Source organism: Coregonus clupeaformis, chromosome 7 (assembly GCF_020615455.1).
Source record: "Coregonus clupeaformis isolate EN_2021a chromosome 7, ASM2061545v1, whole genome shotgun sequence".
Classification (NCBI taxonomy): domain Eukaryota; kingdom Metazoa; phylum Chordata; class Actinopteri; order Salmoniformes; family Salmonidae; genus Coregonus; species Coregonus clupeaformis.
The window spans coordinates 17,841,685-18,130,042 of NC_059198.1; the positions used below are offsets into that span (position 1 = coordinate 17,841,685).

The following is a 288,358-nucleotide window of genomic DNA, read 5'->3' on the forward strand; positions in this document are numbered from 1 at the left end:
CGGGGCTAGGCAGAGTGTATGATGACAACAATACTGTAACAACACAGCTGTAGAGAGCAAGGAAAGACCTTTGTTGAGCTCAACCCCCATCTCACTCTCTCTCATCTCACTCTCTAGCTCTGGCTGTGGTATCTCTATCTCTATTTTTATCTTTCTATCTCTGTCTCTTTTTATCTTTCTATCTCCATCTGTGACGCGATTCAATAATTGGAGGCAGGTTTTTTGGCCACACCCAGACATTGATTCGAGATCAATAAGTGAGTCAGTTAGATATATCTATTACAGAGCTGGAAGTAGGAATATTAAATATGAAAGGGCAAGAGAGAGGGAGCGGTAGGTAGGCAGAGAGATGGGGGAGAGAGAAACACAGTGGGGGAGGGAGAGACATGGAGGCTAGGAATAAAAGAGTGATATGCCTGTCACTGTTTAAACATTTAACCGTATTACTGTACACTCCACCAGGTAAAAAAAAAAAGACAAATGAGTACAAAAAAAATGTTTATTTCTCAAACTGAACCGTTGTTGTATTGTTGATTTTTTTTTCAAATGCCAATAAAAATCTGATCTACACATTCTTATTTTCATGGATTTTTCAGTAAATTACAATGACATGAAACAATTTGGCTGCACATCAGTATGTATAGAAAGGTAACTGTATCTCTGTATCTTATGCCTGTCTGAACCTGTGTTTGTGTGTGGTTTGATGCTCTTGTCTCATTTTATGAAGCAGTGTATGGATGTGGTTGTCTGCATACTGTAGTTGTGTGAAGCTGTGTGTCTTTGTGTGATTGTGCTACTAGGATATGACACTGAGGCTCTGTGGTGTGTGTGTGTGTGTGTGTGTGTGTGTGTGTGTGTGTGTGTGTGTGTGTGTGGGTGTGGGTGTGGGTGGGTGGGTAGGTGGGTGGGTGTTTGTGTGTGTTGTAAGGATCTGGCACTACCTCTCTCTGCCTCTGAGGACCCATTCATCATTAGCCCCTCCCTGCTGCCATCAGTGCTGGTAAAACAGAGTGCGGCCAGCGCCAAGTCCACCGACCAAAGCCATTTGAGTGAAATATATCCAGTAGGATCTTCAGATGTCTATGAAGGCCACCACGGCCCCGCCCAGCTCCAACACATCCCTAGCACATCCTACTGGGGCCCGTTGCCTGGCAACACAGGCTGATTGGGTTAGCAGGGTTAAGGGGGGGTCTGGCACGGGGCTGGAGGAATCAGATCACTCCCATTGATCATCGTCTCTCCGCACTCCGCTGAGGCCCGGGGCTGTGGCCGCACAGCCACAGGCTGTGAGTCTAGCTGGAAGGGAGGGAGGGGGTCATTACGCATGTAGGGGGGAAGGGGAAGACACGCCAGGCTTTATGAGGCTTTGGCCAGCAACCTCAACCTGACATCCTTACGGTACAATATGCCCTGCAGACTGTCTGTAACCACGCCTTTTCAATCTCCCATTGACTTCTGATGACATTTTAATTGAACCATAGTGGGGGAGAATTGGCAGGAGGAACAGGGCTGGGTTGGTGGGTCGGAGGCAGAGTCTCTGATGTCTGTGAAAGGTCCCTGGCTGTCCCTGGCCGTCCCTGCGGTGGCCACATGAGATGTGGGGGGCTTAGTTTGAGGTCATTAGCTCCAATCCGGCGCGACAGGCATTAAAAGGTTCCGCTGGCGTCTGGCTAGGGGGGTTCATGGTGGCATTCCAGGCGCCTCTGAGAGGCACGACCCAGCAGGGGCACCACCTCACACCTCCACCCCTTCCTGGGGCAGACCCAGGGTGCCCCAGAGGGCACAGAGACAGTGGCCTGACACAGACAGGACCCAACTCTGATTAGCATCACCACCGCAGTGGAACACACTCAGGCATCGTAATGCCACTCCACTGAGCACTAAGTCAACCATATAGACGAAACTCACCCAGAACACAGGTGTAGAAACAAAACTAAAAAAGGCAATCAATCAAACAAAGTCCGAACAGCATAGTATGTGCTTTTTTACAGCACTTGATTCCTGTGACAACTCTTTTCTAACAAATTGTGTTAATTCCACACAAATCATGTGGTGTTCATTTTCACTTCTAAGATGGACGTGAAGGTTTGTCTTCTGTTGTCTTCTGCTTTGTTACTATGGGGACTGAGGCACTGGGTGTTCTTGTAGCTATTGTGGGACTGGACCCATGACAAAGCTGCAACCCACAAGCAGCCTGTTAAGAGCCTGCCTGCCTGGGTTTAAAGCTAGAATCCTTAATTGAAACAATAACAAAGCAGCTCCCTGCCCTGTTTTGCTAAAAAGCTAAGGGATGGGGCTGCAGAAATGTAACCAGATTCATAGACAGAGCTATCGCTGCCATCCATGATATAAAATGTATAGTTTTAACCATGTTTTGAGGATATACAGCGTCTGTTTACATTCACGTTGTTTACAAACATTGTAGTCAAACAAGCTTATATTTTGGGTTCTGATGGGGTACGACAGTTGAACTGAGCTAATGAGGAATTTATAAGTTATATTCTTCAAGAATCAATGGGTATATATAAAGTCCAAACTTGATGTAGCATCTAAGGGCTCTATTCAATCTGTATCTCTGAAGCGTTTGAAGGTAATTTCCTATTGAGCCGACATCTGCTGCGTTTACTGGAATGCAGTCTCCGCTAAGGCAGGAACATTGCCTTTAAATTTCAGTCATGCTGTAACACTGAACTTCCGCAATACGGATTTAATAGAGCCCTAAGGATTCTAGCTTTAATGTGTGTGTGAAGTGAGTCGAGTGTCTAAAATACATACATACAGATAAGTAAATATTCTACATGTCCAAACGTATGTGGACACCTCATTTCAAAATCATGGGCATTAATATGGAGTTGGTCCCCCCTTTGCTGCTATAACAGCCTCCACTCTTCTGGGAAGGCTTTCCATTAGATGTTGGAACATTGCTGCGGGAACTTGCTTCCATTCAGCCACAAGAGCATTAGTGAGGTCGGGCACTGATGTTGGGTGATTAGGCCTGGCTCCCAGTCGGCGTTCCAATTCATCCCAAAGGTGTTCGTTGGGGTTGAGGTCAGGGCTCTGTGCAGGCCAGTCAAGTTCTTCCACACCGATCTCGACAAACCATTTCTGTATGGACCTCGCTTTGTGCACCGGGGCACTGTCATGCTGAAACAGGAAAGGGCCTTCCCCAAACTGTTGCCACAAAGTTGGAAGCACAGAATTGTCTAGAATGTCATTGTATGCTGTAGCGTTAAGATTTCCCTTCACTGGAACTAAGGGGCCTAGCCCGAACCATGAAAACAGCCCAGACCATTATTCCTCCTCCACCAAACTTTACAGTTGACACTAAGCTTTGGGGCAGGTAGCATTCTCCTGGTATCCGCCAAACCCAAATTAGTCTGTCGGACTGCCACTGCCCCAGAGTCCAATGGCGGCGAGCTTTACACCACTCCAGCCGACGCTTGGCATTGTGCATGGTGATCTTAGGCTTGTGTGCGCCTGCTCGACCATGGAAAACCATTTCATGAAGCTCCCGACTAACAGTTCTTATGCTGACATTGCATCCACAGGCAGTTTGGAACTCGGTAGTGAGTGTTGCAACCGAAGACAGACGATTTTTACATGCTACGCGCTTCAGCACTCGGCAGTCCCATTCTGCGAGCTTGTGTGGCCTACCACTTCCCGGCTGAGCCGTTGCTGCTCCTAGATGCTTCCACTTAACAATAACAGCACTTACAGTTGACCAGGGCAGCTCTAGCAGGGCAGAAATTTGATGAACTGACTTGTTGGAAAGGTGGCATCCTATGACGGTGCCACATTGAAAGTCACTGAGCTCTTCAGTCAGGCCATTCTACTGCCAGTGTTTGTCTATGGAGATTGCATGGCTGTGTGCTCTATTTTATACACCTGTCAGCAACGGGTGTGGCTGAAATAGTCGAATCCACTAATTTGAAGGGGTGGCCACAGTACTTTTGTATATATAGTGTATGTCTGATTCATCCATAACCTCACACTAAGATAAGGAGTAACATGAAGTTATTGATTAGTGTGGTGTACGGTAATATTGACTGCTTTGGATGGAGATTCCAGCTTCGAGCCACCGCAGTAGCTACAGACACTTGTTGGATTGGCTATGCAGTATGCCATGTGTTTGCATACATTTTAATGTGTGCATTTGATGTAAGCTTTTGGTCGACTGTTTTGCATGTTGAGTTTATTTGGTGTTTTGCTATGTTTGTAATGATGCAACATTTTCTCTTTACTTCAGTTTGCTCCTCAATTAATGCACCTTGGTTGAAGAGTGAGGTAGTGGCAGTGTTCCTTTTCCTTTGCTATGAGAGTAAAGAATGTGTCATTGAGAATGGGAGGTCTGGTATATCCTGTAGGCTTGTTAGAAATGCCACCATGGTCCAAGTTCTTCATCCGTGACGTCCTAGTCGGATACTGGGTGCAGCAGGACAGCAGTGGGTGGTACTGGTCAGGTGATCCCTCCCATGTCTGACCCTCCACTGGTGCCGTCCCAAGGGGGTCTGGGGGTATGGAGACCCGGCCAAGTGAAGTGTCAGGGTTTCACAGAATTCACACCAAAGAGCAATTTAGTGTTCTATAATTCTCTGAAACCAGGGCAGAGGTAGCAGTCTGGGTTTTTCATCCATATACCCATGATTCCTATGGGTAGCTGGTATCGCTGAGCACCTTGATGTTCATTTATTGTAGATTTACTATTTATAATAATTTGTTTATTTGTTTAGTAAGGCATTCATAGTCAGCAAGGGAAATTACGTTTTATACTTTTAGCAGCACAACATGAGTATGTTTAACTCTGTGTTTTTAGAAGACTAGTTATGGACACTTGGTTCCTTCTATATCCATTTGTTGTTGTTTTTGTTTGTTGATAGTTTAAGATAATTATTCAGGCCCCTATTCTGTGATACCCATTAGGTGCCTATTCAAAAAAAACTCTCCTCTTGTCCTCTTTCATTTAGTTTTCTCCTCCTCTGTCTTCCTCCTCTGTAATCTGTCTCTCTTTAGGTGTTTTGGTGTGATGGGCTAGTGAGAAAGTACACCTATCGGACGGATACACTATAATATGTGGAGTGGGACTAAGATTAGCTAACAATTGTTGTGTATTGTTGTATATAAATGGTGCTGCAGCGTTATCTGTACTAGCATCCACACCTACGTGCTCAGGATAACTACTTCTAGTGTTATGTGTTTCAAAGATTAGACGAAATTGTGTTGTTTACAAAAATTTATTCATACAAATCTTACAACACCTTTTTTTAAACATTTATAGACTTGACCCTTGCGGGTTCGCCATTTTTTCTTCTTCATTATAATAGTACTCTCTAATATCAATTTTCTACACAATAAATATATGTTTTAAGTTTAATCTTCACGTTTAGTAAGGCTGTTGGCGCTTTCAAAATGATACACATTATGGAGAGAGGGTAATCATGATGTTTGCAACTATCTATCACAAATATCTAAGTCTAAGTGCTCTAAAAAACAACCGCCAAAAGAAATGATTGCGAGCAAGAGTGCTCGGAGACTACACCTAATGGCACTAAAGATCCAATCAAATGTCTGCACAACACAAAAACAACAACCAAAGGGTGAAATGTAAGCTGATGATGTGCAGCATTGTAGGGCTACTAAATAGCCATCTGTGATTCGTGGCGATTTTAAAGTCGAAGCAAGGCACCACAGCCGCAAGCTGCATCCTGCGTCACAAAGCCTGGAGGGGAATGCAGAATTAAAGAAAGATTGATTTCATACACACAGGCACAGATCGAAGAACTTTGTTCTACTGCTCAGTGTCACAAAGCTCAAACCTAACCTACAGTGTCTTTAGAATCTGCCTGGTGCACTACTGAAGTTAGAACTCCTTGCTTTTTAGGCAAGTGGACTGATGAGGTTGGGGCCAGGAAAGGGAAGTATACTGTGGGGATTCAGAAGCTACATTTTTCATTATCTTATTACCTATTTTTTATAGTGCCAAAACCCGTGATGGCTATTACAGAAGTAGCAAACCCAATCATGCTTCTAGTTAGAAGAAGTGTGGCTTGTTCTGTTTGAGTAACCATTGTCTATATGTCACTGACGGGTACAAGTGAGACGAGAGGCCAGGTTTTTCTAATGAAGTGTGGAAACCTTTGCCTTGTAACTCCCTTTCACTGCCAAAAATCACTGTTTTACTCTCTCAAATTGATTGGTCATGGACTCTCCCTCTTTCTCTGTGTCCCTCTTTCTCTTTGTTCTCCTCTTGCACCCACTATCCTCCTTCCTCTCTCTTCCGCCCACTCCTCCTCTCATGCTTGGGTCTATCTAGCACTCAACAGGTTCTCTCTGCTACTCTTCTTGTGATAATTTACATCAACAGCAAAGAGGCAAGTAAACTGAGAAGCTAGTTTGGGATTGGTGGTGTTCAGAATAGTACAGGCACGGTTCATTATATTTAAGGCTTTGTCCAACTGTTGATTAGGTATAAGTTTAACTGTGCTGCACTTGGGCTGCCAGGATAGGTAATTCAAAACAACGATCATTCAAGAATTGTTTTTGGCATATAATACATTGGAATGTAACAAAATCTTGCCTCAAGTCCCATTGAGAAGAGACTAAAAGGAAAACATGACAATACTATTTCTAAGAGCTTCTCCCCTGCAGTACATTCATCTGAGTTTCCTCGACAGAGGACAGGGGTGAGACGTTCAATCACACACATTGTGCAGTAATGTTGGGGAGAGAACAAAAACAACACAACATCCAGAAAACACAGATATGTATATACCTCAATCAGTGAGCAAACAAAACCATCCAATTGCAGTAGTTTGCACAGATTTGGTGGCTAGTGCAATTACTTTAATCATGCGGTCTAGCTTCACATTGGTTCACATGACAATAGAGGGGAAGCACAGTAGACCAACCAGGAAGGTGCAACACATACGTCTTCAAATTGCCTCTGCAATGTTCCTCATGAAAAATAACAACATTTGTGAAATTAAATGAAACCATATAAAAAGTATCATGTTAGTCGAAACGTTCTGAATTTTTTCTTTCCTTCTTTTCAGTCCGATGACATTCTAGGTTATTCTATGTTCATGATACTTCTTATGTGGCGAGAAGAGACATATGGAAAACCTTTAACAGCATTCCAGGTTTTCAAGAGCTTTTCAAACACATGGATAGCACTAGAGAGGAACACAAGATACTTCGCACAAAGTTCAAAAGTGTAAGCTTATTTTCATTAACACTGAAGAAGAAGAACAACAGGAAGAAAAGAAAAAGCTCAAAAGCACTCTGGTCCTCATCTTATATAGGGGTCATATAGGGGTCAAAGGGTCATTCTAACAAGTATTTCACTTTAGTGGCTGGATTACCACCATATGTAAGGCTTCTAAAGCCAGTTGGGTCATGTCTGTTTTGGTCTTAAATAATTAATTAATTTATAATACTGTTTGACATCACATTATTATCCTACAGCCTCTGATAGGATATTTATGGGGAATTTAAAAAGATATACAGTATATCCACACACGTTATATGTGTATAACATATCTATGCAGCTATATTCACGTTCATACATATTCTGTACATGCATGCTTGACATGCATTATATAGGTGTGAATATAGTAGATACAGTATCTCTAGAGAGACAGGAGCACAAAAGAGGAAAGAAGGCGATTGGGTTTTATACAGTATTTGGAGTGTAAGGTCACAGGTTTAGGGTAAGGTGAGAAAAAGAAGGAGGGACAGGAGACATCCCTCAAGACAAGGCCTTGGGAAAGAGCCTGGAACTCACCGGAAATTCGGGAGAGAACTGTTTCAGCCAGTCTCCCAAAATAGCCTCAAACTCATCCCCATCCGGGAGGGCATCAAAGTCTATGTCTTGAAAACCTAAGTCTTCAGGGCTGTTGTAAATAAAGACACTAAGCTCTTAATTTCAGTTGCCAAAAAGTAACATTCAATACATTAATTGTCTTTTAAACTATTTATTTTCCTCACATTCGTAGATTTAAATTTTTAAAATACAGGGTAAAGAGCATATTGATCATTTGCCCATAATTTTATCTTCTTTTATAAGTAGGTCTAAAAATAAATAAATATAGGCTATATTTAGGTTGAACAAAAAGATTGGTCCACAAAGTAGATCTGTGCGTTCTCAAGTGCTTAAGTACAAAAGAAAAACAATATTATTATCAAAATATTCATTTTAATGGCTTTACTTCATACATAAATACATGTTTAAAGAACACAAGAGCGATCCACTGATTGTTCAGTTATCTCAAAATGACTTGATCTGGGCTGTACACACATGGTAGTTTGGGTTAGCAACGCTACAAATACGCTAGCCGGCGTCCTTTGTTTCTATATCTCTGTCTATACCTTTTCCCAAGGACTGCTGCCAGGTATTTCTTGACTGCCATTTGCTTTCGGTAGCGGCTGTAGCTATCTGTGAAGATCCCATCCGAATGTCGCTTTGACAGAGGCTCTGAGTCATCTTCCATGGTGCTCCCTCCACTAGAAATGGGAAGAGCAGAAGAGTTTTCACTGTTATGAGACGTATACCCTGCCTCGGAGGACTGTAGCCCATAGACTGCACTGCACATGTCTGATTTAAACTTACATTTTTAATAAATCCTCCCAAATATATTTTTATTTCGATATCATCATGGTTAGGCTGGCTGGTTGAGGATGTTGTAAGGAATAATTTAAGCCTATATTTATATTAAACCCTTGGGACTAATCCACTACATGAATTATTCATAATGAAAATTAAATGTATTCAGCCACGTGGATCCTGTGCTTTGCTCCTTAAAGAGACAATATCAGCACTGAGATTCACCGATTCGATCTAACGCCGCACCCGGTTTGCACTCTCGAAGATATAATCAAAGTCAACATACTCTGCGCGTAAAGGCGTCAAATTCAGGTGGGAAGACCACACACATAGATAGACACACGGGAAAATTAAACGAAACAGAATGAATATCAGAGTTAAAAGAAAAACGAACACCAAAAATAACTTAGATCACAAAATAAGAGACGACAACCAAGAAGATGTCCTTACCCTACACGCTTTGCCATCAGAGAATGGAGATATTTTCTTGCTGATAACTGACCCAGCGCTTTCCTGTAGGCTTTATTAAACATTCCGTCTGCATGCCTTTCCGTTCTGGGATGATAAAACGCCAAACAATAAATGATCACACTCAACACACACCCAGCGTTAAGTGGCAACATTACTGTAGCCTATACCAAATCCAACGCGTCATATGAGCTGCTTTCCAAAATGTGAGCTTAAATAGTGAACTATGCTGGTTACTTTTATGACTTTGGAAATGGCCAGTTCAGATTAAAAGTGTTTAGTTCTGTTTAAGTTTTCTTAGTAAATAGCCTACTTTCTACTACATTCTACTACAAAAGCTTTCCGATCAGCTTCATTGGAATACCGCCCCTCCCCCCACCACCACCCTATCTTGCTGCAATGAAAATTTGGGAAGTTTGTTCTTTTAAAGGGGAATTTACTATAGGCATTTCCATCAGAAGATTCTATAAAAAATGTGATTCTTGACAGTACAGTACATTTACTAACACACAACATATAACATAGATGAACAGAAATACGAGCCCAAATAATGAAATGTCTAGCATGAATGTCAACAACATTACAAATAATAAGTTGAGTATAGTGATAATGATAGTCACCTTTTCTCCGGTGGGTAGTATAAAGTGTACAAGTCGTCAGCCACAGACGGGGGACTTCTTATAGCAATTTGATCACTGTCAAAAGCCAAGTCCGGTAACGAATTCCCATCCTCGTCATAAACCTCATTTTCAAGTCTGAAATCGAAAATGCATTTGAATATTATATGCTTTTTGATATGGGCTTAATCATGCATAATCATGACTAAACCAATTCTGAAAACAAACACTGAAATAAATGACTAATGTATTTATAGATTGTAGCCTATATTTTATGTTAAGAAATAAGAGTCATGAAAAAAATATTTGATACAATAGCCAACATGTATCTGCTTAAATGTTAAATAATTGTAATTGCTATCGACCAATCCTAATTTGGCTGCAACACCTTACAGAACAAATATAGTGCAAGCATAGGCTATAGCCCCCCAAAGGCAACCAAACCCGAACCCATCGGAAATAGGAAGAAAAAAACGTTTCATTTAAAAAATTTGCCATTGTGAATTAAATAACATCATAACCAGATCTCAAAAACAAAAATAAAATGTTTGGTTGTCATTCTAAAATAAAATGATGCAGATTATTACTTCTTAGTTAAGAGAATACACAATACATCGACTTTGTTATTCTGTGAATTAGTGGCTCCCCCGTTTGCCTCATGCCTCTGAAAATTACTCCTCTCTGTCATTCCCATGGGACGTGTCTACACGCAGAGCTACAGTTCTGTATCAGACGCTTGATCTACCAATAGCTGCTAATATGCCCTGTTCCAGGGATATGATTCCAAGTGCTCTAAAGCCCCTCATAACAAAACATTTCAGTATATTCACACTCAAAATAAAACACATATACCAGTATCTTCCAATGTAGGCTATAGCATTAATTGTATACCCAAATTAATAAGATGCTCTGGAAATAAATAAAAAAACATTGCGTATTAATTTAGATATAAAAGAAATAAAAATTCTACAGACATTGATTGAACGAAAAAAATAATTGTGTAGCAATAAATGGCATAGGTCTATATACCTATGTGGTTGTAGGTATAACTGATAAACAAACAACTACTGTGCTCGTCACCGGCGCTCAGCAGCAGAAACAATACGTTTGCCAATATTCAGTTTACTAATCCTTTACATGCAGAGATGCTCAGTTGAAGGAGAGGTGAACAGGTACCTACCTAAGGTTAGGATAGTTTAGCCCGAGAGGTGAGCAGTAGACACTGTAGTGCATTATGATTCCATAGATGAGTAAGGCTAAAGTCGCTTTACTAGACATTGTCCTGCTGCGAAAAAAATTATCACAACGTTAAATGTGCGAAGACTATCTAACATTTCCACAGTCAGAGTGAGGAAAAACGAAATTAATGCATATTTTTAGAATGGATAGGTTTTTCTTCAATTTTGGAGAATAATGTAATACGCTTACAAAAATGATTCAAACTCCCCATCTATCCCCTTCTATTCAACAGTGCCTCAAATTACCTAAAATTGTCTTACCCCAAACATTCTAAAGTGCTTAACATTACCTCCAAACATTACCTCCAAACATTCTAAAGTACCCAAGCCTGTTGCTGTATTCTCGATTTGTGTGCGTAAAAGTTCGGAAAGCATCACGTACCTATTGCAGTGTCGAGAGAGACGCTGAATGCGATCCGGTTGCAACTACGACTGGGAGAGTGAGATAGTCTCTCTCTCTCCCTTTCTCTCCTTCCCTCTCTCTCTATCTCCTTGCTTCTTCTGAAAAGCGTCTCTGCCACCTCCTGTTGCTCCTTCAATTTGTCCAACCCTCTGTGCGGTCACACATAAAACGCGATTCTCGGATCTCGGTATGCACACAACCCCGGGAGAAAGAGGCCAAACATTTGTCTTCACAGAGGAAACTTTTTGTTCTGAAGACCTGCTTCCCTCGGCTTTTTTATTCTTGAATCCAATGGCATGCCTTTTTCACTAGTCACGTTAGGGGATACTATCTACGTCATTGCCCCCATCCTCTCGGAATGTAATACTGTAGTACTTTTCCTTCCCAGTCAATGAGATGGCCCGAGTCATAAAGTGCAAATGCATGTTTAGTTCAATCACGTAATTGTGGGACAATGAATGAATGCTAATATTTGTCAGCGTGGCATAGATAGGGCGGTATGCCAAGTGAGGTCAATGTGCGTGGTTCATTTCAATACCTCAATCAAATGACTAAAATCAAATCGCCCCCGTCAAACTTAAAGCCAACCTGATCCATCCTTCAATTATAGCCATATATGGTGAAAATGATCAAGGTCAAGGGCGTTCATTGTGCCCCATCCCCATTGGCGCACGATAGGTAGGCAATAGAGCGGGAGCTGTCCAGTACTCAGGTTCTGAAACAGGGAACCCTGGAACTAGAAATGGTTGAACGGGCGCGTTTTAGCAAAAAAACGTGAAACAGAAAAAGTTGATTTGAAACAGGAAAATAATATGTACATTCTCACTCTCTATTTAATGTTATCCTAAAAAGGTTTAGGATTTGATATAGCCTACATGCCTTCAAGGCATTATGCACCTAGACATAGGCTATTCTCTGTTATGTACACGCTCGAACGATATAGGGTTACTTAACAAGCCATAGAGGCCTATGAAGTTTTTTTTTTAACTATATGAGCACATTTGGATTTGAGCATTTATTTTGTTTATAAAATGTAGCCTGTAGGCCTACAACTATCTCAAATGATGTCTCAAAAATACAACATTTACTTTGTTGTAATAGGGATCTTCTACGCAGATTCACAAATAATATTCTATAAAAAATAATATCAAATGTTGTATCCAATTTTTCAATATTATCTATAGGTGTTGAATGGAATTTTATAATGGGAAATAACAATCCGTGGAAATGATCATGGCGAAGCAACAGACTTTGTTTTATACAAAATCACAAAGTTCAGCATGTTTTAATCATTCATGAATGACCATTGCCTGTCTGTCTATTTCACGCGCATGTCTGGATCATGTGTGGAATCTTTAGTGAATGAAATCTTTAGAAACTCGTGTACTTTCTGTCTTTTTCATTCCAGGGATGAAACGAAAAATAGCTCAGAAAAACGTCCCTTACATAAAGTGGCCGTTCCAAGCGCTGAGCAAACACTGCACCCAAGTGGTGATGTGGAGTAAGCGCATCATAATGAGAAAATAAGTTAATGAACCATCCAAGTTTGCAAACATTAAAGGCCCAGTGCAGTCAAAAACGTGATTTTCCAGTGTTTTATATATATTACCACACTATGAGGTTGGAATAATACTGTGAAATTGTGAAAATGATGATAATGCCCTTTTAGTGTAAGAGCTGTTTGAAAATACCACCTGAAATTTCAGACTGACATCACCAGGCAGTAAATTAGTCAGCCTAGTAGACCAATAAGAAAGAGAGTTCCAAACCTCTCTGCCAACAGCTACTTTTCAGTTTTCCCCTCCCCACTCCAGTCCCAGACAGTCCTAGCAAAATTCTTGCTTGAGAAACTGCTCTTTGCAAAGAAGCTATTTTTGTTTCTTTTTGACCATTTTAATGGAAACAATCACGGTAAGGTACTTAATTGTTACCCACAAATGATTTGATATTGATTTTTTTTAAAATTACGGCTGCTTTGGACCTTAAAATACTGTGGAAATCATAGACAGACTATACATTTTCAGTATATATTATGTTCATCTCTAATAACTATTGTAGACAGTTTGCCCTATGAATACAATGTGTTAACAATTAAATATAAGTATCCATAATAATTCAATGTACATAGACTATTTTGAATCACAGGAAGGGAACATAAATATACTGTAGCTAAATAGAATATAATAACTTTGTCATTCCCAGAGGGAAATGTAGTTGTGGCAAGTCGGATAAGATAAAGATATATATAACAGCAACATTCACACATGACAGATTCAAATGCTATATGAGGCATGTACAAGATAAACACAAGTCACAAAAAATCTATCATAAGCTAATACTAAAGATAACGTTTCTGATCACCTGGCAGCTGAATACCTTTTTTATCAGAAATATATAATTCCCTGAAATATCATCCAATTTTAGGAGGGATGGAATCTAATAACAAGAACACAATCAATAACCCATCATCATTTCAAAAGTGCAGGGATAAAAATAAGGATGTGAATGTCTGTCAGGAAGATTGATGAGGTTATTTATATCCCATCATTTCTGAGTCATGCCATTAAGGGTTTACACAAAGTACTTTGGCTACTTCCTGTCATAATATGTGGCCACTCTGAAACCAACCCCTTCTCACTTTGTTGATAAAGGTTTACTGTAAGTCACTCTGGATAAGAGTGTCTGCTAAATTACTAAAATGTAAATGTAAATGTTTGTTTGGAATATCCACAAATCGTTAAGTGAAGCTATTGAACATTACAGCAATTCCCAGCTGAGAGGGCTAATTGAGGTTGCAGCTGGCTGTTGCAACCATAAGCTTTTACTGCAATAAAAAACATGAAGTCAACTGTTATTGGAGGACAAGACCTGACCACAATCTAGAAAACTCAGATGAGTTTGAATAAATGTTCTTTCTTTTGTTCAGAACAAATATAGTGTTGTGTTTATACAATGACATACCCCTCACGAAAAGATATCAAGGGTACGTCCCAAATGCTACCCTATTCCTTTTATAGTGGACTACTTTTGACCAGGGCCCAGGGGCTCTGGTCAAAAGTAGTACATTATAGGGAATAGGGCACCATTTGGTACGGAGCCCTGCTCAGCTCTTTCCAGGCTTTATTTGATGTGTAACTGACTCATAAAGTTTCACAGAGGGACTCAGATTTACTCATGCTTTCTGATAGGATCAGAGTTTATACAGCCTTCATAACATCTGTAGCCAATATCACATTATACACAAAGGACAGAAGGAGTTTATATGAGGCACGGAACTCATCATTGGGCCTGCACAATACCCCCCTAGATCACCATGTCCACTGTTTGCCTGAGTAGATACACAAACATTATTTCTGCTAAATCTCAATCTGTTAATGACTTTACGACCCACATCCAGGAGTAGGATAAATTAAACCAGGCAATAGGACACCTCTTATCATATTGAGTGATTAACAGGTACAATATTTTATTATGCAGTGGGCAAATATGCATGAGTTTCTTACAGCAGTGGGTTTTAATTTGATTTTGATTAAGAAATGTATCTTGATCTTCTATTCTTGAAATGACTAAATAAAGCTACAATACATTTTCCACTGATATAATATAATTGTTTGATCTGTTTTAATGAAAATATCAAAACATAGATATCAAAACAGAACATGCATTAATGAGAAATTGTTTAGATTAAAGCAAAAGCAAAAACACCAATGATGAAGACATTTCTGAGCAATTTTAGAGCAGTATTACAATTAATTGTTCATTGCTATATTGGTCATTCCACGAATAGAGTACATTTTGGGTAGTGTAACTTGGTAAGAAAACAACAACAAACATTTGTTTCACCTAATTTGAACATTCTGTTCAACTTCATAAAAAACATGTTTTCCCATCTCAAGGGGTGAAATAAAAAAATGACTACAGTAAGTGCAAATAAAGGGACATTAAAGTAGCAGGGTTGACCATAACAGGGTTAAGGCTTTCAATTTAAATCAGCTATAAATCCCCTTGTGACAAAGGGGAATGGAACTTTGCTGTGTGCAACAGGGAGGGGCAATTAAATGCAAGCTTCACAAACATTTTTCATTGTTAAAACATTTCTAGCCTATCGAGGGGTTGGGGTCAATCCGAATTGAAAGCAGTAAATTCAGGAAGTGATTTCAATTAAAAATTCAGAAATGGAAAAACGTTTGAAATAAATAGCTTCTACTTGTCAGTTTATTTCATGTATTGTGTAATTGATGTGTACATTGAGTGCACAGAACATTAAGAACACCTGCTCTTTCCATGACATAGATTGACCAGGTGAATCCAAGTGAAAGCTGTGATCCCTTATTGATGTCAGTTATTAAATCCCCTTCAATCAGTGTAGATGAAGGTGAGGAGACAGGTTAAAGAAGGATTTTCAAGCCTTAAGACAATTGAGGCATGGATTGTGTATAGTATGTGTGCCATTCAGAGGGTGAATGGGAAAGACAAAATATTTAGGTGCCTTTGAAAATATATGCAATCTTTGCAGTTATTGAATTGGAATTACAGTTTATTTCCTGAATTGACTGCCTTCAATTCGAATTGACCCAAACCCTGCTATCGGTAACAGGGTTTACGTGTTATAGTATCAGCTCACCTGCTTTTACACTATGATTTGACTATTATATGTTCAATGTTTCTTTTGAAAGAATAATTAAAAAAGGAATAGTTTCACCATGTTAAAATCCTTAAGAGTCTATTGACACACCCGTGCGTCAGTAACATAATTGTAAAAATCCCCATCAAAATCAGTCAGTTTAAGCTAGAGATATCAGGTTTTGCATGGGCTGTGTCCCAATCCACCACATCCTCCTATGTCGGCCTTCCGCATCTGCGGTGAAAGGTGGCAGAGCTAGAGAGGAGTTTGTCAGACAATGAGATATCCCGAAAATCGGTCTTCTCACGAAAACGTCTGTAACGTCCAAACGTTTTTGACCACTCTATGGAAAGGGGAGACTCTCATGATGGCATTCTCTGTTCCGCTCTATGGCCCCCACAAGTGTCACTGGACTCGTCTGAAGGTAACCCATACAAACAAACGGAAGTATGGAGGTAGTTTTGTGCCAACAAAAAAAAGGGGTTAAATATGTGTCCAATAAAACTAAAATATTTCCTGAGCTTTCTTATACAGTATCTCCTAGATATAGGACAGACACTCAAAACCTTATTCCTTCTGATTTAACGGCTTAGACTTTTAGAGGTTAAAACGAGAGTTCAGTTCATGTAACAGGGTTGACCTTCAACTAAAGAACAGACGTAAATGAATCACTAATTACATTAAATAATAATCTTCAGAAAGGACTTTGTCATAGGGTGTTCTACTAAGCTATATGAAATTGTTTTAAGAAGGTCATACCAATGATCATTTTGCTATTTGATTTTGAATTTTAAGACTCCTTGAAGTATCAAAACAATATATAAAAACAGTTTTTTTTTTGCCTTACTGCTGTTAGCCCATACAAACGCATTGAATAACAGATTCACTACATGGAACAACAGATCATCCCCCCAAAAAATCAAAAGGAAGTCTGAAGTGTCTGTCCTATATCTGAGAGATATAAGAAAGATCAGGAAACATTTGTTTTTATTTTTACATGTATTTAACCCCTTACTTTTTTCAACTGGTACCGGGGGACCTTCAGACGAGTCTTGTGAGGCTTGTGGGCGTCCTAGAGCAAAAAGGCAGGGTGAATCACGTGCTCGTGAGAGTCTCATCTTTCCATAGAGGGATCATAATAGTTTGTAGGCCAAACTGTTTCGGATGGTTTTGATTGAGCTGTTTTTTTGTCTTCTGTTTGGAATTCAGTTTTTAAGCCAGAGGATGAGTTCGAGTTAGTTTGAGTTAGTTTAACACAAATATTTGTAAATAAACAAACAGACAATTTTTTATTAAAAGTACACTCTTAGAAAAAAAGGTGCTATCTAGAACCTAAAAGGGTTCTTCGGCTGTCCCCATAAGAGAACCCTTTGAAGAACCCTATTTGGTTCCAGGTATAACCCTTTTGGGTTCCATGTAGAACCCTTTCTACAGAGGGTTCTACATGGAACCCAAAAGGGTTTTACCTGGAACCAAAAAAGGTTCTACCTGGAGCCAAAAGGGGTTCTGCTATGGGGACATCCCTTTGGAACCCTTTTTTCTAAGAGTTTATTGCTGATGGGTGTACTATTGCTTCATGTATTGTATGCGTATACGTACTGTGACGGTCACCCTGATATTGGCCAGGTATCTACTTCATACGCGTTGCCGGACAATAATGCTTGGCAAGTGGGAGCGAAGGGCACTGTGTCTCGGTGTTGTTGCCGTTCATGCCCTCCCCATTGAGTAGACTGTATGTATCAAGGTGACATCTATATGGTCATCATTATTAGTTATTTATTGTGTAGGCTGCTATCCTACTTGAAATAAAATCATGGGAGGGAAAAAATGGCCACGTTAGTTACCGCCAGCAACACGACCGTGCAGCTGCCCAGGAGGGAGCACTTCAGATCAGCAGGCAAGTCGATACAACACCGGTGCACTGGCTTATTCACTAGTTGTGCAGCCCAATCAGCCACACAAAACAGTCTTAAGTGGCAACAAATCTGCCCAATTAGCTGATTTGCTTTTCATACACCCACTCCTTTCAACACACCCACTCGCCAATACTCTGGTCGTCATATTGGGCTGCAGCTACGCATACTTGAATGCGGTGGATTGAGACGCATCTAATGCAAAAAGATGGATCTCTCTAGTTTAAACTGACAGATTTTTATGGGGACTTTTGTATTATGCTAATTATATTTCAGTGGTGCGCGGACATCGACCTTAGGGGGTAAACATATCAAAGGGATGCGAAATGTACTCTATTTGTGGAACGACCCATATGTTATGATGACACATCCATGCCTTGTTATCTGACTTTGTGTGCAGGGTTGTTGCACAGCCCTCAAATATCCAACATTGTGACATCAAATAATATACTTTACAGAAATGTTACTCCAGCAGTGGGTAACAATAATTGTCCTGGAATGTGGAACATTCCACTTACGGTTTATTTCATCATCCATTTTAGTCATTTAGCAGATGGTGTAAAGAGCCGTTAACAGTTAGGCTAATGGTTATTAGGGTCGACAGAACGGAAAAACAAACATCACATGAAATACATTTTAAGACGCACTTCAAATAATATCCCAAGTTTCAATATTCCTTACAGAAAAACATTAATTTCTGTCACGATCGTCGAAAGGATTGGACCAATGCACAGCGTGGAATGCGAACATACTTTATTAAATATTCACCACATGAACAAAACAACAAAACGATACGTGAAGTCCTTGGTAACAAAACACAAACCATACACGGAACAAGATCCCACAATACACTGTGCCAAACAGGCTGCCTAAGTATGGTTCCCAATCAGAGACAACAAGCAACAGCTGATTCTCGTTGCCTCTGATTGAGAACCACCCCGGCCAACATAGATACACATGAACTAGATCTTAACATAGAAACACAAACACATAGAATCTACACACCCTGGCTCAACATATAAGAGTCCCAGAGCCCCAAAGGCGCGGACTGCGACCACGCCAAACATAAACCGAACAGGGGAGGGCCGGGTGGGCATTCCTCCTCGGAGGCGGATCCGGCTCAGGGCGTGACCACCACCCTCTAATAACCCCCCCGTAGTGCCCCTGGTCTGGTCTGGCCCCGCTGGCTGGAGCTGGACTGGACATCGGTGGAGCGGATTGCTTAGGCTCCGGTGTGGAGCAGCTGACTGGTACCTGACCAGGCACCGGTGAACCGGGCACGGGCTGTGCCGGACTGACGACACGCACCCCAGGCTTGGTGCGGGAAGCAGGAATGGGCCGGACCGGGCTGACGACGCGCACCCCTGGCTTGGTGCGGGGAGCAGGAACGGGCCGGACCGGGCTGACGATGCGCACCACAGGCTTGGTGCGGGGAGCAGGAACGGGCCAGACCGGGCTGACGACGCGCACCCCTGGCTTGGTGCGGGGAGCAGGAACGGGCCGGACTGGGCTGACGATGCGCACCACAGGCTTGGTGCGGGGAGCAGGAATGGGCCGGACCGGGCTGACGACGCGCCTCCCTGGCTTGGTGCGGGGAGCAGGAACGGGCCGGACCGGGCTGACGATGCGCACCACAGGCTTGGTGCGGGGAGCAGGAATGGGCCGGACCGGGCTGACGACGCGCACCCCTGGCTTGGTGCGGGGAGCAGGAACGGGCCGGGCCGGGCTGGCGACGTGCACCATAGGCTTCAACTGGACACAGCCAGGGCAACTAAGGAGTGGCTCCGTAAGAAGCATCTCAAGGTCCTGGAGTGGCCTAGCCAGTCTCCAGACCTGAACCCAATAGAAAATCTTTGGAGGGAGCTGAAAGTCCGTATTGCCCAGCGACAGCCCCGAAACCTGAAGGATCTGGAGAAGGTCTGTAAGGAGGAGTGGGCCTAAATCCATGCTGCAGTGTGTGCAAACCTGGTCAAGACCTACAGGAAACGTATGATCTCTGTAATTGCAAACAAAGGTTTCTGTACCAAATATTAAGTTCTGCTTTTCTGATGTATCAAATACTTATGTCATGCAATAAAATTCAAATTAATTACTTAAAAATCATACAATGTGATTTTCTGGATTTTTGTTTTAGATTCCGTCTCTCACAGTTGAAGTGTACCTATGATAAAAATTACAGACCTCTACATGCTTTGTAAGTAGGAAAACCTGCAAAATCGGCAGTTGATCAAATACTTGTTCTCCCCATTGTATATATATATTTTTGGTTTGTTTGTTTGTTTGTTTTTGTTTTGTACTAGCCACCTAGCAATTTTATGAAGTTGGCTTTGGCTATCCCAGATAGGTTCCCAATCTCCCAACCTCATAACTAGCTACCAAGAAACCATTTCAGGCTATCAATCAAGTTAGAGTAGCTAGCTTGTCTAACTATCTTAGCTGGTATGCCTGCTGGCAAGGTTGGTAGACTCATTTCAGGCTATCAATCAAGTTAGAGTAGCTAGCTTGTCTAACTATCTTAGCTGGTATGCCTGCTGGCAAGGTTGGTAGACTTTAGAAAAGCAACCCATTACTAAATGTACTGAATAAGACTCACATTCCTTTCTATCCTTTAACCAGATTTTAGCAGTGATGCAGAGAAGTAAAACAAATTAACACCAGTCAGGAGGACACATACAGCTCAATAGGTATGCTTAGATATGCAGACATAGAATTAAGCATAATGATTATGGCTCTAGATTGCAGGAAACATTTCTGGATTTATGGCCTACCCCCCCTACAGACCACTCCCCAGCCATCCTCACCTACTTTGTGCCCCTACAGATTTTTGGGGTGCATGACACCCCTGCATGTGAAATAAATGTGAAAACATGGGGATGCAACATGTGATGACATGAAACTGCACGTGACATCATGTGAGCACAGGAAAACATGATTTCATATAAAATAAATGTGACAACATGGGGATGGAACATTTCAACATGTGATACCATGAAACTACACGTGACAACATTTTAGCACATGTGAAAACCAAGGCGTCAACTGCATGATTGACATTACTTCAATTTAAACAGTCATGGTTCCTTACAGGTTTTATCTGCTTCCTGGTTTGTTCCAGGGACATCCCCAAGAACGTTTTTAGAACATTGAGTCTTGGTCCCCTGGATTACTCACTTGGGATTTAAACTCACAACCTTTTGGTGGCTAGGTACCTGAAATTCCTGCTACGCCACCAGGTCTGTGGACATGATGAAGATTGGTTATACATACTGTATATTGTCAATAATACATTTTTGCACTTTGCCTAAAGTATATACAACAACTTGAAGGTGTTATTTCCATAAAATGACAGAATGCTGCTGTATTTTGATTAATATTAGTGTATAAAATAAAAAGTATTGTTTTATACTGTGGCCACACTTGGGACTCAACCTTAACAGAGATTTGAACTTAAAACCTCTTGGTCGCTAGCAACCTGAAATGTCCTGCTACATGTCCTGCTACATCACCAGGTCTGTGAGCATAAAATAGATAAGGCCACAGACTAATTGGTAAGAATACATTCCTGCACTTTGCTAAAAGCTGCCCAGAATCAAGTAAATAATCGTCCAATTATCACCATCAATGTTACATCAACGTCAAACTAGCAGTGCTCAAGGACACTCAACATAAAGTATACAGGAATGCTTTGGGGATTTGAACTTGCAACCTCTTCGTTGAGTGCATCAATGATTCTCCAGAGCACAAAAAAATTAAGAGTATGGTTAGGGTACAGTATTGTTCCCTGGGGTACAAAAACGTCAAAGGTATACTTCACAGGTACATATTTGAACTCACATGGTACAATTTGGTACCTTGTATAATGGGAAATGTTCTACCCAATATTTTGAATATAAGGTACGATCATCACTGCGCTTTGATAGGTGGGGGCAATGTACTGGTGGGGCTCATTAGCATATTTGGGGACGTGGTCAAATATATGTGTTGTAGCAGTTTAAGGGTTTGATGGTTCTACTTCCTTTGACACTGTCTGTTCTGCAAACTTTGTAAGAGCATGTGTCACTAATGAGCTGCACTGTAAAGAGGATATTGTTCATTTTCCAGTAATTGAATGGCATTTTGTTGCTAGAAGATGCTGTGAATTTGTCTTTTCTTAAAGATCATGAACAGTCAAAATCATGTTTTTCATAAAATTGGAAGATATTTGGATGAAACCATGAACGGCATCACAAGAGGTTATGGTCTCCACTCTGGTGTGGACAGTCATGTGAGACAAGATGGCGGGTACGGCCGAATGGTTGTCGGATTTGGAGATGGAGTCAGAGGACCCCATAGAGGTTGGTAAGAAGGGGGGCAGGAAAAAAAGGAAGAAAGTGGAACATATTATGAGTAAATATGGAGTGCTGCAGAAGGAAATTGAACATGACGAGAGTGAGGATGAATGAATTGCGGTGGCAGGTGCGGTGAAGACCACCAAGTTTGAGCCTTGTCCCGATGGTGATAAAAATGATTTTAGCCCAGTGGGAGTGAGATGGATTCTTGCCTTCTGGCTGATCCATATGTTGTGTCAGGTTGGGTGGAGAAGAGGTTGGGGAATTTTGGGTTGGTGAAAGAGACTCAAAGTGGAATAGTGTTGATTTTTTGCGTTTCTGCCATCCAGAGGGAGCGCAGAGGAAGATGGGTCCAGGGTGAGGGATCCTAAGAGGATCCCTGTGAGTAGGCCGAGGCCAATAGAGAGTGATAGGAATAAAATGTGCTTCAGTAAGGTTATTTTTTTGTCGTTCTTGGCTATGTTTGTCAATTGTACCGCAGGAATGGAACGTAAATCACAGAGGATAGATGTTGTGGTGGCAGTTGCAGAGAAGTACTTGGGCATATGGATTTTTACTACAGAAGAGTTACAAGATGTTTTGAAAGATAGTGTCCCGTCCTCCCAGGCTGCTGGCCTGGAGTAGAATCAGATAGGGCCAGGGTAGTGGAATAGTGGTGAGGTTTTAATGGGTGAAGGGTTAGTTGGTAGGGAATTATTTTCACAGTGTAAGGAACTCATACTACAAAATAGTAAACTGATACACAGCCAATACATTAGGTGGTGGCATGCACATATAATATTTGTTTGCGGACTGCCATAATACCGAAGAAGAAGAAAAGAAGAAGAAGAAGAAGAAGAAGAAGAAGAAGAAGAAGAAGAAGAAGAAGCTTCACAAGAGACATGCCAAATGGGAGATGTATAAAACATTTTTGACATCATTGATGCAATTTCATTGTTGTTTGAGTTGCTTTGTGTATCACCAAATTATTTAGGGGGTAGATCAGCTTTAATATTGCAGATTGCTTTGTTTCATCGAACAACCACCTGATTGGTTTGGTTTGTTAGCAGACAAAAAGGCTATACTGCGTACGCGTTACGGGGTTATGGAAGCAATTGGAAATGCAAATGGTAAAATTCTAAATTAATATCATGTTTCCTAAATTGGTATACATTTTTTTGTGACAAAATTCTAATTGAAATGCAAAAATATATATTCTGATCCAGATTCAGATTGTTTAATAGTCACATACATGTACAGGGTTGCAGGTGTGATTGCAGGGTACAGTGCAAATCTTAGCCTCCGAGCTCCAACATGCAGGACCAAGTGAAATAAAACAATGAAAATGGTAATAAAAAACAACACCGATGTAAATATAAATAGCACTATATACATAATAACAACTGTAGCAGGGATGAATAAATAAATGTCCATTGGGGTGGAGGCAGAGTAAAGACTGTTGAGGGGGTGTGGGGGAGTGACATAGGGGGAGCGGCCGTCAGACTAAATTATCATTGAGGGGGTGTGGGGACCAAGTGAAATAAAACAATGCAAATAATAATAATAAACATATTAACAACTGCAACAGTGATGAATGTCATTGGGGTGGGGGCAGAGTAAAAGTCAGTTAAGGGAGTGGGGGGAAAATGTCCACAGGGGGAGCAGCAGGTAAGGTAAGTGACCGTTGAATGGGGTGGGGTGGGGGTGGGGGGATGTCCATAGGGGGAGTGGGTAGCTGAATAGTGGTGGCTATTCAGCAGCCTGATTGTCTGGTTATAGAAACTATTGGCCAGTCTTCCAGTTTTTGCCATGATGCTCCTGTACTGCCCGCGTCTGAGTGATGGAAGCAGGGAGAACAGGGCGTGGCTGGGGTCCCTGGTGATCTTCTTGGCCTTCCTGTGACACCTGGTGTTGTAGGTGTCCTGAAAGGCAGGCAGTGTGCACCCAACCAATGGTGCGTTCAGCTGCGCGTATCATCCTCTGAAGCGCATTGCGGTCCACGGCGGTGGAGTTGCCGTACCAGGCTGGGATGCAGCCCAACAGTATGCTCTTGATGCTGCTCCTGTAGAACACTGTGAGGGCTCTCAGGGACAGGACAAATTTCTTCAGCATCCTGAGGTTGAAGAGTCACTTTCATGCCTTCTTCACCACGGTGTTCGTGTGGTTTGACCATTTCAGCTTCTCTGAGATGTGTACCCCAAGGAATTTGAAGTTATTGACCGTCTCCACAGCGACCCTGTTAATGAGGATGGGGGCGTGTCCAGCCTGGTTCCTCCTGAAGTCCACAATCAGCTCCTTTGTTTTGCTGATGTTGAGGGAGAGGTTGTTTACCTGGCACCATGCCGTCAGAGTACCTACCTCCTACCTGTAGGCCGTTTCGTCATTGTTGGTAATCAGGCCTACCACTGTCGTGTCGTCAGCGAACTTGATGATGGAGTTGGAACTGTGTGAGGCCACGAAGGCGTGGGTATACAGGGAATACAGGAGGGGTCTGAGGACGCACCCTTGTGGGGCCCCGTGTTGAGAATCAGTGTGGAGGAGGTAATGTTGCCTACCAGGAAGTCCAGGACCCAGTTGCATAGGAAGGAGTTCAGACCCAGTGGCATGATTATCATTATCATTTTGCAAAATTGAGTATGCATAATGTCTGCCAATTTGAAAAATAAATAGCTAAATGTGTTTGATATTTCATTTCTATGGTGCTATACAGTACAACACTGACACGTTTAAAAATAAAATGTAAATGCTTAAATGACAAATCCTTTCTCATGTTTCCCATTTCATTCCCTGTTGTGATAGCACTAATTGTGACAAAAAGAAAGATAATTATCAATTGGCAATTGACAATGCTTTTCCATACTCTACTTGGTTTAAGACTGTCAAAATGCAAATGATCAATCAAATTCAATAAATCAATCACAATGCTTCATTTTAAAATTTCGTTCCCTCATTTGCGTTATCGTTTTCGACCCGTGTTGATTGTCAATCAAACACTGTGAGGGGGGATTCTGCAGAGAGGGAGAGGGAGAGGCCCAACTCGGCGGAAAATCGTTCTCCCTCCAGTAGGAGGCGTATTTTCGTTGTTTCGCACGCCAAGCGAGGAGTTTTTGTGTGGAGATCAAATCAAATCAAATCGAATTTTATTGGTCATTTTATAGCGAAATGCTTGTGTTCCTAGCTCCAACCGTGCAGTAGTATCTAACAATTCAATCGACAACTAATGTAATTGAGAGTGTCGAATTTGGTCAACAAAAAAATGAATAGCTTATTTACTACGTGAGGTTTATTTGATCGAATAGAAGTTTCGTCATGCTTCATTTGTTTACGAGGTACACTTTAAATCGGAGATGGCTATGCATATTCATGCATGAGGCTAGTAACATAGCATCTCTCTCCATTGAATACAGGCGGTTGATGTCAACAACCCTCATCGAATATTCAAATAAGGATTCGCTACAATAATGAGACGTCTCCAAAGAAAGGATAGGCAGACTATGACAGCTGGATACTGTATGTTTGCAAGTCATTACTTGGCAGTGATTGTGCAACCCAAAGACACATTGTGTCACACACTGTGAACAGACCATGTCTGGGGCATCCTTTCTCCTCATAGGCACTACTGAAATGAGTTAGGCTTGATGCAGTCATGTTGCGAAATTCTGTCCCGAGTCGTAGCCGATCTCGCGAGTGTGCACTTGCATACTTCCATGATGAGTTTGCAAGTGCACACCATAAGAGAAGGGTGGAGAATTGGGATGTAGCTCTCATGTGCTTTTAACTACTTATACGTCTATTCCTGTAGCTGAGGGCTACAGCAGTATTACAATGAGGAGATTAGATTAAACTGGCCCAGGTGGGCAAGGATTGCATAGGGTGAAAAATGATTGTTTTGAAATTAACCAAAACAAAAGTGATGTATGTCAAGAACGTGGAGTAATGATTTAGGATTCAGTTTTCACATGCAAAGTGTTGTTTGCTCTTAGTTAAAAAACGAATATGTACTTTATCTGCCTTCCCGAGTAGAACTAGTACAATTCTAACAGATACTTTATGGAAAATAACTTTTGTCGCCTTTAAAACAAATAACAGGAACTCATAAGAAACGGTGAGGGAGGAGCGCCCTGCTCAAATCGAACAGTAATCTGCTCCGCCAGGTCATATTATCAACAAGACAGGATGAACCATGCTGTCTTGTTGACAATATGACCTGGCGGAGCAGATTACTGTTCAATTTGAGCAGGGCGCTCCTCCCTCACCGTTTCTTATGAGTTCCTGTTATTTGTTTTAAAGGCGACAAAAGTTATTTTTGGAAGAAAAGCCTTTTCTGTTTTAGCTAATTTGCCCCATATCTGACTGTAGCTTTCAACTAAACTATGACGTCATTGCTGTGTACGGGCAGCCCCAGCAGCTCCTCCAGCAGACTGCCCCCCTCCTGTCTTCCAGATGCTGCTGACCAAGCTGTCCACCATCAGACAGGTAAGGATGCTCTCCAATTACACCCCATTTGGGTAAATTGAGTGAATTAATGATTGGTTATAACAACATGCACTAAATTGGAGCATACAGTTATTGTGAACAATAAAAAAACTGTAGGATATGTGGATTGAATTGTGACTAGTGCACTTATCATGAGATTGATAATCTGTGTTTTAGGTTTCCATCCATGCTAGCCTTTTTGCATAATTTGTGTTCCTTTTTCACAGGCGGTTCTGGCTGATGACCTGTCTCCATAGCTGATAGAAACCGAAAAATAATATAATCCCCAATGATACTACTAATATTTATAACTGTACTGATGAGGAAGAGGGGAGCAGACTTATCCATTGTCGCCGAACAGCTTGAAGTGTTCAGTCAAAATTACAGTGCCACTTTGTTACTACTAGTCACATGTTCAATAAGATATTCTGCAAAAAGAATAACAATACAGAAATGTTCTTGCTCTATAATGAGGTTCAGCCAATCATATGTTGTAAACCATTATCAAAGAAACCTACAGTAGTTGAACACTTTGTGTAGATAGTAACCTGTTTGTTGAACACCAGTGATTCTAAGAACAATAATAACTTTTACCTGTAGGACAATGTCTCTATCAGAAGTCACCAAGGGTCCAGTAAGGTATATCCTTAATGAAATAATTTGTGATGGCTAATTGTGTGTGCCACTCCTTTTCTAGTCGAAATGGAACAACTTAATATGCAATATAGTTATACCTATGGCTTGCATAACCAACTCAGTGCCCTTGTCAGTGTCCTCCATGAGATTTGAAGGTTGGACAGTTCGATCCCTGGTCGAGTCATACCAGACTGTAAAAATGGGACCCGATGCGTATGCTTGGTACTCAAGATAGATTGAGATAGATTGGGGGTAAGGCCCAGGGTCCATACTTGGACATCAAGCTGCCTCACACTACAGAATAAGGATATAGGCTCCTGCTCCTATGAGCCGTTGTGGCTTGCACAAGCCAAGGCTCGTGCAAAGCCACCCTCTAACTTACTTTGGCTTGCAGCTTTAACTGTATTGAGTCAAGGAACAGCTTTACAGCTCAAGAACATATGGTGTCACAGTACTGAAGGGGCAGAGCAGACAGGTGGGCTTCCTATCTCTTGTGGGGATACCATGATGGTGCCATGACACACAGTACCAGTCAAAGGTTTGGACACACCGACTAATTCCAGGGTTTTTCTTTATTTTTACTATTTTCTACATTGTAGAATAATAGTGTAGACATCAAAACTATGAAATAACACATATGGAATCATGTAGTAACCAAGAAAGTGTTAAACAAATATTTTATAATTGAGATTCTTCAAATAGCCACCCTTTGCCTTGATGACAGCTTTGCACACTCTTGGCATTCTCTCAACCAGCTTCATGAGGTAGTCACCTGGAATTTCAATTAACAGGTGTGCCTTCTTAAAGGTTAATTTGTGGAATTTCTTTCCTTCTTAATGCGTTTGAGCTAATCAGTTGTGTTGTGACAAGGTAGGGGGGATATACAGAAGATAGCTCTATTTGGTAAAAGACCAAGTCCATATTATGGCAAGAACAGCTCAAATAAGCTAAGAGAAATGACAGTCCATCATTACTTTAATAATGAAGGTCAGTCAATACGGAAGATGTCAAGAACTTTGAACGTTTCTTTAAGTGCAGTCGCAAAAACCATCAAGCGCTATGATGAAACTGGCTCTCATGAGGACTGCCACAGGAATGGAAGACCCAGAGTTACCTCTGCTGCAGAGGATAAGTTCATTAGAGTTACCAGCCTCAGAAATTGCAGCCCAAATAAATGCTTCACAGAGTTCAAGTAACAGACACATCTCAACATCAACTGTTCAGAGGGGACTGTGTGAATCAGGCCTTGATGGTCGAATTGCTGCAAAGAAACCACTACTAAAGGACACCAATAAGAAGAAGAGACCTGCTTGGGCCAAGAAACAATAGCAATGGACATCAGACCAGTGGAAATCTGTCCTTTGGTCTGGAGTCCAAATTTGATCTCCGCATGTGTATTTCCCACCGTAAAGCATGGAGGAGGAGTTGTTATGGTGTGGGGGTGCTTTGCTGGTGACACTGTCTGTGATTTCTTTAGAATTCAAGGCACACTTAACCAGCATGGCTACCACAGCATTCTACAGCGATACGCCATCCCAGCTGGTTTGGGCTTAGTGGGACTATCATTTGTTTTTCAACAGGACAATGACCCAACACACCTCCAGGCTGTGTAAGGGTTATTTGACCAAGAAGGAGAGTGATGGAGTGCTGCATCAGATGACCTGGCCTCCACAATCCCCTGACCCCAACCCAATTGAGATGTGTTGGGATGAGTCAGACCGCAGAGTGAATGAAAAGCAGCCAACAAGTGCTCAGCATATGTGGGAACTCCTTCAAGAATGTTGGAAAATAATTCCAGGTGAAGCTGGTTGAGAGAATGCCAAGAGTGTGCAAAGCTGTCATCAAGGCAAAGGGTGGCTATTTGAAGAATCTCAAATATAAAATATGTTTTGATTTGTTGAACACTTTCTTGGTTACTACATGATTCCATATGTGTTATTTCATAGTTTTGATGCCTACACTATTATTCTACAATATAAAAAATTGTAAAAATAAAGAAAAACCATTGAATGAGTAGGTGTGTCCAAACTTTTGACTGATAGTGTATATGTTTTTGTAAATACTGTCCCACCAAGGACTAACTCAAAGACTAATCCTTCTCCCTCTCGCTCTCTCTCACACACAGTCAGTGACTATATAGATATATATTTATATACTGAACAAAACTATAAACGCAACATGCAACAATTTCAAAGATTTTACTGAGTTACAGTTCATATAAGGAAATCAGTCAGTTGAAATAAATTCATTAGGCCCTAATCTATGGATTTCACATGACTGGGCAGGGGTGCAGCCATGGTCCTCTGTAGCTCAGCTGGTAGAGCACGGCGCTTGTAACGCCAAGGTAGTGGGTTTGATCCCCGGGACCACCCATACACAAAAAAAAGATGTATGCACGCACGACTGTAAGTCGCTTTGGATAAAAGCGTCTGCTAAATGGCATATTATTATTATTATTATGGGTGGGGAGGGCATAAACACAACATGTAATTGTCACGCCCTGATTTATGGGACTCTAGTATGTTGAGTCAGGGTGTGGAGTTCTATGTTGTTATTTCTATGTTCTCATTCTAGGTTGTGTGTTTCTATGTTTGGCCGGGTGTGATTCCCAATCAGAGGCAGCTGTCGCTCGTTGTCTCTGATTGGGGATCATACTTAAGTAGCCTGTTGGCAATCAGTAGTTGTGGGATCTTGTTCCGTGTAGAGGCTTGTATTTGTGTTTAGCCTGAGGACTTCACGTTACGTTGTTTTGTTGTTTTTGTTCGTGTGTTTATCATTTAAATAAACATGTATGCATTTCACGCTGCGCCTTGGTCTGACCCGTCCTTCAACGTACGTGACAGAAGATCCCACCAAACACGGACCAAGCAGCGTGCCCAGGAGAAAACACCCTGGACACAGGTGGGGAAGATTTGGTCTTGGGAGGAGATATTTGTGGGGAAAGGACCCTGGCCGAAGGTGGAAGCCCAGGCAGGAGAGGAGCAATGGCAACACAGAAGGCGCCGGCCGAGGAGGAAGCCCGAGAGGCTAAAGGGGTGGTCGGGGAGCGAGAGAGAAGAGCCCCGACCACTGCACCAAGGGGGTTTCCAGGTTGAGTCCCTACGACCATGGGAACAAGAGTGGGAACAGTTTTATACTGAGGAGTCGGAGGATGACAACGACGATGAGTTTCTGTTCCCTAACTCGTGGGGGCTCCCGGAGGAGTCCTCACTGGAGGAGGAGTGCCGAGAGAGAGAGAAGGGTAGGATCTGCAGGGTAAGAGAGGAGGCCACCACATTACGGGAGCTGATAGCGAGAATAAAGCGGGAGAGCTCCATTTAAGAGGAGGCACTGCAGGAGGCTCGTAGGGAGAAGTAGGAAGTAGATGCATGGAGAGAGGAGCTGGATAGGCAACATAAGGAGCGTGGGTTAATTGAGGAACCTATGTATGCGGAGATACGCACTGTATCGCCAGTGCGCATGCACAGCCCAGTGCGTTCTGTGCCAGCGCCCCGCACGTGTCGTGCGAAAGTGGGCAGCCAGCCAGGACGGGTTGTGCCGACTCAACGCTCCTGGTCTCCAGTGCGCCTCCAAGGTCCAGTATATCCTGCTCCGGTTCTACGCACTGTGTCACCAGTGCACCTCACCAGTCCTGTACGGCCCGTACCTGCTCCTCGCACCAAGCCAGTGGTGTGTGTCCCCAGTCCGGCCCGGCCCGTTCCTGCTCCTCGCACCAGGCCAACGGTGCGTGTTCCCAGTCCGGTACGGCCCGTGCCTGCTCCCCGCACCAAGCCAGTGGTGCGTGTCGCCAGCCCGGTACGACCCGTACCTGCTACCCGCACCAAGCCAGTGGTGTGTGTCCCCAGTCCGGCCCTGCCCGTTCCTGTTCCTCGCACCAGGCCAGTGGTGCGTGTTCCCAGTCCGGTACAGCCCGTGCCTGCTCCCCGCACCAAGCCAGTGGTGTATGTTCCTAGTCCGGTCCGGCCCGTGCCTGCTCCTCGCACCAGACCAGTGGTGCGTGTGTCCAGTCCGGCATGGCCCGTGCCCGTTCCACCGGTGCCTGGTCCGGCACCGGTCAGCTGCTCCACTCCGGAGCCAGAGCAGTCCGCTCCACCGGGGTCTAGTCCAGCTCCGGTCAGCTGCTCCACTCCGGAGCCAGAGCACTCCGCTCCACCGGTGCCCAGTCCAGCTCCGGTCAGCGGCTCCACTCCGGAGTCAGAGCAGTCCGCTCCACCGGTGCCCAGTCCAGCTCCGGTCAGCGGATCCACTCTGGAACCAGAGTAGTCCGCTCCACCGGGGTTAGTCCAGCTCCGGTCAGCAGCTCCACTCCGGAGCCAGAGGAGTCCGCTCCACCGGTGCCTGATCCAGCTCCGGTCAGCTGCTCCACTCCGGAGCCAGAGCAGTCCGCTCCACCGGGATTAAGTCCAGCTCCGGTCAGCTGCTCCACTCCGGAGCCAGAGTAGTCCGCTCCACCGGTGCACAGTCCAGCTCCGGTCAGCAGCTCCACTCCGGAGCCAGAGCAGTCCGCTCCACCGGTGCCTAGTCCAGCTCCGGTCAGCGGCTCCAGTCCAGACCCAGACATCAGCCCCTCTCCAGGTTCGGGGTCTCCCACACCAGGGTCCAGATAGGGCTTGGTACATCGTGGGAGGAAGGAGAGGGGAAGAGCAGCGCGCCGAGTTCCAGACCAGACCAGGGGCGCAACGGGGAGGCTGAGAGAATGTGGTCGTCACGCCCGGATCCGCCTCCGAGGCGGAATGCCCACCCGGACCCTACCCTGTTATGTCAGGTTTGTGCGGTCGTAATGTGCTGGTCCCATGTTTCATGAGCTGAAATAAAAGATCCCAGAAATCTTCCATACACACAAAAAGCTTATTTCTCTCAAATTTTGTGCACAAATTTATTTACATCTCTCTTAGTGAACATTTTATCATTTGTTAAGATAATCCATCCATCTGACAGGTGTGTCATATCAAGAAGCTGATTAAACAGCATGATCATTACACAGGTGCACTATGTGCTGGGGACAATAATAGGCCACTCTAACATGTGCAGTTTTGTCACACAGCACAATACCACAGACATCTCAAGTTTTGAGGGAGCATGCAATTGGCATGCTGACTGCAGGAATGTTCAACAGAGCTGTTGCCAGATAATTGAATGTTCATTTCTCTACCATAAGCCAAGTCATTTTAGAGAATTTTACAGTATGTTCAACCGGCCTCACAACCGCAGACAATGTGTGGGGTGGGGGTGGGGGGGGGTTGTGGGGGGGAGTATGATGATTATTTCTCTGTAATAAAGCCCTTTTGTGGGGAAAAATGAATTCTGATTGGCTGGGCCTGGCTCTCCGGTGGGTGGGCCTATGCCCTTCCAAGCCCACCCATGGCTGTGCCCCTACCCAGTCAAGTGAAATCCATAGATTAGGGCCTACTGAATTTATTTCAATTGACTGATTTCCTTATACAGTGCCTTGCAAAAGTATTCATCCCCCTTGGCATTTTTTCCTATTTTGTAGCATTACAACCTGTAATTTAAATTGATTTTTATTTGGATTTTATGTAATGGACACACACAAAATAGTCATTGGTGAAGTGAAATTAAAAAAATAACTTGTTTCAAAAAATTCTAAAAAATAAATAACGGAAAAGTGGTGCGTGCATATGTATTCACCCCTTTTCTATGAAGCCCCTAAATAAGATCTGGTGCAACCAATTACCTTCAGAAGTCACATAATTTATTAGGCTTGGTGGGGGACTCAGGTGCAGAGACGGACACACGGACAACAGAGGGTGAATTAGGATGTCGTTTATTCAGCGTGAATTGGCAGAGAGAAACAGTTCAGGGTGGAATAGCTTCAGACCGGGGTAGGAGCTGAGTGGGGGGGAGAGCCAGTAGTCCGGAGAGCTGGATGACGAGGATATCAGACAACAGATGAGCAGGTTGCGGCGTGGGAATGGCAGGTAGGCAGGCAGCAGGAACAGACGGGATCACAGGTAGTGTAGGAACGAACTGGCGCTGGAGAGGTGTCCAGCCCGGGTAGATAACTGCTGGTTGATTGATGACAATGAGCCGCAGCTGGAAGTAACGGAGCATGAGAGAGAATGGCCACGCCCCCTGACCTAGATCCTCTGACTGGGCTGCACAGCAGGGGGAGACAGACACAGACAACACACACACACAGGGGAAAAAGGAAAAGGGAAACAAGCGGGAACCGGACCAACAGTGCCGAACCGTAACAGTACCCCCCCCTCAACGGGCGCCACCCGGCGACTCCACCCGGCTTGTCAGGGTGGTCCCTATGGAAGTCAGCCACCAGCTGCGGATCCAGTATAAATCGTCGGGGAATCCAGGACCTCTCCTCGGGACCGTATCCCTCCCAGTCCACCAGGTACTGAAGCCCTCTACCACGCCTCCGGACGTCCAGCAGTCTCCGCACCGTGTAGGCTGGATGGTCGTCACATACGCGGTGGCGGAGGGGGGATCCACAGGCGGACACAAAGGGCTGGAGGAGACCAGCTTCAGCTGGGACACGTGAAATGTAGGATGGACTCTCATGGCCTGGGGAAGCTTCAACCGAACAGCCGAAGGGTTGATGATGGAGTCGATCTCGAAAGGACCCAAATACCGGGGCGACAGCTTACGGGAGTCAGTGCGCAGGGGGATGTTGCTGGAGGAGAGCCAGACTCGCTGACCAGGCTGGAACTGGGGGAGCGACTACCCTGTGCCTGTCCGCCACCCTCTTGTTACGCTCTGCTGTCCGTAGAAGGGCCTCACGGGTGTCCACCCACACCTTGCGGCAGCGACGAAGGTTATCCTGAACTGACGGGACGGCTAACTCCTTTTCTTGAGACGGGAACAATGGCGGTTGGTACCCCAAAGCCGCCTCAAAAGGTGAGAGGCCGGTGGCAGATGAGGTGAGGGAATTGTGGGCATATTCGACCCACGGGAGATGTTTGGCCCAGGTGGACGGGTTCTGGGATGTCACACAGCGTAGAGCAGCCTCCAGGTCCTGATTGGTCCTCTCAGTCTGGCCATTGGACTGGGGATGGAAACCTGATGAGAGACTGACAGAGGCACCCAGAGCCGAACAAAACTCCTTCCATACCCGAGAAATGAACTGTGGACCTCTATCGGACACTATGTCCACAGGTATTCCATGGGGACGGAATACATGTAGGACAAAGAGGTCGGCTGTCTCACTGGCAGACGGTAATTTTGGTAATGCAACAAAATGGGCAGATTTAGAGAATCTGTCCACGATGGTGAGTATGGTGTCATTACCCTCAGACATAGGAAGTCCAGTGACGAAGTCCAAGGCCACGTGAGACCAAGGACGACTCGGGACTGGGAGAGGCCGCAGCAGGCCCGAAGGAGCCCTGTGGGAAGCCTTATTTTGGGCACAGATGGAACAGGCCGCCACGTACTCCCGGACGTCAGCCTCGGCGGATGGCCACCAAAAGTGCCTCTTAAGTAGCGACAGTGTACGGTTCATACCAGGGTGGCAGGAGAATCGTGAGGTGTGGATCCAGTTGAGCACTTGCGGCCGCACGGCTGCGGGAACATAGAGAAGGTCGGGGGGCCATCGGCCGGTCCAGGTTCCAACTCTTGTGCCGATCGGACGAGGGACTCGATTTCCCAGTGAACAGCCGCCACCAAACAGGAAGCGGGCAGAACAGGTTCAGGATTGCTGAAGTCTTCATTGTCTGTAAACTGGCGAGAGAGAGCATCAGGCTTGACATTACGTGTGCCAGGACGATATGTTAAAATAAACTTGAACCTGCTGAAGAACAGAGCCCATCTGGCCTGACGGGAGTTCAGCCTCTTGGATGACTGGATGTAAGCCAGGTTCTTGTGGTCTGTCCAGACTATGAAGGGTTGCTCTGCTCCGTCTAGCCAGTGCCTCCACTCCTCCAACGCCAACTTGACAGCAAGCAACTCCCGGTTACCCACGTCGTAGTTCTTCTCAGCAGGGGTCAATCTCCTGGAGAAAAAGGCCACAGGATGGAGCTTCTGGTCCGTGGGGGAACGTTGTGACAGGACTGCCCCCACCCCGAATCAGAGGCGTCCACTTCCACAATAAACTGCAAACTAGTGTCTGGATGAATAAGAACAGGTGAGGTGGTGAACAGTTCCTTCAATGTACTCACAGCTGACTCGGCCTCAGGCGTCCACAGGAATGGCACCTTAGGGGAGGTGAGCTTGGTCAGGGGGGCAACCACTCGGCTGAAACCCCTGATGAAGCGGCGGTAGAAGTTGGCGAAGCCCAGGAAGCGTTGTAGCTGCTTCCGAGACGTGGGTGTGGGCCACTCCACAACCGCTCTGATCTTGTCAGGGTCTGGTGACACTTGTCCCCGCTCGATAATAAAGCCCAAAAAGGGGGACAGACTGCCGGTGGAACTCACATTTTTCTGCTTTCACATACAGTTTATTTTCCATGAGGCGTTGGAGAACCAGACGGACGTGGGAGACGTGTTCATCCTGTGACTTAGAGAATATTAGAATGTCATCCAAATAGACAAACACAAAACGGTGTAGAAAATCCCTCAACACATCGTTAACCATGGCCTGAAACACTGCTGGGGCGTTAGTGAGACCGAATGGCATGACTAGGTATTCAAAGTGTCCGAGAGGGGTATTGAACCCAGTCTTCCATTCGTCTCCCGGCCTGATCCTAACGAGGTGGTAAGCGTTACGTAGGTCGAGTTTGGTAAACACGGTGGCACCATGAAGGGGTTCAAATGCTGAGTTGATGAGAGGCAGGGGGTACGTATTTCTGACTGTGATGTTATTAAGTCCTCTGTAGTCAATGCAGGGGCGTAATGTTTTGTCCTTCTTCTCTACAAAAAAAGAACCCAGCACCAACAGCGGAAGATGAGGGACGAATGATGCCAGAGGCTAGGGAGTCGCCTATGTAGGTTTCCATAGCTTCTCTCTCAGGACGGGACAGATTGAAAAGCCGACTGGACGGCAAAGGGGCTCCAGGCAGTAACTCAATAGCGCAATCGTATGGCCTATGAGGTGGTAATGAAAGTGCCTTGGACTTACTGAATACCTCGGCCAGGTCCAGGTACTCCTCAGGGACTGAAGAGAGGTCTGGGGTTTTGACAGGGGAAGCAGGGGAACCTACCGAGGGCGGAATAGCCGACCCAAGGCAAACAGAATGGCAGTGAGTGCTCCAACTGTGTATTTTGTGGTTTTGCCAGTCAATATGGGGGGTTGTGAATGCTAAGCCAAGGGAAACCGAGGATAAGGGGGAGGCCGAGGAGGAGACTACTTTAAACTGGATGGTTTCTTTGTGATTGCCGGACAGCATGAGAGAAACGGGGACAGTTTGATGGGTGATGTTGGCAAACTGATGGCCGTCAATAGCGGTTACTGTTATAGGCTTAGGCAGGGGCTTAACAGGGATCTCAGCCTGAGTGACCAGGTTAACGTCAAGGAAACTATCCTCAGCACCAGAGTCGATGAGAGCAGCTAGTGGGAGAGATAGATTCCTGAACTGGACTGTATCTGGGATAACTAGACGGGGTGCTGTGGGCATTGAGTCAGGTGTAGCACTCGCAAGTATGCCCACTTCTACCTGCGAGCTTGGTCTTTTGGGCGAACCGGACAGTTAACCAGGAAATGAGTGCGGTCCCCACAGTACATGCACTCACCAGCCCGCATGCGCCGTTCCTTTTCGGCAGGGGACAGACGAGCACGGCCCAGCTGCATGGGCTCGTCTAGTTCCGTGGAGGGATCCGCTGCGGTGTGTGGGCGGTGTCCGAGTGGTGGTGTAGCTCGGGCTGCAGAAAGCGAGGGGGCCCCACCTGCGGTGTGGACCCGACCGCCCCTCTCCTGTCTCCTCTCCCGTAGCCTGTTGTCTATTCGTGTAGCAAGGGAAACGAGAACATGAAGGTTAGCAGGCTCATCACGAACAGCTAGTTCATTCTTAATCGTGTCACTTAGACCGTTAACAAACGCTCCCTGAAGAGCTTCGTCATTCCACTTGGAATCGGCTGCCAAGGTCCAAAAATCAATGGCGTATTCAGCCACGCTACCCGTGCCCTGTCGTAGCTTCAATAGTCTCTTTGTGGCGGTCCCGGCATGGTCCGGGTGATCAAACACAACTTTCAATTGAGAGGAAAAATCGTCAAACGACAGGCTGGCAATCTGCTGAGTAGAACAAGCCGCTTCTGCCCAAATCAAAGCTTTGCCCCTCATTAACCCCAGTGCGTAATGTACCTTTGAGGATTCCGTGGAGAAAGACAGGGGGCTTCTGTTGGAACACCAAGCGGCACTGAAGCAGGAAACCACGGCATTTGTTCAGGTCCCCGGTGAAAGGTTCGGGTGAGGTTGTAGGGGGTTCCCGAAGGGCAGGAGCGGAAGCCGAGCCTGGAGCCACTGTAGGAGGAACAGGCGGAGGAGAAGCAGAGGGAGGAAGGGTAGTGAGTGTTACCAGGTTAGCTACCTGAGAGGTGAGATGAGATACTTGATCCAACAACTGCTGGTTGTTATCCACAAGAGTCCGGATGAGTTGGTCGTGTTGTCCCAATAACATTCCCTGTGAATGGAGGGCGCGTTGTACGCCATCACCCGTTGTTTCATGTGGCATCTCTGCTGAGTCCATGTTGGGCCAGTTCGTTCTATTAGGCTTGGTGGGGGACTCAGGTGCAGAGACGGACACACGGACAACAGAGGGTGAATTAGGATGTCGTTTATTCAGCGTGAATTGGCAGAGAGAAACAGTTCAGGGTGGAATAGCTTCAGACCGGGGTAGGAGCTGAGTGGGGGGAGAGCCAGTAGTCCGGAGAGCTGGATGACGAGGATATCAGACAACAGATGAGCAGGTTGCGGCGTGGGAATGGCAGGTAGGCAGGCAGCAGGAACAGACGGGATCACAGGTAGTGTAGGAACGAACTGGCGCTGGAGAGGTGTCCAGCCCGGGTAGATAACTGCTGGTTGATTGATGACAATGAGCCGCAGCTGGAAGTAACGGAGCATGAGAGAGAATGGCCACGCCCCCTGACCTAGATCCTCTGACTGGGCTGCACAGCAGGGGGAGACAGACACAGACAACACACACACACAGGGGAAAAAGGAAAAGGGAAACAAGCGGGAACCGGACCAACAGTGCCGAACCGTAACATAATTAGTTAAATAAAGTACACCTTGCTGGCCAATCAGTTTGGCCAGCAATCCCTGCTGGCCAAACCCTCCCCTACCTTGGACGACGCTGGACCAATTGTGCGCCGCCCACAGGTCTCCCGGTTGCGGCCGGCTGCGACAGAGCCTGGACTCGAACCAGGATCTCTAGTGGCACAGCTAGCACTGCGATGCAGTGCCTTAGACCACTGCGCCACTCGGGAGCTTGATTCCAGGCTGTATCACAATCCGGCCGTGATTGGGAGTCCCATAGGGCGGCGCACAATTGGCCCAGCGTCGTCCGGGTTTGGCCGGGGTAGGCCGTCATTGTAAATAAGAATTTGTTCTTAACTGACTAGCCTAGTTAAATAAAGATTACATTAATTTGAAAAAGTGTTTTTGGTACACTTCACATGTGACATTTCACATGTGAAAACGTGTTTTTTTTTACATGTGAAAACATGGTTTTGTGTTTTTGGAACATTTCACGTGACATTCCCATACACATTCATTACCTATAATACATCTAATTTTTTATTTCACATGTGACATTTGTTCCAAAACCACGTTTTCACATGTGAAATGTCACGTGAAGTATTCCAAAAACAAGTTATCACGTGAAATCATGTGGTTTTTCCGTAAAAAAAGGTTTTGAGCAAAATTTTGTTTTTAGATGACTGCAAACTTCAAGGAGTAGGCCATTCAAGGAGTTGCTTATGGGAACAATAGAGGGAAGGCCCTTCCCCAACTTGGGTCATGCATGTCATACCTGGACCACCTATTGAAATGTTCCTTTTGTTAAGTAAATCAGGTGATAAATTAGGTGAGAAGCAGACTGGAGTGCAACTTTAAAGAGTCATTACACTTTACATTAGAGTGCCCTTCTTACTGTTTAATTATTCCTTAATTACAGTGTAACAAGTATTATAATTAACCATTGTAACACTGTTCTTACATCGTAGGCTACTTAGGGTTACTTAGGGTTAGGGCTAAGGTTAGGATTAGGGCCAAAGACGCCAGAAAATGTGTGGCGAGACAGCACTTGCCCCGGTACTTTCAAAACAGCAGCACCGAACGCGTTTACCAGAAATATTCATTAGTTCAGTGTTTCTCAAACCTCTCCTCGGGGAACCCCAGACAGTCACAATTTTGTTGTAGCCCTGAACTAGCTCATCTAATTGACCTTGTCAAAGGCTTGATGATTAGCTGACAATTTGAATCAGGTGTGCTAGCTCTGGAATAGATCAAATATATGGAATGGCTGGGGATCCCCGGGTAGAAGTTTGAGAATCACTGCATTAGTTTGCATCACAGAAAAACGTTTTGCAACGGAAAAGAAAGCAGGCGTTTCTTATTGGATAGTACCTCCCCCAATTTTAGCCCATTTGCCACTAGTGAATAAAACCCTGTCCCTGGGAGTTCACGCAGTAACCCCCACACTTGCTGTGACAGGTGGATTATCTTGTCAGTCACAGTGGTCTCCTAGCTACAGCCTACAGAGCCTCATCAACCACACCTCTCAACAACTAGTTTGGTTGCACCAGCCCCTCTTTGTTTGACTCTGCACATGGTTTCTTTCTTCGCTCATGCTCCTCTCCGGTCATCACTAGTTACCACAGCCACAAAGTCATAAACCCCACCTATTTCTACAATTTATCTTCTTAAAATGTGTTTTTAAACCTACAATAATCTTAACCACACTGCAAACCTTATGCCTAACCCTAACCTTAAATTAAGACCAAAAAACAAATGTGTGTTTTCATGAATTTCTACGTGGCTGTGGTAACTAGTGAAAACCTCCTCTCGGGTCTGTGGAATCCTGGTGGAACCTGACATTGTGGCTATGTTATCTAGTGGAAACCCTCTTCCTGCCTGCCTGGTTGCCTCCCTCCCTCATGAGAGAGCGAACAAAAATATACAAAAGTATGTGGACACCCCTTTAAATTAGTGGATTCGGCTATTTCAGCCACACCCGTTGCTGACAGGTGTGTAAAATAGAGCACACACCCATACAATCTCCATAGACAAACATTGGCAGTAGAATGTCCTTACTGAAGAGCTCAGTGACTTTCAACGTGGCACCGTCATAGGATGCCACCTTTCCAACAAGTCAGTTCTTCAAATTTCTCCCCTACTTGAGCTGCCCCGGTCAACTGTAAGTGCTGTTATTGTGAAGTGGAAACGTCTAGGAGCAACAACGGCTCAGCCGCGAAGTGGAAGGCCACACATGCTCACCGAACAGGACTGCCGAGTGCTGAAGCGCGTATTGTAAAAATCGTCTGTCCTCGGTTGCAACACTCACTACCAAGTTCCAAACTGCCTCTGGAAGCAATGTCAGCACAATAACTGTTCATCGGGAGCTTCATGAAATGGGTTTCCATTGTCGAGCAGCCGCACACAAGCCTAAGATCACCATGCACAATGCCAAGTGTTGGCTGGAGTGGTGTAAAGCTTGCCGTCAATGGACTCTGGAGCAGTGGAAATGCGTTCTCTGGAGTGATGAATCACGCTTCACCATTTAGCAGTCCCATGGACTAATCCGGGTTTGGCGGATGCCAAGAGAATGCTACCTGCCCGAATACATAGTGCCAGCTGTAAAGTTTGGTGGAGGAGGAATAATAGTCTGGGGCTGTTTTTCATGGTTCGGGTTAGGCCCCTTAGTTTCAGTGAAGGGAAATCTTAACGCTACAGCATACAATGACATTCTAGACGATTCTTTGCTTCCAACTTTGTGGCAACAGTTTGGCGGAGGCCCTTTCCGGTTTCCAAAACATCAGCCAGGAAGCATAGGAACTGAGAAGTGGTCTGTGGTCACCACCTGCAGAACCACTTCTTTATTGGGGGTGTCTTGCTAATTGCCTATAATTTCCACCTGTTGTCTATTCCATTTGCACAACAGCATGTGAAATGTATTGTCAATCAGTGTTGCTTCCTAAGTGGCCAGTTTGAATGAATAATTGCAGAAGAGCACTGTAATCAGATGAACAAATACATGTATTCATTTTTACATTGAAACCTGTCTGTTTTATTTTTCAAAAGTCCACTGATTAACATGTGTGAGTGTATAGAGTGAAATTAATATTTAAAGACATTGTAACTATTCTTTGAGGAAGTTGATGTCTATGGCTCTTATGATATCAGTGTCACGCCCTGGCTCTGGGGACTCTTATATGTTGAGCCAGGGTGTTAGTTTCTATGTTTAGTTTTCCTGTTTCTGTTCTAGTATGTTGTATGTTCTATGTTCATGGTCTAGTTCGTTGTATTTCTATGTTGGCCAGGGTGGTTCCCAATCAGAGGCAGCTGATTCTCGTTGTCTCTGATTGGGCAAATACTTAGGCAGCCTGTTTGGCACTTGTCTTTTGTGGGATCTTGTTCCGGAGAGGTTTGTGTTTGGTTAAACTTAGGACTTCACGTATCGTTTTGTTGTTTTGTTGTAGTGTTAAAGTACTCATTAAAAGATGTACGCCTATCACGCTGCGCCTTGGTCCGGTTCTTCTAACGATCGTGACAGAAGATCCCACCAAATAAGGACCAAGCAGCGTGTCCAGGAGCAAACGCCGGAGGTAACGCTAGTGGATGTCCTCCTCGGTTGGGGGAAGATCACAGAGGAGGAGGCCATCCGCTACCGGAGGGCGATGAGGGAGGATGTCCAGGCAGGAGAGGAGAAGTGGCGCCAACCGGGCCGTCGTCGGACAGGCGAGAGGGTGGTGCGTGTTCCCAGTACGGCCCAACCCGTTCCTGCTCCCCGCACTAAGTTAGTGGTGCGTGTTCCCAGTCCGGCCCGACCCGTTCCTGCTCCCCGCACTAAGTTAGTGGTGCGTGTTCCCAGTACGGCCCAACCCGTTCCTGCTCCCCGCACTAAGTTAGTGGTGCGTGTTCCCAGTCCGGCCCAACCCGTTCCTGCTCCCCGCACTAAGTTAGTGGTGCGTGTTTCCAGTACGGCCCAACCCGTTCCTGCTCCCCGCACTGAGTTAGTGGTGCGTTTTCCCAGCCCGGCCCGGCCTGTTCCTGCCCCTCGCACCAAGCCAGTGGTGCGCGTCGCCAGCCCAGTCCGGCCTGTTCCTGCCCCTCGCACCAAGGCTGTGGTGCGCGTCGCCAGCCTGGCCCGGCCTGTTCCTGCCCCTCGCAAGCCTGTGGTGCACGTCGCCAGCCCGGCGACGCCAGCCCGGCCCGGCCTGTTCCTGCCCCTCGCACCAAGCCTGTGGTGCGTGTCGCCAGCCCGGCCCGGCCTGTTCCTGCCCCTCGCACCAAGCCTGTGGTGCGCGTCGCCAGCCCAGTCCGGCCTGTTCCTGCCCCTCGCACCAAGCCTGTGGTGCGCGTCGCCAGCCCGGCCCGGCCTGTTCCTGCCCCTCGCACCTAGCCAGTGGTGCGCGTCGCCAGCCCAGTCCGGCCTGTTCCTGCCCCTCGCACCAAGCCTGTGGTGCGCGTCGCCAGCCCGGCCCGGCCTGTTCCTGCCCATCGCACCAAGGCTGTGGTGCGCGTCGCCAGCCCGGCCCGGCCTGTTCCTGCCCCTCGCACCAAGCCTGTGGTGCGCGTCGCCAGCCCGGTCCGGCCTGTTCCTGCTCCCCGCACCAAGCCAGTGGTGCGCGTCGTCAGCCCGGTCCGGCCGGTTCCTGCTCCCCGCACCAAGCCAGTGGTGCGCGTCGTCAGCCCGGCACAGCCCGTGCCTGTTCCACCGGTACCTGATCAGGTACCGGTCAGCTGCTCCACACCGGAGCCTAAGCGATCCGCTCCACTGATGTCCAGTCCAGCTCCAGCCAGCGGGGCCAGAACAGCCCAGGGGCGCTACGGGGGGGTAGCTAGAGAGTGGTGGTCACGCCCGGAGCCGGATCCGCCTCCGAGGCGGAATGCCCACCCGGCCCCTCCCCTGTTGGGTTTAGTTGGCGCGGTCGCAGTCCGCGCCTTTGGGTGGGGGGGACTGCGACCTGGCTCTGGGGACTCTTATATGTTGAGCCAGGGTGTTAGTTTCTATGTTTAGTTTTCCAGGTTTCTGTTCTAGTATGTTGTATGTTCTATGTTCATGGTCTAGTTCGTTGTATTTTTATGTTGGCCAGGGTGGTTCCCAATCAGAGGCAGCTGATTCTCGTTGTCTCTGATTGGGAACCATACTTAGGCAGCCTGTTTGGCACTTGTCTTTTGTGGGATCTTGTTCCGGAGAGGTTTGTGTTTTGTTAACCTTAGGACTTCACGTATCGTTTTGTTGTAGTGTTAAAGTACTCATTAAAAGATGTACGCCTATCACGCTGCGCCTTGGTCCGGTTCTTCTAACGATCGTGACAATCAGATTCAGAATGATTAATAACAAGGTTTGTGGTCGTTTGAAAGGGTTTGATCCCCCTTAGGCCAGGAGTGTTTCCAATTCAATTACATTTTTGATTACATTTGTGTGTCTTTAGTTGTCGTTTTATTTTATTTTTGTATAAGTATTCAACCCCTTTGTTATGGCACAAGCCTAAATAAGTTCACCACCCAAAGGACATCCAGCAAACTTGACACAACTGTGGGAAGCATTGGGAAGCATTGGAGTCAACATGGGCCAGCATCCCTATGGAACGCTTTCGAAACATTATATAGAGTCTATTCCCCAACAAAAAGAGGCTGTTCTGAGGGAAAAAGGGGGATGCAACTCAATATTAAGAAGGTGTTCCTAATGTTTTGTACACTCAGTGTACATGAGTAGGCCATTTTAATTTAAAGTGTTACCGAAGGGTCTGCTACTTTTGTAGTCCTGATGTTCACACATTTAAAAAACGCATTTAATGGAAGCCTCTCTAACATAAAGCATGTAGAGTGTGGAATACTTCAAGGCAGCTGTCTTGGTCCTTTACTGTTTTACATTTTTACTAATGATCTACCACTAGCCTTGAGTAAAGCCTGTGTGTCTATGTACTCTGATGATTCAACATTATACACGTCAGCTACCACAGCAAGTAAAATCACTCCACCCCTTAACAAAGAGCTGCAGTCAGTTTTAGAATGGGTGGCTAGTTATAAGCTAGTCCTAAATATTGTATTTGGGGCAAATCATTCGCTAAACCCTCAACACCTACTAATTCCAGGGTTTTTCTTTATTTTTACTATTTTCTACATTGTAGAATAATAGTGAGGACATCAAAACTATGAAATAACACATATGGAATCATGTAGTAACCAAACAAGTGTTATTTGAGATTCTTCAAAGTAGCCACCCTTTGCCTTGATGAAAGCTTTGCACACTCTTGGAATTCTCTCAACCAGCTTCATGAGGTAGTCATCTGGAATGCATTTCAATTAACAGGTGTGCCTTCTTCAGATTAAATTTGTGGAATTTCATTCCTTCTTAATGCGTTTGAGCCAATCAGTTGTATTGTGACAAGGTAAGGGGGGTATATAGAAGATAGCCCTATTTGGTAAAAGACCAAGTCCATATATGCAGCTCAAATAAGCAAAGAGAAACGACAGTCCATCGTTACTTTAAGACATGGTCAGTCAATTCTGAAAAGTTCAAGAACTTTGATGAAACTGGCTCTCATGAGGACTGCCACAGGAAAGGATGACCCAGAGTTACCTCTGCTGCAGAGGATACGTTCATTAGAGTTAACTGCACCTCAGATTGTAGCCCAAATAAATGCTTCACAGAGTTCAAGTAACAGACACATCTCAACATCAACTGTTCAGAGGAGACTTTGTGAATCAGGCCTTCACGGTCTAATTGCTGCAAAGAAACCACTACTAAAGGACACCAATAAGAAGAAGAGACTTGCTTGGGCCAAGAAACACGAGCAATGGACATTAGACCAGTGGAAATCTGTCCTTTGGTCTGATGAGTCCAAATTGGAGATTTTTGGTTCCAACCGCCATGTCTTTGTGAGACACAGAGTAGGTGAACGGATGATCTCCGCATGTGTGGTTCCCACCGTGAAGCATGGAGGAGGAGGTGTGATGGTGTGGGGGTGCTTTGCTAGTGACACTGTCTGTGATTTGTTTATAATTCAAGGCACACTTAACCAGCATGGCTACCACAGCCTTCTGTTGCGATACGCCATCCCATCTGGTTTGCGCTTAGTGGGACTACCATTTGTTTTCAACAGGACAATGACCCAACACACCTCCAGGCTGTGTAAGGGCTATTTTACCAAGAAGGAGAGTGATGGAGTGCTGCATAACATGACCTGGCCTCCACAATCACCCGACCTCAACCCAATTGAGATGGTTTGGGATGAGTTGGATCACAGAGTGAAGGAAAAGCAGCCAACAAGTGCTCAGCATATGTGGGAACTACTTCAAGACTGTTGGAAAAGCATTCAAGGTGAAGCTGGTTGAGAGAATGCCAAGAGTGTGCAAAGCTGTCATCAAGGCAAACGGTGGCTACTTTGAAGAATCTCAAATATAAAATATATTTTGATTTGTTTAACACTTTTTGGGTTACTACATGATTCCATATATGTTATTTCATAGTTTTGATGTCTTCACTATTATTCTACAATGTAGAAAATAGTGAAAATAAAGAAAAACCCTGAGTAGGTATGTCCAAACTTTTGACTGGTACTGTACATACACTGTAATATTGTAGTTTTGTATTTTTGTAATATTGTACATTTTATATTGTAAATTTGTACTGGTGTAGCAGTGTACATTTGTATAGTGCACAATGTCTGTTTCATTGATGATGTAGACTATTGATTTGTTGTGATGTGTTGTTTTGTTCCTGTTTGGACCCCAGGAAGAGTAGCGGCTGCCTTGGCAGCAGCTAATAGGGATCCTAATAAAATACTAAACACTAATATATGGATTTGTGAAAATATGTATTAGGCCTCAGTGCCTCAACAGGAGTAGACAAGGAGAGTCAGTGCGGCGCCCGGTGGATTTTGAGGAGATTGGCCTCTGGCTCTTAGCAAAAGATGTAACCACTCCCACACTCAAACAGTGGAAAGGCAGTTCGACCACTGATAGAGTAATCCGATATTATGCTATACTGCCAGTAGAAGGCAATAGAAGACCAGTTTTGGAGAGAATTATATTCATTTTTCATAAACAAATCCCTTGAAGCCACACATACGGCATACAGACGCATTTTCGGTTCACAAAATTACTTCTCCATTTCAGTGTTTTTGTAATAAAACATTTTTGCTAGTTAGTTGGGTCTGTGATGATCATCTTAAAATCTAGACACCGGTCTGCAGGATTGATATCTCCAACTGCGGCGTCATTTACTGGATTCGGGTCGGCCATGTTGTAGTGGGGGTTGATGCAAGTTTAGAGGTAGGAAGTGTAGCTACAGGAACTGGGTTAGGCTACTTTTGGTGACTTATTTTGTCATCATGTCGCTGTATACATTTAGCTGGGGTTTTATTCATTAAGGCGTTCTGTCTGTGTCAACCCCTTTAATCATTTACTTTCTTCAACATTCGTGTTGCTTTCATTTCACTTCATTGTTATTTCATCCACCGAGCACAAAAACGATTGAGAAAGACCGATGTGTTGGAGGGAGGCGGGATGGGGGCGACTGTGATTTCCATGTTGGAATACTAGCTGATTTTTGTCGAACCAATAAATAAATTGGAAGTACAAACACAAGCGCACGTGACAGAATATCGTGGATTTCTAAAAAGGTAAGATTTTTTATGAGAAAAAAATAACACGTTCACAATCCAATGATGGGGCCCACCAGTCCTCTCTAATCGGATCGATTTTTCCAGAGCATTGTCTGCACATATTTGTTCTGACCCTAAGACTTGAGGTAAATATAGCCTATTAATAAATATAAATTAAATTCGAATAAAGTGTGAGTTAAAATCTGTTTTTGGAGATAACCTACACATGGTTACTGTAGTTCACTATCTCTGGTCTGAGCCTGTAGCCAAATTGAAGTTTTAATTGTATGTTATGGCTTTAGCGTCCCCAAAGACTCAACATATATATACACATTTAAAAAAACGACGTTGCGTGAAATAATTTATTTCTCAAACACCGACAGTCGTTTCTTGTTGGACAATCACGCTAGTCCAGTTTGCTGGAGAGTAGTGTCCGATATCGCAAGACGGCTGTTCCAATACGGAACACATGGAACAGCTAGCTGAAGTAGCCACAATGTAGCATTGTCTGGACTCTCACCACATGGCCATGGTCAATTGTAACAAATCCTATTCCTGATTGTCCTGATAGTCGCTACTAGTTAACTGAGATAAAGAATGTGATTGTGGTTAGATGAGAATAATGTGCATTTGCAGGCTACACGTAGCCCACCCCTTCATGATTGCCAGTACTGAGCGTAAATAAATAAATAACCTCAAATTCTATTTACTTATAGGCCAACAGTAGTCATCCCTGAATACATATAGGTTCATTTGGTAGTAGGGGATAGAGAGTACCGACCTCATAAAAGAGTACTAACTCGATGCACCCTCTTGGATGAACCAACCATGTCTGATCTTGGATGCATTAAGCCGAGTGGGGTCATGTTTTGTACCAACATTAGCCTGCTTATCAGCTTAATGACCACTAGCATTCACTGGAGTTGGTGCTTGTGTGTTGCTCAATGTGATATCGGTTGCACTTAATGTTATGGTACAGAAATTACCAGGTATTTAGGTTACGAAACAACAGCAGAGTAACCGCACAATAATAACATCATTCTTCTATCACAGTGGCTCCTCGACCATATTGGTTGGATTTTTTTCGTACAGCATATAACGTCTCTCTCTTACAGTAGGTCATGACTGGAGATACATGGCTGGCTCTCATTCTCTAGACCAGGGGTATTCAACTCTTACACTACGAGGTCCGGAGCCTGTTGTTTTTCTGTTCTACCTGATAAATAATTGCACCCACCTGGTGTCCCAGGTCTAAATCAGTCCCTGATTAGAGGGGAACAATGAAAGAACGCAGTGGAACTGATTTCTGGGTCCAGAGTTGAGTTTGAGGGCTCGAGACTGTCAGTGGGAATGAGGACATTTCACGCCCTACGCCTGTGCCTTAAAGCCAGAATCTCACTTGGATCTGGGACAGATACTGTATATTGAAGAGTTGAGAAGCATGTGGAAGACTGAGTGGGCTCACCTTCTGTGAGCTGTTGGTAAACATTTTACATTTTAGTCATTTAGCAGACGCTCTTATCCAGAGCAACTTACAGTTAGTGAGTGCATACGTTTTTCATACTGGCCCCCCGTGGGAAACGAACCCACAACCCTGGCGTTGCAAGCGCCATGCTCTACCAACTGAGCTACAGGCGACGGGAGAGCTGGGCTGTATATACTAGGCACCAGCGGCAGGAAAAAGGGACTGAAATGGGGAGGGACTAGCTGAACTTCAATAAAAGATACCATCATTTTCGTTACGGTGTACACTAAAAAATATTACCCTTATGCCTTGGTGATGCCATGGTAGTGTCTTTCTGTTTGTAGTGTCTAAGTATAATAGAGAGATAATTGCCAAGTATGGAACCATTGAAATTGAGTGAATTCATACCAGGGAGCCTATTTTTGAAGTAAGTAGCATAGGATATAGCTTAATCTTATTAGCCCTACTGCAATACCACAGTTGTGTACATTGGTGTGACTGAGAGCACACAGTGTGTGAAGGAATGGTTAGTAATGGTGAGGTCACTGAAGTCACCACATCACACATTGGCACTCAGGGCAACCCCTGAGTGAGAAGTAGGCGTTGATAGTTTAAACCACCTCCCACTACTAAAATAGCGCCTACACACTCAAGTGAACTCTTGCCCTTAGGTAGTCTTCCAGGGCCAGCCTTATAGAATGAGTCCTGTGTCTACTGTCAAGCCTGTGACATGGCTATGAGTAAGCTTCAGCTGACCCATGTGTTGGCAGATGCGTAGCCAGGTATTCTGTGAGGCTGGCAGCCTGGTACAGCTCCAGAGGTGGAGAGATGTCCCAATGGCACCCTTGCCAACAGTAGGCTAGTTGGTTTTTGAACAGAGTAACACATCCTTAATAATCACAGCAACATTTATACTACTTCTTGGTTTAAAATGTATGTAAGGCATGGTCTCGCATGCCACACTTGTGAGAGACTACATTAGGCCTAATTCTGTATTCATGCTGATAGAATATTGCATCAAAGCAAAGTGATGTTCCAACTTCCTTCCTTTTAATATTTATTGAAGCTACAGGAGGCAATAGGCATATACTCTTTGATATTGTACGACTGCAGTTTCCCATGGGCAGTTTAACCCTTGGTATTGGAGGAATGCAGAGGATGACGAGGCATCTGTTGGCGATTTGAAGTATGGTAACGCTCTCAGGACCCTCCATGTCTACAGGCTTGGTGTCAGCTGCTAACAGCTGTCCACTTTGAGGGCGGGGCTACTCACAGACCCCTAGTTGCCGTGGAAACAGCCAGCATCAAACCTTAGGGATGGTTCATCATGCATAACAATGTGTCAATCAATGTCTCTATGTTACTAACTGATATTTAGCAGTGTATGCATGTCATTTCACCTGCAGCATTAATTTATGTCAGTCATCAGTTTTATGTCTAAGTTACCCTGTTTGGTAACAAACCATGTCCCAGAAGTTCCAGAACCACAGGGTTGACTGATATCCATCGGCTAACCAGTTTTAGCCTGTCTGCTTTTTCCCCCCACTCCTCGTCTCCATGTCTATCTCCCTGGTAGGAGGAGCACATAGATGTGTCATTGTGGTCTCTTGGCTGTACTGAGTGTGTGTATTCATCAATTAATTTCTGTAGCGTGCACACGCCTTTGTGTGTCCGTGTGCAAGCGCGCTGGTGTGTAGGCTATCATATGTGCATGCGTTTTTGTGTGTGTGCGTGCGTGCATGTTTCTGCCTGCCTGCATTCCTCTCAGCGAAAAATACAGCACGTGGCCTGGAACACAAAGGCCTGGCGGAAGGATATCCGGGCCAGAGTGATCTGTCCGTTTCTCACTGACCATCCCAACACTCCCTCCATTTCAGTACAGACTATACAGGGGATGAATGTCCCTCTTTGCTATGAGCTCTAGCCGGGGTGCCAGTCTGATTCTGCTCTCTTTACAACTCCTCATGGAACTGTCATACCAAACAATGACCGCAATGGAGTTGGCAAAAACACAAACAGATCTGAGACTATCAGGCCTGTTCTCAAACAGCACTACCTGCTGCTCTATCATGCCATTTTCAGCATGATGGGACAAATCCTAAGTAAAATGTTCAATTAGTCATGCATCGATGACATGACAATTCGTGGAAGTTAGGATTCACCCCAGTGTGATCAACTTGTCAAGTGGAAGTCTGATGCAGACTCCAGAGTAGGGTGAAGTTGCCTCTAGATGCTGATCTTGGGTCAGTTTAGCATATTTCCCACTTTGGTTAGGATTTGGGGAGGGGAAGCTGATCCTAGATCTGTACCTAGGGGAAACTTCACCCCAGAGCCAGAACTCCACTCTTTAGGCTGTTTAATGGTGAACAAACATGTCTCTGCTCACCTCCATGTTATCAGCCCAGGGTCTTTCTGTTGAATTCCCAGTTCTTTCCAACTCAGTCAGGAGAGGAATGGGCCGGGGGTGTAGGATACAATACACAGAAGCATATACTATAGTTCAGTTTTGCCATGTTCAGCAGAATTAGCGAAGACATCTCATTCTGTTTGAATGCAGTTTTTGAGACTGTTTGATATTATCTACAGAATATTCAGATTCTGTGATCTGAGATTTAGAGTAAGCACATCAAATCCGTTTTTGCGCAAACTGACTATGGAAGCAGATTCTCCTCTGTTTTGATGTGGATTTAGCGCGACAATTTCTTATCCTCTACAATTGAAACTTTCATTGCATGACTAGAATCTCTATTGGTATGCATCCAAAGATAACTGGAGTAAAGTGGACTGAATAACACAGTGCAGACTACCAATTGATTTAAATCTATACAGCTTTAAATAATAGCTCCTAGCTATCGTACCTCCTCTCCAGCCCTGACCCACCAATCTGGGCTGACCTTTGGGATCACACAGAAAGGTCCCACTTGGACCCTTTAATCTTATGTGTTCTGTGAGGTCTGAGCCCTAGGTGAGGTGAGCACACCAGGGGTGAGGAGGTCAAGGATCAGAGGTCAAGGAGCCTCAGGTGGAGGTGTAACTCCGGCTCCCCCTCTGTGGAATGTATGAAGGGCATACTATGCAGCTAAAGTAGCTCCAGGGTGACGTTTTCCCTAGGTACAGATCTAGGATCAGCTTCCCCTCCCCAATCCTTAGTGGGGAAAAAATGAAAAACTGACCCAAGATCAGCGTCTGGGGGCAATGTCACCCTACACCAGCTAAAGCATTCCAAATATACTAGGGTATTATCAAAGCCACAAGATCCCTATGCGAAGCAGGTCTACACTTTTGAGGACAAAATGTGTAGATTTTTCCTCAGCCTGCTACATAGTGTGGTATTTGCTGTCTTTTTAAGCACGCCATTCCTGACTCTTTTGCTGTCTCAGATCACAATGCTTTCGATTTAGACAGAGGGAAGTACAAACTTTGACCTAGTTTTGAAAGGACACATTTCTATTTCAGCATCAACTAACAGATTGTAGTGAAACAATTCCTGAGAAGTCTGAGTTTCTCCCTAAAAAGAAAAGACAACACCTATGGTCTGCATTTCTACCATCTCCCCTTCAGATCAGACAGAGGAAATGTTTGAGGGACGTAATAACTGAGCTTTTCCTATTTCACCTTGCCCAGTTACAGTAATACTTCCTGGTGGATCTGCTTGACTGCTTGCTACACTGGATGAGACTACTGGAAATCCTTTCATGTATGTGTGGTGTTATGCTGCTATGAGTTATATGCTCAGGGCAAAGGGATGCTGTCAGTAATTAGAACTAGGGCTGGACGATATGGCAGAAATATATCACAATATTTTTCACATTTTTGATGGTATTATGTTTTTGAATAATAAAAGTTCTACATTTGCTTCATGAGTAGTGCATGACCCTAGGGTCGAAACAAATAAATTTAGTGGTTTTAATGGGTCTTTCTCCATTCTGATTGTTTTATACTGTTCAATCAATCTAATTCCCAGCATTTTCATAAATTTCGGCATTTCCTGCAGTCATTTGAGATCATTCCCACACTGCCATGTAGGGCTGCACGATATGGGCAAACAATCTAGGACTTATTTTTAACCAAATGTTGCGATTTGACTTGCAATTTTAGAGCAAAACACTTGGGTGAACTGATGGAATCATGGAAATAGAATAATTATTCTAATTCTATAGTTAGAATATAATAGTGGGCACTTTGAATACAGTGTTGTTTGACATGACGACGAATGAAAATGCCAGGGAAGAGTTGTTGTGACAGGGTATGAACCAAAATGCTGATAAGTGTTTCTTATGAGACCCAATAATCTTTGGCTACATTGAATGTTTTTTATTAGCTACTTCATGTAGCAAACATATTCATGCTTTGCGTATTCCTCTTTGATTTAGAAGATACTGTTGCACAAACAACATGCTGATTTAGTTCTACACCATCACTGGTATTATGAGGCTGTATAGCTAATTACGTTTGCTCTGACTCAGTACATTTATTAGCTAGCTAGCTGCAAAGAAAAGACAAACTGGCAGTTTGCAGATATAAGAAACACAAACTAATAGAGTACATTTAGAATGCTAGTGGATTTATATTAAGAAGCAAAGTGAAAACAGCATCATTGTCATCAACATTGTTGCATGTGCTGCATTGACCATGCAGACTGAACGCAAGTGTCTCGTGGTCGAGGAACAACAAATGTGCTCCTTGAGTTACAGGCGGCGGGGCCAGGTCTGTGTGGAAAGCGGCATGGAGAGAGATGACTCAAGTAGCAAAGTAAACTATAAAAATGGACGTTACACACGGCTTATCATGTTTAACAAACCAAACATTCAAATACTGTTATAGAAAGTAAACTAAACACCCAAACCAGTCCCTGCATCAACACTGGTATATCGTAAAATATGGTATACCGCCCAGCCCTAATGTTTCAGTAGTCTGTCCACGAGAGATTACGTAATTATAACCGTAACAATCTCCATGGTTCGTCATGTTTTATGTTGCATCTTGACTATTCCTGTAATCTCAGTCAAACCCAATAAAATCTCAGTCATACCAAGTCAAGATACTAAAATAACATATTTCTGGAGATGTAGGCCTAGATCATTCAACTCTAGACCAATAATCTTGAAGGCAAGTACATGCAAGTACATGTACTGTAAGTAAACATGGGGAAACATGAGAAGCACCTAACATTTAGAGATAACTATTGTCAGCATAGTCTACACTGTGATCGATGTAGCGTAGATGACATTGCAACGCATTTCTATCTAAGAGTACAAAGCATGTGGGCTTTGGACATGTCATTATGTGTGCAGGCTGCTTTAACTGTGGCCTGTACTGATAGCGGGTTAGCTGTGAGCTGATTAAGGCTGTCAGCCAAAGCCTGCCCAGCCACCCCAGATCATGTCTTCACAGCCAAGAGTGTCTGTTAGCTCCCCCTGAAAAATATATAATTCTCAGGGACAGAAGCAGTCAGATCACTGGGAGGATGGGATCCTTCTGGAGGACTAATGTTATTGGATCACTGCAATGGAATATCTACACAGACAGGTGGACTGTTGGAGAAAGGAGCATATTGAACTTTGGCCTGTGGAGTTGTCACAATGATAGTCATGTAGTGGACATTGAAGAAGAAAGGCTAAGCAAGTAGTTGGGTTATGATTTAAGCCCTCATGCACTCATTTGTTCTTCAGATAGTTCCATCCCCCACCCTTTGTCAACCCACACACATACACCACCACCAGCCAGGTCTGTACATATATGGCAGCGGGCTGTTTTGGTTTCTGTCGTCATCCTCACAGCCAGGGAAAAGCTTCCCTCTTTATAATCCTGCATGCGTTTGGTCTGGGGACTCTCTCTCTCTGGCTTCTCTCGCTCACTGGCTTCTCTCTTTCTCTGGCTTCTCTCTCTCTCTCTCTCTCTCTCTCTCTCTCTCTCTCTCTCTCTCTCTCTCTCTCTCTCTCACTGGCTTCTCTCTCTCTCTGGCTTCTCTCTCTCTCTCTCTGGCTTCTCTCTCTCTCTCTGGCTTCTCTCTCTCTCTCTGGCTTCTCTCGCTCTCTCTCTGGCTTCTCTCTCTCTCTCTCTGGCTTCTCTCTCTCTCTCACTGGCTTCTCTCTCTCTGGCTTCTCTCTCTCTCTCTCTCACTGGCTTCTCTCTCTCTCTGGCTTCTCTCTCTCTCTGGCTTCTCTCTCTCTCTCTGGCTTCTCTCTCTCTCTCTCTCACTGGCTTCTCTCTCTGGCTTCTCTCTCTCTCACTGGCTTCTCTCTCTATGGCTTCTCTCTCTCTCTCTCTCTCTCTCTCTCTCTCTCTCTGGCTTCTCTCTCTCTGGATTCTCTCTCTCTCTCTCTGGCTTCTCTCTCTGGATTCTCTCTCTCTGGCTTCTCTCTCTCTCTCTGGCTTCTCTCTCTCTCTGGCTTTTCTTTCTTTCTTTCTTTCTTTCTTTCTTTCTTTCTTTCTTTCTTTCTTTCTTTCTTTCTTTCTTTCTTTCTTTCTTTCTTTCTTTCTTTCTTTCTTTCTTTCTTTCTTTCTTTCTTTCTTTCTTTCTTTCTTTCTTTCTTTCTTTCTTTCTTTCTTTCTTTCTTTCTTTCTTTCTTTCTTTCTTTCTTTCTTTCTTTCTTTCTTTCTTTCTTTCTTTCTTTCTTTCTTTCTTTCTTTCTTTCTTTCTTTCTTTCTTTCTTTCTTTCTTTCTTTCTTTCTTTCTTTCTTTCTTTCTTTCTTTCTTTCTTTCTTTCTTTCTTTCTTTCTTTCTTTCTTTCTTTCTTTCTTTCTTTCTTTCTTTCTTTCTTTCTTTCTTTCTTTCTTTCTTTCTTTCTTTCTTTCTTTCTTTCTTTCTTTCTTTCTTTCTTTCTTTCTTTCTTTCTTTCTTTCTTTCTTTCTTTCTTTCTTTCTTTCTTTCTTTCTTTCTTTCTTTCTCATACGCAATCCATGTCACAATTGTCTCAAGGCTTAAAAATCCTTCTTTAACCTGTCTCCTCCCCTTCATCTACACTGACTGAAGTGGATTTAACAAGTGACATCAATAAGGGATCATAGCATTCACCTGGTCAGTCTGTCATGAAAAGAGCAGGTGTTCTTAATGTTTTGTATACTCAGTGTATGACTGTATATGACTAAATGTGATGTAAAGGCGGAGTTGGCGAATGGTTAACTGTGTTTTGTTGAGAAGAAAATTCTAGAACAGATGGTCTGTGTTTTATGGAGATGTTGTAAAAGCAAGGATGCAGGCTGCAGCTATATGACTGGGATGTAGGCCTGGAACTGTGCTTTTTGGTGTGGCAAGTTAAGCGCTGACCCTGAGTCTCTGGGCCACTTCATTCTGATGGTGAACTTCAAACCCCACAGTCAACCAACCCAACCGCTCTACCCTCCAGGAGACCAGCATACCATCTCAAGTTAAAGGGGAGGGTCGGTTAGACTCCCTTAAAGGGAGGACTGGTTCCATACTCATGTGGCTGACAATGTTTTGGCCTCCGATCTGAACATCTGAGATTAGATTTATATGGACCCTATCTTCCTTTTCATTTTTTTTTAAAATCTAATTTGACTTAGTGTAGGCCTATCAGCTACCACTGACCACTCTTAAATCGGCTTTATAGAGAACTATCGACACGCAATTCGAACCTTTACGTCACATTTAGTCATATACAGTCATACACTGAGTATACAAAACATTAAGAACACCTGCTCTTTTCATGACAGACTGACCAGGTGAATGCTATGATCCCTTATTGATGTCACTTGTTAAATCCACTTCAGTCAGTGTAGATGAAGGGGAATATGAGGAAAGAAAATTATAATAATGTATGCACTCACTAACTGTAAGTCGCTCTGGATAAGAGTGTCTGCTAAATGACTAAAATGTAAAATGTAATAGCATGAAATGTATTCAGTGTACAATTTTATTTGAGCAAAGTGCCCTGATTTCTTGTGAAGGCCTCTTGTGGTTTGCCCTCGTTTTCGTTGGTTTACTTGGCAGCTGACAAACTCTGTGAACTTCTGCCTTTCCCTTTCTCTCTGTCTTCTAGACCAGTGTTTCACAATCATAGGGATGCAAAGTTCTGGTAACTTTCCCAAAATTCCCAGGTTTTCCAGAAAGTTCAGTTGGGATATTGCTGTGATCAGGAGGGAATGAGCAGGACATTTTTGGAAAAATGTGTCCCTATAAGTCCCTGAGATGTTGGTGACTGACAGGTCCCTCAGATAATCAGTTCAAACTGATTTTAGTCAGTTCTCAAATGTAAATCGAAGTTCTCCTCCAAAGTTAGGAATTCATCATACCTTGTTTGCCAGCCCCTAGTCTCCTTGACAGCCATTTGTAGTTACAAACAAGCCGAGCAAGCGAGCTTGAGATTTTGAAGAAGGCTCACAATTTCATAGAAGTCTAACCACCCCCCTGGTAAAGAAAACGATTGAGAATCCTGGCTGTAACCCTCTGACTAGGACAACTGTTTCCAGATCAGTCAAAAAATCCCCTGACTGAAGCCTGCTATAGGAGCGTGTCTGATGGCAACCATATTTACATGGCCTTCTCTTCACAAAGGAATACCTCAACGTAACACTGGCCAATTCTGTTGGGAGGGAAGAATGAAAACAATGCAGATGGTGAACATGCCAGTATAAAAGTGTTGTTGCTTTTTGGACATATGGTTTGACATAAGAGTCGCTGGTGATTAAGGCTTGCGTGCCGATTCTTCACCCTTCTCCAGAAATATGTAGCCTAGTTGCACACTTTCTTGCATGGATTGAGCAAAGGTGGAAACTCCCTCCTGCCAATGCTTACACCAATCCTATCCTTTTAAATCCATGATGGGGAGTGTGCAAGTGCACACTTCGGGAGAAGGGTGGAGAATTGGGACATAGCTTAATGTACATTGAGTTTTTAATGGCTGGTGACCATGTGTTGCAACCAATATTGTGAGGTTTGACCCACAAAAAAGCAGCAAATGAAAACAAACATGCATTTCACATCTTACTATATGCATCAGCATGGCTTTTCAGATGCTGTCAGTTGGATATTCATGTAATAAACATGTTATAATCTACTAAAGTCATACAGATAAACAACACAACAGCCCTAAACCCCCTTATAAAAATTTGAGACCGTCAATCAATATAACATGATTTATGCACTTTGCATTGGATACACTAGACTTAGTTCTGTCGTATGTGTATGACGCTCTACAACCAAATAATTTCAGATCAGATTTTGGATTTTTGTCCTAGATATACAGCATCTGGACTCATGGCTTTAGCCATAAAATAAAATGACAACAAAGTTTTTGACAAAGAAAAAGGTTTACAAATGTTAATTTTATAGATGTACAGTCGTCTAGGTTGCGGCTACAGTGGTAGTCGACATCTCGTTGTTAATGGAATCGTTCTAACCAGTCCATATGCTGTAATTCTTAATCATTTGTAAGCTCTTTTAGCTTTTTTTTTTCCCCACCTCTTGCTTTTATCATTGTTTCAACTGATGAAGTGCCACCTCTGCACACTCAGCCTATCACATCTATGCCAAGGGTGACTGCCACAGGAGTGAATATTCAATCCTGTACTGTCCTGTAGATTTGTTTTTGTCCAGTCCTGAAACTAAGCTCTAACTTTGTTTGTTTCTCTCCAGACGTGACCATGGGCTGCATCAAGAGTAAAGAGGACAAGGGGCCCACCATGAAGTACAGACCGGATAATGCTCCGGTCTCAGATGTCATCGGCCCCCACGTGGGCCACTACGGGCCCGACCCCACACAGCTGCAGCAGAACCAGTCGTCCTCCACGGGGCCCGCTGCAGGTTTCAACCCCCACGCTATCACCCCCTTTGGAGGAGCCTCCTCCATCATGACCCCCTTCGGAGGGGCTTCCACCTCCTTCTCCGGCGCTCTGCTCGGCACATTCCCCGGTGCCGTCTCAGGTGAGCCTATATTATCCACATAATCCTAACTTGAGATCTTCAAGCATAGCCTACATAAAAGGTTTGTGCAAATCACACGTTGACGTCAATGGATGATTTGTGCGATGCATTTGTGTGCATGTAGATTTCAAGTGTGGATTTCCTTACGTACCTGTATGCCTTTCTATCGTAACTACAATAGAGCAGACCGTGGGGGATAAAAGAAGGACGCTGGATTGGCACACATTCAACAAATCTGTATTGGGGTTGACATCCATACAAGCATTATACTCCGGGTTTTATCTGAACATAGTGTGAAATACACATATAAACAATAGCCTAAATGTCTGCAAATTTCCATGGCATTTCCATTGTTTTGGTCTAGTTCCATTAACCTCTTTACCGCATCTATACTATATAAGTACTCTAAAGTTTTACATTTGAGACATCTATAGTTCCTTCACAAGGACCCATATACTTATTCCCCACAACAGAATAGCTGCTGATCTGACAACTCAATATCGAGTCACTCCAAAGTCCACCTGCCATTGCGTTTCAGACGATTAAAATCCAGTGGTCTCTCATCATCTCCCTCTTAAGGCGTCAGCATGCTTCAGTTCGGCTGGCGCCTAGCTGAACTCGGCTAGCCGAACCGAACGAGTGTGCTGGCATACTCCCTTAAGACCTTCGCTTGAAAAACTAGAAAAAAGCGGCAATAGTACTGTTTGTCCATTTTGAGATGCCATAGCCAGTATACACTTCCTCAAAGTAGTCAGAATTAATCTAAGATAACTCAAGAAATCTGTCATTAATTTTGACGTTTTTGCCGAAGAGATCTTTTACATCGAACTAAGCTGTTTGGTGCAGTATTTTTCAATGAGCAAATGTGCATGAAAATGAGTTCTCGTTGAATGACAACAGACTTTATTGAATAATCCCTACTGTTGACCAATCACTGACGAAGGGGCGTAGACTTCGGCTTGCCTCCAGGAAAGAATTTGTGTGCCCGAACAGCCGAAAAAACCCTCACTGAAGTCCAAAACGAACAAAAACGTCACAAAATGTAGTCATAATATATGCACGAACTGTACCGAACTGTTTCGGCTGGGAAGCATGCTGATGCCTTAAAATGTCCTTCAATCACGTTGTCCATAGGTGGCATTAGCAACAAATCAACAACGATTGATTTGAAAGGTGGCAGGGAGACTGACCAATCTGATAAGGTCCCAAAGAGCAGTGAGATGAGATTGAGCTCTCCTGTTTAGGTGGGATTAGGTTTGTAATCCCCCTCTTTGTTGGATTATCTGGTCTCAGGAGTAGGGGGGGCTACATGGCACGTTATTGAGTTCCTGGACCAGATAATGGGATTGGTTTTGGCAGCTTGGTTGTTCAGCGGTGGGTGCGATGAATATGAGCTCCCCATGAGGTGTGTCATAAGGTGTGTCATAGGGTGTGTCCCAAATGGCACCCTATTCCTTACATCAGTGTTTCCCAAAAACACCTGATTCAACTTGTCAAGTGCTTGATGACTAGTTGACAAGTAGAAACAGGTGTGCTTGTCCGGGGCCACAACAAAAATATGTACTGTTTTGGTTGCTTGAGGACCGGAGTTGGGAAACACTGCCCTACGTAGTGCACTACTTTTGAGCAGAGCCCGAAGGGCACTATATAGGTAATAGGCTGCCATTTGGGACGAAACCATAGATGGTTATCCGCTAGGGCCGGGATGATACCAATATCGCAATACTCGTTAGTATCTTGGCAAGGAAACGAAACACGAAGAGATTTAACTTCTTTAGGAAAACAAGTTGGAAACAAACATCATTTTGTTGTCATCCAGAGTCACATGTATTTATTTTCCAAGCTATAGCACACAATATTTAACATACAGCAGGTTTTTAAAGGACCAAAGAGTTTGGTCTGCTCTGTTCCTTTTTCATTTTTCACATGGAAAAAATATAATGATACTGGTATCGTCACAGCCCTATTATTCGCACAATCTGCCGACCTGCCTGTCTCTCTCTGCCCAGTAAGCAGAATGGTTTACAGTGTATTCTGTATTGACATTACACAGCTGCGAGATGAGATGACCTGTGCTATGTTATTATTCATGTCTTGTAATGATGTTAGCTTTGCACCGAGCTGACGTAAGCATATTTCCCCTACGACGCTAAACAAACAACAACCTTGCCGGACAGTTAAATCCGCTCCCCAACTGATTTAGACTTCTTGTCAGAACAGTACCCATCCCACTGCCAACAGTATGACATACACGGGGACGAACTAGGAGCAGAAATCAGCCTGGGCATTTCTAACACATCTCCCCATTTTTTCCCCCCATTGAGGCTCCCATTATTAGCCATAGTGATCATTTTTTCACACATAAAAGACCAACCCACTGGCCTTAAGATGGACCATCCCATCTGGCATTCGCCCAAACTGCACTATGGCCGGTCCGTTTCTGGACCAACATGACATCATTTTGATATTATTTCTGATCTATACACTGGACATTTCTATAGAGTAGAATTACCGGTAGTGAAAGATCGATAGGGAGTGTGCAGGCTAGAGAACACAGATGCTACTCGCCTCTCACGACAGTCACACCACAGACACCAGTCAGTCATGGGCACTATGGAAACAGAACCGCCACTACAGGTCTACTTTCTCTGACTCATCTTCCATTGGTCCCTTGGTCTCCTGTCATTTCAATGTACCTGCTCAGCTTTGCGGCAGAGTCAATGTCGCTGAATGTTGACAGTACCAATCTTGGCACAAAGGTCAGCTGGTATTTATAGAAAGTCTTTGTATCTTCAGTAGGCTATTGGTAGCTCTGAATGCCTTCATATTCTAACTGGTTCTCCACCTGCAAGTTAGTCAACAAAACTATTTTTGAGTCACTTAAATGAACATACTGTCATGAATTTCACTTTTACCTTGAATGTTTTATTTAATGTTTTCTTTGTGTGTATTCAGGTGGGGTTACGTTCTTTGTGGCCTTGTACGACTATGAAGCGAGAACCTCAGACGACCTGTCGTTCAAAAAAGGGGACCGCTTCCAGATCATCAATAACACGTGAGTCCCCATGGGCCCTGGTCAAAAGTAGTGCACTATATAGGGACTAGAATGACATTTGGGACGCAGCCTCCCTCTGAGAACATAATTTATCATGATCAGGAGCTTATTCCCATAGAGTAGTGGTATAATGATGACAGGATATCTTTAAGAACACTACCTGTTCTGTATAATGTGTTATTCCTACATGGGTTAGATTAATGTTTTCCCCCATGATCCTGTTTTTCCACCCAGATCGCTGGAGACTTTCATTTGATTTATTTAACAAAACCTTTAACACAGATGGTGCCTTAGGTTATATATAACTTTCTGCTCTATAATGTAGCCATGGTTGACTTTGTTCAATTCAAATGTAATACATTGCAACATGCCTTAGTAATATAGCAATAGAATCCATGCGTAAAAGTGAGCATGTACAAGCTCACTGCCAAGACACAGATAAAGCAAGCTTACAAGTCCCTTTCATAACCAGACTACCATTGTACAGACATAGTAGTGATATATATATATATATATATATATATATATATCTATCTCTCTGGATGATTCTCTCTCTCTGTCTGTATCTGATTCTCCCCCTACAGAGAAGGGGACTGGTGGGAGGCACGCTCCATCAACACAGGGAAGAAGGGGTACATTCCCAGTAACTATGTGGCACCAGCTGACTCGATCCAGGCTGAAGAGTAAGGCCCTTGTCACTCCTAACCTAACCTGATTAAGACCATCCAAGGCTACAACAGCAATAGAGCTAGCCTAATCACTGCAGCGTGACCATAATATCACATAGCTCTCACTGGAGGCCTGTTCACTAGAATATCTCAGAGCTTCTTCTGTTCTTCTAGGGCCATATGTATCAAGCGTCTCAGAGTAGGAGTGCTGTTCTAGGATCAGGTTCCACCTGTCCAGGTGATCTTATTCATAGTGATCCAAAAGCGGTCACACACAAACAGGAAAGTTGCTGGGACAGCCTTAAAAAGTAGCTAAATTTGTCGCTATACTCTTTTGCCAAGAAGTTGCTGGGGAGGGGTCTGAAAACTAGCTAAATCTAGCGACAAAGTTGCTATGTTAGCAATACTGGTTGCTATCCATTGGAGCGTTGCGATTGGTTGCCCACAATTATGGGGCTTAGCAAAGGGTCAATTGGAATCAAACCTAGCTACAGATGGTAGCTAATCACACAAAGAACTACAAATCCCGTCAGATCCGGCGCCAGGATAAAGTGACTAAGGGGGCAGTTGAAATCGGCGTGGGGCTAAATTTTTGGGGTTTCTTGCATTGGAATTATATTGAATTATGCTTATCACGCTATACCACAATAAACGAAGTTCAAATGCAGAGATTCCTAGATCATTGAGTGCTTTTGAAGTGACCAGTTGTTGCGAAATCTGTAGCCTATCTCCGCTGCGCTGTATCAGTGTAAAATAGGGGCCTTCTAGCAGTCACAAGGAGAAAGATTCAGCAGGAGGCTGGCAGGTAGAGGTGCAAATTAGTGTTGGATTTATTTTAAGATGACGGTGATATTTGCACCTCTACCATGAAAGTATGTGAACCCCTTGTGCAATTATAGAAATGTTAATTTAAACACAACCAGTATTTTTGATATTTTTGAAATTAAAAATGAATTAGTGCAGGTGCAAAAATAAGTGAACCCCAAGTTGCATTGGTTAAATCAAGTAGGTAAGTAGAATCAGATGGGTAAATAAGTAGCTACCAAATGAACCAATCAAAGGAGAGATCGTTAGGAAAGAGTTTGGGCGGGACTCTGATAAATAGAGATAAACCTGGTCAGTTTGGTGTTACCCATCCAGGTGAATGCAAAGCACACCATGCAGAGAGGAAATGAGATCTCAGAGGACATCAGGATGAGGATAGTGAGAACACATCAGTCTGGGGAAGGCTATCAAATCATCTCAAAGATTTGAGCTCAATCAGTCCACTGTGAGGCAAATCATTTACAAATGGAGAGCATTTAACATGACAGCAACTCGGCCTAGAAGTGGATGCCCTTCCAAAATATCCCCAAGAGCCACAAGGACAATAATACATCGGATTAAAGCCAACCCAAACATAACATCTAGAGATTTGCAGACCTCCCTTGCTGCATATTGAAACCCAAAGGAATCGTACCTAACCGCCCCAGTGGCTTTTCATAGCCCCCCTACACACCGCAGCACGCTCTGTCCATTGTGCTGACACAGCGCAGCGGAGATACAGATTATTTTCCCGACAACCTGTCAGTCAATCATTTGAACTTTTTTGCTATTTTTATATAGGGACATTGAAATAAAACTGAGGGGCACAAGTTTGAACTGAGGTGCCTAAGCCCCATTTAGCCTCCTCGTGGAGCCTGGTACAAATCACATATAGCTATCCCACCTCGTGCAGCCTGGCTGGTGTTTCTGGGGGGTTGTATGCACTGTGAGTGAAGCGGTGAAAGATTCATTTTTGAAGCGCACAGGCATCGAAATCTACTAAAGTGCGACTTTGTCCTTGTGTTTCTTGGCTATTTAGGCTACATCGTTTTGTTCACACGCTAGGTTGTTTTTCAATTTTAGTTTGCGCTTGCTCAACTGCTAGTGAAGAGACCTCACAGACCGACATGCGAGCCTGCATGGGAGTGCCCCGTTACCACGCCAACCTGCCGCCCTTAAAGGGGCAGCTGAACATTTTTGTCTCACGTAAGTGACTCAAATATTTGAGGGGACATTGTGCTTGCACACTCCCAAAACTGTTTTATTTATGAACTTTTATTAATTTCGTATCATAAAAACTCTTCCTCAAATACTTTAATTGTGCTCTTAAATTTATTTGTGTCCCTACATTTTTCAACTTAGGAGCACATGTACTCTGTCAGCGTAGAGCCCTACACATACATATGGCCACAGGTGGTTTCAGCCACCATCTCATGTATGAGCCTAGAGGTTTATGATTGTTTAGCAAGGACATTTAATGTCATCCTGTTTGTTAGATTGACCCCTGATGGACTGAAAAAATGCTGTATTTCCTCTCATTGTGTATTTTGAAGTTTGATTTTTCCGAACATGGAAATGATCCCTACTAGTATTGATTCAAGTAAAGTTCATAATAACATAAGCAGGTATTGATGTAAATGTGTGTCCTTCCATAGAAATAGAATGGTGTGCTAGTTCTGGAACACGTCAAATGCTCTTCAAATACTTGGAGCGGCTGAGGATTCCCAAGGACAGATTTGGGAAACACTGCTGTACTGCAACATTTTACAAAGGCTCTACTCCTTCTATTTCTGTGTCCTTCCACAGGTGGTACTTTGGTAAAATGGGACGTAAAGATGCTGAGAGGCTGCTGTTGAATCCAGGCAACAACCGAGGCACCTTCCTGGTGCGAGAAAGTGAAACTACTAAAGGTGAAGACGATTAGCGGGAAAACGTGCACGGCCTGCGTCTCAAGTAACACGCTATTCCTCATGTAGTGCACTACTTTTGTTTTGACCGGGGTCTGCATGTTGCAAGCATCTGAGTATGACTGCTGATTTAAGATCACACTGAATAAGACTACATGGACAAGTGGGAACTGATCCTAGGTCAGCACTCCTACTCTGACAGGCTTTGTGAATACTGGCCCTGAGCTCATATGGTGCTCTAAGACAAAGTAGTGCACTATAATGGGGAATATGGAGTCATTTGAGAAATAACTAGTGACACTCACATTTACATGAATAAAGCCTAGATCTTAATACTGTTGCTTGGATGGATGAAGAATCTGGTCATTGTCTCCTCCAGGTGCTTACTCCCTGTCCATACGAGACTGGGACGATGCCAAAGGTGACAATGTGAAACACTATAAGATCCGCAAACTTGACAACGGGGGTTACTACATCACCACGCGCGCCCAGTTTGACACGCTGCAGAAACTGGTCAAACACTACACAGGTATGTCTTCTACCTCTTTTTTTAATGGTCTCTCGATCTCTAACACTCACTTTCTCTCTCAAACTCACTCTCTAACAGACTTGCTACACTGGAAACATAACCTTGCTGAGCGTGAGACGCTCCTATTCATTTCAATGAAACCTGGGCCTAAGCAGCACGGCTCCGCGGGAGGCTTGCACTGCTCAGCGTAAAATGACACTGGTTCTATTTTCAAGAGTTTGACGTGTAGCTCACGCAAGAGAACACTTGATAAAGTGGCTCACATTCTGTTCACGCTGCAAAAGGTTACGCGTCCAGTGTCGCAGTTAAAAACCTACTGTTTTCCCAACACCCCAGTGTAGCTCCCAAGTAACTTTCTTATTCACAGCTTCCCTCCCTTCTCCAAGCGCAGTTCCTGATCTAAAATTCACCCTCATTCACTGCGGTCTCTCTCTCTCTCACATCTGTCCTTCCGTAGTAGCAGGCTTACCTGTAATTGACCCTGTGATTTCCCCAGCTAGATGAATGGCTCTCAGATTGAATATTTAATAAAGACCTTCCCTAAGTGCCTCCCTCTCAGCTGAAGGAGAGAGGTTAAAGCTCTCTGGGAGTGCCCACTTTACGCCTATGTCCCAAATGGCACCCTGCTTCCTACATAAAGAAAAGCATTGCACCATATAGGGAACAGGGTGCCATTTGGGGCAAAGACAACCTCTCTCTGGTGCACTATAAAAGCAAGAGGTCCCAGCCGTGTTAATTCATCCAATTCTCATTCATGTTTTAGCTCTGTTATTATAGGCATGTCTAAATTCAGCCGTATCGCATGTCTGACGGGCAAACTTGAAGTGTTGGGTGAAATGTCCCCTTTCTTTATGCTTTGTTGGGTTTCCCTCGTACTCTACTGCTGGGATTCATAAGAATCCCTACATGTTTGTTTGTGCCCATCCGCCCCACGCAGAGCATGCAGACGGTCTGTGCTACCGGCTGACCACGGTGTGCCCCACGGTGAAGCCTCAGACCCAGGGACTGGCCAAGGATGCCTGGGAGATCCCCCGGGAGTCCCTCCGCCTGGAGCTCAAACTGGGCCAGGGCTGCTTCGGAGAGGTCTGGATGGGTAAGACAAAATACTGTTTAGACACAGACAGGCGCACACACACAAAGAACAAGTATGCGCGCCCACACACACACACACTGGATGGTCTGGACAGACAAGACCGACAGGGAATATGAGACATTTATAGCAGCTATTTTTATCCCAGGCCAGGGAATCTTTCACTTCCTTCAGATGCTTCCTCCGTTTATCTTTATCTCCAGAGGAAGTAGCATTCTCTCTTTCAGAGCGAGACACAAGTCCATCCATCCAGCCACATCTCATAACTACATGTGTTTATGTACCCAAATACACCCGTACTGTATTATGTCAGATGTTGCATCCCAAATGGCACCCTATTTCCTATGTAGTGCACTACTTTTGACCGGGCTGTAGAGAATATGGTGTCATTTGGGACACAGACAGAATGTGTACTGTGCTGAAAACTACCATTGGTTTACTCATGTTTACACCATTGTCTTGCTTCTCCAATAAGCGACAGCATAATGACTCGGCTCATTTTAATTATGTAATTCTATTCAGGCACGTGGAACGGCACCACCAAGGTGGCCATTAAGACCCTGAAGCCAGGCACCATGTCCCCCGAGGCCTTCCTCCAGGAGGCCCAGATCATGAAGAAGCTGAGGCACGACAAACTGGTGCCCCTCTACGCCGTGGTGTCTGAGGAACCCATCTACATCGTCACCGAGTACATGGCCAAAGGTGTGTATGTGTGTGTATAGATACAGTGCGTTCTGAAAATATTCAGACCCCTTGACTTTTTCCACATTTGTTACATTACAGCCATATTCTAAGATGTATATTAAAAAAATTAAAAATCTAATCAATCTACACACAATACCCCATAATGACAAAGCAAAAACAGGTTTTTCAAAAAAAAAAAAAAAAAATGTATTGAAAAATAAAAACTGAAATATAACATTTATGTAAGTGTTCATACTCTTTACTCAGTACTTTGTTGAAGCACCTTTGGCAGCAATTACAGCCTCGCGTCTTCTTGGGTATGACGCTACAAGCTTGGAACACCTGTATTTAGGGAGTTTCTCCCATTCTTCTCTGCAGATCCTCTCAAGCTCTGTCAGGTTGGATGGGGAGCATCGCTACACAGCTATTTTCATGTCTCTCCAGAGATGATAGATCGGGTTCAAGTCCGGGCTCTGGCTGGGCCACTCAAGGACATTCAGAGACGACTTGTCCTAAAGCCATGCTTGCATTGTCTTGGGTGTGTGCTTAGGGTTGTTGTCCTGTTGGAAGGGGAACCTTCGCCCCAGTCTGAGGTCCTGAGCTCTCTGAATCAGGTTTTCATCAAGGATCTCTCTGTACTTTGCTCCGTTCATCTTTCCCTCAATCCTGACTAGTCTCCCAGTCCCTGCCGCTGAAAAACATCCTCACAGCATGATGCTGCCACCACCATGCTTCACCATAGGGATGGAGTCAGGTTTCCTCCAGGCGTGATGCTTGGCATTCAGGCCAAAGAGTTCAATCTTGGTTTCATCAGACCAGAGAATCTTGTTTCTCATTGTCTGAGAGTCCTTTAGGTGCCTTTTGGCAAACTCCAAGCGGACTGTCATGTACTTTTTACTGAGGAGTGGCTTCTGTCTGGCCACTCTACCATAAAGGCCTGATTGGTGGAGTGCTGCAGAGATGGTTGTCCTTCTGGAAGGTTCTCCCATCTCCACAGAGGAGCTCTGGAGCACTGTCAGAGTGACCATCGAGTTCTTGGTCACCTCCCTGACCAAGGCCCTTCTCCCCCGATTGCTCAGTTTGGCCTGCCGGCCAGCTCTAGGAAGAGACTTGGTGGTTCCAAACTTCTTCCATTTAAGAATGATGGAGGCCGCTGTGTTCTTTGGGACTTTCATTGATGCATAATTGTTTTGCTACCCTTCCCCAGATCTCTGCCTCGACATAATCCTGTCTCGGAGCTCTACGGACAATTCCTTCGACCTCATGGCTTGGTTTTTGCTCTGACATGCACTGTAAACTGTGGGACCTTATATAGACAGGTGTGGGCCTTTCCAAATCATGTCCAATCAATTTAATTTACTACAGGTGGACTCCAAGTTGTAAAAACATCTCAAGGGTGATCAATGGGAACAGGATGCACCTGAGCTCAATATCGAGTCTCATAGCAAAGGGTCTGAATACGTACGTAAATAAGGTATTTCTGTTTTTTATTTCTAATACATTTGCAAGACTTTCTAAAAACCTGTTTTTGCTTTGTCATTATGGGGTATTGTGTGTAGATTGATGAGGGGGGAAAAAACAATTTCATCCATTTTAGAATAAGGCCGTAACGTAACAAAATGTGGAAAAAGTAAAGGGGCCTGAATATTTTCAGAATGCACTGTAGATAGTGCATTTGGAAAGTATTCAGACCCCTTGAATTTTTCCACATTTTGTTACGTTAGAGCCTTATTCTAAAATGGATAACATTGTTTTTCCACACAATACCCCATAATGACAAAGCAAAAACATTTATTTATTTTTATTGCAAATGTATTACAAATAAAAAAGCAAGTACCTTATTTACATAATTATTCAGACCCTTTGTTCTGAGACTCGAAATGTAAGCTCAGGTGCATCCTGTTTCCATTGATCATCCTTGAGATGTTTCTACAACTTGATTGGAGTCCAGCTGTGGTAAATTCAATTGATTGGACATGATTTGGAAAGGCACACACCTGTCTATATAACGTCCCACAGTTGACAGTGCATGTCAGAGCAAAAACCAAGCCATGATGTCGAAGGAATTGTCCATAGAGCTCAGAGACAGGATTGTGTCAAGGCACAGATCTGGGGAAGGGTACCAAAACATTTCTGCAGCATTGGTCCCCAAGAATACAGTGGCCTTACATCATTCTTAAATGGAAGACGTTTGGAACCACCAAGACTCTTCCTAGAGCTGGCCGCCCGGCCAAACTGAGCAATCGGGAGAGAAGGGCCTTGGTCAGAGAGGTGACCAAGAACCCGATGGTCACCCTGACAGAGCTCTAGAGTTCCTCTGTGGAGATGGCAGAACCTTCCAGAAGGACAACCATCTCTGTAGCACTCCACCAATTAGGCATTTATGGTAGAGTGGCCAGATGGAAGCCACTCCTCAGTAAAAGGCACATGACAGCCCGCTTGGAGTTTGCCAAAAGGCACCTTAAGGACTCTCAGACCATGAGAAACAAGATTATCTGGTCTGATGAAACCAATATTGATCTCTTCGGCCTGAATGTCAAGCGTCAAGTCTGGAGGAAACCTGGCACTATCACAACGGTGAAGCATGGTGGTGGCAGCATCATGCTGTGTGGATGTTTTTCAGCGGCAGGGACTGGGAGAGTAGTCAGGATCGAAGGAAAACCTGCTCCAGAGCTCTCAGGACCTCAGACCCTAAGCACACAGCCAAGACAATGCAGGAGTGGCTTCGGGACAAGTCTCTGAATGTTTTTGAGTGGCCCAGCCAGAGCCCGGATTTGAACCCGATCGAACATCTCTGGAGAGACCTGAAAATAGCTGTGCAGCGACGCTCCCCATCCAATCTGACAGAGCTTGAGAGGATCTGCAGAGAAGAATGGGAGAAACTCCCCAAATACAGGTGTGCCAAGCTTGTAGCGTCATACCCAAGAAGACTCAAGGCCTTAATCGCTGCCAAAAGTGCTTCAACAAAATACTGAGTAAAGGGTCTGAATACTTATGTAAATGTGATACTTTTTTTATTGCAAACATTTCAAAAAACTTGTTTTTGCTTTGTCATTATGGAGTATTGTGTGTAGATTGATGAGAAGAAAAAAACAACGTAATCAATTTTAGAATAAGGCTGCAACGTAACAAAATGTGAAAAGGTGAAGGAGTCTGAATACTTTCCGAATGAACTGTACATACTCTACAAACACAGATAAACACAGCCTCTACTTCTCCAGTCCAGATGCGGTGACGTATGTGGCTGGCAGCATGATGTTGACATGTAGATTAATCAAGTCTGATTAGATGTGTAATTACAACATTAATGCTGGAGCCTCTCTCCAGAAGGGTCCGTACACACACATGCCTGGGGGAGGTGATTAGCTGCCTGGCTCAGCTGGATATTGTTATAAGTGTGTGATGGAGTTGGAGAACTTGGTATTTTATAAAAGAAGAGAACATTGGCCACATGCCAGAGATTTTGACGTTAGTTGTTGCACATCGCCGAAGGTTGTTCAGGCGCTGAATTGATGAGATGTTTGAAATCTTTACTTTTAGATATCACGCCACAACACACACGTCATCCTATCGGAAGTATCCCGGACAGTTTCCTTTTAAAATGTATGGCCGTTTTTAATTAACGTACCCTACAGTTTGAAAGTCCTTGGGAATCCCATGTGGGTTTTGAAGGCCCGAAGCAGAGATGTTTAATTGAAAACTGCAGCAGTTTTGTGGCAAGCTTTCATCTTTCTCAGCTGCAATGCACCACCCTGTTTTTTTTTATTATTAGTGATTGAACACTAATGACTAATCCCTTTAAATGGACTCAGTGACCCCTGTGTACATATGTATAAATGCACCAGAGGAACGTGTGTGTGTGTTTATCCCGTTGGTATCCCCTTGATTCTAATCTTGGTCTAGGGGTCAATTAAGAGAACAATGTCCACCTCTCACACTGAGGAAATGGCGACGTTGCGTCCCAAATGGCACCCCCTTCCCTATATAGTGTACTACTTTATCACCAGGGTCCCATAGGGCTCTGGTCAAAAGTAGTGAACTATATAGGGAAAGGGGTGCCATTTGGGGCGCATACTAGATGTCATTAGGAGCCGTGTACCGAACATAGACACAAGCTGCTAGCTTCATCAATACCAAGGGAAGGATCATGAATATTTAAGAAGGCGTATTTAAGAAGTCTTCAGTCTTACTATTTCTGCGATGGTATTTCGCTGTTGCAACATTTAGCAGCACTCTCTCTGGTACTGTAACAGTCATGTTTTGCTGATGTTTATTTGTAGGAAGTTTGCTGGACTTCCTGAAGGAAGGAGACGGTAAATTCCTCAAGCTTCCCTTGCTGGTGGATATGGCAGCACAGGTAAGTCAAAAGTCAACCTAGGCTCTTAGTAAACATTGCTCTCAGAGTGGATCACATCAATTATTAACCTGAGCAACGGAGCGTTAAACGAATCTGCTTGTTTTCTCAGATCGCTGACGGAATGGCCTTCATTGAGAGGATGAACTACATCCACAGGGACCTGCGCGCCGCTAACATCCTGGTCGGGGACAACCTGGTGTGCAAGATTGCCGACTTCGGTCTGGCCAGGCTGATCGAGGACAACGAGTACACGGCTAGGCAAGGTTAGTAGAGCACAGAGACAGAGGGGCTTAGAATCCCAGTTGTTCGAGATGTGTATGGGTGGCAAGGGGAAGGGAAAACCTAGTCAGTTGCACAACTGAATGCATTCGACCGAAATGTGTCTTCCGCATTTAACACAAGCCCTCTGAATCAGAGCGGTGCGGGGGGCTGCCTTAATCGACATGCACGTCATCAGCGCCCGGGGAGCAGTTGTTATTTGGGGTGAACTGCCTTGCTCAGGGAGGGAGGGAGAGAGGGAGAGAGGGAGGGAGGGAGGGGGAGGGAGGGAGGGAGGGAGGGAGAGAGGGAGAGAGAGAGGGAGGGAGGGAGGGAGGGAGAGGGAGGGAGGGGAGGGAGAGAGAGAGGGAGGGAGAGGGAGGGAGAGGAGAGAGGGAGGAGGGAGAGAGGGAGGGAGGAGGGAGGAAGGAGGGAGGGAGGAGAGAGGGAGGAGGGAGAGGGAGGGAGGAAGAGAGGGAGGGAGAGAGAGGGAGGGAGGAGGGAGAGAGGGAGAGGGAGGGAGAGAGAGGGAGGGAGAGAGAGGGAGGGAGAGGGAGGGAGAGAGAGGGAGGGAGGGAGAGAGAGAGGAGGAGAGAGGGAGAGAGGAGGGAGAGAGGGAGGGAGAGAGAGGGAGGGAGGGAGAGAGAGAGAGAGGGAGAGAGAGAGGAGGAGGGAGGGAGGGAGAGAGGAGAGGGAGAGAGGGAGAGAGAGGGAGGGAGGGAGAGGGAGGGAGAGAGAGGGAGGGAGAGAGGGAGGGAGAGAGGGAGAGAGGGAGAGAGGGAGAGAGGGAGGGAGAGAGGGAGAGAGGGAGAGAGGGAGAGAGGGAGAGAGGGAGAGAGGGAGGGAGGGAGGGAGGGAGGGAGGGAGGGAGGGAGGGAGGGAGAGAGAGAGGGAGGGAGAGAGGGGGAGAGGGGGAGAGGGAGGGAGAGAGAGAGATCCCGACGTGTTCCTTACTTCTTCATCAAAGGAAATGACTTGTATATTATTCCTATTAATATATGGAACCTTCCTCTACCCCATGCCTACACCAACAAAATGCTTTTACATTTTGGAAGTAGTCAACGAGTGCACACTTCAGGAAAAAGGAGAGATTACGGTGACACAGGGCTTAATGTCACAGTCGTTTCAGATGTATATGGGGGGGGGGCGGAAGAGTGAGGTCACTGGCGTTGAGTAAACCCTGTTGTTTCCTACCCTGGTAAATTAAGCTAATGGCGCAAAGCAGATGCTCCTATTTACTCTGATTAGTTGAGGTGAGTAAACGCTGACTCTCAAGCAGCCTGCTGCTTAACTATTTAAGACCAATGGTTTGAGCAGAGAAACAGGCGTCCCTGACAATAACACGCCTTTTCCCACTCATTTCCCACTCATTACTAGTCTTAAACCTTTTGGAATGTGACTTTTTTACCCTGCAGTTCTACTATTTTTCACACACAAAGATCTGTCTTTATTGACAATGTAGTATCTTAGTTCAATCAGTTTCCTTTGCAATCAGATCTGACTTAAACCATTTAAAACCAAGTATGGTCCGTTAAATTAAAATGTTGAATTGTTTTGTTCCATAGGTCAATAGTGTAATTGTCATGGCAGACTGGAGCATGAACTTTGATATGGGTCAATTCTCAGTGGTTCTATTACGACTCTAGGCTCTCTAATGACCCCTAGTGGAAGTTCATGTTCTGTCTCTCTCCGTCTCTCTCTCTTCTTTCTTTCTCTCATTCTCTCCCTCTCGCTTCCCTCTCTTCTTTGTCTCTGCCCCTCCCTAATCTCTTCCCCTCCTGGTTTGTAGGGGCCAAGTTCCCCATCAAGTGGACGGCTCCTGAAGCTGCCCTGTACGGCCGCTTCACCATCAAGTCAGACGGCTGGTCCTTCGGCATCTTACTCACTGAACTGGTCACCAAGGGCAGGGTGCCCTACCCAGGTGAGAACATAGACAAAACAATGTTTGCGTCCCACATGGCACCCTATTCCCTATAGCCCTCAAACTCAACTCTGGACCTCGAAGCCAGTTCCACTGTGGTTTTTCTTCATTTCCCCCCTCTAATCAGGGACTCATTTAGACCTGGGACACCAGGTGGGTACAATTATTTATCAGGTAGAACAGAAAAACAGCAGGCTCCGGACCTCGTAGGGTAAAAGTTGAATACCCCTGTCCTATATAGTGCACTTTTTTTGACCAGGGCTCACAGGGAGTGGGCGCTATGTAGGGATTACAGTGCCATTTGGGATGCAATCCCATAACAACAATGGCAGTCTGTGAGGCTGTCTATCTGGTTAGGATATGTCAATTGTGTGATCCCCAAAGCTAGGGAAGTAGGTGTCTTGTGTAACCAGGAGGAGTAGTCATAGAGGGAGATGCCAGTGCAATGTAAACAAGGAAGTAAGTCATTTGGTAAAAGGTGATCCATCACCAGTCTTATAGCCTAGACTAGTTAATACTGTCCTAGGAAGTGGGCCGGGGGTGACACTGTCGTGATGGCTGTTTTTGTCTCTACGGGGTAAACATACACACGCACTGGCTGAGATTAGAGGAGACCATCTGGTGGGGGCTGATCTGGAGATTGAACACCACTCTTGTTTATAACCATCTGTCCCAGACTGATTGGGCTCTGGGGAGAGAGAGGCTGACGGGTGCTGTGAAACGCTGACACACACACTAACCTTCAGGCCCCCTTTTTATTTATGCTTTTTTTGGGGGGAGGGTGTAATTGAGTCTAGTGGAGCGATTGGCCGATTTCACAATGCACCGCCATATCGTGACTGTGACAATGGAATTAGATCACAGACCTAGTTTTGTTGTGGATAATCTTGATTTTTATTGTGACCTAACTCGCACGGTTTACTGCACTGTTAATGTAATGGGCACTAAACAGACTGACCCCCCCCTCTGTCTCTCGCTGTCTTATTCTCTCTCCACCCAGGCATGGTGAACAGGGAGGTCCTGGAGCAGGTGGAGCGGGGGTACCGTATGCCGTGCCCCCAGGGCTGTCCAGAGTCCCTCCACGAAATGATGAAGCTGTGCTGGAAGAAGGACCCTGACGAGAGGCCCACCTTCGAGTACATCCAGTCCTTCCTGGAGGACTACTTCACAGCCACGGAGCCACAGTACCAGCCTGGGGATAACCTATAGTCAGGCCTAGGCACAGCGCAGCCCTGGACCACTTCACCGTGCAATGTATCTCTCCACCCAGGAGAAGCAGACTTGGATACAGACGCATGGAGACTAAATTCTATGAATAATGTGCTTCAGAAAAGCCAACTGGAAGCTTGGTTATTGAGTTGCACAAACCACTGCTATCCCTGATGATAAAAATAATATGCTTTTTTTTTTATTACACTAATTTTCTGTTTCTTTTTTATTTCAGGTACTACATACAGGTCTTAGTTTGTATGACTTTACTATTTTTGTTCCTTTGTTTTTTTTTTGTCCTCAATGATCATTTTCTTTTTCAAAGTGACCAATCATTCAACTGTGTAGTTGTTTTAAACAAATCTGTTGAACCATGAAAATGGCACATGAGAAAGCCCATCAGGTAGAGGCCCTCGGAATAAGCGCTCTTCAAAATGGAGGACGAGAGAGGATGTACTGTAAGGCTGCGTTTACACACAGTCAGCCCAATTCTGATCATTTTTCCAAACATCAGATCTTTTTCAGAGCTGATCTGATTGGTTAAAAGACCAATGGTATACTGTTGGAATACTTCAAGAGAGATAATTCAGTTCTGTGTTCAGTACATTTCATCAGTTCAACTGGAAAATGCTTTTCTTTCTCCTTTCGTGTTTTTCTGAATTGACTTGAGTGGCGCAGATCAGGGACAGTTGCGTGGGTCCGTCTTGTTATTCATATCATGGACATGGTTCTAGGTTCATGTGAAGCCCTCCCTCGAGTCCTTCAATTACATACAGGACATTTCTACAACACTAAGTCCATCCTGTTATGTGTCCAAGACAGACTGTTGCCATGCCAAGTTACATAACCTCTTTCAAGATCACTACAGAGTATGACTAAACCTTGTTGCTCTTAGACTTTGATCTTGGGTCAGTTTAGCATTTTCCCTACAAATTCTTTAGGTGAGGATTACGGGTGTGGAAGCTGATCCTAGATCTGTAACTAGGGGAAACTTCACCCCAGAGCAATGTATCACTGTGAGATGGGAGAATATTCAGCTATAACCTGGAAATGCCCACAGCCCTGTAGATCACTAAGCTACATGCCAACGCAGATTGTCTCTGCACATATCATAGCACTACACAACAGGAGGCAATATTGAACGGAGCTAGTATGGACTAACTGTACATCTAGGACCAGAATTAGAATTTATGGATGCAACCACCTGATTTGGCAGTTACATGCCAGCAATAACTTCTACACACCTATGTTAAAAAGGACTTTGCCTTCACTTTCACTTACATGGAGAAGTCATTTGACAAATGTTCTCTTGGATTCTATATTAGACTCATCCTCAAGTGTTCCATTTTCAGACCTAAAGATGGTCAAAAAGGAAACCATTTCACCTTTATGGGAAAATATTGCCAAAGCACCTGAAAACTGTTTTATGTTGACTACATGTGATTTTATAGTGTGAATGGATTTAATTCAGGCTACAGTTTCAGCCTAGATAAAAAATGTTTGTTGTTGAAGGTAGACACAGCGAAATGACGTTGCCCAGGGCAGCGATGAGCGAGATGTCACATACAGTATCTGCGCTTGTGCATGGGTTCGCTTCACGCTTCAACGATCTTAGTTGTTGCGGAAATTGACCCACTATGCTGTTTACTTTGTGCACCTACATCATATCGCTACATCACAGTAGTCAGAACCAGTGAACGGTCCGTTATATTTTAAGACTGCAAAATGGAGGAAGCTCAGAGGTCTTTTTAATGCGTCATGTCACATCCACAGGTGTCATTTTACTCTTGTTTTTCTTTAAACTCATCAGTTAAGTGTTATATTTTATTATGCATACTTACACAGATGGACAGAAGACAGATGGTTAACTGGGGATTTAAAGAAGGGCTTTGTACAAAATCCTGATTTTATAAAAAAGACAACAAAGACTAGAACGCAAGTTATAAAGTTGGGGGAAAGATAAATAATTATGGTTTAGATACTAATCTGTGGAATTTGTACAGTTGGAAAATAAAAACAATTCTGATTCTAATTTGGGTGGTATTCTATGTTGAATTCGTTAGATTAATTAGTTTAATACAGACAACCGGGACGAATCAAGAGCTGACACAATGTTTTTCATTTGTTTGTCAGAATGTTTCATATTCTTGGCATGAATTCATTTTTTGTCAATTACATTGCTGCGGCTATGCTTGAAGTCATCTGAGGAGGCATTTCCACCAGTTGCAGTGGGCGGGACTCCCTGTTGAAATTGCGATAGTACACTACCGGTCAAAGGTTTTAGAACACCAATAAGAAGAAGATACTTGCTTGGGCCAAGAAACACGAGCAATGGACATTAGACCGGTGGAAATGTGTCCTTCGGTCTGGAGTCGAAATTTGAGATTTTTGATTCCAACCGCCGTGTCTTTGTGAGACGCGGTGTGGGTGAAAGGATGATCTCCGCATGTGTATTTCCCACAGTAAAGCATGGAGGAGGAGGTGTTATGGTTTGGGGATGCTTTGCTGGTGACACTGATTTATTTAGAATTCAAGGCACACTTAACCAGCATGGCTACCACAGCATTCTGCAGCGATACGCCATCACATCTGGTTTGGGCTTAGTGGGACTATAATTTGTTTTTCAACAGGACAATGACCCAACACACCTCCAGGCTGTGTAAGGGCTATTTTACCAAGAAGGAGAGTGATGGAGTGCTGCATCAGATGACCTGGCCTCCGCAATCCCCCAACCTCAACCAAATTGAGATGGTTTGGCATGAGTCGGACCGCAGAGTGAAGGAAAAGCAGCCAACAAGTGCTCAGCATATGTGGGAACTCCTTCAAGACTGTTGGAAAAGCATTCCAGGTGAAGCTGGTTGAGAGAATGCCAAGAGTGTGCAAAGCTGTCATCAAGGCAAAGAGTGGCTATTTGAAGAATCTCAAATATAAAATATATTTTGATTTGTTTAACACTTTTTTGGTTACTACATGATTCCATTTGTGTTATTTCATAGTTTTGATGTCTTCACTATTATTCTACAATGTAGAAAATAGTAAAAATAAAGAAAAACCCTTGAATGAGTAGGTGTTCTAAAACTTTTGACTGGTAGTGTACACAAGTGGCTACTTCCCTGTCCATTTTTTTGTAGAACATTTTCAAAAAATATTATCAAATTGACGGTCAGCGATGTCAGATTTCCAACGTCTTTTGAGCAACATGGTTCAGACGCAATCGTACGTGCATCAATGCAATTACTGATTTCTTGCAGAAGTTGCAGACAAAGTTATTGATTGATGCTGCGCTTGCTTCACGTAAAATGTTCTATAAAAGGTACCACCAGTAGGCCTAACTATTACACAATGCAAAAATACCTTTAGCTTCTTTCGTCACACCAACCCAGACTACTCCGTAGCCTATGTTGTCATCGAAACTGATCAAGGAATGTGAGGATATGGGTTGACTTTTACTGTGGGCAGAGGCACAGATATTGGTAAGATTCTTGATCCACAAACTTCACAATTTCAATACATTTTGAGTATTATAGTTGGTTGGCTTTGTGTAGCCTTCAAATACATGTTATCCACAGCGTCATTTTGTGGTAATATGTGTCAAGGCAATACAGGCTGGCTTTGTATGAATAGGCACAACTAGAATAGATGCAGGCTGACCTGATTATTTTCCAGATCTATGCAGATTAGATGCTAGTTGTCCCCATGTGAACCTATTTGCTAGTCTGAGGATAATACTGTCTACTGTTTTCAAATGAATCACTAACTTTCACTTTTGTCCTGTGCTGTGGAAGCCCTGTCAGCCCTAGTTGTGGGGAAACCTAGAGGAGATTGAGTGACTTCCGTGGATTTTACCGTCTCCTCACCAGCGATGGGCAGATGTGATGAGTGAGAAGGCCTACACACAGCCACTCCACCACAAACAACCTTCATCAATCAAAACTGAGGTTCTAACCTTCACTGAAAGGTGTGTGTGTATTCAGCACTTTTCCCCGTCTTGTGCCGGATTGGACCAGAGAAAGGAGTCATTCAGTTGGCCAATGCTGAGGTCCTGAATGCAGTGTTACATTTTAGTAATTTAGCAGACGCTCTTATCCAGAGCGATTTACAGTTAGTGCATTCCTCTAAAGATAGCTAGGTGGGACAACCACATATCACAGGCATAGAAAGTACATTTTTCATCAATAGTGTAGCCGGCGCGGTCTGTCTCTTGCCGACTACTGCGTTGTGTTCCGGTGCACTGAAGACAACACACTGGCGTACTTGAAGGCACTTTATTGTGTACAGCTCTCTCACTCTCTCCCAGCCGAGTACAATGCAGACTGTTCAACATCAAAGAGAGAAAATGTTCAACACTCTACCCTCGACCAGAATCCGCCTCTCCCAGCCGAATACAATGCAGACTCAGTATAATCACATTCAAAAATACAAGGAATAAAATACAACATCATTGGAAAATAAACATTGCATCTGGTGTATATCTTATGTATGTGTCATATTCATGTTATCTCTGCCAAAAACTCTGAGCTTTTAGCCTTTATATTAATACTGTGCAACATGACATAAACCATCTTTCAAACAGGTAATACATACAGTAATATGCACGAAGCAACATGTAATCCTTCACATTTGAGCTTTTCAGTGCCATTAAACACTAATCAATACATGAAAACATTTTAAATGAACACATTTTTAACCTGATATAGGGAATACATACCTGTTCAACATCAAAGAGAGAAAATGTTCAACACTCTACCCTCGACCAGAATCCGCCTAACATAAAAAGAACAACGTGAGCTTCGTCACAAGAGGATAGAATGATGATTGCTAACTTACAGCTAAACAGAACACGAGGTTAGCTAAGTTAGCAATTTCTCAACTCTCAAAAATGGCTATATTCACGACACAGCTTGATTAAATGTACGTACACTCATCATATAATATACATACAAGTTACTATGTGCACTGAAACGTTTTAGTTTTAACAGGTATATCAAGTTTATGTCACGCCGAAGTGAACACGTACCTCTCCCAGCCGAATACAATGCAGACTGAGAAAAGCACAACATCCCTCCGCATATAACCAACTCTAGAGGGCGCACTTACACAACTAACTCTCCCAATATCTGTAGACTACACGAAATGCTGAACAATACAATATTTTGGTGAAATCAACTCACAAAATAAAATAAAAAATAGAAAATGAACGGTTGCAAAAATCTGTAATTCTTTGACCTGTTACAATAGCATAGCTATCAGTGGAGGCAGAGCTGCAAAAACATCCAACTAATTTTAAATTTTTAAATTTTAGTCATTTAGCAGACACTCTTATCCAGAGCGACTTACAGTTAGTGAGTGCATACATTTTCAAACTGGCCCCCCGTGGGAAACGAACCCACAACCCTGGTGTTGCAAGCGCCATGCTCTACCAACTGAGCTACAGGGGACAGAAGCTTGATGTCATTGCGTGCTAGGAATATGGGACCAAATTCTAAACTTTTGACTACTTTAATACACAGAAAGTATTCACACCCCTTGACCTTTTCCAAATTTGGTTGTGTAACAGCTTGAATTTAAAATACATTAAATTGAGATTTTGTGTGACTGCCCTACACACAATACCCCATAATGTCAAAGTGGAATTATGTTTTTAGAAATGTTTACAAATTAATTAAAAATGAAAAGCTGAAATGTCTTGAGTCAATAAGTATTCAAACCGTTTGTTATGGCAAGCTTAAATAAGTTCAGGAGTAAAACAAGTCACATAAGTTGCATGGACTCACTCTTTTGAATGATTACCTCATCTCTGTACCCCACACATATAATTATCTGAGGTCTCTCAGTCGAGCAGTGAATTTCAAACACAGATTCAACCACAAAGACCAGGGAGGTTTTCCATAGCCTCGCAAATAAGGGCACCTATTGGTAGATGGGTTAAAAAAAAGCAGACATTGAATATCCCTTTGAGCATGGTGAAGTTAATAATTACACTTTGGATGGTGTATCAATACACTCAGTCACTACAAAGCTATAGGCGTCCTTCCTAACTCAGTTGCCGGAGAGGAAGGAAACCGCTCAGGGATTTCACCAAGATGCCAATGGCATCCTTCCTAACACAGTTGCCGGAGAGGAAGGAAACCGCTCAGGGATTTCACCAAGAGGCCAAGGGCTTGTAAGTAAGCATTTCACGGTAAGGTCTACACCTCTTGTATTCAGCGCATGTGACAAATTAGATTTGATTTGACTTTAAAACAGTTACAGAGTTTAATGGCTGTGATAGAAGACTGTGGATGGATCAACAACATTGTAGTTACTCAAGTCTCAGAGCAAAGGGTCTGAATACTTATGTAAATAAGGTATTTCTGTTTTAGTGTTTTTTTTATTATAAATTTGCAAACATTTCTAAAAACCTGTTTTCGAAGAAGGTTCGGGAGGAGGGACTTTGGACCTCCTCCTCCAATACAGTTGAGAAGGAGGCGAGGAGATAGGATGTGAGGAATCACGGAAAGACAAATTCAGAAAGAGCCGAGGCCTCAGATCCTTCTTGCTTTCCCTCATCACCTTGGAGATGGCAGCATGTCTCAGGATGTTGTCAGGGGAGGTGGGCTCTTCGATCCACATGGGTTTGTACTCAGCCAGCCTGGTCACCCAGGTCGCCTACATCCAACCTCTGGTTGGCATCAATCATCTTCAACAGAGAAGACAATTGGCTGCAGGATGAATTGGTCCAATCAACTGCATTATGAGGTTTACTGCATCCAATGGCGTAACAGATTACATTTACCAGTGTGTTGTTGGGTCCAATCATCTGCCGTATTGTCGTTTTGTTAAGCAACTTCAGAGTATATTTGGCCTGTTTTAGATTATTGTCCTGCTGAAAGATGAATTTGTCTCCTAGTGTCTGTTGGAAAGCAGACCACCAGGTTTTCCTCTAGGATTTTGCCTGTGTTTAGCTCTATTCCGTTTATTTTATCCTAAAAAACTCCCTAGTCCTTGCCGATGACAAGCATACCCATAACATGATGTAGCCACCACCATGCTTGAAAATATGAAGAGTGGTACTTAGCGATGTGTTGTATTGGATTTGCCCCCAAACATTATGCATTGTATTCAGGACATAGTGAATTTCTTAGCCACATTTCTTGCAGTTTTACTTTAGTCCCTTATTGCAAACAGCATGTTTTGGAATATTTTTTATTATGTACAGGCTTCCTTCTTTTCACTCGGTCACTTAGGTTAATATTCAAGCCACAATGACATAAAACATACAGTATACATATACAATATAACCATGACCCCCATAATTACTTCAAGTCCATGTGATTATAACTGTGTAATTATTATTTGACCTGAGGTCAGGGGCTGAAATGAAATCTGTTCCAATCTTTCTCAGGATGTGTGAATTTGTGGACCACCTCCGTGAGCACTTTATAAGTCATGTTGTGATTCAGAACGCCCACTACATGCCTCCCAAGGTACGTTTTAATCACAATGATCTGGTGTTGTGGTATGAGTGTCATGAATTAAAATACTGTGGATCTTTTGAGTCTTGCCCATGGTTTCTGTTGGTCATTGTTCCATCAGGATCCAGGCTACTCCTGTGAGATGTTGGAGTCGTCAGTGCAGAGACACTGATACCCTCGGAAGTGTGGAAGAAGCTCCTGGACCAGTGAGGAATGTGGAGTAGGGTGAAGTTGCCCCTAGAAGTGGATCTTGGGTCCATTATTCATTTTCCCCACTAATGATGAAGGTTATGACTGGAGGAGTGTAAGCTGATCCTAGATCTGTATCCAGTGGAAACTTCACCCCGAAGCGCTGGGGAATACATCTCAATATCTTATCAGCAAGGATGAAAACCACTTTAGCTTATTGAGATGCACCCCTGGCCCATCAGGAAGGATGGCATCTCAAATACCCTGACCAAACTGCGCTTGTACTCACTGTTAAAGACATAAAAGATTAATTACCGTCTATGGTGCAATCACATGATCAATTTCAAGTCATTAAGTACTACTTTAATTTCCCACTACAACGTTCTTGAAACTTTGGTTCTAATCACTACTTTGAGGAAGAAGAGGCAGTTAAATTTGATTTGTCAATTGAGCACAGAAAGTGCCAGCCCTCATTGTTAGACTACTTGACAGAAAATCATCTTGTCACATCTAGGCATTTCAATGGTTATCATTGCACAAAATAAAGAGTTGATTCCATTTAGCCTTTTTCTAAAAAGGGATGTTACCATGTTATGTTGCAATAAATTGTTTAATATGGAACATGTTTCCAAGGCTCTGTGCCAATTAACAAGTCAACTAAATGTATAAATTCTAAAAAAAATAAAAAAATAAAATAAAAAAAAAGGCAACATAGGTAGACACTGTACCTGAATATTTAAATCAATTAAAAAGGACAACCTCCACCCATATATTAGTTAATTGAAGCCCATTTAAACTGCCATCTGCATTTTGATGGTGGGGTGGGGATTGTAGTCAACAATCTCAAAGTCTTCTGCACGGAAGTCATCTATTATCTCAACCGTCCGGAGGATCTTCAGCTTGGGGAAGGGCCGAATCTCTCTCTGGAGCTGGAAGGGAAGAGTCATCACATTTAGGCTGCGGCCAGACAATGTGTCTGAAAACGAAGGATTGAGTCAATGGTTTTTAAAATGGGAGTCATCCGTTGAAGGACAACATCAAATGCACAATATGCAGGCCTTTGTGCATTCTGCAACTTGTCTGAAAATTGTTGATGGTCAAAAACAGACAATGAAGAATGCGCATGTTTACATGTATCTGTGTGGCCGTAGCCAATTATGTATATAAACCCTGGATTGCTAATGCTTCTGTATGTATTGGCTATTGAGAAGTTTTGAAGCCACCGGTCGGCCATATTGGCACTCCCCAGTAGGAGCAGTCCTCCATAGGAATTAATGTAATTCTATAGCATTTCACTTAAATGTTTCAAGGACAAAATTACATGTATTTAAGTATGTTTTTGTTGTAGTGGGGACAGTAACATTAGTTATCATTAGAGTGTCTAATTTGAGGCAGCTCCAGGATGCTGACCTTCTAGGCAGAGTTGCAAAGAAAAAGCCATATCTCAGACTGCCCGTCTTAATCTTTTATTTTTATTGGCCAGTCTGAGATATGGCTTTTTCTTTGCAACTCTGCCTAGAATGTCAGCATCCTGGAGCCACCTCTTCACTGTTGATGTTGAGACTTGTGTTTTGCAGGTACTATTTAATGAAGCTGCCAGTTGAGGACCTGTGAGGCATCTGTTTCTTAAACTAGACACTAATGTATTTGTCCTCTTGCTCAGCTGTGCACCGGGGCCTCCCACTCCTTTTCCTATTCTGGTTAGACAACGTTGTACGAGATCTTCAGTTTCTTGGCAATTTCTCACATGTAATAGCCTTCATTTCTCAGAACAAGAATAGACTGACGAGTTTCACAAGAAAGTTATTTGTTTCTGGCCATTTTGAGCCTGTAATTGAACCCACAATTGCTGATACTCCAGATACTCAACTAGTCTCAAGGCGGCCAGTTTTATTGCTTCTTTAAAATCAGCACAACGTTTTCAGCTGTGCTAACATAATTGCAAATGGGTTTTCTAATGATTAGCCTTTTAAAATGATAAACTTGGATTAGCAAATGCAACGTGCCATTGGAACACAGGACTGATGGTTGCTGATAATGGGCCTCTGTACGCCTATCTAGATATTCCATTAATAATCAGCCATTTCCAGCTACAATAACCATTTACAACATGAACAATGTCTACACTGTATTTCTGATCAATTTGATGTTATTTTAATGGACAAAAGAAAATTGCTTTTCTTTCGAAAACAAGGACATTTCTCAAATATATATACAGTGAGGGAAAAAAGTATTTGATCCCCTGCTGATTTTGTACGTTTGCCCACTGACAAAGACATGATCAGTCTATAATTTTAATGGTAGGTTTACTTGAACAGTGAGAGACAGAATAACAACAACAAAAATCCAGAAAAACGCATGTCAAAAATGTTAAAAAATTGATTTGCATTTTAATGAGGGAAATAAGTATTTGACCCCTCTGCAAAACATGACTTAGTACTTGGTGGCAAAACCCTTGTTGGCAATCAGAGGTCAGATGTTTCTTGTAGTTGGCCACCAGGTTTGCACACATCTCAGGAGGGATTTTGTTCCACTCTTCTTTGCAGATCTTCTCCAAGTCATTAAGGTTGAGGCTGATGTTTGGCAACTCGAACCTTCAGCTCCCTCCACAGATTTTATATGTGATTAAGGTCTGGAGACTGGCTATGCCACTCCAGGACCTTAATGTGCTTCTTCTTGAGCCACTCCTTTGTTGCCTTGGCCGTGTGTTTTGGGTCATGCTGGAATACCCATCCATGAACCATTTTCAATGCCCTGGCTGAGGGAAGGAGGTTCTCACCCAAGATTTGACGGTACATGGCCCCGTCCATCGTCCCTTTGATGCAGTGAAGTTGTCCTGTCCCCTTAGCAGAAAAACACCCCCAAAGCATAATGTTTCCACCTCCATGTTTGACGGTGGGGGTGGTGTTTTTGGGGTCATAGGCAGCATTCCTCCAAACACGTCGAGTTGATGCCAAAGAGCTCGATTTTGGTCTCATCTGACTACAACACTTTCACCCAGTTCTCCTCTGAATCATTCAGATGTTCATTGGCAAACTTCAGGACGGGCCTGTATGTTCTTTCTTGAGCAGGGGGACCTTGCTGGCGCTGCAGGATTTCAGTCGTTCACGGCGTAGTGTGTTACCAATTGTTTTCTTGGTGACTATGGTCCCAGCTGCCTTGAGATCATTGACAAGATCCTCCCGTGTAGTTCTGGGCTGATTCCTCATCGTTCTCATGATCATTGCATCTCCACGAGGTGAGATCTTGCATGGAGCCCCAGGCCGAGGGAGATTAACAGTTATTTTGTGTTTCTTCCATTTGCGAATAATCTCACCAACTGTTGTCACCTTCTCACCAAGCTGCTTGGCGATGGTCTTGTAGCCCATTCCAGCCTTGTGTAGGTCTACAATCTTGTCCCTGACATCCTTGGAGAGCTCTTTGGTCTTGGCCATGGTGGAGAGTTTGGAATCTGATTGATTGATTGCTTCTGCGGACAGGTGTCTTTTATACAGGTAACAAGCTGAGATTAGGAGCACTCCCTTTAAGAGTGTGCTCCTAATCTCAGCTTGTTACCTGTATAAAAGACACCTGGGAGCCAGAAATCTTTCTGATTGAGAGGGGGTAAAATACTTATTTCCCTCATTAAAATGCAAATTAATTTATAACATTTTTTACATGCGTTTTTCTGGATTTATTTGATGTTATTCTGTCTCTCACTTTTCAAATAAACCTACCATTAAAATTATAGACTGATTATTTCTTTGTCAGTGGGCAAACGTACAAAATCGGCAGTGTATCAAATACTTGTTCTCCCCACTGTGTATACATACATACATACACACACACAAAATTGGCCACAGTGTATATCTCAACGTCAAAGTTGCCCGTGTTGCTGTATCGGTCATGAACCTACCTGCACTTTGAGGGGTTCGACATGGTTACTGTAGATGTGAGCATCTCCCAGAGTGTGCACAAAGTCACCAGGCTAAAGGGAAAAAGGCAAGAAATACCTTATTTTACTACACCTGTTATTACAAAGGTTATTACACTTAAAATATCATCCTTTCTTTGAGTCAAAGGAAGGGAGGTGTTGAGAGTAGGGAGTTTAAACCAATGTCTGCCCCACCTTGAGTCCTGTGATGTGGGCGATCATGTAGGTGAGGAGGGCGTAGCTGGCGATGTTGAAGGGCACTCCCAAGCCCATGTCCCCCGAGCGCTGGTACAGCTGGCACGACAGCTCCCCGTCAATTACATAGAACTGGCACAGGGCATGGCAGGGGGGCAGCGCCATGTGGGGCAGGTCTGGGAACAACACAGGAGCAGGTGTGAGCGATACAAACCAACACTGACTGTTAAGTTTAGAATACACAGTGAAATCATTACTACAAATGTAATACCTAGGCCTATACGAAATCAGAATTGAATATTTTAGTCAAATACCTTTGGGGTTCCATGCACACATGATGATTCTCCTGTCTTCTGGATTAGTCTTGATAGTGTCAATAACCTTCTGTAGTTGGTCCACACCTTGTCCTGCGTAATCTATAAGGGAAGTATTATCCAACAGAATTAAGCACTACAGTTAAATTAGTTGGAGTGAAACACTCAACATAATCCTACAACACCATATCAGTGTCAGGGTGATGTACCTTTGTGCATATTGCTGTATTCTGCACCATAGTGCCTCCACTGGAAACCATACACAGGTCCCAAGTCTCCCTCCTCCCGGTCTGTGAACCCCATTTTGTCCAGGTACTGTCTAGAACCATTTGCATCCCAGATCTTCACCCCTTTCTCTGAGAGCTCCTTGGCATTTGTTGAGCCCTACAGCAAACACACAGAACAAGACCTGTCAACTTCTCTGCCCAATATATTGGTATGGCGCGCCATCTAGTGGAAATAGTATGCAAGTGTGTATAGGCACTGGCAGGCACATACAATTCAAAGCATTGTACCAGTGACCACGTTTACATGCGTTCAGTATTCCGGATAGTAACTCATATCCCGCTTAAGATCTTATTCCGTGATATCTGTTAATATTTGATATCCCGTTTGAGTGTCCCTATATCCGTGAATAAACAGAATATTCCTAATTTTAGTTCATATGGGTTAAATGGAATAGTAACTGAAGTATGGACACTGATTGTAGGCCTATAACCTATCACATGTAGGGTAATACAATATTAACTCCTGCAGAATTGTGCATTTCTTGCAGTAAAAAGATACAACAAATATTCATTTTTTCTCGGCAACAGGAGTGGAGAAATATGATTTATTTATTTCAGCATCTCGAGAAAATGCTAAAGGTCATGTAAAGTGTTATCTTTGACACTTAAGCAAGCAGACAGTATTTCAACCACATAAAATATGCGCCCCAGACGAACTGAAGTCTTATCAGAAACGTGTTTCATCATTTTCTCTGCTTTTCATTTCCTTAAAACCGGTCAAACTGATGGAATTGGACATTATGCACAGGTCCAATCTTTCCACTGTTTTGGAGTTATTGCGTTTTCTCCCGGTCCCTAAACGAAACAACTTTACCGGTGTTAACTAGATTAATGCATTAATTCTATCGATGCATGACATTATTTTGGTGAGCACTACTTTATTTATTCTTCTAGGGCAACAAGTTATGAGAAGAGAATCTGCATGTATCTAACTATATAGTTGACAAATCCCATGGATCATTGGTGTTGTGCAGTCTATGGTGTTGTGCGTTGACGTTTCAATCATGGGTGTTGGCAGCCTATGGTGATGTGTGATGATTGCATGATATACGCAACATCCTACACAGACCGCGAAAAACAACAGTTAACGGGATAAGATGTTTACATGCCACAGTATCCCGTCTAAGATCAGCATTTCCTATGCATATTATCCTGGTTTCAGATAACCGGGATACAACCTTTTCCGGGTTATTGTAAAGGGGATATGATGTTTATATGCGTCAACTCAAAAACAGAATACTTGAGTATTCCGAATAATAACGGGATATTGGTGTGCATGTAAACGTGGTCACTGGTGCATTATTTCGGAGGACAGGCTTCATTCTTACTTTGATAAACCACAGTAGTTCTTCGAGAATTCCTTTCCAGAAAACCCTTTTCGTCGTCAGCAAAGGAAACTGATCTGGAATGATAAACAACGAAAAATATCTAGTCATTTGAACAGAGGTTCCATGCCAAGCCAGGTCAGGAGGTAACGTTCAACTTAGTTAGGTAGTGCTTTTGTTGCATGCAATTCCCGGCTTGGCGGAAAAATTACATGTCTGTTTTAATCGTGCATTGACTTGTTTTAACACACAACTTCCAACACATACTGAACATTTGCTAAATTGACTTACCCCGGAGACTGTATCTCGCTTGTGATCCGAAAACAGAGATGACCCCCGTTCCTGTTCGGTCTCCCTTTCGATGTCCGTGTTGCAAAATGTATTCACATTGATTCAGATACCCGCGTTCATCACAAAAGAGAGAGAACGAACTTTGTCCCACCTGACTATCTGCTTTCTTTGGCTCTTCGTTGTTACAAGGTGCCGCTGTGTGTATGTCAGAAGTAGCAGGCATTTTGTTGGTTAGTTTAACAAAAATACTGACCCAATTGATGCAATGGCAGCACTGGTTAATTTTGTTCTACTCTTGCGTCAAACTTAACATTTCCCGGTTTAAGTTTGGTTGCTCTCGAAGACACGCCTACATAGAAGATATCTCCAATCAAGTAAAAGAGGAGGGCAAGAGCGTTTCTTGGTTTTAAAACTGGACCAATGGGAGATTGGAAAAAACGCGCAAAATGTAATCCCTGCCTCTCTATTTGCTGCGAAATTCATACATTCAAATCCTTTTATTTTGGAAAAATAACTTTGTGCATTTTATTTATCAGAAACGAATGATGTATGAACATAAATAAAAATGAACCATGGAATTGTTCACAATCACAGTTTAATAATCAGTCAAATTTAAAAGTAAGCAACCTGTATGGTCACATTTATTTTTTAATTCCATCACTTAGCGTAAAGAGTATAGCTCATAGCTCGACCAAATGTTGCATACAACCTTAAACATAATGCTCTATTCCAAGGAACTGGTAGACACACGATGGCAAATTGAGGCTTATAAATAGCACAGCTTGCAAAATCTTCAGATTACTTCATATCTGTGAAAGGATCAGAAACAATGCAGGATACAACCCATTACTTTGGCATTTATAACTAGCTTGGGCCTATAGCATACTGTATGAAACATTTAAATCATAAGGAATTGTCTGGGTACTGTAATCATGGCATGTACGTTTTGCCTAGCTGTGGGCTTTATACTTACCTTTGACTGTTTGTAGTGGGCAAGGGCCTCTTGGGCCACATACTGAATGAAGGCAGAGTCCTGCACCTCTAGCTCTGCTGGGACGGAGAGGGTTAATAAAGGAGAGTCCAGGATGTTCAACACCACTCTGGTGTCACCTTTAAACCTGTTATCCCTCACCTGTAGAGCCACCTGAAAACATATAACAACACTGTAATCATGAGAATAATAGTAGTTTTTTTCTAAAGGGCTGAAATCATCATCAACAACATCATCATCATCAGAGGTACATATGGACAAACATTTACGTGTGTACTGTGAACTAACCGCGCTCACACCAAAGATGTTCTGAGGACCCAGGGTGCCATTGGTGAGCTGTGTCACCCAGCCATACTTGGCCTCCATGTTGTTGAGCCAGGTGTGTGTGTCATCCGTGTGTTTCTGGACCACCTGCAGCATCTCCTCATACTGCAGACGAGACGCGTTGAGCAGCAGGTAGGTCTCCTCCAGCGCAGAGTGCAGCTCCCTAACACTGGGACACTCTGGGGGAACATGATACAGATAGGGGAGAGTGGGGTAAATTGAGACATTTTTTACATTCAGCATCACTACGTCAAGGGAAATATAATATTATTTCTAGCAAAGATGTCTACATAAACTGTACCAGTCAAAAGTTTGGACACACCTACTCATTCAAGGGTTTTTCTTTATTTTTACTATTTTCTACATTGTCTTTGACCAGATAGGGCTATCTTCTGTATACCTCCCCTGCCTTGTCACAACACAACTGATTGGCTCAAACGCATTAAGAAGTAAAGAAATTCCACAAATTAACTTTTAAGAAGGCACACCTGTTAATTGAAATGCATTCCAGGTGACTACCTCATGAAGCTGGTTGAGAGAATGCCAAGAGTGGGCAAAGCTGTCATCAAGGCAAAGGGTGGCTATTTGAAGAATCTTAAATATAAAATATATTTTGATTCTTTAACACTTTTTTGGTTACTACATGATTCAATATGTGTTATGTCATAGTTTTGATGTCTTCACTATTATTCTACAATGTAATTTTTTTTTGTCTTTTAATCATTTTAATCAGCTTTTAACACAGGTTTAACGCCTAGCAAACACTTTGCACTTTTTAAAAACACTTTTAACTTAGGCCATGTCCTGTTGTTACCTCATATCCCAGCAATAATGCCTTGCATTACACCTGGGAAGAAAACACTTCAATTTGTACAACTTGCCATTGGCTCAACTTACCCCATGGCCATTGACTCAACTTACCCCAAGGCAAACATTTTGACTATATTAGCCCACACAGTTACAAGGATGCAGTTTCATGCTAGGTTTAGGACCTCATATTTAAGTTTCTAGAGACCCCAACTGATCTATAGAACAATCTTTAAATTATCTACTTTGGTTTAGATACAAGCATCATGAAACCTCTAACACAATTAATTAATTAGACTTGGTGAAAATCAGTTTTTGGACCTAACTTGCTACCACTTTTTCCATGTGGTTTCTTCCTTCACAAACTCCATGTAATGACAACCTCTTCCTAAATATTTGGTCAAATTATTAATTTTGTGTATGGTTTCCTAGAAACAACGGTGGTTTAACTTATCCCTTTTGCTCAACTTACCCCATTCTCCCCTATAACAGGCGTCACTGTGCTTGCTTAACAGTATAGCTTCCTTACCTGTCCCTGTCTTAGCTAATTACACTAGAAAAGCTAGTGATTTGCAAATTGAGACCAGCTCTGTTACACAGGCATGGTTCAAACACTTAAGATAACAGTCTAGTATCTAGACTGTAGAATACCATTTCATGGGAATCGCCAAGGGGCACAATGTGTAATTTGAACCCTGTGTTCCACTAGGACAGGACACATTTTGATTAAATGAGAGTTCCATAATGATCATCAATATTTACCTTTCACCAAAGTGTCCTGACAGGACTCACACAGTCTCTGCAGCTGCCAGCAGTCTGCTGCCTGCCTGCGGAGCTGTCTGCAGAGATACATGTCTGGGAATGGGACTGGGACCCAGCTCCAGCTAGGGAATGACTCTGTGTCTTTGGAAAGGGGCACAGCACACAGGGCAACATAATCAGAGAGGTATCAGATTAGAGAGACACAACAATGTGATAACGATAGCACAGAGTTTCTAAACCCAGAGGCCCAACATTGAAATACTTCTGGGAACGCTTCGCGAAGCAGACTCGACAGACCAAAAAGGGGTTTGGGGTTTGGGAAGTCAATGGGAGAATTGAGAAATTCTTCCTTAGTTGTTATTTTTCTCTAAATCTAAAGGCACAACCTAGATTCGAGTCAATGTCTTAAGTAGCTGAACATGTTATTACTCCAACTTCGTGAAAGGGATGAAGGAGTGCCTCTGATTTGACGGCCTGCACATGAGCAGTTCGGTGCGAGAATGACTGTTAGACCCAATTACGTGTTTCTGCGCATGAGCTTAGCTAACCAACGTCGCCATGACATTGCCTACAAGCGTGATCTGGGATATCTATTGGAGGAGCAGTTTCTAGGCATCTTCATACTATACAATCTTTGACTATAGTATTTAGATCTAGAAATCTCAACATTATATAATGGTATATGAAATAGATACTGTATTTCCTGACAAATCTGATAACGGTCAAATTTACCAGTAGTCTGAATGTGTATCGAATGGCTATTATCATTGGATACCTCTCTGCTGCCAAGACTCCTCATCTACAGCCTCCTGCATCTCGTCCAAGACGTCTGTCATCGCATCGCTGAAGTCCTCCACTACCGCCCGGCCAAAGTCATACACTTCCTCCAGCACATCATCTAGGCCCATGCTGCCCAGGCGGCCCATGCCCATGAAGAAGCCCCCATTAGGGGACTCCTGTGTGGGGGAGAGGGGCTTGGGCTTCAGCTTAGTGGTGAAGGCCACCCAAAAGCCATGGCCAAACTCTTGGTGCATCTTGTTGACCAGCTCTGTGCTCCGGTTGTGCAGGGAGCTAATTTTCCCTTGCATCTGACTGAAGGTGGCATTCAGCCGCACCAGCTCCAGATCTGGATCTGGATCCTCTGAGTTCTGGGTCTGGTTCAGGTTGTCTTGGTTCTGATTGACGACCTGGTCTGGAGTTTCCAGTTGGGAGGATAACTTCCTGAAGAACTCCTCCACCTGTGAGCAGAAGAGAACCAAATACCTAAATGGAGCTGAATTTGTACCAATCTTGGGCTTACTTGATAAGACATGGGGCGATGCAGCCGTGGATGTGTAAGGGGCCTTGAAGGCAGAGATAAAGGCCTTACTTTGAAAGAGAAGGAGGAGAAGCCTCTTCGGCAGGTGGAGGTGTAAAACGTCTTACAGGTGTCTTCTAGGCAGGGTCGACACTCCATAAATGATGTCCTTAGCGATTCACGGCACTGCTCTTCTGCCTTCTGAAGCTTTAGCTCTGCCTCTGTGGCCAGTTGCACTGCCCCCTTAGGGAAAATAAGGAGTAAGGTGAAGTTGCCCTTAGATGCTGATCTCGGGTCCGTTTTGCATTTCCCCCACTAATGGTTAAGGTTAGGCTTGGGAGAGGAGAAGCTGATCCTAGATCTGTACCTAGAGGAAACTTCACTCTGGAATAGACCATATTGGAAACTAAAATGCAGCCAAAATTGGAAATTCAATAACAAACTGGGGTGTTCTTTAGAGGTATTAACAGGCAAGATCAACTGAACTGACTTTAATGGAACCACATTTAAATGATCATAACTATGAACAATTATTGTGCTTCATTTTAATATAACCATGCCAGATGGTCCTTGTACCCTCTCCATTTCTTCCTGGTTACCTCTGTACTAATCTACGTCAGTGTGTAGGGTGAATGTGTGGTCAACGAGGAGAGAAAGAGGAGGATGTGGTTTTGGGGCCCCTTCAGCTCAGCTGTCCTCCTAGGCCCTGGCTCACAGTACCCTCCCTTCTGAACGAATGCAGAACACAGACATAAATCTACAGTCAGCCCATTCATCCTGACTGGGCTGTACTCTACGCCCTCCTGAGGTCCACATCCCCAACTCACTGTCTGCTTTGTGGTCTCTATATGAGCCTTTTTCTATGAGGCAGAAAATATGTGATGCGTGTCTGTGTATGTAGAAGACGGTGAGCGGGTGTTGGTGTGCGAAGCATACAGCCTGACTGCATCCCAAATGGTACCCTAATCCCTATGCAATATATAGGGAATAGGGTGCCATTTGGGACGCAGGCCATTAGATTCAGGATGATTAATGCTGTATTGAACTCAAATCTTTCACTGTGGATTAATTTCTTACAGTGGGGTTTATTTTATTGATGATATATACAGATATGACGTTATTTATTCATTAGGAGGACATTCTTATCTTTGGGGAAGAGCATAACTTACATATTTGTACATGTGCTTAATAGAGTTACATTAACTCAAATTTGCTCGTGCCTTAAATGCGGTGGTGTGTTCAACCAAGTGCTATCTTTCACTGCCTAAATCATATGCAGATAATAATCTGTGATTTGTTATTATCGTGGTACCTTATACAGTGCATTCGGAAATACTTTTTCCACATTTTGTTACGTTACAGCCTTATTCTAAAATTGGATGAAATAGTTTTTTGCCCTCATCAATCTACACACAATACCCCATAATGACAAAGGAAAAACTGGTTTTTCAAAATTGTACTCTACGCCCTCCTTAGGTCCACATCCACAACTCACTGTCTGCTAAGTCAGATCTGCAACATTGAAGGTCCCCAAGAACACAGTGGCCTCCATCATTCTTAATTGGAAGAAGTTTGGAACCACCAAGACTCTTCCTAGAGCTGGCCGCCCGGCCAAACTGAGCAATTGGGGGAGAAGGGCCTTAGTCAGGGAGGTGACCAAGAACCCGATGGTCACTCTGACAGAGCTCCAGAGTTCCTCTGTGGAGATGGGAGAACCTTCCAGAAGGACAACCATCTCTGCAGCACTCCACCAATCAGGCCTTTATGGTAGAGTGGCCAGACGCAAGCCACTCATCAGTAAAAGCACATGAAAGCCCGATTGGAGTTTGCCAAAAGGCACCTAAAGACTCTCAGACCATGAGAAACAAGATTCTCTGGTCTGATGAAACCAAGATTGAATTATTTGGCCTGAATGCCAAGCGTCACGTCTGTAGGAAACCTGGCACCATCCCTACGGTGAAGCATGGTGGTGGCAGCATCATGTTGTGGGGATGTTTTTCAGCGGCAGGGACTGGGAGACTAGTCAGGATCGAGGGAAAGATGAACAGAGCAAAGTACAGAGAGATCCTTGATGAAAACCTGCTCCAGAACGCTTAGGACCTCAGACTGGGGTGAAGGTTCACCTTCCAACAGGACAACGACCCTAAGCACACAGCCAAGACAACACAGGAGTGGCTTCGGGACAAGTCTCTGAATGTCCTTTAGTGGCCCAGCCAGAGCCTGGACTTGAACCTGATCGAACATCTCTGGAGAGACTTGAAAATAGCTGTGCAGCGATGCTTCCCATCCAAGCTGACAGAGCTTGAGAGGATCTGCAGAGAAGAATGGTAGAAACTCCCCAAATACAGGTGTGCCAAGCTTGTATCGTCATACCCAAGAAGACTCGAGGATGTTATCACTGCCAAAGGTGCTTCAACAAACTACTGAGTAAAGCATCTGAATACTTATGTAAATGTGCTATTTCTATTTTTAATTTTAGCAAAAAAAATCTAAAAACCTGCTTTTGCTTTGTCATTATGGGGTATTGTGTGTAGATTGATGAGGGGAAAAAACAATTTAATCAATTTTAGAATAAGGTTGTAACGTAACAAAATGTGGAAAAAGTCAAGGGGTCTGAATACTTTCCGAATGCACTGTATATGTTACAGTATGATGATTTTATGTGCAATGCTTTGTCTGTAAAATGGCTTACCTTCCTCTTGTTGCTACTTTCTTTGAGGGTCTTCATGAGATGTTCATGCTTCTCTTGGTTCTTCTCCATCACCTCCTTCATCCGCTTCACCCCAAACAAGGCTCTCTTCATCTCCTCGTCAACATAACGCTCACCATCCCTCGACAACCCTGGACCCAGAATCAACAGAGAAAACATCTGGATATAGGCCAGACGGATTACCAGGACATGTACTCAGAATATGAGCGGACCAACTGTCAAGTGTCTTCACTGACATTTTCAACCTCTCCCTGACCGAGGCTGTAATACCTACATGTTTCAAGCAGACCACCATAGTCCCTGCGCCCAAGAAAGCGAAGGTAACCTGCCTAAATGACTACCACCCCGTAGCACTCACGTAGCCATGAAGTGCTTTGAAAAGCAGGTCATGGCTCACATCAACAACATCTTCATGGAAACCCTAGACCCACTACAATTCACATACCGTCCCAACAGATCCACAGATGACGCAATCTCAATCGCACTCCACACTGCCCTTTCCCACCTGGACAAAAGGAACACCTATGTGAGAATGCTGTTCATTGACTACAGCTCATAGTTCAATACCATTGTTCCCACAAAGCTCATCACTAAGCTAAGGACCCTGGGACTAAACACCAACCTCTGCAACTGGATCCTGGACTTCCTGACGGGCCGCCCCCAGGTGGTAAGGGTAGGCAACAACACATCTGCCACGCTGATCCTCAACACGGGGGCCCCTCAGGGGTGCGTGCTTAGTCCCCTCCTGTACTCCCTGTTCACCCACGACTGCGTGGCCAAGCACGACTCCAACACCATCATTAAGTTTGCTGATGACACAACGGTGGGAGGCCTGATCACAGACAACGATGAGTCAGCCTATAGGGAGGAGGTCAGCAACCTGCCAGGACAACAACCTCTCCCTCAACGTGTGCAAGACAAAGGAGATGATCGTGGACTACAGGAAAAGGAGGGCCGAATATGCCCCCATTCACATTGACGGGGCTGTAGTTGAGCGGGTCGAGAGTTTCAAGTTCCTTGGTGTCCACATCACCAACAAACTGAAGAGGGAACGACAACGCCTTTTCCCCCTCAGGAGACTGAAAAGATTTGGCATGGGTCCCCAGATCTTCAAAAAGTTCTACAGCTGCACCATCGAGATTATTTTTTACTTTAGTTTATTTAGTAAATATTTTCTTAACTCTATTTCTTGAACTGCATTGTTGGTTAAGGGCTTGTAAGTAACCATTTCACGGTACACCTGTTGTATTCAGAGCATTGACAAATACTATTTTATTTTATTTTATTGCCATTATGTGACACAGCTAGTCCTGTGTGGCTCAGTTGGTAAAGTATGTTCCTTGCAATGCCAGGGTTGTGGGTTCGAGGAATATGAAATGTTTTGCATGCACTACTGTAAGTCACTTTGGATAAAAGGGTTTGCTAAATGTCATATGTTAGATAAAGGTGATGAAAGTTGCATGTGGTATAGTACATTCCAAAAGAGGTCTCACCCTGGAGAACATCCTCACTCAGTTCTGTGGGAGAGGGGTCGGGGCCACAATGCAGGACCCCAAGAGATGACACGTAGAGGGTGAGAATCAGCAGTGCTCTCATCTTCACTGGCTTACTCTTACAGGTGCAGCTCTGAAACACAACCAATTGGTTAAATATTATTACATGAAATAAGATCAATGCAGAAAAACGTGCTCTCTTGACTGGCCTGTAGGTATGTCACAATGGGCCACCTGATTATCGTGGCTCTATGGCTGTGGACTTTGAATTGGGCTTTAGAGTGATGACTTCTTATGTAACCTTCCTGGAAGTCATTGATTCCTCTAGAATGCTTGATCTTGCCTGATCTTCACAGATAAGAGGATTTTAATAGACACCTGACGTGACGTGGTGATTCTGTCATCTGCCACAAGGGGGTGCAATTATCTTAAACATTCAAAGGCATCATGAAAATAGCCAAGGATTTCTAAGTCATAAAGGGCAACTGATGGGCACAATCAATAGGTAGATAGACTATTTATGCTTATTGTTCAAATGTTAGGGAAGGGTTATAATTTTTTTAAAATATGTTCAACTTCACAAAATAAATAATCTGTCTCTCTCCACTAAAATGCAAATTAAGTAACTGAATAGTGGCTGGCACCCTACATGGTAAACTAAATAGCAACCAGGGTTGGGGTCAGTTCTGTTTCAATTCCAATCAATTCAGGAAGTAAACTGACATTCCAATTCTCTTCTATGCTTTTCAATAAGGAACATTTGGAATTGGAATTTGGTTTACTTTCTGAATTGACTGGAATTAAAATAGAATTGACTCCAACCCTGATAGCAACTCAATGCTACATGAAAGATTTTTCGTCCTACTGACAATAATCTCTATTTCAGTATGAGCAAAATATAATCCATAGAAAAGTAGACTGCAACAGCAAAACACATTACAAAACACACCACCTTTCTCATACCACAATATCAGTCATCAGTTGTTGCCAATAGAAACAGATATCCTACATACCAGCATTCATAGTAGCCTACATACATGCCTAATTACTTACTTAATACATACCAGAAACCAATCAGAGAGCAAAGCTACAACATGTGATGGGAACATGCTATAGGATGAATGGCACAAACTTACGTTTACCTTGAGAGATGAGAGAACATCAGCCACCAAAACAGAAGCAGCAGACTTGGTAGTGGCGTACATTCGAGAGTGTGTTCGCATTACCCAAGGATTGTTCTATTTATATGACTGTACACAGCAGTCAGCTTAGGTCCAATTAGCCTATTTGCAATATCGACCATTAAGCCTGCCATCATCCGCACCTCACCTGCACAGCTGACCAGTGATTACAGTTTCAGTGCATACATAACAAATAAACAACAACAATCTGCTTATCTTTTCCATAGGACTTCAAAGCCCTTTCTCCACAAGCTAAGTGTCTCATTGAAACTATCTCCATGAATCCCCCATATTCACACTGCAGAGAGAGAGACAGACCCATGGCAGACATTGGCACCGAAGTCTGAATGTTGGCTCTACTCTTAATCTAATCTGTCTGCCATGGCCAACACACACACACATCACAGGGCCTCACGGTGGCTCCATGCCAGAAAGACCCAAACTCTAAGCCGAACTCCATGGCATGAAGACCTCCTTTCCCCTTGGCCCCATAATATCCACCATGCATGCAACACCGTTTTCGCTTTTGCATGATTGAACGATGACTGTGCTCTGTGTGTGTGTGTTTCTTTGTGAATTGGTCTGTGAGAATGTTGTTTTCTTTTCACTTTCTGACCATGTTTACATCATCCTGATCATATACATATCTAGCTCTGGTCCAGGGCCTTAGTGCACGTTCCTTGATAGACTTAATGAAGAAATGTGACTAATATTTGCACAAAATTCTTCAAGCTGTGTCAAGTTGGTTGTTGATCATTGCTAGACAGCCATTTTCAAGTCTTGCCATAGATTTTCAAGGCAATTTAAGTCAAAACTGTATCTAGGCTACTCAGGAACATTCAATGTCATCTTGGTAAGCAATTCCTGTGTATATTTGGCCTTGTGTTTTAGGTTATTGTCCTGCTGAAAGGTGAATTTGTCTCTCAGTGTCTGTTGGAAGCAGACTGAACCAGGTTTTCCTCTAGGATTTTGCCTGTGCTTAGCTCTATTCCGTTTCTTTTTATCCTAAAAAACACCCTTGCTGATGACAAGCATACCCATAACATGATGCAGCCACCAGCATCCTTGAAAATATGAAGAGTGGCAATCAGTGATATGTTGTGTTGGATTTGCTCCAAACATAACACTTTGTATTCAGAATATAAAGTTTAAAAAATTGCCACATTGTTTACAGTTTTACCTTAGTGCCTTATTGCAAACATGATGCATGTTTTGGAATCGTTGTAGTAACTTGGTGTATTGATACACCATCCAAAGTGTAATTAATAACTTCACCATGCTCAAAGGGATATTCAATGTCTGCTTTTTTTACCAATAGGTGCCCTTCTTTCCGAGGCATTGGAAAACCTCCCTGGTCTTTGTGGTTGAATCTGTGTTTGAAATTCACTGCTCAACTGCGGGACCTTACAGATAATTGTATGTGTGGGGTACAGAGATGAGGTGGTCATAAAAAAATCATGTTAAACATTATTATTGTACACAGAGTCCATGCAACTTATTATGTGACTTCTTAAGCACATTTTTACTCCTGAACTTATTTGGGCAAAGGGGTTGAATACTTATTGACTCAAGACATTTCAGTTTTTCAATTTAAATTAATTTGTAAAACATTTCTAAAAACATAATTCCACTTTGACATTATGGAATATTGTGTGTAGGCCAGTGACACAAAATCTCATTTTAATCCATTTTAAATTCAGGCTGTGAGACAACAAAATGTGGAAAAAGTCAAGGGGTGTGAATCCTTTCTGAAGGCACTTTATCTCCAGCCTAGTTAATATGATCCCTCTGTACTGCTAAGAGCCCTGACACAGCAAATGAGATCCCAACATCTAAATGAGGCCCAGCAGGAGTCTGGTATATAGACTACCTGTCACTCAGCTGCTTTCTATCAGCCCAGCCCTGATCTCTACCTGGGCCCTAATACCAACCTGCTGCTCCAATTATGGCTGACAGTAAAAAAAGTAAAAAAAAATTGCAGCCCTACGGAAAACACTGGATGACCCCTCAAATTATTTCAGACTGGTCTGGAACCCGATACCCTCCGGACTGTGTCATAACCCAAGCCCTTAACACTGAGCCTGGGTTATGCTTGGTTATGGGCTCTTATCCACAAAGAAGAAGATTGAGTCTCAAATGGCACCATATTCCCTATATAGTACCCTTGTCAAACGGGATTTGGTGCCATTTGGGATGCACCGGAAGCTTTAGGAGGTGATCTGTTGGCTGCTCTTTAAAGCTTGGGGGATTTTCAGTTTTTCCCTGAAATCGATCTGTTTGTAGAATCAGATTGTGACTGAACGCGTGCCAGAGGATCAGCTTGAGTGTGAACACCAAGGGAGTGTGCTGCAAACACACACACACACACACACACACACACACACACACACACACACACACACACACACAAATGTAAGCACACACACACACACATACACACTTAATGCTTTGTTCAATGTGGACTTAAGCGCCAAACGTAGGTGACTATCTATATTATTTGAGGACATTTTAGACAAAACAGAAATGCTGTGTGTACTAGTATCCCATTGACACTCAGTAAAACATGTAGCTTTAGATAAGATAAAAGAGGGTCATACTAATTGCCTTGATGTCCTAATTAGCCTGAGAATACCCTGTGTATTTGATCAGTGGACTGCATCTGCAGGGCAATGAGATTTCAGGGGCAACAAACCAAACCAAAGAGGGTAAGGTCTGTGTTTGGGTTCCCATTAGGCTGAATGAAATGGTCTGGCATTCCCAGCAACATTCCCAGCTGTGATGGTAGTAACTTCTCTCAAGGGTGATAATAGTTATTGGTGGTAGTGGAAACATCATACAACTTTATAAAAGAGCTGATGGATGGATATTGAACATTCCAACTGTTTTGTCTAATATCCTATAAATCCTACTTGGAAGTGAGAAAGAATGCACCAAAAAAGTATGTAGTGCACTGTCTAAAGTCCCAGGCTGGTCCAGTGATGTTGGTTGAGCCCCCCTACCCAACCCCTTTGAAATGGTCTTTAATGTGTACCAGTTTTTTTACCCAGAGGACGCGATCGCCATCAAACCAGTAATCTAATCTCATCTCCTGCTAGCAGCTCCACAAGGGTCCCAGAGTTCGCGCTGAAAGGCATCCTCACCTTTTCCCCTTTAAGGAGTGCGAGGAGAGTGGGGGGGAATCCGACAGGGGAGGAATCCGACAGATGTAGAACACACGTGGTTTGCTGCTAGAACGGGGCTGCAGATGCGGGACTTCCTTTGGCTTTGACATTTTTGTGAGTTTGTGATTGTGACCGGCGCAGCGCACTGGAAAGAAGACATCAACAACCTAACACTATAGCCACTGGTGCATTTTACAGAGCTACACAAAATATTACGAATACGTGAACTTTTAACTTTCTCTCCCACGCACGCTGCACATTTTATTAAACTATGTATGCAAATAACGGAACAATTATGTTCTAACGGGATGTTCGAGATGAACATATAGCCTAACGGAGCGGTTCGTGCGCAATCCTTACATTTTGCAGTTGGAGGAGCTGAACTTTTTGTTTACACGTTTAGTTTTCTGTTCTCCTACAACTGATTCAAACCTGCCCGGTTGGACTGAACTTTGAGATGCGCAAAAAGTGACATAGAGACTCTCATCTCTTCTACACTCCTAACAGATTTATATAACGCCATGAAAGGTACAGTACGTGTTATGCACAGTTCTGTTAATCTTAAAATAGAGTTTTGAGAAGTTTTAAGTGATAGCTAAGCTATGATTTCGATGAATTCACCGTTTTTTGTAAATGTGTGCGTGCGTGCTTGTTTGTTTGTGCGTTGGGTTGTGTGTTGCACATCTGGATGAGATTAAGTGCCTGTTGTGTGGAGTTCAACTGCGTTGTGAAATGACTTTTCTCCGCCAGTCGCATCATTCTCTATAGTTGGACAATGAGAGAGTGGCTGTCTTTGTTTGGTAATTTGGTCCTTAGTGATAGGCCCTACATGTATGATAGCAGTGATATTTTTGGTCTAGGCTGCAGTAATATTACTGAAGTGAAATGTGAACCATATTTTACGCATGGAAGTGTATTGCGTATTTGATTATTTTTGGTATTTTACATGGATCTGTCATTTTCTCCTTATAAATCCATGTATTCCATTATATAGTTATGTTGCAGTTATGTTAACTCCCCTGTGGAACACCGTTTTGTTACCTTACCTGTGTGAAATAGAACTTAACACCATAGATGGGGGACTCTGATAAATGTGTCTCTCAAATGCAAAAGTGATCAGGGAACAATATCACTATGATTATATATTACAGGACAGTAATGTAAGTATGCACGCATGACTGTAAGTCGCTTTGGATAAAAGCGTCTGCTAAATGGCATATTATTATTATTATATTATAATGTAAAGAGCAATGCATTATGGGGGCTCAATTGTGCAATATGCAAAAATCGCTCCGCCATTTCCCGGTTGCTAAAATTCGACTAGTTCGCCTAATTTCAGTTTATGTGACAAAACAAGTATAGTGTAGAGAATCATTGTACCATCTAAACCGCTGTGAAATATATTTTCAATAACCAAAAATATTGTATTTTCAGCTGTTTGAAGCTGGTGTACAAAACCGAAAGTAACTTAAGAACGGGAAGCATAGAAATAGCGCACATAGAACAGATCTACCACTTCTTAGACTTGCTTTTAATGAGAATTACATATCTATAACTCACATTTCTATTTGAATTTGGTCAGATCACCCAAAAAGTTACATATTGCAGCTTTAACCATAAAGTACTGTATTGCAGTGTTGTATATTTATTGCAGCATTCTTTAAATTATGGTGAATTTTATGAAAAATGAAGTGGGAGGGGAAAGAATCGCTGGCTCAACATATTTAGAGGCCAGACTTGTAAGGGGCTATATTTGGTGCATCCGTTAGTGAGAATGCTGTAGCAATTGAACTGATATGTGGTAGTAGTTCCCTAAAAATGTAATGTGTATTGGGGACAGATCAGAGTGGCAGCAAGTCTTAAACCTTTACTGGTTTAATTATTGCCAAGTCCTTTTGGTCTGCTTTGCGCTGTCATCACAGTCAGTTTGGACGTCTTTGCAAGCGAAATAACACCAAATATTGATAAATATTCTGTACTATACAAATGCCTAGCAGCCAACCTGTTTGCACCAATCCCATGTAATTACAGTAAAATACCAATATTACGATTACAGTAGCATTTACTTTCTTACAGTATAGTAGGCTAATTTTACAGTATTGTACTGTACAGTTGCTCGGATATTACAGAAACTTACAGGACGCTAGTGGCAAGTTGCTGTGAATATTACAGTAACGTACTTTGCAAAGATACATCAAAAGGTACCTTGTTACGAATACAAAATACCTTGAAGACCAATGTATCCTTAACTACAACAACATTCTCATTCTTTTTACTTGCTATTACTGTGATATGTTTTTATTTGATGAACTTTAGTTTAATGCACTGACTGTAAATCGCTCTGGACAAGAGTGTCTGCTAAATGACCAAAATGTAAATGTTAAAAATGAACGCAGTACCCTTTGCAAGTGTTCTTTTTTACATTTACTTTTAAATGTTGGTCATTTAGCAGAAGCTCTTATCCAGAGCGACTTACAGTCAGTGTGTTAAACTAAGGTAGATAAACAAGAACATATCACAGTCATAGCAAGTAAAAAGATGATGTTACCATTAGAACGTTGTTGTAGTTAAGCGAGCTACTTGCAAGTATATTTTTGTATTAGAAAATACAAAATACATGTATTGTAGTTCAGGCCAGTGAAATACAAATTACAAAATAGGTATTTAAGGTATTGAAATACCTATATCAAATACATGTAACAGAAATACTGCCTATCGTTGGCACTAGCTGCCTGGGCTGTAAATCTGCAACAGTTTACTAACCACTGTGCTGCCAGTAATTTACTGTAAATTTACAGTAATCTACTAGCTACTGTGCTGGCAGTAATTTATTGTAAAAATTACAGGAAATGTCTTACAGTGTAGAACATCTCATATGTCCATATTGGACCTCTCTGTCACACAGGCTGTATCCCAAATGGCACCCTCTTTCCTATGTAGTGTACTACCCACCTCCTCAACCTCCCCCTCCCCTCCCCCTCACACTGCCCCCAGTCAACACTGCATCTCTCTCTCTCCTACATCTGCTAGCCATTATCAGTGATGCTCTTATCTTTCTGCAGCCTCCCTGCGCTGGGTTCTAGTGTAGTGGAGTGCAGTTTAGTGTAGCAAAGTGTAATTAACCCAGAGAAATCGCAGCTTGTGGCTTTTACAGGCCTGAGTCCTCCTGTCTCCTTTCCACACAGAAAGAGGCACTTGATGGGGAGTTATATCCTCTATAACATACCATGATGATAAAGCTATGTGCTTAGTAAGGCCTATATATCCTTCCCAGAGAGAAAGGCATTTGTGTAGTATCCTGGGCTGCAACAAATGCCTGTTGGTGTCCTGCATCCATTTGGTTACCTGGGCTACGTCTCAAATGGCACCATATTCACTCTAGTGCACTACATTTGATTAGAGCCCTATAGGTCCTGGTTAAAAGTAGTGCACTACAGGGAATAGGGTGCCATTTTGGACACATCCCTGGGGCTTCTATAGCATCATTCTTCAGACATGCAGGATGTATCATATTATACATATTCTGTGTCAGTTTAACTTTTATCACATACACTGGATTCACTGACAAACATGGAGGCTAAAATGAGAAGTGCTAAAGTGTCTACATATAACAGTCCCTCCAGGATCTTGCAATTTTTGGTGTGATAGTTGAGGCTGGAAATGCTTGATTATATTATAAGGTCTCTCAACCAGAGAGAACCATGGTAACAGAACAGTTATGGGGAGAACATTCTGTCCTGACCTTTGCTGAGGTGGGGCGGGGTACTCATTCCTCTGGGGAGTTGACATATTCAGAGTCTCAAATGGCACCATTTAGTGCACTACTTTTGACCAGGGCCCATAGGGTCCTATAGTAGTATAGGACCCTATATAGGGAGTAGGGTGCCATTTAGGACACAGTAATACAGTGTATATGAAGGTTTATAGAGAGATAGATTTATTTGATCATTTAAAACACAATACAACCACACCATAATGCATTTACAATCATCGAGGATGACACAAAAAAGTTTGAAAACGTAGTTCCATTGTGGTCCTCTTAAATAAATATAGTTTAGTGACACTGTTATTACCCCACGCAGTTGATTTCAGTGTGTGATGTGACTGTACCATATTCTTGATCCATATGGAGTTTTTGTTCGGGAACCAATGGAGTATAGGCTACACGGTTCATTTGTTGATGTACTTGTGTGTGATTTTTCTCTCAGACCTCATGGTAACACATATGTATCTGTTGTCATGCCCACAGACGATTTTGCAGACGAGGAGGAAGTACAGTCTTTTGGATACAAGAGGTTCGGTGAGTAGAGCACAACTCTCCTTACTGTCTTTACTCCCATTTCCTAATGAGAGAAATATCAATCTCCCTTATCACCATCGAGTGATACTTTGCATGCGTCCCACGTGGCAACTTATTCCCTATGAAGTGCACTAACCATAGGGCTCTAGTGAAAAGTAATGCATTCTATAGGGAATAGGGACAGACACAAGGCAGTCTGAGTCATGTCTCCCCACTGCCTTTGGGTCAGGAAGTCAGTGATGCGTTCCACTCTGGACCGTGCAGGGTTAAACACAACAGCTCATTCTGGCTGACAGCCTGTGCGATCCAACCCCTCCACTGGTCCAAAAGCAGCACTCACAGCTTGCTGGGGTCAGGAGGTCACCGCTTCATAAACACACATACACTCAGTCACTGATAGACATACACACATCGTGCACACTCACACTCTCAAACTCACACATACACACAGAGAGAGTAAAAGAGAGAAGAGGGAGCGAGAGAGAGAGAGAGAAAGAAACAGAGAGAGAGAGACAGAGACAGAGACAGAGAGAGACAGAGAGAGAGCGAGAGCGAGAGAGAGAGAGAGAGACCAATACTCAATCATGAGGCATCAAAGCCAAAGGAACTGCACAACATTAAGACATGCTATAGATGGAAGGAAAGTAGTGTAGAAACCTACCAAAAACAAATTCAATCCCTTTTAGACAACTTCCTGGACAAAACATTTCACTGTGATAGTGAAGGTGTAAACATGTCAGTAGAAAGCCTAAACAGTATATTTGACCTTTCAGCTTCCCTATCAAATCTAAAAATGTCAAGCAGACAACCTAAGAAAATTAAAACCAATGACAAATGGTTTGACGAAGAATGAAAAATCTAAGAAAGAAATTGAGAAATCTATCTAACCAAAAACATAGATACCCAGAAAACCTGAGCCTATGCCTTCACAATGGTGAATCACTAAAACAAGACAGAAATACACTACGGAAAAATAAGAAACAGCACATCAGAAATCAGCTCAATGTAATTGAGGAATCCATAGAATCTAACCACATCTGGTAAAATTGGAACACACTAAACAAACAACAACACGGAGCGTTATCTATTCAAAATGGAGATGTGTGGATAAACCACTTCTCCAATCTTTTTGGCTCTATAACAAAGAGCAAAGAACAAACAGCAACAACATATACATGACCAATTACAAATCTTAGAATCAGCTATTAAAGACTACCAGAACCCACTGGATTCTCCATTTACATTGAATGAACTACAGGACAAAATACAAACCCTCCAACCCCAAAAGGCCTGTGGTGTTGATGGTATCCTACATGAAATTATAAAATATAAAGACCACAAATTCCAATTGGCTATACTTAAACTCTTTAACATCATTATCAGCTCTGGCATCTTCCCCAATACTTGGAACCAAGGACTGATAACCCCAATCCACAAAAGTGGAGACAAATTTGACCCCAATAACTACCGTGGGATATGCGTCAACAGCAACCTTGAGAAAATCCTCTGCATTATCAATAACAGCAGACTTGTACATTTCCTCAGTGAAAACAATGTACTGAGCAAATGTCAAATTGTCTTTTTACCAAATTACCGTACAACAGACCACATATTCACCCTGCACACCCTAATTGACAAACAAACAACCCAAAACAAAGGCAAAGTCTTCTCATGCTTTGTTGATTTCAAAAAAGCTTTTGACTCAATTTGGCATGAGGGTCTGCTATACAAATTGATGGAAAGTAATGTTGGGGGAAAAACATACAACATTATAAAATCCATGTACACAAACAACAAGTGTGCGGTTAAAATTGGCAAAAACACACACATTTCTTTCCACAGGGCCGTGGGGTGAGACAGGGATGCAGCTTAAGCCCCACCCTCTTCAACATATATATCAACGAATTGGTGAGGAAACTAGAATAGTCTGCAGCACCCGGCCGCACCCTACTAGAATCTGAAGTCAAATGTCTACTGTTTGCTGATGATCTGGTGCTTCTGTCCCCAACCAAGGAGGGCCTACAGCAGCACCTAGATCTTCTGCACAGATTCTGTCAGACCTGGGCACTGACAGTAAATCTCAGTAAGACAAAAATAATGGTGTTCCAAAAAAGGTCCAGTTGCCAGGACCACAAATACAAATTCCATCTAGACACTGTTGCCATAGAGCACACAAAAAACTATACATACCTCGGCCTAAACATCAGCGCCACAGGTAACTTCCACAAAGCTGTGAACGATCTGAGAGACAAGGCAAGAAGGGCCTTCAATGCCATCAAAGGGAACATAAAATTAGATATACCAATTAGGATCCGGCAAAGAATACTAGTTATAGAACCCATTGGCCTTCATGGTTGTGAGGTCTGGGGTCCGCTCACCAGCCAAGAATTCACAAAATGGGACAAACTGTAGCAGGTGATTCGGACGGAGTCAGGCGCAGGACGTGTGAATCACAGAATATGGTTTATTCGTCCAATACAGCAGTTAGCAACAATGCGTAAACCAAATACAGTGCGCCTTCAATGGGTACTGGGAAAACAAAAACACACAGGTGAATATCCCGGCGATAAAAGTACATAATGCACAACCAAGCTAGCGACACCTCCACATGGAAACAATAACACACAAAGACATGGGGAGCAGAGGGAATACTTATACAGAGACTGATGAGGGGATATGAACCAGGTGTGTGTGAAAAACAAGACAAAACAAATGGAATGATGAAAAGAGGAGCGGCAGTGGCTAGAAGGCCGGTGACGACGAACGCCAAAACCTGCCCGAACAAGGAGAGGAGGCAGCTTTGGAGGAAGTCGTGACAGTATCCCCCCCCTTGACGCGCAGCTCCAGCAGCGCGCCGACACCGGCCTCGGGGACGGCCAGGAGGACGCAGAGCAGGGCGATCCGAATGACGACGGTGGAAATCCCGCAACAGGGAGGGATCGAGGACATTCTTCACCGGGACCCAGCATCGCTCCTCCAGACCGTACCCCTCCCACTCCACGAGGTACTGAAGGCCCCCCCACCCGACACCTCGAATCCAGGATGGAACGGACTGAGTACGCCGGGGCCCCCTCGATGTCCAGAGGGGGCGGAGGGACCTCCCGCACCTCAGACTCTTGGAGCGGACCAGCCACCACCGGCCTGAGGAGAGACACGTAAAACGAGGGGTTAATACGGTAATCAGGAGGGAGCAGCAACCTATACGTAACCTTGTTCACTCTCCTCAGGACTTTGAACGGCCCCACAAACCGCGGCCTCAGCTTCCGGAAGGGCAGGCGGAGGGGCAGGTTCTGGGTCGAGAGCCAGACCCGATCACCCGGTACAAAGACCGGGGCCTCACTGCGGTGGCAGTCAGCGTTGGCCTTCTGGTGACGCACGGCGCACTGGAGGTGGACATGGGTGGCGTTCCACGTCTCCTCCGCGCGCCGAAACCAGTCGTCCACTGCAGGAGCTTCAGTCTGGCTCTGATGCCACGGTGCCAGGACCGGCTGATACCCTAAAACACATTGAAATGGTGACAGGTTAGTGGAGGAGTGGCGGAGTGTGTTCTGGGCATATTCGGCCCATGGCAAGAACACCGACCACGCCCCCGGCCGGTCCTGGCAGTAGGAACCTACCCACATCCTGATTCACCCGTTCCACCTGCCCATTAGATTCGGGGTGAAAACCAGAGGTAAGGCTGACAAAGACGTTTCATGAATGCCTACCAGACCCTAGACGTAAACTGGGGACCCCGGTCAGACACTATGTCCTCTGGCACCCCTTAGTGCCAGACGGCCCACCATTCAACAGAGAGGTGATGGGGGCTGCGACCTTGCCAAAGCCCCGGATAAACCTCAGATAGTAATTGGCAAAGCCAATGAAGTGCTGCACCTCCTTTACCGTGGTTGGAGTCGGCCAATTACGCACGGCTGAAATGCGGTCTCCCTCCATTTCCACACCTGAGGTGGTGATGTGGTATCCGAGGAAGGAGACGGATTGTTGGAAGAACAGACATTTTTCTGCTTTGGCATACAGGTCATGCTCCAACAGTCGGCCAAGCACTCTGCGAACCAGGGACACATGCTCGGCGCACGTAGTGGAATACACTAGGATGTCATCGATGTAGACCACCACACCACGACCAAGAATGTCCCGAAACACCTCGTTCACAAAGGACTGGAAGACTGATGGAGCATTCATCAACCCGTACGGCATCACCAGGTATTCATAATGCGCTGTGGTTGTGCTAAATGCTGTCTTCCATTTGTCCCCTTCCCGGACACGCACCAGGTTGTACGCACTCCTGAGATCTAATTTAGTGAAAAAACGCGCCCAATGCATTGATTCGATCACAGAGGAAATGAGTGGTAGAGGGTAACTATAGCGAATGGTAGTTTGATTAAGTGCACGGTAATCAGACCCTCGTCTTTCTTATTGACAAAAAAGAAACTCGAGGAGTTGGGTGAAGTGGAGGGACGTATGAACCCCTGACGCAGGGACTCGGAGACGTATGTCTCCATAGCCTCCGTTTCAGCCTGCGACAGGGGATAGACAGGGGATATACATGACTCCTGGGAGGCATAGCGTCTAACCGGAGGTTTATCGTGCAATCCCCCGTAATTTGGTCGCCTGCGTTTTGGAAAAAGTGTACGCCAAATCGAGGTATTCGGGGGGAATGCGCACGACATTGTCTGGACTTTCCACCGTGGTCGCACCAATGGAAACAGCTAGACACCTACCCTGACACTCTCGCGACCACCCCGGGAGAACCCTCTGCGGCCATGAAAAGGTGGGGTCATGTAGTGCTAGCCAGGGAAGGCCCAACACTACAGGGAAATCAGGGGACTCAAGAATATGAAAGGTGATTTGCTCCTTATGGGTCTCCTGCGTAATCATAGTGACTGGTGCTGTAACCTCCCTAACAAAACCTGACCCTAATGGTCGACTGTCAAGTGTTTTGATGGGCAATGGAATGGACAGGGGAACCAATGTAATACGTAGACTAAGCGCTAAAGACCTGTCCAGAAAGTTCCCAGCTGCGCCTGAATCTACTAGCGCCTTACACTAGGGACCTACCGTGTAATCAGGGAAGTGGACGTGGATGGTTAACTGTGCAGCAAAAAACTGAGCAAACTAGAATGCTATTTGGCCCTAAACAGAGAGTACACAGTGGCAGAATACCTGACCACTGTGACTGACCCAACATTAAGGAAAGCTTTGAATATGTACAGACTCAGTGAGCATAGCCTTGCTTTTGAGAAAGGCCGCCGTAGGCAGACCTGGCTCTCAAGAGAAGACTCTGAGTCGTTTTGGCTCTGTCGCAGCCGGCCGCGACCGGGAGACTCATGGGCGGCGCACAATTGGCCCAGCGTCGTCCAGGGTAGGGGAGGGAATGGCCGGCAGGGATGTAGCTCAGTTGATAGAGCATGACGTTTGCAACGCCAGGGTTGTGGGTTCGATTTCCACGGGGGGCCAGTATAATTTTTTTTTATAAAAAAATGTATTCACTAACTGTAAGTCGCTCTGGATAAGAGCGTCTGCTAAATGACTAAAATGTAAATGTAAATGTAAGACAGGCTATGTGCACATTGCCCACAAAATGAGGTGGAAACTGAGCTGCACTTCCTTACCTCCTGCCAAATGTATGACCATATTAGAGACACATATTTCCCTCAGATTACACAGACCCACAAAGAATTTGAAAACAAATCCAGTTTTGATAAACTCCCATATCTATTGGGTGAAATACCACAGTGTGCAATCACAGGAGCAAGATTTGTGACCTGTTGCCACAAGAAAAGGTAAACCAGTGAAGAACAAACACCATTGTAAATACAACCCATATTTATGTTTATTTATTTTGCCTTTTTTACTTTAACTATTTGCACATCGTTACAACACTGTATATAGACATAATATGACATTTGAAATGTCTTTATTCTTTTGGAGTGTAATGTTTACTGTTAATTTTCTATTGTTTATTTCACTTTTGTTTATTATCTATTTCACTTGCTTTGGCAATGTAAACAAATGTTTCCCATGTCAATAAAGCCCCTTGAATTGAATTGAACTGAATTGAGAGACAGAGAGAGAGAGAGAGAGAGAGAAAGTACTCCACCATTGTTCTGTTGATCCAAAGAGTCTGGAGGATGTTGCTTCAGTCCAGAATGAGTCATCCACACATAGTGTGGCTCAGGTCCATCAGGGAGGATGGGGGGATGAAGTGATAGAGGGAGGAATGGTCCCCCATGTTTAACCCGGCACCAGTGGAGACGAACTCAAACTGTGCTAAAACACAATCTCTCTCATCAAAGTGTCACCCGAGAGGAAGCATCCTGTTTGTGTTTGTGTGAGCGCAATGCGTCGTGGGCCGCCAGCCCTCCACTCATTGGATGTGTCCAAAATGGCACGATATTCCCTATGTAGTGCACTACTTTTGACCAGAGCCCTATGGAAGGTAAAAGGGTGCCAATTTCGACGCATCCAGACTAGATTACAGCTCTCAGGGAATGAGGCCAAATAGCCAAGACCAACTTCGCTTTTAAGTTTATTTAAATGAACTCTGGACATGTGGAAGGCCTCGTAGGAGCAGAGAAGAGCCAGGCGGAGGAGAGGAGCTGCTGAACTATGTGCAGGCCAACCAGGGAGGGGGCTCTGCTCTTGGCCCTGGGAGGACTATGCTAAAAGTGGTGCACTATATAGGGAATAGTGTTTCCATTTGGGACACAGGCAATGGCAGCTGTTGGCCTGGCCTACTCTGCTCTTATAGGCCCTGCCTCCTCACTCTGGAGCTGTTATTGTACAATATAACTATTTGCATGAGGATCATTAAGTGCAGTGCTTGTAACCTTTAAACTATAGCGTAAATTAACCATTTATTCTTCTCTATATCTAGCTTGAGTATCAATCCCCTGTAGTGTAATATGTTTTAATGAAAATGGTTGTTCACTGCTACATGGAACCAGTGTGTAGATATGCCATCAGGTTCAATGGAGAGGGGTCTTCTAAACTGCATAGGGGAGACTCTCAACCAACATTGTACGACTTTACCCCAGAGTTTGGCCTAAAGACACAGACTTAGGTGATTCCACCTATGAGGCCCAAAAATACAGTACATGACCAAAAGTATGTGGACATCTGCTCGTCGAACATCTCATTCCAAAATCATGGGCATTAATATGGAGTTGGTCCCCCCTTTGCTGCTATACCAGCCTCCACTCTTCTGGGAAGGCTTTCCGCTAGATGTTGGAACATTGCTGTGGGGACTTGCTTCCTTTCAGCCACAAGAGCATTAGTGAGGTCGGGCACTGATGTTGGGCGATTAGGCTTGGCTCGCAGTCTGCATTCCAATTCATCCCAAAGATGTTCGATGGGGTTGAGGTCAGGGCTCTGTGCAGGCCAGTCAAGTTCTTCCACACCGATCTCGACAAACCATTTCTGTATGGACCTTGCATTGTGCACCAGGGCACTGTCATGCTGAAACAGGAAAGGGCCTTCCCCAAACTGTTGCCACAAAGTTGGAAGCACAGAATTGTCTAGAATGTAATTGTATGCTGTAGCGTTAAGATTCCCCTTCACTGGAACTAAGGGGCCTAGCCCGATCCATGAAAAACAGCCCCAGACCATTATTCCTCCTCCACCAAAATGTGCAGTTGGCACTATGCATTCGGGCAGGTAGTGTTCTCCTGGCATCCGCCAAACCCAGATTCGTCCGTCGGACTGCCAGATGGGGAAGTGTGATTCATCACTCCAGAGAACGCGTTTCCATTGCTCTAGAGTCCAATAGCGGCAAGCTTTACACCACTCCAACCGAAGCTTGGCATTGCGTATGGTGATCTTAGGCTTGTGTGCGGCTGCTCAGCCATAGAAACCCATTTAATGAAGCTTCCGAAAAAACAGTTATTGTGCTGATGTTGCTTCAAGAGGCAGTTTGGAACTCGGTAGTGAGTGTTGTAACCGAGGACAGAAGATTTGTACACGCTACGTGGTTCAGCACTCGGCGGTCCCGTTCTGTGAGCTTGTGTGGCCTACCACTTCGCGGCTGAGCAGTTGTTGCTCCTAGACGTTTCCACTTCACAATAACAGCACTTACAGTTGACCGGGGCAGCTCTAGCAGGGCAGAAAATTGACGAACTGACTTGTTGGAAAGGTGGCATCCTATGACGGTGCCACATTGAAAGTCACTGAGCTCTTCAGTAAGGCCATTCTACTGCCAATGTTTGTCTATGGAGATTGCATGGCGGTGTGCTCGATTGTATACACCTGTCAGCAACGGGTGTGGCTGAAATAGCCTAATCCACAAATTTGAATGGGGTGTCCACATACTTTTGTATATATATTTACATTTTGGTCATTTAGCAGACGCTCTTATCCAGAGCGACTTACAGTTAGTGAGTGCAAAACGCCATGCTCTACCAACTGAGCTACATCCCTGCCAGCCATTCCCTCCCCTACCCTGGATGACGCTTGGCCAATTGTGCGCCGCCCCATGGGTCTCCCGGTCACGGCCAGCTAAGACAGAGCCTGGATTCGAACCAGGATCTCTAGTGGCACAGCTAGCACTGCGATGCAGTGCCTTAGACCACTGCGCCACTTGGGTGATATATAGTGTAGTACAGTGAGGGAAAAAAGTATTTGATCCCCTGCTGATTTTGTACGTTTGCCCACTGACAAAGAAATTATCAGTCTATAATTTTAATGGTAGGTTGTTTAAAAAAAAAACATTTTTAGCAGACGCTCTTATCCAAAACGACTTACAGGAGCAATTAGGGTTAAGTGCCTTGCTCAAGGGCACATCGACAGATTTTTCAGCTAGTCGGAAATAAGTATTTGACCCCTCTGCAAAACATGACTTAGTACTTGGTGGCAAAACCCTTGTTGGCAATGACACAGGTCAAACGTTTTCTGTAAGTTTTCACAAGGTTTTCACACACTGTTGCTGGTATTTTGGCCCATTCCTCCATGCAGATCTCCTCTAGAGCAGTGATGTTTTGGGGCTGTCGCTGGGCAACACAGACTTTCAACTCCCTCCAAAGATTTTCTATGGGGTTGAGATCTGGAGACTGGCTAGGCCACTCCAGGACCTTGAAAGCAGGGGGACACGTCTGGCACTACAGGATTTGAGTCCCTGGCGGCGTAGTTTGTTACTGATGGTAGGCTTTGTTACTTTGGTCCCAGCTCTCTGCAGGTCATTCACTAGGTCCCCCCGTGTGTTTCTGGGATTTTTGCTCACCGTTCTTGTGATCATTTTGACCCCACGGGGTGAGATCTTGCGTGGAGCCCCAGATCGAGGCAGATTATCAGTGGTCTTGTATGTCTTACATTTCCTAATAATTGCTCCCACAGTTGATTTCTTCAAACCAAGCTGCTTACATATTGCAGATTCAGTCTTCCCAGCCTGGTGCAGGTCTACAATTTTGTTTCTGGTGTCCTTTGACAGCTCTTTGGTATTGGCCATAGTGGAGTTTGGAGTGTGACTGTTTGAGGTTGTGGACAGGTGTCTTTTATACTGATAACAAGTTCAAACAGGTGCCATTAATACAGGTAACGAGTGGAGGACAGAGGAGCCTCTTAAAGAAGAAGTTACAGGTCTGTGAGAGCCAGAAATCTTGCTTGTTTGTAGGTGACCAAATACTTATTTTCCACCATAATTTGCAAATAAATTCATAAAAAATCCTACAATGTGATTTTCTGGATTTTTTTTCTCAATTTGTCTGTCATAGTTGACGTGTACCTATGATGAAAATTACAGGCCTCTCTCATCTTTTTAAGTGGGAGAACTTGCACAATTGGTGGCTGACTAAATATGTTTTTCCCCACTGTATATGTGCTTTCTTGAGCAGGGGGACCTTGCGGGCGCTGCAGGATTTCAGTCCTTCACGGCGTAGTGTGTTACCAATTGTTTTCTTGGTGACTATGGTCCCAGCTGCCTTGAGATCCTTGACAAGATCCTCCCGTGTAGTTCTGGGATGATTCCTCATCGTTCTCATGATCATTGCAACTCCACGAGGTGAGATCTTGCATGAAGCCCCAGGCCGAGGGAGATTAACAGTTATTTTGTTTTTCTTCCATTTGCGAATAATCGCACCAACTGTTGTCACCTTCTCACCAAGCTGCTTGGCGATGGTCTTGTAGCCCATTCCAGCCTTATGTAGGTCTACAATCTTGTCCCTGACATCCTTGGAGAGCTCTTTGGTCTTGGCCATGGTGGAGAGTTTGGAATCTGATTGATTGATTGCTTCTGTGGACAGGTGTCTTTTATACAGGTAACAAGCTGAGATTAGGAGCACTCCCTTTAAGAGTGTGCTCCTAATCTCAGCTCGTTGCCTGTATAAAAGATACCTGGGAGCCAGAAATCTTTCTGTTTGAGAGGGGGTCAAATACTTATTCCCCTCATTATAATGCAAATCAATTTATAACATTTTTTGACATACGTTTTTCTGGATTTTTTTGTTGTTATTCTGTATCTCACTGTTCAAATAAACCTAACATAAATATTATAGACTGATCATTTCTTTGTCAGTGGGCAAATGTACAAAATCAGCAGGGGATCAAATACCTTTTTCCCTCACTGTATACCCTGGCCCAAAAAAAGACCTAACTGGGCTTTTCCACTGCGGCACTGGTGTTGTCCTGGTGTTAACTAGGGACATTGTCCTCAAAATGGTATAGTCTGGGATGGGGATGGGGGGAGTTTTGGTGGTGATTTTACAATGTGATGTCTCACTGAAAGTGAAAGGGATGGTTGTGAAAGTGTTTCTGTCCCTTTTGTTTACCTTGTCTGTCTCAAGTTGTTTATCAGACTTCCTCCTCTAGTATGTCCTTCCGTTTAACCTCTTTTGGGGAATTCCAGACATTTTGGAACTGCGGCTAGCGCTAGTAGTCCCAGTGTTCTCATGAAATGCAGGCTGATCCGTAAGGCAGGTATTCGCAGAGCATTGAGCCAACAACCTTTTCTACTTTTTCTCAGCGTATCCGAACTCTCTCAGGACAAGATGGCTCTATTTCAGAGTGAGAGCGAGCAGAGTGAACTCAAGCTTACCTCAGGCATTCTTTCCAGCACAAAGACCTTGGGATCGTCATATTAAAAGCTAGAAGGTGTAATATCAACACATATGTCCCATGAACATTTTGAGACCACATGTTGAAATGTGTTTATGTGCTTTTGGTGGAGTCTTGACCCAATTGCTGACATATGTGCGGAGTCACCCAGATAACCATTTAACTCTCTTTCTCTTTGTCTCTGAGTGTTAGAAGAAGCTGAGCGGATATGACCTCGGGTTTATGCAAAGATACATATTCAACAGATATTGTTTTTTACTGTTTCTCCTTTTGTCTCTCTCTCTCTCTCTCTCTCTCTCTCTCTCTCTCTCTCTCTCTCTCTCTCTCTCACACACACGCATGGGCTGAGTGAATTCATATGGTATTTCCATCAGTCGCTCCTCTGCCAAAATTGAAGCCAGCTCAAAATTACCTCCCTAGTCCTCAAGGTTTCGGACATATTTATTTTTCTGTGGGTGGTTGACATAGGAAGGCCATTAGAAGGAGAAACCCCACAGCCCCTTTTAAATCTGTGGATAAAGGAAGATTTGTCATGGGCCCGAGGAGCTGTCAGCCATCTTGGCCTTCAACCACCAACCTGGACATCAATACCTTCAGATCTTCTGCTGCCAGCTAGTGATGTGGATGAGTGAGCTCATTATTACTTTTCATTGGTGGGCTTTCATGTGTGTGTTTCCAGGTACAGGAGAGTAGAGGCTGGGAACAGCCAGAGAATAACATGTAGAGAAGTAATTGTTGTAAGCAGCTGTCAAGGTGGGTGGACTCCTGGGATCTGGGCTTGAGGTCTGAGGTTTGAGGGTTTCTCTTGAGATGAGTCCCAAATGACACCCTATTCCCTAGTGCACTATAAAGGAAATTGGGTGCCATTTAGTATGCAGACTTCTTTTCCTTCTTCTCCCACACATCTGGGTTTGTGGAGTTGCGCCAGGCGCCCTGCGGACAGCGTTAAACCCAGAGTGTGCTGATCAGTTTCCTGCACTTGTTATGGTTTCACTCCCAGTCGGCACAACCCGGTACATTCCAGGAGAGTGGTGCGGTGATGATTCTGGAGTCAGTGCCCGGGCCCACCTGTGTCAGCAGCAGCAGTACACCAGCCACACTGGTGGTTTCACTCCAATGGGACACACCACACGCAACCCTCCCCTACCCAGCCTCACCCCTTCTCTGACTCACCCTCTTCCTATCTTCACCCACCATCCCTGCCCCATGCTTGGTGAAGTGGGAAAATGAGTTAGTTAGTATTGAATGACATTGACATTGAATGAGGCATAGCGTGCCACTCAATCTTTCCCACTGATCCCAATGAATTAAGCTGCGTCATCAATCTGCCGGTGCTATGTAGTGTTAGGCAGCACTATGAAGGAGTGGAATGCACTTTTATGTGGTTTTCTTCTCTTACTGAAGTTCAATCAATCAAATGTATTTATTTATTTATTTTACATTAGCAGTTGTGGTGTTGCAGTATAACTCCCCTGTCCCCATATTGCTATCTCTGTTAAAAGCCTATTGTTGGTTTTGATGACCCTTTATTGTTGAAGGAATGCCATAAATGTGCTTACCCCTGTCTCTGCCTTCAAGGGGTTCGTTTGGGCCATAGGGGGCAGAGGGAGTCCCCCAGACGCTTGGGTTATTACTCTTTCAACATGTTTATTTTCTCTCCATCTCTGTTTTCCCCTCTCTCTTTTAATGTGCATGCTTTTGGCCTGTAATACAGTTTGATTGTACTTTGGTTATATTCAAACAGTTTGGAGAAGGCTTTATTCTATTTATGCTCATTGCATAAGTAAAATATTCCATGGCCATTCCCCGATTGACACGTTCCCTATGAGAAATATTTTAAATTCTCAGTGAATGTTCTTCTACAATGAAGTAAAACAATGAATGAGGATAACCCTTTGACATAGCGAGAACCAACAGAGCGAAAGAGATGAAAGAGAGCCTGGCCAATGTTTCAATTGGCTAGCTCGTGGTCAAACCCATCTAGTAATTACACACATCTTAAAATACATTTTAAACCAACCGTTTTCACAATACTTACATTTTGCATAGTCAGACTTTGAGTCTCTGAAACTAGGAAACTAGGACACAGGATTGACCTGAGAGGCTAAAACCACATACTTAACCTGACCTGACTGGGTGACCACGTGACCGCGTACGGTCATCCACCTGTGAACCTCCTGCTAAGTCATGGTGAAAGCAGGGAGAGATGGGAAGGGAAAGTACTTATGGAAGTCACCCAGGGACATGGCTACAAACCTGAGGCTCAACCTTGTAAAACATTCCTGCAGGACTGAGAGAAAAGAGAGGGAGGAGAGAATGAGAGAACAGAAGAAAGAAGGAGAGAGAAAAAGAGAAAGAGGAGAGAGTGCCAGTGGATGAAGAATGAGTAAGAAAGAGAGAAGGAAGGAGAGAGAACGAGAAAGAGGGAATGTTTAGTCAGCGGAGGGGGGTTGAAAACCATAAATCTCTAGCTGAAACACTGAAGCATAAAATGTAATACCAGTCGTTAAAGAGAACAGGACAAGTTCTTAATTTCACATCTCCGGCTCAGTGCGAAACATTCTAGCGTGTCTTACATATTCATTTCTCTGTCCAGGGAGCAGACTGGTCACACTGAGAGCATAAACCAATACGAGTAAAAAACTGAGGCTGAGGCCCTCATGGAGCCACAGTCAGGATGTATACAAGGACGTAACTGCTCTGGTTAAGGAGAATCCTACACCCGTAGAGAAACAGAGGGATAGGAGATAGAAAGAAGCATGGGGAGAGACAGAGGGATGGGGAGAGAGATAACATTGATGGGGAGACTGAGCAAGAAGAACAAGAGGTGTTGAGAGAGAGTGGGGGGCTCAACCCAAGAGAGAGGAAGGGAGTGAAAAGGAAGAGTGAAGACAAGGTGGAGGAAAACAGGGCTGATGAAAGACAGGAGCAGGAAGAGGATGGATGGATCTGGAAGAGGAAAAGGGGGAGCTCTTTGTGGGGAGATAAGAATGTCCAAGATCTAGTTACACTCTGTGTGTGTGTGTGTGTGTGTGTGTGTGTGTGTGTGTGTGTGTGTGTGTGTGTGTGTGTGTGTGTGTGTGTGTGTGTGTGTGTTGTGTGTGTTTGTGTGTGTGAAGGAGTGAGTGAGTGTTCTTCCCTACTGGGGAGACTCAGCCAAACATGGTGTTTATGTTGATACGAAGCAGGAGCTGCAGATCGTTTGTCCATTCACATGTTGCACCTCTTATATACTCACATACAGTTCTGACATTCCTAATTCTAAGCTATGATGTGTAGCTACATTGATATGGACAGTGACTATTTTCCTTCAATGGCTAAATAGCATTAAAGCGACCTATGTTTATAATGTTTTTATTATCTTTTTATTATCTTTCATTACATACTTTGGCTTTCTTTCTCATGCATTCACGTTCTCACTCAGACAGACACGCTCTCCAGACAGTCATAACTTAGTCCTATCGATTTGGAATCTCCCAGAACTATCTGAACCAGGCAAGAGTGCCAAGTGAAAAATGGCCTAAGATCATAGAGGACATTTATATTTTCTTTACAGAGAGACCTCCACCCATGGGCTCATCACCAAATCAGAGGCTGCATCTGAAAGGGTTCCCTATTCCCTATATAGTGCACTACTTTTGACCACAACCCTATGTGCCCTGGTCAAAAGTAGTGCACTAAATACGGAGTAGTGTGCCATTTGGGATGGAGCCTTTATATCAAAACAGCGATAAAAATATTGTAGGTAGAAGACAACAGTGAGTAGAAAAACAGATTTCTTGGGTCCAGAGACTATCAATTTTGGGAAAAAAAAGGTTGAAAGATTTTTATAGATTTGGCACCCTTTGTCTCCTGTACAACCAAAATGGCCGCCAAAAGCATTAGAAGAAGCTTCTCTTCTACTCCTTCAGCAGAATTAAACAGTAGGTGGTGTGAATTGAGGCGTCAAAGTGAAGATTTGGAATTTAGGGTGAACTGTGATGTTTTTGCCAGAGTAACACATTAAGATGATGCTTAAACCTGATTTTAATTTAATTTGGTAATCCAGAATGTCAGTGACTCTGGCTCACCTGTGTGTGAGGAAAAGTACCTTCCCCCTACACACACACACACATGCACGTACGCACACACACACACACACATACACACACACACATGCAAGGTACACAGACACACCATAATATCCCCACCATGTCCTTGGGCTGAGACATTTACATAGATTTTCTTCTTTTTGAATTAGGTTCAATATTGCCTCCTTTTGAGAGCCCTTTTAGAAGTTTTCCAAGCAGGTGATCTGTATCTCAAAAAATAACAAGTACACTGAACAAAAATATAAACGCAACATGTAAAGTGTTGGTCCCATGTTTCATGAGCTGAAATAAAATATCCCAGAAATGTTCCATACACACAAAATGCTTATTTCTCTCAAATTTGTTTACATCCCTGTTAGTGAGCATTTCTCCTTTGCCAAGATAATCCATCCACCTGACAGGTGTGGCATATCAAGAAGCTGATTAAACAGCATGATCATTACACAGGTGCACCTTGTGCTGGGGACAATAAAAGGCCACTCTAAAATGTGCAGTTTTGACACACAACACAATGCCACAGATGTCTCAAGTTTTGAGGGAGTGTGCAATTGGCATGCTGACTGCAGGAATGTCCACCAGAGCCGTTGCCAGATAATTTAATGTTCATGTCAATACCATAAGCCGCCTCCAACGTCATTTTAGAGAATTTGGCAGTACGTCCAACCGGCCTCACAACCGCAGACCACATGTATTGCATTGTGTGGGCGAGCAGTTTGCTGATGTCAACGTTGTGAACGGAGTGCCCCATGGTGGCGGTGGGGTTATGGTATGGGCAGGCATAAGCTACGGACAACGAACACAATTGCATTTTATTGATGGCAATTTGAATGCACAGAAATACTGTGACGAGATCCTGAGGCCAATTGTGGTGCCATTTATCCGCTGCCATCACCTCATGTTTCAGCATGATAATGCACGGCCCCATGTCGCAAGATCTGTACACAATTCCTGGATGCTGAAAATGTCCCAATTCTTCCATGGCCTGCATATTCACCAGACATGTCACCCATTGAGCATGTTTGGGATGCTCTGGATCGATGTGTACGATAGCGTGTTCCAGTTCCCGCCAATATCCAGCAACTTCACACAGCCATTAAAGAGGAGTGGGACAACATTCCACAGGCCACAATCAACAACCTGATCAACTATATGCGAAGGAGATGTGTCGCGTTGCATCCACACCCCTACATTTTTAAGGTATCTGTGACCAACAGATGCATATCTGTATTCCCAGTCATGTGAAATCCATAGATTAGGTCCTAATGAATTTATTTCAATTGACTGATTTCCTTATATGAACTGTAACTCAGTTCAATCTTTGAAATTGTTGCATGTTGCATTCATATTTTTGTTCAGTATAGAAGCCATGCCGAGACACCTGTGTACCTTTTGAGATCTCCTATGAACACAAGTATATTATACTTGGCAAGCAGGCAGTCCTTTGTTCTAGAGACCATGCTTGCTGTACTGGAAGCCTACATACTCTGTCTTTAAAATTATGTAATGCTAAAGGTGATTTTGTGTGTGTGTGTGTGTGTGTGTGTGTGTGTGTGTGTGTGTGTGTGTGTGTGTGTGTGTGTGTGTGTGTGTGTGTGTGTGTGTGTGTGTGTGTGTGTGTGTGTGTGTGTGTGATGATGAATTTGGGGATTCTAATTTCTACTGGTTTAGTATAGACTACCAATAAAAATCATAAATCTGTTTTGGGAAGTTTGAAATGTTAATGAAAGAAAGAAATTGACTCAGCCAGATGCCAAGATCAACCTACTGCTTCCTGGTTTAGAAAAACAGCTGAAGTGGAGAAGATGATATGTATTCTGGTCCAAATCCCAGTCAAACCCATAATGACTATCACATCTTCAGACGTGGCCAAGACTGAGACGGAGAGAATTTGCTGTTATATTTTATTTTCTAGGGCATTTTTCTAAACCCAGTATAGCTGTTTTTGCTTACTCTGCACATCCCACCACAGCAAATGCAAAGGGGTGGGTTTACGACAATGACACTAGGAAATGCAATTTTCACAATGACAGTTGGCAAGAGTCAACTATTTTTGACATGAGTTGGCATTGTTTTTCTAAAATCACTTATTCTACAGAATTGTCCTCATCTTAGTCAGAGCTCTCGACATCTGGACCTTACACTAATGTGATCCACCACAACCAAGACTGACCATAACTCAAACATGCCAGCCTCAACAACAAGAGAGCCCAGTCCGGTCAGGCCTCATCAACTCTGTCATTGGCTAGAAAAATACCACTTATGCACGTAGAACAGAGGTGCATTCAACAAGGGAAATAGTTCGCTAACGTTAGCTAACATATTCCATTTGTTTTGTGTTAGCCGCGATTGTTCGCTAACATTAGCTAACAGTCTGAGAAGATAGTGTGCAGCGAATGTAAGTGTCTGTTTCGGGTCTAAACTGCATCTAAAAATAATCAAGTGGCCATGTAGACTTTCTATATTTAGTAGGAATAGCTAAGTCGTTTTCTGTTTGAATATTGTCGCTAAAAAGCCACAGTAATCCTTACAAAAAGTAGCTGTTTGATGTTTCACCGTAACATTTTGGAATGTTCATTCAAATCGTTGATTCAAACATGTTCGCTGCAAACAGAAGCCCTCAGCTCTCAACTTTACAGACTTGTAAGGTCATTTCTGTTACTTATTTTTCCAAAAATGTTATCCTAAAAGGTCAGTGCCCTGACCTGTATACATAAGGCTTGGACATTGTTTTTATCACAGAAAATATTTGTTCAGAGAGTTTAGAGTGAGGAGTGTTCTCTTCAGCTCATCCTTCAACTTGTCCTCACGAATACTAAACTACCAGACTACTCCATAGTAAGTGATCTAATTTGAAGACCATTTTCCCTGTGGTTGATTAGCGTGTGTCCCAGTAAGTGGTATTTACTTGGCATGAATCGCAAGCCCAGATGTCTGACAGTCAGATGTCTGCTCTGGATCCCTCGTCTCTAATAGGCTAAACCAAGGTTTGACGGCGGAGAGCGTGCCACTCTAGTCTGGCGTGTGTCCCTTCCTGTCCAACTAGCTGTAGCCGATGGCTCGCTGTCATGGCGACTGACAGGCCACTCCCCCGCATCCAGCCACAGATGTGGTAGGCCACCCAGGGGGAACTCCATCAAACTCCATCACCCACGATGCACCAACGCAGACAGGAGACGGCTTCTATTGTTACAGCCCTCAGAATGCAGCCCATGGCTTTTATGGCCGTGCCTGTTTTCTTTTGCATGTTGATCTGTTGATGTTGGACATTTCTGAGATTTTGGAAGGAAAACATATATTTTGGTCATATATCTTTGTCAATGTGGTTTCCTCTCACTCAAATGTGTCCGTGTGGAATTGTGCTCCCGCTTTCAACTCACAGAAGTTATTCTAATCTCACTTTTTTATCTTTCACTTGTAATTTTTGTCCAACTGAAAGCTGGCTTTCAAATGGACAGTTTTTTTTGCCCCTTTAGTAACAGTTTAATGCCACTAACATTCCATTGAGTGAATCTCCCTTCCTTCCTTTAACTCTGAGAGAGACTGACACACAACTTCTTTCTGTTTTATGTACTGGCTGTAACAAAGAGACATTTTACTAAGAACGACATTAACCACTTGAGAAGCTATAGATCCAACAAAAAATATACAGTCCACACTGGTTTTTAGTTTCACTATGCAAACTTTTGCAAACCATCTTAACATAATGTTCTGTAAAAGTCATTATTCCACTGAATGGCAGAATTACTTATTACAACCTAACCTTAAAACACCCAAATCAGAGAGTGGCTTCTTCCAGATTGACCAGAAACAATGAAAACCAAACCACGACCAACACCATAGTGGGGGAGTACAGTAACAGAACATGGGACTCCATTGGAATGCATGCCTCTGCCTGTGTCTCAAATAGCACCGTATTCCCTATATAGTGCACTGTGAGGACATGACTACAGTGATGCCATAATAAACCCACATGAAAAAATGCTATAGTATTCTATGGTTTACTGTAGTGTTGCAGACATGACTAGTATACTGTAGTATTTACTGTATTGTTTTTACGGACTGTAGTATACTGTAGTATTTTCTATAGAGTTTTTGTTTCATTATCTTATTTAATTTCCATAACCCATAGGTAGGACAGAGGACTGAACAGGCAGTTCAGCTCTTCTGCTTTTTTCTATAACATGTAAGAAATACAATGTATGGTCTATACTTGGCATGTAGGTTTCTCACTTATGGGTGGCACAAATTGGAATATGGGGGATGGGAATGGGCAGGGTATATGTAAATTATTACTGTAGTATATACTGTACTATAGTAATTACTGTAGTATTTTTGCTGTCTGTAGTGTTTTTGCAGATATTACTCTAGTATTTACTGTAGTGTTTTTGCGATCTATAGTATACTGTAGTATTTACTATAATATTCTACAGTATACTACACAATTCTATACTACACATAATCAAGGGATATTACAGTGTGTAGTATAGTATACTACAGTTTACTACAGAATTGTGTAGTAAGTACTGTAGTATTCTGTAATAGTATTGTTTCATGTGGGAAATAGGTATATTAGGTCAGCTCTCCATATGGTCCTGTTTCTGAGCGTTACTGAGCGATGTGACCAAGGTAGTGATGAGTTTGGTTGATGTATGTTAGCCTAGGCAGTAAAAGAGTTGGCCCATTGTGACTCTCTCAACCTGCTTCCTGTGAACTAGCCCAAGAATCTGTTCAACACTTTTATGGCCTCATGGTTCCTCGTGGTTTTATCTGGACCCCACATCTGCGACACTGAAGCAGACCTGCTGTGTTTTTGGTCTTACAGAACAAATACATCAACTGTACAGTACACAATGCCTGTAAATTATGACATTACATTGTCGGAGCTGTTTTGGTCGGAGTGTAACAAGCTTTTAGCCCCAACAGTGTCCTCACTCACTGTGTGCGTGCGTGCACGTGTGTCTGTGTGACTGGGGTGATTTAAGTAGAACCTCATGGCTCCTTCTGAAGTTAAATCACTTCTGGCAGAGGAGCTGTGTTAGGAGTTTATTCTCCATCCATCTCTCTGTACCACTGCATTTAACACTCACGCACACAAACTCAGTCATACACACCATGCAATCAATGGGTCACGCACATACCCTTCTTAAAATCAAACACTCACACACTTTATTTACATTTTAGTCATTTTAGCAGATGCTCTTATCCAGAGCGACTTACAGTTAGTGAGTGCATACATTTTTCATACTTTATCACCTTATAACATAACCAAACACGTAATGGGTCTTGGGTTTGACTGGGGCACTGTAAGACACTGTTAGCAGTTGTCATGGGTATGCGTCCTAAATGGACCTGGTCAAAGTACAGTAGTACACTAAGGAATAGGGTGCAGCCATGGTGGAATACAGTAGAGCTTGCTTCATGATAGATACCCAGCTAACACATTTGGTTCCTTGGAAGTTGTGGGAATGTATTTTTTTGGTTTCACATTGGTTGCCATATGTTTCCTGACCGGTAAACTGAAAAAAATAAAAATTTGAAATGTAAAAATATTTTTAGGTTGAAGGGAGGTTCTGAGAACGTTTTATTCTGGTTCCTTGAAAGTTTTCTTGGCAGGTTTTATTAATGCTCTGAGAACAGAAATTATAGGTCTTATCCAGAGCGACTTACAGTTAGTGAGTGCATACATTTTTCATACTTTATCACCTTATAACATAACCAAACACGTAATGGGTCTTGGGTTTGACTGGGGCACTGTAAGACACTGTTAGCAGTTGTCATGGGTATGCGTCCTAAATGGACCTGGTCAAAGTACAGTAGTACACTAAGGAATAGGGTGCAGCCATGGTGGAATACAGTAGAGCTTGCTTCATGATAGATACCCAGCTAACACATTTGGTTCCTTGGAAGTTGTGGGAATGTATTTTTTTGGTTTCACATTGGTTGCCATATGTTTCCTGACCGGTAAACTGAAAAAAATAAAAAGTTGAAATTTAAAAATATTTTTAGGTTGAAGGGAGGTTCTGAGAACGTTTTATTCTGGTTCCTTGAAAGTTTTCTTGGCAGGTTTTATTAATGCTCTGAGAACAGAAATTATAGGTCATTTTTAGGTTTTTGAATAACTTCCTTAAAACTGCCTCTGAATGTTTCAATAAGACTTTCAATAACACTGGGTTAACTTTTTGGAGCACAGATAGGCACAATTCATTTCCTTAGTGTCACGTTCGTTTAAGGACGGGTCAGACCAAGGCGCAGCGTGAAATGCGTACATGTTTATTTAAATGATAAACACATGACAAAACAACAAACCAACGAAACGTGACGTCCTAAAGCTACACACAAAACAAGCCTACACACGGAACAAGATCCCACAACTAATGCATGCCAACAGGCTGCCTAAGTATGATCCCCAATCAGAGACAACGAGCGACAGCTGCCTCTGATTGGGAACCACACCGTCCAACATAGATCTACACATACTAGATCATACACATAGATATACACAACATAGAATATTCACACCCTGACTCAACATATAAGAGTCCCCTGAGTCAGGGCGTGACACTTAGCCATTTATCATGCAAACACATTAATTTTTTTATTGTAGCACAGCATAAGTGAGACTCAAACCTATAATGTTCTGTTCTCTATCCATGGAATTAGTCCACTGTGCCACCAGGATGGCATGCTGTTAATTTTAGTCTATTCAAACAGACCCCATTTCAAAGGAAACAAACACTCATTAAGATCAGTTGTGGCCAATTAGTGGACAAGGCCAACACACCTGAACATACTTAACAAGATAGAGGAGAGAGAGAGTTCTGTTGATGCTGAGAACGGAATGTATATACAGTGGGGAAAAAAAGTATTTAGTCAGCCACCAATTGTGCAAGTTCTCCCACTTAAAAAGATGAGAGAGGCCTGTAATTTTCATCATAGGTACACATCAACTATGACAGACAAAATGAGAAAAAAAAATCCAGAAAATCACATTGTAGGATTTTTAATGAATTTATTTGCAAATTATGGTGGAAAATAAGTATTTGGTCACCTACAAACAAGCAAGTAAACTCCCGAGTGGCGCAGTGGTCTAAGGCAGTGCTAGCTGTGCCACTAGAGATCCTGGTTCGAATCCAGGCTCTGTTGTAGCCGGCCGTGACCGGGAGACCCATGGGGCGGCGCACAATTGGCCCAGCGTCGTCCAGGGTAGGGGAGGGAATGGCCGGCAGGGATGTAGCTCAGTTGGTAGAGCATGGCGTTTGCAACGCCAGTGTTGTGGGTTTGATTCCCACGGGGGGCTAGTATGAAAAAATAATGTATGCACTCACTAACTGTAAGTCGCTCTGGATAAGAGCGTCTGCTAAATGACGTAAATGTAAACGCAAACTTTTGGACACGGAGCGCATAGCTTAGGCTAATAAGGCCTCTGGATACTACCACAGTTACTGTCAGGAGAGTGGCAGGAAGATAGGAGAGGAGGGGTTGGGGGGGAGAAAGAAAGAAAGAGATCACACTGGAAGATGCTATTCCCAGTGTAGCCATTACAGATGGTCCAGCAACGGCAACAAAAGGAATCAGTCAGAAAATGTCATACCTCAAATACCAGGTCATGGTTTATTTTTCCAGCTGTTTGCATCAGAGGATAAATGACCTCTTGTTTGTTTTCTTTCCTTTCCCCCAAATAGTTAAATTTAACTTGTTTGTTTCTGTTTGACATTCTGCCTTGGCTCTATCGTCACTGGGGGTCTTTGTGGCATCTGGGTTCATTTTGATTGGCACCTGAATGATCCAGTAGGAGATGAGACCCAGGGGGACGGAGACCAATGAGATGAGTCGATTCTTAAAGAGGCGGAGACATAGACCCAGTTCCAAACATTTAAAAAACACTCAGCAGAGCGTAGAGAAATTGCATGGAAGGTTCTGGAACTCAGCGGGATGGTTATGAAAGAAAGGGAAAGAGACACTTTGCCAAAATACTGTATTACTGTTGAAAATGCTGACTTTTAGTAAATCATTGATTCTCACTTTTTCAGATGGAACTTTTTCTCTAGACCTTTTGAGTTGAGTGTGCACGTTATGTTTAAAAATATATGTTTTAGACTTCCAGATTTTTTTTGTAGGCTAAGCCAAGGACTTCCTGAACTTTTCTGTTGAAATGTATGTAAAGTTTCTGCGCTTCAGTCCATGTTATATCTGGCTATGTATTGTTATAGTCATCAACACTCCTTCCAGTTCTTTCTGCTAATGTTATTTATTTTCCTTTCTTGGAGAGTATTATATCGTATTGGTCCGAATATAAGACGGCCTTTTTTCCCCTCGAAATAGGTCCAAAAAAGTCGGGTCGTCTTATATTCGGGGTCTAGTATTCAGAGCGCAGTTTCTCTTCTTCGGCGCTCCTTTAAATGTCAATACACATTCGCGGGCACAGATGGCGCCAAAAATTCGTTCCGACGGAGGGAAGAGGCGTCCTTAACAACCAGCCCGTATCGGTGTTTAAAGATGGAAAGACAGGCTGACCATTTAGAGACAAGTGGCTCAAAAGTGGGCCAGGTCAATAAACAACAGCGGAGGAGCTATGATGCCAATTTCAAAATAATGGTTGTCAATAAGGCAGAGTCATCTAACAACTGCCAAGCTGCCAAGACATTCGGGGTCACTGAGTGTAATGTAAGAAGATGGCGAGCAGAAAAACAACGTCTAAAAGATGCTAACAGTCAGCGAAAATCCTTCCGTGGTCCTCAAAGTGGTCGTTTCATTGAGGTTGACCGGAGGGTTTTTGAATATGTCAGGGAAAAAAGAAGTGAGGGAATGCCCATTACCAGAGCTGTCATCCAGGTTAAGGCCCTGGAAATCGCCAGAGAGCTCAACATCACTGGATTTAAAGCCAGCCTCGGCTGGTGTCGAGGGATGATGCGGGGCGTAATGGACTGTCACTTAGACGGAGAACGAAGTTTGGCCCAACGCCGCCGTCAGACTTCGGAGAGAAGCTGCTTTCGTTTCTCGCGCTTTGTTATCAACCTGAGGAAGAAGCACTCTTACCCGCTGGATCAGATCGGCAATGCTGATCAGACACCCGTTATTTCGACATGCCAACATCGGTGACTGTCAATAGAAAGAGGAGAAAAGTCTGTGGAAATCATCGGGCAACGAGAAGAGCCGCGTCACTGTCATGTTGACATGTCTGCGCTGGTGGCAGCAAACTCCCCCCGTATGTCATTCTTAGCGTAAGACTGTGCCAAAGGACCCAATGCCAGCTGGCATTTGTGCGCGCCCAGGAGAAGGGCTGGATGGAGTCGGGTGTAGTGGACTGGCTAAAGGTTGTGTGGGGCGACGCTACGGGGGACTGAGGAAGAGGAGGAACATGCTGCGTTCTGGATGCGTTCGCGGACATCTGACTGAGCTCAGAAAGTCAGGTGCAGCATTGAACGGGGATCTTGTGATCATACCAGGGGAATGACAAGCCAGCTACAGGTGTTGGACGTAGTTGGAAACAAGCCTTTCAAGGAACCTGCGAAAAAAATACACAGAGTGGCTCCTGTCTGGCAACCACGCACTCACACCGACCGGAAAAATATAGTCAGCGTAGTCCGTCTACTGTGTGAATGGATCCTGCATGCATGGGATGCTATTCCCTCACAGAGCATCATCGATGGCTTTAAAAAATGTTGCATCTCAAATGCATTGGACGCTGCAGAGGACGACTTGGGAGGAGCCGGTGGAAGCGGAGCAGCTGGGGAGCGATGACACAGAGGAACACAGCGGGGCAGAGGACGTGTGTGAGGTATAGAGAGACATCGGAAAGTTTGGCAATTTTTGTTAAGTTTAGTTAAATGTGTGGCCTGTATTTTCTCTGTTATTTAAAAATGTTGCTTTATTATTGCTTGATATTAATTTTGAACATACTGTACATAGTTTGCTTTTGTGTTTAATTCACTGTGTTTTTAATATTGTTATTTTAAAATAAAATGAAGTTCTTTGTTCGGCAAATCTAGTCTGCAAATCTGTTTTTCTAAATGTTTGTGTTGAAAAACGGGGGGTCGTCTTATAATCAGGGTCGTCTTATATTCGGACCAATACGGTATTAAACTCCTGTCACTGATGGTGGTCAGTAACCTTAGGACCACACACAAATAGGCTACACACCCGCACACACGCACTCACATGCATGCATGCACACACACACACACACACACACACACACACACACACACACACACACACACACACACACACACACACACACACACACACACACACACACACACACACACACACACACACACACACACTGAGAGACAACATTGATGGGGTGAGGGGGTTGGTTGGGGCTTAAAACCCTTGTTTTGCTTTGTAACCAAAACCCAAGTCATTCCTTGGGCCTCAAATCCCCAAGCTTAAAGGGGCCTTTCCATCCCCTCACTCCACACCATTGTTGATGTAGTTTTCTGGAAAGATGGCCTGTTTGTGTAACTGCAGCAAAAAGCTGAGTCTATACAGACCCAGGGAGGGCCTTTGATCGGGGTTGGGGTGGGGAGTTGGTTGGCTAAGCAGGAACACAGCAGCAGTGGAGGCTTCTCAGAGGAGGAAGGGGAGGACCATCCTCCTCAGTGAATTTCATAAAAATAAAATTGTAAAACATTTAAAAAGGTATCATTTTTAGATAAAAATATACTAAATATAATCACGTCACCAAAACATTTATTAAAACACACTATTTTGCAAAGAAGGTCTACAGTAGCCTCAACAGCACTCTGTAGGGTAGCACCATGGTGTAGCCGGAGGACAGCTGGCTTCCGTCCTCCTCTGGGTACACTGACTTCAATACAAAACCTAGGAGGCTCATGGTTCTCACCCCCTTCCATTGACTTACATAGAAATTATGACAACTTCCGGAGGATGTCCTCCAACCTATCAGAGCTCTTGCAGCATGAACTGACATGTTGTCCACCCAATCAAAGGATCAGAGAATTAATCTAGTACTGAAAGTATAAGCTACAGCTAAAATGTGGTGAGTAGTTGACTCAAAGAGAGAGAAAGACAGTAGTTGAACAGTTTTGAACAAATTAAAGGAGAAGCAAGAGAGAAATAGAGAGAGAGAGATTTCGTAATTTTTTTTCACTTACTTAGCTAGCAAATGCAGCTAGCTAGTTTAGCCTACTGAAACACCCTGTTCAAACAGAGGGATGCTATGTTAGCTAGCTGGCTATGACTTTCCAACACAACACTGGAACTCTTCCAAGTCAAGGTAAGCTTTTGGTTTTACTAATTTATTGCCTACGGGGCCCGCCGGTGTAACTGCTTACTGACTGTACACTGTAACGCTACTGCATGATTGTAGCGGGTTTACTAACGCGTTAGTTCTATTAGCTATGCTGACTATGACATTACTTTAGCTAATATGGTGACAACAATGTAGGCTGTATTAACGGTTTGGCTTGGAAAGGTTTTTTCACCTGGTCACATACAGCTGATGTGTTGTGCATTGAAGTCCACAAGTGAAGGGACAAGATGAGAGGAGGAGAGCACATAGATGTGAGAAGGAATACAACATGGCTGCTATGAAAGTGAATGTGTTTACGCGTGATCAGGGGTGTGTTCATTCTGCCTATTCTGTTGAAAAACTGAAGCAAACGGAAACAAAACAGGGATAACCATGCATGATTTTGTCCGAACTCTTGTTTGCAACTGTTGGACTAATGATTACACCCTATATTAGCTAGATAGGCCATGTGTCACTGTCTGTCACCTCAAATTTGTCTCTCGACCTGTGTGCACCTACGTTGTAAACTGACATTCATAGGCTAGGTTGTAACAACCTCATGATGGGTATAGGCAAGATTTGTGTATCATGTAGGAGCCTAAACCTATCGCTGTTATATTGAACTGGGTGAATGAAATATGAATGCTCATGAAAAAAAAATGGTCCTCCCTCATCTTAAACGGCACTGACCGCCACAGCACAGCAGATACTGCTGCCTCCCTCCCTCCCTCCCTGCCTGCCTGCCTGCCTGCCTGCCTGTCTCCCTACCTACCTACCTACCTACCTACCTACCTACCTACCTACCTACCTCCCTCCCTCCCTCCCTCCCTCCCTCCCTCCCTCCCTCCCTCCCTCCCTCCCTCCCTCCCTCCCTCCCTCCCTCCCTCCCTCCCTCCCTCCCTGCCTGCCTGCCTGCCTGCCTGCCTGCCTTCCTGCCTTCCGGCCTGCCTGCCTCCCCTCCTCCTCCCTCCCTCCCTCCCTCCCTCCCTCCCTCCCTCCCTCCCTCCCTCCCTCCCTCCCTCCCTGCCTGCCTGCCTGCCTGCCTGCCTGCCTGCCTCCCTCCCTCCCTCCCTCCCTCCCTCCCTCCCTCCCTCCCTCCCTCCCTCCCTCCCTCCCCGCCTGCCCGCCTGCCCTCCTGCCTTCCTGCCTGCCTGCCTGCCTCCCCTCCCTCCCTCCCTCCCTCCCTCCCTCCCTCCCTCCCTCCCTCCCTCCCTCCTCCCTCCCCCCGCCCCGCCCCGCCCCGCCTGCCTGCCTGCCTCCCTCCCCTCCTCCTCCTCCCTCCCTCCCTCCCTCCCTCCCTCCCTCCCTCCCTCCCTCCCTCCCTCCCTCCCTCCCTCCCTACCTCCCTGCCTGCCTGCCTGCCTGCCTGCCTGCCTGCCTCCCTCCCTCCCTCCCTCCCTCCCTCCCTCCCTCCCTCCCTCCCTCCCTCCCTCCCTCCCTCCCTCCCTCCCCTCCCTCCCTCCCTCCCTGCCTGCCTGCCTGCCTGCCTGCCTGCCTGCCTGCCTGCCTCCCTCCTTCCCTCCCTCCCTCCCTACCTCCCTCCCTGCCTGCCTCCCTGCCTGTCCGCCTCTTTGCCTGTATGCCTTAAAGTTGAACCGCAACTCATCTGAGAACCATTTTGGAGGTGTTTATTTATTTACCTTTACTGGATCATTATCCACAGTGAAGAGTGAGGAATTTGGCCACCTTTATATCCACTGTAGAGGCACCATTTAACTTTATCTCCAGCTCTATTTTCTCTGTGAGTGAGTTTGAGCAGCCCAGATACACTCATTTTATCTGTCTGGTATTACTCAAGAGATCAGAGGGGGTGTCTGGGATATTTAGAGATGATTACACCATGTAAAAGACATGTACCCGGCTCCCTTTATGAGTACAGAACCAGGGAAATAGCATAGGGAAATGTAAGCATGCATCAGGATGGGAATTAGAATGAATTTGAATGAATGTATGTTTTTTTGGGGGCATCTCTCGAAGGTAGTGTTCTACTATTGAGGATTCTCTTAGGTGACCAGTAGAGGCCAGTTATAGACCAGTAGAGATCAGTAGGCAGTAGAGACCAGTAGAGACCAGTAGAGACCAGTAGGCAGTAGAGACCAGTAGAGACCAGTAAACCAGTATGTGACCAGTTGAGACCAGTAGGCAGTAGAGACCAGTAGAGACTGGTAAACCAGTATGTGACCAGTAGAGACCAGTAGGCAGTAGAGACCAGTAGAGACCAGTAGGAGGTAGAGACCAGTAGAGACCAGTATCTTTGGAGGGTTCTTCCTAGAACCGGCTATGAACGGTTCAAATAATTAAAATGTAATTATTTATGACAATACATTACATATATCATAAGGCCTTTCTTTGAGGGCCTAGTTATTTTAATGATAATGCCAGAGAAGACAATGTTTGGAGGATATATTGGCACGGGTGTTGTTAGGCCGGAGACAAAGTCGGATTCGAGGGCATTATCACTTTTATAGAATGGGTTACCAACGTATTCACATAATGATTGTTATTTTGATCAATTTATTCATACTATTTCATTCTTCCACAAGATATAGTCCCGACACAAATCTAGGGTTGCTATCCAAGCCGGCTGGTCATTCGTTCTATCGTTTCGGTTGTCCAGAGACGCGACCCAGTCGTTCAGTCTTTTTGTTCAGTATCTATGGACGCGACCCAGTCGTTCGTTCTAAATGTTCCATTGCCATACTGGCTGGCAACGTTCTTATCCCTTGCTGGCTAGCTAGCCAACTACGGCTAACTTACAGTCACGTCAAACAGTGCAGCCAGAATAACAACAGAAGCAGCATTTGCATTTCTTTAAGCTGTTTTCTAGTGACATTTATTTGAACACATCCATAACAATGAACCGCCTGGCATAGAAAATGTGCTCTCTCGTGAGGACGCAGTTGTTCAGAGGAGCTAGCTAACAACACAGCTAACTGTCACGGACGTTGAAGGACGGGTCAGACCAAGGCGCAGCGTGAAATGCATACATGTTTATTATAATGGTAAACACACGAACAAAACAACAAACCAACGAAACGTGAAGTCCTCAGGCTAAACACAAATACAAGCCTCTAACACGGAACAAGATCCCACAACGAATGATTGCCAATAGGCTACTAAAGTAGAGATAACGAGCGACAGCTGCCTCTGATTGGGAATCACACCCGGCCAAACATAGAAACACAAACCTAGAATGAAAACCTAGAAATAATAACATAGATATCCACACCCTGACTCAACATACAAGAGTCCCATAAGTCATGGCGTGACAGTACCCCCCAAAGGTGCGGACTCCGACCGCACAAACCTGACATAACAGGGTAGGGTCCGGGTGGGCATTCCGCCTCGGAGGCGGATCTGCCCCTGGTCTGGTCTGGACCTCAGCACGCTGCTTCCACTCTCCTTCCTCCCACGATGCACCAAGCCCTGTCTGTACCCTGGTGTGGGAGACCCGAACCTGGAGAGGGGCTGATGTCTGGGTCTGGACTGGAGCCGCTGACCGGAGCTGGACTGGGCACCGGTGGAGCGGACTGCTCTGGCTCCGGAGTGGAGCTGCTGACCGGAGCTGGACTATGCACCGGTGGAGCAGACTGCTCTGGCTCCGGAGTGAGCTGCTGACCGGAGCTGGACTACACCCCGGTGGAGCGGACTGCTCTGGTTCCGGAGTGGAGCCGGTGACCGGAGCTGGACTGGCACCAGTGGAGCGGACTGCTCTGGCTCCGGAGTGGAGCAGCTGACCGGAGCTGGACTGGACCCCGGTGGAGCGGACTGCTCTGGCTCCGGAGTGGAGCAGGCACCGGTGGAACGGGCACGGGCCGTGCCGGACTGGACACACGCACCACTGGTCTGGTGCGAGGAGCAGGCACAGGCCGGCCGGACTAGGAACACGCAGCACTGGCTTGGTGCGAGGAGCAGGAACGGGCCAGGCCGGACTGGCGACACGCACCACTGGCTTGGTGCGGGGAACAGGCACGGGCCGTACCGGACTGGGAATACGCACCACTGGTCTGGTGCGAGGAGCAGGACGGGCCGGACTGGCGACACGCACCACTGGCTTGGTGCGGGGAGCAGGCACGGGCCGGACCGGACTTGGAACACGCACCACTGGTCTGGTGCGAGGAGCAGGAACAGGCCGGGCCGGACTGGCGACACGCACCACTGGCCTGGTGCGAGGAACAGGAACGGGCCGGGCCGGACTGGGAACACGCACCACTGGTCTGGTGCGAGGAGCAGGAACAGGCCGGGCCGGACTGGCGACACGCACCACTGGCCTGGTGCGAGGAACAGGAACGGGCCGGGCCGGACTGGGAACACGCACCACTGGTCTGGTGCGAGGAACAGGAACGGGCCGGGCCGGACTGGGGACACACACCACTGGCTTGGTGCGGGGAGCAGGTACGGATCGTACCGGGCTGGCGACACGCACCACTGGCTTGGTGCGGGGAGCAGGCACGGGCCGTACCGGACTGGGAACACGCACCACTGGCTTGGTGCGAGGAACAGGAACGGGCCGGGCCGGACTGGGAACACGCACCACTGGCTTGGTGCGGGGAGCAGGTACGGGGCGTACTGGGCTGGCGACACGCACCACTGGTTCTTTCACTCTCCGCGCCCAGTCCTCCTCCCGTGAGGACTCCTCCCTGAGCCCCCACGAGTGCAGTGGTCGGGGCTCTTCTCCATCGATCCCCGACCACCCTTTTAGCCCCCCCAAAACATTTTCTTGGGGCTGTCTCTCGGGCTTCCTCCTCGGCCGGCGCCTTCTGTGTTGCCGTTGCTCCTCTCTAAACCGGGCCTCCACTGTCTCCTCCCAAGGACGGGGATCCATCCCAGCCTGAATCTCCTCCCATGTCCAGGATCCTTTTCCATCCAGGATCTCCTCCCATGTCCAGGATGTCTGCTCCTGGGCACGCTGCTTGGTCCATTTTTGATGGGATCTTCTGTCACGGACATTGAAGGACGGGTCAGACCAAGGCGCAGCGTGAAATGCATACATGTTTATTATAACGATAAACACACAAACAAAACAACAAACCAACGAAACATGAAGTCCTGAGGCTAAACACAAATACAAGCCTCTAACACGGAACAAGATCCCACAACTAATGATTGCCAATAGGCTACTAAAGTATGATCCCCAATCAGAGACAACTGATTGGGAATCACACCCGGCCAAACATAGAAACACAAACCTAGAATGAAAACATAGAAATACTAACATAGATATCCACACCCTGACTCAACATACAAGAGTCCCATAAGTCAGGGCGTGACACTAACACAATCACTTCAAACTGAAGCTGGAAAGACTGAAAACGTTTTACCTTTTTTCAATGTACATTTCTTTGTATATGTCCATATACATTATGCCAGCTGATTCATGATTTCAACTGGCTGAGAAACGCTGCCTGCCTTGAGACTACCTCAATCATCTAAACTGGAACAACTATCTCAGTAACAGGTGCAATAAGTCCAGCTACTAACAGATTGGATTAGTTTAGAAAATTAGTTTAGTATGCTATTTATCTCCGTGTAGCATAAAATTAATCAATCAATCAAAAACACAGATATTAAAACAAACAATTCTGAAAATCACCCTGCAATAGAGCATGCTGGGAAATATGATATATGGTTCTATGTCGAACCCTTCTTGCTTTCCAAAGAATCCTGCTTGCCTAGAAAAGAAAATGGTTCTTAGGATGTTAAAGGTTCTTGGTAGAACCCTATCCCTCCGCAAAGAACCCTTTTGGAACCCATTTTTCTAAAAGTATAGAGACCAGTAGGTGACCAGCAGAGACCAGTTGAGACCAGTAAATATGTGATAGAATGGCTTTGTGGGTTGGTAGGAGGATCAGTGGTTCCATCTATGGGGACGTGGCAGATCCCTGTCTCAGACTCTCCTAAGCTCTCTGTCACAGTGTCTCTCTGTCACAGTGTCAAACACTTCCTGTCTGGCTCGTCACACTTTACTGTAGCGTGACAGGAGTCACTGTCTGTTTTCTCTACTGTCACTGCTACATCTACTCTGCTTTCTCTACGTCTGTTCATGTTTCTCTCTTCCTCTTCTTCACTCTCTGTTCCTCTCCATCGTCCTCTCTCTCTGTTTCTCTCTATCCTCCCTCTCCACATTTCTCTCCCTGTCCAACGCCTTCTCTCCCCCCATCTTCTGTATCTCAATCTCAGCATCCCCCTTTCCTCTCACCAGCCTCCCTCCATCCCTCTTCACTCATAACCGCTCGCATCACTCCCGCCTGTCTCGTGTGGTGGAGGCGTATGGTTTCCATCACATGTAATAAAAGAGATGGAGCCTAAATCAGGCCACACATGCAGCAGAGATGGCGTCAGTTTCCTGGAGCCCCCAAGAACCATCACATGAACTCAGAGCCCTCTGGCCCGCTTGGTTTCTCCACTCCCTATGTATGACATCATTCACAGGTAGAAACTAAGTGAACACAGGGGGCATATGTTTTGGATTCTATTCAATCTGCCAGGACCTCTACTGTACAATTCAGAGCTGGACTGAATTGTTGTTTGAGCACATTTAGCTTATTTAGCTTGGAGGCCCAGTTTGGAGCCTGTGCGTAAAGTTGAACCAAGCCCTAAGCCACAGTGGCTCACCTCGCCCTCCCCACAGAACAGAATTCTGATAATGGGAAGCAGAGCTGGGTCTCTGCTGTGCCAACCACAGTGATACCTCCTAGTCAGTCACACATAGATACATTGGCTTGATGCATTGTCATTTAATGACAGGATTTAACATTGGTGTAAGTAGGGCTGTTACGGTGACTGTATTACCACCACACCAACGGTCACGAGTCATGACGGCAGTCAATTCCACATGACCGTTTAGTCACGGGAATTAGTCTTCTCCAAGCTCTGATGCTGCTGATGGTCATTAGTAGCCTACCAAACTTGCTAACTGCCTGGTACTCAGCACTCTATTGTCCCTCTAATCACTCTGACCTCAATGCAAATGTAAGCATTTACATTTTAGTCATTTAGCAGACGCTCTTATCCAGAGTGACTTACAGTTAGTGCATACACAACATTTTTTTTTTCATACTCTAATACTCAAAATCTAATCAAACACTTAATGAGAGCCCATTAGCTCATGTTGCACAACATTTCTATAGGCTATGCAATTGCGTGAGAAAACAAGAGTTTTGATGGGAATTATCTAGTGTAAATGGCCTCTATTACAAAGAGGAGGATCCCATCAGCTTTCTATAGGCTAGGCCAACTATATTGATTTCTCAACTTTCCTAATGTTAAGCACATTGCTTCTCTTTACAACAGGAGGATAGCCTACCAGGCTGGCATGAAAATGAACCATGGGAAAAGCGTCCTCCATTCGCTATTTAAGTGCATAGATTACATGCATTTTTCCCCTGCCCCTGTTTCGAGACAGGTGCATGATAGTGGTCCATTCTAAATCAAAACAAATTTCACACATATATTATTTAGTAAATGTAAAGACGAGATTACATCAAGAATAGTCTGATTGGTGACAATATTAGCCTATCACTTGACTATGCTTGGAATATTTATTTTTCGCACAGAATAGAATAGGTCACCTTTTGTACTATGGGGGATAGTAGATTGACATAGGCTGGTGCTTTGCTGTTCATTAGACCTGCTCATCTTGTTGGCTGACTATCTTGTTGGCTGACGAAAAGTAAATGTGAACAGTTCTTCCAACATCTTCAATATGCACCTTGGAATTCGAAAGGACGCTCGCAGTTGCATCCCCGATGTATCTGTCTTCATTAGTAGCCTGTGAAAAGGACCCGATCACGTGACGGGCATTGGCTAATAATAATTTAGATATCTGAGAGAGCCATGTGAGTGAGAGGTGCTTCGGAGCACGCAGCCAGGAGAAGGGAATTATAATGATTATATTCAGCCCAAGGGCACAACGGCCACGGACCGCAAAAGGCATGGATTTTTTTAGGGGGAATTACGGCCACACAAAGGAGATGCCGCCGGGAAATTTTAGGCATTATCAAGTGCTTGTCAAATTGTGAATGAGAGACTGATGAAGTGTGTACAGTCATGAGACTTTTTTCAAATCATCATTAGAGTCGCATCATACAGCCTTAGAATGTATTACAAATCAAAAGATATAGCCCAACATTTGTATCACAAAAAATTAAGCATACAGGAGGACCTGTTTCTTTGTTATCCGCTCAACACCGAATAGCCGCATTTGTGCACTCCCTCAAATCGTTTGGAGAAAATGTAATTTCTATTTTATTAAGCTATGTTCAATTGTATTCTTCATACTATAAAATAATATAAAATAATGCCACGAAATTCTAAGCAAATCTTGTCTGCTAAATGAACTAGTGTAGGCCACAGCCATATGGCATAGCCAGATCAGGGCCTAACATAGTGACAACTCAGAGTATGCTATTCTGTTCATCTGAAATAGACTACATTTTCTTCATATCATGTTTCTTTAGACCTGTCTAAAATAAATAATGGATTTATTGTGATGGTGTAGGCTATATTAAATGGATTTATTAGACTTATTAAAATGAAGATTTTCCAAAGGTCTGCATCAGTGGCTTGTAGGCTATGTGTGGAAGCCAGGAGATGCTAAATGTGTTTATGTTAATTAATGGTAAATTACCGTGAGACAGGCAGTTATTTGCTTGACAATCACCGGCTGACAAAATTACATGACCGCCACAGCCCTAGGTGTAAGCCATACATGTGTTTATTCATGCTTATTCATTCACACACAGAGACATAGGCATAAGCACACACACACACACACGCACGCGCACACGCACACGCACACACACACACACACACACATACATACATACACACAGAAACACACACACACAGACACACACACACTTTGTCTCATACTTTGTACTACTTTATGCCATTGAAGAAGTCAGAGCTGCGTATGAGTCATTCATTGAGCCTTCCTCCCCCTCCAAATTGTAAAAAGAGCTCTTGGCTTGGTTTACAGTATATAAAACAATCTTATTAAACTTCTAATTTCTATTTGGAGTAAAGAGCCACAGATGGGCTGCAGGAAAAGTCCAGCATTTAGCATGATTTACAAAACAAATGTAACATTCCAACCGTATTGTCCTGCGTTTTAACGACACCGTTTTGGTCTTTTCGCACAACAAGGTTATCCATGACTGTCCATTGTCTTTATGTGCTCTCACCAGGAGTCTATCCTGAACTAGTCTATTTCTCAACCATCTCAACCATCCGTGATGCCAGAGGTTCACTTTCACATAGCAATGCGATGATTGCCCTCTTGGAGCTGATTTTGTGCTGATTCCTGGAAAGGTTTGAGTGTGTGTTAGGCAGGGCACAGTTCCAGATCACTCTTAGCCTGACCTCCGCTCACAGCGCTCTGTCCTCATCGGTGAATATAGCTTTCTCCTCATATTTACTGTAAATAAACGCTGTCTTCTAATGAGCAAGGCTGTACGTTTCTGCTCGACCGTTTGCCCCAGGGACGTCCCGTTTGCCATTCTGGCCAATAATTAAAAGGGCAATCCGGGATTGGTACATCCATATTCGGACTGTTAAATTAATGATACAAGCCATTGGCCACTTGAGCAGTTTGATGTTTTTCAAATCCCAGAGTGACCCTTTAATGGTCGATTTGTAGAAGAGAACAAGTTGATGAGGCTTGGGTAGGATACTGTTCCAGTAAACTGACCAAACATTGGTCAAAGGCAAAGCTCTGGGACATAACAGCATACTCCAATGTGAACATGGTATGTCATAACTCGATAGCATTAGAAGAACAATAGCATACACTGTTCATCCCAAACAGCCAACCATCAGCACTTAGTTTTGAAAAGAGATTGGTGTTCTTTACTTGTTATGGAAAAAGTTCTTAGTGTTTGGAGCAGCATTGTGTTTTGCTGCAAGCAATAAAAGTGTTTTTGTCAGTCTGTGGTTTCAGTATCCTGATTGTTTTGTGGTCAGCCAGGCTAACCTAGGTTTGACCGTGCAGCTGTGGGAAGTGATGACAAACCACTGTCCAGTTGAATGAGCAGCAGCCAGTCTGAAGGAACCATGAAACTCCGCAGATAGACAACACATTGTCGTTAAACAAGGAAGCGCAGCATTCACTCTTACATTTTAGTCATTTAGCAGACGCTCTTATCCAGAGCGACTTACATGAGCAATTAGGGTTAAGTGCCTTGCTTAAGGGCACATTGACAGATTTTTCACCTAGTCGGCTCTGGGATTAGAACCAGCGACATTTCGGTTACTGGCACAACGCTCTTACCCACTAAGCTACCTGCCGCCCCTCTTGTCTCCATTTCTCTGGAGTCTGCTCTTATTTCTCTCAGATCCTTCCTCTGAAATTTTTATAATCACAGACCAGCCTGTGAATGATTTTCACTGTAGCCTACAGTCACTTCGTGGATTTATCACTCCGTTTTGGCCGGAGTAAAACCTCTCGCTTCGCCTCTTCCTCTCTGGTAAATTCAAACCTCAATGTTTAAATGGCATCAGCTATCAGTGGTTCTCTCCTCTATGTTGCAGTCTGTTTTGTGGATTTGGTTTGGTGATCTGATATGAGAACAGACAGTTTATGTTTCACATTTTGTTTGAATTGTCCAATGTCCATCTGTCAGATGACTATTACTCTTCTAATATTCAACAAGGGAATCTGTGGCCCTTGTATCCCAGGTGCTTATGGTATCAAATCAAATCAAATGTATTGGTCACATACACATGGTTAGCAGATGTTATTGCGAGTGTAGCGAAATGCTTGTGCTTCTAGTTCCAACAGTGCAGCGATATCTAGCAAGTAATATCTAACAGTTCTACAACAAAAACCTAATACACACAAATCTAAGTAAAGGAATGGAATACGAATATATAAATATATGGATGAGCAATGTCATTATCATTATCAGAGTGGCATATTCTAAGATGCAATAGATAGTATAGAATACAGTATATACATATGAGATGGGTAATGCAATCAATCAATCAATCAATTTTATTTTATATAGCCCTTCTTACATCAGCTAATATCTCGAAGTGCTGTACAGAAACCCAGCCTAAAACCCCAAACAGCTAGTAATGCAGGTGTAGAAGCACGGTGGCTAGGAAAAACTCCCTAGAAAGGCAAAACCTAGGAAGAAACCTAGAGAGGAACCAGGCTATGAGGGGTGGCCAGTCCTCTTCTGGCTGTGCCGGGTGGAGATTATAACAGAACCATGCCAAGATGTTCAAAAATGTTCATAAGTGACAAGCATGGTCAAATAATAATCAGGAATAAATCTCAGTTGGCTTTTCATAGCCGATCATTAGAGTTTAAAACAGCAGGTCTGGGACAGGTAGGGGTTCCATAACCGCAGGCAGAACAGTTTAAACTGGAATAGCAGCAAGGCCAGGCGGACTGGGGACAACAAGGAGTCACCACGGCCGGTAGTCCCGACGTATGGTCCTAGGGCTCAGGTCTCTCAGTTGGCTTTTCATAGCCGATCATTTAGAGTTGAAAACAGCAGGTCTGGGACAGGTAGGGGTTTCGTAGCCGCAGGCAGAACAGTTGAAACTGGAATAGCAGCAAGGCCAGGCGGACTGGGGACAGCAAGGTGTCATCATGCCCGGTAGTCCTGACGTATGGTCCTAGGGCTCAGGTTCTCAGAGAGAAAGAGAGAACGAGAGAATTAGAGAGAGCATACTTAAATTCACACAGGACACTGGATAAGACAGGAGAAGTACTCCAGGTATAACCAACTAACCCCAGCCCCCCGACACATAAACTACTGCAGCATAAATACTGGAGGCTGAGACAGGAGCGGTCCGGAGACACTGTGGCCCCATCCGAAGAAACCCCCGGACAGGGCCAAACAGGAAGGATATAACCCCACCCACTCCGCCAAAGCACAGCCCCCGCACCACTAGAGGGATATCCCCAACCACCAACTTACAATCCTGAGACAAGGCCGAGTATAGCCCACAGAGGTCTCCACCACAGCACAAACCAAGGGGGGCGCCAACCCAGACAGGAAGATCACGTCAGTAACTCAACCCACTCAAGTGACGCACCCCTCCCAGGGACGGCATGAAAGAGCACCAGCAAGCCAGTGACTCAGCCCCTGCAACAGGGTTAGAGGCAGAGAACCCCAGTGGAGAGGGGAACCGGCCCGGCAGAGACAGCAAGGGCTGTTCGTTGCTCCAGCCTTTCCGTTCACCTTCACACTCCTGGGCCAGACTACACTCAATCATATGACCTACTGAAGAGATAAGTCTTCAGTAAAGACTTAAAGGTTGAGACCGAGTCTGCGTCTCTCACATGGGTAGGCAGACTGTTCCATAAAAATGGAGATCTATAGGAGAAAGCCCTGCCTCCCGCTGTTTGCTTAGAAATTCTAGGGACAATTAGGAGGCCTGCGTCTTGTGACCGTAGCGTACGTATTGGTATGTACGGCAGGACCAACTCGGAAAGATAGGTAGGAGCAAGCCCATGTAACGCTTTATAGGTTAACAGTAAAACCTTGAAATCAGCCCTTGCCTTAACAGGAAGCCAGTGTAGGGAAGCTAGCACTGGAGTAATATGATCAAATTTCTTGGTTCTAGTCAGGATTCTAGCAGCCGTATTTAGCACTAACTGAAGTTTATTTAGTGCTTTATCCGGGTAGCCGGAAAATAGAGCATTGCAGTAGTCTAATCTAGAAGTAACAAATGCATGGATTAATTTTTCTGCATCATTTTTGGACAGAAAATTTCTGATTTTTGCAATGTTACGTAGATGGAAAAAAGCTGTCCTTGAAACAGTCTTGATATGTTCGTCAAAAGAGAGATCAGGGTCAAGAGTAACGCCTAGGTCCTTCACAGTTTTATTTGAGACGACTTTACAACCATCAAGATGAATTGTCAGATTTAACAGAAGATCTCTTTGTTTCTTGGGACCTAGAACAAGCATCTCTGTTTTGTCCGAGTTTAAAAGTAAAAAGTTTTCAGCCATCCACTTCCTTATGTCTGAAACACAGGCTTCTAGCGAGGGCAATTTTGGGGCTTCACCATGCTTCATTGAAATGTACAGCTGTGTGTCATCCGCATAGCAGTGAAAGTTAACATTATGTTTTCGAATAACATCCCCAAGAGGTAAAATATATAGTGAAAACAATAGTGGTCCTAAACGGAACCTTGAGGAACACCGACATGTACAGTTGATTTGTCGGAGGACAGACCATTCACAGAGACAAACTGATATCTTTCCGACAGGTAGGATCTAAACCAGGCCAGAACTTGTCCGTGTAGACCAATTTGGGTTTCCAGTCTCTCCAAAAGAATGTGGTGATCGATGGTGTCAAAGGCAGCACTAAGGTCTAGTAGCACGAGGACAGATGCAGAGCCTCGGTCTGACGCCATTAAAAGGTCATTTACCACCTTCACAAGTGCAGTCTCAGTGCTATGATGGGGTCTAAAACCAGACTGAAGCATTTCGTATACATTGTTTGTCTTCAGAAAGGCAGTGAGTTGCTGCGCAACAGCTTTTTCTAAAATTTTTGAGAGGAATGGAAGATTCGATATAGGCCGATAGTTTTTTATATTTTCCGGGTCAAGGTTTGGCTTTTTCAAGAGAGGCTTTATCACTGCCACTTTTAGTGAGTTTGGTACACATCCGGTGGATAGAGAGCTGTTTATTATGTTCAACATAGGAGGGCCAAGCACAGGAAGCAGCTCCTTCAGCAGTTTAGTAGGAATAGGATCCAGTATGCAGCTTGAAGGTTTAGAGGCCATGATTATTTTCATCATTTTGTCAAGAGATATAGTACTAAAACACTTAAGTGTCTCTCCCGATCCCAGGCCCTCGCAGAGTCTGTGCAGATCCAGGACAGCTAAGCCCTGGAGGAATACGCAGATTCAAAGAGGAGTCCGTAATTTGCTTTCTAATGGTCATGATCTTTTCCTCAAAGAAGTTCATGAATTTATCACTGCTGAAGTGAAAACCATCCTCTCTTGGGGAATGCTGCTTTTTAGTTAGCTTTGCAACAGTATCAAAAAGAAATTTTGGATTGTTCTTATTTTCCTCGATTAATTTGGAAAAGTAGGATGATCGAGCAGCAGTGAGGGCTCTTCGGTACTGCACGGTACTGTCTTTCCAAGCTAGTCGGAAGACTTCCAGTTTGGTGTGGCGCCATTTCCGTTCCAATTTCCTGGAAGCTTGCTTCAAAGCTCGGGTATTTTCTGTATACCAGGGAGCTAGTTTCTTATGACAAATGTTTTTCGTTTTTAGGGGTGCAACTGCATCTAGGGTATTGCGCAAGGTTAAATTGAGTTCCTCAGTTAAGTGGTTAACTGATTTTTGTCCTCTGACGTCCTTGGGTAGGCAGAAGGAGTCTGGAAGGGCATCAATGAATTTTTGTGTTGTCTGAGAATTTATAGCACGACTTTTGATGCTCCTTGGTTGGGGTCTGAGCAGATTATTTGTTGCGATTGCAAACGTAATAAAATGGTGGTCCGATAGTCCAGGATTTTGTGGAAAAACATTAAGATCTACAACATTTATTCCATGGGACAAAACTAGGTCCAGAGTATGACTGTGGCAGTGAGTAGGTCCAGAGACATGTTGGACAAAACCCACTGAGTCGATAATGGCTCCGAAAGACTTTTGGAGTGGGTCTGTGGACTTCTCCATGTGAATATTAAAATCACCAAAAATTAGAATATGATCTGCTATGACTACAAGGTCTGATAGGAATTCAGGAAACTCAGAGAGGAACGCTGTATATGGCCCAGGAGGCCTGTAAACAGTAGCTATAAAAAGTGATTGAGTAGGCTGCATAGATTTCATGACTAGAAGCTCGAAAGATGAAAACGTCATTTTTTTTTTGTAAATTGAAATTTGCTATCGTAAATGTTAGCAACACCTCCGCCTTTGCGGGATGCACGGGGAATATGGTCACTAGTGTAACCAGGAGGTGAGGCCTCATTTAACACAGCAAATTCATCAGGCTTAAGCCATGTTTCAGTCAGGCCAATCACATCAAGATTATGATCAGTGATTAGTTCATTGACTATGACTGCCTTTGAAGTGAGGGATCTAACATTAAGTAACCCTATTTTGAGATGTGAGGTATCACGATCTCTTTCAATAATGGCAGGAATGGAGGAGGTCTTTATCCTAATAAGATTGCTAGGGTGAACACCACCATGTTTAGTTTTGCCCAACCTAGGTCGAGGCACAGACACAGTCTCAATGGGTATGGCTGAGCTGACTACACTGACTATGCTATTGGCAGACTCCACTAAGCTGGCAGGTTGGCTAACAGCCTGCTGCCTGGCCTGCACCCTATTTCACTGTGGGGCTAGAGGAGTTAGAGCCCTATCTATGTTGGTAGATAAGAGGAGAGCACCCCTCCAGTTAGGATGGAGTCCGTCACTCCTCAGCAGGTCAGGCTTGATCCTGTTTGTGGGTGAGTCCCAGAAAGAGGGCCAATTATCCACAAATGTTATCTTTTGGGAGGGGCAGAAAACAGTTTTCAACCAGCGATTGAGTGCTGAGACTCTGCTGTAGAGCTCGTCACTTCCCCTAACTGGGAGGGGGCCAGAGACAATTACTCGATGCCGACACATCTTTCTAGCTGATTTACACGCTGAAGCTATGTTGCACTTGGTGACCTCTGACTGTTTCATCCTAACATCGTTGGTGCCGACGTGGATAACAATATCTCTATACTCTCTACACTCGCCAGTTTTAGCTTTAGCCAGCACCATCTTTAGATTAGCCTTAACGTCGGTAGCCCTGCCCCCTGGTAAACAGTGTATGATCGCTGGGTGATTCGTTTTAAGTCTAATACTGCGGGTAATGGAGTCGCCAATGACTAGGGTTTTCAATTTGTCAGAGCTAATGGTGGGAGCCTTCGGAGTCTCAGACCCCGTAACGGGAGGAGTAGAGACTAGAGAAGACTCAGACTCAGACTCCGACTCGCTACATAATGGGGAAAACCGGTTGAAGGTTTCTGTCGGCTGAATGAGCGACACCGGTTGAGCATTCCAACAGTATTTCCCTCCAGAAGCCATGAGAAAGTTGTCCGGCTGCGGGGACTGTGCGGGGGGGATTTATACTAACATTACTGTCTGTACTTACTGGTGGCACAGACGCTGTTTCTTCCTTTCCTACACTGATATTACCCTTGCCTAACGATTGCGTCTGAAGCTGGGCTTGTAGCACAGCTATTCTCGCCGTAAGGCGAGAATTCTCCTGTATATTATGAGTACAGCGACTGCAATTAGAAGACATCATGTTAATGTTACTACTTAGCTTCGGCTGTTGAAGATGTTGATGAACCATGTCCAGATAAAGCGTCCGGAGTGAAAAAGTTGAATAAGGGAAAAAAGTTGCGATGGAAAAAAGGAAAATAACGTAAAGTTGGCAGCTAAAACGCACAGGAAAATGACTCTTCTGTCTCGGGATAAACGTCCGGGGTGAAAAAGTTTAACGAAAAAAGATGAGTGAGGACAAAACTAAAAAGTTGGTAAATTTGTTGAACACAGAGATTGATTAAACGTTTATTAAAAGTAAAACGTGAATAGTTTGTTAGGTAGCCAAGTAGCAACAAACAGCAGAGCAGCACGGAGACAATGCAAGATATGTAAACATTATTAAGATAGTATAGAATACAGTATATACATATGACATGGGTGGTATGGACATACAAATGCTTTCCCAGTCAGTGACAATGTTTATTGACCTGACTTTGATGTGATGCAGTCAGGAGTCCAGCATCTATGTCTGCGTCCCAAATGGGATCCTATTCCCTATATAGTGCACTACTTTGACCAAAGTCCTGGTCAAAAGTAGTGCACTATATAGGAAATATGATGACATTTAGGACAATGCCTGTGTCTGTTGTCCTGTTGTCAGACTGAAGGGCCCATCCAGGAAGTCACCCACTGGGCGACAAACAACCAAGTCATGACCTTTGGATCACGACCCTGGACTGTCACTGGGATCTCACTGGGGTGCAGAAAAACACAAGAGTCCAACAGAACACAGCTGCTTCATCTGATACTTCCAGCCCCCTTCTCTCTAAATCTGACCATCGATTGGAGAGAGTAGGGATGGAAGGAGCTTGAAAATGGAGGGGGTTGCAGGTTGCTTTGTTGTTGTGGCGGCCCTGTTTGTGTTTTGACAGCTGTCTTCCATGTTGAATACTTGGACAGCTAACCCTGAGTGCTCAGTTGATCCTATCGACATTGTCTAATGAGGAAAAAGCTGGAATGCCTTGTCTGTGTATTGTAAAAATTCATTTTCTAGTGTTTTGATTTACTTTCAGAGCAATAGATTTATAAGAACTCTGTCAACATATTTAGATAGCACTGCTGTTTCTGGCCCAAGCCTTTTTGATTACTTTGAAGTGATGTTCTCATGTGCTTGTTTAGCAGTGGAAGCCGGCATTGGGTTTGTACTCCAAACACACGTCAGTCGTTATAAATGTTCGGAAGCTTTGATATTCATTTTGTTTAGGCCTGACGGCTACATACTCAATGACAATTGCTATGATCTACAATGATCTATGCATAGAGGCAAACCACTGATTGAAGAGGAGCTTTGTCACTGACCAATACATCTCACCGACCAAGACATTGGTCAGCTGCTATTGGACCTGTCTGAGGTGATTCTGTATAACTGGCTGCACACACAGAACTGGCACAGTGATTGTAAGAGATGTTCTTGGTAGGCTCTAGTCCTTGTTAGGAGATTTTAAGGGGACCACCGAGGGGCCAGTTATAGATGGGGCCATCATAAGCCATGTGAGGGTGCCATTTGTGACTCACTGAGAGGTGGACCAGGTACCTCAGCTCCAAAGAGAAACGTGTGGTGTCAGGATAGCAAGGCGTACAGGTGCTATCATTCATCTCTCTCTCTCTCATTTCTCTCTTGTTCTCTTTATTTCTCTCTGTCTTTTTCCTCTCTCTTCTTTCTTGTTGCTTCCCATCTGTTATCGCTCTTTGTCCGTCTCTTTCTCTCTCTACTCTCCTTCTCTGACTTTCTCTCGGTTAGTTACCTTCTTTAGCTGTAATTATAGTGACTGTTGTTAAAGATAAACAGTAATGAAAAATAACAACTCTCCAGTTACGTTATCTTAACATGTTGTGTAATAGAGCAGTGTGCTGACTGCTGAAGTGCTCCATGTGGTCGTTAGGGGCGATGGGGAGTGCATACTTAGCCTCAGTGAGCTAGGGAAGTTAGTGAACTGCTGCTTGCTTGAACCGCCAGCGAGTTGAGTCAACCTGAATGACTGAAGGTTGGCTAGGAGCTAGTGAAAGCTTGGAGTGCTGAACCGTGTTTGCGTATGCCTTGTCCGTGCCTCAACACTCTTTCAGGTAAATCAAATTTTCCCTCCGACTTGGTTGAGTGGACACAATGCATCTTCAAGTCCCACTGCGGCCCTATAGCAGCCGAGCAACCTGACTAACTTTTTTAAATCAATTAAAAAACGAAATCTTATTTACAATGATGACCTGATCACTCCAGTATTTTCTAATTGGCTAAAGCTATCCCTCGCTAGCTATACCTCTTCTCAACTGTATGGGTGGTGATACAAGTCCTCTGGTACCAAATGGTTCCAGTGCACTGAAGAAAATTATTAAGATTCTTAAATGGTTCTTCCTCAGCTCTTAAGGTTCCTTGGAGAACTCTTGCCCGATAAAGAACCTTTGAGTTAAGTGTGGGGTTCTTGGTGGTCCTCTGTAGCTCAATTGGTAGAGCATGACGCTTGTAATGCCAGAGTAGTGGGTTTGATCCCCGGGACCACCCATACATAAAAATGTATGCACACATGACTGTAAGTCGCTTTGGATAAAAGCGTCTGCTAAATGGCTTTAGATGCTTTAGGTTCCTTGAAGCCAGTTCCACTGCAATTCTTTTTGTTTTACTGTTCCCCTCTAATTAGGTACTGATTTAGACCTGGGACACTATGTGTGTGCAATTAATTATCAGGTAGAACAGAAAACCAGCAGGCTCTGGATCTTGTAGGGTAAGAGTTGAATACCCCTGCTTTAGGTATCTCATACAGTATCTTAGTCCTCCCAACCCTAGCAGTCATTCTGAATATAGGTTGCGGGTGAATAAAAATTCAGAATGTTGAATATCCCCACTCTGTCTGGATTCTAATAGGAATAACACGTCACTTTGCAAGCCAGCATCATGCAACTTGCAGGCCTGATGTGGCCTGTAAACCATGAGTTTCAGGTCACTTTGTTAGGGTTAAACTAGGCCCTCAAAATAAAGCCTTATGAAATATAAATTGTCTTAAAACATTTTATTTGAATGTTGACACATTCACTTAGGATCTCACTTGGTGAAGGCCACAGGAGTGAAAATGAATGAAAGCGACAACCATGTCTCTGTTACTAGCAAACACAGTCATGGGTGGTACTGGTAACTGTAAAATTCACTTGAAAGGCACCCTGGGAAATATGCAAATAAGGCTCAACACCTTATTTGCATAAAATAATATGTTGAGTGTGTGTTCTTCCTCAAAGAACCATCCCATTTAAGGTTCTTCAGAGAACCTAAAATGGTTCCCCTATGGCATCGCTCTGAATAACCTTATTTGGTTCCAACTGGAACCTTTCTTTTTAAGACTGTAGGCTACACTGGAAAGCTAGTCTACACCATTTCTACACCTCTGCTTTTAATGGAAATTATTAGGATATAATTCATTATCATAATCACATTAAAATTAAACAGGAAGCCCAATAGGCATATATTTAGCATAGGCCAAGAAGTGTTAACACAAAGATTGCATTGGCACAGGCCGTCTTTGTGTTGCCATGGAAAAAGTGGCTTTCCTTTCGGTGGACATGCAAAGGAGTTTTATTTCAGGTACATGGAAAGCAGGACCTTTGATTTTCCCCCACTTCCTGAATTAAAATGAAATACAGATGTGTTCCCGTCAGCACTGCGGATCTCGGCACTCATCTGTCAGGAAACATATCCTTGGAAAGAAATATTCCAAGAGAATGTTGGAGAATGCCTGCGTGGCTCTGTGACTTTCCCCACTGGTTAGAGGCACTTGAAAGTCCATGGTTTGAATCAGAGGAGGTTGATATCATATCTCTTACATCTTACGTGTGTGTGTGTTTGGTGTCCCTCACCCCCTCACCAACCGGGCCCTCAGGGGACCAGTGGGCCCTTTAATGTGGCCTCCAGGCTGTTTGTCCAGTTGTGGGGACCTGGAGATTCAGACCCAGTACCTGGAGAGACCCCAGACCCCCAGCCCACATAGGGCCAGCCAGGCCCCACTCTGACCTGGCTCTCTGCTGTCTCCACATAGCCTGGCTCTGTAGCCATCTGAGCCACAATAGACCCCTGACCATATGTGTCGCAAATGGCACCCTGCTTCCTATATAGTGCACTAGGCCCCTCAAACTCAACTCTGGACCTCGAAACCAGTTCCACTGCCTTTTTTCATCGTTCCCCTCTAATCAGGGACTGATTTACGTGGGTGCAATTAATTATCAGGTAGAACAGAAACCAGCAGGCTCTGGACCTCGTAGGGTAAGAGTTGAATACCCCTGCCACAGGCAATGTACAGAGACCCAGGACCGTCATACGATGTATTAAATGTTTTGGTATGATTACCATAACATCCTTTCACTTCGTATGGTTACATTGTGAATATTGATGTGGGAAGGACAGCAAATATGCTGTCCATAACTATTTTCGAAACATTTTTCACATACACATTTTTATTAATCTACATTTCTCTCCTTGTGTAGGGATCCAGGAGGGGACCCAGTGCACTAAATGTAAGAATGAGTGGGCATTAAAGACCTCGATAGCACTGCTCTACGTGCTGTGTACTCTACTCACCATCGCTGTGGCTGTCCTCGGGTATAAAGGTAAGCAGGGACACCTCTTCATGTTTATCTATCTGTCAGTCAAAGTGCATGGTTGCGTCCCAAATGGCACCCTATTCCCTATGTAGTGCACAACCTTTGACCAGGACCCATAGGGAATAAGGTGCCAATTGGGACTTAGCCCATGCTACTTTATAGAGGTAGGGAGAGACATATTTTCATGCGTGTGTATCTATCATGCATGCTACTTTAGAGACATAGAATGGAAAGTGTATGTCACTGTGCAACCGTGGTGGCTAGCATTGTTCAACCAAACCTGATTATGCCGAAACATGTTGTTGCTTGACATATTTCACTAAAGTTGTGCGGTTCATTGAGAAAGTGAGTGTCCAAACTGTGCGTGGGGTCCTTGTTCATATCCTGCCAGGAAATAAGATTGCATTGGAGAGTGTGTGTGGGGGGACCAGGCTGTGTGTGTGTTGTGTGTGTGTGTTTGTGTGCCTAACGTCCCCAGTCACCCCTTTCGGTCTGCCCAAACATGACATGGATGCTGTTGCACAATGTTTCATTGTTATTAATTAAGGCTAGTGGAAGAGTCATGGAAACTCTGAGCGATGCCACCGACTGTAAGATCATCACACTCTCTGAAACCAAAACAAGCCATTTTCTCTCGAAAGTAACATTTACACACAGTCAGCCGCCCCCTTTTCTGCGAAACCTCAGCACCGTTGTCTGTCCTCCCCCTTGCACCCTTACTGCACCCCTGCACACGTGCCCCCGTTCACCCTGTCTCCGTTTATTTAACCAACACCCCCAATCACACCTCCGGGAACCAACCCGGGGCTTTGTGGAGCTCCACTTCCTGCGTACCGATTTTTCCAGCTTTGGGAAAACTGTCCCGCAACGGTCCGAAGGCCAAACTTAAGACTGTTCCTGTGATAATTGCGCTAACTATTCCCATATGTGTACACATGTGTTTTTTCCTATTTACAACATCTCAAAATGACACCGGTTTAACATCTCTCGTGGTTATTGGGGATTCTCGACTACATTAAAAGTGATGTCCTTTACACTCACACTTGAGTTCAGTCAGTCAGCAGTCAATCCTCATCCTTGTTCCCCACTGCATATTTTTATGCATCCCTAATTTAGACCAGATGAGCGGTGAACTCGGTGCCACTCTAGCAGAACCCACTGAAATGTTTTTTTTTTACTGGCGGAGCTGTAGTACTGGGCTGTCCAGGGAACCACAGCTCCACAGCCTAAACATGCATTCAGGTCCAGATGGTTATGTGGAGTGAGATCCCAATGCTCTATTCACTTCACATCTGTATTCTGTACTGTAGAATACAGTATATGATGAACTGTGACCAGATATCTTAACACCGAGCTGACCCTGTGCTCTCTACTCTCAACCATAACAATGTCCTCGCTTCATCTCTTTATCTCTTTATGGTGTGTATGTGGTCTCCACTGAGATATAGAACCTCCGTGATATAGACTTTCCTTGCAGGCAAGACTAGGGCTACGTCCCATATGTCAACCTATTCCCTATATAGTGCACTACTTTTCACCAGGGGGCTCTGGTCAAAAGTAGTGCACTATATAGGGAATAGGGTGTCATTTGAGACACGACCCAGTTTATATGAGGATCAGAAAAAGGTGAATATGAGGAAGGAGAGGACACAGAGAGGGGAAGTGGAGGGTGTAGGGGGAGTCTCCCCACTCTTTGTCCTCACTCAGCACTCCTGCTGCATTCATTTCTTTTTCCCTCTCTTTCTTTTCCTCTGTTTCTCTCTGTGCTCAGGCTGTGTGCATGGGATCTGTCACTACATTCTGGGCTATAATCAGAGCTTTAGCCAAAATAAGCGAAGGTGTCAGGTTGTGTGTATGTGTGTATGCACGCATGTGTGTGTGTGTGTGTGTGTGTGTGTGCATGCGTTTGTGCGTGCGTGCTCGGTGCCTGCTCAGTGTGTGTGTGTGTGTGTGTTTTGTGTGTGAGGAAGGGATGACACCCATAAACCACAGCTGCAGCACAGCTGGCCTATTACACGGGGCATAGTAGAGCATAGCTCTTGGCCAGATATTATACAGTATGTGTGTTTGTGTGTTTGTGTGTTTGTGTGTGTGTGTGTGTGTGTGTTATAGAGAGAAACAATGTACAGTAAATGTATGGTTTAAGGTGAATGTGTATTTTGTGCTCTGTGTGGTACAGTAGTGTATGGTGTCTGGAAATGTGTTTCATTTAGTTTGCAGTGGAACATTTCATTCAGACTGGCCATACCTATCCAATCTGAGGTAAAACTACTCTTTCAATTGACAGGGAGTTTTTATAGTTCATATGGCTTTCTCCAAACTGTCATAGTTGTTTTTGTATTTCGAGAGTATTTTGGGTGGTTAGTCATCTATGAAGGTGAAAATGTGAAACATACATCTGTCCACCAGGGTGAGAAGGCTATATCCCTAGTGGCATTTGATTTCCATATACAGGAGACTTGATTTTCCCAAAATATTAGGACGTCTACTCTGTACGAAGCCATTTTCCATCATAATTATATGACTTCTCTCTGTTTCAAGTCTGGAGACTTTTCTAGGAATGGTTGGGAATGTTGTTTTGATGTCTTGTTTCCTGCACTGGAAAGAGTGGGATGCTGGGAGAATGAGACATTCAGTGAGTGTATGTAGTAAACGCTTTCTCAAACATGCGAAAGCAATTACTTCTGAGTTTCACAAACACTACTACACGTCTATGACACCACCCATACCAGGCACATATCCAGAAAGTGTCTCAGAGTAGGAATGCTGATCTAGGATCATCTTTACCTTAAATCATAATGAATAAGAGGGGTGGGGTGGGGGGGGGGGGGGGACCTGATCCTAGATCAGCACTCCTACTCCTACAAGCGATTCAGTCTACTCCCATTTTAGTTTAGCCCAATTACAGACGAACACATGCAAGTCATTCAAAGCATGCATGAATTTCTGGGTTTCTATTTTTGTAAGGCGTTTTTTTCCATTGTTTGTTGACAATGAGAAAAGTACACTCATCCTTGGTGGTTTGAAGAATGACTCATTGTTGTTTCTCTGTCTCTCATCTCTCATTTCCAAGCTGTTGCCTTTCATCCTCTCTGTCATTGTCAGTTAGATGTTCTATCAGCACTCTACTTGTATGTCATGTAAATGTACTTCCTTAATTGGGTCGTTCCATGAAATGAGTGCCTTTTGTGAATAGTTATGCACGCTCAAAAAATATTTTCCATCTTCAAAGTGGTAGGCATGTTGTGTAAATCAAATTATACAAACCCCCCAAAAATCTATTTTAGTTCTAGGTTGTAAGGCAACAAAATAGGAAAAATGCCAAGGGGGGTGAATACTTTCGCAAGCCACTGTATGTGAACTGAACTCTCATTTTTAATATGGTCAAACTATTCCTTTTTTAAAAAAATTCTTCAAAATAAACATTGAAGCAGGTGAGCTGGTTCTACTCTTTTTGACCATTTTGTGGTGTTTTGTGTTAGACAACTGAGCGTGTTGAGCATAACACATCAACCCTGTTACCCATAGACAGGCTAGAAATATTTTAACAATTTACACACAACAAGCTTCCATTTCCCCTGATTTATGGCTGATTTAAGATGAAATCGACAACCCTGTTATGGTCAACCATGTTACTTTATTTGGCACTTAATAGGCACTAATTTTTTATTTTACCTCTTAAGATTGGAAAACATGCAATGCAGGAAATGTTAAACTTATAGGGCTCTATTTTTGGCTGGTGTTAAGCCAGCACAATTGTCAAACACACGCTTGTTTGCAATTTCGACCTGTTAAAGCAGTCACTCTTCTATTTTCAAACCATAACGCCAGGATTGGTAATTTACCTCGTAAGGGACGGTAACAACACATCTGCTACGCTGATCCTCAATTCGGGGGGCCCTCAGGGGTGCGTGCTCAGTCCCCTCCTGTACTCCCTGTTCACCCATGACTGCATGGCCAGGCACGACTCCAACACCATCATTAAGTTTGCCGACGACACAACAGTGGTAGGCCTGATCACCGACAACAATGAGACAGCCTATAGGGAGGAGGTCAGAGACCTGGCCATTACATTTACATTTACGTCATTTAGCAGACGCTCTTATCCAGAGCGACTTACAAATTGGTGCATTCACCTTATAGCCAGTGGGATAACCACTTAACAATATTATTATAAAAAAATTTTTTTGGGGGGGGTGTGGGGTGGGGTAAGGGGGGGTATTGCTTAAAGAGGTGGGGTTTCAATTGTCTCCGGTAGGTGGTGAGTGACTCCGCTGTCCTGGCGTCGTGAGGGAGCTTGTTCCACCATTGGGGTGCCAGAGCAGCGAACAGTTTTGACTGGGCTGAGCGGGAACTGTGCTTCCGCAGGGGTAGGGGGGCCAGCAGGCCAGAGGTGGATGAACGCAATGCCCTCGTTTGGGTGTAGGGACTGATCAGAGCCTGAAGGTACGGAGGTGCCGTTCCCCTCACAGCTCCGTAGGCAAGCACCATGGTCTTGTAGCAGATGCGAGCTTCAACTGGAAGCCAGTGGAGTGTGCGGAGGAGCGGGGTGACGTGAGAGAACTTGGGAAGGTTGAACACCAGACTGCGGCATTCTGGATGAGTTGTAGGGGTTTAATGAAACAGGCAGGGAGCCCAGCCAACAGCGAGTTGCAATAATCCAGACGGGAGATGACAAGTGCCTGGATTAGGACCTGTGCCGCTTCCTGTGTAAGGCAGGGTCGTACTCTCCGAATGTTGTAGAGCATGAACCTACAGGATCGGGTCACAGCCTTGATGTTAGCGGAGAACGACAGGGTGTTGTCCAGGGTCACGCTAAGGCTCTTCGCACTTTGGGAGGAGGACACAACGGAGTTGTCAACCGTGATGGCGAGATCATGGAACGGGCAGTCCTTCCCCGGGAGGAAGAGCAGCTCCGTCTTGCCGAGGTTCAGCTTGAGGTGGTGATCCGTCATCCACACTGATATGTCTGCCAGACATGCAGAGATGCGATTCGCCACCTGGTTATCAGAAGGGGGAAAGGAGAAGATTAGTTGTGTGTCGTCTGCGTAGCAATGATAGGAGAGGCCATGTGAGGATATGACAGAGCCAAGTGACTTGGTGTATAGCGAGAATAGGAGAGGGCCTAGAACTGAGCCCTGGGGGACACCAGTGGTGAGAGCACGTGGTGCGGAGACAGATTCTCGCCACGCCACTTGGTAGGAGCGACCGGTCAGGTAGGACGCAATCCAAGAGTGAGCCGCGCCGGAGATGCCCAGCTCGGAGAGGGTGGAGAGGAGGATCTGATGGTTCACAGTATCAAAGGCAGCAGACAGGTCTAGAAGGACAAGAGCAGAGGAGAGAGAGTTAGCTTTAGCAGTGCAGAGAGCCTCCGTGACACAGAGAAGAGCAGTCTCAGTTGAATGACCAGTCTTGAAACCTGACTGGTTTGGATCAAGAAGGTCATTCTGAGAGAGATAGCAAGAGAGTTGGCTAAAGACGGCACGCTCAAGAGTTTTGGAGAGAAAAGAAAGAAGGGATACTGGTCTGTAGTTGTTGACATCAGAGGGATCGAGTGTTGGTTTTTTGAGAAGGGGTGCAACTCTCGCTCTCTTGAAGACGGAAGGGACATAGCCAGCGGTCAAGGATGAGTTGATGAGCGAGGTGAGGTAAGGGAGAAGGTCACCGGAGATGGTCTGGAGAAGAGAGGAGGGGATAGGGTCAAGCGGGCAGGTTGTTGGGCGGCCGGCCGTCACAAGTCGCAAGATTTTATCTGGAGAGAGAGGGGAGAAAGAAGTCAAAGCATTGATCTTGGTGGCCATGTGGTGCCAGGATAACAACCTCTCCCTCAACGTGATCAAGACAAAGGAGATGATTGTGGACTACAGGAAAAAAAAGAGGACTGAGCACACCCCCATTCTCATCGAAGGGGCTGTAGTGGAACAGGTTGAGAGCTTCAAGTTCCTTGGTGTCCACATCACCAACAAACTAACATGGTCCAAACACACCAAGACAGTCGTGAAGAGGCCACGACAAAGCCTATTCCCCCTCAGGAGACTGAAAAGATTTGGCATGGGTCCTCAGATCCTCAAAAAGTTCTACAGCTGCACCATCGACAGCATCCTGACTGGTTGCATCACCGACTGGTATGGCAACTGCTCGGCCTCTGACCGCAAGGCACTACAGAGGGTAGTGCGTATGGCCCAGTACATCACTGGGGCCAAGCTTCCTGCCATCCAGGCAGTGGCGGCTGGCCGATAGAGGGCGCTAGGGCGCCGCCCCCTTAAATAAAATTATTTAAAAAAATAAAATAAAAAATAAATAAAAATAATAATAATAATAATAAAAACATCAGTATGTCAATATTTGTGTGTTTGAAATATGGAATGCACACAGTAATATGTGTAAGATATGATAGAAAATCATATTCGCAACCTTTCCTCTGCCTGTCAAACGCCTCGTCAGCTCTGGGCGATACAGAAAGTGCCCCGAGGAGGCGGGTCTACGTAGCAGTTAAGCCAATTGCTAATTTAAGATATGAATGTATGACATAAAATGTAGCTAATCAGCGATTTTAATTCGAATCCAAGGAGGGCGATTATTTTATCGCCCCCAAGCTCGCCCCCTGATAAAATAAGGACCGGGCTCCAGTGGCGCCATTTTTACTAGACGACAATGGCGAGCGCAAACGTTACTCCTCCAAGACCCAACCCTAACTCGGTGAAATCTCTCCTCCAAGATCCGTTTGAGAGGAGAACTTTGTCAGAGAAAGTTCGGGTGAAAGAGCTGGGCCCAGATCAACCTGACCTCTCAATCAGACAGCAGGCTAGCGAGAAAGGGAAGCAGTATATGCGCGGCTTCTCCCGTAGCTGGTACACCAGGAAGGCTTGGCTAGCTGGGTGCACTGATGCTAATGCTTTATTTTGCTTTCCGTGCTTGCTTTTTAAAACGACGGGGTCAGATTCAGCATGGACAGGTACCGGAGTGAGGGATATGAAGCACCTGTCAGAGAAGGTAAAGAAACATGAGAACACCAGGGCACACATGGACAACTCTGTAAAGCTAGCTGTATTAGGAAGGGTGAACATTGCTACGCAGCTGGATGACGGCCACAGGATTGCGGTAAGGAAACACAATGAGGAGGTGGATAAAAACAGGCACATTCTATCCAAAATTATCGATTGTGTGAAGTTCTGTGGGGCTTTTGAGTTGGCCTTGCGTGGGCACGAGGAGACTGACTCCTCGGACAACCCCGGCATTTTCCGGGGCTTAGTGGATTTTGTTGCCTCCCTCGACAGTGTGCTGGAGGAGCACCTGAAGACAGCTACCGTTTTTAAGGGCACGTCAAAGACGATACAGAACGAGCTGTTGGACTGTATGCTGTCAGTGCTTAAGGATTACATCCTGGAGGAAGTAAAGAGTGCTGATTTTATCGCCATTCAAGCTGACGAGACGACTGACGTTTCCACCCACTGCCAGTTGGTGCTTGTGATACGCTACATCAATGCTAAAAGTAACGTCCAAGAGCGTTTTTTCGAGTTCATTTTGATCGAGAACGCAACCGCCGACACCATCGCTACAGCGCTGCTGGAGAGGCTCAGCACCATACTCTCACATGGACAAAAGGCCAAACTTATTGCCCAGGCTTACGACGGAGCAAGTGTGATGAGGGGAGCCACCGGCGGAGTGCAGCGTAAAATAGTGGATGTGTACGAAAATGCGCACTACGTCCACTGCTATGCACATCAGCTGAACCTCATCATGCAGCAGGCTACTTCACGCATCCCCAGGATCGGCACTTTCTTTTCCGACCTTGCAGGATTTTCTGCTTTCTTCTCCAGGTCTCCCAAGCGAACCACCGTGCTTGACGAAGTGGTTGCGCATAGACTCCCAGAGCCTCTACAACACGGTGGAACTTCCACAGTCGCGCTGTAAACACTGTGTACGAGTACAGGGATGACCTCCTAACGTGTTTCCAGACCATCAGAGACTCTGGGAACTTTGATGCCCCGACTGTCAGAGAGGCGGGGGGCTTTGTGAGGATGCTCGAAGACGAGGCTTTCTGTTTTTTCCTGGCACTGTTCCACAAGATCATGCCAAATGTGGACATGCTTTTCAGCCAGCTGCAGAAGAGGAACATCGACCCTGTCTTCATTAAAGCACTTGTCCAGAGGTTCACAGACAGCATGCTAACAATCAGGTAAATAACTATATTTACTATTGGCTGATAAAGATGTTGTTAGAAAGATGAATAGTTCACTTACAACAGTTTAAAAGCCTAAATGTGTCTGGTCATCAAAGTGAGTGATTATCATAGAGCCGTCACAATTATATTTGTTTTAGTATTTTAAAAAGGAAAGAGAAGACACAATCAGACGTTGATAATAATGCAGGAAAGTACTACACAGTTTGTAATAATTATTCAGGTGTCCACCAGGTCAATTTCTAGAAGAGGCCTAGTTGTTATTGAAGATTAACTTTATTGCTAAGTGCACAGCAGAACAAAATGATGTTGCATCCCTCTCACAAATGTAATAGAAAAAGGCTTTAAAACGTAATAACATCAGTTAATTATGTACATCACAGGTTAAAAGCAGTTACTAGACATAGTTTGTGTGTATATACACACTATCTGTCTGTCTGTCTGTCTGTCTGTCTATATATATATATATATATATATATATATATATATATATTAAAAAAGTCACTGGTTGTGTGTTGAGGGGGAATTACAGTGAGTTAAGAAGTCTGATTGCAAGTTATCAAATTAAACTTTATTTTTGGACCCAGGGCCTCAATTCCCTCTTTGTGTGGGGACAGCGCATCTGACGAGCAGCAACAGCCCATCAAGCGACGGAGGATGCTGGGACCAGGAGAACAACAGAGGTTGGCTATAGAGGTAAGTTGTGATGTAATTGTCAGTGTTTCCCCCTAGAACTTTTTTTCAGGCCTGGTAGTATGTAGCCAAAACCCTGAACAATCAGCACCTTGGTAATCATATACTTGAGTTGGACATAGGCATGTGTCAGTCAGGATCACTTGCATCAAAATAGCTTAATTGCAAATTAAAGCTGATGATGTATCTTTTACAGGTATGTGATACCATCCTGAGTCATGCCAAAGAGAGGTTCTCCTTCACCCAGCACCTCATCAGCGCAACACTATTGCACGGAGAGTTGTTCCCACAACACAGTGTGAAGTTCCCCGATACAGCGCTTGAAACAACCGTGGAGGCGTACCCCATGTTGAACAAGGCCAAGCTCAAAACCGAACTGTCCCTCATCTATGAGAACAGTGAGTTCAAGGCTTGTAGTGGTGCAGTGCCCCTGTACCAGTTCTTCATGGAGAACAACCTTCAGAGCACTTTCACAGAGACTGCCAGCCTCCTCAAGATCCTCATCACCACACCCATGACAACTGCTGAGTCAGAAAGGTGCTTCTCTACACTGAAAAGGATCAAGACCTTCCTGAGAAACAGCATGACACAGGATCGCCTGAACGCTCTGGCCATGCTCTCCATGGAGAAGAAACTTGTCAGGGACATTCCTGACTTTAATCAAAGGGTCATTGAGAGGTTTGCCACTCAGAAGGACAGACGGGCAAAATTCCTGTACAAATAAGATGACAGACACACACACACAGAGCAGCTCTGGCCGCATCAATCAATCAATCAATCAATTTTATTTTATATAGCCCTTCTTACATCAGCTAATATCTCGAAGTGCTGTACAGAAACCCAGCCTAAAACCCCAAACAGCTAGTAATGCAGGTGTAGAAGCACGGTGGCTAGGAAAAACTCCCTAGAAAGGCAAAACCTAGGAAGAAACCTAGAGAGGAACCAGGCTATGAGGGGTGGCCAGTCCTCTTCTGGCTGTGCCGGGTGGAGATTATAACAGAACCATGCCAAGATGTTCAAAAATGTTCATAAGTGACAAGCATGGTCAAATAATAATCAGGAATAAATCTCAGTTGGCTTTTCATAGCCGATCATTAGAGTTTAAAACAGCAGGTCTGGGACAGGTAGGGGTTCCATAACCGCAGGCAGAACAGTTTAAACTGGAATAGCAGCAAGGCCAGGCGGACTGGGGACAGCAAGGAGTCACCACGGCCGGTAGTCCCGACGTATGGTCCTAGGGCTCAGGTCTCTCAGTTGGCTTTTCATAGCCGATCATTTAGAGTTGAAAACAGCAGGTCTGGGACAGGTAGGGGTTTCGTAGCCGCAGGCAGAACAGTTGAAACTGGAATAGCAGCAAGGCCAGGCGGACTGGGGACAGCAAGGTGTCATCATGCCCGGTAGTCCTGACGTATGGTCCTAGGGCTCAGGTTCTCAGAGAGAAAGAGAGAACGAGAGAATTAGAGAGAGCATACTTAAATTCACACAGGACACTGGATAAGACAGGAGAAGTACTCCAGGTATAACCAACTAACCCCAGCCCCCCGACACATAAACTACTGCAGCATAAATACTGGAGGCTGAGACAGGAGCGGTCCGGAGACACTGTGGCCCCATCCGAAGAAACCCCCGGACAGGGCCAAACAGGAAGGATATAACCCCACCCACTCCGCCAAAGCACAGCCCCCCGCACCACTAGAGGGATATCCCCAACCACCAACTTACAATCCTGAGACAAGGCCGAGTATAGCCCACAGAGGTCTCCACCACAGCACAAACCAAGGGGGGCGCCAACCCAGACAGGAAGATCACGTCAGTAACTCAACCCACTCAAGTGACGCACCCCTCCCAGGGACGGCATGAAAGAGCACCAGCAAGCCAGTGACTCAGCCCCTGCAACAGGGTTAGAGGCAGAGAACCCCAGTGGAGAGGGGAACCGGCCCGGCAGAGACAGCAAGGGCTGTTCGTTGCTCCAGCCTTTCCGTTCACCTTCACACTCCTGGGCCAGACTACACTCAATCATATGACCTACTGAAGAGATAAGTCTTCAGTAAAGACTTAAAGGTTGAGACCGAGTCTGCGTCTCTCACATGGGTAGGCAGACTGTTCCATAAAAATGGAGATCTATAGGAGAAAGCCCTGCCTCCCGCTGTTTGCTTAGAAATTCTAGGGACAATTAGGAGGCCTGCGTCTTGTGACCGTAGCGTACGTATTGGTATGTACGGCAGGACCAACTCGGAAAGATAGGTAGGAGCAAGCCCATGTAACGCTTTATAGGTTAACAGTAAAACCTTGAAATCAGCCCTTGCCTTAACAGGAAGCCAGTGTAGGGAAGCTAGCACTGGAGTAATATGATCAAATTTCTTGGTTCTAGTCAGGATTCTAGCAGCCGTATTTAGCACTAACTGAAGTTTATTTAGTGCTTTATCCGGGTAGCCGGAAAATAGAGCATTGCAGTAGTCTAATCTAGAAGTAACAAATGCATGGATTAATTTTTCTGCATCATTTTTGGACAGAAAATTTCTGATTTTTGCAATGTTACGTAGATGGAAAAAAGCTGTCCTTGAAACAGTCTTGATATGTTCGTCAAAAGAGAGATCAGGGTCAAGAGTAACGCCTAGGTCCTTCACAGTTTTATTTGAGACGACTTTACAACCATCAAGATGAATTGTCAGATTTAACAGAAGATCTCTTTGTTTCTTGGGACCTAGAACAAGCATCTCTGTTTTGTCCGAGTTTAAAAGTAAAAAGTTTTCAGCCATCCACTTCCTTATGTCTGAAACACAGGCTTCTAGCGAGGGCAATTTTGGGGCTTCACCATGCTTCATTGAAATGTACAGCTGTGTGTCATCCGCATAGCAGTGAAAGTTAACATTATGTTTTCGAATAACATCCCCAAGAGGTAAAATATATAGTGAAAACAATAGTGGTCCTAAAACGGAACCTTGAGGAACACCGAAATGTACAGTTGATTTGTCGGAGGACAGACCATTCACAGAGACAAACTGATATCTTTCCGACAGGTAGGATCTAAACCAGGCCAGAACTTGTCCGTGTAGACCAATTTGGGTTTCCAGTCTCTCCAAAAGAATGTGGTGATCGATGGTGTCAAAGGCAGCACTAAGGTCTAGTAGCACGAGGACAGATGCAGAGCCTCGGTCTGACGCCATTAAAAGGTCATTTACCACCTTCACAAGTGCAGTCTCAGTGCTATGATGGGGTCTAAAACCAGACTGAAGCATTTCGTATACATTGTTTGTCTTCAGAAAGGCAGTGAGTTGCTGCGCAACAGCTTTTTCTAAAATTTTTGAGAGGAATGGAAGATTCGATATAGGCCGATAGTTTTTTATATTTTCCGGGTCAAGGTTTGGCTTTTTCAAGAGAGGCTTTATCACTGCCACTTTTAGTGAGTTTGGTACACATCCGGTGGATAGAGAGCTGTTTATTATGTTCAACATAGGAGGGCCAAGCACAGGAAGCAGCTCCTTCAGCAGTTTAGTAGGAATAGGATCCAGTATGCAGCTTGAAGGTTTAGAGGCCATGATTATTTTCATCATTGTGTCAAGAGATATAGTACTAAAACACTTAAGTGTCTCTCCCGATCCCAGGCCCTCGCAGAGCTGTGCAGATCCAGGACAGCTAAGCCCTGGAGGAATACGCAGATTCAAAGAGGAGTCCGTAATTTGCTTTCTAATGGTCATGATCTTTTCCTCAAAGAAGTTCATGAATTTATCACTGCTGAAGTGAAAACCATCCTCTCTTGGGGAATGCTGCTTTTTAGTTAGCTTTGCAACAGTATCAAAAAGAAATTTTGGATTGTTCTTATTTTCCTCGATTAATTTGGAAAAGTAGGATGATCGAGCAGCAGTGAGGGCTCTTCGGTACTGCACGGTACTGTCTTTCCAAGCTAGTCGGAAGACTTCCAGTTTGGTGTGGCGCCATTTCCGTTCCAATTTCCTGGAAGCTTGCTTCAAAGCTCGGGTATTTTCTGTATACCAGGGAGCTAGTTTCTTATGACAAATGTTTTTCGTTTTTAGGGGTGCAACTGCATCTAGGGTATTGCGCAAGGTTAAATTGAGTTCCTCAGTTAAGTGGTTAACTGATTTTTGTCCTCTGACGTCCTTGGGTAGGCAGAAGGAGTCTGGAAGGGCATCAATGAATTTTTGTGTTGTCTGAGAATTTATAGCACGACTTTTGATGCTCCTTGGTTGGGGTCTGAGCAGATTATTTGTTGCGATTGCAAACGTAATAAAATGGTGGTCCGATAGTCCAGGATTTTGTGGAAAAACATTAAGATCTACAACATTTATTCCATGGGACAAAACTAGGTCCAGAGTATGACTGTGGCAGTGAGTAGGTCCAGAGACATGTTGGACAAAACCCACTGAGTCGATAATGGCTCCGAAAGACTTTTGGAGTGGGTCTGTGGACTTCTCCATGTGAATATTAAAATCACCAAAAATTAGAATATGATCTGCTATGACTACAAGGTCTGATAGGAATTCAGGAAACTCAGAGAGGAACGCTGTATATGGCCCAGGAGGCCTGTAAACAGTAGCTATAAAAAGTGATTGAGTAGGCTGCATAGATTTCATGACTAGAAGCTCGAAAGATGAAAACGTCATTTTTTTTTTGTAAATTGAAATTTGCTATCGTAAATGTTAGCAACACCTCCGCCTTTGCGGGATGCACGGGGAATATGGTCACTAGTGTAACCAGGAGGTGAGGCCTCATTTAACACAGCAAATTCATCAGGCTTAAGCCATGTTTCAGTCAGGCCAATCACATCAAGATTATGATCAGTGATTAGTTCATTGACTATGACTGCCTTTGAAGTGAGGGATCTAACATTAAGTAACCCTATTTTGAGATGTGAGGTATCACGATCTCTTTCAATAATGGCAGGAATGGAGGAGGTCTTTATCCTAATAAGATTGCTAGGGTGAACACCACCATGTTTAGTTTTGCCCAACCTAGGTCGAGGCACAGACACAGTCTCAATGGGTATGGCTGAGCTGACTACACTGACTATGCTATTGGCAGACTCCACTAAGCTGGCAGGTTGGCTAACAGCCTGCTGCCTGGCCTGCACCCTATTTCACTGTGGGGCTAGAGGAGTTAGAGCCCTATCTATGTTGGTAGATAAGAGGAGAGCACCCCTCCAGTTAGGATGGAGTCCGTCACTCCTCAGCAGGTCAGGCTTGATCCTGTTTGTGGGTGAGTCCCAGAAAGAGGGCCAATTATCCACAAATGTTATCTTTTTGGGAGGGGCAGAAAACAGTTTTCAACCAGCGATTGAGTGCTGAGACTCTGCTGTAGAGCTCGTCACTTCCCCTAACTGGGAGGGGCCAGAGACAATTACTCGATGCCGACACATCTTTCTAGCTGATTTACACGCTGAAGCTATGTTGCACTTGGTGACCTCTGACTGTTTCATCCTAACATCGTTGGTGCCGACGTGGATAACAATATCTCTATACTCTCTACACTCGCCAGTTTTAGCTTTAGCCAGCACCATCTTTAGATTAGCCTTAACGTCGGTAGCCCTGCCCCCTGGTAAACAGTGTATGATCGCTGGGTGATTCGTTTTAAGTCTAATACTGCGGGTAATGGAGTCGCCAATGACTAGGGTTTTCAATTTGTCAGAGCTAATGGTGGGAGCCTTCGAGTCTCAGACCCCGTAACGGGAGGAGTAGAGACTAGAGAAGACTCAGACTCAGACTCCGACTCGCTACATAATGGGGAAAACCGGTTGAAGGTTTCTGTCGGCTGAATGAGCGACACCGGTTGAGCATTCCAACAGTATTTCCCTCCAGAAGCCATGAGAAAGTTGTCCGGCTGCGGGGACTGTGCGGGGGGATTTATACTAACATTACTGTCTGTACTTACTGGTGGCACAGACGCTGTTTCTTCCTTTCCTACACTGATATTACCCTTGCCTAACGATTGCGTCTGAAGCTGGGCTTGTAGCACAGCTATTCTCGCCGTAAGGCGAGAATTCTCCTGTATATTATGAGTACAGCGAGTACAGCGACTGCAATTAGAAGACATCATGTTAATGTTACTACTTAGCTTCGGCTGTTGAAGATGTTGATGAACCATGTCCAGATAAAGCGTCCGGAGTGAAAAAGTTGAATAAGGGAAAAAAGTTGCGATGGAAAAAAGGAAAATAACGTAAAGTTGGCAGCTAAAACGCACAGGAAAATGACTCTTCTGTCTCGGGATAAACGTCCGGGGTGAAAAAGTTTAACGAAAAAAGATGAGTGAGGACAAAACTAAAAAGTTGGTAAATTTGTTGAACACAGAGATTGATTAAACGTTTATTAAAAGTAAAACGTGAATAGTTTGTTAGGTAGCCAAGTAGCAACAAACAGCAGAGCAGCACGGAGACAATGCGGAAGCGAGACGGCATGTTTCTTTGTATATAGTTGACCTTAGCATAAAAAATCCAGTTATATATGGTACTCTAGAAAGTCTTAATAGTGTCTTTGCTAATATTACTGTATATATGTTGTTTTGTATCAATTAATTGTTGCAGTTCTGGAGCACATTAACAATTAGTCACATTTAGTATGATCATAAAATACTGTATGCTATTCTTCCAGTCAAAGGTTTGAGTTCATCCACTTGATATCCATTTCTATATTATACATCCTTTTATACAGTGTAAGATTTCCTATAAACTTTATAATAATTTCATGTTATTGTCCACTTTCCACTCTGTTCTGACAGCATGCCTGTTGCGTTGCCTGTTTACTACCAATGGTGAAAAGTTCACTTTAAATGCAAATGAAAGGCTTGGGTTTGTGTAATATGTTTTTGTGTAAGAATGCCTCAACTTTTTAATATTGGCATTAAATAATTACTGAATGTTTCACTGAGCACTGCTGTCCTGCAGTTTGTGTTAAAATATATCGCGATGGTTACAGGAAAAAAAAAGTATGGCACAGCCCCACCGAGAATATTTTTCACCAGCCGCCACTGCATCCAGGACCTCTATACCAGGCGGTGTCAGAGGAAGGCCCTAAAAATTGTCAAAGACTCCAGCCACCCTAGTCATAGACAGTTCTCTTCTACCGCAGACTCCTGAACAGCTATTCATGGCAACCCGGACTATTTGCATTGTCCCCCCCCCTTTTACGCTGCTGCTACTCTGTTTATTATCTATGCATAGTCACTTTAACTCTACCCACATGTACATATTACATCAATTTCCTCGACTAACCTCCCCTCCTGTCAATGAAGGCTGTTTTTTTTGTCCTGCCCAATGCATTCGTCAAGTAGTCAAGACTATCGATAAAGGGTTTGGCTCATGAGACCGCTTTGAAATAAATCTTAATCACGAAAGCATTATTAAAAGATCATGTTTGGGAGCAGCAAAACATTGAGCAGACATTCCCTTTTTATCTATGTTGGCTATTACATTATTTTAGCCAGCTCCTGTTATTATTTTGGATGTGCGTAAAAACCCCTCCATGTAGGCTATATGCCCATCATGGAACGAGAGATGAGATGATCCGGGGACACTGGTACTTAGAAACATTTAAGTTATTTTCCTGTAACAATTGCTTGTTTTCCATTTCATTTTATTAAAGAACAAGCCCTTATAGGCTACCCTTACACTACTATAATGAAAGCTGGTTCAACAGCAATGGGTCTGGGTTCTTTCTTATCCTGGCCATGCATTAGCTAAGTAACCTATCCATCAAAGGTTTCTAAATGGTATACTCGTGACGCTTTTGCCGACATGCTTTTGCATTATTCACAATTCACATACGCCTACCTGCAGTGCATACTCCATTCGGCATGTATCCATCCCCATTTCCAAAGAGCGCCTCTTGTCCGGTTACTAAAGACATGCTCCTCCAAACATATTTGAATTATTCAGTTCTATAACAATATCAAAGGTAGGCCTAGGCTATATCTTGCTTATTGAGAACGTGCCTCACACATACAATGCAATTTGCGGGAGCCTAGAATTTTTTATTTAAGGAGAAGTGTGATGCATAAAGGCGTTGAAGCTAATTACAATAATGTTGACTGTCAACACTACAAATGTATTGAGCAAACACTGGATTTTTTTTTTTTTACTGTTGCTATCACTCGTTTCTTACTGTAGCCTATGCAATTTAATTAACTGTAGTATCAAACCACAATGGACTAGGATAGAATATTCTGTGCCCCTAGCTGAATTGGAGTTCATGACAAAGCAAAGACCGTCAATAACCTACAGAACTTGAAACAAACACATGCAGTATTAAGCCATGGAACGCCTTGATTGGTCAGTGAGTGGCCAAGCCCTCGTCACACCTACACCTTGTTTATTCATCAAAACCCAGCCCTTTCATTCCACAGTCAGTTACTGCGCTCATAATAAAGGCTGTGAAAATAGCAAAAAAATTCAGACACCCCCCGGACATATAGCGCTACCGCCAGCGCTTAAATGTACTATTGCGTTAGGTTTGTTAAAATAGAGCCCATAGTGCATTTGAGGTTTAAAAAGTATTCTGAAGTTTGTAATTTACACTTTGAAATTTCAGACTTGATTTCCCCTTACGAAAAATGTATCAACCCCTACAAAATGTCCATTAATTATAATCCACATAATAATTCACAGTTCCTGTTACTGCAGGCTTATTTTCTTGCTGTAGCAAACTGGCTCAAGTTAAGATGCTACATCTGTACAGCTTGCCCAGATAAACACACTCAATCATAACAGTGGGATCTATCTATCCATGTCCTCCAGTGCTCTCAGTCAGAAGGAGGAATTGAGGTGGTGGTGCATCTTCTCCTCGTGTCTTTATGATCTTTATGATGATTCGGCCCTTGGTGGTCAGAATAAAGTGAATGATGATATCCATTTAAGGGTTGAGCTCGGTGGGGTCTTTGAGCCTGATTAGATGGTTGGTCTTTACCTGTTTTCTTAAGTGGAGGATAGAAATAACAGCTAGGGTACAGTTTTCACTGGTTGTAACCCCTGTGGTCTCCAGTTAGATGGTTAGAGATGGCTCCCTAGCCTGTGGAAGTGGTGGTGGTGGGGTGATTCCATGGAATCCGAGACACATTCCAGAGGAAATGAAGGGTCCTGTCGCCTGTGGGGGAGTAAAGACCCTCCCTGACACAGCGTCTGTCTCCTTAGGTTACCCTTTGATCCCCCTGTTTACTGAGGACCCCCCTCGGGTCGCTTCCTGTCCCCCAGGGTACCTCCAGTGTCTCTGTGCTACCCCTCTCCTCTCCAGACCCTACTCCTTCTGACCACCCACCCCCTCTGCACTCATCTGCCAGTGTCTTCAGTGTCTCATGCTCAGTCTTCATGGACACACCCAGTCATTGAGACATTATTGTGTATTACATGACCATTTCCTAATCCTAGCGCTTGTGATTGCTGAGGCGACCATTATTACATACCCACAAGACATATAGACATCTTATATATTGTGTCTGAGTGAGGTTTCATAATAATTCTTTCTGATCCCTTTTATACATGGTGTCTGTGGTTGCAGGCTATTCTGCCCATCCTTCTCAGACTGTTAATATTGTATGGCGTCCACCACTGTGCTGAAGAGCCAACCCTGAACTGTGTTGTGTTGTTTGTGTTGCAGTGGTGCAAAAGGTTGAAAATGTGTCCGAGGGTATCGAGAGCTATGGGGGGAAGATCATTGCAGTGGAAACAGACTTGAAAAAGCTAGGTGAGTTCCACCACTACCTGCCACATAGTCACAGCTGTATAGGGCATATACTATAGCCAGTTGACCATGCAGTATCCTTTGTAACTTAAGCCTGTGCATTGTGTTGAATAATAACAATTAAGAGTTACTGTTTTGACAGACTTTGATTGAAGTCTCTGATTGAAGTCTTTGATTGAAGAGTAACCACACCAACCATCAAGTAACAATTTATTTCACACCATGTCCCCAGATGACCAGACTGGTGAGAAGTCGGAGAACACTACCACAGAGATCCAGGCCTTTAAGAACAACATCCGGGCTCTGCAGAGGCAGCTGTCCGAGGTGGCCGAGAGGAGCAGCAGTAACCGGGCGGCCCTGGGTCGTCTGCAGGATGCTGGCCTGGACATGCAGGGCAGCCAGGGCTCCATACAGGGTCTGCTGGACGCCAACACGGCCACACTGAGGTCCGTCAACGGCACCCTGCGGGCCTACGGCGGCACCATGGAGGGTCTTCAGGAGGACACGGCTCGGCTGCAAACGGAGCTCCAAGAGCAGGTTCGGCAGCAGAGCCAGGCCCTGCTGAGCATCGGGAATCTTAACCTCACCCAGGCCCAACAGAGGGGCCTGATCTCGGCTTTGCAGAGGTCTGTGGACGACACCAGCCAGGCCATCCAGAAGATCCGAAACGACTTCCAGAGCCTGGAGCAGACGGCCAGGCAGACGAAGTCGGACACTGATTGGCTGAGGGAAAAGGTGCAGAACCTCCAGGTGCTGGCCTCCAACGCCTCTGCCCTGGCCAAGGCCAACAACGACAGCCTAGAGGACGTGGGATCTCAGCTGGCCTCGCTGTCCGGACAGCTCCAGAACACCTCCAGCCTGGCGGAGAACCACGACCAGACCCTCAGGGAGATCATGGACCAGCAGCGCGACCACGACAACCTCACCTCCTCTAAGTTCGACCAGCTGGAGATACGCCTGGACGAGTCAGAGGGGAGCATCGACCGTGTGACGGGCAATATCAGCTTTACTACCCAACTCCTGGGTGCCATCAACCTCAACCTCAACGAGCTGCGCACCTGCGCCGAGACGGTGGGGCGCCACTCCGACTACCTGTCAGACCTGAACGCCACCGTGTCGGACGTGAGGTCGGACGCCACCACACTGAGGTCGCAGCAGGACGACCTGGCGGCCCGCCTGGACAAGGAGGTCACCAGCCTCTCCATCATCATGGAGGAGATGAAGCTGGTAGACAGCAAGCACTCACAGCTCATCACCAACTTCACCATCCTACAGGGTAAATCAAATGAAATCACATTTACATGCGCCGAATACAACTGGTGTAATGCTTGCTTATGAGACCTTCCCAACGATGGAGAGTTTAAAAATAAAATAGAAACACAAGAGGAATAAAATAAATTACACAAGAATGGAGCTATATACAGGGAGTACCAGATCAATGTGAGGTACGAGGTATTTGAGGTAGATATGTACAAGAAGGCAGGGCAAAGTGACACACACACAAACACTCCTCTATTACACTAGTAGCTTTTTAGTTGGTTTTTAGTTGGTTCACTCAAAAGTTGAAAACAGTACAGCGTTGAACAGACGCAGGTTTATATCATTTTTATTGTTTCTTGTTTCAGGTCCACCTGGTCCAAGAGGCCCGCGGGGAGACAAAGGACCCCAGGGAGGAGCCGGTCAGCCCGGTCAGAAGGGGGAGAAAGGGGATACGGGTGGGCCTGGGGTGCAGGGGCTCCGTGGAGAGAAGGGATCTCCAGGACCACCAGGAATACCAGGGTTCAAAGGTCAGCCAGGCTCACGAGGGAATCCAGGGTCAAAGGGCTCCCGAGGGTCAGGGGGCAGGGCAGGACCCCCGGGGGCGAAGGGTGAGCCAGGCACGGCTGGGCTCCCTGGGAGAGACGGACAGCCCGGTCCTCAGGGGCCACCAGGTCTGTCGGGAGACCGAGGACAGGTGGGGCCGGCTGGGGCACAGGGACCCAGGGGACCGGTGGGACCTGTGGGGGCCCCAGGGCCATCTGGACTGCCAGGACTCCCTGCCCGATCTGCAGCAGCAGTGCCTTTGGTCCCTTTCTCGATGCAGAGTGAGGCACCCGCTCCTACTGTGTCGGCCCCAGGTGATACTCATTAGTTTTTATACACCATCGATATGTCTGTATCACTCTGTCAACACCAACTATGATAGACAGGACATTAGTTCTTTGTGAAAGTATAACAATAACCATTCACTGCAGGTTGTCCTCAAGAGTGGGTTGGCTTCAGAGACAAATGCTATCACTTCTCCAAAGAGCTGCACAACTTTGACGATGCAAAGAAAAGCTGTGATGCCAAGACTGCGTCAATGGTGATCATTAACGATATGGATGAACAGGTAAGAAGAGTCATCCTCATAGGCCTTTCGGAATCAAAAGCACAACTGTTCGAATAGTCATAAAATGAGTGACATTACTGACATCATGTTTCCTTGTTTTCTCTCAGAAATGGCTGCAAAAGCAGACCTCTGGAAAGGGCTACTTCTGGATGGGTCTGACAGACAGGGAGGAGGAGAATGCATGGCGCTGGCTGGATGGAACCGAACCTGCCTTCTCGTATGTATAGCACCTCAGTGTCAAGGCTGATGCTAGTCTTTCACAGCTGAGATAATCCCATTAATATCAGTGCAAGACTAAAGGGGAAGTCACAGTAGTTACATGCATGTGTCTCAAGTTAGGTTTCATCCCTCACTGTATAGTGGAGATTTCAGTGTGTGAGTGCCCTCTGCTGTGTGACTGTAGGCAGTGGAAGCCAGGACAGCCAGACAACTGGAGCCACGGGCACGAGAGAGGAGAGGACTGCGCTGGCCTCATCCACGAGGGACTGTGGAATGATTTCTTCTGTGAAGATCTCATCAGCTACATCTGCGAGAAAGCCATGGAGTATCTGTGAGTATCCATCTACAGTATCTGTCTGTCTCTTTGTCTGTCTGTCAAGTTTTCTATATGTATCGTTTTTTCTGTCTCAGTCATAGTTATATTGTTTGCACAAATATGTTTGATAATCTACAAGCAATGTCATTTTCTGCAGCAAAAACTCCAGGATTATAGCACCCTCTGTGGAAGAAGAAGAAGAAGAAGAAGAAGAAGCATGGTTGAGTCAGAGGCGGTATGATGAGCATCATTAGGCTCCACCCACAAGTGACACGAGCCATCTGACACACTATGCATGGACATGCTATGTGGAGAAAGACAAGGGACAAACTACACAAGCCTGAATCGGGACTATGGCTGCATTCACTGAGATTTCCCCCACTGGTGGCCAGATTCAGCTCTCCTCCAAAGTGAATCCAGACCACTACTTCCAGCATTTGCATTCCAGCAACATGACAATCAAGAGTTGAGGAGAAGATCAATATATATTTTTTAAATAATCACCAAAGTAATTGACTCATATAGATTTGTCTCATTTAATTGTTTTTAATGCTGTTTTTTGTATGACGTTAGTCCATTTATAACTGATTATCTGAATGTATATTTTCATATTGCAGTTTTTCAATGTAGATCATTATTTTACAGTGCCAACGGGACTCACCACAGTGTCTTTCACAGTTGAAAGTCTAGTTCCTTCATAATTATGTGAGGTGCAAAATGATGCGCAAATAAAGCAAAGAAATGTCGCTGATATGTCCTTTCTCAAACCTCAAGAACTGTCTAGCTATATATAAGTATGTTATTATACACATTAATCTAAATAAATGAAGTATTTACACATATTAACAGTCAGAAAGTCTGCTTGGTTGTAAAGTCAAGACTGCACAAGTTTACATGTTAGTATTTCTGTATGTATGGTACTGTATATTTGCGTATGCGGCCTGTATGGTGTATGAGTTTGTACTTTCCACAATGTAGCAAGTGACTACGGTCGTGTTCCAGGCTGGCTTCAATGCAGACAACTAATGGTTGCATGCCACATCATCCTGTCCCTCCGGGATTTCGTGGGGATTTTTTTGCAATATCTGCGGGCAAAGATGCTTGATTTTGCTGCTGCAATTCTGACATTTTGCATGGCAATATGCAATGACTTTGTCCAATTTGTCACTAAGATGCGGTGACGAAGGAAAACGTTTGTTGATGTGTGGCTTGATTGAACCATATTATGCGGTAAATGTACGGTGATTGGTTGAAATTGAGTCCTCTTTATGTACTGCGATGATGGGTCAGTTTTAGTTTTATGCGATAATATTGCAATGATTTGACTGTATTATGCGGAAATCGTGCAGTGATTGGTCAAATTTGCAAGGCCTCGCATAGTATGCGGGGAATTGTTGACTTTGTGTCGCAGAATTGCGGAATCCTGGAAGGAGCAAGGTACTGGTTATCGACTGTGCAGTTGGGAATCAGATTACTATATCATATGATGTGGGAAGCTGTTTTGATAAACACCTTTCCAGGCGTTGTGAGTTCTGGCAGGCATCTGTAATGTAGTCAGCCTGGAACGCTGCCTGTGTCTCATACCTAATAATATCCAATTGAAAGTGCATTTTTCTGCACTAAGGGCATTCATGTTTCCTGGTTTTGATAGTCACAATTACCTGCCCTGTTAAATAGATTCTCAGGTGCTTTTGTATAATTTTTTGCCAGTAGTTCTGAAAGTAACGCTCACGAGCCAAAAGTCCCTGAAAATTGCATACTATGTCACACGTGCAGATATGTGCACCACGTCATTGCTCTCACTCGCTTTGCTGTGTGTGTATCTTGCTAGCTGTCACTCAAATGGCAAGGGACTGAAGCTCATTGGCTAGAACTCAAATTGCTAGGGGGCTGGCCCACGTGGGGGAAAATGTAGGGAAAATGGCTTCTAGAAAAACAGTTGCTTTCAAACTAGATTTTTCGTGGCTAATTGAGGCAAGACAGTAATTATTCTCATAGATTATGCATGTACACATCCAGCGGGAGGTTTAAAAAATATACTGAACAAAAATATAAACGAACATGCAACAATTTCAACGCTTTTACTGAGTTACAGTTCATGTAAGGAAATCATCAATTTAAATAAATAAATTAGGCCCTAATTTATGGATTTCACATGACTGAGTTTTTCCCCACAAAAGGGCTTTGTTACAGACAGAAATAAGCCTCAGCACCCCCCGTCCCCCGTCCCCCCGTCCCAGACGATCCCGCAGGTGAAGAAGCCACATGTGGAGATCCTGGGCTGGTCTGTGGTTGTGAGGCCAGTTGTACGTACTGCCAAATTCTCTAAAACAACGTTGGAGGCTGCTTATAGTGGAGAAATGAACATTCCATTCTCTGGCAACAGGTCTGGTGGACATTCCTGCAGTCATCATGCCAATTACGCGCTCCCTCAAAACTTGAGACATCTGTGGCATTGTCTTGTGTGACAAAACTGCACATTTTAGAGTGGCCTTTTATTGTCCCCAGCACAAGGTGCACCTGTGTACTGATCATGCTGTTTAATCAGCTTTTTGATATGCCACATCTGTCAGGTGGATGGATTATCTTGACAAAGGATAAATGCTTACTAACAGGGATGGAAACATATTTGTGCACAACATTTGAGAGATAAGCTTTTTGTGCGTATGGAAAATTTCAGGGATATTTTATTTCAGCTCATGAAACATGGGACCAACACTTTACATGTTGTGTTTATATTTTTGTTCAGTATACTTAGGGATCTATTCAATCCGCATCGCGGAAGTTCAGCTTTACAGCGTGATTGAAATTTAAAGGCAATGTTCCCGCTTTAGTGGAGACTGCATTCACGGTAAATGCTGCATAGTCCCGTGTAGCTCAGTGAGCATGGTGCTTGCAACGCCAGGGTTGTGGGTTTCATTCCCACGGGGGGCCAGGATGAAAAATGTATGCACTCACTAACTGTAAGTCGCTCTGGATAAGAGCGTCTGCTAAATGACTAAAATGTAAATATGTCGGCTCAATGGAAATTACCTTTAAATTTCGATCTATCGCGGAATCTGCAAAGCTTCAGCAGATTGCTATATCATATGATGTGGTTATGATGTGGCTGTTGGATGCCTATCCAGGTGTTGCGAGTTCTGGCAGTGTAATGTAGTCAGCCGAGAACACAGCACGTCTCTCTTAATGGAGATCTTACCAGAGGTCTCATTTGCCTTTATGGTGCCAGGAAGTTGATTCCATCCTTGGACCCATGTCTTTGTACTTACAGTACTTATAAGATACTGTACTGCATCTTCACACGTACTGTATTTGTGGCTGGAAAAAGTATAATTGTCCAGTGATGTTTGACATTGAGTTTTATTGTTTCTTTCTTTCTTGTCTAGCCTTGATTCATATAATTATGTCAATTCATTCAGTACACTGTAGCATGGGGCTAGATATCACAGTGCATACAATTAGATGAACACTTCAAGTCGTAAATGTTTTCCCAAAAACATTTCATATTCTGTTTTCCGTTCCTATCTCGAACCCAATTCCAGTCTCTCCTTCAGCTGCACAGAAGTTTGAAACGATCTGACACAGTAGCACCTTTTAGTAGAGGGATTCTAACACTAACTACCAGTACAATACCAACCAGGACAATGGATCCTGAACACAGATTTTTAAACATAAAGAACAAAACAGTGACTAACTGAATACTGTGAGAGCACAGACTTTTTGTATCTCTTATCTTCTGTCTTCTAAGTTGGCTTGAACTTTAAAAAACAAGCACTTTTCTTAAATTGTTTTACCTTGTTTAAGATGCACACTTGACTGAGCTCTTGGTAAACATTAAAGCAACAGGGAGAGAACATTAGCAAAAAAGGTTTACAAATTTGAGCAGTCTCAGCTACACCTAAAGTACTAATAACATTCAATACAAGTGTATACCTGCCTTACAAACCATATAATATTTCCAACCATGTGATATGTGAATAAATTAAGTCATTCTTCAAATGATCCGATCTGTGCATAAAATAGCCTACTAATGGTGCTGTTTCACATTGTTTACAAAGAAAGTACAACACACATACACCAAGGAAGCAGCATATTGCCCAAATGTTTATTGTCGAGGTATAATACGTTTACGCATAACTTTTTCTATTTTTTTAGCTTCTGTCTAGTCATTGTTGCCACATGCTATTTACGTATAAAATCACTGTGGTGGAAAACGCTTAAAAATTCGTAAAAAATAAATAGCCAATTGAAGAAAAAAAACTGCTCAAGGAACACAACTATCATCTTTCCTCCTCCATCGTTCCATATCACCCTTTCCTGATTCCCTTGAACTCCCTCTATCTTGCACTGATGGTGGGTGCAGTATGTATCTGCTGTGTGGTTGACTCAATGCACAGCAGGCGCCTTCCAGTATTGTTGTGTAGCAGGTGTAGAAGGGTTCAGTGCAGCATGTTGTGGCCACGCTGGCTGGTGGACTCAGTGCGTTCTCTTTCTGAGGATCTAGATATCTACACCTGGACAGCGAAGACACAGTGGAACGCACAAGGATGCATGCGCAGCATTATGTTCCAGTTTTGCGATGATAATGATTATTCCGGCTAGAGATTATATTTATTCATTTTTTCCACAATGATGACTATTCCGGTTCTGCAATGATTCCTCTCGTTGATTGTTGACAGTTTAGTGATGACTGATCAGTGATGATTCTGATGACGGTTATTCCTGTTGTGTTATGATTTCTCTTGTAGCACTGTATTTAGTCCAGTTGGATTATTGTGGTGACTGTTTCCTGTTTCCGTGATTATTACATGGCTATTCCTGTGATGTTGGTAGTGGTCTGACTCTCCCGGGTCCATTGCGTTGCAGTGTGGAGTGCGGTGGGGCGTGGTACCAAAGGCGAATGGATGTGGCGGCAGGGGAGCTGTGCTGACTCGCTGTCCCAAAACGAAAGCCAGGTGCTGGACTGTGAGGCAGCTCTACTCGTCCTTCTCCACTATGATTTCCCCAAGAAGAACCTTTCTCCTCTGACGGAGCATGTGGAAGTAGAGCTGAGGGAACACTAGGAGAGAGAGACGAGGGGAGAGGAGAGAAGAGAGAGAACGAGAGCTATTTACCCACCAATCTAAACACTTATCCAGTCCAGATCAATATTTTAACAAAGAGCCTTCAGGGAGTTCTCAGGGCTGGGATATAGGTGAGTGTAGGTGAGTCTTGGGTCTAGATCTAATATCCAAATAGCCACAAAAGAGAGAAATGCACTTGAACCTCATTTTTGTTAGATCAAACACTGGGTCCTACTAATTATCCAAAACATCCCGAAACAATTCCAAATTAACAACAGCAGTCACAAACTACTGAACAATTCTGCTTGTCAAAACAAGAGACAGTAAAGACCCATGAGTAACTAACGTCCACCTATAGGCTGAACATACAAACAGGTTGTATGTAGCTGCTTACATGGGATATAGGAGAGCATGACGATGGTGAGGAAGTAGTAGTAGTCAAAGGAGATGTTATACTTGTTGGGGAGCCTCATGGAGAACATTCCGGTTTTGCGAACATAAGGCAGAGCAGTGTAAATGGTCAGGAGTTCTCCGGCCACTCCGAGAGGGTACATGATGATGAACATATTGTATCTGACAGGGAGAGGAGAGAGTCATTATTAACACATAGAGGCATGCACACGCGTATGTACACACATACACACTATTCAGCTCAGGGGCCATGTAGCAAAGAACAACTAAAAACACAAAATCACACTGTTGGAATACGTACACTGCAAAATTAAGAATAAGGCCACTAATTAGCTGATTACCAAAGTGACAGCTGACATGTTTTTAGTATCTTAACACAGTGGTTCCCAACCTTTTTCGGTTACTGTACCACCAACAGAATTTTGCTCTGCTCGGTGTACCCCTGAAGTACCCCCTTATGTGCATTTGACCAGTAAGCCTATTGCCTCATGAGTCACATAAGTCTTCTCCCCAGGGGTCCTAGTATCCCTGGTTGGGAACCACTGTCTTAACACACAGACACCAGAACAACATTAAACATGCTGCTGTCTCACTTAGAGTAGGCTATTCTTCACCTTACACTGTAAAACATTTATTGTAATTTTTACAATAAATGACTGGCAGCAAAGTAGCCAGTAGGTTATTTGTAAATTTACAGTCAATTACTTGCAGCACAGAAGCCAGTAAATTACTGTAGATTTACATGACATTTACTGTAACACACATTTACAGCATATTACTGGAACACCTGACTACAGTAACATGCGGTATTTCTAGAATTTACAGTGCATTACTGGAAGCACAGTGGTTAGTAAACTGTTGCAGATTTACAGTGCAGGTAGCTAGTGCCAATAACGGGTAGTATTTCTGTTACATGTATTTAATATAGGTATTTCAATACTTTCAATACCCATTTTGTAATTTGTATTTCACTGGCCTGAACTACAATTCATGCAGCCTATTTTGTAAAAGTTTAATTAGAATACATGTATTTTGTATATATTTTTTAAATATACAAATACACTGCTCAAAAAAATTAAGGGAACACTTAAACAACACAATGTAACTCCAAGTCAATCACACTTCTGTGAAATCAAACTGTCCACTTAGGAAGCAACACTGATTGTCACGGATTCTGCCGAGGCTGCTCCTCCTCCTTGTACGAGCAGGCGTCGGCGGTCGCCGTCCCCGGAGTACTAGCTGCCACCGATCTTTGTTCTGTGTGTGATTGCTTTTGTCTGTCTGTCACACCTGTGTCCAATTGTTTATTGATCACCTGTCCTATAAGTTCTGTCTGTTTGCTTAGTAGGATTGTGTGTTGTTGTTCGCCTGTCGTAGTGCTGCGTGTTTCGTTTCTTGTTTTCTGTTTTAGTGTTTTACGCATTGTGCGTAATGCTGCGCTCTGTGTTTTTTCGAGGCAGTTTGTTTACCGTTTCCTTGTTGGATTATTTGAGTAAACTCTGTTGGACTGAGCCTCGGTGTCCTGCGCCTGACTTCCACCCCACATACACCTCACCTCTTGACAGAACAACACACCATCATGGAGTCAGCAGGAGCAGTAGCGGCACCCAGGTTGCTGGAGGAGCAGTTACGCTCTCAAGACATCTTGTTCCAGCAACTTGAGGCCGCCCTTGACGAGGTGTCCAACAAGATGAGTCGCAGTGACGAGGGAAGTGCCCACGCCATCACCCACGATCCCATCACCAACGACCAGTCCTCCTCTCTCAGCACCGGAACCCAGTGGCATTCGGCTCTCGCTCCCGAGGGCATATGACGGTTCTGCAGCCGGGTGTCAGGGTTTCCTCCTGCAGATAGAACTATACCTGGCTACTATACACCCAGCGCCCTCGGGATACGAGAGCGTCGCCGCCCTCATCTCCTGTCTATCCGGTAAGGCGTTGGAATGGGCCAACGCCGAATGGAGGAGAATAGACGCAGCTACCATCACCTACGCTGAGTTCTCCCGCCGCTTCCGGGCAGTCTTCGATCACCCACCTGAAGGGAAGGCGGCGGGGAGCGTCTGTTCTACCTCCGACAGGAGAGGAGGAGCGCACAGGAGTTCGCACTGGAGTTCCGGACGTTAGCTGCGGATGCGGGATGGAATGAGAGGGCCCTCATCGACCAGTATCGGTGTAGCCTGCGAGAGGACGTTCGTCGTGAGCTGGCCTGCAGGGACACCAACCTATGCTTCGACCAGCTGGTGGACATCTCCATCAGGCTTGACACCCTGCTGGCCGCCCGCGGACGTCCCGAGTGGGGGTCGTCCATTCCATCCTCCAGCACCTCTGAGCCAATTCCTATGGAGCTCGGGGGTGCTGGCGCTAGAGAGAGGAGGAGGGAGAACCCGAGGAGGGCCAATCCCTGCACCAACTGTGGCCGTGGAGGACACACCGCGGCCAGGTGCTGGGGAGGGTCTTCTGAGAGAGGGGACAACAGGTCACGCACTGGGGAGTCATTTCAGGTGAGTAGGCGCCCCACTTACCCAGAGCTCTCTGTTGGTCACATGAGCATTCCTGTGCGTTTTCCACAGGTGGCACCTCATTCCCAGCATAAGGCGCTAGTAGATTCAGGCGCAGCTGGGAACTTTATTGATCGGGCATTTTGTGCTAGGTTAGGAATTCCCCTTCGGCGGTAGAAGTTCCATTCCCTGTCCATGCGTTAGACAGCCGGCCGTTGGGGTCGGGTCTAATCAGGGATGTCACGGCACCGCTGACGATGACTACGCAGGGGGGTCATGAGGAAATCATTCAGTTCTATCTGATTGACTCTCCTGCGTACCCAGTGGTGTTGGGGCTTCCCTGGTTAAGCACCCACGATCCTACCATAGCGTGGCAACAGAGGGCTCTTATGGAGTGGTCTGCCCAGTGTGTAGGGAGATGTCTAGGTGTTTCCATAGGGGCGACCTCGGTAGAGAGTCCGAACCAAGTGCCCGCACTGCGCATTCCCCCCGAGTATGAGGATTTAGCACTAGCGTTTAGCAAATCGAGAGCAGCACGGCTACCTCCTCATAGACAGGTGGACTGTGCGATAAATCTCCAGACCGGAGCAGCTTTTCCCAGGAGTCGTGTGTATCCCCTGTCTCAAGAGGAGACTGCGGCTATGGAGACTTACATAGCCGAGTCCTTGGCACAGGGATACATACGGCCCTCTACTTCTCCGGTTTCTCGAGTTTCTTCTTTGTGAAGAAGAAGGACGGGGGATTGCGCCCGTGTATTGATTACCGTAGTCTCAATCAGATCACAGTAAAATACAGTTACCCACTTCCACTGATTGCGACGATGACGGAGTCATTACGCGGAGCGCGTTTCTTCACAAAGTTGGATCTCAGGAGCGCGTACAATTTGGTGCGCATTAAGGGGGGGGGATGAATGGAAAACAGCATTTAGCACCACCTCGGGTCATTACGAGTATCTCGTCATGCCGTATGGGTTAATGAATGCTCCTTCAGTCTTCCAATCCTTTGTTGATGAGATTTTCCGGGACATGCATGGGCAGGGTGTAGTGGTGTACATTGACGACATTCTAGTGTATTCTTCTACACGAGCCGAGCATGTAGCCCAGGTGCGCCGAGTATTGAGACGACTGTTGGAGCATGACTTGTATGTCAAGGCAGAGAAATGCCTGTTCTTCCAGGAGTCCGTCTCCTTTTTGGGGTTATCGGTTGTCCGCGTCTGGCGTGGAGATAGAGGTAGATCGGGTATCAGCTGTGCGTAATTGGCAAACTCCAACCACCGTAAAAGAGGTGCAGCGGTTCTTGGGTTTTGCTAATTACTACCGGAGGTTTATCCGGGGTTTTGGACAGGTTGCAGTTCCCATTACGTCCCTGCTAAAGGGGGTCCGGTGCGCTGCGGTGGTCAGCTGAGGCGGACAGGGCATTTGTCAAGCTGAAGAACCTGTTCGCCCGGCCCCGGTGCTGGCACATCCGGATCCCTCTTTGCCTTTCCAAGTAGAGGTGGACGCGTCCGAGACCGGTATAGGGGCAGTCCTGTCACAACGGTCCGGCACGCCACCTAAGCTCCGCCCCTGTGCGTTCTACTCCAAGAAGCTCAGCTCGGCGGAGCGCAATTATGACGTTGGGGACAGGGAGCTGTTAGCTGTAGTCCAGGCCCTAAAGGTGTGGAGGCATTGGCTTGAGGGGCTCAACACCCTTTTCTCATTCTGACTGATCACCGCAACCTGGAGTACATCCGGGCAGCTAGGAGATTGAACCCTCGTCAGGCTAGGTGGAACATGTTCCTAACCCGGTTTGTGTTTAAGATCACATACATCCCTGGGTCCCAGAACGGTAAGGCAGACGCACTGTCCCGACAGTATGACACGGAGGAGAGGTCCATTGAGCCTACTTCCATACTGCCGAAGTCTTGTCTGGTGGCTCCGGTAGTATGGGAGGTCGATGCGAAATCGAGCGGGCGCTGCGTGCCGACCCTACTCCCCCGAGTGTCCTGTGGGGCGGACGTACGTTCCGCTCGAGGTTCGTGATCGGCTTATTTCGTGGGCTCATACATCACCCTCCTCTGGACATCCTGGTATTGGTGGGACGGTGCACTGCCTTAGCGTGAAATACTGGTGGCCAACGTTAGCCAGGGATGTGAGGGTTTATGTCTCCTCCTGCTCGGTGTGTGCCCAGTGTAAGGCACCTAGACATTTGCCCAGGGGTAAGTTACATCCTCTGCCCGTTCCACAACGACCATGGTCCCACCTATCTGTTGATTTTGTGACCGATCTACCCCCTTCCCAGGGTAATACTACCATTTTGGTCGTTGTGGATCGGTTTTCTAAGGCCTGTCGTCTCCTCCCACTGCCGGGTCTCCCTACTGCCCCTACAGACCGCCGAGGCCCTCTTTACCCACGTGTTCCGGCACTATGGGGTCCCCCGAGGATATTGTGTCCGACCGAGGTCCCCAGTTCACCTCCAGAGTCTGGGGGGCTTTTATGGAACGCCTGGGGGTCTCGGTTAGCCTTACCTCGGGGTACCACCCAGAGAGCAATGGGCAGGTTGAACGTGTTAACCAGGATGTGGGTAGGTTTTGAGGTCCTATTGCCGGGACCGGCCGGAGGAGTGGTCGAGGTATATCCCCTGGGCAGAGATGGCCCGAACTCTCTCCGCCACTCCTCCACCGGATTAACACCTTTCCAGTGTATTTTAGGGTATCAGCCGGTCCTGGCACCGTGGCACGAGAGCCAGACCGAGGCCCCCTGCGGTGGACGAGTGGATTCGGCGCTCAGAAGAGACGTGGGGACGCTGCCCATGTCCATCTGCAGCGTGCCATCCGTCAACAGAAGGCGAGCGCCGATCGCCACCGCAGTGAGGGGCCGGTGTACGCACCGGGAGATCGAGTCTGGCTCTCGACTCGAAACCTGCCCCTTCCGCCTGCCCTGCCGGAAGCTGGGTCGGCGGTTTGTGGGGGCCCTTCAAAGTCCTGAGAAGATTGAACGAGGTGTGTTACAGATTACAACTGCCTATTGAGTACAAAAATATTAACCCCTCGTTCCATGTGTCTCTTCTCAGGCCGGTGGTAGCTGGTCCACTCCAAGAGGAGGAGATAGGAGAGACCCCTCCACCCCCTTTGGACATCGAGGGGGCACCGGCGTACAGGGTCCGGACTATATTGGACTCGAGGCGCCGGAGGAGTGGTCTCCAGTATCTCGTGGAGTGGGAGGGTACGGTCCGGAGGAACGGTCCTGGGTGCCCAGGAGGGACATCCTCGATCCATCCCTCCTGACTGAGTTCCACCGTGGGCATCCCACGCGCCCGGGTCCGCGTCCTCCTGGCCGTCCCCGAGGCCGGGGTCGGTGCACGGCTGGAGCCGCGCGTCAAGGGGGGGGTACTGTCACGGATTCTGCCGAGGCTGCTCCTCCTCCTTGTACGAGCAGGCGTCGGCGTCGCCGTCCCCGGAGTACTAGCTGCCACCGATCTTTGTTCTGTGTGTGATTGCTTTTGTCTGTCTGTCACACCTGTGTCCAATTGTTTATTGATCACCTGTCCTATAAGTTCTGTCTGTTTGCTTAGTAGGATTGTGTGTTGTTGTTCGCCTGTCGTAGTGCTGCGTGTTTCGTTTCTTGTTTTCTGTTTTAGTGTTTTACGCATTGTGCGTAATGCTCGCCTCTGTGTTTTTCGAGGCAGTTTGTTTACCGTTTCCTTGTTGGATTATTTGAGTAAACTCTGTTGGACTGAGCCTCGGTGTCCTGCGCCTGACTTCCACCCCACATACACCTCACCTCTTGACACTGATTGACAATACATTTCACATGCTGTTGTGCAAATGGAATAGACAACAGGTGGAAATTATAGGCAATTAGCAAGACACCCCCAATAAAGGACTGGTTTTGCAGGTGGTGACCACAGACCACTTCTAGGTTCCTATGCTTCCTGGCTGATGTTTTGGTCACTTTTGAATGCTGGCGGTGCTTTCACTCTAGTGGTAGCATGAGACGGAGTCTACAACCCACACAAGTGGCTCAGGTAGTGCAGCTCATCCAGGATGGCACATCAATGCGAGCTGTGGCAAGGTTTGCTGTGTCTGTCAGCGTAGTGTCCAGAGCATGGAGGCGCTACCAGGAGACAGGCCAGTACATCAGGAGACGTGGAGGAGGCCATAGGAGGGCAACAACCCAGCAGCATGACTGCTACCTCCGCCTTTGTGCAAGGAGGAGCACGAGGAGCACTGCCAGAGCCCTGCAAAATGACCTCCAGCAGGCCACAAATGTGCATGTGTCTGCTCAAACGGTCAGAAACAGACTCCATGAGGGTGGTATGAGGGCCCTACATCCACAGGTGGGGGTTGTGCTTACAGCCCAACACCGTGCAGGACGTTTGGCATTTGCCAGAGAACACCAAGAATGGCAAATTCGCCACTGGCGCCCTGTGCTCTTCACAGATGAAAGCAGGTTCACACTGAGCACATGTGACAGATGTGACAGAGTCTGGAGATGCCGTGGAGAACGTTCTGCTGCCTGCAACATCCTCCAGCATGACCGGTTTGGCGGTGGGTCAGTCATGGTGTGGGATGGCATTTCTTTGGGGGGCTGCACAGCCCTCCATGTGCTCACCAGAGGTAGCCTGACTGCCATTAGGTACCGAGATGAGATCCTCAGACCCCTTGTGAGACCATATGCTGGTGCGGTTGGCCCTGGGTTCCTCCTAATGCAAGACAATGCTAGACCTCATGTGGCTGGAGTGTGTCAGCAGTTCCTGCAAGAGGAAGGCATTGATGCCATGGACTGGCCCGCCCGTTCCCCAGACCTGAATCCAATTAAGCACATCTGGGACATCATGTCTCGCTCCATCCCCCAACGCCACGTTGCACCACAGACTGTCCAGGAGTTGGCGGATGCATTAGTCCAGGTCTGGGAGGAGATCCCTCAGGAGACCATCCGCCACCTCATCAGGAGCATGCCCAGGCGTTGTAGGGAGGTCATACAGGCACGTGGAGGCCACACACACTACTGAGCCTCATTTTGACTTGTTTTAAGGACATTACATCAAAGTTGGATCAGGCTGTAGTGTGGTTTTCCACTTTCATTTTGAGGGTGACTCCAAATCCAGACCTCCATGGGTTGATAAATTTGATTTCCATTGATAATTTTTGTGTGATTTTGTTGTCAGCACATTCAACTATGTAAAGAAAAAAGTATTTAATAAGATTATTTAATTCATTCAGATCTAGGATGTGTTATTTTAGTGTTCCCTTAATTTTTTTGAGCAGTGTATATATACTTGCAAGTAGCCCGCATAACAACAACATTCTCAGTAACGGTAACATAATTGTTTAACATTTTTACATTTACATTTTCGTCATTTAGCAGACGCTCTTATCCAGAGCGACTTACAAATTGGTGCATTCACCTTATGATAGCCAGTGGGACAACCACTTTACTTTTTTTTTGGGGGGGTGGATTACTTTATCCTATCCCAGGTATTCCTTAAAGAATACCTATGCTATGACTGTGGTAAATTCTTGTTTACCTTAGTTTAATACACTGACTGTAAGTCGCTCTGGATAAGAGTATCTGCTAAATGACAAAAATGTCAATGTATTATTCTAATGACCTCCGCCCCCATTACAAGGCCAAATGTTATCTAAATACAAATAGTTTGAGGGCAGAGCTCATTAGATTAATACACACTTCTTTGCAAATGTACATTTTCACATTTACATTTTGGTCATTTAGCAGCCGCTCTTGTCCAGCGCGTCTTACAGTCAGTGCATTCATCTAAGGTTGATAAAGAAAACACATCACAGTCATAGCAAGTAAAAAGTATCTGTCAATGTTATTGGGAATATTGTTGTAGTTAAAGGTCCTGAACAGTCATCCTGAAAAAGTACTTTCTCTTTACATAGCTAACTACCAGGAAGTTTGAAAAGACAGGCTGAGTGGGCGGGAAGCTTCTATTCATGAGCTCGTCTTGACTGACAGCTCTTTGAAACACCTATGTCAAGCAACTTGGATGCAGTGTTGCAGTAAAATCTCAAGCAGATTTGGTGAAATACAAAGCAACTCAAAGATTGAAATTGCATAAATTATCAAACAAATAATGTATATACACCTCCCGTTTGGCATGTCTCTTGTGATGCGGTTCACAGCAGCACTGATGGATGTGTTGACTTGACAACTGCGTCAGAGTTTTGAACGACAATTCCCCCCTTTTGTTCCATGCTAGCTGAAGACCTAGCTAGCTAGTAATTAGCTAACACCATACACAGATGAAAGGGGAAACATATAAGTATCTTTGCCATAGATTAATAGGGTAAACTTTTAATTACAGTATACTTGCTGACACCCTACAGTCAAATTTTGGAAACAGAAGAGTAGCTATCTAGCTATATAAACCCCCACCCCTCTGCAAACATGCCTTCTCCGATGTCGGTTACAAGGCGGTACTTATTTAAATTAGGTAAGGGAATATCATGTTACCATTGGTGTATTAAAATGAGAGTTAAGGTAATGTCACCTTGTCCCCTTAATAATGAATCCAAGTGTTTGACACGTGGGAGGGGACTAGTAACTATATGATCAAACTTTATCGACGTAGAAGCAACAGTCATTTTCAACCTGGTCTCTTAGAGTAGACGTAACATAGTAAAAGTAAATCCGAAACACTCAAATTAGTACAATATGTAACCATATCAAACATAACATAAGACAGATGGTTACTTAAGGCAAAAATGAAAGTAGGGTGGGCATATAATGTGAACGTCTAGCAACCCAAAGGTTTGCGAGTTTGAATCTCATCACGGACAACTTTTGCATTTTAGATAATTAACAACTTTTCAACAACTTTTTAGCTACTTTGCAACTACTTAGCATGTTAGCTAACCCTTCCCCTAACCTTTAACCTAACTCCTAAGCTTAACCCTAGCCCAGCTAGAATTCGTAACATATCATACATTTTGCAAATTGGTAATATATTGTACGTTTCGCAAATTCGTAACATATAATACAAATTGTAATTCGTAACATATCATACGAAATGGGTGATGGACATCCACAAATTAATACATACCATACGAAACGTAACGTATACTAAATGGAGTGTCTCTGATTTAATTACAGAATAATATGAAATGTTCTGAGACCAGGTTGTCATTTTTCATACTTTGGTCATCATACTGTGATCTGGTTTCCTTCAAATATCATCACATTTCATGAAAAACATGATTTTGACTGTTCATGACCTTTAAGGATACATTGGTCTTCAAAATATCCTGTATTTGTAACAAGATACCTTTTGGATGTATCTTTGCCCATCTCTGGCTAGTGAAAAGTACGTTACTGTAATATTCACAGTATCTTGCCACCAGCTTCCTGTAAGTTATGAAAAATGCAGAGCAAAATTAGCCTACTATACTGTAAGAAAGTAAACACTATTGTAATCATGTTGATATTTTACTGTAATTACATGGGATTAGTGCAAGCAGGTTGGATGCTAGGTATTTGTATATTACAGCATATGTGTGTTACATCACTTGCACTTCCAGAGGCCTAAACAAAGGCTTCCAAACTGGCTGTGATTACAGAGCAAAACAGATCAAAAGGACATGGCTTATTATTCACCCATTAAAGTTTTAAGACCCTCTGTCACAAGAATCTGTGCCCTACATACATAAAATTGTTAGGGCACTACTACCACTGCCTTCTTCACCCTGAAGAAGCCAGTGATGCCGAAACATTTGTGTTTTACCCAATAATTACTGGGAGTTTATATATATACAGTGGGGAGAACAAGTATTTGATACACTGTCAATTTTGCAGGTTTTCCTACTTACAAAGCATGTAGAGGTCTGTAATGTTTATCATAGGTACACTTCAACTGTGAGAGACGGAAACTAAAACAAAAATCCAGAAAATCACATTGTATGATTTTTAAGTAATTCATTTGCATTTTATTGCATGACATAAGTATTTGATACATCAGAAAAGCAGAACTTAATATTTGGTACAGAAACCTTTGTTTGCAATTACAGAGATCATACGTTTCCTGTAGGTCTTGACCAGCTTTGCACACACTGCAGCAGGGATTTTGGCCGACTCCTCCATACAGACCTTCTCCAGATCCTTCAGGTTTCGGGGCTGTCGCTGGGCAATACGGACTTTCAGCTCCCTCCAAGATTTTCTATTGGGTTCAGGTCTGGAGACTGGCTAGGCCACTCCAGGACCTTGAGATGCTTCTTACGGAGCCACTCCTTAGTTGCCCTGGCTGTGTGTTTCGGGTCGTTGTCATGCTGGAAGACCCAGCCACGACCCATCTTCAATGCTCTTACTGAGGGAAGGAGGTTGTTGGCCAAGATCTCGCGATACATGGCCCCATCCATCCTCCCCTCAATACGGTGCAGTCGTCCTGTCCCCTTTGCAGAAAAGCATCCCCAAAGAATGATGTTTCCACCTCATGCTTCACGGTTGGGATGGTGTTCTTGGGGTTGTACTCATCCTTCTTCTTCCTCCAAACACGGCGAGTGGAGTTTAGACCAAAAAGCTCTATTTTTGTCTCATCAGACCACATGACCTTCTCCCATTCCTCCTCTGGATCATCCAGATGGTCATTGGCAAACTTCAGACGGGCCTGGACATGCGCTGGCTTGAGCAGGGGGACCTTGCGTGCGCTGCAGGATTTTAATCCATGACGGCGTAGTGTGTTACTAATGGTTTTCTTTGAGACTGCGGTCCCAGCTCTCTTCAGGTCATTGACCAGGTCCTGCCGTGTAGTTCTGGGCTGATCCCTCACCTTCCTCATGATCATTGATACCCCACGAGGTGAGATCATGCATGGAGCCCTGGACCGAGGGTGATTGACCGTCATCTTGAACTTCTTCCATTTTCTAATAATTGCGCCAACAGTTGTTGCCTTCTCACCAAGCTGCTTGCCTATTTTCCTGTAGCCCATCCCAGCCTTGTGCAGGTCTACAATTTTATCCCTGATGTCCTTACACAGCTCTCTGGTCTTGGCCATTGTGGAGAGGTTGGAGTCTGTTTGATTGAGTGTGTGGACATGTGTCTTTTATACAGGTAACGAGTTCAAACATGTGCAGTTAATACAGGTAATGAGTGGAGAACAGGAGGGCTTCTTAAAGAAAAACTAACAGGTCTGTGAGAGCCGGAATTCTTACTGGTTGGTAGGTGATCAAATACTTATGTCATGCAATAAAATGCAAATTAATTACTTAAAAATCATACAATGTGATTTTCTGGATTTTTGTTTTAGATTCCATTCTCTCACAGTTGAAGTGTACCTATGATCAAAATTACAGACCTCTACATGCTTTGTAAGTAGGAAAACCTGCATATGTGGGAACTCCTTCAAGATTGTTGTAAAAGCATTCCAGGTGAAGCTGGTTGAGAGAATGCCAAGAGTATGCAAAGCTGTCATCAAGGCAAAGGGTGGCTACTTTGAAGAATAAAAAATATAACATATATTTTGATTTGTTAAGCACTTTTTTGGTTACTACATGATTCCATATGTGTTATTTCATAGTTTTGATGTCTTCACTATTATTCTACAATGTAGAAAATAGTAAAAATAAAGAAAAACCCTTAGTGTTCTAAAACTTTTGCCCGGTAGTGTATGTGGTGACGGCGGTGCATAAGAATCCTGTGTTTACTGAAGAACGTGGCGGCGGCTCTGGGGAGTGTCTCATAGGATGTGAGAGAAATGTTGGGCGAGCATTCCATGCCCAAAACAGATGGTCTTAAAAACAGGAGCAGCTGAATATGAGCCCCTCTCACCCCCTGTGTGGGCCTGGCTGCTCCCCTCCCTGTGTAAAGGAACCCCTTAGAACACTCGGAGGGGACCGGGGAAAGGGGGAGGACAAGAGAGTGGCAGAACAGGGGCTACACTGACTGATTAAGACCAGGGAAGCAAATCTGCAAACCCAAGAGACCTGTCGTACATGTAAACAAACATATTGAATGCACCGTACTGCAGTCACAGGAACAAGATCTGACTTGCTGAAGTCACTGAAAAAGCAGGAGTCTCATTGTCACCCCAATTCATAGCCACCGCACAGCCAATAAATGGTGTATGTCTCGAATCTAATTTCTTGACATTCATATTTTGAATGGGAAGAAGCATGCTCTTAGCAATAGGATCCCATGACTCTGGGTCGGTCGGATTGCTCCCCACGTGTGTAGTCGGCATTCTTCACCAGTGCTCACATTTCATCTGAGGACCCTCAGATATGCGAGGCTGACAGTTACACATCACTAGAGCTCCTGATAGGCCCACGTTATGTCACCAGTCTGCTGACAGTGGCGGTAAATAGAGGTTTTTATGAGTGTCGTGTATAATAATAATAATAATATGCCATTTAGCAGATGCTTTTATCCAAAGCGACTTACAGTCATGCGTGCATACATTTTTGTGTATGGGTGGTCCCGGGGATCGAACCCACTACCTTGGCGTTACAAGCGCCGTGCTCTACCAGCTGAGCTACAGAGGACCACATAATAATGACAGACATGAGAAATTTGCATTTTTTCTACAGTGAGGGAAAAAAGTATTTGATCCCCTGCTGATTTTGTACGTTTGCCCACTGACAAAGACATGATCAGTCTATAATTTTAATGGTAGGTTTATTTGAACAGTGAGAGACAGAATAACAACAACAAAATCCTGAAAAACGCATGTCAAAAATGTTATAAATTGATTTGCATATTAATGAGGGAAATAAGTATTTGACCCCTCTGCAAAACATGACTTAGTACTTGGTGGCAAAACCCTTGTTGGCAATCACAGAGGTCAGACGTTTCTTGTAGTTGGCCACCAGGTTTGCACACATCTCAGGAGGGATTTTGTTCCACTCCTCTTTGCAGATATTCTCCAAGTCATTAAGGTTTCGAGGCTGACGTTTGGCAACTCGAACCTTCAGCTCCCTCCACAGATTTTCTATGGGATTAAGGTCTGGAGACTGGCTAGGCCACTCCAGGACCTTAATGTGCTTCTTCTTGAGCCACTCCTTTGTTGCCTTGGCCGTGTGTTTTGGGTCATTGTCATGCTGGAATACCCATCCACTACCCATTTTCAATGCCCTGGCTGAGGGAAGGAGGTTCTCACCCAAGATTTGACGGTACATGGCCCCGTCCATCGTCCCTTTGATGCGTTGAAGTTGTCCTGTCCCCTTAGCAGAAAAACACCCCCAAAGCATAATGTTTCCACCTCCATGTTTGACGGTGGGGGTGGTGTTCTTGGGGTCATAGGCAGCATTCCTACTCCTCCAAACACGCGGGTTGAGTTGATGCCAAAGAGCTCGATTTTGGTCTCATCTGACCACAACACTTTCATCCAGTTCTCCTCTGAATCATTAATTGGCAAACTTCAGACGGCCCTGTATATGTGCTTTCTTGAGCAGGGGGACCTTGCGGGCGCTGCAGGATTTCAGTCCTTCACGGCGTAGTATGTTACCAATTGTTTTCTTGGTGACTATGGTCCCAGCTGCCTTGAGATCATTGACAAGATCCTCCCATGTAGTTCTGGGCTGATTCCTCACCGTTCTCATGATCATTGCAACTCCACGAGGTGAGATCTTGCATGGAGCCCCAGGGCAAGGGAGATTGACAGTTCTTTTGTGTTTCTTCCATTTGCGAATAATCGCACCAACTGTTGTCACCTTCTCACCAAGCTGCTTGGCGATGGTCTTGTAGCCCATTCCAGCATTGTGTAGGTCTACAATCTTGTCCCTGACATCCTTGGAGAGCTCTTTGGTCTTGGCCATGGTGGAGAGTTTGGAATCTGATTGATTGATTGCTTCTGTGGACAGGTGTCTTTTATACAGGTAACATGCTGAGATTAGGAGCACTCCCTTTAAGAGTGTGCTCCTAATCTCAGCTCGTTACCTGTATAAAAGACACCTGGGAGCCAGAAATCTTTCTGATTGAGAGGGGGTCAAATACTTATTTCCCTCATTAAAATGCAAATCAATTTATAACATTTTTGACATGCGTTTTTCTGGATTATTTTGTTGTTATTCTGTCTCTCACTGTTCAAATAAACCTACCATTAAAATTATAGACTGATCATTTCTTTGTCAGTGGGCAAACGTACAAAATCAGCAGGGGATCAAATACTTTTTTCCCTCACTGTACAGTACTGCTTAGCTGTTGGACTGGGGTGTAACACAGACACCTAACCCCCTGTCACCATCAGCTGATGCCATGTGTTAAAGTACACAAATTGAAATAGAACTAGATTGGGGTTCTTTGGCTTCCATTGCAGAACCCTCTTTGGTGCTATATATCTTTTATTTTTTTGAAGATACAATGAATAACCATGCTCATAAGGTTTTAAATTGAACCTGTATTGTGCTATAAATAACCCTAAGCTTCTATAAAGAACCATTAAAAAAAAGGTTCTATATAGCAAAAGAAAAAAGGTTCTGCTATGTTAACAACCCTTTTTGGGGCTAAACTGTATGCTGTAGAACCCCTTTTTTAATGGTTTTTTAACCTTTATAGAGAATGTTCATATAAAATATCCTTTCAATCTTAAAGGTTCTTTGTAGATCCTTTTGGAGAATCTTACAGGTTTGTTTTTTCAGGTCAGCCATATTGTTAAAATTCCATGTGTTATTATTATGTTAATTGACAAGTTGAATCAAGAAAGCTACCTCTGGAACAGCTGGGGGTCCCTGAGAAGAGAATTGACAACCACTGACTGATTTAGTCAACCATTATCAATTGACACAAGGCCATACATGAGTCTTTCACAATACACTGTCACTAGCCATAGTGATATTTAATATTTAATTGCATAACACAACACATTAGATCAACTGGAATGAAACTCTCACTCACGGTTGCACAAAAAAGCTGTGAGCCGCCTCCGCTACATTTCAATTATCACTAAAAGAGCAAAGAACCCTTTTGTGAACTGTAAAGAACCATTGAAGAGCTCAAAGGGTTATTTGAGTCATTATGGTTCCACGGTCCTCTGTAGCTCAGCTGGTAGAGCACGGCGCTTGTAACGCCAAGGTAGTGGGTTCGATCCCCGGGACCACCCATACACAAAAATTTATGCACGCATGACTGTAAGTCGCTTTGGATAAAAGCGTCTGCTAAATGGCATATTATATTATTATTATTATTACATAGAACCATCACCCTTCCCAAAGAACCCACATTTTTTTGTGTGTAGTTGTGTATGTCTGAGACTGTGAAGAGCAGATCTGGGTTCTTTTATCCTTTGCCAAGATAATCCATCCACCTGACAGGTGTGGCATATCAAAAAGCTGATAAAACAGCATGATCATTACACAGGTGCATCTTGTGCTGGGGACAATAAAAGGCCACTAAAATGTGCAGTTTTATCACACAACACAATGCCACAGATGTCTCATGTTTTGAGTGGCGTGCAATTTGGCATGCTGACTGCAGGAATGTCCACCGGAGCTGTTGACAGAGAATTTAATGTGCATTTCTCTACCATAAGCCACCTCCAACGTCGTTTTAGAGAATTTGGCAGTACATCTAACTGGCTTCACAACCGCAGACCACATGTATGGCGTTGTGTGGGCGAGCGGTTTGCTGATGTAAAAGTTGTGAACAGCGCGCCCCATGGTGGCGGTGGGGTTATGGTATGGGCAGGCATAAGCTACAGTCAACGAACACAATTGCATTTTATCGATGGCAATTTCAATGCACAAAAATACCGGCCCATTGTGAGGCAATGTTTTTCAAGGTATCTGTGACCAATTAATTTATTTCAATTGAATGATTTCCTCATATGAACTGTAACTCAGTAAAATCAATGAAATTGTTGCATGTTGCGTTTATATTTTTGTTCAGTATATTTGAAATCGTTCAAATTATAGAAGCGTTATCTCTGGCCTGCTTCGAGTGTCAGATGGGCAGGGTTTGCAGTTTTGGGACTATTCCATTGGTCCATTATAGTCAGGCAAGCTTAATCAAGTGGGAAGGGATCACTGTCGCTTTCCAACCAAGGTGAATTAATTGAGGAGCAAACTGAAGTAAAGAGAAGATTCAGCAACTCTTGCAGGACAATGGAATTAAATAAAAAAGCATTTTTAGTGTTAAAAAGCGTTTTGGCTTTTGGCCTTCTTCAGGGTTTTTACAGAAGTAAATTAAGCTTACATTAAGCTTTTAAACATCTCAAGCTTAATCACATATAAAGTATTTGAAATTATTTCAAATAGCATTTGAACCCAGGTCTGGTGAAGTGTATGTGAGACTCAAAACGAGTGGTGCTACAGTCCTCACAAGCTGTGATTCGGCATCAAAGAGGCATGAATGAATGTTGAAAGTACGAGACAAAAGATTACAACATCCTTATGTCATTCACATCTGGAAAGACAATAACAGCTTTACCTACAGTATGAGGAGTTGAATATGAGGAGTTATACAACGGTTGGGTCTAGTCCTTGATGCTGATTGGTTAAAACCGAATTCCAGCCGGTGACTATTCCACAAGTTTCCACCGGCTAAAGCTATGACGTTGAAATGCGTATTTACTGTTCCATCTCATTGCGCAATCCACTGTCTCATCAGCCCAGCCAGGCAATTTAGAAACTTGATCTCCACTGTAAAAAAGCATCTCGACATTATCTCCCCTTGCTTTTGGCTCACATTTGGTTTTCAACAATGGAGATTTGTATAAACCTTGCTGTCTGTCTCTCCGACATTTGCAACATAATTTCAATATTGAAATTCGATCTCCACTGTCCCATTGAGGATTAACAGGTCAGGATGAGATAGATAGCTTTTCTCAGCCAGTCGAAATCCTGAATCAGCATCATTTTTATGGGTATATACAAAGAAATGGCAATAGACAAACAGGTCAAACGAAACGAAATGCAGCTAGTTTGCCATCTTTCCAGCTTCAGTTTGAAGTGATTGTGTTAGCTGTGTAGTTGCCTAGTTCCTCTGAACAGTGATGAGAGCAAACGTGACCGACCGCCTTGACTTGGTCTTATGTAGCAACATTTGAAATTGTGTTTTTTACATTGGATAAAAGCAGAGACACAGAGCTACAAAATGGTATATCATACACTGCATTTGAGGAACAATGGGAAAGTAATTCTGCTTTGAAAGTTAGCCCCACCCATCTCGTTTCGCTTTCGGAGCGTTCAGAGCGCACACTGGACGCTCTGGCCGATGAGAAGGGTTGAGCCGAGCGTTCTGACCTCACAACGGCAGTCAAGCACCCAAGCAAACTGGCTAACATTGGCTAGCTTGCTAGCTACTTCCAGAAACAAATGAACACCCCACTGACCATTTTACTCGCCCTAGCAAAGATGGTTAGGCTGTTTTCATGTTATCCAGAGCGTTGGTGACTGTAACTGTGCTGCTGGCAACAATTTAATAATGCTTTTTTCCCAACGTTTACTGACACCGGCCATATTCAACAGGTGTTGAGTGTTCGTAAATTCATCAGTTATTCTGCACTCTGGCGTACTTACGATTGCACCCGAAATGGTCACTTGCATAGTGGAGTCTTTTGTTAAGACATGTAGCTAGCTAGCAAGGTAAACAATGAACCATAATCCCAACTCATGACGTTACTACCATGCATGAATCTGCAGGTAGCTAACCAACCAGGTTCAATGTTAGCTAGCTAACATTAGGCTATAACTAGCAAAGCAAATGGCTCTGAGATACGAATAATAAGATCATACACATAACGTTAGCAAGCGAGCCAGCTAGCCAGCAGAATTGTATATATTTATTTACCAAGTCAGTTAATAACAAATTCTTATTTACAATGACGGCCTACACCGGCCAAACCCGAATGACACTGGGCCAATTGTGCACCGCCCTATGGGACTCCCAATCACGGCTCCCGAGTAGCGCAGCGGTCTAAGGCACTGCATCTCAGTGCTTGAGGCGTCACTACAGACCCCATGGTTCGATTCCAGACTGTATCACAACCGGCCGTGATTGGGAGTCCCATAGGGCGGCGCACAATTGGCCCAGCGTCATCCGGGTTTGGCCGGTGTAGGCCGTCATTGTAAATAAGAATTTGTTCTTAACTGACTTGCCTAGTTAAATAAAGGTAAAATTAAAAAATTTAAATAAAGTTGTGATACAGCCTGGAATCAAACCAGGGGGTCTGTAGTGATGCCTCAAGCACTGAGATGCAGTGCCTTAGACCACTGCGCCACTCGGGCTATAACTAGCAAAGCAAATGGCTCTGAGATACGAATAATAAGATCATACACGTAACGTTAGCTAGCGAGCCAGCCAGCTAACGTTAGCTAGCTAACAGTACACTTTAACTTGAAAGGAAACCACTTTCTGTCAAAATTAGAAACGTGTAATATCTGAAAATGTAGCTAGCTAGACTATCTTACCCATATACATCATGGATGGACGCGACTCCCTCATAGTTGCCCTTATTTTGAAGATGTAATCCATCTCCTTAGCTATCATACTCTAATTCCACTGATTTCAAAACTCGGTCCTCCAGAAAATGAAGAGAAACACTTATGCAGTTTACCTACGCAATACATTTTTTAAAAAGCCGCGTTAGACAGGATTACCTACACATACTGACCAGCTCAAATAGACAGAAGCATGCTATATGGCAGACCAATCCAAACTCATCTCTCGGCATATCCAGCCCACTCATTATCTCAGCTAATCATGGCTAGCGGGAAGGTTGCTGTCTTTTTTTGTGGCTAAACCAACTAGGCTCGTAATTTAACAATTTTATTCGTATTTACAGATGGCATACAAGTTTGTTATTAAGGCACATGAAAGTTCACAAATTCCAGCAGGCATTTCTACCAAAAATATTTTGATAAATAAAAAAAGTTTACATTCAAATGGCTCTCCTGTGAAGTAGTGACCCGCGACATAGGCCTAGTTTCCTGAAACGAGTCATAAATGTTCTATGCCATGTGAAATCGCACATCATTGCCCTTTGTTATGGATGTATCCAAAAATGTCACTAGAAAACAGCTTAAACAAACACAAATGCAGCTACTTTGCTGTTATTCTGGCTGCACTGTTTGACGTGACTATGTTAGCCGTAGTTGGCTAGCTAACAAGCAAGGGATATAAAAAATGTGTCAGCCAGCATAGCAACGGAACATTTAGAAAGAATGACTGGGTTGCATCCATAGAAACAGAAAAAAAGACTTGGGTCGCGTCTCTGGCAACCTAGCCGATAGAATGAACGACCGGCCAGCTTGGGTAGCAACCCTAGATTTGTGTCGAGGACTATATCTCGTGGCAGGATAAAATAGTATGAATACATTAATCCGAATAAAGTTTAATGAAAATATGGCAGTCATTATTAGAATATGTTGATAACCCGTTGATAACCCGTATAAAAGTGATAATGCCCTCAAAGCCGGTGTTTGGAGGATATATTGGCATAGTTTGCCGGCCCTCGACTTCATCTCGGGCCTAACAACACCCGTGCCAATATATCCTCCAAACACCAGCTTCTTGGGCATTATCACTTAAATACATTACACCCTGCCAATATATTATTTTATCCTTCATGATATTGAGGATAATGTCATTCTTCTCTTGACCAGGGCCCGTAAGTATCAAGCGTCTCAGAGTAGGAGTGCTGATCTAGGATCAGGTTCCCCCTGTCCATGTAATCTTATGCATTGTGAAAACTGATCCTTAATGAGCATAGAGATGCTTGATACATATGGCCCCAGAATAAATCCCAATCCCTGCACTGATGGTGTCACCACCTTTCCTCCAATCTCTGATCTGTATGCTTATCACTGCCTGATCACCTCCTGTGTAATCCATCAATTACCCACAACCGTCTCCTAGCGCATAAATCAGTGATGATGCCAAAGTACTAAGCGTTAGCGATTAGGTCAGCCAACGTCCATAGAGAATGGCTAACATGGTGCTAATCAATAAACAACACACTCATGCTGATCACATGCTGTATGGTTATGAGCCAGGAGATCCCTTACACAGGCTACTACTGTATTCCCTGTGACATCACAATACTGACGTGAAACCAGTCTGTCTGTAGTGGGAAGTATGCCACGGGAAACACCAATCAAGCCAGACCAACATTCCAAGAACCGCGACATCACCGCAAACCCTAGCGCTGGTCCAGGGCGTTTGCATGCGGCTTGCTGATGCTGAGAACGCTCAGAATCAGCAATGCGCACGTAAACGCCCTGGACCAGAGCTACCCAAAACCCACCCCCCACCCCATCCCCCCCATCCCCATCCCCAGCCCCAGCCCCATCTCCACCTGGCCCATTTGATGAAGTATGGCAGGTGGTTGAGCAGATTGAATGTATAGAAGGAATATCTGGTAATCTCTGTAAACGTCCAGACGAACAAGAAGAGGATTACACTTTCTTCGTTCTGGATCTTCCAACAAAGAACAGGACAAAACAAGGAGGGAGAAGATAGTTAACACTTAAGGGGGTCCATGTTGCACAGTAGGACACTACTACAGTTGGCCTCCGGGGGGGGGGATCAGCTTCCCGTCCCCCAATCCTAAACTTAACCATTATTGGGGAAAATGCTAAACTGATACAAGATCAGTGTCTCGGGGAAACTTCACCTCACACCAACTCCAAGGCCCCTTACTGTAGATGGTAACCAGGGTTACAAGACACCTCTTTGGTGATAAATGAGATAGTCACCTGTTTGATGCTGTTGGTGATGAACCACACCATGAAGATTCGTGAACATACTTGAACACCGGTCACAATTACAGAGGTCCTCACGATTCCTATAGGACGAGAACCAGGGAATTCAACATTGCCAGAACTAGGAGATCTGGTTATATTCACATTATATGGTTGTTATTCAAGACCATACATACCGATTGCACAATGCACCACCTGAAAGACAAGACAACAAATAAGAATCAGTGACTCGCGGCCTGGGGTGGTCTAGCGGTCTAAGCCGCTGCCTCTAGAGTACATGTATGATATACCGCTGCCAGCATGGGTTAGAATCCGGCCTACTGCACTTTTAGCACTCCTCTCTCTATCGCATAATTCATCTCTCTTTATCGCATAAACAAACAAAATACTTTAAAAAAAGAATCAGGTGAATCATCTCTTCTCACTTCTTAGTATTAACCAAGGATCTCAGCATCAAAGTTTAGCATCAAAGTCTTTAAAGCTCACATTAGAAGGATCTTACCAATCATTTCAAAATGTAACTGTTTTATAATCTGTTTTCATGGAATACTTTGAGACGAGTGTGTGTTTATGTGAATGTGGCTACTAGTGAACTATGATGATATTTCAGAAACTCACCTCAATTAATGCAATGGTCTGGAAAAACTTGAGTGTCCTTGCTATACTTTTGTACAGACCCTTGTGTGTGCCTTTCTGGAGGTAGAAGCGCATCATTGCCATAGCCAAAACCAGCCACCTGGAAAATATACAATATTTACAACATCTGAATAACTGTATTTAGCATGAAAGAAGTAAGTGTGCATGAGAAGGACAAAGATGACTTAATAGATACACTATATATACAAAGTTATGTGGACACATTCACATTCAAATTAGTGGATTCGGCTATTTCAGCCACACCCATTGCTGACATATAAAATCGAGCACACAGCCATGCAATCTCCATAGACAAACATTGGCAGTAGAATGGCATTACTGAAGAGCTCAGTGACTTTCAACGTGGCACCGTTATAGGATGCCACCTTTCCAACAAGTCAGTTCATCAAATTTCTGCCCTGCTAAAGCGGCCTTGTCAACTGTAAGTGCTGTTATTGTGAAGTGGAAACGTCTGGGAGTAACAACGGCTCAGCTGCGAAGTGGTAGGCCACACAAGGTCACAGAACGGGACCGGCGACTGCTGAAGTGCCTAAAAATCGTCTGTCCTCAGTTGCAACACTCACTACCGAGTTCCAAACTGCCTCTGGAAGCAACGTCAGCAAAATAACTGTTTGTCGGGAGCTTCATGAAATGGGTTTCTATGGCCGAGCAGCCGCACACAAGCCTAACATCACCATGCGCAATGCCAAGCGTCGGCTGGAGTGGTGTAAAGCTCGCTGCCATTGGACTCTGAAGCAGTGAAAATGCGTTCTCTGGAGTGATGAATCACGCTTCACCATCTGGCAGTCTGACAGATGAATCTGGGTTTGGCTGATGCCAGGAGAACGCTGCCTGCCCCAATGCATAGTGCCAACTGTAAAGTTTGGTGGAGGAGGAATAATGGTCTGGGGCTGTTTTTCATGGTTCAGGCTCCTTAGTCCCGGTGAAGGGAAATCTTATTGCTACAGCATACAATGACATTCTAGACGATTTCTGTGCTTCCAACATTGTGGCAACAGTTTGGGGAAGGCCCTTTCCTGTTTCAGCATGGCAATGCCCCCGTGCACAAAGCGAGGTCCATACAGGAATGGTTTGTTGAGATCGGTGTGGAAGAACTTGACTGGCCTGCACAGAGCCCTGACCTCAAGCCCATCGAACACCTTTGGGATGAATTGGATCGGCGACTGCGAGCCAGGCCTACTCACCCAACATCAGTGCTCGACCTCACTAATGCTCTTGTGGCTGAATGGAAGCAAGTCCCTGCAGCAATGTTCCAACATCTAGTGGAAAGCCTTCCCAGAAGAGTGAAGGCTGTTATAGCATATTAATGCCCATGATGCCCATGATTTTGGAATAAGATGTTCAACGATGTAGTTACCACTTTAGAGTGAGAGCGCAAAAGTTATTGGTTCAATCACTTTGTTTCCATAGTTAGGGTTAGGGTTTTTAGCTTTTTCGGTCTTAACTTTGATGACCTAGCCTACTTTTGTGTGATTGTTGAGCTACAGTGGGGAAAAAAAGTATTTAGTCAGCCACCAATTGTGCAAGATGAGAGAGGCCTGTAATTTTCATCATAGGTACACATCAACTATGACAGACAAAATGAGAAAAAAAATTCCAGAAAATCACATTGTAGGATTTGTAATGAATTTATTTGCAAATTATGGTGGAAAATAAGTATTTGGTCAATAACAAAAGTTTCTCAATACTTTGTTATATACCCTTTGTTGGCAATGACAAAGGTCAAACGTTTTCTGTAAGTCTTCACAAGGTTTTCACACACTGTTGCTGGTATTTTGGCCCATTCCTCCATGCAGATCTCCTCTAGAGCAGTGATGTTTTGGGGCTGTCGCTGGGCAACACGGACTTTCAACTCCCTCCAAAGATTTTCTATGGGGTTGAGATCTGGAGACTGGCTAGGCCACTCCAGGACCTTGAAATGCTTCTTACGAAGCCACTCCTTCGTTGCTCAGGCGGTGTGTTTGGGATCAATGTCATGCTGAAAGACCCAGCCACATTTCATCTTCAATGCCCTTGCTGATGGAAGGAGGTTTTCACTCAAAATCTCACGATACATGGCCCCATTCATTCTTTCCTTTACACGGATCAGTCGTCCTGGTCCCTTTGCAGAAAAACAGCCCCAAAGCATGATGTTTCCACCCCCATGCTTCACAGTAGGTATGGTGTTCTTTGGATGCAACTCAGCATTCTTTGTCCTCCAAACACGACGAGTTGAGTTTTTACCAAAGAGTTCTATTTTGGTTTCATCTAACCATATGACATTCTCCCAATCCTCTTCTGGTCATCCAAATGCACTCTAGCAAACTTCAGACGGGCCTGGACATGTACTGGCTTAAGCAGGGGGACACGTCTGGCACTGCAGGATTTGAGTCCCTGGCAGGGTAGTGTGTTACTAATGGTAGGCTTTGTTACTTTGGTCCCAGCTCTCTGCAGGTCATTCACTAGGTCCCCCACTAGGTGTGGTTCTGGGATTTTTGCTCACCGTTCTTGTGATCATTTTGACCCCACGGGGTGAGATCTTGCGTGGAGCCCCAGATCGAGGGAGATTATCAGTGGTCTTGTATGTCTTCCATTTCCTAATAATTGCTCCCACAGTTGATTTCTTCAAACCAAGCTGCTTACCTATTGCAGATTCAGTCTTCCCAGCCTGGTGCAGGTCTACAATTTTGTTTCTGGTGTCCTTTGACAGCTCTTTGGTCTTGGCCATAGTGGAGTTTGGAGTGTGACTGTTTGAGGTTGTGGACAGGTGTATTTTATACTGATAACAAGTTCAAACAGGTGCCATTAATACAGGTAACGAGTGGAGGACAGAGGAGCCCCTTAAATAAGAAGTTACAGGTCTGTGAGAGCCAGAAATCTTGCTTGTTTGTAGGTGACCAAATACTTATTTTCCACCATAATTTGCAAATAAATTCATTAAAAATCCTCCAATGTGATTTTCTGGAGAAAAAAAATCTCATTTTGTCTGTCATAGTTGACGTGTACCTATGATGAAAATTACAGGGCTCTCTCATCTTTTTAAGTGGGAGAACTTGCACAATTGGTGGCTGACTAAATACTTTTTTCCCCCACTGTATGTAGTTTTGCAGTACTATTGTCAGCAAGTAGCATTGACACCAACTAAACTTGTATGCCTCATCACACAGGATGCGTCCCAAATGGTACCCTATTCCCTACATTGTGCACTACTTTTGACCAGGGCTCTACCCAAAGTAATGCAATATGTAGTGAATAGGGTGCCATTTAGGAAGCACCCACAGCGTGAGTTGGGGAAACGGTGAGGGCCAACTCCATTCTACAGAAGATCTAAGGCCTTGTACACACTGCAGGCCTTAATGCTCAAATCTGTTTTGTTTTTCAAATCCGTTTTGGAATACTGACTGTCCAAACATCAAGTTACAAGTGATCAAATCAGAGTTGTGTGTGTTCAGACAGCAGACATTTACTGACATGGCTATGCTAGTTGTCATAGTAACGACGAGTGTATGTGCAGTGGTGTAGGCTGATTGGTGGTGGTGCTCGTGCTTTTTATCACTCAGAAGTTATGTAGTAAGCTAAGGTGACAACAATGCCTGCCATGGATGTTTCCCAGTTGCTTTGAATGTTCAAAATCATAGTGTAAGAACACTTGAAAGTTGGATCATATTCTTTGAGGTTTTAAAAAATTAGTCATTTTTGGCTAGCCACAGCAGTCACTTAGCTAGCTAAGTAGCTGTTTAGCGTTCTAGCACATTCGTTTGTAAACAATTAACAAACTAGTTAGCTACCACATGTTCTTGTCAAACTGTCAACAGAGTAGCTAGCAAGCAAGAATATATGCCAAATAAAATCTGAAAACCATTTGAGAGCAAATAAATCAGATTTGACCATTCAGACAAGTCGCATGGCCAAAAATCAGATTTGTTTCCGACTTCAAACCACCTACGAAGGTGGTTTGAAATGTGCCTTGAAATATCCGATTCCATGTGTATTTTGGCTGTTCAAAAAATAAATAACAGATTTGAATCAGATTTGAGTTTATTTGCCAATGTGATCAATACTTAATTGTCTCTAGCCTGGTACTGTACACTAATCAATCTATACTGTACATAAGTCATTACAGCACAGCTATATGCCAGACAGCATGTAAACACAGAATGCTTGGAAAAGCTGTTCAGCTTGTAATCTCTGAACTAGCAGCAACCCTGCTACTGCAAAAAATACATTCAGAAGGAATTGAAGATTAATATACAGTACCGGTCAAAAGTTTGGACACACCTACTCATTCAAGGGATTTTCTTAATTTTGTACTATTTTCTACATTGTAGAATAGTAGTGAAGACATCAAAACTATGAAATAACACATATGGAATCATGTAGAAACCAAAAAAGTGTTCAACAAATCAAAATATATTTTATATTTGAGTTTCTTCAAAGTAGCCACCCTTTGCCTTGATGACAGCTTTGGATACTCTTGGCATTCTCTCAACCAGCTTCATGAGGTAGTCACCTGGAATGCATTTCGATTAATAGGTGTGTCTTGTTAAAAGTTAATTTCTGGAATTTCTTTCCCTCTTAATGCGTTTGAGCCAATCAGTTGTGATGTGACAAGGTAGGGGTGGCATACAGAAGATAGCCCTATTTGGTCAAATACCAAGTCCATATTATGGCAAGAACAGCTCGAATAAGCAACGAGAAATGACAGTCCATCATTACTTTAAGACATGAAGGTCAGTCAATCCGGAACATTTCAAGAATTTGTGCAGTCGCAAAAACCATCAAGCGCTATGAAGAAACTGGCTCTCATGAGGACCGCCAGAGGAAAGGAAGACCCAGAGTTACCTCTGCTGCAGAGGATAAGTTCATTAGAGTTACCAGCCTCAGAAATTGCAGCCCAAATAAATGCTTCACAGAGTTCAAGTAATAGACACATCTCAACATCAACTGTTCAGAGGAGACTGCGTGGATAAGGCCTTCATGTTCGAATTGCTGCAAAGAAACCACTACTAAAGGACACCAATAATAAGAAGAGACTTGCTTGGGCCAAGAAACACGAGCAATGGACATTAAACTGGTAGAAATCTGTCCTTTGGTCTGGAGTCCAAATTGGAGATTTTTGGTTCCAACCGCCGTGTCTTTGTGAGACGCAGTGTAGGTGAACGGATGATCTCCGCATGTGTAGTTCCCACCTTGAAGCATGGAGGAGAAGGTGTGATGGTGTGGGGGTGCTTTGCTGGTGACACTGTCTGTGATTTATTTAGAATTCAAGGCACACTTAACCAGCATGGCTACCACAGCATTCTGTAGCGATACGCCATCCCATCTGGTTTGGGCTTAGTGGGACTATCATTTGTTTTTCAACAGGACAATGACCCAACACACCTCCAGGCTGTGTAAGGGCTATTTTACCAAGAAGGAGAGTGATGGAGTGCTGCATCAGATGACCTGGCCTCCACAATCACCCGACCTCTAACCAACTGAGATGGTTTGGGATGAGTTGGACCTCAGAGTGAAGGAAAAGCAGCCAACAAGTGCTCAGCATATGTGGGAACTCCTTCAAGACTGTAGGAAAAGCATTCCAGGTTAAACTGGTTGAGATAATGCCAAGAGTGTGCAAAGCTGTCATCAAGGCAAAGGGTGGCTACTTCAAAGAATCTAAAATATAAAATATATTTTGATTTGTTTAACACTTTTTTGTTTACTACATGATTCCATATGTTTTATTTCATAGTTTTGATGTCTTCACTGTTATTCCTCAAGGTAGAAAATAGTAAAAATAAAGAAAAACCCTTGAATGAATAGGTGTGCCCAAACTTTTGACTGGTACTTTATATGTGAATAATGAAGGAACATTTTTCAAGGAAATCACTGAACAATCTGGTGCAGACACCATTTGTATCTACAATGAAGTATTTTGTAATATAATATGTAGAGCAGTATACTTAATACAATGTGATCTTTATTGGTCCATTACAAACAGGATACAACACAAATGTGTACATTTTTGCTGTCACAGTAATAACACCAATAGGACCTTGTGACCTTTCTGAATAATTATGTTTGAATCAAAATACATGTTTTAGTATTTATACTGAACAAAAATATAAACGCAACATGTAAAGTGTTGGTCCCATGTTTCATGAGCTGAAATAAAAGATCCCAGAAATGTTCAATACGCACAAAAAGCGTATTTCTCTCAAATTTTGTGCACAAATTTGTTTACATCCCTGTTAGTGAAAATGTATATTTTGCCAAGATAATCCATCCACCTAACAGGTGTGGCATATCAAATTAGCTGATTAAACAGAATGATCATTACACAGGTGCACCTTGTGCTAGGGACAATAAAAGGCCACTAAAATGTGTTGTTGTGTCACACAACACAATGCCACAAATGTCTCAAGTTTTTAGGGAGCGTGCAATTGGCATGCTGACTGCAGGAATGTCCATCAGAGCTGTTGCCAGATAATTTAATGTTAATTTCTTTACCATAAGCAGTCTCCAACATCGTTTTAGATAATTTGGCAGTACATCCAACTGGCCTCACAACCGCAGACCACGTGTAAGGCGTCGTGTGAGAGAGCGGTTTGCTGATGTCAACATTGTGAACAGAGTGCCCCATTGTGGCAGTGGGGTTATGGTATGGGCAGGCATAAGCTACGGACAACGAACACAATTGCATTTTATCGATGGCAATTTGAATGCTGTGAGATACCGTGACGAGATCCTGAGGCCCATTGTAGTGCCATTCATCCGCCGCCATCACCTCATGTTTCAGCATGATAATGCACGGCCCCATGTCACAAGGATCTGTACACAATTCCTGGAACCTGAAAATGTCCCAGTTCTTCCATGGCCTGCATACTCACCAGACATGTCACCCATTGAGCATGTTTGGGATGCTCTGGATCGATATGTATGACAGCGTGTTCCAGTTTCCGCCAATATCCAGCAACTTCACACAGCCATTGAAGAGGAGTGGGACAACATTCCACAGGCCACAATCAACAGCCTGATCAACTCTATGCGAATGAGATGTGTTGTGTTGCATGAGGCAAATGGTGGTCACACCAGATAATGACTGGTTTTCTGATCCAAGCCCCTACCTTTTTTTTAAGGTATCTGTGCCCAACAGATGCATATCTGTATTCCCAGTCATGTGAAATCCATTGATTAGGACCTATTTTATTTATTTCAATTGACTGATTTGCTTATACAGTATGAACTGTAACTCAGTCAAATCTTTGAAATTGTTGCATGTTGCATTTATATTTTTGTTCAGTGTAATTGCAGGTCCGTTTTGAGGACCATTTAAAGCTAATTATCCGTGGCTTTAGTCATGGGTAACGATCAGGGTAAACAGAGGTGTGAGAGTTCTTGTACAGAATTTACACAGAAGACCATGGGTTGTATGTATCAAGCATCTCAGAGTAAGAGTGCTGATCTAGGATCAGGTCCTCCCTGTCCATGTAATCTTATATTATTGTGATCTAAAGGGCAAAACTGATCCTAAATCAGCACTCCTACTCTGAGACGCTTGATAAATACGGCCCCTGGTTGAGCACTACAGAGGAAACAGACTGTGCTCCCTTTACATTCACTAGGCTACTAGGTCAGCAGTGTGATGGATCTCTGTGAAGGTGTGTTGTCTCGATATACAGTTGTTCTTTTCCTCTAAAATATGTAACTTTACAAATATGCTTGTCATAGGATCACAAACACAGTATTAGCAATGAGGGAGGCCAAATTACATCATTTTCTCAACCGTATTCACTATTCCACTAAAGGCCTTTGCAGACTGTACGTCGGATTCAGTCTTTTACGATTATCACGTCACACTGTGTGAGGTTACCAAATTAAAAGCTTGATATCAATCTGGCCAGATTGTACGATTCATTTGAGTTCTGTAATCACATTCTGCGATTAGCTTGCGAGGCTACGTCAACCGCTACAGACACCCTGGTTCGATTCCAGGCTGTACCACAACCGGCCGTGATTGGGAGTCCCATAGGGCGGCGCACAATTGGCCCAGCGTCGTCCAGGTTTGGCCGGTGTAGGCCGTCATTGTAAATAAGAATTTGTTCTTAACTGACTTGCCTAGTTAAATAAAGGTTAAATAAATAAATAAATAAAAAACTGCAGCGGTGTATTTGATCTGCGCACGCGCCAGCACCAGCAGCACAAGCCTCACTCTATGCTTATGCACAAGTGAAGTGAGTTCAGAAAACCTTAAAATATGCATCTTATAAATAGTTTTCACATACAAACTTTATATATCCGAACTCAGAAGCAAATAGGCTTCCCCAAAATAACATGGCCGCTGTAGTAGAACGTTTATTTTGATTGCATTTATCAAAATCCCATCAGGTAGCCTGATTTCAGATGTCTCATGTAGGCTAAACAAGATTATTAGGGAAATCGTTCTTCTTGCACAGCATCTAAACGTTTAAATCAAACTATTATATTAATCTGACTATTCACAATAATCGTATTGTGTGCATACTCAATGCCGGCCTTGTTCCTATTGGTCAGTCACCGGGATTGGCTCGTAACACCAGTCACTGTCACGCCCTGACTCAGGGGACTCTTATATGTTGAGTCAGGGTGTGTAGATTCTATGTTGTGTAGTTCTATGTATAGGTTCTAGTATGTGTATTTCTATGTTGGCCGGTGTGGTTCCCAATCAGAGGCAGCTGTCGCTCGTTGTCTCTGATTGGGTACCATACTTAGGCAGCCTATTGGCACTGTTTGGTTGTGGGATCTTGTTCCGTGTGAGGTTTGTTGTGTGTTACCTTGGACGTCACGTTTCGTTGGTTTATTGTTTTGTCGTTGTTTATTCGTTAAAATAAACATGTATGCATATCACGCTGCGCCTTGGTCCGTCCCGTCTATGAACGAACGTGACAGTCACACTACATGATAAAGGCAAAAAAAATCTGACACTGCCAGAACTTTGTTGGAGCCTTTGTCAGTTCTTAATCGGCAGACCTAGACCGTCACACTGAACGAGCGAAGACGTCCGACAATCGTTTATGACATAAGAATTTGCCCACAGCCTGGACATTTTGTCTTGGACTGCAAAATCGTGGCATTAGACGGCTAAAATCGCAGTCTGCAAAGGCCTTAAATTTAGATCACTTTTTTAATGTCACATTTTGACATCCCTCATTTAGATCACTGAAAAATAGCTCAAAGAAACTGGTAACAGATGGGTGGGAGGTAACACAATGGGTGCGTCTGTAAGAACCCAAGGTGAGAGGAGGGTAGCTGCAGGAACCTGTAAATGTGTGTGACTGGTAATTGGTGGAGAGTGAGTGTGAATTTTCCACAATCACACTTGGTCCCTAGATTCGGTATTCATGAGTAAACGGGCTCATAGTAGGATTAGTCCCAGGACATTACACCGACATCATCTAAATCCGCCGAGGTGTCAAGTGCCCATGTAAATCTCCACCGTTTATGTGACGTTTCAGAGTGTACCTTGAAGTTAAATCAAACTTTGTCAGGGATTAGTGAGAGATACACTACTGCCGCCGCCTGTTATAAAGGAATGTACTTTTGTTAAACCAGATAGACCTGATACTGTTGTAGCTACTGTTGTAGCCTAGTGGCTATTGTTCACTGTTTGACCTCAGGTGCTAGGTCGATCGGTCAGGTGCTCAAGCTGTGCAACAAGTGTTTGCTGTGCAACAAGTGTATTATCTGTTTGAAGCCACAATCTGTTTGAAAAATATACATAATTTAGGGGCTACTGAATTGCAAATATATGATCTCTGTCTCAGCACAATAATTCATTAGGGTTTATTTGATGCTAATTACATTAACAGGGTTTAGGACTTGCAAAACTGTTATGTTACTAACAGTTACTATCATATAAAGATTATTGGATAATATAGGTGTAGGTTAGTGCTAACATATGGAGAGAAGGGACAAATGTACACACATGATTTCAAATGTCAATGAATAGTTTGATTGCAATAGTCACTATTTTGACTGTTTGAATCAACATAGGTATCTGTTTACTCTGATCATGTACAGGGGCTTATAACCACCTCAATGCGCATGTCTCTTGGACTCGACAACTGAACCTAGTTTTCACACCTTCATGTAATACTAAAATATCCATTATGTGAGTAGCAGACGATGAATGAATGGGAGCTACAATGAGTGTAAGTGGAGATAACATGGATCCAACACCTCCATAAATGCGCATTTTAAGCATATCTCCAAAAAGTGCCATTCTCCATTAAAGTGACCAATGAAAATGAACGTAAGACACTATCAACAACTTAATAAATCATTGAAAACTTGACAACTATTAAAGTAAGTTCATTTTGTGTGTTCATTACAAGGACTATACGAACACTAACTGAAATAATTGTGTCATCGCGCCCGCGCGCTTTGTAGCGCATAAACTTCCAGTTATTCAAATCTGCTTATTGGGCATTTCACTCGCCCAGACCGAAGCTCCAGTGTCAGCGCGCCGTCTATACTTATCACTGCAACTGTCGAGGTAGTGCTGGTCATGACGCTAACACAGTGTAATCGACCGTATTTGGAAAGGCTGAACCCGCGCCGGGGGCCGCACTTCCACCACCGTTATTTTCACAAAAAATATAGACAATTCTCAAATAATCAATATGAGTACTTGGACACACTTTCTATCAAGTCCCTTACTTTTATTTTGCTCACTGTTCAAACTTTATGGCCGCTGTCTGTCACTAAATTCGGAAACAGAATGGGCACTTGCGATGTCAGAGACACCACGGACCTATAAACAGCCACACGCGCTTGCTCACAGCGCTCTGGTGCATAACGAAGTTTTAATGGGGTGGCTACTTCAAAATCAGCGATAGGGCAGAATAATCCACATACCCGGCCGTCATGGCGATGTTGTAAAATGTAAGCCATGCGACAGCGATGGCACTTTTCGTCCTCTTCTTGTTGTTGTTTTCCTTCTCTTCAACCGAGCCGTCCTCCTCCGTTGACACCATGGTACCAGGGACAGAGTGGGAATGTCAGAAACGGTGCGCAAGCGCAGCTGGGACTGGGAGCAGCAGGGACATGCATCCATGTATCCACGACACCCATCTCGCGGGACTACTGCTGCAGCAAGTGCGTGTGGTGTCAAGTCCCTAAGAAAAGTCCCACTGTCGATGAGTCAGTCAATCAAACATTTGACCCAGTAGTGACACTACCAGTAGGCCTTCATTAAGACAATTTAATGTAACTGTAACTGTTCATTAATTCTTGACTACATTCGTTTGAAAAGATAATTACATAATTATTACTGAACATAAAAGTAGTTTTGTAGCTTGATGAACAGTTTAGGCCTACATTGATAACAAGAAGTTTGATGTCATCCTAATCCTCTGTGCCATTAATATTAGCCTTCTCTAATCTATAAATACCAATCCATTTAAATAGCTTCAGCTTGTTTTAAGTGTGGATAAATAGATAGACAATTCGGCGTTCAACTTCAACATTTTTAATGCTTCAACATCATGAACCCAAATGGTCTCCACTCTATGTTGAATTTTCATTCAGATCTCTTCCCAATCTCTCTGATCTGTTTCAGATTTACAGTATTGTACTGCCCTCTGCCTTCAGGGGCTGGAAGGAGATTTGGGGAGAATCTCAATTGCATCCTCCTTGCGTCCTCTCTCCTTTATCCTCGCCTCCTTCTCAAAACCCATTGGCGGAGAAGGTTCGAGGGGCGTGACCTCTGGCTTTCTCATCCAATGGGTTTTGAGGAGGCGAGGAGAGAGGAGGCTAAGTTTATGAAATTGAGATTCTCCCTTGGTATGATCAGGGTTGTGTTCAAAATCCTAAAGCTTTGACTGTAGGGTTTTGAAATGTATTTGGGCTGGGTTAATTCCTGCAGTCAAATGACCAAATCGCCCTCTAGTGGCCTCATAATTAATTACAAATTTAAGAATTTTAACAGCCGAAAATCTGGAGCTTCTATGTCAAATAGTTTTCTTATATTTCAGTCTTCTGTGATGTATATAAAGTGTAATATTGGGATGCAAACTCAAAATTGAATACATTTCAATTCTATATCTGACATGGTACAGGTGTCTTATTTTTTGTAAGCCCATAACCATGTGTGTGAGGTGTATACTTTTGTAGATTTGTGTAAGACTACCAAGAAACACTCTGCGTGACCCTGATTTAAAGGTGCAGTGTTGTCCTAGGTTATAGGAGCAGTGTTGGCCTGGGTTAAAGAGTCAGTGTTGACCTGGGTTAGAGGGACAGTGTTAGACTGGGTTAAAGGAGTAGTGTTGGGCTGGGTTAGGGGTCATTTTGGATTAGAGCACTCAGTAGTGGAGACACAGCCTGAGAAACTGCATCACTGCAGGATCTCAAATTAGCTCCTCTCGTAGTGCCCAGTAGAAATGTGTGTAAACTAAAGACGCCACCAACTATAGTGAAGGCCACCTAATCCTGATCCAGTAACAAGTGCTAAAATTTCTGTGTCTCAAGGTCGGATTCAAAAATGACTACCTGAGAGAGGGTTACTGTGTGTGTGTGTGTGTGTGTATGCGTATGAGTTTGTGTGTGTGTGTTCATATCGCTATCCTTTCTTTACTACTCTCTGTGTCTGAACGACGTGGAGATCGTGGGCATCATTCACACCTCAGTGTTTGAATCACACACATCCTCCCCTTGTTGGAGTAATCTCTTGCGAAGTGTGTGCTCAAAGAATGCATCTGGCCAGATGAGGAGGGTAGGCTATCATCAACTCTCTGAAACTGATAGCCATCAGGGTCGTTCCACGAAAAGAGTGCCTTTTGCGTCCGTAAGAAATTAGTATGAATTGTTTTGCACCAATATTGGATTTTAAAAGCCTGTTATATTAAAAATGCATTATACAGAAATCGCTCCGACATTTCCTGGTTGCTAAAATTCAAATAGTCAGCCTAATTTCAGTTTATGTGACAAAAAAATGCAAGTATTGTGTAGAGAATCTTTGTACCATCTAATTCGCTGCGAAATATATTTCCCATAACCAAAAATATTGTATTTTCAGCTGTTTAAAGCTGGTGTACAAAACTGAAAGTAAAAGATGCAAAAACTTAAGCACGGGAAACATAGAAATAACGCACATAGAATAGATCTACCGCTTCGTAGACTTGCTTTCAATGAGAATTACAGATCTATAACTTCTATGTGAATTTGGTCCAGACGCCCAAAAAGTTATATATTACAGCTTTAAATGAAGTGCCATTTTATATACAGTGGGGAGAACAAGTATTTGATACACTGCCGATTTTGCAGGTTTTCCTACTTACAAAGCATGTAGAGGTCTGTAATTTTGATCATAGGTACACTTCAACTGTGAGAGACGGAATCTAAAACAAAAATCCAGAAAATCACATTGTATGATTTTTAAGTAATTAATTTGCATTTTATTGCATAACGGTTGTGATATCGCAGTTTACATATCTTTTCATGGCTCTACCGACTCCAGGATAATATTTTTTCAAGTAATGTGAGAAAATAATATTTCATTTGATCTGAAATGGCAAACCAGACAAAGTTAAACAGGCATATTTATGTAGCGAACATGAGTTTGGAGGGTAAAAATTAGTAAATATTAAGGAATTAAACCTCTCACTTAAAGCCTCCATTATATCTAAATTATATCTAAATCCAAACTGCATGTTTTTATTTAACCTTTTACTGCAGTGGGCTAAATCAGGGTCACACTGAGTGTTTATTGGTAGTTTTACACAAATCTACTTTGAAACAAAAGCATAAACCTCACACATATGGTTATGGGCGTAAAAAAAAGAAGACACCTGTACCATGTCAGATATAGAGTTGACATGTATACAATTTTGAGTTTGCATTCCAATATTACACTTTATATACATCACAGACTGAAATATAACAAAACTGTTTGACATAGAAACACCAGATTTTCGTTGTTTAAAAAAATAAAATAATGTTGATTAATTATGAGATTATGAAAAATATTAATAATAGTCCACCCATGAGGCCACTAGATAATTTAACTGCAGGAAAGGGCTACCCTCTTGAGGTGGGAAAACTTGTTTTTTATAAAGTTGAACATGTGCTCTTTATGACAGAATGTAAAAATTAGGTGAAATCAAACTTTTTTAGGGACCAAGTACACTTCCCAAAAGGCACCGAATTGGTGGAACGCCTCATTAACCTCTGAAATTGATAGCCAGCATGCACGCTCAGCAGAATACAACCAGGGGGGTAATTAACTTTTGATTTATACAGTGTATTTGTATTTTAGCTGTATACCTCACCACCAGTAAAGGGTCACTGGAGAGTAACCTGATGCTTGTAAATGCAATTGGGAGTCGAGCCATATTTGCCATTTGATCCAAGCACAATGTTTGCGTTAGATGGTAATCTCAACGTCTGCCCAGTGCAGACTGTATGTGGGGGAGGACCTGTCAGTGCGTATAAATACATTTCATTATTATAGGTTAATTTGCATGGTTAGGTTCACGACTACAGATTGCCTGTCGGATTATCTCTCTCATAGCTTCTTGTATATCAGTCAGATAGAGTTACTCTTTATTAGGATTTTATTTGTCATTTACTAATCTGCATTCACAGTCCCCAGGTCCAGAACAAATTCAAGGAAAATAAAAAATACAGTATTATACAGAGCCATGAGTGCATGGAACTCCCTTCCATCTTATATAGCGCAAGTGAACAGCAAACCTGGTTTAAAAAAACTAATAAAGTAACACCTCACGGCACAACGCCTCTCCTCCATGTGACCTACTTGTTGTGTGTATGTACTGACATGTATGTGTAACTGATACATGCACACACACTACATGTTCATGTTTTTAAATGTATGTAAATTGTAAAGTATTTTGTAAGACTAGCTGTCACAATTGGCATCGGCTAATGAGAGCCGAATAAATCAAATCAAATAATTCACTACTAATGTAATTCCATTTCTCTTCAGTAACACTTGATTGAGCTTGTCTTCAAAGTTTACTCTCTCCCTCTCTTTTCATCTCTCTCTCACCTTTCTCTTCTTCCAGGCTCTCTATTCCTCCCTCCTTCCCTTGTGCTTGTTCTCTTCCTGTCTCCCCTACACTCATTTCGGTCTGGTCTGGACGGGGATACATCATCTATACATCTCTTTTACAGTATCAGAAAACACGCTTCTTGAGACTGATGTTTTATGGCTTTTGGTTGCAGTCCAACACTGTGTTGTGCCGTACCACAAGATGGGGATGTGTAGTCATGGCAGAATGAACATGCAAATCACAGGACAGCCAAAGCATAAAGAGGGAGAGCTCTCTTTCTCTCTGCTAATTTAACATGGGACTGGGCGTGTTTGGTGTTATCATTAGATTATTCCATATGATTCTGCTCCATAGAGCTTTTCCTTTAGGTTTCACATCTCTTCCAAGGCTTCACCCTCTTTCTGAAAAATAATATCCTTGAAGGGCCAGAGAGAGAGAGCCAATTTGTTTGTAACCTCCATAAAGAGGTTAGAGGGGCAGTCGCATCACACCGTCACGGCTGGCGCCGATATAGGTAGACAATGCCTAGTGCAGTGTAAGCAAACGGCAGAGCAGTGAGCTGGGGCTGTAGCGTGTGGAAAATGCTAGTGGACACAAACAATAAAGCGGGCCCAGGCCTGACCAGCCCTCAGAGGGTCGCTTCACTGCGATAACAGCCCCCTCTCTCCCTCCCTCCCTCCCTCTCTTCTTTCTTTTTTTTCAGTGCCCCCCAGCACAGGGGCTGCCGCAGCATGGCCTCGGGGAGGACGCTGAAGTTCGCCCTGTGCGAGGTGCTGCAGTTCGCAGGCCTGTGTGTGCCGCTCTTCATCGTCATGCAGAGGTTCGCCCTCATCGTGGCGCTGGTCAAGAGTGTGGCGCAGCCGCCCGGAGACGCGAGCACTGCCTACTGGCTCATCGTGGCCTCCTCCATCGCCTATGTCACCTCCACTGCCCTGCTGGTCTGGGTGCCCATGAAGTACATGGTGTTCATGAATAATACGTTTCTTGTCGGGAGGAAGAAATGGTGAGTGTCTGTCTGGCTTGTCTGGTCTGTGGCCTAGCTGGGAATCCACTGGGTCTAAGCTAGGAGCTAGGAGCTGTGATATAACAGCACAGTGTTTTCTGGAGCAGAGCCTTGGGGTGTTGTAATGGCTGCCTGGTCTGTGTGGCGTGAACCTGACCTGTAGCTGTGCTGTGTCCGAGTCTCGACTGGCCTGCAATTGATTTGGCCATATCCATTTCCAAATGCATCGATATTTTCCTTTTTCAAAACCTCTAGCCTATAACTCAGACTATCACTCCTTTATCTATCGAGCCTCCTGAGTGGCGCAGTGGTCTAAGGCACTGCATTGCAGTGCTAACTGTGCCACTAGAGATCCTGGTTCGAATCCAGGCTCTGTCGCAGCCGGCCGCGACCGGGAGACTCATGGGCGGCGCACAATTGGCCCAGCGTCGTCCAGGGTAGGGGAGGGAATGGCCGGCAGGGATGTAGCTCAGTTGATAGAGCATGGCGTTTGCAACGCCAGGGTTGTGGGTTCGATTCCCACGGGGGGCCAGTATAAAAAAATATGTATTCACTGTAAGTCGCTCTGGATAAGAGCGTCTGCTAAATGACGTAAATGTAAATCTATCTCCATTCTCTCTCTGTCTCTCTCTCTCAGGAGGCCGGTGGCCCTGGTCTATTTGATCCTTTCCACATTACCCTGCTTTGCCTTTCTCATCGCCAGCTCAGAGGTAAACCATGTGACCCCAGTAGTATCCATAATTTGTTTATGCCCGTCTCAATGTGTCTATGTTTGAACATTGACACTCGACCTGTTGGTTACCTCTCTGAAATGAGAGGGACACTTTCAGAGAGACATTCTAAGTCAGAGGTATTCACATCCAGGCTTTGAGGTCTGCAGTACTGCTAGTTTTCAGTCCCCCGGTAGTTGATTAATAGATTAATGCCATTGAGTAGCCCGAGAGTGCACTTACCTGATGTACCAGGTCTAAATCAGTCCCTGATTGGAGCCGAGGAACGATGAAAACAAGTAGACGTCAATGTCTGGATTGTACTACTCCACTTCTATGTCATTCTACTGTATGTCTAGATCAGGGATGGGCAACTGGCAGCCCCCCCCCCCAACTCAGTCGGGGTCTCAATTTACTGTTGAGAGTTATAATAATAGAATACACAACGTGCAATTTCGAAATTTGTTTGTGCATCAGCAGTCACTCAATTAGCCCATGTCAGCTATTTTTATTTATAAGTTAGTCTAGTGGCTAGCTATCTAAACTTGTAGTAAGCATGGTCGAATTACCGACCGAGATGGGGCCCAAATGTTTGCCGATATTATCATATTAATATCGGCAAACATTTGCCTCCAAAATGTGTAGAATTGCATGAAATGAGTTATTAAATGGCATTTTTTGCTGTCACAAGGGGGGCCGCTAAAATGTTTTGCTCACAGGGGGGCCCACGAGCCACTGCGCAGACACACGAGCCACTGCGGCCCCTCATGATAAGTTCCGTTTTTTTGTGGCCCCCACCCCCATCAAACTTGCCCATCCCTTGTCTAGATGATTCCATGCACATCAAACCCTACTACGCAGAATGCAGACTGTAGTCTACCTATTCTACCATTATGGCACCACCACAGCATTATGAAAGTTCCTTGAAGTGCAGTGTCATAGCAGGGTTCTAATGAGAGAGGAGGGGGTAAAGGTGATGAGTGGAGAGGAACAGTTGGGTTCTCAGGGGAGCAATCTACAGCCCTATGACCAAGGAGCAACTGATAAGCAGCTGAGTTCCTCTTCCTGTCCCAGCCACCCTGGTCACATTGGCTGTTTGTCTGGCACTTTCCCACTTCCTTTCTGTGTTGTGCCCACCTCCTATTAGATGTCTATGAGGCACTTTCTAGAGGTTCCTAAAGGTCCAGGGGTGACTCAGGTCCTTGGTTTATCTACTCTCTTTTACATAAGAGAAGCCATAAATTCAGCCCAGTCTCTTTTGTTCTGTGTCCTGTAGAGTACATACCAGAGCTAAGTGATTAGCCCACTAACCAAGTGTCACAGAGGGTATACACTGAGTGTACAAAACATTAGGAACACCTTCCTAATATTGAGTTGCACCTCCCCCTTTGCCTTCAGCAACAGCCTCAATTCGTCGGGGCATGGACTCTACAAGGTGTCGAAAGCGTTCCACAGGGATGCTGGCCCATGTTGACTCCAATGCTTCCCACAGTTGTGTCAAGTTGGCTGGATGTCCTTTGGGTGGTGGACTGTTGTTGATACACACAGGAAACTGTTGAGCTTGAAAAATCCAGCAGCGTTGCAGTTCTTGACACACTCAAACTGGTGCACCTGGCATCTACTACCATACCCCCTTCAAAGGCACTTTCATATTTTGTCTTGCCCGTTCACCCTCTGAATGGCACACATACACAATCCATGCCTCAATCGTCTCAAGGCTCAAAAATCGTTCTTTAACCTGTCTCTGCCCCTTCATCTACACTGATTGAAGTAGATTTAACAGGTGACATCAATAAGGGATCATTGCTTTCACCTGGATTCACCTGGTCATTCTACGTCATGGAAAGAGCAGGAGTTCCTAATGTTTTGTACACTCAGTGTATAGCACTCATAGGGTTGTATGTAGTGTTTGGAGAAGGTTTGGAGGGGAAGTCAAGCTGGTAAATGACTGGCACATGACGGTTTCATTAGATCACAATCAGAGCTAGCATTGTAGTCTGATTTGAATCACAGATTGGTTTTGATCGTTGTTTTCTCTCAGGTGCAGATCAATAACAGTATAAGACAGGACACGTTTGCAGAGCTCCCCGTGTCGTTGGTGCTCTTCTCTCTCATCTGCATTGATATTGTGGAGAGGATCCGCCACTGTCGACTCACTGGACACGGTGAGAATACAAAGCTCTGCATTAAACACACATGTTTAAGTGAACACTGGCTGGCTACTCAACCTGGTCTCAGGGCAATTCGTTGAATTTGGTATGTAAATTAGCAACCTCCATTTAGAAAGATACACTCCATGACCAAAAGTATGTGGACACCTGCTCGTCGAACATCTAATTCCAAAATCATGGGCATTAATATGGAGTTGGTCCTCCTTTTGCTGCTATAACAGCCACCACTCTTCTGGGAAGGCTTTCCACTAGATGTTGGAAAATTGCTGTGGGGACTTGCTTCCATTCAGTCACAAGAGCATTAGTGAGGTCGGGCACTGATGTTGGGCGATTAGGCCTGGCTCCACGTTCCAATTCATCCCAAAGGTGTTTGATGGGGTTGAGGTCAGGGCTCTGTGCAGGCCAGTCAAGTTCTTCCACACCGATCTCGACAAATCATTTCTGTATGGACCTTGCTTTGTGCACAGGGCATTGTCATGCTGAAACAGGAAAGTGCCTTCCCCAAACTGTTGTCACAAAGTTGGAAGCACAGAATCATCTAGAATGTCATTGTATGCTGTAGTGTTATGATTTTCCTTCACCGGAACTAAGGGGCCTAGCCTGAACCATGAAAAACAGCCCCAGACCATTATTCCTCCTCCACCAAACTTTACAGTTGGCACTATGCATTGGGGCAGGTAGCGTTCTCCTGGCATCAGCCCAGATTTGTCCGTCGGAGTGCCAGATGGTGAAGCGTGGTTCATCACTCCAGAGAACGCATTTCCACTGCTCCAGAGTCTACCCGACACTTGGCATTCCGCATGGAGATCTTAGGCTTGTGTGCGGCTACTCGGCCATGGAAACCCATTTCATAAAGCTCTCAACGAACAGTTCTCGTGCTGACCTTGCTTCCAGAGGCAGTTTTGAACCTGATAGTGAGTGTTGCAACCAAGGACAGACGCTTTTTTACATGCTAAGCGCTTCAGCACTCGGCGGTCCCGTTCTGTGAGCTTGTGTGGCCTACCACTTCGCGGCTGAGTCGTTGTTCCTCCTAGACATTTCCACTTCACAATAATAGCACTTACATTTGACTGCGGCAGCTCTAGCAAGGCAGAAATTTGACGAACTGACTTGTTGGAAAGGTGGCATCGTATGACGGTGTCACGTTGAAAGTCACTGAGCTCTTCAGTAATGCCATTCTATTGCCAATGTTTTTCTATGGAGATTGCATGGCTGTGTGCTCGATTTTATACACCTGTCAGCAACGGGTGGGGCTGAAATAGTCCAATCCACTAATTTGAAGGGGTGTCCACATACTTTTGTATATGTAGTGTATATTACGTTACGTTGTGAATGGAATATCGGTCTTACAATATCATACAAATTAGAGGACGTATAGTATAATACTTCTTGCTCGGTCGTACGATAGCATGTGAATTGGTTGACATAGTATTATTCGTCTTTCTCTGAAATCATGTTGCTTGTTGCATTGTAACAAGAAATGAGAATTACAGGGAGAATTGGTGGTTAGGAGAACTAACGACAAAGGTTAGGATAATCTATGTGAGGGGTTAGGAGAATTAGGTTAAGGTTAGGAAAAGGGTTAGGGGAAGGATAAGCTAAAAGCTACAGTTGTCCCTGACGCGAGTGGAACATGCTACCTTTGGATTGCTAGAACGTCGCGGTATACAGTGGGGAAAAAAAGTATTTAGTCAGCCACCAATTGTGCAAGTTCTCCCACTTAAAAAGATGAGAGAGGCCTGTAATTTTCATCATAGGTACACGTCAACTATGACAGGCAAAATGAGAAAAAATAATCCAGAAAATCACATTGTAGGATTTTTAATGAATTTATTTGCAAATGATGGTGGAAAATAAGTATTTGGTCAATAACAAAAGTTTCTCAATACTTTGTTATATACCCTTTGTTGGCAATGACACAGGTCAAACGTTTTCTGTAAGTCTTCACAAGGTTTTCACACACTGTTTCTGGTATTTTGGCCCATTCCTCCATGCAGATCTCCTCTAGAGCAGTGATGTTTTGAGGCTGTCGCTGGGCAACACAGACTTTCAACTCCCTCCAAAGATTTTCTATGGGGTTGAGATCTGGAGACTGGCTAGGCCACTCCAGGACCTTGAAATGCTTCTTCACGAAGCCACTCCTTCGTTGCCCGGGCGGTGTGTTTGGGATCATTGTCATGCTGAAAGACTCAGCCACATTTCATCTTCAATGCCCTTGCTGATGGAAGGAGGTTTTCACTCAAAATCTCACGATACATGGCCCCATTCATTCTTTCCTTTACACGGATCAGTCGTCCTGGTCCCTTCGCAGAAAAACAGCCCCAAAGCATGATGTTTCCACCCCCATGCTTCACAGTAGGTATGGTGTTCTTTGGATGCAACTCAGCATTCTTTGTCCTCCAAACATGACGAGTTGAGTTTTTACCAAAAAGTTATATTTTGGTTTCATCTGACCATATGACATTCTCCCAATCCTCTTCTGGATCATCCAAATGCACTTCAGACGGGCCTGGACATGTACTGGCTTAAGCAGGGGGACACGTCTTGCACTGCAGGATTTGAGTCCCTGGCGGCGTAGTGTGTTACTGATGGTAGGCTTTGTTACTTTGGTCCCAGCTCTCTGCAGGTCATTCACTAGGTCCCCCCGTGTGGTTCTGGGATTTTTGCTCACCGTTCTTGTGATCATTTTGACCCCAAGGGGTGAGATCTTGCGTGGAGCCCCAGATCGAGGGAGATTATCAGTGGTCTTGTATGTCTTCCAATTCCTAATAATTGCTCCCACAGTTGATTTCTTCAAACCAAGCTGCTTACCTATTGCAGATTCAGTCTTCCCAGCCTGGTGCAGGTCTACAATTTTGTTTCTGGTGTCCTTTGACAGCTCTTTGGTCTTGGCCATAGTGGAGTTTGGAGTGTGACTGTTTGAGGTTGTGGACAGGTGTCTTTTATACTGATAACAAGTTCAAACAGGTGCCATTAATACAGGTAACGAGTGGAGGACAGAGGAGCCTCTTAAAGAAGAAGTTACAGGTCTGTGAGAGCCAGAAATCTTGCTTGTTTGTAGGTGACCAAATACTTATTTTCCACCATAATTTGCAAATAAATTCATTAAAAATCCTACGATGTGATTTTCTGGATTTTTTTCCCTCAATTTGTCTGTCATAGTTGACGTGTACCTATGATGAAAATTACAGGCATCTCTCATCTTTTTAAGTGGGAGAACTTGCACAATTGGTGGCTGACTAAATACTTTTTTTCCCCACTGTATGCTCGCCCATTCTCCCGACCAACTTCCCTACTTTCGTTTCTGTCGAAAGTAACTAGACCATTAGTACATATCATACGTCTTGTAGGTGTACATAAATACGTATAGTATGCTTCATATGGATCTGAGGCCAGGCTGAGCTACTGTAGCATCTACTGAACCGAACATTACATGATCCACTGCCAACTCACTGAGCGCAACCTCTGTCACATGCAGCGGGACCATAGTGTAATTTCATGACGACAACAATACTCACACTATCAGGGGATATGTTCTCTATCTCAGGAAACGAACAGGAAATTCTCTGTATGACCCACGAACAGATTTTTTGTAACAGTGCTGAATTGGCAAAAACCATGACGTTGTTCTAAGGACGACTGTCATTTTCTTGGAATCCGTTTATTCGAGGAAATGGCCAGATCCAAAATGTTTATTGTCCTTTTCCACTGACCAGAAAGGCTATTGTACTATGGTCAAATATAGTGCCTATAGAGCCCAGAGAGAAAATCACTGTGTTGTGCTGTGTTCTACTCTGTTGGACTCTATGTCCCCACTGGGCACAAACAGGTTAAATCAACGTTGTTTTAATGTAATTTGTCAACGTACTGTGACGTGGAATCTATGTTTAAAGTACATTGGATTTGCAAAAAATAATAAACTGTTTTGAGGGTGAAATTTCAACCCGAGGATTATGTAATGCTGACCAATTTTCAACATAGACAAAATCTTGTATAAAATATGTTGATTTTGTACCTTTTGAAACAACGTCAGATCTTCAACATTATATCCACTATCAGAAAAAAAGCTATAAGCTTGGCAGCACCTCCTACTGGAGAATGTATCTATCTATAGCTACCCTTTGGTCTCCCATCCAGGGTTTCAGCCAAGCCCTGCTTAGATATTTATTTATTTATTTAACCTTTATTTAACCAGGTAAGCCAGTTGAGAACAAGTTCTCATTTACAACTGCAACCTGGCCAAGATAAAGCAAAGCAGTGCGATAAAAACAACAACACAGAGTTACATATGGGGTAAACAAAACATATAGTCACAAATACAACAGAAAATATATATACAGTGTGTGTAAATGTAGTAAGTTATGGAGGTAAGGCAATAAATAGGCCATAGTGCAAAATAGTTACAATTTCGTATTAACACTGGAATGATAGATGTGCAAAATATATTTGTCACTGACTACTACCAATGTGCTATCATGAGAATAATTATTGAGAATCCTCCACTTAAAATGGAGGATGTTGCTATTGAAGTAATTTCAAAGAGTAGGTTTAATTAAATGAAATGAAACCATACTTTATTAATCATACTGTATATAATTAATTATACTATTTAGGCCTATATAGAACAGCTATTGTTTCAATTCAACCCAGGATTCAACTAAAAATAGAGTTTCAAGCTTTAGTTGATTTCAAATGTAATCTACAAGTGAGTTATTAATATGTTGGATTCACATCTCCATCTCAAACAAAAATCTAAGTGAAAGAATAGGACTAAATTTTAAAAAATGATTTAAAGTGCATTTAAAGTTTGAATTGATTTAGTCCTATTTACAGTGCCTTGCAAAAGTATTCATCCCCCTTGGCGTTTTTCCTATTTTGTTGCATTACAACTGTGTGCAATCTAAGTGTCACATGATCTCAGTATATATACACAACTGTTCTGAAAGGCCCCAGAGTCTGCAACACCACTAAGCAAGGGGCACCACCAAGCAAGCGGCACTGTGAAGACAAAGGAGCTCTCCAAACAGGTCAGGGACAAAGTTGTGGAGAAGTACAGATCAGGGTTGTGTTATAAAAAAATATCAGAAACTTTGAACATCCCAAGGAGCACCATTAAATCCATTATTCAAAAATGGAAAGAATATGGCACCACAACAAACCTGCCAAGAGAGGGCCACCCACCAAAACTCACGGACCAGGCAAGGAAGGCATTAATCAGAGAGGCAACAAAGAGACCAAAGATAACCCTGAAAGAGCTGCAAAGCTCCACAGCAGAGATTGGAGTATCTGTCCATAGGACCACTTTAAGCCGTACACTCCACAGAGCTGGGCTTTACGAAAGAGTGGCCAGAAAAAAGCCATTGCTTAAAGAAATAAATAAGCAAACACGTTTGGTGTTCACCAAAAGGCATGTGGGAGACCCCCCAAACATATGGAAGAAGGTACTCTGGTCAGATGAGACCAAAATTGAGCTTTTTGGCCATCAAGGAAAACGCTATGTCTGGCGCAAACCCAACACCTCTCATCACCCCGAGAACACCAGCCCTCCAGTGAAGCATGGTGGTGGCAGCATCATGCAGGGGGAATGTTTTTTTTCTCCATAAGTTTTCATCGGCAGGGACTGGGAAACTGGTCAGAATTGAAGGAATGATGGATGGCGCTAAATACAGGGAAATTCTTGAGGGAAACCTGTTTCAGTCTTCCAGAGATTTGAGACTGGGACGGAGGTTCACCTTCCAGCAGGACAATGACCCTAAGCATACTGCTAAAGCAATACTTGAGTGGTTTAAGGGGAAACATTTAAATGTCTTGGAATGGCCTAGTCAAAGCCCAGACCTCAATCCAATTGAGAATCTGTGGTATGACTTAAAGATTGTTGTACACCAGCGGAACCCATCCAACTTGAAGGAGCTGGAGCAGTTTTGCCTTGGGCAAAAATCCCAGTGGCTAGATGTGCCAAGCTTATAGAGACATACCCCAAGAGACTTGCAGCTGTAATTGCTGCAAAAGGTGGCTCTACAAAGTATTGACTTTGGGGGAGTGAATAGTTATGCACGCTCAAGTTTTCAGTTTTTTTGTCTTATTTCTTGTTTGTTTCACAATAAAACATATTTTCCATCTTCAAAGTGGTAGGCATGTTGTGTTAATCAAATTATACAAACCCCCCCAAAATCAATTTTAATTCTAGGTTGTAAGGCAACAAAATAGGAAAAATGCCAAGGCGGGTGAATACTTTCGCAAGCCACTGTAGTCCTATTCTTTCTTTAAGATTATCTGACATTTTTGGTCCAACATGTAAATTATTAATTTATAGACAAACTGGAATTAAAGCCAGTCTAAGTCAGTGGCACAGATGGAACTATTCAAACAGAAGATACACTACACAGTACATACAAAAGTATTTGGACACCCCTTCAAATTAGTGGATTTGGCTATTTCAGCCACACCCTTTGCTGAAAGGTGTAAAGTGGAAACGTCTAGGAGCAACAACGGCTCAGCCGCAAAGTAGTAGGTCACACAAGCTCATAGAACGGGACCGCCGAGTGCTGAAGTGCGTAGCACGTAAAAATCGTCTGTCCTCGGTTGCAACACTCACTACCGAGTTCCAAACTGCTTCATGAAATGGGTTTCCACGGCCGAGCAGCCGCACACAAGCCTAAGATCACCATGCGCAACGCCAAGCGTCGGCTAGAGTGGTGTAAAGCTCACCGCCATTGGACTCTGGAGCAGTGGAAACGTGTTCTCGCTTCACCATCTGGCACTCCGACAGACAAATCTGGGTTTGGCAGATGCCAGGAGAACGCTACCTGCCCCAATGCATAGTGCCAACTGTAAAGTTTGGTGGAGGAGGAATAATGGTCTGGGGCTGTTTTTCATGGTTCGGGTTAGGCCCCTTAGTTCCAGTGAAGGGAAATCTTAACACTACAACATACAATGACATTCTAGACGATTCTGTGCTTCCAACTTTGTGAACAAAACGAGGTCCATACAGAAATGGTTTGTTGAGATCGGTATGGAAGAACTGGACTGACCTGCACAAAGCCCTGACCTCAACCCCATCGAACACCTTTGGGATGAATTGGAACTCCGACTGCGAGCCAGGCCTAATCGCCCAACATCTGTGCCCGACCTTACTAATGCTCTCGTGGCTGAATGGAAGCAAGTCCCTGCAGCAATGTTCCAACATCTAGCAGAAAGCCTTCCCAGAATAGTGGAGGCTGTTATAGCAGCAAAGGGGGGACCAACTCAATATTAATGTCCATGATTTGGAATGAGATGTTCGACTTTTGGTCATGTAGTGAACATATCCTTAAAATGTTGATATTCGGTTGCATTGACAACCAAACACAATGCAATATCACTTTTGCAATAGAGCAAATAGTAGACAATTAGAAATCACTTAATGTATTTTTTCCCAATGTATAAACAAGTTTATTAGTCAATATATATTTTCATATTTGCGCTTTTAATATAAAGTTTATAAATATATTAAAAACTTTCAGAGTGAGAGTATCAGAACAACACTCTGGAAGGAGGCATTTCTCTCAAGCAGACATTCACAGCTAAGCTACAACAACATTTCTGACTCATTCTGCCACTCACTAGACAATTACTAGAAAAGAGGATGTCTCTGTTTTACAATCATGACCTTTCAGAGGAAAGAAATAAGGAAATGGCCAATCGTGAGGTCATTTGGGAATCTACCGCTCACATGAGACAGACTTCTGCAGAAGTGAGATTAGTAAAACAAAAAACAAAACAAAAACAATGGAATGGAATGATGAGATGAGGAGAGGCAGTGACTAGAAGGCCAGTGAGGACAACCGCCGAAGCCTGCCCGAACAAGGAAAGGAGAAAGCTTTGGAGGAAGTAATGACAGTACCCCCACCTTGACGTGCAGCTCCAGCAGCGCGCCGACACCGGCCTCGGGGACGGCCAGGAGGGCGCGGAGCAGGGCGAGCCGGATGGCGACGGTGGAAATCTCGCAACAGGGAGGGATCGAGGATATCCCTCACCAGGACCCAGCACCGCTCCTCCAGAACGTACCCCTCCCAATCCACGAGGTACTGAAGGCCCCCCACCCGACGCCTCGAATCCAGGACGGAGTACGCCGGGTCCACATCGATGTCCAGAGGGGGCAGAGGGACCTCCAGCACCTCAGACTCCTGGATCGGACCAGCCACCACCGGCCTGAGGAGAGACACATGAAAAGAGGGGTTAATACGGTAATCTGGAGGGTGTAGTAACCTACAGGTAACCTCGTTTATTCTCCTCAGGACTATGAACGGCCCCACAAACCACGGGATCAGCTTCCGGCAGGGCAGGCGGAGGGGCAGATTCCGGGTCGAGAGCCAGACCCGATCACCTGGTACAAAGACCGGGGCCTCACTGCTGTGGTGGTCAGCGTTGGCCTTCTGGCGACGCACAGCGCGCTGGAGGTGGATGTGAGCAGCATTCCACGTCTCCTCTGTATGCCGCAACCAGTCATCCCCCGTAGGAGCTTCGGTCTGGCTCTGATGCCACGGTGCCAGAACCGTCTGATAACCTAAAACACATTGAAATGGCGAGAGGTTAGTGGAGGAGTGGCGGAGAGAGTTCTGGGCATATTCGGCCCACGGCAAGAACACCGACCACTCGCCCAGCCGGTCCTGGCAGTAGAACCACAGAAACCAACCCACATTTTGATTCACCTGTTCCACCTTCCCATTAGACTCAGGGTGAAACCCAGAGGTAAGGCTGACCGAGACCCCCAGATGTTTCATGAATGACTGGATGTGAACTGGGGACCCCGGTCAAACACTATGTCCTCTGCCACCCCGTAGTGCCAGAAGACGTGTTGTAAACAGGGCCTCCGTAGTCTGCAGGGCCGTGGGGAGACCGGGCAGAGGAAGGAGGCGGCAGGCTTTTGAAAAGCGATCCACAACGACCAGAATGGTGGTGTTACCCTGAGAGGCGCAGTGGTCTAAGGCACTGCATCGCATTGCTAGCTGTGCCATTAGAGATCCTGGTTCGTATCCAGGCTCTGTCGTAGCCGGCCGTGACCGGGAGACCCATGGGGCAGCACACAATTGGCCCAGCGTCGTCCAGGGTAGGGGAGGGAATGGCCCGCAGGGATATAGCTCAGTTGGTAGAGCATGGCGTTTGCAACACCAGGGTTGTGGGTTCGATTCCCACGGGGGGCCAGTATGAAAAAAAAATATGTATCCACTCACTAACTTTTAAGTCGCTCTGGATAAGAGAGTCTGCTAAATGACAAAAATTTAAATGTAGAGGGGAAGATCAGTGAGAAAGTCAATACAAAGGCCGGCCCATGGCCGTTGTGGAAATGGTAAGGGCTGTAACTTACACACTGGGAGGTGCCTATTTGCCTTGCTCTGGGCGCACACCGAGCAGGAGGAGACATACACCCTCACGTCCTTAGCCAAGGTAGGCCACCAGTACTTTCTGGTCAGGCAGCGCACTGTACGGCCAATACCTGGGAGACCAGAGGAGTGGGACGTGTGTGCCCAATAGATTAGACGGTCACAGACAAGAGACGGTACATACTGCAGCCCAGCTGGACAGTGAGGTGGAGATGGCTCTGTGCGTAACGCCCGCTCTATGTCCGCGTCCATCGCCCATACTACCAGCGCCACAATGCAGGAGGCCGAGAGTATGGGGGTGTTGTCAATTGGCCTCTCCTCTGTGTCGTACAGCCGTGACAGTGCGTCTGCCTTCACGTTCTTCGTACCAGGGATGTAAGATAGTGTAAAATCAAACTGGGTGAAGAATAGGGCCCACCTGGCCTGGCGCGGGTTCAGCCTCCTCGCTGCCCGGATGTACTCCAGGTTACGGTGGTTTCGCCCCCTCGAGCCAGTGCCTCCACACGGTCAGGGCTCTGACAACAGCCAACAGCTCCCGATCACCAACGTTGTAGTTCTGCTCCGCCGAGCTGAGCTTCTTGGAGAAGAAGGCACAGGGGCGGAGCTTGGGTGGTGTGCCTGAGCGTTTTAGATAGGACAGCGCCTATCCCTACCTCGGACGCATCCACCTCCACTACGAATGGTAGTGATGGATTGGGATGGGCAAGTACCGGGGGTGAGGTGAACAGAACCATCAGGTTACTGAAGGCCTTGTCAGCCTCAGCAGACCAGCGGAGCCCACCCTTCAACAAAGATGTGATGGGAGCTGCGACCTTGCCAAAGCCCTGGATAAACCTCCGATAGTAGTTGGCAAAGCATATAAAGCTCTGCACCTCCTTTACCGTGGTTGGAGTCGGCCAATTACACACGGCTGTAATGCGATCTCCCTCCATCTCCACACCTGAGGTGGTAATGCGGTATCCAAGAAAGGAGACGGACTGTTGTAAAAACAGACACTTTTCTGCCTTGGCATAAAGGTAATGTTCCAACAGTTGGCCCAGTACTTTGCGATCCAGGGACACATGCTCGGTGTGCGTAGCGGAATACACCAGAATGTCATCAATGTAGACTACTACATCGCGACCAAGCATGTCACGAAACACCTCGTTCACAAAGGACTGGAAGACGGATGGAGCATTCATCAAACCGTACGGCATCACCAGGTATTCGTAATGCTCCGTGGTTGTGCTGAATGCTGACTTCCTCTCGTCCCCCTCTCGGACACGCACCATGTTGTACGTACTCCGAAGTTCTAATTTTGTGAGGAAGCGCGCCCCATGCATTGACTTGATTACCGATGGAATGAGGGGTAGAGGATAACTATAACGTATTGTCCCCTTGTTCAGTGCTCGGTAGTCAATGCACGGGCGCAGACCTCCGTCTTTGTTCTTCACAAAAAAGAAACTCGAGGAGGCGGGCGAAGCGGAGGGACGTATGAACCCGTAGCACAGGGACTCGGAGACGTATGTCTCCATCGCCTCCGTTTCAACCTGCGACAGGGGATACACATGACTCCTGGGAGGCACAGCGTCTACTCTGAGGTTTATCGCACTATCCCCCGACTGATGAGGTGGTAATTTGGTCGCCTGCATTTTGGAAAACACGTGCGCCAAATCGAGGTATTCTTGGGGAATGCACACGGTGGAGGTAGTGTCTGGACTTTCCACCATGGTTGCATCAATGGAAACACCTAGACACCTACCCTGACACTCTCGCGACCATCCCGTGAGAACCGTCTGCGGCCATGAAAAGGTGGGGTTGTGTAGTGCTAACCAGGGAAGACCTAACACAACAGGGAAATCAGGAGACTCAATAATAAAAAAGGTGACTTGCTCTCTATGGGCCTTGTGCGCAACCATAGTAACTGGTGCTGTATCTTCCCTAACTTCCCTAATGAACACGGACCCTAATGGTTGACTGTCAAGTGCTCTGATGGGGAGTGGAATGGATAGGGGAACCAATGTAATGCTTAGACTATGTGCAAATGACCTGTCCATAAAGTTCCCAGCTGCGACTGAATAGACCAGCGCCTTACACTGGGGAACTACCGTTTAATCAGGGAAGTGGATGTGTAGGGTACAGTGCGCAGCAGAGGGCTCTGAACGAGTGTGGGTGTTCGATACCTGGGGTGATGCGAGAGCGCCCTGACTGCCGCCTCCAGACCCAAAAGAATGCTGACGACAGCATGCAGTGAAGTGTTCTCTCGTGCCACCAGAGTGACACTGGCGCTGTCGTCCGCTCTCCCGGATCGCCGCACCACCCAGCTCCATCCTCTCGTGATCCGGGTTGGGGGGGTGGGGTGAAATGGGCAGGCCCCATCCAGGACGTCCTCGAGAAGCCAGCAGGTTGTCCAACTGGATGGTCATGTCCACCAGTTGATTAAAGGACAACGCGGTGTCACGGCAGGCTAGCTCCCTTCGGACGTCCTCTCGCAGATGGCACCGGAAGTGGTCGATGAGGGCCCGCTCGTTCCACCTGGACCCAGCCGCTAGAGTCCGAATCTCCAAGGCAAAGTCCTGCGCGGTCCTCATCCCCTGTCTTAGGTGGACCAGCCGCTCGCCCGCCTCTCTACCCTCGGGCGGGTGAACGAAGACTGTCCGGAAGAGGCGAGAGAACACCCCCCGAAGTTGTCCAACGCGGCTCCTCCTTCACTCCAGACCGCGTTGGCCCACTCCAGGGCTTTCCCCGAGAGGCAGGATACGAGGGCGGACACCTTCTCCCGCTCCGATGGAGCCGGGCTGATGGTTGAGAAGTATAACTCCAGTTGTAGGAGGAATCCCTGGCAGAGGGCAGCTGTCCTGTCGAAATCCCGTGGTCGGGATATATGAATCCCTCTGGGAAGCTGGGGTGTGGGTGGCTGGATCCGGTCGCTCAGCTGGTCCCGAAAGATCGGGTCCTCTCTTCTCCAGGCGTTGGACAACCTGGAGAACCTGATCCATCGCTTCTCCCAAGCTGGCTAGCATCGTCAAATGCTCCCGGACCTGTGCCACGACTCCAGGCATGTGCTCCTCTCCTGCAGACTCCATGTCTGGTGTGTGATTCTGTGATGAGGTGATGTCGATGGAGTCAGGCGCAGGAGGGTAAATCACAGAATAACAGGCTTTATTCCGCAAATACAGAGTTACGCAGTAATGCGTCAAAAAACACTCCAGTGTACAAAACAGGCGCACTGGAAAATACAAGGCACACAGGGAAATAACCCGGCGATACAAAATACACAGAGCTCCACCGAGCTTAACTATCCTCCACAATAAACAATCACACACAAAGACAACGGGGCAGAGGGAACACTTCTACAGGTATTGATGAGTGGATATGAACCATGTGTGTGTAATAAACAAGACAAAACCAATGGAATGATAAGATGAGGAGTGGCAGTGGCTAGAAGGCCGGTGACGACGACCGCCGAAGCCTGCCCGAACAAGGAGAGGAGGCAGCTTCAGAGGAAGTCGTGACACTATCCAAGAAGTAGATACATCTCAACCAAAGACAATTCAATATTACTTTTGTAATACAGTAAATGGCCTAAAGAGTAACACATTTAAAGGTTATTGTAACTATAGTGTCCTCTTAAGTAATCATAGAAAGTGTGCATATTCAAGACCGCATACAAAGGTCGCAGGTCTGTGGAGATCTTCACAATTGCTATAATAAAGAATCTCAAACAGCATTGATCATTTGCACTATGCATAGTGGTTGTGCTATAAAATGAAGCGCGGTGATAACACATTAAGGTGTTTTATAAATAAACAAAATATCTGACGTATTCCCATTTGAACATTGTTGTGCTTTTAAATGGTTGAAAGTGCAGTGATAACACATTTCGGTGACAACCAAACCAAAAATCAGACATTGTTTTTCCATTGAAATTTGGCCTTGCTTTTAGATGGTTGAAAGCATAGTGATAACACATTGGGAATTCAACAAACTTTTGGCTGTCTTTTTGAGTGAGTGAATGTAGGTTGTAATCTCATCGATCAACGTCTCAACCAAATATTACCCAGTTGTCCACGTTGAAATGACGTGGTGTGCTCAATGGGTCTGTGCCATAATGAGATGTTCTGATCTGGGTTGTTCTATCATGGCTAACATACCCATGTGCTGTTTTCTTTCCATCCAGCTAACGAATTGGACCGAGATGCTGAGATCCCTTCCACTGTCCTCACGAACGTAACCCCAGTGACACCGATAAACCCAGAAAACCCTGCGGCACCCGTAACGCCAGCTGTGCCCGGGCAACCTACACAACCAGGGCAACCTGGTAGACCAAATGGGCAGGACCAGAACCAGAACGAGGCAGGGTCTCGACCAGAGGCCAATGGGACACTCCAGGGGATGCCAGGTAACCAGATGCAAGGCAGACAGTTCAGCATCTCAGGCCTGAGCTCACGCTCGGCACGCTCGGCCAGCATGTCCGCGGACCGCGACGTCTCACCATACGCCTACACAGGCCCATTGCGCTTCCTGTGTGCCAGCGACGCCCGAGCCGAGGTGTTTGTGGACAGCTTTCTGTTCTGGATGGATACGGTGGAGATGGTGAGGGTGGCGGGGCACCCGGCCGTCTACTACTCGGGCTGGGTGTTCCCTATCTACATCTTCAGCTACCTGTCGTGCCTGCGGCTGATGGTCATGCCCCACAGTCCCCTGCTGTCGTCGTTAGGCGTGGCCCTGCAGGATCTGCCCTTCCTGTTCGTGCGTATCGGCCTCATCGCCTTCTTCGGCTTTGTAACGCCACTCCTCTACCTGATGAAGAACTTGCTTGTTTGTCTGGCCTTCATCTACTTCAACTTCATGACCAAGCTGAAGGTCTTCAACACCAAGAGGATGTTCTGATCTGAGCTGCCGGCCACAGATGAGAAAAAACGATGGACTACAATGGACTATATGACAGAGACTAAGGAGTCACCAAACCAAAGGAAGACAAAAACAACAACGGGCTCACACAGCGATGATAATTGGATGTTATGGAGAACATGAGAAGAATTGGAGAGGATTACTGTGTGCGGCACAGCAAAGAGAAATTGATCCATTTCATAATGATGATTCTGATGAAAGGAGGGACAGGACGACATTGTGGTGCTTTTTGCAAGTTAAAAGGGAACTCTTCGGCAATGTGTTCCCGTAAAGGGGAGGGATGACATTGACTGTCAGAGGATTATGTGTTGTCTCAGTGTTATCTTATTTCCTCCTTGTTCCAAGTTGTTTTTTTTACCCTCCAACTCCCCTTGCCCCCAACCTGAACGATGGCACTTTGAGAATGTAAGAAACCTGTCATGTCACTTCTTACAGATTTTATAACATAGAATATATGATTTTTCTATTCTATTACTAAGTGCAGTGAATGTGTAAGAATATACATCAATGTTGTTATACATCCCAGATGTATTTTCCTTGCTAGGTTATGATATTATCCACAAAAATAAAGCGTGAGTTTGTACAAATGAAACATATTTTTTGGGGTAAAAAATAATAAAGAAAAAAAGGGAAACAAATCTGTTTTATGATATGATTTCACATGAGCATGGACTGTGTATGACTGCATTTACATGTGTGTTTACATTTTGTGCATGTATTGCTCTGTATGTTAGTACATGACGGTGTATGATTGTGTTTTTTTCAGGCCCACCCCAGCCTCGTTCAGCCCACGATGGTGCAGGGTGACAGGGCTCCATGTTGAGCTCTCTACAATGGGTCTGCACGGTCTGGCCTTCCCTCACTTACCCTGGCAGGAAGCAGGATATCCTCCCTTCTTCTGTCCCCTCTTTGCTGGAGAACCATCCATCCCCGCGGTGCCCTCACAATTCCTCCTGAGTGGTTATTGTCCCACCAATTCACACCATCATCATCAGTCTGTGTGGTGGAGGAGAATAGCCTGCCCATTTCTCCCCCCATCCCAACCCCATCCTTCTCTCTTCCCTGCCACTGATTCACCAACAGTTCTTTCATTTGGGGCTATGGTGGCCTTGTTCACTTGGCTGATCTGACATCTTTACAGTGTAATTTCCCAAAACAGTTGGCCACTAAATCACTTCAATTCCAAGAATACAAGCTTCTGGGCATTGTTTACGCATTTCTCTTGTATGCTCTCGTCACGTATCATCTACCTCAAGGCCCTTTTTTTGGCATACAGTGAGAAATGATGTGGGCAGTGTGATAAAACGCACACCAAACACTTTTGGAGCAAACTGCCTCCTACTCTATCTTTCAAATGTCCTGTCTGATGAAATGTTACCCTTATATGACAGACAGCGCATTATTGTCCTCAGAAAACACACACATCTTCATGACCAACTGTCACCTCTATTATGAACAATAAATCATTTATTGCGGAAAACTTCCTGCAAGTTTGTGGCAAATTTGCTGCAAACTAAATAGTGTGCCACAAAATGTTGCCAGAAGTTTGCAAATGTTTGCCACTAGTGGTGAATCTGCGACAATAATATTTATTGCCACTAGTGATTTTTTTCTGGTAAACAATTCTCTCAAGATTCTATTTGTATCTGTGGCAACAATATTTATTGCCACTAGTGGCAAACAGTTTACCAGAAGCCATTTCTGGAGAACACATGAGTTCCAAGACCAGTAACCGTTGACGACTAGTCAGGGGGGTGAAGAAAAATCGGTTAGAAAATGTAAACCAACCTATGTAGCTACCTACCGAAGTTGTTCAGTGAGTGTCTAACATCCTAATACACATCCTAATAAACATTTTGTTAAATAATTTATGCCTGCTTCGCAATGTCATGTTTTATTGAATAGAGTGAAACAAATTTTGTTGCTATATTCAGTTTCAATCTGTCAGCACCACTGAGTGGCTAGCGAGCTAGTTAGTGGCTAGCACTTAGCTAGCTAGCTAACGTTAGCTATTATATTTTGCACAATTGATAATGATTTGCCTAAACACATATTTTTTGGTGAATACATTGCTGTATTTTAGCTAATACCAATAATATGCATGTCAATATGCTAGTGTCACTGTTCAGTAGCATGTTAGCTAGCACAACTGCTAAGGTAGAAACAATATGAGCCGACTTGACATCAAAGTAAAACATCACTTTTACCCTTCCCTTACCCATGGTCAGGGATGTGCAAAAATTACAAAATACAATAAATATCATTGTATCAAAATAAACCACACAATACTGGTATGTTGAAATGTATTTAATTAAAATACATGTATTTTGTATTTTCAAATACAAAAATACATTTGCAAGTAGCCGGCCTGAACAGCAACAACATTCTCAGTAACGGTTACAGAAACATTTTACTTGCTATGACTGTGATATGTTTATCTACATTAGTTGAAAATGTATATGTGAAAATGAACATACCAAAATGAACTGCAAAGCACACTTGGTATTACTATTGGCCTTGTTTCAGGGTCATGTCTAGATTGGAGCCGTAGCTTAACCTAATTCTCCTAACCTGATACGTTAGTTCTCATAACCTGCTGGCGTAAGTTATCCTAAAGCAAGAAGGGTGTAATTGCAGACCGCATTTAGGGGCGTTTTCTGATGTAGGCATTTCTTGATATTAAGTTACAAAATGGTATAGAAAAGTATTTTGTATTTTGAAAATAGAAATTACAGCTCTCTAAAGTACCTGTTACAAAATACATTGTGTGTAGTTCAGCCCAGTGTAATACAAAATATACATTTCAAATACATGTAACAGAAATATTGCCCATCTCTGCCCATGGTGTTGGAAGAAGCTGCATTGGGAAGAGGGTGCATCAACACCCTGGAAAGATGCTTGTGGTGCACTCACTCATAACACTATTGAGTGATAAATGAGTGTATTGTCTTCAAGCTTGATAAGCTGCATGTATTATTCTCATAAATGTATATACATTCAATCTTTGTAACAATTAGATCTTTCATTGCTTTAAACTAGTAGCTAGCTCATCTTGATCATGTGTTGTTCCTTCTCTCTTTCTTTCTAGAACCAATCAGTTACAAGGCAAAACGAAAGATTGAGGCCTTCAATCAAACTGAGGACAGAGAAATATGTGTGCACTAGGTCAAGGTTTCTTGCATGCATGGTTTTGAGATGTACACGTTAATGGAAAACTGTAATTTAAAAGGTAATTTGGGGTATTATCAACAATAAAATACTTGTTTTACTGCAGCATGCTGTCAATTATAGTGCACTGTGGGAAAATGTTGTTGGCGGGGAAAGAATTGCAGTATTTCAAATGGTACTGTAATTCCACCCCACAGAATACAGTACCGTATGTTTGGAGCAGCAAAATCCTTTTGACCTCCAAGCATGCTATTGTTGTTTCTGGCTCATTAACATATTTGGAGGTGTGACTTGTAAGCAGCAATAATTGTTTCATCCGTGAGTACAAATGCTGTACCAATTTAACTCCTATGTACTCTTATGAAAAAACTACATAGTTTCACACTTGGAAAATCACATGATACTTTGCATATGACATTGCACATGTGAAAATGTATTTTTGGAACACTACACATGTGTAACCAAAAATTAAGCTTAATGATACACAGTGTTTATGATACACAGAGGGTAGATTAATTAAGCTTTATGATACACAGAGGGTAGATCAGCTTTAATATTGAAGATAGATTGTGGCTTCCATCAATGTAATTGTCGGCATCATTTCCAATCCCCTATATATATTTTTGCAAAAGTATATTTTTAAATATATATTCCTTTATTATTTTCCCCTAACCCTACCACCTCTCCCCTAATTGGAGTAAACTAATGGACAACAACACTTAGGATTCTACTTCCAGCTTATACATACTATATACATTTTACGGACACAGTATATTTTACAATAGTTATCTTTTGTTTGTTTTTAGACCCATCCTTCAGCTACCCTCAACCCCTCCCATCTATCTCTGAAGACCATCCAGTTTTGATTTCTATTTGCCATATATTTTTAACTGTGCTGTTTCACAAAAGTTCTGAACCTATATACATTTTACGGACACAGTATATTTTACATTAGTTATCTTGTTATTTTTAGTCCCACCCTTCAGCTCCACTCAACCCCTACTATCTATCTCTGAACACCATCCAGTTTTGATTTCTAGTTGCCATATATTTTTGTGCTGTGATGTTTCACAAAGTTCTGAACCTTTCTATTCTCATAGTTTCTACAACATTTTTTGCTAAGAGTATTATTATATTATTGATTGATTGACTATGACTTTTCAAATTACCCAGCAGTTCTATTTGCAGAGTTAACTCCAGGTAAATGTTGCAATTCTTCAGCCATTCCTGAACCTGCAACCAAAAACAAGCTACCTACGGACTTTACCAAAACAAATGATCTGATGATTCTGTCTCTTCGCAGCAAAATCTGCAGAGCTGGGATGGTTGTATCCCATATATACATGACATTCTACTGGTTGCAATAATTTTATAATAATTTAAATTGAAAAATGAAGTTTTGAATCCGGCATAGTTTTGTGTACCAGTTCATAAACCATGTGCCATGGACTCAGTACATAACTATTTTGTAATCTATATGGCACAGCTGTCAATTTTTTGGTCCTTAAATGAAACTGGTGTACTTTTTTATTTATCAGAATTTTCTTTAACCAATTTTGGTCTTTAATGCAGGGCGAAAGACAAGTTCCTTACTTTCTCCCTTTCCACTTGACTCTTTCATTTTTGCAGTAATGCTGCAATTAGTTGTTTGTAATTTTGGGTAGAGCAGACATTTCCATATATTTTTGTTAGCTGCAAGTGTGACATAACTCCACCAGTCCTATTTATGATATAATTTACAACTTTATACCGTAAATAAAATAAAAAATCTCCAAAAATAATGTTATTTTTAATCAATTTGTATATTTGAGTTGTACCATAATATTTCTTGAACATGGGGTGAGACATTCTTACTAATCTGATAGACAACCAGTTCGGATTTAAGTATAACTTTTGTGTGACTGAAGCCTTTAGTGAGTGGTCTAATGCTTTAACATTTAATAATTTCTGCCCTCCGAATTCATATTCAATATATAAATAGGCCTGTTTAATTCTGTCTGGTTTGCCGTTCCAAATAAAATGGAATATGTTTTGCTCATATAATTTAAAAAAACAAGTTGATAGGTGTAGGGAAGGCCATAAGCAAATAGGTAAACTGGAATATGATTAAAGTGTTAATCAGGGTGATTTTTCCACAAACAGACAGGTATTTCTTTCCTTTCCATGGTAGCAAGATCTTATCTATTTTTGCTAATTTTCTATTAAAATGTATTGTAGTGAGATCATTTCTTTCTTTCGGGATATGAATACCGAGTATGTCCACTTAACCGTCAGACCATGTTATTGGTAAACTACAAGGTAATGTAAAAGTTGTATTTTTTAGTGATCCAACATGTAATATAGTATAGTACACTTATCATAATTTGGTTGTAATCCAGAGAGGTTGGATCCTCTATGAGGCTGTGGAGGGATCCAAATTGTGGATTTTAAAGAAAACATGAATCATCAGCGTACAATGACACCTTTGTTTTTGAGCCCTGGATTTCTAGCCCCTTGATATTGTTGTTGGATCTGATTTTAATAGCTAACATTTCGATGGCCATCATAAATAGATATGCCGATAGTGGACAGCCTTGTTTTATTCCTCTTGACAGTTTAATACTTTCTGAGAAGTAGACATTATTTACTATTTTACACCTAGTGTCAGAAGGTGGAAAGCTCCAAGTTCCTTGGCGTACACATCACTGACACATTGAAATGATCCACCCATGCAGACAGTGTGGTGAAGAATAACAGTAATCCTTCTACCCCCCCCCCCCATAAAAAAATAGGGTGGTTGTCCCACTGGCTATCCTAAGTTGAATGCACCAATTTGTAAGTCACTCTGGATAAGAGCGTATGCTAAATGACTTAAATGTAAATGTAAATGTAAGAAGGCGCAACAGAGCCTCTCCAACCTCAGGAGGCGGAAGAAATTTGGCTTGGCACCTAAAACCCTCACAAACTTTTACAGATGCACAATTGAGAGCATCCTGTCGGGCTGTATCACCGCCTGGTATGGCAACTGCACCGCCTGCAACCGCAGGGCTCTCCAGAGGGTGTGCGGTCTGCCGAACGCATTACCGGGGGCAAACTACCCGCCCTCCAAGACACCTACAGCACCCGATGTCACAGGAATGCCAAAAAGATCATCAAGGACATCAACCACCCGAGCCACTGCCTGTTCACCCCGCTATCATCCAGAAGGCGAGGTCAGTACAGGTGCATCAAAGCTGGGACCGAGAAAATGAAAAACAGCTTCTATCTCAAGGCCATCAGACTGTTAAATAGCCATATCTAGCACATTAGAGGCTGCTGCTGCCTATTGAAATCACTGGCCACTTTAAGAAATGGAACACTAGTCACTTTAATAATGTTTACATATCTTGCACTACTCATCTCATATGTATATACTGTATTCTATTCTATAATATTATACTGTATCTTAGTCCATGCCGCTCTGTCATTGCTTGTCCATATATGTATATATTCTTAAATTCCATTCCTTACTAGATTTGTGTTTATTGGGTATATGTTGTGAAATTGTTAGATATTACTTGTTAGATATTACTACACTGTCAGAGTTAGAAGCACAAGCAGTCCGCTACACCCGCAATAACATCTGCTAAACACGTGTATGTGACAAATAAAATTTTATTTTATTTTATTTTATTAATACATAACTTTAACCCATTGTATAAGAGATTCTCAAAAATTGAAATATTCCAGTTGTACTTTATCAAAAGCCTTTTCAAATAGTGTTCTATTGTTTCCAGTACTTGTCTTATATTATCTCCAATGTATCGTCCATGTAAAAAACCTGTCTGATTAGGATGAATAATATCCGACAATACCTTTTTAATTCTATGCGCTATGCATTTTGCTGGAATTTGTGTATCACAACACTGAAGTGTAAGAGACCTCCAATGTTTTAAATGGACTGGCTGTTTATATTTACCACTTGGGTCCTGTTTCAGTAATAATGAAATCAGACTTTCTTGTTGAGTATCTGATAATCTACCATTTTTATAGGAGTGGTTAAAACATGCTAATAACGGTCCTCTGAGTACATCAACAAAGGTTTGGTATACCTCAACTGGTATGTCATCCAGCCCTGGAGTTTTCCCAGACTTAAAGGCTTTAATTGCATCAAGAAGTTTCTCCTCTGTAATTTGGCCTTCACATGAGTCTTTCTGTAGAAAAAATATCCTTACAATTAACTTTGGTTAGTGGAGATGGAGGAGACTGACACGAAAACATATGCTTAAAGTACTTTGCTTCCTCTTTCAAAATATAGTTTGGTGAATCATGGGTGACGCCGTCATTTGTAACAAGTTTCAGTAAATTATTTTTGGTAGCATTTCTATGTTGAAGATAAAAATATAATTTGGTGCATTTTTCCCTATATTCCATCCAGTTCGCTTTATTTTTGATAATATATTACACTTGATCTTTCTTGAATAAGTTCCTCCATTTCTTTTTGTTTTTCCACTAACTTATTATGTGCCTCTACGGTACAGTTTTTATTGCTATCTATCTGTACTGTTAGTCCCTCTATTTTCTTTGTTAATATGAACTCTTTTGACCTAAATTGTTTTTTTTTTAAGACAAGTATTGAATTGCATGGCCTCTAAAGGCACATTTAAAAGTGTCCCATACAATAAGGGGATCTGCTGTTCCTATGTTATGTCGGAAAAAGTCTGTTATGAAGTATTGTGTCCTGGTTAAAAACAAATTGTCATCCAATAGGCTTTGATTACATTTCCAATATCCTCACCCACGTGAACATTCTGTAAGAGTAATGTGTATGCCAAATATTTGATGGTCCGACCGCATTCTGTCCCCTATCAACACTTTTTGCCAGCGAGAATAATATAACAAATTAGTCAAGATGACTAGCTTGATTGAGCCTCCACCATGTATATCTCACTAGGTCAGGATATTTAAGCCTCCATATATCCACTAGTTCCAAAATATCCATGATATTCTTGATTTCCTTTAGTGCATGAGGGTGATAGTTTGTAGTGTGATTTCCTTTACGGTCCATTGATGTATTTAAAACCGTATTATAATCTCCAACCATAATAATAGAGTTGTGTATTGCTTGTAAGCTTGATAAGTGAATGACATAAGAAAGTAGTGCTTTTAACATGCAGTGCCTTCAGAAAGTATTCACTAGTGATGTTAAGTTTGATACCGGCGCGCCGAGGCATGTGTTGAAATCGCTAAGCAGTTTACTTCGAAGCAGTGTGCCGATGCTTGTATCGCTTTATCAGAAGCACGTGATCAATGATGTCCAAAGTTCATTTTGTCGAACAACCACCTGATTGGTTTGGTATTGGTTTGGTAGAAGACAAAAAGGCTACGCTACGCAAGCGCTACGGCGTGTGCGACGTCATCTATAATACTTTGGCGGTTCTAAATTCTTTTGAAAAGCAGGTGCCACTAGTGTACAATGTGTTGCTCAAAGCCTCGAGCAACTCAAAATTGAGCTCAGGTGCATGCTGTTTCCATTGATCCTCCTTGAGAGGTTTCTACAACTTGATTGGAGTCCATCTGTGGTAAATTGAATTGACTGGACATGATTTGGAAAGGCACACACCTGTCTATATAAGGTCCCACACTTGACAGTGCATGTCAGAGCAGAAACTAACCCATGAGGTTGAAGGAATTGTCCGTAGCGCTCCGAGACAGGATTGTGTCTAGGCACAGATCTGGGGAAGGTACCAAAAAATGCCTGCTGCATTGAAGGTCCACAAGAACACAGTGGCCTCCATCATTCTTAAATGGAAGAAGTTTGGAACCACCAAGACTCTTCCTAGAGCTGGCCACCCGGCCAAACTGAGCAATCGGGGAAGAAGGGCCTTGGTCAGGGAGGTGACCAAGAACCCGATGGTCACTCAGACAGAGCTCCAGAGTTCCTCTGTGGAGATGGGCAAACCTTCCAGAAGGACAACCATTCCTGCAGCGCTCCACCAATCAGGCCTTTAGGGTAGAGTGGCCAGACGGAAGCCAGTCTTCAGTAAAAGGCACATGACGGCCACTTGGAGTTTGCCAAAAGGCACCTAAAGGACTCTCAGACCATGAGAAACAAGATTCTCTGATCTGATGACCAAGATTGAACTATTTGGCCTGATTGCCAAGAGTCACGTCTGGAGGAAACCTGGCACCATCCCTACAGTGAAGCATGGTGGTGGCAGCATCATGCTGTGGGGATGTTTTTCAGCGGCAGGGACTGGGAGACTAGTCAGGATCAAGGCAAAGAAAACCTGCTCCAGAGTGCTCAGACTGGGTTGTGCAACAGGACAACGACCCTAAACACACAGGAGTGGCTTCGGGACAAGTCTCTGAATGTACTTGAGTGTCCCAGCCAGAGCCCGGACTTGAACCCGATCAAACATCTCTGGAGAGACCTGAAAATAGCTGTGCAGCGACGCTCCCCATCCAACCTGACAGAGCTTGAGAGGATCTGCAGAGAAGAAAGGGAGAAACTCCCCAAATACACGTGTGGCAAGCTTGTAGCGTCATACGCAAGAAGACTCGAGGCTGTAACCGCTGCCAAAGGTGAATCAACAAAGTACTGAGTAAAGGGTCTGAATACTTATGAAAATGTGATTTTTCTGGAAAAAAATTCTAAAAACCTGATTTTGCTTTGTCAATATGAGGTATTGTGTGTAGATTGACAAGTTAATACAACAATTTAATCAATTTTAGAATAAGGCTGTAATGTAACAAAATGTGGAAAAAGTCAAGGTGTCTGAATACTTTCCGAATGCACTGTATTAGGCCTAAGACCCAGTTTATGCTAGCAACATCATTTGTTTATACGTGACCGACCGGCTCGATTCGGTCTTATGTAGCAACATTTAAGATTTTGTTTTTTACATTGGATAAAAGTAGAGACTCAGAGCTAGAAATGTTGTATCATACACTACAGTTGAGGAACAAAGTAATTCTGCTTTGAAGGTTGATAAACTTGTAACCCCACTTTTGAGAAAATATCCCTTAAATGTTTTGATACACCTACTCGAGAGCTCTTGTTTGTCTACACCCATTCAGCATCGTTCACACCCTCTAAAACCTTAGCCCCACCCATTTCTTTAAGGACTCACATGTGAGGCTGTGTACTAAACAACCAAATATTTCAAGACTAAAGGCTGGTTTATATTACGGGTGTGTTCGTAAATTTAATCTGGAGTGCCAGAGTGTGTTCAGAGTGCGCTCTGGGCGTTCATAAACTCAGAGCGTTGTCAGATTGTCCATTCGTAAATTCAGAGTGTTTTGCTCTCGGAGCGTTCAGAGCGCACACTGGATGCTCTGGCCGAGGAGTAAGGTTGATCCGAGTGTTCTGACCTAACAACAGTAGTGAAGCACCCAAGCTAACTGGCTAACATTGGCTAGCTTGCTAGCTACTTCCGTTCACAAATGAGAGAACAGCTCACTCTGACCATTTTACTCGCCCTAGCAGAGCTGGTTAGGCTGTTTTAATGTTACCAAGAGCATTGGTGACTGTAACTCTGCTGCTGGCAACAATTTAACTACGCTTTTTTGCCAACGGTTACCGACACCGGCCATATTCAACAGGTGTTGAGCTTTTGTAAATTTGTCAGTTATTCTGCGCTCTGGCACACTCAGACGAGAGTGCTCAGAAATCGGAGTAGATCGCCAGAGCGAATTTACCAGCTACGTCTATTGACAGTTGTCGTAGTGACATCATGAATATTCTATTGAAATGGTTACTTGCATAGTGGAGTCTTTTGCTTAGACAGGAACAATTAACCATAATCCCAACTCATAACGTTACTACCCTGCATGAATCTGCAGTTAGCAAACCAACCAGTGTCAATGTTAGCTAGCTAACCTTAGGCTATCACTAGCGATGCAAATGGCTCTGAGATACAAATAATATTACTACACAGATCATATACGTAACGTTAGCTAGCGAGCCAGCCAGCTAACGTTAGCTAGCTAGCTAATAGTACACTTTAACTTGAAATGAAAACAACTTTCAGACAAAATTAGAAATGTGTAACATCCGAAAAATGTAGCTAGCTAGACTATCTTACCCGTATACATGGATGGACATGTCTCCCTCTCTGTCACGGATGCCATGGTTGCCCTTACTTTGAAGACGTAATCCGGAGACAGGTGTTTTACACAATAGCCTTCTGTGTGTTCTCTTTTCGACTCCGTCTGCATATTTGCAATCAAACGCCAGAATTTTCATACTCTAATTCCACTGATTTCAAAACTTGGTCCTCCAGAAAGTGGAGAGCAACACTTATGCAGTTCTGCTACGTGATATCTTTCAAAATAGCCCCGTTAGAAAGGATTACCTACTCATACTGACCAGCTCATGTTATAGTCAGAAGCGTGCTATATGGCAGACCAATCCAAACTCATCTCTCGGCATGTCCAGCCCACTCATTATCTCAGCCAATCACGGCTAGCGGGAAGGTTGCTGTATTTTTCTGTGGCTAAACCAACTAGGCTCGTAATTTAACAATTTTGTTCGTATTTCCAGATGGCATACAAGTTTGTTATTAAGGCACATGAAAGTTCACATGTTCCAGAAGGCATTTCTGCCAAAAAACGCATTTTGATTTAAAAAGAAAGTTTAAGTTCAAATGGCTCTCCTGTGAAGTAGCGACGCGCGACATACGCCTAGTTTCCTGAAACGAGTCACATATATGCTAATAAATGTATATATAGAATGCTGAAAAAATATATAGAATGACAATTTCAGTGAGAAGCATAGCAACCGGCGTCTCAGCAGCCATCTTCTCAGGTGAGTTCTGTGGCTCTGGCCTCACAATCTGCTTCGAGACACGGCAGAGGCCGGATCATTCCAGCGATTGTGATAGGGAGTTCGATGGTGAGGCATATATCTGTACCTGGGGCAAAGACTTTGTATTTTCCTGGGGCAAAAGTTCAGGATATCACCCGGTTGCTTCCCGAGGCTGTGCATCAGTCACCGGGGGCTGATACTGTCATGGTTCATGTGGGGTCGAATGACATTATGAAGGGCAGTTCAGAACAGCTGAAGATGAATTTTAAAGAACTGATTGGGTCTCTACTTGACACCAACAAACGCCCCATAATATCTGGCCCTCTGCCCTCCCTAAATCGTGGCATTGAACAGTTCAGCAGACTTTTAGCCCTCCATAACTGGCTACGAGACTATTGCAGCTCTGTGGGTGTAACATGTATTGACAATTTTGATACCTTCTGGAAACAAAGCTCGTATTATAAGGAGGATGGGATCCACCCAAATAATTTGGGTTCCTGGATCCTTTCAAATAAATATAAGGCTGCGTTGAGACAATGACTTATCATTTAATCCCTACCATTGCTTCAGCAAATGTACATTATCCCAAGGACATTGGTAGACACAATATATGTAACCTAATTGATGTCCCTCTTACTGCCCTGAATGCCTCTGCTAATCCTACAGCTATTGTATGCAGTAACCATATGCCTATGAACCAGAGTTATACTGTTAGCACTGAGGTGGTGTGCCCTAGCAGGAAGTCCACTCTGTGCAGCTCACCCTGCACTAATAAAAATTACCTGAGCATGTCTACCACTGCTAAGCTTCCCAGTAAAGCAAAAAAAACTATCAAGCATCCCAGAAAAGTGTTATAAATAGCCCACGTTAACATATGTACAGTGGGGGGAAAAAAGTATTTAGTCAGCCACCAATTGTGCAAGTTCTCCCACTTAAAAAGACGAGAGAGGCCTGTAATTTTCATCATAGGTACACGTCAACTATGACAGACAAAATTAGAAAAAAAATCCAGAAAATCACATTTTAGGATTTGTAATGAATTTATTTGCAAATTATGGTGGAAAATAAGTATTTGGTCAATAACAAAAGTTTCTCAATACTTTGTTATATACCCTTTGTTGGCAATGACACAGGTCAAACATTTTCTGTAAGTCTTCACAAGGTTTTCACACACTGTTGCTGGTATTTTGGCCCATTCATCCATGCAGATCTCCTCTAGAGCAGTGATGTTTTGGGGCTGTTGCTGGGCAACACGGACTTTCAACTCCCTCCAAATATTTTCTATGGGGTTGAGATCTGGAGACTGGCTAGGCCACTCCAGGACCTTGAAATGCTTCTTACGAAGCCACTCCTTTGTTGCCCGGGTGGTGTGTTTGGGATCATTGTCATGCTGAAAGACCCAGCCACGTTTCATCTTCAATGCCCTTGCTGATGGAAGGAGGTTTTCACTCAAAATCTCACGATACATGGCCCCATTCATTCTTTCCTTTACACGGATCAGTCGTCCTGGCCCCTTTGCAGAAAAACAGCCCCAAAGCATGATGTTTCCACACCCATGCTTCACAGTAGGTATGGTGTTCTTTGGATGCAACTCAGCATTCTTTGTCCTCCAAACACAACGAGTTGAGTTTTTACCAAAAAGTTATATTTTGGTTTCATCTGACCATATGACATTCTCCCAATCCTCTTCTGGATCATCCAAATGCACTCTAGCAAACTTCAGACGGGCCTGGACTTGTACTGGCTTAAGCAGGGGGACACGTCTGGCACTGCAGGATTTGAGTCCCTGGCGGCGTAGTGTGTTACTGATGGTAGGCTTTGTTACTTTGGTCCCAGCTCTCTGCAGGTCATTCACTAGGTCCCCCCGTGTGGTTCTGGGATTACAGGCCTCTCTCATCTTTTTAAGTGGGAGAACTTGCACAATTGGTGGCTGACTAAATACTTTTTTTCCCCACTGTAGCTTAAGAATCAAGGTTCATGAAATCAATAATTTGCTAGTAACAGATGACATTCATATTCTGACAATCTCTGAAACTCACTTAGATAATACCATTGATGATACAGTGGTAGAAATACATGGTTATAAGATCTACAGAAAATACAGAAATGCCAAAGGTGGAGGTGTGGCTGTTTATATTCAGAACCACATTCCTGTAAAGCTTAGAGAGGATCTCATGTTAAATACTGTTAAAGTAATATGGCTACAGGTTCATCTGCCTCGCCTCAAGCCGTTCTGGTGGGAAGCTGCTATAGACCACCAAGTGCTAACAGTCAGTGTCTGGATAACATGTGTGAAATGCAAATAGTCCGGGTAGCCATGATTAGCTGTCTTATGACTTGGGGGTAGAAGCTGTTCAGAAGCCTGTTGGACCTAGACTTGGCGCTCCAGTACCGCTTGCCGTGCGGTAGCAGAGAGAACAGTCTATGACTAGGGCCTTCCTCTGACACCACCTGGTATAGAGGTCCTGGATGGCAGGAAGCTTGGCCTCAGTGATGTACTGGGCCGTATGCACTATCCTCTGTAGTGCCTTGCGGTCGGAGGCCGAGCAGTTGCCATACCAGGCGGTGATGCAACCAATCAGGATGCTCTCGATGGTGCAGCTGTATAACTTCTTGCGGATCTGAGGACCCATGCCAAATCTTTTCAGTCTCCTGAGGGGGAATCGGCTTTGTCGTGCCCTCTTCACGACTGATGTGGTGTGTTTGGACCATGATAGGTTGTTGGTGATGTGGACACCAAGGAACTTGAAGTTCTCAACCTGTTCTACTACAGCCCCGTCGATGAGAATGGGGGCGTGCGCAGTCTTCTTTTTCTTCCTGCAGTCCACAATCTTCTCCTTTGTCTTGATCACGTTGAGGGAGAGGTTGTTATCCTGGCACCACACGGCCAGGTCTCTGACCTCCTCCCTATAGGCTGTCTTATTGTTGTCGGTGATCAGGCACTGTTGTGTCGTCGGCAAACTTAATGATGGTGTTGGAGTCGTGCCTGGCCATGCAGTCATGGGTGAACAGGGAGTACAGGAGGGGACTGAGCACGCACCCCTGAGGCCACCGTGTTGAGGATCAGCGTGGCAGATGTGTTGTTACCTACCCTTACCACCCGGGGGCGGCCCGTCAGGAAGTCCAGGATCCAGTTGCAGAGGGAGGTGTTTAGTCCCAGGGTCCTTAGCTTAGGGATGAGCTTTGAGGGCACTATGGTGTTGAACGCTGAGCTATAGTCAACAAATAGCATTATCACGTACAGTGAGGAAAAAAAGTATTTTGTCAGCCACCAATTGTGCAAGTTCTCCCACTTAAAAAGATGAGAGAGGCCTGTAATTTTCATCATAGGTACACGTCAACTATGACAGACAAAATGAGAATTTTTTTTCCAGAAAATCACATTGTAGGATTTTTAATGAATTTATTTGCAAATTATGGTGGAAAATAAGTATTTGGTCACCGACAAACAAGCAAGATTTCTGGCTCTCACAGACCTGTAACTTCTTCTTTAAGAGGCTCCTCTGTCCTCCACTCGTTACCTGTATTAATGGCACCTGTTTGAACTTGTTATCAGTATAAAATACACCTGTCCACAACCTCAAACAGTCACACTCCAAACTCCACTATGGCCAAGACCAAAGAGCTGTCAAAGGACACCAGAAACAAAATTGTAGACCTGCACCAGGCTGGGAAGACTGAATCTGCAATAGGTAAGCAGCTTGGTATGAAGAAATCAACTGTGGGAGCAATTATTAGGAAATGGAAGACATACAAGACCACTGATAATCTCCCTCGATCTGGGGCTCCACGCAAGATCTCACCCCGTGGGGTCAAAATGATCACAAGAACGGTGAGCAAAAATCCCAGAACCACATGGGGGGACCTAGTGAATGACCTGCAGAGAGCTGGGACCAAAGTAACAAAGCCTACCATCAGTACCACACTACGCCGCCAGGGACTCAGATCCTGCAGTGCCAGACGTGTCCCCCTGCTTAAGCCAGTACATGTCCAGGCCTATCTGAAATTTGCTAGAGTGCATTTGGATGATCCAGAAGAGGATTGGGAGAATGTCATATGGTCAGATGAAACCAAAATATAACTTTTTGGTAAAAACTCAACTCGTCGTGTTTGGAGGACAAAGAATGCTGAGTTGCATCCAAAGAACACCATACCTACTGTGAAGCATGGGGGTGGAAACATCATGCTTTGGGGCTGTTTTCTGCAAAGGGACCAGGACGACTGATCCCTGTAAAGGAAAGAATGAATGGGGCCATGTATCGTGAGATTTTGAGTGAAAACCTCCTTCCATCAGCAAGGGCATTGAAGATGAAACGTGGCTGGGTCTTTCAGCATGACAATGATCCCAAACACACCGCCCGGGCAACGAAGGAGTGGCTTCGTAAGAAGCATTTCAAGGTCCTGGAGTGGCCTAGCAAGTCTCCAGATCTCAACCCCATAGAAAATCTTTGGAGGGAGTTGAAAGTCTGTGTTGCCCAGCGACAGCCCCAAAACATCACTGCTCTAGAGGAGATCTGCATGGAGGAATGGGCCAAAATACCAGCAACAGTGTGTGAAGACTTACAGAAAACGTTTGACCTGTGTCATTGCCAACAAAGGGTATATAACAAAGTATTGAGAAACTTTTGTTATTGACCAAATACTTATTTTCCACCATAATTTGCAAATAAATTCATTAAAAATCCTACAATGTGATTTTCTGGAAAAAAAATTCTCATTTTGTCTGTCATAGTTGACGTGTACCTATGATGAAAATTACAGGCCTCTGTCATCTTTTTAAGTGGGAGAACTTGCACAATTGGTGGCTGACTAAATACTTTTTTTCTCCACTGTATAACAAAGTATTGAGAAACTTTTGTTATTGACCAAATACTTATTTTCCACCATAATTTGCAAATAAATTCATTAAAAGTCCTACAATGTGATTTTCTGGAGAGAAAAAAATCTCATTTTGTCTGTCATAGTTGACGTGTACTTATGATGAAAATTACAGGCCTCTCTCATCTTTTTAAGTGGGAGAACTTGCACAATTGGTGGCTGACTAAATACTTTTTTCCCCCACTGTAGGTGTTTCTTTTGTCCAGGTGGGAAAGGGCAGTGTGGAGTGCAATAGAGATTGCATCATCTGTGGATCTGTTGGGGCGGTATGCAAATTGGAGTGGGTCTAGGGTTTCTGGATTAATGGTGTTGATGTGAGCCATGACCAGCCTTTCAAAGCACTTCATGGCTACAGACGTGAGTGCTACGAGTCGGTAGTCATTTAGGCAGGTTATCTTAGTGTTCTTGGGCACAGGGACTATGGTGGTCTGCTTGAAACATGTTGGTATTACATACTCAGTCAGGGATATGTTGAAAATATCAGTGAAGACACTTGCCAGTTGGTCAGTGCATGCTCGGAGTACACGTCTTGGTAATCCGTCTGGCCCTGCGGCCTTGTGAATGTTGACCTGCTTAAAAGTCTTACTCATATCGGCTACATAGAGCGTGATCACATAGTCATCCGGAACAACTGATGTTCTCATGCATGCTTCAGTGTTGCTTGCCTCAAAGCGAGCATAGAAGTGATTTAGCTTGTCTGGTAGGCTTGTGTCACTGGGCATCTTGCGGCTGTGCTTCCCTTTGTAGTCTGTAATAGTTTTCAAGCCCTGCCACATCCGACGAGCATCAGAGCAATTGTAGTACGGTTCAATCTTAGTACTGTATTGACTCTTTGTCTGTTTGATGGTTCGTCGGAGGGCATAGCAGGATTTCTTATAAGCGTCCGGGTTAGAGTCCCGCTCCTTGAAAGCGGCAGCTCTACCCTTTAGCTCAGTAAGGATGTTGCCTGTAATCCATGGCTTCTGGTTGGGGTACTGTATGTACGTACGGTCACTGCACAGGAATGAAATCATTAGCACGTATTAATCATATCCTTACTAATGCTGCAGAATTTTTTTTGAAAGCATTATCCAAATCCATCGGATCACAATATAGTAGCCATATCTAGGAAAACCAACAGCTGGGCCTAATATAGTGTATAAGAGGTCATACAATACGTTTTGTAGTGATTCCTATGTTGTTGATGTAAAGAATATTTGTTGGTCCGTGGTGTGTAGTGACGATCAACCAGACACTGAACTTGACACATTTATGAAATTGCTTATCCCAGTTACTAATAAGCATGTACCCATTAAGAAAATGACTGTAAAAACTGTTAAATCCCTGTGGATTGATGAGGAATTGAAAAATTGTATGGTTGAGAGGGATGAGGCTATAGAGATGGCAAATAGGTCTGGCTGTACAACCGATTGGCCAACGTACTACAAATTGAGAAATCATGTCACTAAACTGAATAAAAAGAAGAAGAAACTACAGTGAGGGAAAAAAGTATTTGATCCCCTGCTGATTTTGTACGTTTGCCCACTGACAAAGACATGATCAGTCTATAATTTTAATGGTAGGTTTATTTGAACAGTGAGAGACAGAATAACAACAAAAAAATCCAGAAAAACGCATGTCAAAAATGTTATAAATTGATTTGCATTTTAATGAGGGAAATAAGTATTTGACCCCTCTGCAAAACATGACTTGTTGGCAATCACAGAGGTCAGACGTTTCTTGTAGTTGGCCACCAGGTTTGCACACATCTCAGGAAGGATTTCTTCCCACTCCTCTTTGCAGATCTTCTCCAAGTCATTAAGGTTTCTAGGCTGACGTTTGGCAACTCGAACCTTCAGCTCCCTCCACTGATTTGCTATGGGATTAAGGTCTGGAGACTGGCTAGGCCACTCCAGGACCTTAATGTGCTTCTTCTTGAGCCACTCCTTTGTTGCCTTGGCCATGTGTTTTGGGTCATTGTCATGCTGGAATACCCATCCACTACCCATTTTCAATGCCCTGGCTGAGGGAAGGAGGTTCTCACCCAAGATTTGACGGTACATGGCCCCGTCCATCGTCCCTTTGATGCGGTGAAGTTGTCCTGTCCCCTTTGCAGAAAAACACCCCCAAAGCATAATGTTTCCACCTCCATGTTTGACAGTGGGGATGGTGTTCTTGGGGTCATAGGCATCATTCCTCCTCCTCCAAACACGGCGAGTTGAGTTGATGCCAAAGAGCTCGATTTTGGTCTCATCTGACCACAAAACTTTCACCCAGTTCTCCTCTGAATCATTCAAATGTTCATTGGAAAACTTCAGACGGGCCTGTATATGTGCTTTCTTGAGCAGGGGGACCTTGCGGGCGCTGCAGGATTTCAGTCCTTCAATGGTGTTACGGATACAGGTATCCTGTGTTTTTTTGTGTTTTTCCTCTCCTTCTGCCCTAATCACAGGTGTCCTGTATGTTCCCGATTGGTGGTCGTTGGGGTGTCTGCTGATTGCTGAGGTGGACCAATCAGTGGACATTCCTCTGCATTGCACCACCTGTTTCTGGTTTTTCAATCACACATCCCATTGTTTAAAAGCCAGTCAGTTGTGTTTGTTGACAGAGACTATTTTCCGTATGTGAGTATGGATACTGTGGTGTCCTGTGTACTCACTCATTTGCTGGTTACTCTGTTTGGTAACTTTGTTGTGTGTTTTTGGGAAAAGGGGAATTTAAGCAAGTTGCCCTTGGGCATACATTACCCGTAGGAAGAAAACTGTCTAAAAACACTAGTTAGACCTGAGCGGACCACCCACTGTAATTTTTGTATGATTAGCAGTAGCTTAGCGGTTCTTGAGGCAGGCAAGATCAGTTTAGTTTTTTTTTACACTATTGTTTCATTTCTTGGGTCCTGCTCAGCCCTTTTCCCCAAACCTTTACCGTGTGTTCAAAAATAAACCTTTTATGTTTGACGGTAGTTTATGGTTGTCGTGTAGTTTTTGTTCTCACTGTGTGGTGGCTGACTAAATACTTTTTTTCCCCACTGTATACAAGGGCCCATATTCACTAAGTGTCTCAGAGTAGGAGTGCTGATCTAGTGTCAGTTTTGCCTTTTAGATCATAATGAATAAGATTACATGGACGGGGGGGACGACCTGATCCTAGATCAGCACTCCTACGCCGAGATGATTTATGAATCTGGGCCCAGAGGTTGTGTGGCTCAAGCAGATAAAACATTAGTCCACCACTTTCTGAACCTTCTGCCTTCTCTCTGACTATTGAACTTTCACCCCCCTCTGTAGGAAAAGGTCAGCCCACCTTCTGCCCCAGTCACTGGATCCCCTATGCAGGCCACTGCTACTACCTGCAACGTACCAAGAAGATGTGGAGGGATGCCCTGGCCGCCTGCCACAAAGATGGAGGGGAGCTGGCCAGCATCCACAACATAGAAGAACAGAGCTTCATCATCTCTCAGTCAGGATACAGTGAGTGCACAATCCATGTCGTAGCTACAATTACCTCTATATCTGATAGATCTGTTATGCACTACGAGGACCTTTCTTATGGGTCGTCATTTCTATCCGTTTTGAAAACCACTCTGAGATGTGTCCCAATAACTATCTGGGTATTTGAATTGACAAAGAGTTCATGTTTAAAAAGCATAGGGATGAGCTAGTTAAAAGCTAAGATTTAAAGTGGGCTTCTTTTTAGAAATAGATCTTGCCTCTCCCTAAATAGCAGGAAGCAGATTGTACCGTCAACTTTCCTGCCAGTTCTTGACTGTAGTGACCATTTACTAGATTGCAGCTGCAACTACTCTTAAACCTTTGGATGCCGTCTACTATAGTGCCCTTCACTTTATCACAGGTGACAGTTTTAATACTCACCATTGCATCCTGTATCAAAACGTTGGCTGATCCTCATTGAAGTCCTGTCGATCACCTCATTACTACCTTTTTATTTACAACGTTCTACTACACAAGCTTACAACTTACCTAACTTTGTTGCTAAAGTAAAAAAGAATGAGCGACCAAACCCATTAACAGGGTTGGTTAACTCTTGAGGGCCCTCTGATCTCTACCTATTTTGGTAAATCCTCCTTTAGCTTTAGTGCCCCCATTGTTGGAATAACCTGCAAAATTCCTTGCATCTTGATTCCCTGGTGCCTCTAAAGCAGTTTAAGACTCTGGTGTTTGTTACGTTCTCCCCTCGGGTGTAGTTCGTCTGAGGAGGAGACGTAAATGCCCGTGCCTGCGCACACAATGTAAACTAGATGGATGGGGAAGAAATGTGGGGTGTAATGAACTAAAATAACCAGACACAACTACCAGAACTCAATGTTAGCCCTCTGGGACGTTTAGTAAAGTAATTAAACAGAATTATACAACACCCATAAAGAAACAGTAAATAAAATAAAAACCAATCAAACAAACCAGGGAAGGTAAGAGAAGGGAATGTTTGGGATCGGGTCCAAGTAATGAAAATAAACAAAAGGTCCCTTCTCTTCTACACACCTAATCCTTCCTATCACACTTTAATCCTTAACCAGCTTTCCTACCTGCTACCACAAATACAGGGGTGACACCCGCCCAGCTAACATGGCGTGTAAAACAGTGGGTTATCTACGTGTGAATGTACACCCATGGGCAGAACTACCTTTCCCTTCTCCAGGACCCAGGTAGGGTGGAATAAAGCAGGAGGACAGGCTGGAACACAAACAAATATAAATTAAACCAACCAATAACCAAATCCTCAGCCAAACAAAAAGTACCCCCTCTTCCTCTCGAGCTCACACGGGAAACAGTTTATACTCTAGTCAATCAGCCACAGCTGCCAGGACTCCGGACCGAAGCCACGCCCACCATCGTCAGCCGCAACTCAGCACACCTGTAATGACCAGAACCCACAAACAGAACAACCAGTCTGAACCACACACACACCACAAAGGAAGATTGGGAGAAAGAAAAACATGTCACACGTAACACGTCCCCCCCCAAAAAAGAGTAAACCCTTGGGTTTATGATAAGAACATTACATTTAAATAAGATATGCGGTACAATCAGGAACATCAGCCAATACAATATTTACCAAACGTTGAAACGTGGCCGGGGCGTTCCTCATTCCAAAAGCCATTACTGTGTACTGGCAGAAACTGTCAGGGGTTACAAAAGCAGACACCTCAGAGGCACGAGGGGTTAAAGGCACCTGCCAATAACCTTTTAACAATTCAAGCTTAGTAACATAAGCAGCCGATCCAATGGTGTCTATACAGTCGTCCATGCGAGGTAAAGGGAATGAGTCAGGTATAGTGTCACGAGAATGTCACAAGAATTTTGTTATCTCAATGGTTGAAGTGAAACACTTCTTAAATATTTGAATAATTCCCAGAGGTGTAAATCTCTAGTTTAAACAAATTAAACAAAGACCCCTTGCTGCAATGGTCAGTCTTTATTCATTGAGAGCGCTCTGGCCTCTCAAGTTCAGAGTCCATCTTTTATACACACACAACAGAGGAAAAATCCCACCCCGCTTTAGGCGGGCTGTATTTTTCCACTGTACACATATAAATCATTATCATATTCTGCAACATGTTTCATAATCTCCTCCAAGCCTAATGGTTTCTCCCCTCCCTAAATTGGGAGGCCTATTTCCTTATCTTGGTTTCACAGTTGTTACAAGTTGTCTGTCCACAGTTCTCCTTCTCCTTTGTTGTCTGGCCTAACTCTTACTCATATTGCTAAATAGTAACACAATGTCATAATCTTTACTTGTGCTACGCACACACATTATTAGATTATAGTCTTATTATTCTTAATACATTTCACACCGTTACATAGTGACAGGGTGGAATATTTTAGTCACTACATTTAAATTCTCCTATCAATCCACCCTTTGACTAAATATTACACAAATACACTGAAAATATACCTTGTTATAAAAATGAATCACACACATCGAAGCATATAAGTTGATTTGCATATAAAATGAATCACTCGTACAAAACACACTATAAAAATTACAATTGTCTGGCATACTATCAAATTTTGCTTCCAATCATAACACTTCTTGCTAGGATTTTTGTTATGATCTTCATTAAAAAGATAATATACTAAACATTAAAAATTGTCTCATTCAATACAGGTTCATCAGGATTGAAATCTTCTGCATCGTCCACTAGAGTGGGATGTCATTCTATTGGTCTGAGTCTGGAACGGGTCCATACCTCACCATCTGTTGGGTCACTGCTTTCTCCAGTGACCTAAACACAAGACCTCTCACACACAGAATTAAGCAACATCCACATAACATGAACATCCCAGTCACAGCCCCCACTAATAAAGTTGCAACAATAGCTTTCCATTTTCCAAACATGTTATCAAACCAACCGGTTAGTGAGTTATCAATACCAGAGTTCTCAGCCAGTTCGTTCGCCAGCGTGGTGAGTCCCTGAAGAGCCTTGGTCACTGACCCATCAAGTGCTGTATTATTGGGGATGAAAGTGCAGCACATAGATCAAAACATAACACAAACCCTGCCCCTCTCCGCCAAAAGGAAATCTAAAGCTATTCTATTCTGCCATGCCATTAAGCTAGTTGCCGCTGTCTGCTCAGCCAATCCCTTTATTGCATCACGAGTGTGGTTAATAAATCTCTGTTGGTTGTAGTAAATGTAATTTATCCAATCCACGTTCTTATTAATTGTTGACCACCAGAAAATACTTGATTCAAAACTAAACTAATTCTTCTGGAACCCCTCGAGGTACTCCTATCCCATCGATATATACCCTCTCATCAAAGGATCCCGGAAGGAGGTCTCGCTTTTTACGCGACAACCCATCAGTCTCTGACATGTTAGATTGTTTGATGAGAGTGAAAGGCATTACCAGCTGAGCTAACGCACAGGTTCCAGTCCAATTCGCATGTAGTCTGGGCCACAGTCTGTTACCACCATACAACCACCTGATGTCAGCGCGGGCCTGATTTTGGTTCCTAAAATCCTCTGGCTGCAACAAAGAGGAGAGATTAGCCATGGTCTCTTTAGTTGTGACATTCTCTGTGTGGGAGCAGGAGCTAAGATGTCCTACCCCATACCCTATCTTATCCATCCTAGAAAAACAATAATAAGATTCCCCTGAGACTTCAAACTGAGGTAATCTAGGTCGGGGTGACTTTGTTACCGGGGGATACAGATAGAGCAAGTTAATACAAGACTCCTCCACCACATTCCCAGGTGGCTTGAACAATTTAACCATGCAGGATAAACCTGACGGAGAGTTAAAGCCTGTCAAGGGGAACGGAGTAGTGGTTAACCTAGGTTTAGCTGTTCCACAGGCGTAACAGTCCTCTTTGGACATAGTTCTTGCCGTATACTGTATCCATTCCAACCATAGGTTCGGATCCCTATACCCAGTCTCCACCTCTACTACTTCCTTCAGGTCTATAGTTTGCACTATCTTCACCACGGCCCCGGTCTCACTCCTTCCCTCAGAAATGTGTACTCTATAGGGTGCCCTAGTTGAAGAGGATATTTCACTTGTCGGGACTGTAACATCTGCTTGGTTGATCACTACCCGGAAAGCCACTAATGGATCTTCACAACATTTGCGGTCAAATCCAATGTACCACAAGCCCACATCAGTAGCCTTTACCTGTTTTAGCGTAATTCAGACTTTTAGACAGTACTTGCCCTTACAGTGAGGGAAAAAAGTATTTGATCCCATGCTGATTTTGTACATTTGCCCACTGACAAAGAAATGATCAGTCTATAATTTTAATGGTAGGTTTATTTGAACAGTGAGAGACAGAATAACAACAAAAAAATCCAGACAAATGCATGTCAAAAATGTTATAAATTGATTTGCATTTTAATTAGGGAAATAAGTATTTGACCCCCTCTCAATCAGAAAGATTTCTGGCTCCCAGGTGTCTTATATACAGGTAACGAGCTGAGATTAGGAGCACACACTTAAAGGGAGTGCTCCTAATCTCAGCTTGTTACCTGTATAAAAGACACCTGTCCACAGAAGCAATCAATCAATCAGATTCCAAACTCTCCACCATGGCCAAGACCAAAGAGCTCTCCAAGGATATCAGGGACAAGATTGTAGACCTACACAAGGCTGGAATGGGCTACAAGACCATCGCCAAGCAGCTTGGTGAGAAGGTGACAACAGTTGGAAGAAACACAAAAGAACTGTCAATCTCCCTCGGCCTGGGGCTCCATGCAAGATCTCACCTCGTGGAGTTGCAATAATCATGAGAACAGTGAGGAATCAGCCCAGAACTACACGGGAGGATCTTGTCAATGATCTCAAGGCAGCTGGGACCATAGTCACCAAGAAAACAATTGGTAACACACTACGCCATGAAGGACTGAAATCCTGCAGCGCCCGCAAGGTCCCCCTGCTCAAGAAAGCACATATACAGGCCTGTCTGAAGTTTGCCAATGAACATCTGAATGATTCAGAGGAGAACTGGGTGAAAGTGTTGTGGTCAGATGAGACCAAAATCGAGCTCTTTGGCATCAACTCAACTCGCCGTGTTTGGAGGAGGAGGAATGCTGCCTATGACCCCAAGAACACCCTCCCCACCATCAAACATGGAGGTGGAAACATTATGCTTTGGGGGTGTTTTTCTGCTAAGGGGACAGGACAACTTCACCGCATCAAAGGGACGATGGACGGGGCCATGTACCGTCAAACCTTGGGTGAGAACCTCCTTCCCTCAGCTAGGGCATTGAAAATGGGTCGTGGATGGGTATTCCAGCATGACAATGACCCAAAACACACGGCCAAGGCAACAAAGGAGTGGCTCAAGAAGAAGCACATTAAGGTCCTGGAGTGGCCTAGCCAGTCTCCAGACCTTAATCCCATAGAAAATCTGTGGAGGGAGCTGAAGGTTTGAGTTGCCAAACGTCAGTCTCGAAACCTTAATGACTTGGAGAAGATCTGCAAAGAGGAGTGGAACAAAATCCCTCCAGAGATGTGTGCAAACCTGGTGGCCAACTACAAGAAACGTCTGACCTCTGTGATTGCCAACAAGGGTTTTGCCACCAAGTACTAAGTCATGTTTTGGATGAATGGAGTTGAATGATGGGACTAATAACAAATAACAACAAATAATAACAAGTTAACTAATAATGTAAGCGTACTGTGTTGGGAGCTTTTGGGAAAGAGCACAGTTAGAAAGATATGGCATATAGAAGCAACCGGATGGACATCATGAAAATGATCAGAGAGGTTGAGAGTAGAAGTTCAGGAGCAAAAACAAATAAAATATAATTATTGTAAAATTGACTGTGTCCATAAAATGTAGATAGTAAGTATAAGCTGGAAGTAGAGGCCTAAGCATTGTTGTTCACTAATTTACCCCAAGTAGGGAAAGGATGGCGGGGTTGAAAAGTAATAAAGGGGAGTATATATATAAAAAACATGGGGGATTGGAAGTGATGCAGACAATTACATTGATTGAAGTTACAATCTATATGCAATATTAAGCTGATCTACCCCCCAAAAAAAATAATAATAATAATAAAATTAAAAAAAATGCTAATCAATTTATAACAATTTTGACATGCGTTTTCTGGATTTTTTTGTTGTTATTCTGTCTCTCACTGTTCAAATAAACCTACCATTAAATGTATAGACTGATCATATCTTTATCAGTGGGCAAACGTACAAAATCAGCAGGGGATCAAATACTTTTTTCCCTCACTGTATATGGGTCGCACTGCCATTTCTGGTAATTCCCTACTTTCACTATACTCCACATGTCCTTGAACTGCGTATGGAGATTCACATATCCCCCCCTCTCGGTATGAGCAACTACATGGTCCCAGGATGTACATGGTGACATACATATATATCTCCTGTCCTTTATAACACTACCAGCCAGTAGTCCCCAACTCCCCAACTGGTCCGCGAAGACCTCAAAGGTGTTGTCCTTTCCTACAGTCACTAGTACTTCCCCTTTCCCTACGTCAAGCTGTCTTTTCTGCCTGCTTTTGTCTTCCCCGGGCATGTCCTTACTAACTTGTGTTAGGTTAACTACTACTTCTGGCTGGTCAGGCGGGTTTGAGTGTGCTAGGAGTATGGCCCCCACAATCAGACAGCTACCTACCGTCAGCATACCTGTGAATCCCCACCCTCGCCCTGCGAACATGTCATGCAAGAGGCCAACCCATTGCTTTACCTTCTATCGAACTCACACAGGGATGATCAGACAGGGTAAGGGAATCTTCGTTAAGGAGCCAACCCCCGATCCCTAGTGGTGATCTGTTCTTTCTCCTAACTTTTGTTCGTCAGGTGTGGCTGGGTTTACCTTTTTTGCAGTGTGTGACATGCACCCAGGTGGATCTTTCTGCAATTCTTACAGCAAATCAACATTTCTCATCACCCAATTTCTATTACTTTTTTCACACAGGAAATCCTCTACAATCTCTACCCTCATCTAAATGTACCACGGGAATTGAATTGGCTCTCCAATTCAATTTCCGATGATACCTATCCGTGGATGTGCTGTGCTGATCTCCATTCTCAATGTTGACCCAATCAGTGATCCTCTTACCCTTGGATACCCACTGGCCCATGTCTTTCCAGTCCTCTGCTGGCTCCTTTGCTAGGGACACATGTGGGTTCCATTTCTCCCTAAACAGTCTCTGACTTTGGGGTCCTAGTTCCACTTCCACTGCTGCGTGGGTATTGTCATAGTGAAACCATTTTAGTGCTACAGTTCTTTCTGTGGTTTTAAATAGTGCTTCCTCATAGATTGAATCTGGACCTGGGTGTTGGTTATACCAGAGAATACAGTTTAGGTAATCGGGGGACATTTTAGTGGGGCCTGGTACCACATCATCAGCAAGTTCCATTAAGGTTTGGGGAATATCCATTATTCCCCCCCTTAACAAGTCTTGACTATACCAATAACATGGTTCCCCTTCCCCACAGACCACCGTATTGTCTCTGACTATGTGTGGTTTCATTCCCCTCACAGTGGGAGTGATGACCACATTCAATTTAGTCATTACATCACGTCCTAGTAAGTTTACCGGACACAACTTAGATATCAGGACGGGTATGGTTGCCTCTCCTCCCGATTGGTCATGTTTTAGGGTTATTGGGGCTGAAACCTTTCAACAAATTGATGACCAGAGGCAGATCACACTATGATTTTCTCACCATCAATCCTCACTCCCTTTGGTTTGTCTGCTGCACATATTGCTGTCCTGCAGGCACCTGTATCGCATAGTAATTAAATTTTCTTACCCATTACTGTCAATGTCAAATAAGGTTTTTGTTCCTGTTGAAGTGCTAGGTCAATAGTAGCCAATTCAAACACCTCACAACTTGGATCAATGGGCTCCTCAGTCTCCTCCTCACTAGAATCTACTCCCCCTCCCTCTAGGGCCAGTCACGCCTCATCTTCCTCTTCTTCATTGTCAAAGCCGGGGGGTGGGTGTCTGTAAGGCTTCTCTCTCTTTCCTCCCGGTCATCCTTCTTGCCCTTTCCTTTATGTCTGTAGTCTCGATGGTTGTGGCCTGTTTTCTTACAGTATTTGCACGGGGCCTCACACACTCTGCCAAAATGCCCTTCCTGGTTACAGTTAAACCACTTATTCCCTCTGTTGTAGCCATCACTCTTACCTGGGTTTTTACCCTTACCCACTATCTCCCCCAGAGTGGCCATTAGGTACTCTGCCCCTTTCTGTTCTTTCTTGGCTCGGTCCTGTCTGTTATTCTGCTCATGATGGATTGCATGTCTTTTAACCTCAGCTAGTGATGCCGTCCCCCACCCTAACAAAGTTTTTTATCTCTGGTCTCATTCCACTGAGGAACGCTATCTTTAACTGCTGATGGTAGGGTGTATCATTCCCCTGTGCCTGGTCTGGCTCGGGTATGCCGCTGTTTGCGTTAAACACATCTTTAAGCCTCTCTAAGTATTGGCTGACAGTCTCACTATCCTCTTGTTTACACCCATGTACTTTAGAGAAGTCTGCATGCCGATGGTAATGTTCCCTGAGGCTTATACACAATTCAGTTATTTTCCCAACATACTCTCCGTCATCAGCCCATGGCAAAATTGCCCTCTGGGCATTCCCTGGAACCCACTGGCCTCTAACGGCAGCCCAATCCTTTCAATCCCACCATTTGTCTAACTGCTCTCTCAATTTCCCCAGTGTTCAACTTAAAACTTGCTGCCAAGCCTTCCAAATCCCTTCTAAACCCTTCTATTCCTGTTTTGGGGTGGGTCATTCCTTCTACCGCTCGGGCCATGTCCCTCTGTGTCCATGGCCTGTATACATCTAAGGTGGCTGGGGTTCTCTCAGCCCCTGCCAATGGATTGGGTAAGGCTATCATTGGATACTGACCCCCTACTGAGCTCAGCTCTGAATCCTCCTGTTCTTCCCTCCTAACTGGACTTTTGTTGTAGGGTTCAAGTCTCCTCAGGGACCTGGGTCTTCCACCCTTCGGTCCCTTGACCCCCTATTGTACCCTAGTACACTAGTTACTTTTTCAGCCTTCTCTTTCCATCTCTCTCTCTCTAATTTCTGCAATTCCAATTGGGTTTGCTGCTGTTGTTCCAAAAGTTTCTTAAGAACCTCAACTGTACTTTCTTCCTTTTCTTTATCCTCACCTCCTCCCTGTCCTCCCTCAGCTTCCCCTTGGTTCTGGTAAGGGGGTGGAGGCTTCACAGTGGCAGCCTGCTGTGGCACCCTTCCCCTCACCACCACTACTTCATCGTCTGGATTTTCCCTCCAGGCCTGATCTGCCACGGAGGGGTATATTCTGGTTCCAGACCGTTCTACAGGGGGAGCTGTGGGTTTTGTCTTAGTCAGTCCTTTCTTACTTTCTGCTTCTTTCTCTTTAACTTCCTTTTTATGTCTCTCACCCTCCTCTCTCTTTCGAGCCTCAGTGAGCCACACCCTGGCCGTATCCAGCCCTTCCACTCGCTCTCTCACTGCTCTGCCTAGGTCTCACTAATGGGTATGTTTTAATAGTCTTCTTACAAACATTTAAGTATGGTTTATACACTCCTCTCCTTCCCTTGGAATTTTATTCTTAGATGTGACTTTTGAGCAAATATTAGGTCTCACACGTATACAACCTTACATGATTATTGGTTAACACTATTGGTAACCCGGAGTTTGTAAGGCTCCAGTTTCATGAAACGGATAGAGTTACGGCAAATCTACAGTTGTTTATGACTTTTGACTTTATTAATATTTCTCACACATGCTATTTTTCTTCCTTTGTTGATATTTATTGACGGTCCCAGACCGTCTCACGTATTCGAATTAGATAACTTATACTTAGAATCTCGAATAATTATTTTATCACTTTTAATGAATTATTAGGTGTCAAATTATTTTACGACTTTTAATGAATTATACGTTTTATCGTATATTCCTTCCTTGAAACAATTAATTATCGTGATGAATCTATTTCACAAGTCAATAATTATTCCTTCCTTGAAGTTTCACCCCAGTTTTATATTTATCTAGAATACTGGCGCATTGGGTTTCCTCTAGATAAACGTCTAAAAACGCCGAAGTTCACTTCTTTCCTTCCTGGTTACATTGTAAAGACTGTATCTTGTACAATCTCAATATGACCTAGTTTATATTGGTAGGCCTATTACCTTGAGTCAATTGCGGACCCACTTCCTTCCTGTGCTATACCAGTCGCATCTTATATTTATCTAGAATACTGGCGCTGTCACGGTTTCGGCCGAGGCTGCCTCTCTTCCTTGCTCGGGCAGGCTTCGGCGTTCGTCGTCTCCGGAATACTAGCTGCCACCGTTGCATGTTTCTATGTTCGTTTGCTTTTGTCTGTTTGTTGTGACACCTGTTATCGTTTAGTGTCATTAGTGTCCTATAAGTTCTCGTTGTGTTTGTCTAGTGTTGTGTGTGATTGTTTTCACTGTCGTGCGTATTGCTTGTGTATACAGTTTGCTCGGTTGAGCGGCTCTCCATTTGATTTTGGAGTATTTTGTCGCACGTGTTTAGTGCGCCCGTTTTATTTCGCCTGCGTGCGGAGTTTCTCGCCTCAGGGCATTGATTTTCGTGCTGTGTTGTTTTGCTAAACCACTAAAGTATTTTGGACTTATTTTGTGCGTCCTGCGCCTGATTCCACCACCACACCCACCTACAGCTATACTGACAGAATCACACACCCTCAAGAATGGAATCAGCAGGAGCCGCAGCAGCACAGGCGACGCTGGAGGACCGGGTCCGCGAACAGAGTGACCAGATCCTGCGGATGGGGTCCGCACTGCAGGAGGTGATCACCACCATCCGAGGCTGGGAGACCCGAGGGACTTCTCCACCGCCATCCTCCCTGCCAGCACCATCGGCAAGTCAGCCCATTCCCCGCTCCGGAACCCAGAGGAGTTCGACTCTCGCTCCCGAGGGCCTACGATGGGACCGCGGCCGGGTGTCAGGGATTCCTTCTCCAGGTGGAGCTTTGCCTGGCCACCGTGCACCCGGCGCCCTCGGGACACGAGAGCGTGTCCGCCCTGATCTCCTGCCTTTCCGGGAAGGCGTTGGAATGGGCCAACGCAGAGTGGAGGAGAATCGACGCGAACACCATCACCTACGACGAGTTCTCCCGCCGCTTCAGGGCGGTGTTTGACCATCCCCCGGAGGGGAAAGCGGCGGGGGAGCGTCTGGTCTGCCTCCGGCAGGGGAAGAGGAGTGCCCAGGAGTTCGCCTTGGAATTCCGTACTCTAGCGGCGAATGCAGGGTGGAATGAGCGGGCTCTCATCGATCACTACCGATGTAGTCCGTAGGGAGCTGGCCTGTAGGGACACCAGCCTCTCGTTCGACCAGTTGGTCGACATGTCCATCAGGCTGGATAACCTGCTAGCTACCCGCGGGACGTCCCCGAGGGGGTCCGTCCATTTCACCCTCCAGCGCCTCCGAGCCGTGCCCCATGGAGCTCGGGGCGCTGGCGCTAGAGAGAGGAGGGGTCGGCTTACAGGGGGTCCATCTCCTGCACCAACTGTGGTCGGGGAGGACACACCGCGGCTAGGTGCTGGGGATGGCCTCCTAGGGGAGAGGACGACAGGTCCCGCACTGGGGAGTCCTTCCAGGTGAGTAGGCGCCCCACTCACCCAGAGCTCTCTGTTGCACATTTCTGTATACCTGTGCGTTTTCCACAGGTAGCACCTCATTCCCAGCATAAGGCGCAAGTAGATTCAGGCGCGGCTGGGAATTTTGTTGATAAGAAGTTTTGTTTAGCCTTAGGGATTCCCCTTCTTCCTGTTGACGTCCCCTTCCCCGTTCATGCCCTAGATAGCCGTCCGTTTGGTGCGGGCTTGATCAGGGAGGTCACTGCGCCACTTAGGATGTGTGCGCAGGGGGGTCATCAGGAGATGATCCAGCTATTTCTGATCGACTCGCCTGCGTATCCGGTGGTGCTGGGCATGCCCTGGTTGAGTACCCATAACCCATCTATTTCGTGGCAGGAGAGGGCTCTGATGGAGGGGTCTGCCCAGTGTGTGGGTCGATGTTTAGGCGTTTCCGTAGGGGCTACCTCGGTGGAGAGTCCAAACCAGGTGCCCGCATTGCACATTCCCCCTGAGTATGGGGATTTGGCTATTGTGTTCAGTAAGTCGAGGGCGACGCAGTTGCCTCCCCCATAGGCAGGGAGATTGTGCGATAGACCTCCAGGCAGGAGCTGCGCTCCCACGGAGCCATGTGTATCCTCTGTCTCAGGAGGAGAAGAGAGCTATGGAGACGTACATAGACGAATCTCTGAGACAAGGATACATACGGCCCTCCACTTCCCCTGCGTCCTCGAGTTTCTTTTTGTGAAGAAAAAGGATGGAGGATTACGCCCGTGCATTGATTACCGTGGTCTCAATCAGATCACGGTGAAGTACAGTTATCCACTCCCGCTGATTGCGACCATGACGGAGTCATTGCACGGGGCGCGTTTCTTCACTAAATTAGATCTCAGGAGCGCGTACAACTTGGTGCGCATTAGGGGAGGGCGATGAATGGAAGACAGCCTTTAGTACCACCTCGGGCCATTACGAGTATCTCGTCATGCCATACGGGTTGATGAACGCTCCTTCAGTTTTCCAATCGTTCGTGGATGAGATCTTCAGGGACATGCAGGGGCAGGGGGTGGTCGTGTACATCGATGACATTCTCGTGTACTCGCCTACCCGAGTCGAGCATGTGGCCCTGGTGCGCCGAGTGTTGCGGAGGCTGTTGGAGCACGACCTGTATGTCAAGGCAGAGAAGTGTCTGTTCTTCCAGGAGTCGGTCTCCTTTTTGGGTTAACACTTGTCTGCGTCAGGGGTGAAGATGGAGGTAGACCGGGTGTCGGCCGTGCGTAATTGGCAAACGCCAACCACTGTGAAGGAGGTGCAGCAGTTTTTGGGGTTTGCAAATTATTACCGGAGGTTTATCCGGGTTTTGGACAGGTGGCAGCTCCCATAACGTCTCTTTTGAAGGGGGGTCCGGTGCGTCTGCAGTGGTCAGCCGAGGCGGACAGGGCGTTTGGGAGGCTGAAGGACCTGTTTACCTCGGCTCCGGTGCTGGCGCATCCGGATCCCTCTTTGCCATTTCAGGTAGAGGTGGACGTGTCAGAGGCCGGTATAGGAGCCGTGCTGTCGCAACGGTCCGGCGCGCCACCTAAACTCCGCCCCTGTGCCTTCTATTCCAAGAAGCTCAGTCCGGCGGAGCGAAACTATGACGTGGGGGACAGGGAGCTGTTAGCCGTAGTACAGGCCCTAAAGGTGTGGAGGCACTGGCTTGAGGGGGCTCAACACCCTTTCCTCGTTTTGACGGACCACCGTAACCTGGAGTACATCCGGGCAGCGAGGAGGCTGAACCCTCGCCAGGCGAGGTGGAATATGTTTTTGACCCGGTTCACATTTAAGATCACGTACATCCCTGGGTCACAGAACGGTAAGGCAGACGCACTGTCTCGGCGGTATGACACGGAGGAGAGGTCCGTGGAGCCCACTCCCATACTGCCGGAGTCGTGTCTGGTGGCACCGGTAGTGTGGGAGGTCGATGCTGAACTCGAGCGGGCGTTACGCACCGACCCTAGTCCACCGCAATGCCCGGAGGGTCGGAAGTACGTTCCGCTCGAGGTTCGGGATCGATTGATCTATTGGGCTCACACGTCACCCTCCTCTGGAGACCCTGGTATCGGCCGGACAGTGCACTGTCTTAGTGCCAAGTACTGGTGGCCCACGTTGGCGAGGGATGTGAGGGTTTATGTTTCCTCCTGCTCGGTGTGCGCCCAGTGTAAGGCGCCTAGACATCTGCCTAGGGGTAAGTTACTACCCCTGCCCGTTCCACAACGACCATGGTCTCACCTCTCGGTGGATTTCCTCACTGACCTTCCTCCTTCACAGGGGAATACCACTGGTCGTTGTGGACCGGTTTTCTAAGGCCTGTCGTTTGCTCCCTATGCCGGGCCTTCCTACTGCCCTGCAAACCGCCGAAGCACTATTCACCCATGTGTTCCGGCACTACGGGGTACCCGAGGATATTGTGTCTGATCGAGGTCCCCAATTTACCTCCAGAGTCTGGAGAGCTTTTATGGAGCGGTTGGGGGTCTCGGTGAGCCTCACCTCGGGTTACCACCCGGAGAGTAATGGGCAGGTGGAACGCGTGAACCAGGATGTGGGGAGGTTTCTTAGAACATACTGCCAGGATCGGCCGGAGGAGTGGGCAAGGTACGTTCCCTGGAACGAAATGGCCCAGAATTCCCTACGCCATTCCTCCACTAACCTAACCCCTTTTCAATGTGTGTTAGGTTACCAGCCGGTTCTGGCACCTTGGCAGCAGAGCCAGATCGAGGCTCCTGCGGTGGATGAGTGGGCGCGGCGCTCGGAGGAGACATGGAACGCTGCACACGTCCACCTGCAGCGGGCCCTCCGTCGTCATAAGGCGAGCGCCGATCTCCACCGCAGTGAGGGACCGGTGTACGCACCTGGTGATCGAGTCTGGCTCTCTACCAGAAACCTGCCCCTCCGCCTGCCCTGTCGGAAACTGGGTCGGCGGTTTGTAGGGCCATTTACAGTCCTGAGAAGGTTGAACGAGGTGTGTTACAAATTACAACTACCTGTTGAATATAAAAGTATTAACCCCTCGTTCCATGTGTCTCTTCTCAGGCCGGTGGTAGCTGGCCCACTCCAAGAAAGTGAGATCAGGGAGACTCCTCTGCCCCCATTGGACATCGAGGGGGCACCGGCGTACTCCGTGCGGTCCATCTTGGATTCGAGACGTCGGATGGGGGTCTCCAATATCTAGTGGAGTGGGAGGGTACGGTCCGGAGGAACGGTGCTGGGTGCCGAGGAGAGACATTTTGGACCCGTCTCTCCTGACGGAATTCCATCGTGGGCACCCGACGCACCCTGCTCCGCGTCCTCCTGGTCGTCCCCGAGGCCAGAGTCGGCGCACATCTGGAGCCGCGCGTCAAGGGGGGGGTACTGTCACGGTTTCGGCCGAGGCTGCCTCTCTTCCTTGCTCGGGCAGGCTTCGGCGTTCGTCGTCTCCGGAATACTAGCTGCCACCGTTGCATGTTTCTATGTTCGTTTGCTTTTGTCTGTTTGTTGTGACACCTGTTATCGTTTAGTGTCATTAGTGTCCTATAAGTTCTCGTTGTGTTTGTCTAGTGTTGTGTGTGATTGTTTTCACTGTCGTGCGTATTGCTTGTGTATACAGTTTGCTCGGTTGAGCGGCTCTCCATTTGATTTTGGAGTATTTTGTCGCACGTGTTTAGTGCGCCCATTTTATTTCGCCTGCGTGCGGAGTTTCTCGCCTCAGGGCATTGATTTTCGTGCTGTGTTGTTTTGCTAAACCACTAAAGTATTTTGGACTTATTTTGTGCGTCCTGCGCCTGATTCCACCACCACACCCACCTACAGCTATACTGACAGGCGCATTGGGTTTTCTCTAGATAAACGTCTAAAAACGCGATGGCAAGTCTTACTGGATTTTGGTAATCATTCTCTGCCCTTTACAAGAATTACAACAGTATTTCTATGTTATTGCAAGTTCAGATCACTTCCCCCTATCCTTGCAGTTTGGGATTTTCAATTGTAGGTTGGATGTCGTCACCGTTCCTGTCGTTCACCACCGGCCTGAAGTAAAAACCCTCAATTTCAGAGGTCAGGTCTTTGACTCACGGATCATGGATCCGCCCGTGCACGGTTTCGGGGTTCCCTGGAACGACAGCAACGGGTGTTGACATCCGGCTCGAAGGACCAAGCTGTCACTAGAATTTTGTTATCTCAATGGTTGAAGTCAAACACTTCTTAAATCTTTGAATAATTCCCAGAGGTGTAAAACTCTAGTTTACATAAATTAAACAAAGACCCCTTACTGCAATGGTCAGTCTTTATTCATTGAGAGCGCTCTGGCCTCTCAAGTTCAGAGTCCATCTTTTATACACACACAACAGAGGAAAAATCCCACCCCGCTTTAGGCGGGCTGTATTTTTCCACTGTACACATATAAATCATTATCATATTCTGCAACATGTTTCATAATCTCCTCCAAACCTAACGGTTTCTCCCCTCCCTAAATTGGGAGGCCTATTTCCTTATCTTGGTTTCACAGTTGTCACAAGTTGTCTGTCCACAGTTCTCCTTCTCCTTTGTTGTCTGGCCAAACTCCTACTAATATTGCTAAATAGTAACACAATGTCATAATCTTTACTTGTCCTACGCATTATTAGATTATAGTCTTATTATTCTTAATACATTTCACACCGTTACATAGTGACAAGGTGTACTATTTCACTACATTTAAATTCTCCTATCATATAGTAACATTATTCACTTTTCTGTAGTCAGTGCAAAACCTTTGAGTCCCGTCAGGCTTTGGAATCAGCACACAGGGGGAACTCCAAGGACTGCCACTGGGGATTGCCATCTCATTTTCCAGTAAATAAGTTACCTCTTTCTTCATCACTCCCCTCTTGGTTGAATTCACATGATAAGGGTGCTGTTTGATTGGAGCAGCATCACCTACATTTATATCATGTTTCAACACATTTGTACGACTGGGAACATCCTTAAAGAGACTCGGAAAATCAGTGATTAGTAATTCAATATCAGCCCTCTGCTGATCATTCAAGTGCAACAAATGGGATTGGAGAGACGCTACCATCTCCGAATTACATAAACGAGCACACTGCTCAGGAGTATTTCGCATCACCAAACCATCATCATTTATGCTGACTCCTGGGTGAGTAACCATGCTCACAGAAGCAACAGAGGATACAACAGGATTTTCACTTGTAATGGGGGATTCGAAACCAACTCTAACATGATAGGCTTTAATCATGTTAATGTGACATACCCGAAATGGGTGTCTACGGTCTGGCGTTTTGATAACATAATCAGTATCACTGAGTTTTCGCTCCACCACATATGGGCCAGAGAAACTGGAAGAGAGACACGAGCCGGGTACCGGCAACAACACCAAGACTTGGTCACCTGGTTGAAAAGAACGAGACACAGTTTTTACATCAAAGTGACGTTTCATTTTCTTTTGTGTGGAAGACAGATTTTCTCTGGCTACAGCACATGCGTCATGCAACCGCTCCCGGACTTGACTAACATAGTCTAGTACATTAGTAGAGGACCCAACTGAATCATCAGCCATAATTTGTTCTTTCAGTACCTTTAGAGGCCCTCTCAAGGTGTGACCAAAGATTAGCTCAGCTGGGCTAAACCCAAGAGACTCTTGTACGGTCTCCCGAATAGCAAATGGCACGTACGGCACCCCCTCATCCCAATCTTTTTCTGTGTCCATACAGTATTTACGCAACATGGCTTTTAGCATCTGATGCAAACGTTCCAGCGCACCCTGACTCTCCGGGTGGTAAGCGCTAGACATCTGATGGGACACTGACAAGGACTTCAACACACTTCCAAACAATCTCAATGTAAAATTAGTGCCTTGATCCGTCTGTACGATTTTTGGAAATCCAAAGGTAGAGAAATACTTAATCAGCGCCTTCACAATTGCCTTACTTGTGATTTTAAGCATAGGAATCGCCTCTGAGTCCCTTGTAGCAGTGCACATTATTGTTAACAAGAATTGATTACCCGACTTAGTCCTGGGTAATGGACCAACACAATCGATTATTACTTTCTCAAACGGCTCTCCCATGACCGGAATCGGGCAGAGAGGAGCCGGGGAAATTACCTGGTTAGGCTTCCCCACCACTTGGCACGTACTACATGTATGGCAATAACAAGCCACATCCCGTTTCATTCCCGGCCAGAAGAAATGACGGAGGATTCGATCGTAGGTTTTAGTCAACCCTAGATGACCAGACCAGGGAATATAATGAGCTAGGGACAACACCTTCAGCTGAAACGTGGCAGGAACTACAATCTGGAAAACGGATCTCCAATCCTTTTCTAGGTCAGCACGGGGAGTCCATTTTCTCATCAAAAGACCCTTCTCAAGGAAATACGTCACACCTTTCCTTTTTGCCTCACTCAAAGGTAACATGGAGGAAAAACATTTGGCCAAGCCCACATCCTCTTTCTGGGCAGCTATTAGCTTCTCCCGAGTAACTGGCAACCTTAAATAGTCCACCGAGGAAGCCATTGTCTTGTCTTTATTACCATCATCATAATCAGAACTCACTGGGAACACAGGAGTAGAACACTGGATATCTTCCCCATTCAACATAGGTGCAAGCACAGAGTCAGCTAAGTCTACCATGGTACCTAAGCGACGCGTAATGGCACACGCTGGAAATGCTTCGGGAAACGTAGTGGCCAAAACATCAGCACTTGACTGAGCATCAGGCTTGTCTAGCACTTCTAACACAGGCAAAACTTTGCCTCCTGCTAGATCATTACCCATGATTAGAGCAACCCCATTTATGGGAAGCTCGGACTGTACACCGATTCTGAAAGATCCACTCACTAGATCAGAAGTCAAATTGACAGTATGTAACGGAACAGGCACACAACCCATTTCGATCCTCCTTAATTTTACATTTACATAATTTAGCAGACGCTCTTATCCAGAGTGACTTACAAATTGGTGCATTCAACTTATGATAGCCAGTGGGACAACCACCTTTTTTTATTCTTCTTTTTTATGGGGGTTGGGGGAAGAAGGATAACTTTATACTATTCCAGGTATTCCTTAAAGAGGTAGGGTTTCAAGTGTCTCCGGAAGGTGGTCAGTGACTCCGCTGTCCTGGCGTTGTGGGGGAGCTTGTTCCACCATTGGGGTGCCAGAGCAGCGATTAGCTTTGACTGGGCTGAGCGTAGGGGAGCTAGTAGGCCAAAGGTGGATGAACGTAATGCCCTCGTTTGGGTGTAGGGTCTGATCAGAACCTGAAGGTTAGGAGGTGCTGTTCCCCTCACAGCTCTGTAGGCAAGCACCATGGTCTTGTAGTAGATGCAAGCCTCAACTGGAAGCCAGTGGAGTGTGCGGAGTAGAGGGGTGACATGAGAGAACTTGGGAAGGTTGAACACCAGACGGGCTGCAGCATTGTGGATAAGTTGTAGGGGTTTAATGGCACAGGCAGGGAGCCCAGCCAACAGCGAGTTGCAGTAATCCAGACGGGAGATGACAAGTGCCTGGATTAGGACCTGTGCCGCTTTCTGTGTAAGGTAGGGTCGTACTCTGCAAATGTTGTAGAGCATGAACCTGCAGGATCGGGTCACCGCTTTGATGTTAGTAGAGAACGACAGGGTGTTGTCCAGGGTCATGCCAAGGTTATTTGCACTCTGGGAGGAGGACACAATGGAGTTGTCAACCATGATGGCGAGATCATGGAGCGGGCAGTCCTTCCCCGGGAGGAAGAGCAGCTCCGTCAGAGGTTCAGCTTGAGGTGGTGATCCGACATCCACACTGATATGTCTGCCATACATGCAGAGATGCGATTCGCCACCTGGTTATCAGAAGGGGGAAAGGAGAAAATTAATTGTGTGTCGTCTGCGTAGCAATGATAGGAGAGACCATGTGAGGATATGACAGAGCCAAGTGACTTGGTGTATAGAGAGAATAGGAGAGGGCCTAGAACTGAGCCCTGGGGGACACCAGTGGTGAGAGCACATGGTGCGGAGACAGATTCTCGCCATGCCAACTGGTAGGAGCGACCTGTCAGGTAGGACGCAATCCAAGAGTGAGCAGCGCCGGAGATGCCCAACTCGGAGAGGGTGGAGAGGAGGAACTGATGGTTCACAGTATCAAAGGCTAGAAGGATGAGAGGAGAGAGAGTTAGCTTTAGCAGTGCGGAGAGCCTCCGTGACACAGAGAAGAGCAATCTCAGTTGAATGACCAGTCTTGAAACCTGACTGGTTTGGATCAAGAAGGTCATTCTGAGAGAGATAGCAGGAGAGTTGGCTAGAGACGACACGCTCAAGAGTTTTGGAGAGAAAAGAAAGAAGGGATACTGGTCTGTAGTTGTTGACATCGGAGGGATCGAGTGTAGGTTTTTTGAGGGGTGCAACTCTCGCTCTCTTGAAGACGGAAGGGACATGGCCAGCAGTCAAGGATGAGTTGATGAGCGAGGTGAGGTAAGGGAGAAGGTCTCCGGAAATGGTCAGGAGAAGAGAGGAGGGGATAGGGTCAAGCGGGCAGGTTGATGGGCGGCCGGCCATCACAAGTCGCAAGATTTCATCTGGAGAGAGAGGGGAGAAAGAAGTCAAAGCATAGGGTAGGGCAGTGTGAGCAGCGGTGTCATTTGACTTAATAAATGAGGATCGGATGTCGTCAACCTTCTTTTCAAAATGGTTAACGAAGTCATCCACAGAGAGGGAGGAGGGAGGAGGTTTCAGCAATAATACACTAGAGCCACAATAAGACTCCTCTGACCAGGGCAGAACACTTGAGAGAATTACAGACAAAAAAATCCAGAAAATCACATTGTATGATTTTTAAGTAATTCATTTGCATTTTATTGCATGACATAAGTATTTGATACATCAGAAAAGCAGAACTTAATATTTGGTACAGAAACCTTTGTTTGCAATTACAGAGATCATACGTTTCCTGTAGGTCTTGACCAGGTTTGCACATACTGCAGCAGGGACTTTGGCCCACTCCTCCATACAGACCTTCTCCAGATCCTTCAGGTTTCGAGGCTGTCGCTGGGCAATACGGACTTTCAGCCCCCTCCAAAGATTTTCTATTGGGTTCAGGTCTGGAGACTGGCTAGGCCACTCCAGGACCTTCCGATGCTTCTTACGGAGCCACTCCTTAGTTGCCCTGGCTGTGTGTTTCGAGTCATTGTCATGCTGGAAGACCCAGCCACGACCCATCTTCAATGCTCTTACTGAGGGAAGGAGGTTGTTGGCCAAGATCTTGCAATACATGGTCCCATCCATCCTCCCCTCAATACGGTGCAGTCGTCCTGTCCCCTTTGCAGAAAAGCTTCCCCAAAGAATGATGTTTCCACCTCCATGCTTCACGGTTGGGATGGTGTTCTTGGGGTTGTACTCATCCTTCTTCTTCCTCCAAACACGGCGAGTGGAGTTTAGACCAGAAAGCTCTATTTTTGTCTCATCAGACCACATGACCTTCTCCCATTCCTCCTCTGGATCATCCAGATGGTCATGGGGAAACTTCAGACGGGCCTGGACATGCGCTGGCTTGAGCAGGGGGACCTTGCGTGTGCTGCAGGATTTTAATCCATGACGGCGTAGTGTGTTACTAATGGTTTTCTTTGAGACTGTGGTCCCAGCTCTCTTCAGGTCATTGACCATGTCCTGCCGTGTAGTTCTGGGCTGATCCCTCACCTTCCTCATGATCATTGATGCCCCACGAGTTGAGATCTTGCATGGAGCCCCAGACCGAGGGTGATTGACCGTCATCTTGAACTTCTTCCATTTTCTAATAATTGCGCCAACAGTTGTTGCCTTCTCACCTGTAGCCCATCCCAGCCTTGTGCAGGTCTACAATTTTATCCCTGATGTCCTTACACAGCTCTCTGGTCTTGGCCATTGTGGAGAGGTTGGAGTCTGTTTGATTGAGAGTGTGGACAGGTGTCTTTTATACAGGTAACGAGTTCAAACAGGTGCAGTTAATACAGGTAATGAGTGGAGAACAGGAGGGCTTCTTAAATAAAAACTAACAGGTCTGTGAGAGACGGAATTCTTACTGGTTGGTAGGTGATCAAATACTTATGTCATGCAATAAAATGCAAATTAATTATTTAAAAATCATACAATGTGATTTTCTGGATTTCTGGATCCGTCTCTCACAGTTGAAGTGTACCTATGATACAAATTACAGACCTCTACATGCTTTGTAAGTAGGAAAACCTGCAAAATCGGCAGTGTATCAAATACTTGTTCTCCCCACTGTAGGTACAGCAAATCCCCTTATTGTATGGGACACTTTTAAATATGCCTTTAGAGGCCATGCAATTCAGTACTCATCTCAAAAACAAAAGCAATTTAGGTCAAAAGAGTCCATACTAACAAAGGAAATAGAAGGTCTAACAGAACAGATAGATCGCAATAAAAACTGTAACATGGAGGCTCAGAATAAATTAGAAATTGAGAAACTTATTAAAGAAAGATCAAGTGTAATATATTATAAAATAAAAGCAAACTGGATGGAATAGCATATATTTGCGTTTCAGTCTAAACTGAATCTAATTGTAGGGATTTTTTTTCTATTGATAATGTAAAATTAACAGCCATACAGAAAGACTCATGTGAAAATTAAATCACAGAGGAGGAACGTCTGGACACAATTAAAGACTTTAAGTCCGGGAAAACTCCAGGGTAGGATGGCATACCAGTTGAGGTATACAAAACCTTTTTGGATATACTCAGAGGACCGTTATTAGCATGTTTTAACCACTCCTATGTAAATGGTAGATTATCAGACACTCAAGAAGAAGGTCTGATTTCATAATTACTGAAACAGGATACAAGTGGGAAATATAAAGATCCAGTCCATTAAAAAAATTGGAGGCCCCTTACACTTCAATGTTGTGATGCAAAAATTCTAGCAAAATGTATAGCACATAGAATTTAAAAGGTATTGTCGGACATTATTCATCCTAATCAGACAGGTTTTTAACATGGACGATACATTGGAGATAATATAAGGCAAGTACTGGAAACAATAGAACACTATGAAAAATCTGGGAAACCAGGCCTGCTATTCATAACTGACTTCGAAAAGGCATTTGATAAAGTACGACTGGAGTTCATATATAAATGCCTGGAGTATTTCAATTTTGGAGAATCTCTTATAAAATGGGTTAAAATCATGTATAGTAACCCTAGGTGTAAAATAGTCAATAATGGCTATTTCTCCGAAAGTTTTAAACTGTCAAGAGGAGTAAAACAAGGTTGTTCAATATCGGCATATCTATTTATTATGGCCACCGAAATGTTAGCTGTTAAAATCAGATCCAACAATAATATCAAGGGATTAGAAATCCAGGGCTTAAAAACGAAGGTGTCATTGTACACTGATGATTCATGTTTTCTTTTAAATCCACAACTTGAATCCCTCCACAGCCTCATAGAGGATCTAGATACATTTTCTAACTTCTGGATTACGACAAAATTATGATAAATGTACTATTTTACATATTGGATTACTAAAAAATAAAAAATTTACATTACCGTGTAGTTTACCAATATAATGGTCTGATGGTGATGTGGATATACTCGGAATACATATCCCAAATGAAATAAATGATCTAACTCCAATACATTTTAATAGAAAGTTAGCAAAAATAGATAAGATCTTGCTACCATGGAAAGGTAAATACCTGTCTATTTGTGGAAAAATCACCCTGATTAACTCTTTAGTATTATCCCAGTTTACCTATTTGCTTATGGTCTTGCCTACGCCTAGCAAACAGTTTTTTAAATTATATGAGAAAAATATATACAATTTTCTTTGGAATGGCAAGCCAGACAAAATTAAACGGGCCTATTTACTGTATATAATTAATATGAATTCGGAGGACAGAAATTATTAAATATTAAAGCATTAGACCTATCACTAAAAACTTCAGTCATACAAAAGTTATACTTAAATCCGAACTGGTTCTCTAGCAAATTAGTAAGATTGTCTCACCCCATGATCAAGAATGTTCCTTTTCCCTTTATTCAGATCACTTTCAGTTATTTGAAAAGGAAATCATCTCCCAAATATCACTATTTCTAAAACAAGCCATAGAAAGTTGGTTGCAATTTCAATTGAATCCTCCAAAAATGACAGAACAAATATTGCAACAAATATTGTGGTTAAACTCAAATATACTAATTGATAAAAAATGTTTAAAAAAGGTATAATCTTCGTAAATGATATCATAGGTAGGACTGGTGGAGTTATGTTGCACATGCAGCTAACAAAAACATATGGAAATGTCTGCTCTACCCAAAATTACAACCAAATAACTGCAGCATTAAATAAAGTAACAGGGTTGCTATAAATCCCCTCGTGACAGTGGGAATGGAAGCTTGTTGTGTGGCAATTGAATGTAAGCCTGTCTATCTATGGGTTGACGTGTTATCCATTACTGCAAAAACACATGAATGTGAAGTGTTGTAAAAACACATGTTTTCATGCGAACACATGTGATGTTATGTGAAGTTAATGTGATAACGTGACAACATGTTAAGCAACATGTGATAACTTGAAACTACACATTTGAAGTGATCATGTGAAGTGTTCCAAAAACAAGTTTTCATCTGATTTCACGTGAAATTTTATGTGAAATCATGTGATTTTCCACATGTGAAATCATGTGGTTTTTCTGTAAAGGATGCTCGACCTGCTCAGTTTTCCACCACAAAACACCAGAAAATTGCCAAACAAAAGTAGAACCAGCTCACATGAATCTACGCTATGATTGGACTATTAGATGTTCATTGTTGTTTTTGAAAAATATATTTAAAAAGGAATAGTTTCACCATATTACAACGAGTATTCAGTTCACATAACAGGGTTGACCTTAAAAAGAGGGACAGACATAAATTAATCACTAATCACATTAAATAAATAATCATCTTCAGAAATTATTTGGTCAAAGCAACAAAATAACTAGGGCTTTACAATGATGGTGAAACCTGGAGAAATGTTGGGATTAAGTGGGTTGAAATCTTCATAGGAAGTGACAAGTCAAAATGCTGAATTTTTGCACTTTAGCAAGCCTTTATTAATATATAAAATCTGATTTATTGTATTATCCATGTGGTCTATATTAAAGGGCACATAATTTAAAATAACAGGCTTTTAAAAATTTGCAATTTTGGTGTAAAATCTCTACTTAAAATAGGGAAGCAAAAGGCACTATTTTCGTGGAACGTCTCTACTGGTCTCTTGCATGGAATTTTGTGAAATTAAGGACGTTCCTCCGTCGTCTAAAGAACTTCTGCCATATTCTTGGAAAGAGTTGACTACTTGCTCTATTTAGATTTTACAGATCGTCCATAGAGAGTTGCCCTGAGAGCTGGTCCTTGTTTGACTTTATCCAATCAAAGTGAGTGAGGCTTGGCTCATTGATGCTCTGGCTGATCTCACACCTGTGGCTCTTCTCGTCCCCTGTGTGCTCCTGATAAGTGAATGACTAGTGGCTGCACAATTCCTCCTTCCCCTCTCCTCTCCTCTCCTCACGTCAGTGGTTTTGGCCGACCCCCCGCCAACCCATGTGACAGGATACACATCGGTTGGATTTAGGGGGCTGCATCCATGTCTCTGTGTCACTGTTCTTCCATGAGAGACACCTGAATACACCACAGCCAGATCCCTCTCTCCTCTCTGGACTGGACAGCTACTTTACACCACCTTTGAGCTCTGGGATAGCAAACTATGCACTAGCTATGATGGCATGCAGTCCATCCCTCGCTGTGCTCCTGTGCCTTATGCATGCTCTCTGCTGCGCTGCTGAGATAGGTATGTAGGGTTTTATTCCACTTTCTTTGGTTTCATGCAATGGTTAAGCATTCTGTATAATGAAAGTGATACAAATGATATTTGTTGATATGCTTTACCAATAAATGGAAGGCAAGGTTGAGGCTGCTAGAAAGTAACAATATTTATGTAGACTGGTAATGAATATATCCAGAATTTCTAGGTCCTTCAGTTAGTTTTGCTTCATTGGCAGATACTGCAAGATATATTGATGGAATCTTTTCCAGGAGTCACGAGTGAACCATTTGACAAGCTAGATAACTTTCAGAATATTTTAAGGCATTTTAGATGCTTTCAGATATAACAATTCAATTGGCCTATTTCTTTTAAAGTGGCCTAAAAACACATGTATTTAAATTGTAGTTACATACACTGTGAGTTCTTAAAAATTCTTGAAAATAATTTGAGTGCTGTAAACAGGTATAACAGCTGTAAGTTCATAAAATGAGTAAGTACAAAAAATATTTATATACACAACTTAATGTACAGTGGGACCTAAAATGTTTTTTATTTTTTTATTTTTTATTTATCTGCTAAATGGCATATTATTTATTACAGTTCCTGTACAATTAGACACAGTGTCTCAGTCACAGTTCAATAGCTTTGCAGTGCTGTTTATAAGAGCAGCTGTAGAGCCCTGAAAGAAGGATGAGACCTTGGATAGATCACATCATTGTCCTTAGTTTCAAGTTTCAATGTCACATGCACAAGTACAGTGAAATGCCTTGCTTGAAAGCTCTAACCCCAACAATGCAGTAATAAATAACAATGTAATACTAAAAATAACAAGGTAGAACAAAAACACACACATAAAAGTAAGAAATAAGAATAACCTTTTCCCCCGTGCTGCAGACAGCAGCTCCTTCCTGATCTACAACCAGGATCACAACATGTGTGTGGTGGCGGTGAGTGCCAGTCAAGTCACGGTGGCTCCCTGTGACCACACGTCCCAGAACCAGCAGTTCCGCTGGGCCTCGCAGTCTCGTCTCCTCAGCATCTCCCTGAAGCTCTGCCTGGGGGCTCAGGACCTGAAGGACTGGGTCAAGGTGCTGCTCTTCCCCTGTGATGAGAAGAGTGAGCTCCAGCACTGGCAGTGTAAGAACGAGACCCTGTTCGGCCTCAAAGACAAGGCGCTGCACTTAAACTATGGCAACCGCAACGAGAAGAATATGATGATCTACCAGGGATCTGGGCCTTGGAGCCGGTGGAAGATGTATGGGACTCAGAAGGACCTCTGCTCCAAGGGCTACCAAGGTAAGGAAGCTACAAGACACACTCACTGTTACTGGAGGTTGGAGATTGGAGGTAGAAATCAGAAGTGTAAGATGCTTTCTTAAAGCCAGGGAATGAATGTCTGACCTTGGAAGAATCATACTGTTAACAATGTATTTTTTTCCTACTAGCACTGACTGATAGCTGATAGCTACTTTATTAAGGAAGAATGTACTTACTATGATTGAGATACAGCATGTGGTTGTCCCACCTAGCTATCCTACGATGAATGCACTAACTGTAAGTCACTCTGGATAAGAGTATCTGCTAAATGACAAAAATGTAAAATGTAAATGTAACAAAACTGTTTTGTCCCCTTCTTCAGAGGTGTTCACACTAGGGGGGAATGCCTTTGGAAGCCCCTGCCAGTTCCCTTTTCAGTTTGGGGTGAAGTGGTACGCTGAGTGCACTCTGCAGGGGCGCTCAGACGGACAGCTCTGGTGCGCCACAGAGACAGATTACAATAAAGACAAGAAGTGGGGCTTCTGTCCCTCAAAATGTGAGTCAAGCCCTCACATTTCATGCTATGTTTTTTGTCATTTACTGCCATTTTCCAGTGATCAGGAAAAGGGTCAATAGGTGACACCTGTAGAAAATCATGAGCCGTATGTATCAAGCATCTCAGAGTAGGAGTGATGATTTAGGATCAGTTTTGCCTTTTAGATCAAAATGAGACAAATAGATTTGTATTTTATTTTATTTGCCTGTAAAAACAAGGGAAATGACCAGGGTTTAAGATGTGTTTATCAGTCTGAAATACCTGCATCAACAGAAATCAAAGCACTTTCGGGACGGCATCCAATTCAAACAATACTGTAAAACACCTTTCCAAGCCTGTGATAGGGACAGATTCCTACCCTCATTAAAACAGAGGTTACACATGGAATTCTTTTGATTTTCCTGTTTTTTTCCGTGACCTCGCTGGAGGTGACGATTGGCCAGGTCAGCGCTGACGAGGTCTGGTCTCTGACCTCCTAACAGAAAAACACAAACGCTTCCTCTAGTTACTCTAGCTGTGGACGCAGCTCTGTGTCTTTTTACCCTTCCATCCTGACTGGAGCTCATTCCTCTGTTTCCCCTGACACAGCTCCAAAACTGGGACAGGAAAAGGAAGGAAGCCCCCTTTCACTATAGTTCCTGGTGAACTGCCACCATAGTCACAGATATGGGAGGCAGTTCTATCATGATAGAAAGTGATAGAGATGGAACAGAACACTATTTGATTAAGTTCTTGGACTGTTATTGATGCTTTCTTTTTCCTGCCTTAAGTGTGCCCTAATGTTTCCGTGTCCCCCTCAGCGTCCTCAGGATGGGACAGTGACCCAGTGACAGGTGTTCTGTACCAGAGGAACACCCAGTCTGTGTTGACCTGGCACCAGGCGAGGAAGAGCTGCCAGCAGCAAGAAGCCGACCTGCTCAGTATAGTAGAGCTCCATGAGCAGACCTACATCTCAGGTATGTACAGTCAGACCTGGTCAGACCCACATCTGAGGTACAGTCTAACCTGTTGTCCAGGGGAGGACTGGGATCAGAAACCAGCCTAGGCACTTCTGACACACCGGCCTGAAGATGGACAAGGGCATTTGCCCAAAGTGCGCTATGGCCAGTCTAACCTACAACCTCACCTTGATTTAGCGATAAATCAATCTGAAACAAACAATTGCTTATTAAGAATATTACACTACTCTCGTGGACGTATTGTAATGCTTTTTATTGATGCAGGGTTGACCAATATCCTGGGCACATCTCTGTGGATTGGACTGAATAGCCTAGACTTTGAGGCTGGATGGCAGTGGAGCAATGGCAACCCATTCAGATATTTAAACTGGGCCCCAGGTGAGTGCAACTGCATGCAACACATCATCCTATACTTTACAGCCTAGGGAACAACTGAGGTTGTCCAAGTATGCTATGTGTTCCAAATGGTGGAGGAAGACAATTAATAAATACATGGACATCATCAAAAGGACATCCATCAACTGAACCTGGGCTCAGCTGTGCAACCCTGAATGCTGGCAAGGCCTCGAAATGGGAGACCAATGAATGTTCCAAGAAGCTAGGATATATCTGTCGCAAAGGCAACTCAACAGCTCTGACCTCTGCCCGCATAGGTAAGAATTGAATCATACAGTACATTACAGTCATGAACGACACAAGATTATAACTTCTTTACCTAGTTCAAATGCCATGCAACACAAGGTTAACAACAACAGATCAGGTTGTGCAGGGTAGGGTAAACTGAACCATTATATATAAGGGCCAATATTCACTAAGTGTCTCAGAGTAGGAGTGCTGAACTAGTGTCAGTTTTGCCTTTAAGATTATAATGAATAAGATTACATGGGGGGGGGGCTGATTCTAGATCAGCACTCCTACTCCGAGATGCTTTATGAATACGGGCCCAGAGGTTGTGTGGGTCAAACCGATAAAACATTACAGTCTACCACTTTCTGAACTTTCTACCTTCTCTCGGACTATTGAACTTTGACCCCCCTCTGTAGGAAAAGATCAGCCCACCTTCTGCCCCAGTCACTGGATCCCCTATGCAGGCCACTGCTACTACCTGCAACGTACCAAGAAGATGTGGAGGGATGCCCTGGCCGCCTGCCACAAAGATGGAGGGGACCTGGCCAGCATCCACAACATAGAAGAACAGAGCTTCATCATCTCTCAGTCAGGATACAGTGAGTGCACAATCCATGTCGTAGCTACAATTACCTCTATATCTGATAGATCTGTTATGCACTACGAGGACCTTTCTTATGGGTCGTAATTTCTATCAGTTTTGAAAACCACTCTGAGATGTGTCCCAATAAATATCTGGGTATTTGGATTGACAAAGAATTGTTTAAAAAGCATACGGATGAGCTAGTTAAAAGCTAATATTTAAAGTGGGCTTATTTTTTAGAAATATATCTAGCTTCTCCCTAAATAGCAGGAAGCAGATTGTACCGTCAATATTCCTGCCAGTTCTTGACTATGGTGACAACATTTACCAGAATGCAGCAGCCACTACTCTTAAACCTTTGGATGCCGTCTACCATAGTGCCCTTCACTTTATCACAGGTGACAGTTTTAATACTCACCATTGCATCCTGTATCAAAACGTTGGCTGATCCTCATTGAAGTCCTATAGATCACTTCATTACTACCTTTTTATTTACAACGTTCTACTACACAAGCTTACAACTTACCTAACTTTGTTGCTAAAGTAAAAAAGAATGAGCGACCAAACCCGCTCACAGGGTTGGTTAACTCTTGAGGCCCCTCTGATCTCGACCTATTTTGGTAAATCCTCCTTTACCTTTAGTGCCCCCCATTGTTGGAATAACCTGCAAAATTCCTTGCATCTTGATTCCCTGGGGCCGCTAGAGCAGTTTAGGACTCTGGTGTTCAATTAATTCATTGAGAATTGCAGTTGTTTCGATTGATGTAATTTATTTGTTGAAATTGTAGTATTGTCATTGTACCTTGTAGTTTCTTTATTCTTCTTGTTTTATTTGGAATGTCAAATGTTTTTATTGTGAAAATCTTTGTACTCAGGGCACGATTGTGAATGAGACCCTGATCTCAATTGGGCTTCCCTGAATAAAGAATATTAATAATAATGTCACCTAAGTCAATTTGATCAGCCAAAGGCAACAATAAGTATATCAGGTGTTTTTCGCTGTCTTCCTGGCTCTGAGTCTTAATGTCCCTCTGCTTGACTTTAGCGGCCACAGATGAGCTGTGGATCGGCCTGAACGACCAGAGGAATGCGCTGCTGTTTGAGTGGACCGACCGATCCCATGTGACATTCAGCCACTGGCAGGCAGGGGAGCCCTCCCACGGTGCCAACCTCCAGGAGGACTGTGTCCTGATCAGAGGAAAGGTAATATTCACATTGGTCCCTCAAGGACAGACTAGGTTCATGATAATGCTAACACTAATGCTAGCTAAATGCTAACACCAAAGATTTTTTATAACTAACCATAACACTAGCTATATGCTAATGCTAGGTAAATGCTAACGCTAGGTAAATGCGAATGCTAGCTAAATGCTAGGGCTAACAGTGGCATTGATGACAACATTTAACAGTGGTGTCAATGAGGAACTAAATGTGGTATTGTGACAATGTGGACTCTCCATACACTCTCACAGGATGGGAAGTGGGCCGATAATTTGTGTGAGAAGACCTACGGGTACATCTGTAAGAAAAAGGCCTCCACCAAACCGGTGGCAGGTGCCCCAGAGGAAGATAGTCCAGGATGTAAGCTGGTGAGTGAGGTCATTTCCTGTTTGTTGAAAGGGAGGGTACAGTAAATAATGAATACAGAATGATATCACATAAAATGGAAGCTTGAAAATGATTCTAGAGAAGGACTACAATGGTGTCATCTTGACTGACAAAGATTCACCAGTTTGAGGATAATTGTTTCTGTATTTTTGTCATCAAGGGCTGGATCCGGTATGGTTCTTACTGCTACAACATTGGATCAGAAACCAAAACATTTGATGAGGCCAAGCAGACATGCCAGAAGAGTGACTCAAACCTGGTGGATGTGGCTGACAGGTACAGTATCACATCATGACTATCTTATAAGATAAGATATATTTGAGTCACTTACTTGAGTCATATCCTGGACAAGATAATAACAATAAGTTGTCAGATAACAGATCGAATGTTTGTTGGTTTGTAGGTATGAAAATGCCTTCCTGGTCAGTTTGGTGGGTTTGAGACCAGAGAAGTACTTCTGGACTGGACTTTCCAACATGGCGGATGGAGACACGTTCAAGTGGATTACCAGTTCGGAGGTCAAGTTCACCCACTTCAATGTGGGCATGCCAGGTACAGTGTCCTTTTCCCAAAATGGTGACTGCATCGCAGTGCTAGCTGTGCCACTAGAGATCCTGGTTCGAATCCAGGCTCTGTCGTAGCCGGCCGCGACCGGGAGACCCATGGGGCGGCGCACAATTGGCCCAGCGTCATCCAGAATAGGTGGAGGGAATGGCCGGCAGGGATGTAGCTCAGTTGGTAGAGCATGGCGTTTGCAACGCCAGGGTTGTGGGTTCGATTCCCACGGGGGGCCAGTATGAAAAATAAAAAAATTATGTATGCACTCACTAACTGTAAGTCGCTCTGGAGCGTCTGCTAAATGACTAAAATGTAAATGTGATTGATTGTAGCAATTGATGATCGGTTGTAGCATGAACTGGCATTAGACGACTGCGGTATTAGAGTACCTTCTCCCACACCTTAACTGCCTGGCAAATGTCTGAACTAAATTAAACTACTCAATCTTCTCTCGTCTTTCTGTGTGTTTGAAAAAAGACAGAAAACAAGGCTGCGTCGCTATGACAACTGGAATGTTTGCGGGACTGTGGGATGTGGTCAGCTGCAGCAACAAGGAGAAGTACATCTGTAAGAAAATGGCGGAGGGCGTGACATCAACAATGGCCCCTCCCACCACACCGACACTGAGCTGTCCTTCTGGATGGTCACCTGCTGCTAAAAGGAATGTCTGTTACAAGGTACAATTGTTCTGTATGTGACACAAACACTTTGATCAGTGAATTGAAGTGAATAGTTTATTTATTTATTAATAATTTAATCAATGAACAAGAATTCATTGATAATCCTTCATTATAATAATTCATTAATAATTCATCAATAATAATTTTCTCTCCCCTCAATAAGCTTTACAGAAAAGTGATAGAAAACAAGAAGACATGGTCAGAGGCGCAGGAATTCTGCAAGGCCATTGGTGGTGATCTGATGAGCATTCACAGTGCCACAGACCTGATCAGCTCTCCGTAAGTTATCCTCATAGCTGTCTCTGTTGCCATGAGTATCAGTGAAAACCAGTGTGGTCCTATTAACCACTGTCTGTGGTTGAAATCCACATGGTCATAATAACCACTGTCTGTGGTTCAAATCCACACGGTCATAATAACCACTGTCTGTGGTTTCCATTCGCTCTGTTTGTTCAGGTATCATTCCCCTGATACTGCCTGGATCGGCCTCAGCTCTCTGGATCCCAACGCAGGTTTTGTCTGGACTGACGGATCAGCAGTGAGTAGCCTACCACCTCATCTTTACTGTGATATCCCTTCTCCTTAGCAGTACTTTATTACACTCTACTCTTGTTTCAATCATTCATTTGGCATCATTGTCTTTAATGGGATTGAAAGTTCATACAGTACTATGGTGTCCATATAAAGACAGCCTCATGCTGAGACTGAGGCTGTCCTAATATGGACACAATACAGTGCTACTGTGTAACATTATTCCAATGTTGTTCTCCAGTTCAGCTATGATAATTGGGGATTTGGAGAACCAAACAACTACAATGATAATGAAAAATGCGCAGAGGTCCAGTTTTACTACGGACGCCACTGGAACGATCGACACTGTGACAGCTACAATGACTGGATTTGCGAGATCCGCAAAGGTACAGTAGACCATATCTGCTGGCACACTGACTTCACTAGGCACAGACGTCAATTCAACGTCTATTCAACGTTTCAGTGAAATGACGTGGA

The 288,358-nt window shown here is 44.3% G+C and overlaps 8 protein-coding genes and 1 long non-coding RNA gene across 15 annotated transcripts in view; 4 read left to right on the plus strand and 5 right to left on the minus strand.

Annotated features, from left to right (window-relative positions):
* Positions 1–5,215: 5,215 nt before the first annotated feature.
* Positions 5,216–11,619, minus strand: LOC121569881 (glucagon family neuropeptides). Of its 6 annotated transcripts, none has more exons than XM_041881163.2 (6): positions 11,305–11,617; positions 10,865–10,966; positions 9,688–9,822; positions 9,050–9,154; positions 8,365–8,499; positions 5,216–5,716 (listed from the first exon to the last, which is right to left on the minus strand). In XM_041881163.2, exons 2-6 carry the CDS (start codon positions 10,960–10,962, stop codon positions 5,449–5,451), a joined length of 741 nt encoding a protein of 246 aa, XP_041737097.1. In that variant the 5' UTR covers positions 10,963–10,966; positions 11,305–11,617; the 3' UTR covers positions 5,216–5,448. The 6 variants fall into 6 exon arrangements, with proteins under 6 accessions (XP_041737097.1, XP_041737096.1, XP_041737099.1 ...); XM_041881162.2 differs by having other exon boundaries at positions 10,865–10,969; XM_041881165.2 differs by having other exon boundaries at positions 5,624–7,889; positions 10,865–10,969.
* A 34,744-nt stretch (positions 11,620–46,363) lies between these two features.
* yes1 (YES proto-oncogene 1, Src family tyrosine kinase) lies at positions 46,364–76,822 on the plus strand. Its single transcript, XM_041881161.2, has 12 exons — positions 46,364–46,975; positions 58,021–58,308; positions 61,264–61,363; positions 61,948–62,046; positions 64,642–64,745; positions 65,122–65,271; positions 66,209–66,364; positions 66,884–67,063; positions 71,326–71,402; positions 71,512–71,665; positions 73,450–73,581; positions 74,582–76,822. Exons 2-12 carry the CDS (start codon positions 58,029–58,031, stop codon positions 74,788–74,790), a joined length of 1,641 nt encoding a protein of 546 aa, XP_041737095.1. The 5' UTR covers positions 46,364–46,975; positions 58,021–58,028; the 3' UTR covers positions 74,791–76,822.
* Positions 76,823–81,959: 5,137 nt separating this feature from the next.
* tyms (thymidylate synthetase) lies at positions 81,960–89,093 on the minus strand. The gene is made up of 7 exons (XM_041881160.2): positions 88,759–89,093; positions 88,471–88,544; positions 87,065–87,239; positions 86,856–86,957; positions 86,542–86,717; positions 86,329–86,400; positions 81,960–83,362 (listed from the first exon to the last, which is right to left on the minus strand). Exons 1-7 carry the CDS (start codon positions 88,979–88,981, stop codon positions 83,225–83,227), a joined length of 960 nt encoding a protein of 319 aa, XP_041737094.1. The 5' UTR covers positions 88,982–89,093; the 3' UTR covers positions 81,960–83,224.
* Positions 89,094–89,438: 345 nt separating this feature from the next.
* Positions 89,439–97,268, minus strand: clul1 (clusterin-like 1 (retinal)). Its single transcript, XM_041882089.1, has 8 exons — positions 97,143–97,268; positions 95,632–95,780; positions 93,012–93,182; positions 92,418–92,880; positions 91,643–91,783; positions 90,038–90,252; positions 89,732–89,902; positions 89,439–89,567 (listed from the first exon to the last, which is right to left on the minus strand). The coding sequence occupies exons 1-8, from the start codon at positions 97,243–97,245 to the stop codon at positions 89,562–89,564; spliced, it is 1,419 nt and encodes a 472-aa protein (XP_041738023.1). The 5' UTR covers positions 97,246–97,268; the 3' UTR covers positions 89,439–89,561.
* A 4,259-nt stretch (positions 97,269–101,527) lies between these two features.
* LOC121569878 (collectin-12) lies at positions 101,528–175,238 on the plus strand. 2 transcript variants are annotated; one of them, XM_041881158.2, is made up of 10 exons: positions 101,528–102,012; positions 105,734–105,784; positions 152,912–153,034; positions 171,503–171,589; positions 171,819–172,862; positions 173,212–173,703; positions 173,821–173,957; positions 174,065–174,174; positions 174,361–174,507; positions 174,650–175,238. In XM_041881158.2, the coding sequence occupies exons 1-10, from the start codon at positions 102,006–102,008 to the stop codon at positions 174,744–174,746; spliced, it is 2,295 nt and encodes a 764-aa protein (XP_041737092.2). In that variant the 5' UTR covers positions 101,528–102,005; the 3' UTR covers positions 174,747–175,238. The 2 variants fall into 2 exon arrangements, with proteins under 2 accessions (XP_041737092.2, XP_041737091.2); XM_041881157.2 differs by lacking the exon at positions 101,528–102,012 and having other exon boundaries at positions 105,724–105,784.
* A 2,595-nt stretch (positions 175,239–177,833) lies between these two features.
* LOC121569877 (very-long-chain (3R)-3-hydroxyacyl-CoA dehydratase 1) lies at positions 177,834–212,763 on the minus strand. Its single transcript, XM_041881156.2, has 7 exons — positions 212,606–212,763; positions 201,713–201,830; positions 201,271–201,289; positions 201,089–201,177; positions 200,689–200,810; positions 179,950–180,128; positions 177,834–179,551 (listed from the first exon to the last, which is right to left on the minus strand). The coding sequence occupies exons 1-7, from the start codon at positions 212,722–212,724 to the stop codon at positions 179,469–179,471; spliced, it is 729 nt and encodes a 242-aa protein (XP_041737090.1). The 5' UTR covers positions 212,725–212,763; the 3' UTR covers positions 177,834–179,468.
* Positions 212,764–217,490: 4,727 nt separating this feature from the next.
* Positions 217,491–235,318, plus strand: LOC121570269 (transmembrane protein 236-like). Its single transcript, XM_041881740.1, has 4 exons — positions 217,491–217,762; positions 218,400–218,472; positions 220,514–220,637; positions 234,165–235,318. Exons 1-4 carry the CDS (start codon positions 217,491–217,493, stop codon positions 234,875–234,877), a joined length of 1,182 nt encoding a protein of 393 aa, XP_041737674.1. The 3' UTR covers positions 234,878–235,318.
* A 20,691-nt stretch (positions 235,319–256,009) lies between these two features.
* LOC121570619 lies at positions 256,010–257,072 on the minus strand. The gene is made up of 2 exons (XR_006001493.1): positions 256,764–257,072; positions 256,010–256,598 (listed from the first exon to the last, which is right to left on the minus strand). It is a non-coding gene; the product is annotated as an uncharacterized LOC121570619 (long non-coding RNA).
* Positions 257,073–280,350: 23,278 nt separating this feature from the next.
* The window catches only part of LOC121569876 (macrophage mannose receptor 1), a 14,263-nt gene continuing 6,255 nt past the window's right edge, over positions 280,351–288,358 (plus strand). Inside the window, exons 1-15 of the mRNA XM_041881155.2 lie at positions 280,351–280,546; positions 281,417–281,818; positions 282,162–282,335; positions 283,136–283,291; positions 283,559–283,672; positions 283,804–283,947; positions 284,338–284,520; positions 285,550–285,707; positions 285,977–286,093; positions 286,273–286,388; positions 286,516–286,664; positions 287,148–287,347; positions 287,514–287,629; positions 287,807–287,888; positions 288,123–288,267. Of these exons, the coding sequence (XP_041737089.1) occupies positions 280,474–280,546; positions 281,417–281,818; positions 282,162–282,335; positions 283,136–283,291; positions 283,559–283,672; positions 283,804–283,947; positions 284,338–284,520; positions 285,550–285,707; positions 285,977–286,093; positions 286,273–286,388; positions 286,516–286,664; positions 287,148–287,347; positions 287,514–287,629; positions 287,807–287,888; positions 288,123–288,267 (2,329 nt within the window). The 5' untranslated portion in view covers positions 280,351–280,473. The remainder of the gene's footprint in view (positions 280,547–281,416; positions 281,819–282,161; positions 282,336–283,135; positions 283,292–283,558; positions 283,673–283,803; positions 283,948–284,337; positions 284,521–285,549; positions 285,708–285,976; positions 286,094–286,272; positions 286,389–286,515; positions 286,665–287,147; positions 287,348–287,513; positions 287,630–287,806; positions 287,889–288,122; positions 288,268–288,358) is intronic.

Bases quoted from the DNA above. Each gene is read 5' to 3' on its own strand.
- clul1 (XM_041882089.1), bottom strand. From the start codon at position 97,245: ATGAGAGCACTGCTGATTCTCACCCTCTACGTGTCATCTCTTGGGGTC. The intron at 93,183-95,631 runs GTAAGCCATTTT...ATTTTCCCTAAG, and splicing joins AAAGTAGCAACAAGAGGAAG to GGGGCAGTGCAACTGGCCAC. The intron at 91,784-92,417 runs GTATCCAATGAT...CCCTTTCCAAAG, and splicing joins GGAGTCTTGGCAGCAGAGAG to ACACAGAGTCATTCCCTAGC.
- LOC121570269 (XM_041881740.1), top strand. From the start codon at position 217,491: ATGGCCTCGGGGAGGACGCTGAAGTTCGCCCTGTGCGAGGTGCTGCAG. The intron at 218,473-220,513 runs GTAAACCATGTG...GTTTTCTCTCAG, and splicing joins TTCTCATCGCCAGCTCAGAG to GTGCAGATCAATAACAGTAT. The intron at 220,638-234,164 runs GTGAGAATACAA...CTTTCCATCCAG, and splicing joins CTGTCGACTCACTGGACACG to CTAACGAATTGGACCGAGAT.
- tyms (XM_041881160.2), bottom strand. From the start codon at position 88,981: ATGCCTGCTACTTCTGACATACACACAGCGGCACCTTGTAACAACGAA. The intron at 87,240-88,470 runs GTAAGAATGAAG...TGTTTGCTGTAG, and splicing joins AACTACTGTGGTTTATCAAA to GGCTCAACAAATGCCAAGGA. The intron at 86,401-86,541 runs GTGGGGCAGACA...TTTTCCCTTTAG, and splicing joins CCCACATCACAGGACTCAAG to CCTGGTGACTTTGTGCACAC.
- LOC121569877 (XM_041881156.2), bottom strand. From the start codon at position 212,724: ATGGTGTCAACGGAGGAGGACGGCTCGGTTGAAGAGAAGGAAAACAAC. The intron at 201,831-212,605 runs GTATGTGGATTA...TATATTTTCCAG, and splicing joins AACATCGCCATGACGGCCGG to GTGGCTGGTTTTGGCTATGG. The intron at 200,811-201,088 runs GTGACTATCTCA...CTTTGTTGGAAG, and splicing joins TCACCAACAGCATCAAACAG to ATCCAGAACGAAGAAAGTGT.
- LOC121569878 (XM_041881157.2), top strand. From the start codon at position 105,724: ATGCCCACAGACGATTTTGCAGACGAGGAGGAAGTACAGTCTTTTGGA. The intron at 153,035-171,502 runs GTAAGCAGGGAC...TTTGTGTTGCAG, and splicing joins GGCTGTCCTCGGGTATAAAG to TGGTGCAAAAGGTTGAAAAT. The intron at 173,704-173,820 runs GTGATACTCATT...CATTCACTGCAG, and splicing joins TCCTACTGTGTCGGCCCCAG to GTTGTCCTCAAGAGTGGGTT.
- LOC121569881 (XM_041881163.2), bottom strand. From the start codon at position 10,962: ATGTCTAGTAAAGCGACTTTAGCCTTACTCATCTATGGAATCATAATG. The intron at 9,155-9,687 runs GTGACTATCATT...TTATCATCCCAG, and splicing joins TACTACCCACCGGAGAAAAG to AACGGAAAGGCATGCAGACG. The intron at 5,717-8,364 runs GTATAGACAGAG...ATTCCCCTCCAG, and splicing joins GCAGCAGTCCTTGGGAAAAG to GCTTTGTGACGCAGGATGCA.
- yes1 (XM_041881161.2), top strand. From the start codon at position 58,029: ATGGGCTGCATCAAGAGTAAAGAGGACAAGGGGCCCACCATGAAGTAC. The intron at 61,364-61,947 runs GTGAGTCCCCAT...CTCCCCCTACAG, and splicing joins TTCCAGATCATCAATAACAC to AGAAGGGGACTGGTGGGAGG. The intron at 73,582-74,581 runs GTGAGAACATAG...CTCTCCACCCAG, and splicing joins GGGCAGGGTGCCCTACCCAG to GCATGGTGAACAGGGAGGTC.